Genomic DNA, 284,021 nt, shown 5'->3' with positions numbered 1-284,021 from the left:
GTCGACTCGTGGAGGAAGGAAGGGTGGAAGACTAGACATCCCTTCTGAAAATCAGCAACAGGGCCAGCTGCTTTCCTTGCATGATGTGACACTCGATGACCATTAGTGGCATTGCAGTCTTGCTGGAGACTGCGGTGAGTTCTGTTCCCAGATTTGCCACTCGCTCTTGGTGTGGTCTTGAACCAAGACGCTTACCCTATCTGTGCCTGTGTCCCATCATCCCCACTGCAGGGTGTGTTCACAGGGACTAGGGGTGCCACACTCTTTGGGGCTGGGGAAGGTACAATTGGAAACAACATTCATGGTCTCCCCCGGCCGCTCTAGGAGGATCCACTGTGATCCCCAAATTCTCAACTACAACGAAAGGTCTTGCATCAGACTGACCTTTCTTCCATCCCCTCATCTCCTCTCTTGGGTGGGTCTAGCTCGCTCCTGCCCCCGCTGGCCAGGTGGTCAGGAATGACTGCTCTACCAATCCAGCGAAGGGGTGAGATTGGGCCCAGCCCTAGATTACCATAAAATGGCAGCATTTACTCACTGTACCAATGTTTGTTTGGCCAGATTTTACTATGCCTAAATAAGGAGAATCAACCAGAGAAACGTGAGATTTGAAATGGGATCATTTTCATGAAGTTAGGATTGTCCTGTTTTCATCAGTGCTTAGAGCCTGCTCTTGCTCCCACGGCAGTGGGTCGACATTTTGCAGCCGACGTCCAGGAGAGCAGGATTTGGCCCTGAGTGAGGATTTTGAGTGAAATCCAGTGTGTGTTTGGGGTAGGGAGCCTCGGGCAGTATCATTGGTTTTTGCTGTAAAGGTGAAGGATACAGCTAAGGGGTGGAGAGAGGTAATATCCAGGGAATCTCCGGTGTCCCAGAATGCAACGTCTAGGAGAAAGCCTTAGGACCTACGCTTTGCAGTTGGCCTAGCTCCTCGTTGACGTTGGAAATGAGTGAGGGAAATTCTATGCTTGAATGCCTGGGGCCTCTTAGCTACAGCACAAGCTAAACATGAGATGGTTTATGCTAGCAGACTCTGCTGCCACTGTAGCTGTCTGCTCTCGCTGCAGATGTCTCACCAACAGCTCCTGCTCTCTCTGCTGCCTTCCCTGCCTGACCTGAAAACTCCCTGATGGGGCTTGCTCCTGCTGCTGCCTTCTGTCTTTTGCGGGACCCAGTCCTGTCCACTGTGTCTGAATTCCTGATTACTTGCTAATTGCTTGACACACTCGGCTTGCAATGCAAGAGACAGGCCCCCGTGTCATCCTCTGCGGTTTTGCTAGGAGAGTGTAGGAACCTCATCTTGCCCTGATTCGAAATGGATGAAAAAGGATGGTATTTGATAGGATTAATGCAAAGCCTTCAACTCCGTTTTCTGTCTCCGCGTCTGCTGCTGCTGGAGTGCCCTTTGCACGTTGTTTTTATCAGGGCTCTTTTCTTTAGAGATGCCGTCGTGGAAGAACACCATGGCCTTGGTCATGCATGGCCCTTATAAGTGGAGGATGCCTGCGGGGACTGGGCTAAGCACTAGGCATAAATCTCCAGTGCTCTGCAAGCCCGCTCCTCTGCTCGGCGACGGGTGAAGATGGGGTGGGGTGCGGGCAGACAGTGGGTATGTTAGAGGGGGCTTGCGATCAGGCTTAAAGTTTATGAAGCACTGGAGTGCCAGGGCCTCCAGCCACAATGCCCGGCAGCCGCGCTCTGGCATCTAGACCTGCCTAACCTCCAGCTCTTGTGGGTTCCTTTCCCTGTTCCCCCTGCTGCGACTCTGGCTCTTGACTGGGTGCCGCCAGTGGCTGAAACTCCCTTTCCTCCTTCCCCTGCCAGTCAGCCAGGGAGACCCCTGCCCTGAGGTCCCACCAGAGAAGCAGAAATGGGGCAAGGGAGCACTAGCAGCCTGCAGCGTAAGCAGAGAGGGAGGGTAGGAAAGAAAGCTGCCAGCCTAGCAGGTGTGTGAGGGGTTGGGGTGAGTGGAGGAGGACAAGGAGCACCGGTGGGCGGAAGGGGAGAACTCGGGGTAGGACTGAAGGAGTGCAAGGAGACAGGTGTATTGACCAAACGGAGCCGGAATAATGGCAGAGGGAGGATGGAGAATTCATGGCATATTGGTAGGAAGCGGATTCATTTGTGTGTGGGTCACCGGTGGCACTGGGGTGCCCATTTGGGGATTTTACACTTGCATATGTAAATTTATTCAAAATTTATTCTGGGTTTTGGCTGAGCCAGGGCAGGCAGGCCTGCTGACAGCTGATCAGCTCCAGCCGCTGCTCCCATTCCCTCCTATACCAGGGCCTGCTGCTGAGTGGTCAGCCAGGATCTCCTCCCTCTGCACCCTCACCTGCAGGTTCCTCCTCTTCAGTGCAGGGAGCCGAAGGGGGGTGGGGGGCTGAAACTGGAGAGCGGAGGCAGCAGATTTCTTCATGCTGCCGGATAAATGGGACTTAAATGGGTGAGTGCCTGTGGAGGTGCGTGGCCAGGTGTGTGATCATCGGCATGTGCACAGCTGGATATGTTACTGAGCGGGTGCACTGTGGCGCATGCATGCATGCATGAATTCCCACACTGATGCATGATCGTGGGAACGCAAGAATATGCCTGTAGAATGGAGGCTGTCTTGGGGGCCTGTCCAATAATTATTATGCACTTCCCTTTATAGCCCCCTGCCTGTTATCAGGCAGGAGTAGCTAGGCTGCTACAGAGCAGCAATTTCACCAAAGCAGGATCTGGTGCCCCGTGTTCACTGCCCTGCTCATCCCTGTTTGCCTTTTGCTCAGAGGTGCATTATTGTGTCCCCTGCGGTGTGCAGGATCGAGCCTGAATAGAGCCCTGCTTAGAGGGCTGCTCTTGTGCAATATAGAAGTTGCACGGCTGAGTGTGTAATATCTTGTATTTACGTAGTGCCGTTCAACCCACAAGGTCCTACAGCATTTTACAGCTTATGTATATGGGTCACTGCATCCGTCACTGAAATGCAGCCAACTCTGGGGTGAAGTGTGGCCCCAAGGGGAGGAAGGGCGGAATGACACTGCATGCAATTGGCAATGCAGGGTGAATTTAAGTGGGTAGAATGTACATACTTGAATTGGAACGTAGCCACGACTTGAGGTTAACACTCCTCCTCTTAGGAAAATTGTCATCGGATCTTTGATAACAAGGTCCTTGGGCCTTCCAGAAGGCAGCAGCTCGTACAACTGATTCGCTGTATCCTCAGAGGGCAGAGAGCCACCCGCTGTATGGAAACACTAGACCCACTTCCTGCACCAACCTCCCATCCAAGGACTGAGGCCATTTAACGTGTGAGATCTGACAGGAGCACAGTGTCAGGTGAATTGGGCTCCAGGCAAATCTTAAAGTAGGTGTGGTGGAATTAAGACGCTGATAAGAGTCATCATGTTGTCACAGCCACTCCTATCACATTTCATTGACCGTGGCATGTTTTTGAAGTTTATACATGTCAAGCCAGGGTAGGGCCCCTGATAGAGCTGCTTCTGCACCAGAAGAAAGAGACAAGAATGGAGGGAGTATGGGCTCGTGGCTAGAGCTGGGAAACGGAGACAGCTGGGTTCTAGTCCTAGATTTGCAACTGACCTGTGCTGTGTGATCTTGGGCAAATCTTTGCACTTCAGTTTTTCCTTTCTAAAAATGGGGTCAGAATTATTGAGCTACCCCTCTGGGGGGTTGTGAGATGTAATAAACCTTTCTAAGAATGATGAGCCCCTGGATTAAAAGGTGTTACATAAGCACAAAGTGGATTAATCTGCAGTAACTTCACACACAAGTATCGTGGCTGGACACCAGTGTGAAGGCACCTGGAGAAGGCTGGGGTGGTTGGGAGAAAGGGATTCAGCAGGGATTACTCGGGTTCAGACGCTGATCAGGTAGACGACTGTACCTAGAGGGGTTCTGTGGCTTCCTTTGCTTCCAGGCTGTTACCAGTTATGCTCTGTGAATCAGCATTTCTGCAGACAAACTGATACACCCATAATGGCAAGACTGTGCCAGAGTGAGGTAAATGGGGTGTAACGTGGGGGCACCTTGATAATGAGGGGCAGTTTGTGAGTTGTGGGGGGATGGTATGATGCTGCGAATTTGAAAGCTGTTCCTCACAGCTTTTCCTCATTAACAAGGTACGCCCCTCATGGTTGGCTCCAAGGTAAACAAGCTTTATATGACATACCTCCCTTTCCCTCTCCTCCTTTTCCCTCTTTGAGCGTTGTGAGAATATGACAATCTGGCACCAAGAGGAGAAATAAACACTCTGTGATCAGCTCAGGCTCCCGTGCCGAAATGTGAGGAGATCTGGTTACAGTGAGGGGGTTAGAACAAAAGAGATTTCCTTCTAGAATCAATTCCTCTCCATTTTGTAGGGAGAAGTGAAGGAAAACAACAATTGCCTCTCTCTGCCCCTGATGAAAGCTGCTGGTTTTGTGGAAGCAGCAGCCCTCAAGCCTGCACAGCGCCAGCTGCATCGCCTCAGAAGGACTCAAGCATCTTGCAAAACCATTTATATTCTGAGGCGGGCTGAGAACGGAGTGTGATCGTCCCAGGAGGGGTCCAGAAATAGAAGCTGTAGGACAGGTTTTGTTCTGGTTTGAAATCAACAACAACAAAAGGAGGTAGCTGAGTACTAGTTTCAACCCCTTACTCTGCTGGGGCTTGATCCTGTGAGGTGCTGAGTGATCTTTACACCCAGCCGGAGGTGGGCGTTCAATGCCTCTGAAGATCTGTCCCTATACAAACGAGATTTAGTGATGGTGCCTTCTACCATGCATTAAAAGCAAACCAGCTAGAAAATCCTAACCCCTTAAAAGCACTTTCCATAAAAGGACAGCTGAACCAACATCACATGAACGGATTTCCCTTTAACAGTAAGCCACATGTGCGATGCCCCAAATTCACGTTTCACACGTTGAGCTGACCCGGCTTGTGAAATGAACGTGCTCCCTTGTGGTGGTTCTCTTTTTATTTTTGTTTTTATAAATTCAGACTCTTGTGATCCACACAAACATGAGGCCACTACAGTACATACAAAATATGGACACGTATCCCACTGCAATGTAACGAGGGTCAAACTTAGAGAACATATAAACCTTGGCTACAATTAGCCTTTGCGGGATCACTACCTGGATGGCCCAAGTTGGTGACAGAGAGAAGGCACAAAGGTAGCAGCAAATTTTCCTAAGTCACCTGGGGAATGTACATCGTTTCTATTTTCAATCTAGAAATCCAACAGACGGAGGTTTTATAATTAGCTGGAAATGGAAAATGTTGGTCCTTTCGTTGCTAAGCTTTATGATGACCCTCCGTTCCCAAATGAAGATACTGAATGAACCCAGACATTCAATGGGACACGAGTGCAACTTCAGCATTAAAACTCATGAGAAATGAGTTAGACAGAGCTGTCCTCTGGGTTTTCTGCCCTTCTGTGTACCGAATCTTGCTTTGAAAAGCAAGCCCCCACCCTCCTGTGACTAAAATCTGTAGAAGTCCTCAGAGCTTTTCCCAGCACTATGTGGGAGTTTACCATGTGCTGAGAAATGCTGAAATCCATTATCCATATATGCACTGGATATGTGAAGTTGATATGGGGCTTATCAACTTTTGGTGGAAAGAACTTGGTAGGTGTACATAATGTCATTTCCGAACCTGCTTTGCTAAAGACTGGATTCATGAAGGGAGGACAGGGGTCATAGTGGTTTTTCTTTTTCTTTTTCTTTCTTTTTTTCCCCCCAAATGTTAACCAAAAACTGGCATTCTGGTTTCTTATTTATTTCAAATGTTAACAAATAGTTTCAGTGCTAGCTGCCAAACTTCTAGGAACCTGCACCCATGTAAATAACAGCACAATTAGAACTTGTTTTCCTATCTAGGCCTTCATCTCATCTGACCATGATTTCTGGAGGTCCCTCTTCCATAACCTCTCTAGATCTCAGAACTTCAGACTCCATTGTGTGCACAATGCTGTTTCTTGCCATCTCACGTGCAGCAAAAGTCATGACTGTATCATACCTATTCTCAAATGCCTCTACCGGGACTCTGTTCAGTTGACAATCAGGGTCAAAATTGCCTCCCCAGAAAATTAACCTGGCCCAAGGACCAGAATGGGCAATATTCAGTGCTGCATCAGTGACACAGTGACAGGTTTAAGGCTGTACACGTTTGGAAAGGTCTGAAGCCATTTTCTTGGTGTCCACCACAGCTCCAAATCAGGGCCTTACTCATACACTGCAATGCAACTCTTAATGTACATCACGCCGTTGCTTTGGGGAGTAATTCTTGCTGTGCGGTAGAGATCACAATCGGCAAAAGGCTTTGGGAGGGGTAAGATACACTGATGTTCCCAGCTCCTCTTGGGCCATGTCTACACTACGAAAGTACTCCGATTTTACAGAAGTCAATTTTTGGGAACAGACTGTATAAAGTCAAGTGCATGCGTCCACACTAAGCACATTATTTCGGCGGTGTGCGTCCACAGTACCGTGGCAAGCGTCGACATTCCAACTGGTGCACTGTGGGTAACTATCCCACAGTTCCCGCAGTCCCCGCTGCCCATTGGAATTGTGGGCTGAGCTCCCAACACCTGATGGGGCCAAAAATTTGTCGCGGGTGGTTATGGGTAAATGTCATCAGTCAACCCTCCCTCCCTCCGTGAAAGCAACAGCAGACAGTCATTTCGCGCCCTTTTCCCTGGATTGCCCGAGCATACACCATAGCATGGCAAGCATGGAGCCCGTTCAGCTCACCGCAGCAGTTATGACCGTTGTAAACACCTCGCACATTATCATGCGGTTTATGCAGAACCAGCACCTGAAAAACCAGGCGAGGAGGCGACGGCAGCGCGGTGATGAGGACATGAACACAGATTTCTCTAAAACTGCCGTCCCCAGCAATTTGGAGATCATGGTGTTACTGGGGCAGGCTCATGCTGTGGAACGCTGATTCTGGGCCCGGGAAACAAGCACACAGTGGTGGGACCGCATAGTGTTGCAGGTTTGGGATGATTCCCAGTGGCTCTGAAACTTTTGCATGCATAAGGGCACTTTCATGGAACTTTGTGATTTGCTTTTCCCTGCCCTGAAGTGCAAGAATGCCAAGATGAGAGCAGCCCTCACAGTTCACAAGTGAGTGGCAATAGCCCTGTGGAAGCTTGCAATGCCAGACAGCTACCGGTCAGTCGGTAATCAATTTGGTGTGGGCAAACCTACTGTGGGGGTTGCTGTGATGCAAGTAGCCAATGCAATCATTGAGCTGCTGCTGTCAAAGGTAGTGACTCTGGGAAATGTGCAGGTCATAGTGGATGGCTTTGCTGCAATGGGATTCCCTAACTGTGGTGGGGCTATCGATGGAACGCATATCCCTATCTTGGGACCAGACCACCAGGGCAGCCAGTACATAAACTGCAAGGGGTACTTTTCAATGGTGCTGCAAGCACTGATGGATCACAAGGGACATTTCACCAACATCAATGTGGGATGACTGGAAAAGGTTCATGACGCTCGCGTCTTCAGGAACTCTGGTCTGTTTAAATGGCTGCAGGAAGGGATTTACTTCCCAGACCAGAAAATAGCTGTTGGGGATATTGAAATGCCTATAGTTATCCTTGGGGACCCAGCCTACTCCTTAATGCCATGGCTCATGAAGCCGTACACAGGCACCCTGGACAGTAGTCAGGAGCTGTTCAACTACAGGCTGAGCAAGTGCAGAATGGTGGTAGAATGTGCATTTGGACGTTTAAAGGGTCACTGGCGCAGTTTACTGACTCGCTCAGACCTCAGCGAAACCCATATTCCCATTGTTATTGCTGCTTGCTATGTGTTCCACAATCTCTTGTGAGAGTAAAGGGGAGACGTTTATGGTGGGGTGGGAGGTTGATGCAAATTGCCTGGCTGCTGAATACAAGCAGCCAGACACGAGGGCAGTTAGAAGAGCACAGCTGGGCACGCTGCGCATCAGAGAAGCTTTGAAAGCCAGTTTCATGACTGTCCAGGGTACTGTGTGACACTTCTGTTTGTTTCTCCTCAATGAAACCCTGCCCCCTTGGTTGCCTCTAAATTCCCTGTAAGCCACCTGCCCTCCCCCCTTCGATCACAGCTTGCTTGCAAAGGAAATAAAGTCACTATCTTTTAAAAACCATGTATCCTTTATTAATTGATTATAAAAATAGGGAGATAACTCACAAGGTAGCCTGGGTAGAGTGTGGGAGGAGGGTAGGAGGGAAGGAAAAGGCCACATGAAAACTTCTTGAATGCCAGCCTTCTGTTGTTTGGGCTGTCCACTGGGGTGGAGTGGTTGGGTGCCCGGAGCCTCCCCCCCACCTGCATTCTTGGGCGTCTGGGTTAGGAGGCGATGGAACTTAGGGAGGAGGGAGGGCGGTTACGCAGGGGCTGCAGCGGCAGTCCGTGATCCTGCTGCCATTCATGAACCTCCACCAGATGCCGGAGCATGTCCGTTTGATCCCTCAGTAGCCCCAGCGTGGCCTCCTGCCTCCTCTGATCTTCCTGCCGCCACCTCTCATCTCGATCATCCCTCCTGTCCTCACGTTCATTGGCCACTTTCCTGTACTGTGCTACTGTGTCCCTCCACACATTCAGCTGAGCTCTGTCAGTGCCGGACGACTGCATGAGCTCAGAGAACATTTCATCGCGCGTGCGTTTTTTTCGCCACCTTATCTGAGAGACTCTTTGGGACAGAGGAGGGAGGCCTGAAACATTTGCAGCTGCTAGAGGGAAAAAAAGGGAGTGAAGTATTTAAAAAGATACATTTTTACAGAACAATGGCTATACTCTTTCACGGTGAACAGCACTATTCACATTACGTAGCACATGTGATTTTGGTACAAGGTTGCATTATGCATCTTATGTTGAGTGCCTGAGGCTTTGGTGTTAGAGATCACACACGCAGTGCCGGGCAACAGAATTCGGCTTGCAGGCGGCCATGGTAAGCCATAGTCTTTCGTCTTCTGTAACCTTCATAACAGCAGCGCCCTCCTCTCCCATACCAAGCAGAGCACATTGAGTTGGCCATTTAGTGCTATGGTTTTCCTGTTAATGTGCAGCAGCAGAAACCAAACTAACCCTCCCCCACAATTCAGTTCTCTGGGATGATTGCTTTAGCCCTCACCCCACCACGTGGCTGGTATCAGGGAAGATCCCTGCTAGCCAAAAGCAAACAGTTCAGCGCCAATGCCCTCCCCCCGGCCCCCACCACGTGGCTAACTGTGGGAAGAATTTCTTTTCAGCCACAGGCAAACAGCCCAGTAGGAATGGCCACCTCTGAATGTCCCCTTAATTAAATTCCCCTATTTCAACCATGTTACCATGAACGATATCACTCTCCTGAGGATAACACAGAAAGATAAAGAATGGATGTTGCTTGAATGCCAGCAAACACCAGGACCATACGCTGCCATGTAATGATACCAGATTACTTGCTATTAGCATAGCATGGTAAAGTGTCCTACCATGGAGGATGGAATAAAGCTGCTCTCCCCAGAAACCTTCTGCAAAGGCTTTTAGAGTACCTCCAGGAGAGCTTCATGGAGATGTCCCTGGAGGATTTCCGCTCCATCCCCAGACACGTTAACAGACTTTTCCAGTACCTGTACTGGCCACGAATGCATCCCAAGTCCTCAGGGCTACTTAATCATTAAAAAACGCTTGCTTTTAGAACATGTATTATATTTTAAAAGGTACACTCACCAGAAGTCCCTTCTCCGGCTTCATTGGGTTGGGAGGGTATTTCAGTCAGGGTGATAAAAAGATCCTGGCTGTCGGGGAGAACGGTGCGCTGTGTGTTTTCCTCAAGTTCGTCGTCCTCCTCCTCATCTTCCTCGTCCACAAAATCCTCAGGCATGGCAAAGAGTACCCCATCATCGGAGTCCACGGACAGGACTTGGGTAGTGGGGTGGCCCCCCCTAGAGTTGCATGCAGCTCAGTGTAGAAGCGGCATGTCTAGGGCTCTGTCCCGGAGTGTCCGTTTGATTCTTTGGTTTTCTGGTATGCTTGTCTGAGCTCCTTAAGTTTCACGCAGCACTGTGTTGCGTCCCTGCTGTACCCTCTGTCCCTCATGGCCTCAGAGATTTTTTGAAATGTTTTGGCATTTTCTTTTGGAACGTAGTTCTGATAGCGCAGATTCCTCTCCCCATACAGCGATCAGATCCAGTACCTCCCATTTGGTCCATGCTGGAGCAATTTGATTCTGGGACTGCATGGTCACCTGTGCTGATGAGCTCGCCTGGCCAAACAGGAAATGAGATTCAAAAGCTCCCAGAGCTTTTCCTGTACACCTGGCCAGTGCATTCGAGTTCAGAGTGCTGTCCAGAGCAGTCACAATGGTGCACTGTGGGATAGCTCCCGGAGGCCAATACCTTCGAGTTGCATCCACACTAACCCTAATTCGAAACGGCGATGTCGATTTCAGTACTAATCCCCTTGTTGGGGAGGAGTACAGAAATCGGTTTTAAGAGCCCTTTATGTCAAAAAAAATGGCTTTGTTGTGTGGACGGGTGCAGGGTTAATTCGATTTAACGCTGCTAAATCCGACATAAACTCATAGTGTAGACCTATCCTTGTAGGGGCAGACTTAGTTGTGCGGCAGGTTTTCTGTGTGTTTGTTCTCTCCAGTAATGTTCCGGTAAGGAATATCATAGAAGATTAGGGTTGGAAGGGACCTTAGTCCAACCTCATGCTCAAAGCAGGACCAGTCCTCAACTAAATCATCCCAGCCAGGGCTTTGTCAAGTCTGACCTTAAAAACCTCTAAGGAAGGAGATTCTACCACCTTCCTAGGTAACCCATTCCAGTGCTTCACCACCTTCCTAATGAAAAAGTTTTTCCTAATATCCAACCTAAACCTCCCCCACTGCAACTTGAGACCATTACTCCTTGTTCTCTCATCTGCCACCACTGAGAGCAGTCTAGAGCCATCCTCTTTGGAACCCCCTTTCAGGTAGTTGAAAGCAGCTATCAAATCCCCCCTCATTCTTTTCTTCCGCAGACTAAATAATCTCAGTTCCCTCAGCCTCTCCTCATAAGTCATGTGTTCCAGCCCCCTAATCATTTTTGTTGCCCTCTGCTGGATTCTTTCCAATTTTTCCACATCCTCCTTGTAGCGTGGGGCCCAAAACTGGACACAGTACTCCAGATGAGGCCTCACCAATGCCGAATAGAGGGGAACGATCACGTCCCTCAATCTGCTGGCAATGCCCCTACATATACATCCCAAAATGCCATTGGCCTTCTTGGCAACAAGGGCACACTGCTGACTCATATCCAGCTTCTCGTCCACTGTAACCCTTCGGTCCTTTTCTGCAGAACTGCTGCCTAGCCACTTGGTCCTTAGTCTGTACCAGTGCATGGGATTCTTCCGTCCTAAGTGCAGGACTCTGCACTTGTCCTTGTTGAACCTCATCAGATTTCTTTTGGCCCAATCCTCTAATTTGTCTAGGTCCCTCTGTATCATATCCCTACCCTCCAGCGTATCTACCACTCCTCCTAGTTTAGTGCCATCTGCAAACTTGCTGATGACACTAAATATGATGAGGAGTGGAGAGCCGTAGCTTTGCATCATGGTTTTCCAGTTTGCAAGTGTTGGGTATTAAACTCTCGTGTTCAGGAGCTCAGTGCAGAGGCACCTGCAACCCCTAAGCGCTGTGCTAACAAAGTGCTTTGTGTTTTAATATGTACTCATGAGAGGGAGAGAGAACCTTCCCTCTAAAGTACTCCCTTACCTAGTGCTTTGTAAGGAGAGTTAGGGGAGAGGATGGTCTTGTGGTTAGAGCCCAGGAATGGGAGGCGGGAGCCTTGGGCTGATATTCTGTGCTGCAGCTGGGGGAGAGAGGAACAAGGTGACTGGAGAGGTTGCCAGGGCAACTTAGACAGCGCTAGGGGCCTGTCGAAGTTATAGGAAGCTGCCCAGAATCTCCACAGCACTGTGGGCTGCGGCCCTACCCTCAGTGTACCCTTATGCCAAGGCTTATGGGGGTGGGGGTGGGGTCTTCAGAGGGCCTTATGGCTGTATTGCACAGTGAATCCTCCTGTGGCAGGAGCCAGGTCTTTTAGGGGCCCTTTATGCCTCTCAGACCCTTTTATGAGGTGTAAAGAGGCTAGAACAGGCTCATCCCTGGTTTCAAATCAGGGATGTGCCACTGCCTTGCTGTATTATCTTAGGTATAATCTTCCTGTGCTTCATCTTCCCCTGTCTTTAAATGGGGCAAATAATCCTTATCCCTCCCCCCTCCATAGGAGTTTTGTGAGTCTTACTTTGCCAGTGTTTGTGAAATGCTTTGAGATCCTCAGGTAGCAGTGTAGGTGTGATTATCATCATAACGCTTTGCCGAGCCGAAAGCTGCAGCGCTGAGAACATGGCACATAGAAACAGACGAGGGAAAAGGAAAAGAAGTGAACTGCCAAAGTGGGGAAGTACGTGGTTTCTTAAAACGTGAGGACACAGTGAAATTTATTAAAAACAATTAATAGCTGCTTGGACCAAGGATCTAAACCAAAACCTTGGGGAGAGGGGAAATTAAATGGCTTAAGATTGTTATTTTATTGCTTACCTTTAAAAAACAAAAAAAATCTGCTAAATGCAAATAAGAAGACTAGGGAGAGGGAGGAGATGGGAGGCATGCAGGGAAAAGTGAGTGGGATCTAGGTTTTGCATCGTTCGCTGAATTACTGGCAGGTCTTTTGTAACATCTGTTAAAAATAAAACAAACATTCATTTCCATTTCTTGCTGCCTGAGATGGGTTCTGCAAAAATTTCAACCTGTCCAGGAATTTATCTGGAAAGTTCCCCTCCCTCCCTTCATGCCTCTTCTTTTCCAGGGGAGATTTCCTTCCTGGACTTCCCAGGGGCTCCATTAGCCCCACATTAAAGCCTTTTACTCCACTCTAGACTCTCCATTGAAGTAAAAGGAATTCTAATAAACCACTGGGAGAACTCTGCTATTCAGTCTTTCCATGGAAACGAGGTACTGACTCAGAACAGAACTCCACTCAAGGAAGCCTGGGTCAAGGCAGAAGGAGACCAAGGAGGAATGGAGAGATGGTTTCCATTATAACAGACCCTTTGAGACAAATAATCACTCCTCCCCCACCAATGCAGCCCTTCTGGGAGAAGGGGACCTGGTTGTGCTAAGTGGACAGGCTGTGGTCACAGGAGGTTGGATCATTAGCTGAGTGTGTGACAACAATTGTAAGGCTCATAAAGACAGCTGATTACCATATGTAAGGGTGTCTGCTCTCCCAAGGTGTATAGATACGGCCTGATGCGCCGCTCACTTATCATGGTGTAAATCCGGAGTAACCCCATTCAAGTCAGTGGTGTACAACCGGCATAAGTGAGAGGAGCGTCAGGCCCGTAGCCTTTTACATCCCATCCTACGCACTCTCAGGTGAATGACAAAATTCCTGCTGATGTGTGTAGGTGCAGGCTCTATTCCCTTAGGACTGGGGAGGAGCCAGTGATCACAGTGTGTGTCAACAGCAGTGGCATAAGGAACTGCAGAAGGGAAGTCCTGGAAACTAAATTTAGATCATTCTGGTGAGGACTGTTGAAGTCCAAAGCCTCTACAGTGGCTTCCTCTGATGCGCTTCTGGTTCCTTGTAGCCCCAGCTAGGCTGAAGCTGGAGTGCAGGATCTGAGTTGATTAGACATAGGGGAACGTCTTTGAGGAAGGGACAGGTTGTGCAGAAAGTCTCCACTGGAATCCAATGAGAGCTTGACTGCTGACAAATGAAGAAAATTAAAGTTATTTAAATGAGAAGCAAGTGCTGAGGCGTACTCATGCTGGACAAGGAAATCTGCTATGGATGGCAGAGAGATAAGGCAGTGACTATGGTTGGAGGACGGTGTCCAAGAGGAGCCATCCAATAAGGTAACGGTTTGGCAAAAAGAGTTGTGGGAAATGGGCAGATAGTTACAAATAAAGATGACAAAGGGTGATAGAGCAGTGTGAGAGGCTTAAATGCAAAAGGGGAAGTTGTACCAGCCTGCACGGGAAGAAGACTTGGACGTTATCTGGCATTTCTGAAATCTGTGATGAGAATAACCCTTGGGCTGATGTAATTCCTAGCTCTCCAGGAAAGATAGGTTTGGACACATAGGTGTGTGTATTAGAGCTACACAAATGAGGCCATGTAGTCTGTTGGGGGGTGGGGGGGGGGGATGTGTAGTCATGAGGCTGAATCCCTGTAGGTATAATTTGCAGGTCACGAAAATAGTGAGTTGTGCCTTCAGCCTCTGGATCAGAACATGGGTGGTGAAAACCGAGTGCCGTGAGAAGTCACGGAGTGAACAAACTCCAGTCAAAACAGTAAAAATGGGTGCCTTTAGCTAACTGAATATAAACGGAATGTCACATGAGGACATGATTTGGAGAAACAGTTTCTCAAGATAATGAGCTATTGGTTCATGGAACAGCTTGTTCTGGAAGAGGAGAGATGATTCTTGACCTAATTCTGAGTCATGCACAGGAGTTGGGCCAAGAACTAAGGTGTGACTGGGCCACAGATAACAGTGACCACAGATAATTAAGTTCCAACATCCTTGCAGATGCAATCATACCAAGAATTAATGCTGTGAGGATTTTTTTCAAAATGAGGAAGCTAGTGGAAAACAGCCTCTAGGACAAAGTTAGGAAATGAAAATCCATAGGCTTAGCTTGGAGACTGCATAAGATACTTGATTGGAGTCAGAGAAGGGCTGAATATTCCCTACAAATAAGAAATCAAAAGGACAAGAAGTAAACGGTACAGCAAGATGGCAAGGTACAAGGGTTGATTCAAGCCAAGTATCCCTCAGAAAATAGAAATCCAGACTGAGTAATGATTACAGAACAGAACATAAACTTTGTGAGGTTAGGTGTAAACCGGCATTGAAGAGGAAATGTGCAGAACAGAGCCTATGATTTAAAGAGAAATGATAAGAAATTAATCAAGTGGAATCAAAACTGTTCAGCTATGGGTCCTAGCCCCTCTGCTGCTAAGTGCTAAAGGAGATTTTCTTTCAGGTCCAGTGGTAGGAAGGGATTTGTGTTTTTTCGATTAAGAGGATCTGAGTGCGAGTCCTGCTACTGCCTTGAAGTTCTGACTGGCTGGGGTGTACAGCAGTGTGACACTTGTGAAGTCTTAAGTGACCACCGATTTGTTATAGTATATTATGTTAGGGAATACACCAGCCAAACTGGGTCTGGAGCTAGGAGAGAACTTGGAGGAGGAGAAGACAGCTGGGAGAAGAACAGTGCCAAATTGGGTGAAGGAGGAGATATTTTGAATGACGATGGACTTCATGGAAGACGAATAGTCAAACCTTGGTTTTCTTATGAGGCTTGATCTTTATTTATTGTTTGACCTCTGAATATATACAAAAATTAATAGTGAAAAGAAGGCTCCTATGTACTCTACCCCATAATTCAACAACAGGGGGTTCCATGTGAAATTAAAAGCCAACAGACTGGAAATGGATCCCAGTGAATACTCTTTTTCATAATGAACGATTAACCCAGGAAACTTGCTGCCATGGGAGATCATTGAGGCGAGTAACTTAGTAAGGTTAAAAAAATAAGAGTAGCTTTTGCAGAAGGGGATATCAATCCTCATACTTCAGGGCATAGTCTGATCACCAGCTGGGGTCAGGCAGAAGTTCCCACTCTCCCCATGGGCAAGTATTACCCCAAGAATTGTATTAAGAGGGTTTTACAACCTCCTCCAGGGGCATCAAGCATGGGGCACTTGGAAGCAGAACACCTGGCTTTGCGGACCAGTGGTCTGCAGTGTCATGGTGACTCCTCCGGTTTTGAAACTTTTCATAGGGCCGCTGAGCTTCCTCTAGGCGAGGGGTAGGGCTCTTTGATTTCTTTTAACCTGGCAGTGCCTAACGTCCTTGTTTTTCTCATGATTTTTCATTTAGAAGAGGTGCATAGGGAGGGATTGCTCTTTGTTAATGTTCCCCTTCCCTCGTTCCAAACACAAAACCTAAAACAACCATGCAAGGAGATTAGCTGCCGTCAGATCTAATTTGCCAGCCACCGTCCACCTAAATCCCAACAGATGCACAAAGCTCGGAGTCCGAGCTTCTGTATTTTTCCTGTCAGTCACTGCCTTGGCTGCAGCTGGCTACGCAGAACAGAGACAGCTGCAGGTGTGATTTGTTCTCATTTCTCCGCCCCCCTCTCTGCCTCGCTCTTTCTTTTCCCAGCTACCTTCCACATCCACCTATCTGATCATTGCATTCAAAAATGAAACACAGCCTCAGACCCCAAGACTGTTCTGTATCTCTCTGATGCAGGCTTAGTTCAGAACTGGGATGTTTTGGTGGGTGGGTGTTTTTGTTTTTGTTTTTTTGTTGTTAATGTGACCACTTGAGACTGAGGAAAGAAAAATGAAAAACTATAAAGGAACCAGCAACCTCCTTCCTCCTTCCCTCTCTCCCCCCTCTAGAGGATTAAGCCAAAAAAAAAAAAAAGAAAAATAATAATGTCTGCAGCTTTCTGTTGACCCTGCATGATGGCATTTTTGCTCTGTGTGGTGCTTCTGTTGCTGATTGCTATTCCTGGCACAAACACACGCACACACTCACACACACACAAACCTCGCATAGATCACACAGGCAAGGCAAGGCAAGCCTGCCCACCACTCAGCAATCATAATAATAATAAAAAGACACACACTGTCACTAGCCCCTCTGCAGCTCTGGCCATCCTGCCCAACGACTGGACGCCTCTATCGAGAGATCGGACAAACCGCCCTCCCTCCGTTTCCTTCCCCGCCACCCCCAACCCTCACCTCTTCCCTAGCTCCACCAAAGCACCCTCCTGTCTGGTGTAGCAGCCTGCAGCCAAACCCCCCAACCACTCCTACCACTGGCATTAAATTTTCAGGCTGGATGCTATAGGGCCGTTTCTAATTACCTTATATCCCCTAGTGGTCCATGAATAATGGCTACTGAAGGAGCTTAGAAGGGTTGCTGAGAAGGAAAGCAAAAAAAAAAAAAAAAAAAGAATTGTGCTATTTCTCACTTTTTTTTTTCCTAAGGATCTAATCTGGCTACTGTGTTCTGGAAGAGGAGGAGGAGAGAGAGAGACAGCACGAGAGAGTGAAAGAGAGAGAGAGAGGAGAACAAGAAACATTGCAGGTATTGTTACAAGCTATATCTTTGTGCCTTTCTTTACTGGAGGGTCTGCAGAACGTTCTTTGGGAATTTGCAGCGCTTTTCCCTGATTTATTTTTCTCTCGTGTAACTTGCTGCCCTTTCCAATTGAGGCTACACCGTACGTTTCTGGCATCGCAGAGTTTGTCTGTGTCCTGCTTGCAGTGTTTGGGGTTTGGTTTGTTTGTTTTTTTCTATAATTAAAAAAGGGGGTTGAATTTGTTGCAAATTTCAAGTGGCTTTATTGGTAACGGGCGTCTGAACAAAGATACGAATATTTGTGTGTGTGTGTGTGTACGACAGAGATTTCTTCATTTTGCTAGTCTCAACCCCCACTTTTTGGAAGTTGAAATAATAATAAAAGCTGGGGTTTGTAGATGAATATGGGAGCGAGGTCTGTCAAGGAGGGTTTGTTTAGTGTTGGAGTTATTCATGTGCATGTTTTTCTACTTTAAAAAGTTCCAACAAAACTGATGAGCCCCAGTGTCCCACAATCATTGCTGTTGTCTTTGTGTGCAAACCCTGATTTGATTTGTTGTCTTTCGTTGATTTGGTGTGTATCAGGCGCGACTGCCAGAAAAAATTGTTCTAGCCGAGATATGAGTAATCCCAGGATTTGCACATCTGGCCGGGTGTTCGGAAACCCCCTCCGTGAGACTTTCACATGCTCTCCTGCTCCTCCTTTCCCATGGCAAATTTATACAAAAACCGTCCATTGTCATTAAAAAAACAACCCAAACAACCAACTCACAGCCCCCTTATAGAGATTTCACTTTTCAGAATGTGTGTGAGGGAGAGACGGAGCGAGCGAGCTTTTGTTTTAAATAAAGAAATGGCAATGATTGAAAACACATGAATAGGATGCAATGCAGAATGTGTGCGTATGGCGCGGGGGGTTGGAAAAGCGTTTATACTACAGAAGCAGTGCTTGAATGACCGGGCAGTACATGACAGCCGAGGGGGGCTGTCCATTCTCTATCATTACGGAGCAGCTCACGGGGGCTTGCGTTTGCGTGGAATGGAATTTGATTTTTGGAATGCAAAGAATGATTTTTGCAACTGTCGAGCTAGCAGAGGAAAACCGAACTGAAGTGGTACATGAAATCATATCCATTCAAACTTTACCAGCTGATATTGTAACAAAGCCAGCTCACAGTAATTATAAATAAATAAATAAAATCCAGAAGAGAGAAAAATCATATGTGAAAATTAGGAAGCAAAAGTATAGCATGAGCCCATGGACTTTGAAACCTTATCAGGCAGAGAAAGGTGGTGGCTGAGATACTAATACTGAGACCTTATCCAAGTGTGGCCACCGTTCTCCTGGATTTTATTTTTGTGCCGCAATAAAGATCTGTTAAGTGCCTTGGGAGGGGTGACCTCCTTGGAGCACGTCTTTCAAAATAAAAAAAAAACATTCCTGCAAGGCTCTGCCTGGCCCCCCCTTGCTTGTTTTATTTGTTTGTTTCCAAGGGGAGCAGAGTCTGGGGGGAGGAGGGGGTGTGAGCAGGGCGGGGAGAAAGCAGGGGGGCGGAGAGTCGATTTAAATTGGACTTAATGGATTCCCAGGGCAGCTCTTTTAGATGAAAGTCAAAATAAGAGCCCAAGTGAATCTCAGCAGACCTGTCTGCTGCATTAAAGATGCAGCGTTCCTCCTCTTTCGCCTCCCCCCTTTTTTTCTTTAAAAGGAGAAAATAAAAGTGTGTTAGCTGTACAGAAGAGAGTGGAGTTTCCAGGCCTATAATGAGAGCTCTAATTGAAGAACTTACAGCCTCTTGGGGTAGTCTTTACTGATCACTGCTTTTGTTGTTCCTGCCTCAGTCTGGGTTGGGGTTTTTTTTGGTGTGTGAGAGAGACGTGCTATTTTTAAACCCCCCCACTTTGACCCCTGGCAGGCAAGCTGCCCCTGTACACAGCCAGGGCATCTCCGCAGTGTAAGTGGCCCAAGTATGCAGGCAATCTGCAGTCTGGGTAGGCTTGGTGTTTTCTGATTGACGCACCACGTTCAGCTAAGAGACCCCCCTGGTAAAATACCTCTGGGATTCAAAGGGTTAAAATTAGGCTTTCTCTTTCTCCCCCTTTCCCCCGCTCCCCGCCCCCGTGTCTGAGTATCCTTCGGGCTGCGTGGGACACTTAGGGCCAGGTTCTGATCTCAGTTATAGTGGTGTAAATACAGAGTATCGTCACTGAGGTCAGGGTAACTATGATGCGACTCAAGAGGGAAATTGACACGTACCCCAGCTATATGCCCACAGCCTTGCCTCTACTGCTGTGCCTAGGGGACTGTAGGAGCTGGGACCCAAGTAGGAGCAAAGCTTCTATTGGGCACATAGGGTCGGATCCGCAGCCTCACCAAGTCTGCTTTTCCCCAGGGGAGCAGTGCAAAGCCGACTTAAAGTACTCCTAAGCCAGCTGAGGATTCCCCTTGCATTCAGGAATTCACCAGTGGCTTAGAGCTGGCATGGCCAACTGCCAGCGTGGGAGGCATGTCGGGGTGCGACTGGGGAATGGGAGTGAGGCTGGAGTTGTGCCGCCGTCCCGGGGGCTATTCCACCTGCAAGCAAACTGTAGCAGCCCTGAGACTGCTCTAAAGTTGTGTCAACAGCCAAACTGGCCCTGGGCCAGCCCCAGGATTGGAAGGGGGGGCAAAAAGTTGGGGTACAGCCACCTTTGCCCCCTTCTCAGGTTCTGCACTGAGCAGAGCTCAGTCACAGCTGGGGCGGGGGCGGGAGGGGAGGAGAGAGAGGAGCTAGCCCATAATGTAGGACTCAGTTCACTGTTTCCTTTCTCACTGTGATCTCTTCCTCCCATATAATAATATCTGCCCCTTTTTGGGGGAGTTGTCTGTAGGGGATTGGAGGGCCCCTTGAAGAACCATAGCCACCACTCCTGTCCTTGCTGTGAGCACATGCAGGATCTCTTTTGCTGAGTGGTCATACATTTGTTTGGATTAATTTAAGGGGTCTTCTGAGAGTATCCTTGTCACGCCAGTGTGATTCTGTCCTTTCCCCCCGTGCTCCTGGTGTCCCTCACCCAGGCACTGCTTGGCAGCCAACTTGGCCAACGAGGAGCGTACAATGGGATCCCCTAAGATGCCTAGTAATGCTGCTCCTTAATCAGCCAGAGGTTGCTACTGAGTCTCCGTAGCATTTGCATCCCCTTTGCCACTCTGGGTAAAAACGAGGTCAGGTCTGGGAGCTGAACTGGCATCTCCTGAGCAGCAATGCAGAACGCAATTACTAGGCTGGTCGGGTTTTGTGTGGCAGAGGGGCTTGCCTGATAAGGCTGCTAGGTGTGCCAGTTCTTAAGCCCCACTGGCTCACTCCGCTTTTGTTCTTCTCCCACTGCTAGAAACCTTTTGCAGCTACAATTAAGATGTAGATTTAAAAATCAGGAGAGCAGTGGGCTCTTGTTCTGTGGTATTTGCAATTTGCAAGGCTGCAGACTTACATAATACAGGGAGAAGGGGAAAGGTTGATCCATAAATGCTGCCTTAGAAATACCATTGATAAGTAGGTTTAGAATGAAGGGAAAGCAGTTAACCTAGACTTTGGCTCACTTAAAAAATTGCATATTGACATGGACAGTGATGCATCAGAAGCTGCAGATTCTATATCATTGGTTCCTGTCCTTCCATTACAGGGTGTCACAGTTGTGGAGTTGGGTTTAATTTCAGGCACTGCTGTACAAAATAATACCACTTAGCGCCTGTCATGTGACAATCTCAAAGCATTTGGCAAAGACTAAAGCTATGTTTACACTGCAGCTTATGTCGGCTTAACTTATGTTGCTCAGGGGTGTGAATAAACCACCCCCTCCGAGAGAGACAAGTTACACCGATATAAACGCCGGTGTGGACAGCACTTCCCCCACCAACGTAGCTACCGCCTCTCGCGGAGGGGCTTTTATGATGCCGACAGGAGAGCTGTCTCCCGTAAGCCTAGAGCATCTCCACCAGATGTACTGCAGCGCTGTATGTGTAGACATTCCCTGAATCTCTCAGCCTCCCTATTATAGTTCTACTCATTGTGTAGGTGGGGGTATGCTGAGGCTCAGAGGGGTTAAAAACTTGCCCAAGGTCACATACTGAACTAGTGACAGAGCAACGAGGAGAACCCAGGAGTCCTGGCTCCCAATCCTCTGCTGTAACCTCTCGCTGTTAGAACGTAAGATAAAGAGGGAAGGTGCAGGTTCTGTCCTGGAGGGGAAGAGGCTAGCAGAGCATTTGATCGGCCTTTGACACGTAAGCAGGAACTCCACTTTTGTGTCATCCCTATTGATCTCCAGTATAGGAAAACCTCTCGTTGGGCACCTGCCTGACGTCGCCTGGGGGGATTGTGTAGGCATGTGAGCTACGAGAACTTGTCCTTCAACAGCTCTTCAGCTTTTGATTGTCTTCTGATTAAGGCCAAATTTGAGTCAATGGCTAAACTCCTGTTGACTTTAATGAGTCCAGAGTTTGGCCCCAGTGTCTCTTATGGTTAATGCAGGGAGAGGAGGCGTCTAAACTCATGCCTTCTGTTCCTGGCCTGGCCACTGACTCTCTGGGTGATCTTGAGCGACTTGTTTGGTCGCTCTGTATCTCAGTTTCCCCATCTGTCAAATGGGCATTGTAGCACCTAATTTGGCCTGAGGTCGGCAATACACGTTTGTCAAACCCTTTGAGAACTTTTGAGGAAAATCCCACAGAAGGGCAGACTGTTTGGACAAGAAGAATAATTTCCCCTTTTGCTACTTTCCACTCGCTCGCCTCCCCTAGCGTCTTGAGCGCGTCAGAAAAGCACAAGCAGGCTGAGGCCGAGAGGAGAAGGCTTCTTGTGGTTTAAGTGCATCTTCCTGGTTGAAACAGGGAGAGGGGCGTTGGAGGTAGCCAAGCTTCTGGCACTGGACCAGGAGACACACTGCTCTCCCTGCCTTCCCCCCCACCCCCATGAAAGTGATCACTAAAAGCCACGGGCAATGGAATCTTGATGTTCTGTCAGTCCCAATCTTTTCCAGCAGCAGTACTCTCTGAAGGCTTGCACTCTGCTTCACAGAAGAAAACAAGTGAGAAGAGTGGGAAGGGAAGAGCGAGCCTTTGCAGCAGGCAGGCAGTAATTACAGTCAGTCCGTGCCTGTGAAGTTCCCGCATCACACTTTCACTTAAAGAGAGAGAGATGTTGTCTTATACTCCGGACCCGTGGAATAGAAGGAGGATGCAGAATAAGCAGCAATTGCGAAGGATGTGATGCTGGACCCTAGCTATGTGTGCTCCCTGCCTGCAATATGCTTGAGCTTCCTGCTGCATTACTTATGACTTGATGTAGGTGAACCTTTCAACTACCTGCCCTTGGGGAACAGCCAGGCTGCAAGGAAGGTGTCAACAGCCTTTGCATCACAGCTGGGGAAAAAATGTTTCTCCTTTCTGCTCTCTACACCCCCCTGCCCCATGGAAAAGGTGATCTTGAACGTTTAAAAAAAAACCAAAACCTCAGGTCCCTCTGATGTGTCCCAGCCTTAGCAAAAGTCAAGGCAAAATATCAAGGAGTTTTTCCTTTTATGCAGCGTTCGAGATTGAAGATACCCTAGTGGAAAGGGGAGGACCAGAGCAGCAAGGCAAATGGAAATCTTAAAGGAGATTCTTTCCTTTTTGTTGTCCCCAAGGAGATCAGCCCAGAAAATGATCCACCCACTAATTAAAATGATTATGTCTTGATTGAGACATTCTTGCTTATATCCCACTTGCCTACAAGAAGTTCGGGAGTGGACAAATTCTTATCATATGCCTAGATGGATGGATATAGAAAATAGATAGATTATCTATCTATTTAATCTAATCACAAGCATAAAAGAAATAAAAAACGCATGGTGCCATATTAAAATACTACCAAAAGATAGATATCTATAGATCTATCCTTTAGTTGCATTTGGTTATATATAAAAAGATTATACATAGTTATATTTAAAGAACGAGCCAAATCCTTCTGTTGAAGTCAGTGGAGATACATTGGAGATTAATTTGGCTTACTGTGTAGGGTTTGGTATGTAGGGAATATGCTGAAGTACTGCCTTATTTGAAACAAGAGTTATTCAGATCCATTTGTGGTGGCTGCATTATACCCAAGTGGCAGGGCAAAGCAAAAATCGTGTGTGTGTGTGTGTGTGTTACATTAAGGGACCTGGACCTAACCCTGCAGTCCTGATGCAAAAAGAACTCCCATTGAGTTCAATGGGAGCTTTGTTTTTTTCAGGAGTGTAGGGGCATGCCTTTTAAATGTGGTTCAAATTCAGTCCTGGTGCAAAGAGGCTAAACTCTGGTTAGCCCCAGGTTTTACGCTCACAAAACAGGGCTGGTTTCATTTTAATTTGGAATATCATCTTCAAGAAAACCCCTTAAGTTTTGGGGGTTATTTTTTACTTTCTTAGAGTCAGACTTTGTTTCCTTCCCTTTAATTGCATTTCCATTGTTAGTCACTGCTTGATGTCTCACCAGGGGATACCTTTTTTTGCTGCATTTACGGTAATGGCTAGAACTTGCTGTTGCTCTCACTACCTGTGTTTCTGTAGTCCCAGCTATTGGATATTGGGAAAAGTTTAAATATTGTGCACCCAATTGTCAGGTTTCAGAGTAGCAGCCGTGTTAGTCTGTATTCGCAAAAAGAAAAGGAGGACTTGTGGCACCTTAGAGACTCACCAATTTATTTGAGCATAAGCTTTCGTGAGCTACAGCTCACTTCATCGGATGCATGCAGTGGAAAATACAGTGAGGAGATTTATATACACACAACTGTCATGTACACACAATTGTCATGTATTTTAAACAACAGCCCCTTTCCATCACTCTGGTAGTGTAAAGGGGCCTTAAAGTGAGTGTAAATTCCACTGGCAGGGCAGTGCCCTTAGGCCTTATCTACAAAGGGAAATTGGCCAGAATCCCTATGGCGGAATAAGCTATTCCGGAATAGCTCCCTGTAGGGCCGCATGTGGACTCTATTCCAGAATAAAAGTCACTTCTGTCCAGAATGGGGAGCTGATCTGAAAGAGCTATTCCAGTCCAGGTCCCCGTGTAGACAAGGCATTCATGCAAATGAAAATTTAACGCTACATTCAGCAGACAAGAATAATTGTTTTAAAAATGGTTCTGCCTATTGACTGGCTAATACCTGGCTTATTGCTGTGATGGGGGGAGGGTCATGGTTTAATCCTGTAATACTGTATCCCTCCCCATGACTGTTGAGATATGGGCCACAGGAAACTGTATTCACCAAAGAGTGTGACCTTCACCATGGCTGTTACGATATAAGTTACAGAACTGCATAGTCCTATAAAACCATGTCCTTCACCATGACTATTGCTAGATGATCTCTAGAACAGTATAGTCTGTAATACTATGGCCCGTCACCAGGACTGTTGCTGTATGCACCTGAGAAACGTATAGTCCTATAATTCCATGTCCTTCACCATGACTATTTCTAGATGAGATACACAACAGTAGAGTCCTCTAATACCTTGTAATTCACTGTGACTATTGTGATATCCACAGAACAGTCCTGCCCTGTATTATGTTGTGTAAGATTTTCAGACTGTTTGGCGTTAGCACCCTCTCTATCTGTTATCTGGCTTCTGAGCAAGGACTAATGCCGGGGGGGGGGGGAGTGAAACCAAGCAAGGAGATGAAGAGAAAATGGGACAAGAGATAAGTGAAGATACAGGCAAAGGGAGAAGACCAAGAGAAGATGAAAGAAAGTAGGGAGAAATAAAGCAGTCACTGAAAGAGAAGGAAAAGAGAAATGAAGGCCTTGCAGAACTGATGCCCATGAAGGGACCCAGTCTGGTCCAGCTCAGATATGATGATGCTGGATTTTGGAGTTCGGGGTGTAAATTAGAGTTAAGTGAGGAGGCTTCAGTAGGAGTGTAGAGATAGATCTACTTGAAATCAGTCTGGGCACCTACTCGGTAGTGAGGAAAAAAATTTCCCCTGCGATGTTAATAACATGGCCCGATGGAGTCATCTCCCTTCTAAAGCCAGAGAAAGGGTATAATGGCTGCAGTTCGATACGGGTCGTTGTAGATACCTTATCTGTGCGTTGGGGCCGTTTGTTATTATTGTTCTATTGCAGCAGTGCTGTGAGGCCCCAGTGAGGATGGGGGCCGCATTGTGCCAGGTACTGTACAAACACATACAAAGTGCCCTGACCCAGAGAGGTTACAATCTAAGAAGCAAAGCAAAGGACTAAGGAATCATAGATTCATCGCAATAGAGGCCAAAGTGAGGCATTTAAGCGGTTTTATTGATGTTCCATATGAAAATTAAGCTAGTCCTGTAATAATACTGTAGAAACATCTTCCCTCCCTTTATCCTTGCTCCTTGGGCACGCAGGATATAGTACAGCAAAGTGATACCCTGTAGGATTTTGTGAACATGCCTGTTTCCTTTGGCTGAATGCTGCTGTAACTTTTATACAGCGCCTTTCACACCAAAAGGCCACCACTTCAGAAACTTTTCACGTGCAAGAGACAGTTACCCCACTGCTTAAATGCATCTGCTTCTTGAGTGGAAACAGACACCGTTTAAAAGCTCATGACAACACTGCTAAACAAAACAGGAAGTGAAGAGCTGTATACCCCATTGAAACTAGGGGCAGGATTTAGGTCAAGTCAGTAGTGGCTTGGGCTCTGAATGTACATTCTGCGCTCAATCCTGAGAGATACTGAATGCTGCATCACTCCCTCAACTCCAGCTGATTTCAGTAAGGATTGAGAGCCTTTAGCACCTTGCAGGAGTGATTCTTGCGGAGGGGATAGGGACAAGTTCCCATTTAAGTGCATGGCAAACCCCCACTGACTTCAATGGTGCTGAATCAAACGCTGAATGAGTACCCAGCACCCACCAGGTTTGAGCTCCATTTCCAGCATTTGAGAGATGAATTATAGGAGGTTCACAGATTAACTGGGCTCTCCTGTGGTTGCATATATTGCCTGCATTATAAGTGAAATCCCTACCCGAACACCTCGGGCAGAGAAATGGATGGAGTATGTATTCAATAGAAATTCCTCTGGCTGGTTTTCTAGCTGTGCAATAAATGTAAAAAAACCCCATGCATGTAAAGAAGTAGGGGCCATACTCAGTGCAGTCGTTTCAGGAGCTGATTTACTGTGAAGATGTAAAGAGTTCTGTGATGCTTCCATATTAGCTGGTTAACCCTACTCCTTAAATATAAACATCAGGGTGGACAGTGAAGTCATACAGAGGCTCTGTTGTGTAAATTTCCTTTTTTTTTTTAAATGTTCTGAAGTGGATGTATTGCACTGTACATTTTTTTTCCCCTTTAACAAACTGGCTTAGTTAATATGTGGGCAGAATGTAGATGTTCTTGTAACCTTTTGGTAAAGAGACAAAGAGATATAAAAGGGTCCCAGGAGGGAACAGGGTTTGCAGGCACTGTCACTTGGGCTGTGAGGACATAGCATACCAATGGTCTTACTTTGAAAGAGATGCTCTCCTGTTAGATCTCCCTGTATAAAATCCAAAGCAGAAAGTCGTAGTGCCAGGCCCTCTGGGAGGTCTTTAAGGTGCAGCTGTAGACACCAAGAGCTGAAGCCCAGCTGGTGACGGGATTCTGTTGATGCTGGTTTGTTTTTGTTTTGCTGGGTTTTCTTTGCAAGGGGACATGATGCAAAGCCATCAGGAGAGATTTCAATTTGCAGGAGGAGCAGGGATGAATGAGCCCAAGATAAGAGACATTTGTGGGTCCTGGAAGGGAAAGTTCACAACTGTTTGCAGGAGGGACTGAGAGATTGATTAGGAGGCAGATTTTAGGAGCAAACGTTTTCAGGCAATCTGCAGCTCAGCAGTTGGCATTTGAGATAAGGTTTGCAGGAGTGTTCAGAACAGCACCTCATAGATCAGGGAGAGGAGCTTATGTGCTCATTTTCATGAAGGAATCGGCTAGTTTCTCCTCTCAGTTACACCCATGTAAATCAGAAATGATTCAATTGATTTCAGTGGCGTCATTTCCAGTTTACTCTGGGTGTAAATGAGAGGTGCATTTGGCCCCATGGCTTTCAGAACCGTTTCCTTTTCCCCCTCCTCAGCAGCCTATGCCACATATCTGCAAACAGCTGTAAGAAGAGCAGAGATCATTAACTGGAAGGATCAGATGGGCTCGTTTCTTAAAAGGATTGTCTGATTTCTCTATTGATCAGGTTGATTTAGAAGGGGTAAGTGGGTCAGGGGTCATAAATTATCATTTGAAGGGGGGGGGCGTAAAGACTGTGCTCCACTTAGCTGCAGTGGTAAGGAAAGGAACGTATCTATTTGTAGGGACATGAATGGCTGTGCGCTGCGGCTGCCATGTAATTTAGGTCTCCTACACGTTTTAACTGGTGTTAAGGAACCGTATTTAAACTCAGTCAAACAGTGTTTTGGTTAAACTAGTTTCTGCAGTTTGGCTGGCCAAACAGACAAGGGAAAACTTAATTAGATTTGCATTTAGATGGGGTTTTAAAAGCCACTGTATTATAATTTTGAATGCATATGCAGTACACATAATGCACACGGAATCGGTTGCAAAATAACTGTGGCGACTGTGAGCCATGAAGTCCCAGGCTGAGGTCTAACATTGCAGGAATTCCTTAGAGACTTGTGGTCTCTCCTTGCTCTCTCTTACCAGGGAAGAAGGATGATGATGTGGTTTAGAGCAGCCAGGAGCCCTACGTACTGTGCCTGACTTTCCCACAGAAATTTTTTGGGTGGTCTTGGGCAAATTACTTAACCGTTCTGTGCTTCAGTTTTCCTGGCTGTAAAATGGGGGATAATCTGCATCATAGTCCTTAAAAGTGTTGCCAACTGTCATGACTTTATTGCTGTCTTATGGTATCTCACAATGTTTTTATTAAATCCCCAGCTTCTGGAGTCGGGTGATTACATTAGCATCTCAGCTTTCATTTAAAAATTTTTTTCTAGCCTTTAAGGTTGCAGGAAAAAGGTGGAAAACCCCAAGAGCTGGAAAAAACAGAAGACAAATAAAAAGAACACAACATGTATTATAGTTAATAAAATCTCATGATTTTTGAGCCAATCTTGTCCTTTGGCTTTGGGCCTGACTCACGATTTTTGAAGGCTTGGGGTTGGCGATACTGAGATGATAGTGTGGCAACGTGAATATTTGCAAATCATGTTGAGATCCTCAGATGTAGAAGTGCAAAGCGTGATTATTATTCACTCGGGTAACAGCTACTGTAGTACAGGATGTCACAGGCAGATTTCAGTGACGTTGCCAGGCACTAACATGTCCATATCGATCTGTCTGTCGTGTGTCTAGAGCGTCATCACAGTATGTGGGCTTAGCCAGTTCGTGTTAATTGCTTTTTCAGTGCTGGGTCCTGTGCCGTTGCAGTTTTGATGTCAGCGTGATGAGAATCAGGGCCAGTGTTGCTGGAACAACGGTTCCGTGTGACTCTCTGTGTGATTAAAAATAAAGATCGTCATATGGGGCTTCTTTCTAGTCCTCTTCTGTACGCACACTGTACAGCTTAGGTTACCTGTGTGTGTAGTTTTTTCTTTGGCGGCAGTAGGTCTTTTGGTGTAGGGACATGTAGTAGTTTAGAAGAGAAAAAAAGAATGTGTGGTGGGGCCAATTACAGCTGTTTCCAGTATTCCTCCACCGTGGCAATAGTTTTCCATAGGGGAGAGTTTTGCGGGGTTTTGTTATAGCTTCATAGATTCCAAAGTCAGAAGAGACCATCCAGTCTGACCTGCTGCATAACGCAGGCCATAAAACTTCCCCAAAATAATTCTTAGAGCAGATCCCATCTTGATTTAAGAGTTGCCAGTGATGGAGAAGCTACCATGACCCTTGGTAAATTGTTCCAATAGTTAATTACTCTCACTGTGAAAACTTGACACCTTTTTTCCAGTCTGACTTGGTGTAGCTTCATCTTTCAGCTCCCTTTCTCTGCTAGATGGAAGAGCCCATTAGGAAATATTTGTTCCTCAGGTAGATACTTGGAATCATAGGGTTAGAGGGGACCCAAAAGTCATCTAGTCTAATCCCCTGCCAGGATGCAGGATTTGTTGTGTCTAAACCATCAAAGACAGATGGCTCCAGCCTCTTGCTGAAAACCTGCAGTGAAGGAGCATCCACACCCTCCCTAGGCAGTCTGTTCCATTGTCCTAGTGTTCTTAGTTAGGACGTTTTTCCTGAGCTTTCATCTAAATCTGCCATGCTGTAGTTTGAACCCATTGCCTCTTGCCCTGCCTTCTGTGGCAAGAGAGAACAGCTTTACTCCATCTTTGTTATGGCAGCCTTTCAAGTATTGGAAGACTGCTATCACGTCTTCCCCCCCTTAATCTCCTCTTTTCCACACTGAACATACCCAGTTCCTTCAGCTTTTGCTTGTATGGCTTGCATTCCATCCCTTCCATCATCTTTGTTGCTCGCCTCTGGATCCTTTCCAGTTTTTCTATATCCTTTTTATACATTGGTGACCAAAAATTGGACAAAGTCCTCCAGCTGAGGCCTAACCAATGCTGAGTAGAACGGTACTATTGCCTCCCCTGACTTGTATGCCATGCCTCTGTTAATGCAACCCAAAATTGTATTTGCTCTTTTTTTCTTTTCTTTTCTTTTTTTTTTTTTTTTTTTGCAACAGCATCACGTTGCTGACTCATGTTAAGGTTGTGATCCACTACAACTCCCAGATCCTTCTCAGCAGTGCTACTGCCAAGCCAGTTTCCCCCCCTTCTGTATCTGTGCCGTTGGTTTTTCTTCCCTAAGTGTATCTCCTTCCATTTGTCTTTGTTGAATTTCATTTTGTTGTTTATAGCCCAGTTCTTCAATTTATCAAGATCCCCCTGAATTTTATCTCTATCCTCCAAAGTGTTGGTAATGCTCCCTTCCTCCCCCCAGCTTTGTGTCATCTGCAGATTTGTTCAGGATGCTCTCTCTTCCTATATCCAGGTCATCAATAAAGATGTTAAATGACACCGGACCCAGAACAGATCCCTGTGGAACCCCACCTGAGGCCTCCCTCCAGTCCGACAGCATTCCGTTAATAGTTACTCTTTGTTCTTCTTCGAGTGCTTGCACGTGTCCATTCCAGTGTAGGTCTGTGCGCATCCCGAGCACAGTTGCCAGGATTTTTTTTCCCCTAGTGGTATCCGCTGGGTCACCTCCAGCGCCCCCTGTGGGGCCGCACGCTCATAGAGCCAGTATAAAGGGCCGCTCCCCTTCAGTTCCTTCTTACCTCCTGTGACGGTTGCTGGAATCCCTCATTGCTCAGGCAGTCTTTCTCCACTGAATGCATCCGATGAAGTGAGCTGTAGCTCACGAAAGCTTATGCTCAAATAAATGTGTTAGTTTCTAAGGTGCCACAAGTCCTCCTTTCCTTTTTGCGAATACAGACTAACACGGCTGCTACTCTGAAACCTTTCTCCAAGTGTTTTTTTCTCAAAGGACTGGAGAGAGTGTACCAGCAAGTTAGAGATCCCATTCCCCCACCTGAACCTTGTCCTGGCAAAGCGTACGGGGTCCCTGGTCGAGCCACTAGCAACGTGTTCACTGTTACGCCTTTCCTGGAAAGTGGACTTCCTGGTAGTCTTCGCTTCGGCCAGCCCCCACATATGGTGTTCTTCAAGGGCAAAGTCCAGTTACCACCTCACCCGTCATTCCTCCCAAAGGTGGTCTCACAATTCCACTGCAGCCAAGCAGTCTCGCTGCCAGTACTCTACCCTAAACCGCAGGCAACTAGAGAGGAGCAGCGCCTCCATTCGTTGAATGTTAGGCAGGCCCTGGCTTTCTACTGATAAAGAACCAGACCTTCCTGCAGATCCACTCAGCTGTTCCTAGCAGTAGTGGAAAGAACGAAAGGTCTCCCCAGCTCGGCACAAAGAATCTCATCATGGCTTACTTCTTGTATCCGGGCATGTTACAAACCTGCGAGCATCCCAGCTAATCTAACGGCTCACTCCGCCAGGTCTCAGGCCTCCTCCTCTGCCTCTTTCCTAGCACAAGTCCCGATTCAGGACATCTGCAGAGCAGCAACCTGGTCATCGATTCACCCATCCACAACTCACTATGCCATTACACAGCAGGGTAGAGACAAGGCCGGTTTCGGCTGCACAGCCTTGCTGTCAGCATGTCCTTGAACTCTGAACCCACTTCCTGGACCACTGCTTGTGAGTGACCTCCATTGGACTGGACAAGTATAAGCCCTCGAAGAAGACGGTCACTAGCCTTTGCATAACTGTTGTTCTTCGAGATGTGTTGCGCACGACATGTCCATTCCAAAACCCACCCTCCGTCTCCTCTTTTCAGAGGCAGTTGGCAAGAAGAAACTGAAGGGGAGCAGGGTTGGCAGGGCCCTTTATATTGGCGCTATGAGTGTGCGGCATCAGAGGGTGCTGGAGTTGACACAATGGATGCCATTAGGGGGAAAAATCCTGGCAACTGTGCTTGGGGTGCGCACACCTACACTGGAATGGACATGTCCGACACATCCCGAAGAACAACAGTTATGAAAAGGTTAGTAACTATTTTTTTTGCGATTGTTTAACCAAGGACTGTGATCAGGTCGCCCATAAACCTTCTCTTCGTTAAGCTATAGATTGAGCTCCTTAGGTCTACCACTATAAGGCAGGTTTTCTAATCCTCTAATCATTCTTGTGGCGCTTCTCTGAACCCTCTCCAGTTTTTCAACATCCTTCTTGAATGGTGGATGTCAGAACTGGACACAGTATTCCAGCAATGGTTGGCCCAGTGCTAAATACAGAGGTAAAATAACCAGTCCCTACTTGAGAGTCCCTGTTTATGCATCCAAGGATCACACTGGGAGCTCATGTTCAGCCGCTCAGTTCCTAGAGGAACATTTCACTTCGGTAGATGGTTGTGCGGTCCTACCACAATGCTTGTTATGTGGGAGACTGAAGCTGTGTGCAGTCTGTTTCTAAAGTACAACAAGTACATTTGTATGTTACAAGGTCTCAACTGTGGGGAAATGTTAAAAGAAATTCTGGGATATGAGCCATCCTGACTGATGGGGTTTGCACCCGTTAGAAAAGATCTGAGGAGCTTCCCCGAGGCCCGCCTTGTCCTGTTCTTGGTGTCCCTCATTTCTTGCTCCTGCAAAACATTCTGCAGTATAACACATTCCAGGGAACACACGTTGGTGAGTGAATACAAAGTTCTTCAGATAATCACATTGGCCTGAGTCTCCCCCTCACATACGTCTCCCACCTTGGCCAGTGCATCTCCGTCCTGACCTGTGTCAGCCCTTGTTAATCTGACCCCGCATCCCCCACAACGCGCTGTCACTCTGCCTCAATCCTAATCTGCAGCATCCCTGAGCCTCTAATCCTGAAAGCCACAGTGGGCTCTGCCAGTGCATCTCAATCTTGACCTTCAGCAACCCCCTACAATTCCCGTTTTCATGAGCAGAAATTATGTGAAGATTCCCTGATGTGAATAAATAGGGACTAAGATCAGAACAGCCAACTCGTTATCACTTGTGACTTAGCCCAGGCATAGAACTCAGGGTGTTCAGATGGGAAAGGCCCGGGTGCTAACCCATTGCCCATGCTCCTGGCCTCCTGGGGACTGTGTCTTTGAGTAATTCTGCCATGGGGCTATAGAAAACTCCATGTGCAGTGCCATTCAGATGAGCGGAGAGCCTCTGACACAGAACAAAGGGTCCACAACAGTGAGAACAGTGGGAGTCTGCAGTTGGGGAGATTGTGACAAGGGGACCAAAGGGGTAACTTATGGCGTAGGCGGCAGGAACGAGGAAGACGGCGAGTTTAAGTGGTGGGAATGGCGGGGACTCTGGCTCAGGCTGTTCCTGCTCTTTCAAAGAGAGTAAACGTCCTTCTTTTTCCAAGTGCCTCCCACAGCCAGATAGCTCTGCCCCCTCTTGTTTCCTTTATTTTTAAAGTGGTCACCGCTGGCAAGGAGCCTGTAGACTGGAAATCTCCCTGTAAATGTCACGCGTACCAGCCCCTTCTTACATGCCAGGATGCAACAGGAAGTGATGACTTGGTTTACTGGCATTGGCTACCATTTTAGAGGAAAATATGGAGCGATGGGTAATTATTTCTCTTCCTTAATTGAAATTTCAGCCTCAGTGACTTGCTAGAACGTGAGAGGGAAGAGGCACAGGCAAGCATGACATAAACGGAGAGCTGCGTAATGGTCCGGGAGGGAGAGGGAATTTATTGAATTCACAGGTGGGCAAACGATCTCATAACTCATGGGAGGGTACAGCCATTGCTGTTAGCCAGCCATTCCCTAACGAGGCTGCGGAAAAGGATTTCCTCCCCCAGCCGCACTGATGGGTTCCCGACATACCAGCCTATGTATTAGCATTATTATTATTAACGTGCTGTCTTTTAATGTTTCAAAACAAAGGGTTGGGTTTTTTCTTTTGTTTTTGTTGGGTTTTTTTTTTTTTGCTTTGAATAGAGGGCCAATTAAATAAAATTATCATCTGAAGGCTGCCACGACACCCCTTGATGACAGCCAGCAATCAGGTGTAGCACAGCATGGCTGATAAGGGCCAATCAAGACGTACAAATGAGGTGTTGACATTCAAACAGCAGGTACTGTACCATATAGCATGAGCCTTGTTTGCTATCTGTCGAGATGGTGCAGAGCCAGGCATGGGGGAGACAGGGCTGTGAAAGGCAGCAGAAGGGAGTACGGACGGCAGGCGGGCTCTCGGTTTCTACTGGGAATCATTTATTATTAACGACAGTAGTACTATGAAAGCAGGGCCGAATTATGCAATCCTTAATCAAGACAATTGCCCACTGATGCCAGCGTGAGCTTGGGCCGATGGAAGGCTGCAGAACTTGGCCTTTGCCCTTCTAGAGCCGAGTCATTCCATGTAAGCTGAGCACGCTCAGCTCCTTTCAAGAGGCACTGAGGGCCAGACCCACAAAGGGACTTAGGAGCCCAGCTCCCACTGATTTCTATAGAAGCTAAAAAGCCTAAATAACTGGGAGGACCTGGACCTGAGTGCCTTGCAGGATCTGGCCCAGCTAGCACCTCGCATCGGAGAATCTCAAAGAGCTAGACAAAGGTAAATTAGTAGTCTCTTCATGTTACAGATAGGTAAACTGAGGCACAGAGAGATTAAGTGATTTGCATAATGTTATACTGTGAGCCAGCGCCGGAGTCATTGATAGACACCTGACTCCAAGCATAGGTGCCGACTTCTGCTGGCGCTGGTGGGTGCTCGACCCCCCCCCCCCGCCCCGACTCCACCCCTGTCCCGCCCCCTCCTGCCCCGCCCCCATTCCAACCCCTTTCCCAAATCTCCACCCCGGCCCCGCCTCTTCCCCGCCTCCTCCCCTGAGCGTGCCGCGTTCCCACTCCCTCCCAGAGCTTGTTATGCCGCAAAACAGCTGTTTCGCAGTGGCAAGCACTGGAAGGAGAAGCGGGGAAGTGGCACGCTCAGGGGAGGAGGCGGAGGTGAGGTGATGCGGGGCGGGGAGCTTGGCGGCCAGTGGGTGCAGAGCACCCACCAATTTTTCCCCGTGGGTTCTCCAGCCCCGGAGCACCCACGGAGTTGGCACCTATGACTCCAAGTCCTCTGCTTTAGCCAGTAGATGGGTTCTCAACCTGGAGGTCTAGCCTTCCTGTGTGGCTAGTTGGGATGGGAATCCTGCCACTTTTCCCTTTGTAACTTGGAAAAAGCAAAGAACCTCTGCTGTAGGTTACTCTACCTCCATCTGTACACTCAGAGCAGCCTCATGCTTGGTTAAACACAGTTCCATGACGGTTTCCTTGACCACCATGGACAGGGAGTTTTGGCCTGAGAACAGCGTTAGAACCATGGCAGATCATCTGGCGTGTGGGTTGGCTAGACAGGTTCTCCAATAAAAAGAAGTTCCTGTCTGCAGTGGTCAGGGAAACCATGCTAGAGCCCTGCTCGCAGCCGCTGTGTTTAAGTAGGACTGCAGCTCCCAGAGTGGGCAAGACCTTAAACGGCTTCCGGGAGGCAGGATCTCTCCACCTTTAGACACTTGGCTGGAGTCCTTTGAACTGGGTTAGGTGGTCTCAGCTTAGCTCCTAGTGTGATCTCGCGCTCATGTTCCGAGCACGTTTTTTTGTCTGCGCCATGACGCGGCTCCCTAACATTGGCTCCGTTATTCACGGCGGATAGATTCTGGCAGTGTGAAACTTTACACTGTACCTCGCTGAGCTCACACCTTACCAGGGCAGGCCGGGCAGAGTCCCTTCACCTCTGCCGGCACCACGTTTTTGAATTAAAACAAAAAAATTTTTAAAAGGGCGGGGGCGGGATGAGGGGTGCTAGCGACGGGAGGGAGGCCAAGAGAATGTTGCAATAATGAACCGATCGAACCAGTTCAGAGACCATTTGGAGAGGAGAAATAAGCTACATTTTGAACGACCTCATCAGCATTTCCTGTCTCACGGTGGAGAAATTGCATGTGGTGAAAGGCTCTAAAAATAGGATCAACAAACTTTTAACCACATTTGCAGATGTGAAGGTAAAGTCAGACCAACCCCGTAGGCACTGAAGCTGAAAAATAATCCCAGAGCCCTTCAGAAGTTTCCCCTCTCTCCCTCCCCAGCACTGCCAGCTTTAACCCTCTGCAGGATGTAGGGGAAAGTGTCATGTGTGAAAATGGGGGAGTAGGTCAGGACATAGCCCAGAGTAGAACTCGGGGTTTGCCAGCGGCGAGAGGTTACCGCGCTAACCCGCTGCTCGTGCTCCCAGCCTCCCGGGGACCATGGCTCAGAGCCTTTCTGCCGCGATGCAGTGGTGATCGCGATGTGAGTTGAAGGCTCTGGCAAGACACAGCTAATGTGGAAAATGCGCGTGTGGCCCCGAGCTGGAGTGGTTGTGATGGAGACTGAGTGGAGGGCAGCAACCTCTGGATTAGCAGCTGGAATGAGTCTCTCCATGGCTGCACCGATCTCTCCTCCCTGTCCCCATTAAGTGTGCTCAGGAAGACATTAAGATCAGAAGCACGTACGGTGAGACTCTGTCTAACAGCGCTGCTGGCTGACCCTGATTTGTAGCAGGGCTGAACGCTGAGGCTGTAACGTTCCCGCTCTTCCTGTAGTAATGGTGAGCGAGAAGGAGTCACATGCACACCCCTGCTTGAGAAAGAGAAGGGGAAAGGGAGGGGGACTGGACAGGTCAGCTCCGGGGAAGCAGGGGAAATGAATCCCGGGTGCAAATGAAAATCCAATCTCTCATTTGTGGCACGTTTGCTTAGCAAGCCACAGCAGTGCCACCGCATACAAATAAAAAAGTTGAGGGCACCCAGGAGTGAGCGTGCATTAATTCTCCAGCCAGGCCGAGGGGGGCATCGCAGAGTGCGGGGAGAGGGGTTGTCCCCCTGCCGCCCCAGTGGCTGTACCGGTAGTAACTCAGGACAATGACATGGGTATTATGCACCAAAAGGGAGGGTCTGCAGGGCTCGGGGATAAAACCTCTCTGGCTGGGACGTGACCCTCTGTCTCGCTAGTGCATGCAGTGGTCCCTCCACCCCCACTTCCTTCCTTCCTCCCTCCCTCCCCAGCTCTCCCTGCTGCAGGATCAAATCGGCTCCCTAGGTTAGGTTAGTTTCCTGCTGTCTTTTATTTCAGTCCCGGTGTTGCATTCCATGCCAGGCTAGCCCGTCCTCGCCTCCTCTGAATGCTGCTTCACTTGTGGGTGCCAGTGGCTTGGGGGGCTGAGAGGAGAGCCCTGGGGCCAGGGGCCTGCTTATTGCAGTGATGGGGAGCAGGAGTGTCCGGGAGAGCCTCCATCAGAAGGGAAATTGTCATCGGCTCTGCTTGACCTACAGACTGTCTTTGGGATGCATGCCACGGCAGCTAGTGCTGTTTCTCAGGCGCTGGTGGCAGGCAGCCAGCCAGCTTACCACACAGACCGACCCACTCACCTTCAGTCCAGACAAAGGGAGAGCAGCCTCACCCTCCACCCTACCCTGCCCGTGAGCCCGGGGCATCACTCATTACGACAGCCCACCCGTGCGGGCAGATGCAGTACCCGCTTTTCTCTGGTCACACTGACTCCGAGCCCTTCCCCCAAATGAGCTGCTTCTCTGCAATCCTTGTCTAATGGTTAGAACGAGGGCCTAGGACTCAGGACTCCTGGGTTCAAATCTCCGATTCCGCCATCAGCTCACAGTCACGATCTTGGGGAAGTCGCATCACCTCGTCCTGCCTCACTTTCCCCATCTGTAACGGGCGGGATTTTGTGAGGCTTGGTTTGTTACTGCTGGGTGGCAGGCGCGGAGGAAGGCCAAGTAGCCGCATTTTTAGAATCCGAGCAAATATGAAGATCCTTTCATGGTGTTTTTGTTCATGATATTTGCAGTCAGTACCAATTCAGTTTAAACCCTCCCTGTGCCGTGGTTGTGTTTGTCCTGCATTGGTTGTACTACAGTCCCTGGGTTGCTTTGGGGAAATGTACAGAGCAAAGTTTAGACAAAACTAGCCTGTTCCTGTGAAAGGGAGGGGGGAAAAGATCCAGTGTTGTTGTTGTTTATGGAAGGATGGTGAGTAATGTATTGCCCTTGAAAGGTGAGAGATTGGAGCACTGCGTATGCACCATCTTCTGTTTATAATATCCACTTATCAGACACATGGACAGCACTTGCATGCCATTCCCATTAGCCTGTGCAAAAGCAGGGCAGTGTTATTAATGGGAGTTACACAGACACCCAAACAAAGAGAGCGAGGAAGAAGAAATCTTTAAACTTCCAAACCTGGAAGCGTGAATCTGACCATTGGAAAAAGGAGAGACCAGGAGAGAAAAACATTAAAGAAAAGAAAATTAGATTCCTCGGGTTACCTTAGTTACCCAGTTTCTAATGACTCCAGCTTCCAGGCACTCATCACCTTTTGTATATAAAGATTCTCCAGAGAGCTCTGGGTCGCCCCATTAACAAGAGAGAGACCCTTGTTCGTGATTTCTGCCAAGGAATGGGAGGGGATCAAGGAGTTCTCTGTGGGAGAGGACTGCCTAGGAGGTTATTAATAGTTGCTTTTTGTGAGATGGCTAGGGGGTAATCTAGATCTTTCTCACTGTAATTGCCTCTCTTTACCTATCTTTCTCTCTGTAATTGCCTGCCTCCTTGTTGCTTGGATTTGGAGTAGCTGTTGTCAGCCTTCACCTGAAACCTTGGATTATCAAGATGAAGAGGGGAAATTGTCCTTCGGAATTTTATTTAGCTTAAAAAATCCGACCTGTGTAGTTATCCCAGAGCAGAAATTCAGGGAGCTAAGGTGGACCAACATTTACCCTAAAGCTGCTAGATAAAAGAATTTCCACTCTGCCTTGCTATCTTCCTCATTCTCTAGTCGCGGTCGGTTTCCTTTTTAACAGAGTGGTGACGTGTTAGCTGGCCAAACAAGGAGTCAATATTTTGGCAAAAAGCATCACCTTTTTTGTTAGAATAAAAATAAGGGGGGGGGGAGAAAGGCAGACAAGCAAATCCGTTTGATCAGACCCCGCATATTTTATGAAAGCACATTTCAGCTCTTCAGCTTTGGAAAGCTTTTCATACCCTTTAATTTTCTAATAAAAAGGAATTACGTTTGCTGAAAAGCCAGTAACAAGATTCACTGTCATTGTCTTTTGTACAGACCATAATTCCTGTCTTGGGTGCCTGCCTGGAGGGGAAGAATCCAGTTTGTGTGGTCCTAGGTGAAATCTCTCCAGGAAACCCTCAGCAAAGCGGGTGGGGTGGGTGGGATGGCTGACCAAGGGGTGCCAACCTAAGGGATAAAAGCAAGTTGACTAGTCAGTTTGAAACCTTGCAAGACCATCCCCTCAAAAGACAGTAATAGACCCCTGGGTAGAATAAGGTTGCTGTTGGCAGAAGCTAGGTTTAAGCAGCAGAAAAATCTAAACTTCCTTCAGTAAATGCTTTGAGCTAAATTCTGCTCTGTTACACCAGACTAACCACAAGGAAATCCACTGGAGTCAATGGGTTTCTCTGGATTTACACCTCCGTCACAGAGATGGCCCTTCGTCTTGGTGCCCTAAGAAGTTACAAGGTATCTTTATCCTCCTCTCACTAGCAAGTATGCTCTCTTGGGGTTTTCCCTTGTGCAATCCCAAGCAAATTGGAACGGATACCAGAGAATGTTAAGGGGTGACTTGATTACCATCTGTAAGTACCTGCATGGGAACAAATATTTGATAATGGGCTCTTCAATCTGGCAGAGAGAGGTATCGCATGAGCCAATGGCTGGGAGCTGAAAATGGACAAATTCAGACAGGAAATAAGACGTAAATTATTAACACTGAGAGTAATTAACCCTTGGAACAATTTACCAAGGGTCATGGTGGATTCTTCATCACTGACCGTGTTTCAATCCAGATGGGATGTTTCTGTAAAAGCTCTGCTCTAGGAATTATTTTGAGGGCGCTCTCTGGCCTATGATATGCGGGAGGTTTGGACTAGATGATCACAGTGATCTCTTCTGGCCTTGGAATCTCTGAGTCTCTTCTGCTGCCATGCCCACCCCTGCAGCCAGCAACCCAGAATCCAAGACCCCCATCTTCTCTGTTATCCTTGTTACCAAAACAGCTCGCTTGAAACGCCGCGGCTGGTTCTCGGTGACATTCCTTCTCTTTAAATGAGTGTCTGTTTATTATTATTTATTTATTTGTATTGCAGTAGCGCCTAGGAGCCCCAGCCCTGAACCAGGGCCTCACTGTGCTAGGCACTGTACAGACACGGAACAAAAATGCAGCCCTTGCCCCAAAGAGCTTTGCCATTCTCTCTAGCCCTTTTCACCCCACATCTTAGAGCGTTTTGCTGATATCTGTGGATTAGGTCTCTCAGTCCCCTGATCAGTAAGTATTCTATGGGTTGGGAAACTGAGGCATGAAGCGATCAAAGTGTCTTTCCCCACATCCAGTTGGTAGCGGAGTCTCAAATAGAACCCAGGTGTCCTGATCCCCGGTTCCCTGCTCTGGCCATTGGAATCACTTTCCTGTCCAGTTTTACACATAGGTTGTTTTTGAAACAAGATGATCAATAATTTTCTTTGTTGCCAAACAGCGAATAAATGGCTGCATGAGGATTTTACTTCTCTAGCTATGTCATCCTTCGTGTTTTTATAGTAACCACTAGACCACGTTGGCTCATTATAGATTTTTAAGGGACTGTTCCTTTTATTCCTATCTAGTGTCTCTTGACACAGGCTAATGTTGATATCCTCTTTGCATGTGTGATATTACATTTCCATGTATACAGGCAAATCTGTGTCTCACACACAATATATAAAATACTGTAAGGAATAGGGTCAGTGCTGTGATCTTTATTATCTGGATGGAGACTTCTGGGCACCTCCAGTATTTTCCAGGTTCACAGAAACATCTGTTCGTTTATCCTCTCCAAGGTGACAACCCTACCAGTGCGCTGATTGTTTCAGGTAAAGAGGAAACCAGTCCAGGCAGCCTGCTCTCATAGCATTCACAGCATGGCCTGAACCGTGCAGCCGAGCTACAGGACCAGCTCGGGACTCTTCAGGAAGGCAATGAATGACACACGCGTCAAACGATTTTTGAGAAAGATGAAGGGAACAAAGGCGGGAAGTTTTTAAAAAATAATATCTACATTAGTGACTGGATCAGGAGATTCATCTCTGAGAGAAGTGGCTGGACTCAGGCTTGGTGGAGCAGGAAATTCTGACCGTTACCCTCAGGGAAGAACATTTTTGACTACCAGGCCAGGCGCTACAAATGCCCACTTGGGCAACGAAAACTAGCAAGTTTCACTGTGTGCACGGGCTTGGCTAAAAACCCAGTTCCTGGCATACAAGAGCCTCGATCACAGGGCACTTTGTACTGTGTTTAGACCTAAGGATGTTGGTGAATGGCATCCCTGTTATGTGACAGCTGAGAGTTTCTTCTGTCAGAGCGAAGTGGGAAAGTAGGTGAATCAGTCAGTTGATAACTGCCTGAAGTTTTTCTGTAGTATATGGCTGATGAATCTTGCCCATATGCTCAGGGTTTAGCTGATCGCCATATTTGGGGTCGGGAAGGAATTTTCCTCCAGGGCAGATTGGAAGAGGCCCTGGAGGTTTTTCGTCTTCCTCTGTAGCATGGGGCACGGGTCACTTGCTGGAGGATTCTCTGCTCCTCGAAGTCTTTAAACTACGATTTGAGGACTTCAGTAGCACAGATATAGGTGTGAGGTTATTTTTTTTGTAGGAGTGGGTGGGTGAAATTCTGTGGCCTGCGTTGTGCAGGAGGTCAGACTAGATGATCATAATGATCCCTTCTGACCTTAATATCTATGAAAGTAAGATGTCTGAGGGGCAGTGCGTGTTGTGTCACAAGGTCTGTCTAGACTAGGAAAGGAGGTTGTTTTTAAAGACATGTTAGCAAACCCATGTGTAGACAGGGCAGGTCATGTGTAAATACACATTAGAAGTCATGGGTGACCTAGGCGCCCCTCAAGGTTGCCCAGCAGCAGCTAACACATGTTCAAACACAACTTGTCCTGTCTCCACTAGCATTTAAAATACGTTAGTTTAAAGGTGTGAGCTAACATTTTAAAAAAGATCTCTTGTATTTTCCTAGTCTACATATGGCCACTCTGTGTTCATCCTCTTAACCCTTATCATGGATCCGTGGAAACTTGGTATTTCTCACTAGAGCCTGATTCTTATTTACGCTAAAGTGTTATTAGTGTAAATGAGGATGAGGCCTGTTGTTTCCAGGGGACATTCATCCAGATCACAAAAGCATCCCAAACTTTGGCCCAGTAGCTAGTCTGCTCCAAGGCTTCCCAAAATCTAGAAGCGTCTGTGTGTGTGTGTTGGGGTGCTAAGATCCATTAGCAGAGCTGTGTAGGAGAAACCTGATTGCTGTCTGCTTGTGCTCACTTTCAAGAGGTCTGCAGTTCCCTGAGGTTTTAAAAGAACAGCAAGGTTATATTAGAAGAAGGGGGAGCACACAGTTGTGGGGAAATTCTCGTAGCAGTGCTGAAGCACTGGGCCCATCCTCAGAGCTCCTTCCTTTCCAAGGGATACTAGATGATATTGTCCCGTCTGGGATCAGAAATGGCAGAAGGCGTTTAGACCTGTGAATGCTCTTCCCACTAGGTTTTGCTGAGGCCGATTGGAGCCAATGGGAGTCCATCCATTCACTTGAGTGGGCGCTGGATGAGGCCATAAGGGTTGCCGTATCTTGAGGCCTGTAGAAATGTAGGGGCTGGGGATAAATGAAGACTGCCGTGGATTTTCCCCTGCACAGAGCAAGGCACTGTGTCTGTATCCTGCGGGCAATGGGAAACTTTAAACTAGAGCCAGTCGAACGCTGCCAGATCGTGAACATTCATTCAGATTCTGAATGAATTATTCTCCCCATGTTTGTGGTCCCCTTTCTGTTTCCCCTGCTAGCTGCTCAATCCTGCAAGGTGCCGAGCACTCGGACCCGAATCCAGCAAAGCGCTTAAGCTCATGTTTAACTCCAAGTGAGTGGTCCCACTGCGTTCAGTGCCACTGCTTAAACTTAAGCACACACATGTCAGTACTGCCAGCCTGAAGCATGCAGAAATCATGAGCCAGGCTTCCAAAATAATGAATTTGCCTTAAAAATCAGAAGCTTATAAAAAAAAAAAAGAGAGAGAGACTTCAAGGTCCTTTTATTTGCCTTCTGGTTTTTGAGCCTTTGGGCTTCACGTTTTCCAGCGTTAACTCCACAACCATGAGAGCTAGAAACTTACCTTTTATTTGTTTTTTGTATGTTTGATTGTGTTAAACGAAAGCCAAGATTCTGCCTTGTCCCCTGCGCTCCTGGAGCTGGGGCTATCGGAGAACCATCAAGTATCGCAAGACTTGTGATAAAATCACAAGAGCTGGCAGCAATGATGATTGCTTTGCTTGTTTGCGGCCAAAGAGCTCAGCACCGCACAGGATCAGGGACCTGTTTGTGAGCACTGATGCAGATGGATTAGTTTGGGAAAGGGCTGTTCTCCCTGGGTGAAATTCACCCCAGTCTAGAGGCCCTGCCTATTTTGAGGGCTTCCGAAGGACTTCAGTTGTGCCTGGTCTCTCTGCAGGCCCTCTGCACAGGAATGAGTTTCATCTCGTATGAATGCCCCATTCACATGAGCGAAGAAGAGTAGTCATTACTCACTGTTCACCATTTGTTATTCTCCTGTTCCAAAACTGTCGGTTGTCCTATCGGGGAGCAGAAACCATGCAACGTGATGAAGGTGACCAATCGGACGCCACGAATAACAGCTAGCAAACAGTTTGCAAACCACCCCATAGGCGGAAAATTGTTCATCGAAACCATTTGGCAAATACAAACAATGAATGCATTTGTGGCCATCAGGATCCCGTCACAAACAGGAAAAGAGGGCAAAATTGTCAGAGAATTTATTCCCAGTACCTTAAACCCTCAAGCCCTTCTTTAGCATAAGCTTATTTTTCTGAACATGTGTATTATCCTGGTCCCTCCCCACCTTGGGGATGGAGGGAAGAAACCTAATGATCAGCTCCTGTTTTCCTCCAAAGTTTTTCATTTGAACCTCAAGCTTGCTTGCTTTCCTGGATAGGGAAATAAGAACCCAACAGAAATCAATCTCTTTTCTATTTTTTCCCTCTTTCTCATTTTTATTCTTACTTCCCAGATGGTTTCCAGGGGTTTAGCATTTTCAAAGCTTTCCGTAAATGCGTATGACAATAGGAAGTGTTGCCTCTTAGCCTGCGGCCGGCACAGTTTTAAATGAGGTCCCAGGTAGTCATGGTTACCTCTCCTCTTCAGTAAGAGATGACTTTTATTTCCTGTCTTTTGTGTTTGCACATCTCAGATATACATTCTCCCAAACCATAATTGGTATTCGCGGATATATGGATGCAGACAGATCAACAAATAAAGGGGAATGGGAGAGATGGAGGGATGTCAGGGGTGCCAAGTTTCCCCAATTATTGGGGAGTCTCCTAGACTGAAATCATTTTCCTTCTCTAAAATGGGGAACCAGCTCTCTCCCTCCTCTCCAACCGTAGGTCTGATCCTGATCTCACTCACACCAGAGTAAATCAGGAGTAACTCCCCTAGTGTCAACAGAGTTACTCTGCTGTAAAACCAGTGCGAGTAAGATTAGAACCAGGTTCCTTGTCTTCCTCTCTCTTTTTCTCACTCCTTCTTGCTATAATAATTAGCAGCCTGACAGGAAAGATCCTGGATCAGCTATTAAAACTGAGCTTTCCCCTTGGAATATACACAGACATGCACACCCCGAGACAGCAGGCACTGAGCTAGCAGCGTGATTAGAGTGGTGCCAGAACCGAAACAGAACAGAATAGAGAGAAGGATCTCCGCGCAGACACCCGTCAATACATGGGAGGTGATGGAATGAGCAAATAGCTGTTGGGGTTGGGGTTTTTTCCGAGAGAGAAGTTGTGTTGTTCTTGCTGTTGCTTTGCACTCCCATTTCTATTCTGAGGCTAGTGCCTTTTATTGGTTATTAGAGGAAAGTGATAACCCAGGCGTTTGAGAGTCACAGAACTCGCCTGTTCGCCGACGCAGACCGCACTGCACTCTCAAAGACTGTGGACCTGGATCCTGCTTTCAGCCCGCTAGGTGAGCAAGGATGGTGCTAGGAATCCTACGCAGCGAGGTTCCGCTTCCCACACTGGGGGAGCGCGGGGCGGGCCTCAGCCCTGTCTAATTGCCTCCCCCAGCGGCAGTCCTAGATGGCCACGTCAGCTGTGTAAGTACAGAGCCACAATTTAACTCTGCTTAAACGCTAGCGCTCAACCTTCTTTGCGAGGCTTCTTGAGAAGCGAGCAAGTGGCTTGTGACTTAGGGGTGATGGAGGGGAGGCGGGGAGAGAGCAGGGTGGGGGAGATGATGTTTCTAATGAGGATCAGCGATGGGAGGAGGTGCTGTAACTTTGGAGCAGATAATGGTATTCATGTGAGTGTTCGCTATGATTGATATGCAGCCTTTGCATCTCCCCGATTTGCACAGTGCATGCTGTGTGTGATTGGAGATACGGTAGCTCAGACAGAAAATACTTTGGACAGTACGATGAGAAGCCTGCAGCAATCAACCAATCCCAGGTACCCTTTGAGTTGAATTTGAGGATCTGGGTTCATTTGCTTTCCCCACCGCCGGTGCCTATACATATCTCTAACTACGTTTCTCACCAGAACCAGGGAAATTACACCAGGTGGCTTTGTCCCTTCGGAAAAAAAGGGCTGCAGAATTTGTACTTGCAATGTGCACACTCTGGTGGGCGTGTGTGAGTGTGTGCACGTTTGTGTGTGTGTGTGCGTGCGCATGACTGCTCAGGCAATGATTGATGAAAGATCATAGCCTCGTTCTGCAGGATCATTGCATAGAATATGGGCAAAGCTGCTGCTCCCTGGGGGACGACTCCGCGTGTGTGTGCGGGTGTTTCGGAGCGGAGGCGATTGTACAATAACAGATTCTTGTGCACCTCTTTTTAAAAAACAAAAGCAAAAAGGCTTGAGGATTCCTCCAGCTTCCTTGGAAAACTTAATTTGCTACGAAAGAATACAGACGCCTTTAAAGCAAGCCGAGTTTTTCCGCAGTAGCTGGTGCCTTTCTGTCAGTGTGACAACCAGCTCAGAACAATTATTGCAGTGTAACTGTAGCAGCAGACATATTGGCTTTTTTCAGCCAGCACGAAATAATTTGCAAAACTAAGCAGACGTGCTAAAGAAGCTAGCACTTGCCGACTTAGATGTACTTGCTGTAGTGCCTCAGATTTGCAGATCACCATATTTGCCCATTGCTGCATACCAGTGAATTGCACATTGGTTGCACCTGGTTTTCTATTTACGTTCTTTTGCAAAGGCTGGCCACAGTTACATGCTCAGTGGAAAGTGCCTAGAATTGCCAGCGTATTAACATCAGAACGTAAAAATGGCCATGCTGAGTCAGACCAATGGTCCAGCTAGCCCAGTATCCTGGCTCTGACAGTGGCCAATGCCAGATGCTTCGGAGGGAATGAACAGAACAGGGAAATTGTCAAGTGATCCATCCCCAGTCGTCCAGTTCCAGCTTCCGGCAGTCAGACTCTTCCTAACGTGGGTTCCAGGTCTCCAGGTGTGCAGGCGCTAGGAGCTGATGAGGAAAAGTTGATTTCTTTTTTTTAAAATGAGAAAAATGCATTCTGGTACTTACCAGTGTGAAGCACTAAGGAGAAAGATAGCAAGTGAGATCCCCCAGTAGCGTAAACCAGTATAGCTCCATTTACTACACTAGAGCTACACCCATCTACACCAGCTGAGGATCTGGCCCCCAGGATCTTGATTTTATTGAGCAACCAAGAGAAATTAAAAGTAAACTAGAGACCAGATCCTGCAGCCCTTAGTCAGGCATATGATTGAACCCTAGAGTCCTTGCTCAGGGCTTACTCATTTTTACTCAGGACCTGATTTGCCTCTTATGTCACTTGCGCACCCGTGACATTTCATTGCCTTAATGGAATTACTTCTCATTTACACCAGTATAAGAGGAGAATCAGGCCCTCGGTCCTTACTCAGGCAAAATGCTTCTTGAAGTCACTGGTTAAAACTCTGCTGAAGTCAGTGGAGTTACTCCTGATTTAAGGCAGTATTTGGCCCAAGAGGTGTCAAACATAAAGGACCTGCTTCTGACACCCACACTCACGTTGGAATAGTACCTTACTCACAAGAAGTCCTGTTATTACTCATTGGGGCACTTGTGAGGAAGATACTGCTTAGCAGTAACAAGGAGGATAGAATCAGGCCCTGAGATTTGATTTACATTTGGAAGGTTTGCTTGCATGAATGAAAGAAAAAGACAGAAGCCACTTGCCAAACCCAAATTGCCCCGTGGTCCTTTTGAAAGGACCAGTTGGTAAGGGGCAGCTGAAGTGAGAAGTTACATGGCATCTTTGCTGTAAGTGCTGAGATTAGGTCAGTTTCGAGTCAGGCCAAGGTTTTGTATGCCTTCCATTGGTGAGAAAGGCAGGCTGCAATCTGGTTTGGGTAACGTTAACAATCTGCGATCTGTATGCAAACAGTACAGCTGCTGCAACAGCTACTGATGGAGACTTCACTATATTAGCAGCATTAATTAAGTTACAAAAATTATGCATGTTATCAGTTATGAGGCGACCTTTCATAAACTCAGTTATTAAGGCAATAAAGCATGACCTGCTGGTCCTAACCAGTTTAATGGCTGGCTAAGAGTGGGATTTTTCGCATAATACTTTTAGCAGGTCATTAGCCAAGCAATAGGACAACATGGAGAACTGAAGTGATCCGCTAGAACAGCAGCTGAGAAAAATTCCTGTGTTCATTTGGGCATGTGGGGTAGGGTGGATGATAACCTGCCCTTCTGGAGCCGTTTGTCAGGATAAACCAGGCAGAAGAAAAGAAATGGGCTGGAAGGTTTCGGTCTCGGGTTTGGTATTTGAACACTTTGGGGGGAGTTTCTTCGTCCCCAGATTATTTGGGTTCGTTTCTGTCTCAAACGCAAGCCCGGGAAAGCAGCAGGCTGGGTGAGCAGCTAATCTGCCCCCTTGTTTTAGCTTCCGTGCATGACTTCCTTTGGTTTTGGTCCTGTTGTTTTTGTCAGCCCCACTGCCAGCCCGCGGGCGCCTCGGAGAAGCAGAGGTGAGAGCGATGCAGGCTGACAGACGTTCCCTTTGGGGGCCGAGCCATTGCTCCAGACCTGGCAGTTAAAAAAACAAAATGAGTAGGAATTAATAAGAACCACGTGTTGTGTGTGTGTGTGTGTGTGTGTGTGTGTGTGTGTGTGAGAAAGAGAGAGAGAGAGAGTTAAGACTGCTGTTGTGCAGTGTGTTAAAGGAAGCGTAGAAAGTACCCTAGAGGGTCATGGAAGATAAAGTCAAAGGTATGAACTCAGGGGCTGAGGAACCTTGTTGCTGTCTTGTTGCAGGAATGGGGTTATCAGTGATTTACATGTGAAATTCCTGGATGGGTGGGATGGACGTCTGGCAAAGGTCTCAGAGCTGCAGGCTGAGGTAAAAAGGGGGGTGGTGCTTTGAGCCTGAGCCGGCATTCCTTATTCACTGACTCTCCCGGGACCGCTCGCTTGTGTCAGGACCATTCCTGCGTGCCCATGTTTGCAGGCTCTGGCCCGTTGCGAATACGCAACAGTGCCAGCCCCAGACAATTACGGGGGCAGATCCTGCTCCCGTTGACGCCAGCAGCAGCAGGATCAGTCCCCCAGACAAGCCAAGAGGGAAGAGAATAAATTCCCAGGCAGGGGAGTTATTGGCTGTGTAGAGCCAGGGAACAGATAGTTGAGAGGGAGGTGATGCTGGATTTCCCCAACAAATAAATCACAGAGGGTTATTAATGCAAGCGCAAGCAGAAAACGAGCACGAGCCGGGGCTGTGTATGTGACGGGAGCTTTTCAAATCCGCAGATAAACAGCAAGAAACCAAAGCAGCGAGTTTGGGGTGGGGGGGGGGGGAGAGAGAGAGAGGAGTGGGCTGAGGAGTGACAGATTCCCTGGCTCCTTGCTGAGAGCATCATGGATTCTGACACAATCCACCCACAGAGGCAGAAGCTGGTTTTAGCGCATCCTTGCTACCTGATTCCAGGAGCCTCCCGGGTGTCAGCCTGCTGCATAGTTACAGCAGCTGACATGGGAGGGGCGGAGAGGGATGCTGCTGTGGAAAGGGGTGGCACAGAGCAGACGGCAGAGGCTTGCTTCAGAATGAGCAGCTTAAGACGGCTTGATGAATATGCCAGTCCATGCTGCTTTGGGCACTGCCGGAGGCAAAGGGGGAGGAGGGGCTCATAGCTGGTGAGATGGGGAAGGGGAATTGGCAACCCGTAGAAAGATGCATGGCTTGCCCTGGGATTACAGGATGGGAAGGGGTCCGGGGTGATCTGGGGCCTGCCTCCAGGGCTTGGAATCAGGAAGAAGAGGTGTGAGGTGGTTGTTTTAGCTGGTGTGCAGGGATCCTTTTTACGGTGCGGGATATTATGTGGGATAATGGGCCCAAGTCATCCCTTGGGGAGCTACAGCACAGTCAGGAGCTACACCAGGAAAAGATTTGGCCGGGCACGTTCTATCATCCCTGAGATCTAGCTCACTCCTTATGCCAGTCCTCGCCGGGGAGGGCGAAATGAGGTTGCATTTAGGGTTAAACATGGATGAGCCACACACAAGGAAATGCTCCTGTTTCCAGCCCAGCTCACCTGCTCCTGACTTTCGAGGGGCCTCCTGGTTTGCTCCCTGCTGCTCTGCCCTTGAAGCTTCTGCTGGCCAGGTGGAACCAGCAGACCCTGTCCCCATCACCCATGTGGGTTCAGCTCCCCTGCTCCGTGTGAGCCTTTTGAGGAGCTAGAACCCACGGCATTAACGGCGAGTCTGCCAACCCCCTTCACAGCTTCAGGTGAGATAGCCCTGTCTGGCCCTCCCTCACAGCCGCGCTGGAGGAAGGAGAAGGCCTGGGTTGGGCTCCAGCTCTGCACTTATATGGAAGGAGGGATCAGAGGGGGTGCCACGTCCCACAATTATCCTGTGGGGAGGCCGTAGCAGCTCCACGAAGCGGCAGACTGGCCCCTAGCAGTGCTAACCCGCACAGCCCAGCTCCGGGGACAGACTCCGGCACCAACGGGCCCACTCACGTTAGCAATGAGATGGTTCCTTCAGCAGGTGGCATTCTGCCTTCGTGCCCCTCCCATCCGGACAGTGTTCTGCCATCTCCCCACTGCCAGTTTAGCCTTAGATCCCAGCACTTACTGCAAGGGCTTGTTCTAAATGCCCCCCTCCCCAAGCATGTGATGATGCCACTAGACTTAGCGGGCCCTATCTTGGGTGGGAGCACCCCGCTCCATTGACCTCCAGCTGGAAATGGTTTCCCTGCCAGGGCAGGGGGGTCACAACCACGCTGCCATTCCTGGAAAACGTGCTGCCCCCCCAGGTTTGTTCCTGAGTAGGTTTCTTCCGTTCTGTGTAAAGAGACATGGCAGTCCTGAGTCCCCTGCTTTTATTGGGAAAAACCTGTCTGAAGTGTCTCCATGGAGAGCGGGCGCAGGGCTGAGCGTCTGTTCTTATCCTGGCTCTGCCACTAACTCCCTCTGGGAACTGGAGCATGTTGCTGCACAGCCCTGCCTCAATTTCCCCATCAGTAAACAGGGGTTGGGAGCGCCAATTAGATAGATGCTGTTGAGCACTTTGAAAAGGCCCCTCCCTCTGCCTATGGAGGGGTGCTAAGGGTTACTCACCTAAGGAGTCTGAACGGGAGAGTAATTTGCCTTCTGTGGCCCGTTTCCTCTGTGGTGTCCTGAGCTGCCAGCTCTAACTATAGAGTAAGACTGCTGCTTTGTAATAGAGGCCCTTTCTTCCCGCGGTCTCAATTCTCACCAGCACCCCTTCAAGGCAGGCTAGCATTATTCTCATTCTACAGGATGGTAAACCGAGGCCCAGAGTCTGTCTTGCCCACCGTCGCACAGCAAGTCATCGGACTAGAACCCAGGCGTCCCAGCTCCCTGCTCTACCCACTAGACCATGCTCCTTCCATACGGTGTAACCACAATCTGGATTTTTTCCAGCCCTCACTGAGCCAAACCTTTAGGTCCTTCCTCAGTTCCCCTATCAGGCACAGCCCATATTGAAGTGGAGGAGTAGTTTGATTCCCTGAGTAAGGGCCAACAGGATCTGGGCTCTTGTTTCCTCATCAGATAAATACGTCGCCCTTCCGTCCAGTACCCTAACTAGCCTATTTATCCCCCAAGCTCAGTGAGGGCAGAGAGCAGGGATATGCCACTATTTAGCTAGATGCTCCTCTCCCCTAGCCAGTTCCCCCCATCACCTCGCGGCAACCTCTTTCCCCATCCCTATTAGGCATTTCCAAACACTGACCCTCTCAATAAACAAAGGAGAGGGGGAGGAAGGGTGGCTGGCATGTTAATGCACTCTTCCCCTCCTCCCCCCCCCCCTTCATCCCTCTGGGAAAGGCCTTTGCAGATATAAGCAAACCTTGATTAAAAGCTGCCTGACAGCCAACGGCAGCAGCAAGCAGCAGGCAAGGAAGCTCTTCAAGTCTAAAGGGAGCCGCTGCTGCCGTGGCTGCCTCCATTCTCAGATGTCCCTGATCCTTTAATCAATCACAGCCGAGGAAGAGAAGAGCAAACACGCATGCTGAGGCAGAGGTATGTACGTGCATTCATTCCAGCCACCCTGCAAGCGCCAGGGCTAATGCATGTATTTGGATGGATAGAGAGAGGTTCCCATGGAAGGAGCAATCATTTTATTTCTTGGGGGGGGGCGTATCAATCTCCTTCTCAGTTCGGGAGAAGCCTCCCCTCCCCACGGTTTCCCAACGCTGATGCTTGCTCTACACCCACAGTATAGCAGACGCTATAACTGATGGGGTTTTTTTTTAAACACATGATAAGATGTTACATGTCTCTAGCACCTCCCATCAGTGAGTCTCAGTGTGCTTTATAGACATGAAACCCGCACAGGAGGGACGTATTATCTTTTCCATTTTGCCTGTGGGGAAACTGAGGCATAGAGCGAGGGAGTGATGGGAACTAGCATGCAGGAGTTCCTGACTCACACCCCTGTGCCCACATCACACCTCCCAGATAGAAACAGCCGGACGGTTTTTGGGGAAGTGTCTTCTCTGGGATTCCCTACACTTTCTCTTTTATTCTGTATCCTCTCAGGCACCCCTATATTTTGGGCTGACCTATCTGTATGGCCAAGGAGAGCAGGCTGGTTCAATAGGGGAAAGGAAGCTGCCTTCCTCTGGGGGCGACCAGAACTAAACCTGGCCTGGAACATCATCTTTAGCTCTTACATGGGCTCTCCATTTTCAGTGTGCACAGAGCTCTTAAATGCCCACCGAGTATTGTTATCTTCCTGTTACAGATGGGTAAACTGAGGCAGTGACTTGCTCAAGACCACAGACAGGGTGCCCAGCAGAGGTGGAACGAGAACGGAGCAGTTCCTGACTGGTAGTCTTTCTTTTGCTTAGACCATTCCCCCAGGGCCTCAGCAATTTCAAATCTTGTAATGCTAGGGACAGCCGCTTGTTGGGGCTTGGCAAAGAAGCTGCTCGGGCTCCTCTCTTGATTCAGGATGTCCCCTGGAATCTCTTGGTAGCACTGTTACCTGCAGCAATACAGAACACAGCTGTTTATCTGTGAAAACAAGAAACAGGGGCAAGACTCCCATCACCATCAGCAGGGCAAGATTTCACCCCCAAGTCATTCACTTTGACCTAACTCCACATTCCTAACCGTAGAATTGCATGTAGAGAGAAAAGTACCTCATGCTTCTGGAACTAATTGCTCATGGATGGACCGACTGTAACCATCAGCCTTTTCCATCTTAAGGTCACGTGGAGATGGGGAAGGAGGGAAGGAAAATGTGTGTAATTTCAATGAACTAGGTCAAAATTCTTCAGCCGTAACTCAGTCCGTGCCCAGGCAAAACCCCCTATTGAACTTGGTGGGAGTTTTGCTTGAGTAGGCCTGTAGCCTTTTGTGTAGTTTATTTTTGTTGCTTATTTTTTTCTATTAATACATTTTGACAGTGCCCTGGGACTCCGTGCACCTATATTTGTATTATAGGTTGTCTAGGGCAGAGCCACTGAGCTCTGTAAATTAGCATCACCAAATCTCCTGAATCAGAAAGGCTAATGAGGCACCCTCTGCAGACAGAGGTACCCTCAGGGACTAGAGAGAGCTATATATAGATACTTAATACATACCATTTACCGGAGTGCCATATGCTTAGGATCCGATGTGGGGTCAAGTATCTTCAAGCCCGGGGGGAGCGTGTGTGTGTTTGGTAACAGGTGGAACGCTCTCACCTCTGCAGCAGTTTTACCTGCGTCTGGCATGATCTGATCCGTCACCAGCCCATTGCACTTTTCCCTTTGTAATACCCACCTGACAGCTGTACATATACAGTGCCTGCAAGAAAGGGCTGGAGGCTAGAAAAGAGGAAAGCTCGCTCTGTTTCTGGCTTGCAGAGCAGAGTGGAAGGCACCCAGGGGCAATGCTCAGTCCTTTCCGTTTGTACCGGCATTGCTGTGTAATAGCAGTGAGCTGGAAAAGACATGCTACATGTTACATGAATGCACATACATTCACACATGTTACATCTGTAAGAGCAAATCCTCTCCTCCTGCACCTTGGCTGGCTAGATGCAAAGGGCCCAGTGCGGTTGGGATTGTGGATTTTCCACACACACATTTCATGGAGTGGTAGCGGAACTGCTCAACGGCCCCTTCCACAGGCCTAAGGCTACAGTAGCGTCTACAGCCAGTGTTCTCTGTCAGAGAGCAGTGGCTTACAACAGTGATCCACTGACCCTTTGGGGGTTATGCTCCTAAAGACCTCAACACCTGTGATTCCATGTGGAAAGCTTTAGGCACTGAAGTCCTAATGGAGAGAAGGACTTACAAAATAGCTCAGACTGGCAGACCACCCTGATATCAGCCATCCAAGAGGAAAGCTCCTCTTGGGCTAGAGACATCAGCTATAGTTACTTAGTTTGTCTCCCCAACATGAGACCATGGGAGATACACTTGACTCCGGTTCCCACTGAGGAGAGAGTCAGCCAATTAGTCCCTGTCCTGGGAAGTGTTGGGCTCCTATGAAAGCAGGACATTCAAAGGAACCAGCTGCTGTGTGAGCTGGGCTTTTTGAGGGTGACCGCATGGTGGGTTTGTTGTGATGATGTAATGTTTGTAGCCTGATGTCCTGTTTAGAGTGTTGATGGAATTGTCCCTCTCGAGTTTACTCATGAGGTTTCGGTTGCACTTGGTGGAATTGCATACCCTTACTGACAAAGCATTTTGTTTCAAAGTCTCCTTGGGACTTGGAAATATTTTTCCTGCAAAGACCGCAATCTGCTTACACCACGGTGTATTCTCGAAAAGGTTCCCAAATAAAGCCTTGAGTGTGGGGTCTGTTGTTCAGCTAGAAAACAAAACAAGAAGGGAGGAGAACCTGGGAACCTGAGACTTTGGGGGACATGAGAGAATGGAAGCTTTGGCGCGGCGGGTACGGTAGTGAACTGCATGCAGCAGAGGTTAATATGCAACAACAGATACAAAGCTAATGGGAGGGATCCTGTGCTGGAAAGCCAGATTCTGAGACAATGGAGGGATGATACTTGAGATGGTTATAAAGAGAAGCTAGAAGATGTGCTATTAATATGCAGTTGAGAAATGGAGGGAATAGGATAATGTAATATGTGAGCTCTGAATGTCAAGAAATCCTAAAAAAAAAAAAAAAAACAGTCGCAGGATGACCAAAAAGGAAATAGAGTGGAGGCAAGATCTTTAATTGAATTCAAGAGATTGGTGAGAACCAGACAAATAATAAAGTTGGTTTTGGTTGATCATTTGTGGTCGGAGTTTGCTTCCAGTTCCTAACCGTACTAAAGCCCATTAGTAATGGATCTTTGTAGAATATTCTCCTCATTAAGGCAAGATACCTTATCTGTCAAAGAAGTTTTATAAGGAAACTATACCTTGTATAGGCTGTGTATATGCAAATCGTGCTGTATGCAGTATGCCATCCTTAATTGAGACATCAGTGGGTACATATTCAGCTTGGTGCTCACAGGAATTCCAAATACCGCAATTAGGTAAGAGTAACCGAGGGCTGAGGACATACATATTATTCATAGCTGAAAATGTCAGGCCACTTTCTGAAAGGGCAAAAAGCAAAAGCAGCGCCTGTTTTGCTCCCAGACAGTCCTGGAAGTTGCACTTGTGTCCAAATTCATAAACTGTAAATAAACAACAGGGCCAAATTTTCAGCCAGCTTCTGATTTTGCTCAGGCAATTGATTGCATCCAGAAAACTGGGTGAGCACCTGTTTTGTGCATATAGAGTCTACATTTGCACCCACCTGTTTAGTGGCCAAGTGCTCCACCTCCCTTTATAAATGTCCCAAACAAATCCATAAGTACTTCTGGAGGGGCAGCCAGTTGTGCATGTAAAATTGGATACCGTGACAGAAAATTAGGACCAAAAGCTGGCTTATGTGAAGCTGCTGCACATTCGCCATCTTGCTGGTGGTGACCTCTGCAAGTGTGGCACGCAGTGGCAAAGACTGCAAGTCAGTTCTCACTTGGCTTTAATGTTGCTGTCAGTGATGACCGGTAATGTGGCGTTGCCAGTAAGTTGAATGCAAACATGTAAAGCCAACTTTGTGCCCTTGGATGCTCAAGGGAGCTCCCGTTAACTGTAGACGGATACGTGTTCGAATGAGCCACCAGGCATTTCCAGCTGACTCACGGCTGGTTGCAGTGCACCATCCAGGTGGAAATGTACCTGTCAGAGTCCCGTTTTCCAGGTGATGATCTCCTGCAGATGATGATGTTGACCAGTCCTCCAGGTTGACTTCAATGGGAGTAATACACCTGGTTCAGTCAAGGGTGGAACTTGGCCCTTTCAGTTGAAAATGCATCTCCTGTAGATAATGTAAGATCACAAGCTCTGGAGAAGCAGCCAAAGAACTCACCAGGGTGTCTGTAAGAGCTGCCTGCAACAGTGCATCCCACATCAGTATTCAGCCATGGCAGAACATGTATTGCCACAGATCCTCCTACGCTGCTGAGGCCTCATGGAAAACAGCGAACAATTGTGGTTTGTAGAACACTCCTACTTTGCCTTTGCATGGGGTAGCACCTGAAATCCACGGCTCTCAATGTGCTTCACAAACATTAATGATGCCAGTCTCAACGTGGAGGGGAAATATTATACATATTTCAGAGGGAGAGATCGAGGCTTAGGCGAGTTAAGAGACTTCCCAACGGTCACTCGGGAAGTCTGTAATAGAGCCACGAATATAACGGAGCTGTCTTGATTCCCAAACTAGTGCTTGAGCCTGCATCATCATTTCACTTTGTTTTGTACGTCACAATTGGCAAATTCTGGTGCCGCTGAACTCCAGGGAGCTTTGCCCCTGCCTTCAGTCGGGCCAATCCTTGTATTACCTTCGCTCATTATTACTGGTAGGGCTGGTTGGAAAACAGAAAACGTTTTTCATAATTTGTTCCCTAGGTTTTATCAAAAGTTTTCTAAATTTCCTGCCTCGCTCTAATTACCAATGAGATCTGTGCCAAAGCAGCAAGAGTATGTCATTAGAGTTCCTCTGCTCCCACTAATTATTCCCTTCCTGAAGCCATCCTGATCCTTCAAGGATTTAATATTTGTGGTCACATAAAGGGTTTCGCAGCAGCCAGTTGCGATGCACCAGGATTTATAGCTCCAGGTGAGCAAGAAGCGCCACAGACTCTTAAAAACAAAGAGCCAAATGTATCCCTGGTGTAACTTCACTTCAGTCAATCGACTAAGTGACTCCAGGAGTTAATTTGCCCCCAAGATTCAGCCTGAATATTAACCGGTGTGTTTGTTTTGTTTGTTTTTTTAAAAAGGAAAGAAAATTGAGAATATGTTTGATGCCAAATCCTGAGGTCTTTACTCAGGTTTTATTGAATGCTTTCTCAGGCCAAACTGCCATTGAAGTCAATGGCAATTAGCCTGAATGAGGACCAAGAAAAAACAGATAAAGACTGTAGGATTTAGCCCAAAAGGAGTTTTATCCTGAGTGAGAACTAAGTAAGGATTTCAGGATTTCTTTCACTGATCGAAATGAGACTTTTGCCTGAGAAGGGAGAGAGTAAAAACCAAGTAAAGATTTCAGCCTGTGACCAGTAATATGGACTTTGTATTGTTTCCTGATCAGGGCTAGTTTTGCATCTCAGTTTCACAGGTGTAAGTCTGGAGTAACTTCGCTGGACTCCGTAGAGCTACACCTGGTTTGCACCGGGGTAGCTGAGATCAGAACCTGCCCTCCCAGCACAGCACTCTCCCTTGAAGAGGTGTCAGTGGATCTTGTAAGACACACAGCAGCATCTCGAAAGGCAAAATAAAACCTTATCTTCTTTTCTTTGGCACAGTGTTTCTAATCAACAGAGCACAACAGCACACCACCACAGGCGCACAGACCCATTCTGTTTCAGGAGGCTACTTGAAATACACCTGCAAGAGGGGAGAGAACCTAAAAGCACCACGTAAATAAATGACAGAAGCAGTCCTCCCACTGAAAAACACCCACAAGGGTGCCTACAGAATTAGAGGCACAAAGATAAAAGATGTCATAGGGGAAAGAAAGTTTTGCCTTGTGGGCGATTGAAACACTTACAGGCTTGATTCTCCTCACTCACCAGTTTTATGCTGGGGTAAATGAAATCAGAATCAAGCCCTGAAGAGCTCGCTGCGGTTACACCAGGGATGAATTTGACCCTTTGAGCCAAATTCTGCCCTACGGTACCTGAATGGGGCTTTTTCAGTGGGAGCAACCAGAGGCAGGATTTGGCCCACTAATCTGTTCTCCAACTACTGAGCACAGGTGATGCTCGCCAGCATTAATGTGAGTGAGACGTGTGTAGCTGTGGAGAAATGGACCCCTACAATTGTTGTCTTAAGATTCAGTGTGTTTACCGCATGCTGCGGTTCCACTTCTGCCTTTTTTTCCTCCCCCCCCCACCCTTTTTCTGAAACATTAAAAATCAAACGGCTTAAAATGTAAAGCATCAAAAATTCTAAAACCTTCATCTATTATTAACTGTGACAGTAAATTCTACCTCAGAATGTTTTACATAGCAACTGTTACCAAGACACTCTGCATCTTAAGCTGATGTTCCAACAACTTTAAATCACAACAGCGTATTCCAGCAGTGAATGACGACGACTAGACAGGCCCAGCAAGACGCATGCTGGTGTTCCTGGTACATGTTCACTTGATTGGAAAACAATCAGAGAAACTAATCAGAGTTAGCAAATGTAGCCCATACAAGCTCTCTCTGTAGTAAATTATATACGTGTATTTATATGCATGGGGAGTATATCGTCCGGATCCTGGAGACATGACATTTTATTGCCACCCGCTACTGTGTGTATCGTTGTGAGTGTATAATACAATGGTAATATTTCGTATTTACGTATTTCCTTTAATCTGAGAGCTTCAAGGGGCTGTAATGAAAGAAGCTTTACAACATACCCATGAGGGAGGGATGTATTGTTATACTCATTTTACAGAGGGATAAGATTAGGCACAGAGAGGTTACGTGACATGCTCAAGGCCACATAGCAAGTCAGTGGCGGAGTCTGGATTAGAAGCTTGTCTTCACATTCCTTGCTTTGACGGCTAGATCATTGTTGTTTTATATGACAGTGGCAGCTAGAGGCCCCATTTGTAATGAAAGTGCCGTTGTTCCCGGGGACTGTACTTATCTGTAGTAAGAGACAGTACTTGTCACAAAAAGTTCATAATCTATATACACAAGACTGACAAAAGGTAGGATAATTATCTCCATTTTACAGATGGGAAACAGAGGTACATAGAGATTAATGATTAAATTAGCATGGCTGTGTCGGTCAGAGGTGTGGAAAAGCCACCCTCCAACTGCCATAGCTACACTGACAAAACCCCTCGGGTAGGCACAGTTATGCCAACAGAAAAGTGCCAGCAGAAATACTCCTGTTTGTGTACATTGTGTCTGCACCAGGGGACTGTGTCAGCCTAACCTCCGTATTGTAGACCTAGTCTTAGTGATTTGCCCAAGGTCACCCAGGAAATCTGTAGTAGAGCTAAGAAATGAACCCAAATCTCCTGAGTCCCAGTCTAGTGCCTTAAACTACAATACCACCGCTCTTTCCTTTCCTGACCCCTTTTACATGACTAAAGTTTTGGCAGAAAGGATGGTCTAATGGCACTGGGGACCAATTCCTGGCTCACCCACAGGTTCCCTATATGACAGGGCAAATTGCTTAATCTCCCTGTGCCTCAGTTTCCCATCTGTACAATAGGGGTAGCACTTCCCTACCTCACCGGGGCACTGGGAGGATAAAATCCATTAATGACTGTGCAGCACTCAGTTGCTATGGCGATGAGGCCAGGATAAGTAGATAGCTGTGAGCTGTCTGCATACTTAAAAGTCCACCTGTTTTGTGGTTGCAGATTTGATCTATGCAACTATCTGTGAAAGCCTCTCTTCGGCTGCCTGCACTCCGACCTGGGGGGCGAGTCCCCGGCTCGTGCACACATGCTCACGGTAGCTGAATGGGAGAGAGAGTGAGTATAAATAGCAGTGTAGCTGTGCTGAGTACATACCCGCTGTTGTCAGGTGGGTTTGTCCTCGGCGCAGCTCAGCCGTGTCTCTGCTGCCACTACCTGTGTGACCACAGACAGGAGCAGGGGAAGTACCCCCTAGCTCATAGTGTGGACGGAGCCTAAGCCTGTGTGTCGCTTTAAGCACGTGAGTTGCCCTGTTGGATCAGAGCTTAACTCGGGACTTTCAGGATTGGGCCCAGCAACAATTAGAACTGGAACAAGGGAGGGGCAAAAAAGCGTGGTGAAAGTGTGTGACCAAATGGACAGAGCTGAGCTGACCTGCCTAGAGCGGCCATATGCTGAGCTCTGCGGGACTCCAGCGAACATAGTCCGAGATTGCTGATATGCTGAGACTACGGCTTGTTCCACTAATCATCATAATCTCACTGTTACCTTGGGCTCATCTGCATCGTCAGTATACCCTCGTCAGTTTGTTGTATCCACCTGTCATCTCTCATCTTACGTTGAAAGCCGTTGGGCACAGGGTCTGTCCTTTTGTTGTACATTTGTGTAGTGCCTAGCACAGAGGGGCCATGATCCCTGATCGGCTCCTCGAGGTGCTACATATAATACCAATCACTTAGCCTTAAGTCTGCTCGCCATTGTAGCGGCTGCTGGTGCCAGCCTCCAGGGTGCTGAATTCGGGCTGATCTTGCCCACTTTGAAGTCAGTGGGAAGATCATGTCTTGATAGCAAAGAGAAGAGCAGAGAACTAGACTAGGGAAGACAGATGTTCCAAGAGACAGAGAGCATCTCGCTAGCTCGAAGAGTTTTATAACATACGTACCATACTTTGAGTAGCTTGGCTTACATCACGTAGGGCCAATTGCATAAACGGCTCAGATTATGTTGTTCAGCGTCTCTTTGCGTTGGCTGTCTGTGTGTGTGAATATTGCTTTCTGTAAGGCTGATGCACATGCTCTCTTGTTTTTACCCCAAAATATCTGTCTCTCCACTGCTCAGAAAAGATTTAATGGCCAAGCCAGCGCTGTAATGAGGTCTCATAATCCCCAAACTTCATTACTTTTACTAAATAGACTCCAGCACATTGCCAGTTCACCACGGAGTATCATAAATAATGAAAACTAGACTATAGTAGTGAAAATAAATGAACAAATGATCTTTTGTGATGGAAAATCTTTGCTTTTTATTGCTTATTTTTCTTATTGCTTATTTGAATTTTCCTTTTTAGATTGTATTTCTCCACTTACTTGCCAACTCGCAAATCCTAGTCATTTGCAGTAAGTCTCCTAGCCATGAGTACCAATTACTGAGGTCCTGCTGCATATATGTATATCTTCTGGTATATTATGGTTTGGGTCCTTGCTTCTTTCTTCTGCACTGCCGTGGCAACTGATGTCAGCTGGTGTATTCTCAATAGAGGTTCCCCCCATTTAAATGGCTGGGCCTTTTCAGCATTGGGTCCTTCACTCTGACATTCCCTTTCCCCGTCACTTCGCCAGAATTCGTCAGCCTTCAGAGCATGGAGTATAGCGCCTCTCTTTGGTCAGGTTTTGCCCGAAGGGGCTTTATCTTCTGGTTTTATTTTGAGTTAGTGTCCCGGTGGGTGCTTCACTGCAGGGGGCGTGTGTGTAACCCACTCGCCTTCTGGGTGTGGGGTTCTGTCCTCTCTAGTGGCACCGAGACCACCTAGAGAGAGTGAAATGAGTCTGCGCTACAGCCTTAGCTAACAGGAAGCTGCCTTTCAGCTCATGCGGTAGAGGCTCATGCACGAAGTTCTAGAGGTCGCCAGTTCAATCCTGCCCACCGACGACCGGGGTCTGTCGGCGTTACCCATGCACTCTCCGCCGGAGACTTTAATTAGCAGTGTCCATGGGTCTGCATCTGCGTACTATACAACCTTATGCTCCAGTGTGAGGGCCTATAGAGAGGGGTAGACTGCTCCAGTTCAGGTGGGGAGTCTCTTTTGGTTAATTTGCATTGTATTTGGAAGCACTTGGATTTTTCTGGGCGCTAAGAACCACAGCCATGAGCACATTGGGTTAAATCTGTATTAGAGACGAGACCAGATTCCCATTCTGACTCTGTGGCCCTCTTCCTTCCTTTGGGAGGAACCTAGCCCTTTCTAGCAATCACGGAGGAACCAGCAATCGCATTCTGATTTGGATCCAGGGCTAGCTTGTGAAGCCTCCAGAGGTTTGGATCTATTTTGTCTGTCTGTCTATTGTCCTGCACATGTATAATTATTATTAATGCTGACTTTCCTACAGCTGAGCGGCAGAGCTCGTGTGCACTTAGAGCTCTCTGTAATAGGCAGGAAATCAAAGCACATAGAAACAGGCCTCTCAGAGTGACTCACTGTTAGGATTCCTTTACTCCTGGGAATCAGCCACTTCCGTGTCACAGCGGCTTGTCTTTTGAGCAAGTCTGCCTGGCACCAGACGTCCCCCGTCACCTCCCTCCCTCCCCCTCCTGCAGCGACTACACTTTGACCACAGCGTATCTAATACCTGTCAAAGTCAAAAGGTCAGCTGGCTCTGCTTCAATTCCATAATTGTTCTCTCCCTTTCACAGCACAGGAAAAGGGACGTAGGCCCCGAAAAGCCCCAGGTCTAGCTTTCCCAGCCTGCCCACGGCATCCAGAGCACCACTCAGCTGTTCAGTCCCGCAAGTTGCATCCGAGTAGCCTTGATTTATTCATTCATAAGGAAAGCAGCGTAGCTGATTGTGCGTATGTATAGCAGCGGGCTAAGCCATTCCTCTTTCTCGCCACCTCCTCCTCCGTTCATCTCTGGGGACGGGCAGCAATTTTCTTCCTCTGAAGAAGCTTGTGAGGGGATGAGTGAATCTAGGAAGCAAATCTAATTGGCAGCCTAGTAATTCCCCAGGGGGACATGTACTTTGGTCATATCTAAGTACATTCCAGCCAGTGTTTAAGACGCACTGAATCCAAACTTGGACAGTAAAATACCAGCGGCTCTAAGCTCGTTATCTATCTCAGGCAGATTAACTCCTTAATCATCCCTTTTGGAAGTTCCCTGCCCCAAATTCCCCCTCACACTCCCCCCTTTTTTCCCCCAGCAGGAACAAAAGGAACAGCCGAGATTTTACAGGCAGGTAGAGGTTAGGGTCCTTGGTTGGGATGATTGACAGAGTCAATAAACGGGCCAGAGAAGACGGCCTTTTGGAAACCTGCTCTCCTAGTTAACCTGCAGGAGTATTTGTCTTCAGGATTCAGAGAGGGAATGTATAATACCGAAATAATTGACCACATATCAGACCTTAATTTCCTTCCCTGGGATTCCTGCTTGGCGTGCTGTGAAATAGGTTAAGCCTGTGGTAACATTTCCCCTGAGCTCCCCCAGCTGAATCCTTCCCCCCGCCCATCCATGCCTGGTCTTTTCATTACACTGTCTCCAGGGAAAGGGGGGAGCAGAACGGTTTGGGGGTGCAGCATGCCCAAGGGGCAGCATGCACAGTGAGGATTGCGTCTGGCTGCAGAGGGGCTGGGGAAGCACTGGCTAGGACTGGAGAGTTGGAGAGTAACTGACTCCACCGCTGAGCCTGTCAGTGAGAGAGAGATGCGGGGGGGGGAGGGGGGGATATTTCCCTGCGAGGCAGCCGCCTACTCCTTCCAATGGCCTGCCAAGCACTGCCAAGAGCTGTCCTCCATCCCCTCCTTCTCCGGGCAAGGGGAGGAAATTGCTTCCTAGAACCACCTCCTTTCATTGCCACCATGGCCGGCAGTGCAGGCAGCTCTAGCTCTGACCCTCTTCTCTATCTCCCTTCTCCTTTGCCTTCTTCCCCTGATCACCCACCTTCACCCCTCCCCGCTCTCTGCCTCCTTTAGTTTTCCTGTCTTCTCTGCCCCAGCTTCCCCCTCCCCATGGCCAAAGGCTCGGAGTCAGTGAGCCAGCCGTTGGCCTGGCTGCACACAGGAAGGGCTGCGTGTAGCATCGGGCGGGGCGGGGGGCTCTATTAAAGAAATGCCTCTTTTGTTACATGCGCGATAACTGCTCTAAAGGGGGGTTTATGTTAATTTTTTTTCCTAACAGGGAAAAAGAAAAATGAGGCTTTGATAAGCTGCTGAGACTCCGCTGGTGTTGGCCAATGTCATTCATGGGAGCGTCAGAGCATTACGCTTCATTACAGAGCTGTCTGCTCCTCTCAGGGAGATGACTTAGAGGGCTCTCCTGGCAGCAGTACAGCTGAATACATCTCTGGCGTACAGACCTGTCTGCCAGCAGACGCCAAAGCTCAGCCTCCAACGGGTGAGAGGAGGAGAAAGAAAGGCCGGGGGTGGGGGCGGGGGTGGTGGTGGTGGTTTTCCTTAGTCGGTGAAGGATAGTCTCCGCAATTTCCAAACGCTGGAAGAAGGAAATGCAGCGAACGCAGCATGATTTGCAGAACACCATGCGTCACATGGGTTGTTCAGAGGGGCATTTGCCTCTTTTTGTTTCTAGAGATGGTCTCTATTCTGCAGGAGCCAGGAGACTGTTTTGAAGGACTGTGTACTCAGGGGAAAGCATCCGGGTCTACAACACACTTCACTTAGGATGCATTTACTCTGATCAGCAGACCCGGCTGAGACAGGCTGCCAAACCTCCCGCTGTGGCGGGGGGCTCAGGTCAAGGGTGAGCCAGATGGAGGTGTAGGGGAATCCAAACATTTGATGCCTCGGGAGGGACTATATAAGGAACATAAATCAAATGGTTTTGCTGGGGGCTCCAGATTTGCTTGACTTGGCCTCAGATTCATTTTGTGGATACAGTGCAAGGCAGCTCCCTTACACAACGTTTGAAGAGACCCTCTGAAAATGCACTCGCTAAAGGGGACCGTTTCAATGGTCCAAATGGGAGTTGGGTGCCTGATTGTGAAAGGTACCAAAAGCAATTGCTACTGAAATGTGCAGGAGCGCTCCCCTATGCCCACAAGGAACAGCATGTGAAAATCCGGACGTGTGTCTGCCTGATCTCGATGCACGGAGGCCCTGTTAACTGCCTACACGTACAGAGGCTGGGGGCGGCATTTTCAGAAGGCTGTTGAAAACTGGGCACAATATGTTTAAAAAACCCAAAACTAAACAGGAAAGTGAGGCAGGGAATAACTCTCTCCTTGATTTTACGTATCCTAGCAATGTGACTAGAGGGCTGTGAGGGGACCGATGGGGGATGTGATTATGAACTCATTAGACTTTTAAGAGAGGGAGGTCTGGGAGATACAAAGTTCTTGGATTTTGGTTCTGGTCCATTTTAATGCACAGAAAAGAAAGGGAGGTCAGGGAAAGAATGAAGACCTTGGACCAAATCCTGCTCTTAGTTCCACTGGGGTAAATCAGGAGTAACTCCATTGATTTCCATATGTTACTCTGAATTTACAGTGATGTAACCGAGAGCAGGATTTGAGCCCTTGAATTTCAGCAGAGCCATTTTGAAAGAACGCTCAGGTGAAATTGATTGAAATAAAGCGAAAAGGACACAGAGGGGAAATGGAGAGTGTTCAAAGGTAAATCCGTTTATGCCCAAAGGGTTATGGTATAACATCAAGCAATAAATACACTCTGGGGTGGTCTGGTCTCACATTGATACGTGGGAGAGGGTGGAGGAGGTTATGTGGGTAATACTTAATAATACTATTGGGAATTGTGGACATAAATCCTGCTGCACATCAGTGGGGAGGGAGAAAAAAGCACAGAACAGGTTGTGTGTGTGTGGCTGTGTTTTGAAAAATCCAGTATGGATTGAGCCAGGGAGAGCAAAAAGCAATCAAGTTTCAGACAGGGGGCCGTGTGTGATGTGAGACATGAGGTAACAGAGGAGGTTACTGACAGAAATTAAGAGAGTGAAATAATGATAAGAAAAGCAAATGTGCAGATTGAAGGGAGAATTGCACAAAAGGTTGAGATAAATAATGAGACCTTTTCCAAGTACACAAGAAACAAGAGGTCAGAGAAGGAGACAGCAGGGGCCCCTACGAGTTGGAAAGGGTAATTTATTGGCAAAAAGAGGTAATCGTTGCTTAAAAAAAAAAATTAAATGAATTCTTCGCCTCCATGTTCACAAAGGAGAGAAAAAGGATGGATCCTGGAATGGGAGAGAGAAATTTCCCTGGGGAAGGAGAAGAAATATTGAAGAAAATCAGGCCAGGGCTTGTATAGATGAACAAAAATGAGGATGCCTGAAGAATGACAAAATACCATGTGTAGTCCCAGACTTCCATCCGATTAAAACCTCTTTGGAAATGGGAGAAGTTAATGTAAAGAGACTGTAACCAAGGAGTGATTGAGAGAAGGACCAGGAAACTACAGAGCTGGGCCCAGGGACTGATTTCACTTACATCAGTATAACGCAGACCTGGCTACTCTGAAATCCACAGTGAGAGGAATCAGGTGCATGGTCTTCATGAGGAAAGTGATACGGGCATGTGTCGGGGCAGATCTGGGGAATGCTCCTCACGGAGTCCAAAGGCTACATTCTGGCTTCAGCTACAGCGGCATAAGTCTGGAGCATGCCTGTTGGAACTCAGTAATGTTACTTTGGATTTCCACTGCTGAAAACAAGAGCAGAATTTGACCCATAAAAGTTAGATGGGGGAAGGCCTCTCAGGCAGTGCTCTGTGTTCAACCTAGCTCTGAATGTCTCAAAGAGTGGGAGCAGTTTCCAGCACGTCCCTGGGAGAATGTCATTCCTGAATCCCATTGATCTAAGATCCAGTTATGGATAAGGAGAAAGCTGTGGGTACAGTTGACTGGCGATAGATCCAAACTGCGCCATCTGGGCCCATGGGTTGGGTCCTGGCCCATCTCTATAATTTTCCACTATTAGTGGTGAGTTGTATTGTGACAGCACCTGAGAGCCCAGTCATGGACTGGGGTCCTGTTGTGCTGGGCACTATATAAACACAGAACAGACAGACCATGGCCTATTCCTCAAAGAGCTTATTTTTCATGCAAGTACTCTGATACCATGCAAGATTCTTCCAAAAGTTCAGGGAGACGAACATCAGAAGTGGGAAGTTGCTTACGTGGAAACAGAACTGGCATGCCTCCGAAAGACAGTGAGTGCTTTGCAAGCAACAGCTCCTCAGAAGGGAGGTGAGCGCACTAGAAATGTTCCATGAGGATCAGTATCTTGCACAGTCAGGCCACTGAAATGGGTTGGCAGTGAGGAGGGTGGAGATGGTGCATGTAGAAGAGGGCTCTATCCGGCCTGGCCGTATGCTGCAAAGAGAGGAATCATAGTAATTCTTTGCCCTTCCGTAGCAACTTTCATCCCAGGATCTCAAAGCACTTTACAACTTTTAGTTCATTAAGCCAGAGAGTAGCCCTCTGGCATGGGTAGTATTAACTCCCATTTTACAGACGCGGAAATGGAGGCACAGTGAGGTTGATTTGCATAAGGTCACATGGTGTCAGTTTCACAGCTGGGACTAGAAGCCAGGAGTCCTGAATGTCAATTTCCTGCTCTAACCACTCAACAACACTGCCCTTGACTAAAAAGTCTGAGCCCTTTGTGTAGTGCTTAGCAGCAGCAACACTAGAAAGCTAGCATACTGCGGGGATACACAGAGAGACCAATCCAATATTATTTGGAGGAAATCGTTCTAGCTCTGACTGAGGGATCTGTGAGGCCCTGTTTGGAGCACTGGGTGCCCTTCTGATCTTTGGGTTATCAATGGAATAAAGATCAAACAGATACAGGACTCCCACTTCTGCCTTGCTCGCTGACTCTTCATTCTCCATTAATTCACCTGTAACTCCGTGTCCCATTTTCACCTCCCACCATCTCCTCTGCCATCAGCCCCCTTCCAGTTCAATAGCTGCCTGCCCCACATTTTTCTCTCCTTGTCCGCTGTATCGTCGACGTCATCCACCACTGCACCCTCCCAGGATCTTTCCAAGTTTAACGTAATTACCAGTGCTTTGCCCCCCTCCCCTGAAAGAATCCCACCCCTGAGCCATGCTCCGGTAGAACCCTCCTTTCCTAGCTCACCTCCTACTCCTGACTAGTTCATGTCTCAGTTTGCGGGGAGAGGCTGCCATCTTTCCCGGGTTTGCAATGGCTACATAGGGGACTAGAAGGAAAAGCAGCAGTAGATACACCCAGTGATCGAGGAAGGGAATGGAGATGGCATGGGGTGAAGTCCTGGCCGCATCAAAGTCCGTGGGAGTTTTGCCACTGACTTTGTGGGGCCAGGATTCCCGCTCAGGGATTTGCAAGGATGGAAGCAGAGATGGGAGTGAAGGCAGCAGAGGTAGGTACAAGACTGGGGACTGGAGCCATGTCTGTCGAATCTGCTCCAGACATTAGAGAAACAGAGGTTTGGTCCACGCTGGAATTTTACATTGGTGTAACAGTGACATCTCTCAGGGTGAGAAAAATCCACACTCCTATGAGACACAGCTATACCAACCTACCACCCCGTGTAGACAGCACTAGGTTGATGGAAGAATTCTTCTGTCAACCTAGCTACCACCTCTCGGGGAGATGAATTACCTACGCCAACAGAACAACCCCTCCTGTCAGTGTAGGTAGTGTCTACACTGAAATGCTACAGCCGCGCAGCTGTGCCGCTGTAACATTTTCAGTGCAGAGAAGCCCGGAAAGAAAAGAAATTGGCACTGGAATATCCCAAGATCTCAGCGTCGGGGGCGGGGTGGGGATGGGAGGCTATTGTCCCCATCAGCCTAACGCTGATAGGGGTAAATCTCACCCTAAGACCTCCCTTATTGACTTTTTTTGGGGTCCTTATTGAAATAATGCTGGGACCATAATTGGTGATTAAGCCTTAAACTATAAACGCAGTTTAACAGCCTTCTCTTGCCAGTCACTGATTAGGGTGCTTGCTCCCTGTCGCAATTGTTCTATGATGCTCTGCATGGAGGATGCACCATCCAAATAAATGATATAATAGAAGGACCAGAGACATGGCACAGAGCTGCCAGCATGCTAAGATATTCTGATCTTGCGGTGGTGTAAGTGAGGATGTAACCCCACTGAGGTCCATCGGGGAATGGCAGCATGAGAGCAGAATCAGGCCGCTGGTCTCTCTTTCTTGGAAAAGGAGTGGCTAAGGGGTGACCTTGTTGAGGTGTAAACATTTCTGCAGGGGTTAGAGAGGAGAGATAAGGCGTGTCTGTTTGGGCTAGTGTTGAGCAGAACAACAACTGGGCACAGACTTGACCTAAGCAAGGTTCAGGGAGGGCAGGAATGAACAGAGCCTCCTCTGTCTTTTTAAAGGAATCGTCCTTTGATTTCTGGACAAATATTTGTCTAACACAGACAAGGGAAGAGTAGGTTTATTTAGGCTCCTTGCCTCATTCCATCTGAAAATACCTCCAACCTCTACAGATGTTAGCTAAGTTACATGCAAAGTGTGGGAGAATCTCCCCTCTGGCTCTATTTCCTCATTGGACCCATGTGGAGACTTGATCCTCCGCCTAGAGTAAGGCCCCTTTGGGCTCCTCTGGTGGTATAAAACAGCAGCTGGAGATTCTTCTGTTGTTGGGGAATCTCCCAGGAACATGAATCCATCTCTGTCTCCCCACTTCTCCAAGTAGGGGGCACATTGGGGTGGGAAGATGGGCAGTCCCATGGCTTCTCGGTTTTGTATGCGGGAGTTGCTTTGGCAAACCTTGGGATTGGAGATGGTGGAGGGGTCAGAATTGAACCCTGGGTGCCCAGTCTTGCTCCCAGTGACACCAATAGGAGGTCTCTCTTCCATGGAAGAGTGCCAACAAGCTCGTGTTGTTTACGCCATATCCATTTATCTTCTGGTGCCCCGTGTAGGTAGCGTCGTCCTCGTAGCCCCTAATTCTAGATTTTTACAAGGTGTTTCTCTTACTGAGAACTTGGTGGAGATGTGCAACTGGAGCAGTTCCTTTTTAGGGTCAGCGTGAACTCTTAGACTTTCTACAGCACTGGGATCTTGCAGTGCTTTACAGACATTGACGGCTTAGGACTGGACTCCACACCCTGGAGCAACAGGGAGGGAATCCAGCACGTAGGTAACATTTCACCCACAAGGGGGTTAGGCAGCAGCTGTTCTCCAATTCCCAGCAACGCTCCACATCAGTTTAGGAGAGGAAGTGTCCAGTTAACAGCTGGTAGAATTTGAATCAGGCATTTCACAACGACTGGAGGTGGAGTTTGGTCAGACACTGAGACACCCACACTTATGAAAAATGCCCTAGGCTCTCCAGTCACCGCAAGTGGCCAGAACCTTATCTGAGACCACCTCCAACTGCACAGCCTGGGCATTGGTTCAGTGGAAAGAACACCACTTGCTGAATTGCCCCTGCTGCTTCCTGCCATAGGCCTCAAGGCAAATAATGATCTGGCACAACCCTGTTCGTTTATATCATCTGGTGGGATCACAGAATGCTTTTAATCCCGCCCCTGGGAGTTAGGAAACAGTGCTTCGAATCAGCAAAGCCCGAGGGCTGGCACCCCAAGGGTTAACCTTCTCCTCTCTGCCTAAGTCTTTACCGGGATTTCAGTTGTCTCCGGTTTTTATTTAACACATCATCCAGACAGAGCATGGAGTTTCCAACAGTGTGGAGCCCAGGGTATTGGTAGACAGAGCATAAGAGCTTCCTCAGACAAGACTTGAAAGCTCTAGCCAGCAAACCACAAGACACGCTCAAATGCAAATGAAGGCAGAACTAAAGGCCCTGGTAGGTGCTTAGGCCCGGAAAAGGAGGAAGCTGCTTACAAAGCAGTGTGATCCATAAACAGAGCAAAGGAGTGATTTGATCTTTACTCCTAAAAGGTTAATTTCCTCCGTCAAACAGACAGAACCAGTATTTCGAGCATGGTCCCCTTGGAGCCCAGAGTCAGCACGGAGCAAGAGCATATTCCATGGACGCCTCAGAGCTGACTTCAGAAACAATGTAAACAATGGTGCAACTTACACAGTGGGTGTAAGTGGGTCAGAAGGTGGATGGAAATGGTGAAGCAGGGTAAAACCAAATGCATTTGACATTCAGTGGGTATGCAGAATGAGGGTGATATACACAGTAAGGAGCCAGATTCTGTCCTCAGTTACACAGATGTAAATCTCGAGCCTAAACAGTCAATGGAGTTACTGTGGCCCAGATTTTTATAGGTGTCTTGGCATTGCTCCGCTCAGAGTTGCACGGCCTAAGTGACTTAGATGGCTAAATCTCATTTTCAGAAGCACCGTGGGCACTTAGTCACTGGGACGTTGGCTCCTCAGAGCACATGACAGCCACAAGGGGCCAAAGGAGGTTGTAAACCGAAGAGCTGCTCACCTTCTCCTACACACTCCTCCTGCTTTCCTTGCTCTCCCCCCACACCCTCATTTGCCCCCTTGGCAGGTCAGCTGTCCTTGTTTTGCACACCCACTCGAAGCCAAATCCGTTGATGTTCTGACTAACACTGATTGACACTAACCACGCAGTTTCCATCACTGCAGAATTTGGCCCATGAGCTCTGGTGGTTCCTTTCCTCCAAGCTGGCCTCATGATAATGAAACAGCCTTTTTTGTTTCTATAGTTTCAGCGAGGCAGTTTATCCGATTAGAGTGCTGGTAAAAGGGCATTTCACACCCTACTTCACTGTTTCTGATGGACGAGGCCTCTCCAACAAGTTGCATGAGAGCAGAGCACTAAATATCCTAGAGCAATTCACCATTATCAGAGCAGGCAGAGAAGACTCTGTGATCCATACACTGTATGCGCTACAGTGAGAGGCCGGATAAAAAAGCTTTAATAATAATAAGAGCACTTAATGCTTGTTACAAGTTGCAGTGAATTTGGTCTCCCAGCACCCTTCCTTGGTAGGTATTACTATCCCCATTTCACTGATGGGAAAAGTGAGGCAGAGAGGCAGTGACTTGCCTGAGGAGGTCCATGACAAAGCTGGGACTAGAATCTAGACACACACACACAAACACACCTGTGCTTCACAAGACCATTCCTCTCTCCTATTAGGCCCGGACCAATATTTCTGCTGGCAAGCTGTGATCAGATAACTCTTATGTGTTGTTTCCTTACAGGGCATTTACTGTGATTGCATAAGCAAAGGAGTTAATTCCATGATTAAATATGTTGTGGATTTTGCGTGCACCTAAAATTTTATAAGGTCTTGCCCAGTAATGGCTTGAAAATGGTGGATGAGAGAGAGGTATAGGTTAACTAGAAATGAGCAAATGAACTGTCTGTAATTTAAAACAGAATGATACTATAAAGAAGCATTGAAAATGATTTGGTTCTTTTAAGATACAAGGTTGTTGGGATGTTTTCTTTTATATTTAAACTACTTTGGAATCTCATAGTTCTTTTGAAGGAAGGAAAGTCACAGTCTATAAGACAGAAAATATATTTAAAAAAAAAAAAAGAAGAAAAGGTAAATGCTTTCCATCGGGATGGCCCATCGCTTTGCTCCGAGCAACAGCGGAGGGTTATCCAAAGCTTATCATGGCGGTGGATGACTTTCAGGCAATATATTGTTAAAGTTGTGTCAGCATTTTCACTAGGACTCCCCGTTTTCAGATCTAGAGTGGTGAGACGGACCCCCGTTTCAGCTCCCAGGAGTTTCCGTTGCGTGTGTGCTCAACACCCATGCCACCTGGTAGGAGCCGAAGAACTCCACGTGAAATTCACACGAAAGGCAACATATCTAGTGGGGTCCTGTACAAAACTGGTGGAGGTTTTCTCCTTCAGGGTGATGAACAAAAGTGCAATAGGGACTTCTTAAGGATCAGCAATGCTGGGCTTTGAAGGGACCCCGTCCGATCCTCCTGTGAAGCATGGTTGATGCGGCATGGGGCCATGAGGGGTGGTGTTGAAAGAAGAAGCCGGGTGCTCTTTCGAGGCAATGGAGGGCTCCGCCAGGGCCTAAGGATATGTAGCCAGAAGTGTAATTTACAGCTCATGTAGACATACCTGTGCTAGATTTAACCTCAGTAGCTCGCTCATGGTAGCAATCGGGATGCAGTGTCGTGGGCTGCAGTGCAGGCTGCATAAGCCAGTATGTACGCAGAAGGGGCCAAGACTGGCCAAGCAGATGTGTGACGGTAGGGACATATGCAGTGTTGTTGTAGCCATGTTGGTCCCAGGATATTAGAGATACAAGGTGGGTGAGGTCATATGTTTTATTGGACCAGCTTCTGTTGGTGAGAGAGAGAAGCTCTGGAGCTTACACAGAGACGTGTACCATTCTGTCCACTTATGGAACTGTTCTTTGATTGGGACCATGATAAGGTCCTCAGTGCATATGACTTACACAGGAGGCTGCATTCAGTCACTGCCAATGCTTTTGTCTGGTGCGTTGTGGGCATCCCTGTGAATGAATTGCAATACACCATCTCTCTTCCTCCACTTGGGGCAGGCTGAGAACAGACAACTCATAACACTGGGTCTTTAAGTCTTCCCATGCCACAATTTCGTGTCAGTCTTGTTAGTGTGAACACTTACAAACTAGAGATTGACAGTACTTGTGAAGTCCATCCGATCGGTTAAGAGAAGGTCATCATGTCAGTACTGAGTATATGAGGCACTATCTTTCATTAGGCATTGCATTGTCCCTCCAGTGGCACTAATCTGAAATCAGTTCCCTGAACCTGCTGCAATACCTAGGCACAGTGAGAGACGTGAAGGCCAGAGGGTCAGTATATCATTTCAGCTGTCCTTGCTTTTGTCTGCCTGCGTCACAAGCTTCAGGCAGAGCGCTGAAAAGATTTAGGTGCAGATGCTGAAGTGCCAAGTCCCTTGTTAACCTTAGTCCCATTTTCTGCATAACGATCGGCTTGTTTGCCGTTCCCCTGCAAGCCTCTCAAGGTTGATGTCAATCCAGGGGAAGGGGGATTGGTGGGAGAAGTAATAAACAAGAGTTCTTCCTCCCTACATGTTAAGTCTGGGCTATGCATTCTGCGACAGTGCATCCTTCCCTGCTGTACCAATCTCTTGCCTGGGAATGGCTCAGCTCAGGTTGAGCATCTGGTTTGCAGAGAGGTTCCTGGCTTTTTTTGAACTGAGCTTGCCAGCTGCCATTTCACTGAAGCACTGGGGAGTCAGGAGACTTGCTCAGGGTTTTAGAACCCAGGATCTTCCCAATAGTCTCATGGCTGGAGTTCAGCGTAACATGCCTCCCCGCACTGGTTTGTAATTCCATTGGCTATTTTGGCCTGGAGAGGAGGTGAAAAGGACGGACCTTTGCCCTTTTGACCTGTGACATAATTAAGGGCTGCCAGTTTTGTTTTGTTTTGTTTTTTAAAAGTTGCTTGGGAAGGGTAGAGAATTGAAAGCAAAAATTAAGGAAGAAAGAATCAAAAACAGAAGGAGGGAGGGGAAGTTACAGGGATTAATACACCCAGGCTATTTCTCCTCCACATCTGGTGTGAGACTGAATGCACCAGAGCTGCTTTAGGGAAAAAAAAACCCACAGCCAGCAGCTGAGCCGTTCTCCAAAAGCAAAAGAGTGAGAACGCTCTGATTCAAACGGACGTGGGGCTGGAGTCTGGTGTAAGTCAGTGGCACATTAGCGGTGCCTGCAAGAGGAGGATCAGATCCTGGGTGGTAGGAAGAAACGTTGAGTCATTATCCATATTCCGAGCCCGTGTTTTCTTTTGAAATTCCTAGATTGGGAGGAGTGGAGTCTCCAGGCTGAGGACCAAAGGGAGGGAGTAAGGGGGAGCTATGCTGAGGTTTCAACATGAGTACAGGGATGAGTGTGAACATAAATGCCAAGAGCAACAAGCCTCTAAGACTAGCTAGACCCAGGAAGTGGGCAGAAGCTGCAGTGGACAGCAGAATGTATTACATCAAAGGAAGGAAGATGCCCCAGTGGGGAAGGGAGGAGGCATTGTCTGGCCGGGAAGTTACTGAGCATTTAGAGCATTCCCAGGCCTCCCCCTTGAATTCAGAGCACTGCTTCCAGCATTAAAAAACCTGACAGCAGCAAAGCCCCCCGGGGAGAGCGCCAACCCTGCTGCTAACTAGGAGGTTGAGCGCCCCAAGAGCCCTGCATGCCACCGCCGAGTGCCACCTGATCATTAGCACCCTTCAGCAATCTCCATCCGCCCCGCCCCCACCTCTCCTGGTTGCAGGCGGCTGGAGGAAAGAGATCCATTATTTACAATTGTTAATAGGTAACAAGGGTAGGGGCATGCATGCAAGGGGGAGGAGGGGCTCAGCGGGGACCCAGGCATTGGCGCTTTCGGGGAGGGGAGGCTCGACCCAGAGCCTTTAAGAGGGTGGGAAGGGGGGGCTTCAAAGGTGGAGCCTGGAGGAGGAGGAGGAGGAGCTGGAGGGAGGGGACAGAGCAGTAGCTCTGCCTGCCTGCAGTGATGCACAATGGAGCCCCATGTGCGGAGCTCCCAGGCACAGGGCTCTGGCATGGTCGGAGCCAGGCGACGGAGCTAGATGGACCGCTGGGCTGGAGCCAGTATGGTTGCCTCACAGGGCACCTCGCAAGCGGCACCGCTGCGCCCTGCAGGGCCGAGCCCCGCGCCATCCCCCCGCGCCACAGTTCCCGGAGCACGCCGGGGCTCGGTGTTGCCGCTGGCTTGCAGCCGGTGCCATCGGTGTCGTGTGGGGCAGGCTCCAGCCCCTCACGCCGCGCCCTTTGCTGAACTAGGAGGAACCTGCCTAGGGGCATCCCCCGCTAGCTGGGGGGAGCGCGCGTGGGAGGGAGCGAGGGGGGCTGCAAGTGGCCGCGGCGAGTCCCCCCTCCCCCACGCGCCCATTCTCGGCACAGCCCCAGCCTCATTTATCATCATCTGTGGTCAAGTGAAGTGTGCAAGGAACAGCTGCTTCACTCGGCTGATTTCCGAGGGAGTGTACAGCAGGGAATCGGGGAAGATGAATGATGGAGGCTGGGGAGGAGAGCTGCTTTCTCTTGCCTCCTCCCCATTGGGGGGAGGGGGTCCCCTTAGCCCAGCCGCCTCCCCCCCCCTTCCCCGGGTCCCTGTGCATGCCCACATGTCGGGAAAGGCAGAGCCAAGGGGCTAGGTTGCTGTGGCTTAAGAATCCTTCCCCCTCTGCTCTAATTAATACTGATGGGGGGAGGCAGGAGTCTGGGGCTGCCTTGCTCCTCTCCCACCCTGTGTCCCTGCAATGGCGAGATTGCTGGGTGACCTTGCACCAGGCTACCTCAGGCAGGGAGAGGGGCTTTGGGTGCCGATGCAGAGGCAAGATGAGAGGGCGGGCGGGCTGTGAAGAGCGGAAATGAGCCCCGGGAAGTTTTACCTGGCCCCGGGGGAGTCCTGCGGATTTCCTGCCACTCCCCACCGGCAGCTCAGGGCATGCTGCCTGTCTAGCACGCCAAGGGAACAGCTGTCGCAAGCAGCCGCCTGGCTGCCACCTCCCCCACGCTCAGATTCCAGCCACGGGTGCCTGAACCCCATGGGTGCCAGGAGCCCCCCCCCCCACCACACACACACACACAAGCCACCCCCTGGGGATGGAAGCACCCATCCGCCCAGATCTCCCAGCCAGGGGGTACACACAGCTGTGGGGGTGTGTGTCACAGCGCAGCCCTCACTCGGAGGCTGGTAACAGACTTCATCCCTGCGTCGCAGCCTAATTACTGGGAGCAGGGCCGGCTTCATTTCAGTGCCCACGAGCGGAGAGAGGCTGCGCAATTAGCTCTGTCCTCTGCCAGCTGGAGCAGGGCCCCCGCCTTAGCACGGCGCAGTATAGCCCGATGGCCGGCGGGGGCTGGGCAATTTCTGATCTCCCCCGACCCCCCTCTCTCCTCCAGCCTTAATAATCAAATTACACGCAGCAGTTTGCGGTGTGGCAGCCTGCCAGAGTGTGGTTCGGGGAGTGCCACTGGCATCTCCAGCCTGCAGCTCCTGGGCTGCCAGGCGCTTTCACAGCTCCCCGTGCAAAGGATGATCGGGCTGCAATGGGAAACCTGCCCCCCTCTGCCGCTGCTCTCTCCCCAGTGGGGCTGGGGGGGGTGGGGAGTGGGCAGACCCTGCTACCCTGGCATAGGGTGGGCAGTCCCAGGATCTAGGCTTGATGGTCAGCAGCCTGCTGCCTAGGTGCCTTGACAGCTGGCATCCCAGGGTGGCTGCTTAGCAAGGGGGCTGCATTTTGTAACGCTCCATCTGGAGAGCTCTGGGGATGGGGGCTTTGGAGCAGTCAGGGAGTGGTGATGACAGTGCTTTCCCCAGATTATTACCACGCAACAGCACTGGTTATTTTTAGTTTGCAAGACCTCGCTGATGTCACATCACCCGAAGAGCGAGCAACCAGAGACTGAGAGAACAGGCTGGAGCAGCTGCGGGGTAGCAGCGAGGGCCTGGGCCTACGGGGAGCTGAGCACTCCCACGTCAGTGGAAGCTGCGGGCGCTCAGCCTCTCTCAGGACCAGACCCTTAGAGAACTGGAAGCAGGAGACAGGCTTGGAGGGGGGCGGGGAGCTGGCAGAGGATTGGAGCAGCCCAGGACTGCAGTGGCTGGAGGGGTGAGTGACACCGTCCAAAGGAGCTGGCGGCATTGTCAGTGGAAACGTGTGCCGTTCCTGGTAGCCGCCCCTCCCCGGAGCAGAGTGAGTGACGTCGGAGTCTGAAGTCCCTGAGCCTCCGTTCTCTCATTCAGCATGCTGACGTCCGTGCAGAGAGTTCCCCTGGCTTTCAGAGGGCTTTGGATCAGGGCCTTCGTCTGCAGAGTTCTGTGCCTTTGTCTTCCCCCCGAGCGGGCATCAGAAAACCATCACAAACGGCGGCCGAAGGCTCAGTGCCTCTGAGCAGCTGGCATTCACTGCCCCGAGCGTCTGCACAGCTGTGTTGTGACACCTCAACGCCACCACATGGCTCCAGCTCGCTTGGCCGGCCCGACAGCATAAACCCCTTGTCTGGGGCACCTGAAGGGCCTGGTATGCACAGAGTATGCAGTGTTTCTCTTGAGATGGGCGTTGAGTTAAGCAGGTTGCCTGCTGGGAACGGCTGAGGCTCTCTGACCTTTTCCATCTGTGGAGCACTTGACCCCCCCTTCCAGCCCAAGTTCTGGACCCACCTCTTTTTCCTAGCATAAGAGAGGGGTCAGCTGTGGACCACTCGCAAGGGTGTTGCTGATGACAAGTGGTGTGTCACTGTGAAAGGAAGTGAAGGATTGTAGTGTATTTGACCAGTGACTGACTTTCATCCTTCACGTTTCCAACCCTGCATCAAGTGGGTGTTTTAATTCTAGTTCATGTTCTTATCCCCCTCCAGAATGGAGAGGTGAAAACTGAAGTGAAGTTACAGGGGGGCAGCAGGCTGTATAAATAGGTCTTTTAGTTAGAAAATAGGACTGTAGGATCTCGGGAGTGTCCCTGACCCGCACTGTGCCTCCTTTTCCCCCTCTGTAAAATGGGGACAAGCCTGACATTCTCGCCAGGGGAAGGGCTGTGAGACATAAGTCATGGAGTGGTGTAAAGTGCTTTGAGATCCTCAGAGAGAGAGAGAGAGGAGGAGGGGTTCATTGTTCTCTTGTGGGGAATGTCTAGCCCGCTGGCCAACAGCACTCGTGTGTCATATTTGACAAACAGGTAAGCGTGCCTCTGATCTCTGGAGGGGCGTTGGAGTGGAATCTCCTACTCAGCAGGAAAATGTGTGGGGACCCTCCAGAAAGTGCCCCTCCAAAATAGCAAGTTGCCATTTGCCGGCATTTGTTTGTCGCCTGCATGAAACGGTGGTAGTGGGCAGTACCTGGAGCTTTCCCTCTGCCTAAGGGGCTCCTCCGTGGAGCCCCTGCTTTTCTCCTTTCCCTTCCTGTGCACCATTCTTGCCAAAGAGTACTCCTCATTGCCCTTTGGAGCCGGCCAGTGCTGCAGGGTCTAATATGCTGGGTCCCACCTCTACTTCTCACGCTCATCAGAACTGCTTTCCTACTGCTTTTCTGACAAACGGATGCCCCCTGCCAGTGATCCGCCCTGTGCCCTCAGAAAATACCCCCTTCCGCAGGAGCGGGCTGTGGCCTGGAACCAATCCTGGGTGTGCACGGCTGGTGCGTGGGGGTTGTTGTTTGGATGGGCTTTCTGGGTATGTCTACACTGCAAAGAAAAACCTGTGGCACCCTGTCTCAGAGCCGGGCTCACTGGGGCAGAGGCTGCCAGGCTAAAAATAGCCTCCCCACTTGTAGGCGTCCCCACTCGGCTCTGAGACCCTCCTCCCTTGCCAGACTCCACCTGAGTGGGAATGTCTACACAGCTGTTCTTAGCCCCATAGCCCGGACCCCATGAGCCCAAGTCAATTGACCCAGGCTCTGAAACTCAGTGTCACAGTGGGGTTTTTTTGGTTTATTTTTTCAGTGTAGACATACACTCAGAGTCACAACCCTGGCAAGCTGGGTCTGCTGGTTCAACAGTCTGAACTAGGCTGTGGAGGTTAAGCTGAGAGGCCGTTCCCACCTCGCTTCAGTGCTATTGTTTCAGTCTGTCTGGCTGCAGACTCAATGAGACAGCCGCCTATTGATTTCCTTTGTGATTGTGATCACGGGGCTGGGCTAGAAACTTCTTCTTAATTGAAAGCTGGGATCCTGGAGAATAGGGCATTGAGCAGTCTCCAAGGGGGAGCACCTGGGAGCCTGAAGGTGGAGGGGCCCCTAGGAGTCAGCCCGGGAGAGAATGTTAAACCTTGCTGCTGTAGACAGCTTGACTTGAGGCCAGCCTGCATCAGGCTGGAGCATCTGTTAAGTGCCACGCTAGCCAGGCCACAAGGAGAGACAGAGCATCTGTCCAGAGGGAAAGAGGTGAGGGAAGGGAGCTGTGTCAAAGCTGCACCTGCTGAGAAGAGACAGACCTAGGCTGGCTAAGTCCAACCTTACAGCACAGGCTGGGAATCTGCTAGCAAGGGGACGTAGGAGACCTCTTGGAAGGGAAGGAGGGGCTGGCTCTGTCGTGGATAGCAGGGATGCTGGGAACTGCATTTCAGAACCAATCCTGCAGGCTGCTGTGCCTCTCCTGGGTGGGGCTGAGCACCCTCCAGTCCTGCTGATGGCAGTGCTTCGTAGGATCAGACCCTTCATCTGCCTCCGTCTGTGGGGTGGGAGCGAGGAAAGTGAATTCCTGTTTAACGTTTGTTCGGCGGACGGCTGGCTGGGGAGCGAGTCCTGTGCATGTTTCCCCTCTTCTCCCAAACAGCTTTGCCAGCGCTCCGCAGATGCAGCCAGACACTCCCGCACAGGCCTGCCCACCATGCACTTCAAGCCCGACCTGAGGCATGGCCAGCTGTCCCAGTCCTGAGCCCATGCAAAGCTGTGACAACCCATCCTAAAAGCACCTGCAGCTCTGCTCCTTCTGCTTGCTGGGCCAGCCCTCCTGACCAGGGATCATTAGCAGTGCTGAATTCGTGTGCACAGTTTGGGGAGTAAAAGAGAGCGAGGGAGTACAGTAAACGCATTTCACATGTGATCTGACCGAAACTTGTCTCCAGGTCTCTCTTTCCAGCGGCCACAGAGAAGAGATACACACTGCCAGGAGTTTGTTCTCCAGAATGACAATGGGGACTCCATAGGGCTCCTATATCCGTGTGTCAGTCATGTAGTCTCTCCAGGTAGCTCTTCGTAACAGGATGGCCAGCCTGTGGAAGGGCAAGGCCTTGATTTGAGCTAACATGAAGAATAAAATCACATCTTAACTGGGGCACTGAGGGTCACTCTTGGTCAGCTTACGCAGGGCACTGGTGCTTCAGGTGGACATGAGGAGTTCCCCTCCTCACTGCTTATCATGCCAGTCTTGCCTGCTCCTTAATATTCATGAGCAGGAATATTCAGCTGCCCTTGCACGCAACTCTCTAAAGAGAGAGACTGGGACCAATCCAACAAGCGCAGACGCCGTCTGACCGGGGCAGAACAGGGAGATGTACAGGAGCTCTGAGGCACAAGTAATCATTTTCAATGTCTGTAAGACTCACGGTGTTAAAACAGTTTCTGTAGGGTCCGCCGCTGTAGTAAACGGATTGTATTTATGGATCTCCTTTTTTCAGCGGGATTGTTGCTAGAGCAGCTGACTCTCTCCCCTCTCCCTTACCCCTTCCAAGATGAAGCAGAGCTACTTTCACAGGCTCTATTCTCCAGACATGTCCTCCATTATCTGCCCATCGCAACATCCTTCCCAGCTTACTCAGTGAGCGTTGCCCTCAAAAGCTCCCCTGCCACACCATCCCTCCTTGCAGCTGAGGAAAGATGGCCTCATCAAAGGGGCTTGCTGGTGGGTGTTGCAGAAAGCTACCTACATCCCCTCCAGGGCCTAATATGTGCCTCAGTTTCCCCACCTGTAAAATGGGAGGTAACAACATTCCCCTGTCTCAGAGGGGTTGTGAAGGGCAAAGCTTTTGTACGTTATTGATGCACTTTTGGTCTCTGAGATCATTCCAGGAAAGCAACATTTATATATTATTTTTAACAACATAGATTTCTGCAAAGGTTTTTCCAGCATTTTCATCTCCACTGACTTCTTTTCAGAGGAGTTGGGTAAAAATCACGGGCAAAAAATGTTCCCCTCCACAGTGATCGCGGTTTTCCCATGGCTGTGAAATCTACTTTCTGGGGGATCTCCCCCTGTGAGAGTCCCACGGGTCAGAGTTGTGAGTCGGTGTGGGGGAGGGGCTCTAGGCAGCTGAATAGCATCTCCTGCACTGCACAGTGTGATTGTCCGAACCACTGGTCAGATAAGAGGTTGTCCCCATGGCAACTGCATACTGCCAAGGTCTCGCTGCTCTGGAGCCGTGGGGGCTGAGGTGCCGGGGGATGGAATGTCTGACGCACCGGAGCCAGCGCAGACTGTGGGAATGGATCTGATCCGGAGTGTCCCAGGTCAGGATCCCCAGCACGTGGGAGCAAAGGAAACGGGCCAAACTCTGTGCTCAGTACTGCATAAATCTCGAGCACTGAACTCATTCAAACAGAGCTCCTCTGGATCTACACCGGACTCACTGGGAGCAGAATTGGGCTTGGGGGGAGGAATTCTGGATTTGTCCCAGGTAACAGAGAGCAGAATGCAGCCTTGTGTGTAACAAGCCTAGTAGAGGATCCAGGGGGAATAGCCTGGGTTGTGTGGGTGTTTTCCTTGTGCTGATGGGCTCCCCCTAAGATGTACTCAGGAGGAAATCCGCCCACGGCTTTGGCCCACGGCTTCTGTCGATTTTATTTGCCTTGCTTCCCTTGGGCTAAATCCTGCTCCTGCTGAAGTGGGGGCGAAAGTCCCATTGACCTGAACCAGCTCATCGGCCTTGTTTTTAAAACCCTCTGTGGTTTTGCTGTAGCCAGTGTACAGCACAGCCTCCTCCCTGTCCCCTCGCACAGTCTCTGCGACAGCCCCCTTTTATCATCTTGGCCTCATTGACTCTTTCGCTTTTCAGGTCTCCTCTGAAAGCAGCTTTCTCCCTTGCCCATAACTCTGAATCCGCCTCTCCCCCCTGCTGTTGCTTATCTCTGCATTTGGATTCTTTCAGTCCAGGGGAGAGTGAGGGAAGACGCTTTATGGCATGAAGCCGTAGGGTATTTGTGTCACCCTGACACAACCCTCTCCCCGGCTGTTATGCAGCAGGGCACGCTGACCTGAATGCTGCATGCTGCTGCACTGTCTTGAAGGGCCTGGCTAACAGGCGAAACAACCGCGCTTCGCTGACTTTGGCTGTGTGGCTGACCTGCATGATCATGTGGTTTGCACAGCCGGAGTGGATGGGCCCAGGTGAGTTTATAACCAGGTTTTGAAAGCCAGGTTTTAGCTTAGCATCTGTGGCAAAACTCGGCCCTGTCTACACTGCGGAACCAAAGCGGGTTTCAACCCAGTTGTGCCACCAAGGCGTTGCATAATCCAAACAGGGCCTAATACTACGGTGTGAGTATCATCAGAATTAGGGGTCCCCCTGGAAATCCAAGGAGTTACATCAGAGATACATTGGGCCCTTAATGCTCAGTGTTGGCCAATGTGTGGGGCTGGGAGAGGGGAGCCTATAGTCTGGGAAGCACAGATAGTCAGGGCCATCAATTGTTGGAGGAGCTATTGTCGGGAGGTGGCTGCTGTCGTACATTCTCCCCATTGCTAATCAGTTCCCACTGCTAGGCTGCTTCAGGCCTTCTCTTTCCTCGCTGGCTCCAGGGGCTTCACAGACTATTGCTTTTGGAGGTTGGTGGGTAAGGGACAAATCCGGAGAGGTAGCATCCCTCACACGAGGGTCCTCATGCAGCCTGGTGCATTGCCAGCGGAGGATTGGTTCAGTGGAAATGTCACCGTGACCCAAACCCTCTTTGATTCTAATTGGATCCTTCCCTCACCATCTCCCCCGGTTCATTCCCCTCTCTCTGTGCTAATGTCACGTCCCTCTTTCCCCCACAGCCAAACGGTGTCATTTTCTCAGCCTGGCGTTGCCTGGGCTCTTTGGAAAAGTAATAATAATTAATAATCAAAGAGAAAGGAAGGAGCCTTCCATTAAAGCAACAGCCCAGTGTTTTTTCAAGCTGCTTTCATTTTTCAAACCGACTTCCTTGTGTAGCTTTTGGGCCCTTTCCACCCTTTCGTTTTCTCCCTGCCCCTCATGTCCCCAGGGCCTCTCTTTCATTTGTGTTCTTTTGTTCCCCGATTCCTTCCCCCCAGCCCCTTTGGTGGGATAGGGGAATGTTAAGCCACGATTTCTGCGTCCGGTGACTTTAGCACAAGGGTCACAGTATTTTAATCGAATTGTCTTTTCTCCAAGATATATGCTTTAACCGCATCCAGCTGCTTGTGCACATTGGGAAATCCAGCTGTAATACAGAAGAGCTCAATTAAGCGGAGCCAGCATTCCATTCAGTGGAAGGGGGAGTGGAATAACGGGGTGCTGGGGAAGGGTGACGGCAAGGGGAAATTAGCAATGCCACCTTTCTTAGTAGCTTTTAATAGCGTTTTTTGGTCATGTCTTTCAGAGGCTTTGGTTTTCAAAATAAATAAATAAAAGGTGCTGAAATGTTAATGATATCCACAGGACACTCAGCAGGAAATGAGAGCAATCTGGGACTAATAAAAGCAGAAATGTAATTTGTGCAGATAGACAAGGCTCAACAGACAAAGGTGCAGGCAGCTTCATTTAGACCTAGGCAGAGTTTTGCACATTCTGGCCTCGTAAATATGCCGCCCGATGCAACGGAACGAGGGGGGCGCAATCTTCCCTGGATGGGGCCGCACGGAATGTGGGGATTTTATGGTTGTGCTGGAGAAGGTGCAAAGGGGAGGGGGTAACCTTGTTTCATGGGCTACGTGCTGCAGGGGCCGTTGTGATGGGGATTTGTATCCGCGGTTGTTATGAGACTGGAATGAAATTGTGTGCCTGGGTGCATGCATGCATGTCTGACTGCATGTGGGGGGGGTGCATGCATGCACATGTTTTAATGCGTGTTTTTATGTGTTGGGGGGGGTCTGTGTGGGTCGGTGTGGGGGTGGTTTGTTTTTAACAGCCAGCATGAAGTCTTTAGAGAAATGAGCAGATGACGGCTCAGATCTGCACCGAGAGAGAGACACCCGTGTCAAAAAACAGAGAGAGAAAAAAATCCCGCCTCTGAGCACAGCTCTGGTTTGACTCTCTCAGCAGGTGTCTGGTGTAATGTGTTAGATGCACCAACCAGAGCCGGAATCGAAGTGGGGAACTCGGGCAAGAGGCCGTTCCCCGTGTTAAAGTCATTTCCTTAATAAACACAGAGAGAGGACAGAAGGGAGAGAGAGAGAGTGCTCCTCAGAGAATGGGAGCAGTATGAAGAGCAACTTGGGCTGGCCTTTTGGTGTGCCCCACCCCAGCTCCTAGGATGGGGCACTGGCCCCTTCTGTCACCACTCCTGGTGGGGAAAGCAGGCTGGCTGGCCAGGATATGGCCCCCCCCAAGCATTCACGGTGCTTGTGTTTAGGGCCAGTCAATCAACAAGAATGGGGATGCTGCCTCACTGTTAGAGCAATCAAGTGGGTCCCCCCAGGTGTCTCCTCCCTTTTGTGCTTCCCAGGGGAGTCAGACCAACCCTTCTAACTCACGTGGAGGACTCCCCATTTTCACACAGCTAAGGCATTCCTCATTCTTTCCATCTCCTCCTCCTCTCATCTCTGGGGACAGAGCTCGTTCTGCAGGCCTTTCTCACCTGTTGTAGGAAACGTCTTTACAGCGCAGTTAGCCCAGGTAATTGGCCCCGGGTTCTTCTAGCCTGAGTGGTGTGACCGTCCCCTGCGCCTTCTCTGCACTCGCCCGTGTGTGTGTGTCTGGGGCGTATCCCCGGTTCTTTGTGCTGAGACACTCCAGGATTCTTTCCCAATCCATGCCGTCAGTTGTGGGAGAACTGGTCCCTTCCTTGGAGGGGAATTGTGGGAAGGCATTGGAGGACTATCAAGCTCTCGCATACATCCTCGCTGCAAAGTGGGTGTGTTTCAGCCCGAGTTAAACCAGAGCCTGCGCTCTCCCCTGTACCTCCAGCCACGTCAGGCAGCCCGGCTTTAAAGCACCTTGAAACCCAGGTCAGATGGTGTGTGGATGGTAGGGGGTTGGGGCTAAAACCCCAGGTAAGAGCCTGGGTTAACTGTGCTGTGACTGCATCCCCTTAGAGGGACCTCTCTGGTCACATCCCACTGCCTTTATTAGCTCCCCCTGGAAGGAGTCAGAAGGAAACCTGCATGACCAGAACCCTTCTCTAATGTGGATAGATCGTGTGATTTCCAGTGTGGGAATATACCTGCTCCTGGCCCCAGCGACAGGGGGATAGAGGAATAGAGGAAGCTGTGAGGGTGGTTTGGGGTGGGAGAGGCAGCGGTATCCCTTACCAAGGGGATTTCACGCACCACTCGCGCTATTCGGTAAACTCTGGTGCTGCACAAGGTGCAGATGAGCCAGCAGTAAATCCTCACCCCGGGCCCCTCCAGTGAAAGCAAGCTAGAAAGAAGCTGGTGGGGCCTGCTCCTTGCTACACCCCCTCTGTGCACCTCACAGGATCGAGCCCTTAATGTCCACGCGGACATACCTTTACCCTTTCGTTAGCATGCATTGTCTTGGTCACCACACGTTATCTGTTTATCTACCTAGAAGATGGAAGACACGAGGCACTGCCCCTTTCCTAACAGAATTGGGGATAGGAACCAGGGACGTTTTATGATGGCTGTGCCTCACTGCTCTTCTGATAGACGTCTGCTTCAAGGGGCAGACAGATTCCAGATGGTATCACACCAATTGAGGAGGTTATTGATTGGGGGGGGGGGGCAGAGAAGCAGAACCAGGAAGTTGAAATGACTTTCCATAGCAGAGCCTGTGTTTCTGTCCTCAGTGCTGATAGGTCAAATAATAACACAACAATAATGATTAATAATTTTTTAAAAAAACGAGGCATTGTAACCGGATTACAGGATCCTGAAATCCCAAGGGAGGGTGTGGGGGGAAAGGAGGGAGGATCGTTTTGCTAAGTGATTGCCAGCACTCGAGGGGCAGAGAGGGATGGGAAAACAGGTGCGTGAAACACTGAGCAACCTCACACCATTCAAGCCCCATCCAGACGCTGCCTGCATTGGTTGCCGTCCTTGGCAGATCTGAGCCCACAGGGATGCTGGGGCTGGCAGGATGGGCTCAGTGTTCCTGAACCAGAGGGTGTCAATAGACTGCAGCTGGTAAGGGAGAGAGAAGGGGGGAAAGGAATCGTCATTGGGATTTTTGTTTTGTTGTTGTTTTGTTTTCCTTTAAAGGCGGGGGGGAGGGAGGGGAGGACGTTTGACTGTAGCGCACAGTCGGGAGGCCTGCATTGCAAAACAACAGCCGCAATACAGGCACAAATCTCCGAAGTCTCGCACCGGCTTTTAAACAAACAACAAAATAACGTCCCCACCCCTCCTTCCCAAACCCAAGGTAAAAGAAAATGCTTCATTTGAATCCTCTCCTCTCTCTCGCTCTCTCTCTCTTCACAGATAACAAGCCCCAGCCATGCAGTCCTTTCGAGAAAGGTGTGGTTTCCATGGCAACCAGCAGAACTACCAGCAGACTTCACAAGACACATCACGCCTGGAGAATTACAGGCATCAAAGTCAGGCAGGGCCGAACTGCGAGCGTCAGAGGCTGGTGGCGAAGGAGTACTACAGTCAGCAGCAGCTGCCTTACCCAGGGTACGAGAACAGCGCCGCGGAGAAATATCACAGGGGAAATAAGCAATTGCCTGGCCAGCAGCTGCAAGGCCGGCCGGCCTTTTCGAATTACGCAGTCCAAGAGAACAGCCCGTACCCGGCCCGCTATTCTGGGGAGGAGAGCCTGCAGACCTGGGGAGCTCAGCAGCAATCCTTAGCCGGAGGAGTGGCGAAGTATGAGGAAAACTTGATGAAAAAGAGCCCGGCTCCTGCCAGCAGCAGGCAGTACCACGAGCAAACGGCTCAGCTTCCGTTCCGAACTCATTCCTTGCACCTGCCGCAGCAGCCGCAGCCGCCTGCCTTGACATATCCCAAGCTGCAAAGGCAGAAGATCCAAAATGACGTCTCCTCACCCATGTCCTTTTCTCAGACCGGCCACTTCACCCAGCACTCCCAGTCCCAGTTCCCAGCCTCTTCAACGTACTCCTCCGTCCCAGGAGGGAGCCAGGCAGCTCATTCGTATAAAAGCTGCATCGCACCCTCCAGCCAACAGCACGAGCGGCCTCTTGGAGGTGCTGCGAACCTGGCATCTGGGCAGCGAGTACAGAACCTGCACGGCTATCAGGCAAACCGAATTAGCTACGACCAGCAGCAGCAGCAACAACAACAGCCGCCCTTGCAAGGAAGGCATCATGCCCAGGAAACACTTCACTATCAAAACCTAGCAAAGTACCAACATTATAACCAGCCAGGCCAGACCTATTGCCAGACTGATGCTCCTGTGAGGACTCCAGAGCAATATTACCAGACATTTAGTCCTAGCTCAAGTCATTCTCCAGCTCGTTCTGTTGGTAGGTCTCCATCCTATAGCTCCACTCCATCTCCTCTGATGCCAAACCTGGAGAATTTCCAATACAGCCAGCAATCTCTCAGCACAGGGTCTTTCGCTGCAGGCATCACTGACCACAGCCATTTCATGCCTTTATTGAATCCTTCTCCAACAGATGGGACGAGTCCAGATGCTCAGTCCGGGAACTGCAAAAACTTGCAGAAGGAGAAGATCCCTGAAAACCTCCTGTCCGATCTCAGTTTGCAAAGTCTAACTGCGCTCACCTCGCAAGTCGAGAATATTTCCAACACTGTCCAGCAGCTTCTCCTTTCAAAATCAGCAGTGCCCCAGAAAAAAGGCATCAAAAACCCTCCTAGGACCCCAGAACAGCTCAAAGGCCAACACTGTAGTCCAGAGAGCAGCACGTACTCTGCTGAGCAGGTAGGCACCCCCCTATCAGACCCCCTTAGCACCCCTCAGTCAGTACATGCTGAAGCTCAGGATGCCGATTATCTGAGCGGGTCTGAAGATCAACTAGAGAGAAATTTCCTTTATTGCAGTCAAAGCCGCAGTCCAGCAAGGGTCAACAGCAACTCCAAGGCCAAGCCCGAGTCGGTCTCTACCTGCTCAGTGACTTCTCCAGACGACATGTCCACGAAGTCCGATGATTCTTTCCAGAGTATTCATGCTAACCTGCCCTTGGAAACATTCACCAAGTACATGACCAATGAAAGGGAGTGCCCAAGGCTGCTTCTGAGTGCGCTGTCTCAGGAGGAGCTGGCTTCCGAAATCATTGTGCTACAGGACGCTATCAACGAGAAGGCAGACAAAGCCTGGGCCAACTCCCCCGCTTTAAACAAAGACCCTGCAAAATCCCCCTTCCATGTAGAAAATCACAGAACGGGTCTGGACTCAATGGTTAAGAGCACATGGTCCAACCACGGTGACTCGGGTACACACACCGAACCCCTGAAATTAAACAAAGCCTCTGGGGGAAACAACAGTAAGGATTTCAGCGAAGAGGTTTATGAGAATGCCCAAGTGGAGTTTACAACAACTGAAACAAAGAATGCTCTTAAAGTCACCAGTTCCCTGGCGTATAATTCCAAACCCAGTATCCCAGCTGCTACTTCCAGTTCTGAGGCCGCCAGTTACAGCTGCTATTCAAACACCACGGCCAACTCAGTGGGTTCCGAAAACACCATGGAGCATTTTGACTGGCCAGATGAAAGCATCAGTGAATCATGCCTGAGGTGGAAGGAGCTTGGGCCATGTCTACAATCATCAGATCTTTCCAAGGGTTTGTTCCACAGCAAATTGGCTGGGTCTTGCAAAGAGAAAAAAAATGTCTGCTGCATGGATATATGTGACGGTGAACAATCAGCCAAGAATGAACAAGCCGAGGACTTCAGCCAGCAGCAGATGGGGGAGGAAGACACTTTGACGTATGATGAGGCCACCAAAGCAGATAGTGAGAGGTGGCTGGAGGATACCAGGCACTGCTGTTCAGGTGGGGACTTCAGCGAAATCCCGATGATATCATCTCCAGATCTGAAGGAGTCTGATTTGGAACCAGAAGAATATTCATCCCTGTGTGAGCTGGCTAGTTCAGAGCAGAAGTCTGTGATCTACGATACATCCCCACCTAAACCTCCTGAGAATGCTGCGGTGCTCTCCTCCAAGGATGCGCCGGTATCAGCAGAAGAAACTGTAAGCACAGTGGAGAAAGAAGATTCAGCTCCCTCCCCTCGTCTGTCTGGACAGTCTGTTATCCTCTTGGGCCCGGCAGTTGGCACTGAAACCAAGGTGAAAAGTTGGTTTGAATCTTCTCTGCCTCACATAAAACCTGAGGAGGACACCGCAGTAGGTGAAAGCGTCCTCCAGGAGAAGACAGAGACCGAAACGACCTTGCCCGTTAAGGTAAAGAAACAAATACTACCAGAAAATTTGCTGGCAAAATCAGAGTCGATCTCGAGGGGCAAGACTCTTCGCAGCAAGAGGGTCCATTCCAGGTTGTCAGAAGGAGAGGAATCCAGCAAACCAGTACCAAGCCCGTTCAAAGACATCCAGGCAGCTGGCATGGTGGCCAACACACGTGTAGGGCCAGATGGCCAGATGGAAACAACAAGCAAAAATGCCCATGGCCAGACTCCTAGGTTTCCAACTGAAGGCTTGCCAGCTCGGATGTGTACCCGCTCTTTCACTGCCTTGAGTGAGCCCAGGACGCCAGCCCCACTGGAAGGACTGAAGGTGTTGCCCCATCAAGAAAAGTTAGGGAAGAAACCAGTTTGTGGCATGAAGCAGAGAGTTGCTTTCAAAGCCAGGAAACGCACCGGAAGACCGGCCCCAAAAGTTGTTCAAAATCCCAGTGAACCCACTTCTCTCCTGGTCCCAAACTTGGTGCAGAACGAGGACTTTATTGGCCAAAAGGCTAAAGGCCTAGAGCCCCAAGACGCAGAGGTGAAGGACCAGAGATCCATGATCCTGCGGTCTAGGACCAAGACACAGGAGGTCTACACAAAAAGGAGAAGGGAGAAGAGGACTGCAGATGTCAGGCTCAAAAACTGTAAAACACCCAAGAAGCTCCTTTCAAACAACCATCTACCCCCCACCTTCAAGATCACACCCCCAGGGGGGCCACACAAAGAAGGGAAGGTGGGCAAAAGAATGAAACTCTCCAAATCCGGGCCTGGAACGGGCAGCAAACTGTCTGAGCGGCCGCTGCATTCGCTGAAGAGAAAATCCACCTTCGTGTCCCCTATCCCTACCAAAAAGAGAAATTTAGTTTTAAGGAGCAGCAGCAGCAGCGCAAAAGAGGAGAAGCCCGAAGCCTCCCCCAATCTCTTTAAAAGGATGCCGTCAACCAAAAAGGCGAGAGCTAAACTGCCCACAAAGAGCTCCTGCGAAGCAGCCTTGACGCCCCCTCCAGCTAAAGAACCCCCCAACGTCTGTATTAAAATCACCTCTCGGGCGGCATTTCAGGGGGCCATGAAGACAAAAGTGCTGCCCCCGAGGAAAGGCAGGGGCCTGAAGCTGGAGGCCATTGTGCAGAAGATCACCTCACCGAATTTAAAGAAGTTTGCATGCAAAACGGCCGCCGCTACTGCACACAGTAATCCTCTGAGCCCTGCCGGCGTGGAGAAGGAGCGGGCCTTAAAGAATGCAAGTGTAACCCCAGCGGTGGGAGAAGCGGGGCCATTAAACCAGGGCATGGCACAAAAGGCTCCTGCCGCTTCAGTAGCAGAGCAATTATGCAGAAATTCGAACAACAGACCCTTAAAAGGAAAACTAATGAACAGTAAGAAACTGTCCTCTGACTGTTTCAAGGGTGAGGCCTATTCATCTCCCGAGACAGCGCAGCACAACGGCAGCAGCATGGCTGCGAAGAGCATCAGCCTGCTGCCCAAGAAGAGGAACCGAAAAGGGAAAGCAGCAGCCTTCAGCGTGGCCAGAAACCCCTTGGACAGGCGGGCGCATCTCGCCCCTGCTCTGCTTCTGACGGCCAGAGAGCGGGCAGGCGCGGGGGACGCGCTGGGGAACGGGGAAGACGGACAACGGGACGGGAAGAAGCCGAAGACCGAGGACAAAGACTTGGCCAAGAATGAACCCCCCGAGGGGAGAAGCTCCCAGACCCAAACCCGGGTGCAGAAGCAGCGAGCGAACCACTCCAGCTACAATGGCTACTCCAAGAGACAAAGGAAACGGCACACCCGCAGCAAGGCCAAGAACGTGGCCGCCAGGTGTAAAAGCAGGGCGAAGCGGCAGCAGCAGGCCCCACTGCTTAACCCCGCGGAGCCTGAAATCAGGCTCAAGTACATCTCGTGCAAGCGGCTGCGGACGGACAGCCGAGCGCCGCCCTTCTCCCCCTACGTGCGGGTGGAGAAGCGCAACGAGTTCACCACCACCTGCACCGTCATCAACTCAGCCGGGGAGGAGGCCAGGCTCCACAAGGAGCAGCAGCCTTCGTCCTCGGCCCAGGCCCTGCTTCCTGGCGGGGCCTCCCTGCAGCCCAAAGCGGCGCTGCCTTTATCTTCCGCAATGCACCTGGGCCCAGTGGTGTCCAAGGCCCTCAACGCAGCCTGTCTGGTCTGCTGCCTCTGCCGGAACCCAGCCAATTACAAAGACCTGGGGGATCTCTGCGGGCCGTATTACCCGGAGCACTGCCTGCCGAAAAAGAAATCGAGGCTGAAAGACAAGATTAAAGTGGAGGGGCCGAGCGAAGAGGCTCCCGTGCCTTCGCCGGCAGAGAGAACGCTCAAAACGACAGATAATAATTGTACAACGAGTACAATCAGTGGGAAGCCGCCAAGGCTGGACAGTGCTGCTGACTCAGCGAAACAGAGCGCTCTCCGGTCGAGTTCCAGGGGGATGTTTAGGAAACTACAAAGCTGTTACTGCTGTGATGAGAGGACAGAGGGAGAGGAGGCGGCAGAGAAGCCCAGACGGCACGAGTGCAACAAAGCCGAGTCCCCGTCTCAGGAGCCGGTGGGAGACACGCAGGAGCACTGGGTTCACGAAGCCTGTGCTATATGGACCGCTGGGGTTTACCTGGTTGCAGGGAAGCTGTATGGGCTACAGGAGGCGATAAAGGTGGCTGCTGAAGTGGTAAGAGCCTCTCCTTAGGCTAAAGGGCCATTTGGAACGTGCGCACCCGCTCACCAGCCCTACACATCCGCCTCCCGTTAGCAAAAGTCCAGGATCGCCCAGATCAGAGAGGGCATGTCAACCCCACAGCTGTGATTGTGTTTGGGGCTGGGTGGGGGGGAGCCTTGCCATAAGACATAAGGATTGTATCCTCCAAACAAGTCTAACCACATTCTTTGCAGTCACTGCCAGGGGGAGTCGAGGTGTAGCCCTTTCGGAGGCCATCCTAGGAAAGGAATTCCAGTGCACATGGGGCTGCCTGAGAGGCAGGCTCAGATTTCCAACCCCGGGCGCCTCGCAGTTGTATCCTGCAAGGTGTCGAGCCCCCTCAGCTGGAGCAAAGGGTGCACTGCACCTGACACGATTAGGCCCTCGGGATAGCTAGCGCCCCGCCTAGGCAGGGCGTCCTTCTAAATGCCCCTGCTCTGGGTGTCCCCCCGTTTGAATGCAGGAGCAAACAGATAATGCCCTTTCTGGTATTGGACTGAAGGCTAGCGGGACCCTGTCGGGGCTCATAGAATGTTAAGGCCAGACGGGACCATTAGATCATCTGTGTCTCGCAGGCCAGAGCGTTTTCACCCGGTTACCCCTGCACTGAGCCCCATGATGTGTTGCTGTTCTTCTGGGCATTTGATACTCGTCCCGAATAGAGCCCGTTCTCTAGCCATCCCAACAGAACACAGCTGACTTTCAAATAGGGCAATTAAAAACCCCCATAGGGCCCTTTTCACCAGCGAAACGCAGGGCCCTTTTCACCAGCGAAATGCCACGTGCCCTCTGGTGGGAAGCCATTGGAAACCGGAACGCCAATTAATGAGCAGCCGTATCTCTTTAGTATTCATTTGGGGCCGCATCCTGCCAACTCCAGTGGGAAGTCAGCCTGGGTAACGACTGCAGGGTTTGGCCCTGTATTGGGCTTTCCTTGGCGTCTCTAGACTTCCCATGGTGTTAATAAATAGAAGAGGAAGATGGAGGGAAAAGGGGATTTAAACATTCACCAGCTGAGTCTTATTAGGAAGAGCCAATACCTACCTCATTTTGAGTCAGAGACGTGATCCTTACGTGCTGCTGTCGACTGGCTCCAAATGGCACCTTAGCATGTTCACCTGCACCTCACCAGCCTCCACTGCTCTGGTTACATACCCGCTGTGCCCCAGGGGCATAGCAAGGTCTCGATGGGCGGCAGAACAGTGTCCCATGCCACCCATCCCTTGCCCCCCCTGCGGTTCCTGTGGTGTTGCACCCACAGTAAGCAGCAGCACCCCGGTACAGTTAGACAACAAGGCGTTAACCGTGCATTAATAAAAAGCCCGAGGAGCAACAATGAAAACCTGCCAATTGTCTTAAGAAATGTTGCTCCCAGGATATTAAAAATAATGCACTGGCGTAAATGGGGTTTGTGTGGCGACAGGTATCCTGTAACCATGCCTCAGGCCTGGGCAGAAGCTGAAAACGGGGGGTGAGATTCTCCAAAGCACCCAAGTGATGTATGTGCACAAGTCCCATTGACTTTCGGTGAGACACATGCTCCTTTGAAAATCCCACCCAAGATGCCTATTTTGGCCTTAAATTAAACTTTCTTTGTGTGGGAAGGTGACCCTCCACGTTCCCATAAAATTGTGGAGATCCATCACCCGTGGGGACTCTGAGATCTGCTGGAAGCAAACTGTTCCACCTTTACTGCAACCAGCTTGGCTTGCGTCTCAGAGGTGCAATGCTAGCTAGGAACAGGGATGGAAGGGGAAGGGGAAATGGGATGAAGAAACAGAAGCTGCCTGGCCAGATTCCACAGTGATGGGCAGAGTAGGGGGCAAAGGGACCCTTCTTCCTTCACTTCTACGCCTTTCCTTTTCTGTGCCAAAAGGATCTAATGCAAATAAGACGCAGGGGTAATTAACCACTGGGACAGTTTACCTAGGGAATGTGATGGCTTCTCCATTGCCAATGTGATGGCTGCTCCAAGCCCGTCAATCAATACTTCTTGTTTTTCTTTTAAAAAAACCACCCTTCTAGCTCCGCCAAAATTGGATGCAGGGGATAGTGGGTGACGTTGTCTGGTCTGGGCTATGCAGGAGGTCAGATTAGAGGATCATACTGGCCCTTGTTCAGCTGAAAGTCCATGGTTTTACCAAATCCATGTAAATCCATGGTTTTACCAAAACACCAAGTAGTTTGAGGCTGTCAGTGGATATGCCACAGTGGACTGTTCTTACAATGTCCCTTAGCCTGGGCCATTTACGCTGTCTGGGGCATTTACACCTGTACCTAAGTGCGTCTCCTTATTCGTTTCACAAGCAGAATAGACAAGCTCAAAAGCACAGTGATTATTAGCTTCTCCGGGCAGGGATCTCTTCTGTGCCCTCTTCTGTGTCTCTGAAGCACCATGCTCAGCAGTGGGGACACTGAACTGGTAATAATTCATCATCAGAACCTGCCGGGCAAAGGAGAGCCAATCAGGGCCAGATCCTCAGCTGGTGTCACTCGGCATAGCTCCATTGACTTCAGCGAAGCTAACCTGATTGATGACAGCCGAGGATCTGGCCCTCAGAGAGTAGAGAGGTATCACTAGGTGCAGATAATGGCATGTTATATGGCGTTCTGCTGTGTTTTTACAGCATGTCATTACTGTTATTTAAATAGCTTTATGAACTAATCAGGGTTGGAACATTTTAAACATCCATTCGCCCTCTATCCCCAGCTGCAAAGTCCCTAAAGGGGTGGGTCTGTAGAAATTGCTCAGCCGTTCCTCATCTTGGACCCTCATTCACCTGCACCTCGCACTTGTACTGTTGTAAGCGATGTACCTTGGAATTGCTGAGTCCCAGGATGGGGGAGAGGCAAAGGGCCAATTCTGCTCTCAAGCTCTGCTGTAGAGCAGGCTGGCGTGAGTGAGCGGATATGGCCCGAGGATATGCTAATGCAGTGAACCCCATGTCATGGCTAGGAACTGGTATCAGTTAGCATGAGGAGGGTGGATCCAAACAGTCAATTCCCCACAGTTCCAGGGTTTTAATCTTCCCCTTCTGGGCTCAGCTCCACTTGCACCCTTCCCTCTGGGCCTCTGCAGGTTGCACAGTGCAAGGTGCCCTCTCTCTCCTGACCCTTCCACCTGCAGGTCCCTGGCTGGGTGTTCTCCAGCACTGCCGTTTGATGCTGTGTCGCATACACAGACTCCGAGTTGTACCAGGCCTTGTAAGGGACAGCTCATGTTCCCAGAATGGTTCAGAAAGACGACGACACCCAAAATCCATATACGTTTTGCATGCAGCACAGGGCGAGCTGGAGACTGGAGCACATGAAGAGCTGGGATTCTAGACCCAGCCCTGTCCCTGACTCACTGGGCAGCCTTGGACAGGTCACTCCACCTGTGGGTGCCTCTGTAAAATGGGGAGGATGACACTTACCTAGCCCACAAGGGGGTTGTGAGGATTAATGAATATTTGGGAACCACTTTGAGATCCTCTGGTGGAACGCACCAGGAGGGCAAAGTATTTTGACTGTTGTTCTACATCAAGCAAGTTCATTGGGCAGTCATCGGAAGAGTGTTTTGTCCCACCGCAATAAGAGGATTTGTCTCCCCTGACACACAGTTGGGTTGCATTAGCCCCACCCCATCCCAACACCGCACTGGGCTAATGCCCTTTTAGAACATAAATGGTTGCCACAGCCTCTAAGCGTTCAAATTTGGGTCTGGTTACGGTGTTCTTTGGTCTGCAATTCTGGGTACGGTCAACGGAAATGGGGTGGTTAACAAAACTCAGTGGTAGGCCTTGGAGAGGACAGGTTAAAGGCTGTGTCCATTCCACAGGCTCACCAGTTAGTGGTTGTGGTAACTGGGACAGAATTCTTGAACTGCAGTGGGTGGAAAAGAGGCAGCAGTGCTATCCCAGGGACAGTGGGAGCAATGGAAGCAGGTTCTGTTGCCAAATCCCCAGTAGAAGTAAGGATTACACCTCACCGTCATGGGGAAGTGAATGAGTTTGGTAAAGCTATTAGGACTCAACCAGGCTTTGTGGGGCTGAGGAACGAATGGGGTAAATCTGAACCTGGTGGGGATGTGAAACTGCCAGCTTTTCCTGGCCCTTCCGTGGCTGTCAGGGGACTAGCTAGTTGCTGTATCTGGGATTTACTTTGCTGGACCTCACTGGATTCTCTCTCTCTTTTTTCCCCTGCCCCACTGGTGGATTTAAAGAGATGCTCTAGTTGCCAACAAGCAGGAGCAACCATTGGGTGCTGCCACAAGGGATGTGCCCAAACCTATCATTACGCATGTGCCATCGACACAGGTAAGGCTTGTTTAGGAGAGGAGGGATTTGGGTCAAGAGGGCTTGAAGGACCTCAACTTCCTGCTCCCCAGCGTTTGGTTGCTCCTGGCGCGATTCCCGAGTCCCATGCATGAGGAGAGTCATACAAGATGGGGAATAAGCCTCCATTTTGGCTGGCTCGGAGACGCCCTTTCTGAGTGTTAACGCTCCATGTGATTTGGGGGTTCATAAGCGAGAGGCACGAGTGCATTGCACCCAGCTTTGTGTGTGCTCCCCAATGCACTTCAGACCTGGCCCTCCGCCTCTGAGTTCCCTCAGCAGGTCGCCAATGCACCACCAATTCTGACCAGCGCGCCTCCTATTCCAGGCCTAGTCCCCCCTTCACAGGAACCACAGCTGGTCTAATGAGTTTGTATTATATCATGTTCTTGATCATTCACAGGGTGGCACTATGTGGTTAGAACAAGGGGGCTGGGAGTCAGGTCTCCTGCATTCTCCTCCTGCCTCCACCGTAGATATGTTGTATGTCCTTGGGCAAGTTACTCAATCTCACTGGGTTTTAGCTTCCCCCTTTGTGAAAGGGTGTAATGGTACCTCCCATTCATTCTCGGTGCCAGAGTTACTGGTGATCTGTATGGGGAAGGCTCCAGAGAAGGGAAAAGCCTTTTTAATAGGCCAGGACCAAGGGTGTTATTGTCTGCATGCCCCTGCAATCGATTTTGTTACCACCAAGTGTCAGTTTGCCATGCACGTGCGCCAGAGAGATGGGACGGTATTTATGTGGCAGTCAAAAAACACTGACACAGTCTTAAAAGTAATTTCAGCGTGGCACTGCGGGCACTTTGCCACGGCCAGTCTTGGAGCCTCCCTCAGAAAGGCAGGGTGAGAAAGGCAAGAAGGAATGAAGGGTGAGAGTGAAAGGAAAAGAGCAGTGTGGGGTGCTGGGCTGAGGGGGGCACTTTTGATCCCATCCCTGCCATCCGCTCCCTGGGGGACTGGGTTGAGTCCCAGACACATGTGGTGTCTCAGTTTATCCATGGGGGTCAGGACCCCGCTGCACGGAGATGTTGTGGGCAGTAAGCAGTTAAGGTAAAGGGGCCAGAGTCAGCCCTGTAGATCTCTGCAGGAGACCAAGGGTGGGGCCTGGTGTTGGGAAAGCGCTTTCAAATCAAAGCAGCCACAAGTGTTATTCCCCATCCCCTGTCTCTCTGTGTCCCGTCCTCCTGGCGGCCTCGCCGGGGAGCTGTCAAGCTGGAGGAGGCTGTGAGCAGCCCCAGCCTCTTTTACAGCATGCACTGCGGTACTGTCAGCCTCGGAGCCATCCACTGGTACTGGTAGCTTTCCCGCAGAGAGGAGAGGCCTGGAAGAGCTGCCAGCCCTGGTCGCAGCTAGCGCCAGCTCCCCCAGCAGTCACCCAGGCACATGTGCCAGGCTGGGATGGGGCGGGACCATCTCCACCGAGCAAGATCTCCCCAGACTTGACCCTCTGGACGGCCTGCGTCAAATCCCGCTCAAGCCACCAGGGGAATAAGTTTGGCCAGTCTCAGCTCAGCCCTTTGGCAGAAACTTGGCCACATGAAACCTCATTGCTCATTTAGCGCAGCGAAGTGCGGCTGGCAGGAGAGACCCGAGCTTGGGGCCAAGGGGCAATGGTGGGACTGGGGGAGCAGAGCAGAGCCCGGTTCCAGGGCTTCAAGAGTAGGTCCAAGCTGAGGAGCTGAGGCACAGCTCTGTGGGTGCTGCAGGTCCAGGCTGAGGAGTCCTGGTGAGCCGTGGGGGGCCTGGCACAGCCCCTGCCGGGCTTGGTTGACGTAAGCCGGGCTTCCCATCAGCCAGGAGCGGCCCCTCTGGCTGCTGGAGGAGGAGCAGTTATGGACACTAGAGTGAGTCCCATTCGGTCCTCTCCACTGCAGGACAAGACCTGTGAGAAAGGGGAAATCAGCAGGGGTAGGGAGAAGGCTTCACAGCTCCACCACTGCCTCCAGCTCAGAGAACTCAGCCCCTGGGCTAATGGCGGGTGGAAGTGGGTGGTTGTGGGAGGCTGTGGGGGACACACGGCTGCCTCACCTGCACCCTCTAAAGTAGGGCTCTCCTTTCCATTTGCAGGTTGCTTATTAACTGAAGAGAACTTCTCTCTGAAATGTCCCAAACATAAGGTGAGCCCAGAGCCCCCCACCCAGGAATCTGTCCTCTCCTCCTGGCTTCCCTGGCCACAACCGCTGCAATTCTGTATGTTCCCCTGCACAGCTCCCATCCCAGCAGGCTGAGGGGAGCAGGGGCTGGCTAGGGTAGCCCTGCGACCGCCCTCCCAGCCCAGGGGCTGAGCTCGTGGCCAGCCCTATGGAGCAGGAATCAAACCCAACGGCCTGCCTATCCCGCCTGGCCTCCAAGCCACCTCTGCACTCTGGCCGTGTCACCATCCTCTCCTGCCCCCAAATCTCAGCTCCCTCTGAAGCCTATTTATCCTGCTCTGTTGGCTTCAGCCTCTGGCAACTCGTCCCAGACCTCTGTTGCCCTCCTGGGGAAACGCACCCCCTGATTTCCCTTCCAGCTCCCAGAGAAACCGCGTCAAGCTGCCTCTAGATTCCTGCTCCGCCGGCGGCCTGAGCTGTTTGCGCCTGTTGGCGTTCTGCCTGGCATAAGCAGGCAGGGAACAAAGTGAGGTTGAAGCGGGAGCGTTGGAGGGCTTGTCACTGCTGCTGCCACCACCTCCCCACACAGCAACAGGAGACGGGCTGGGACTAAAGGGCTTTGTCTTCCCTCAAGAGCTCGTTTCCAAATGCTGACCAGGGGCCCGGTAATGTAATCAGCGGTAAAAGCACTTCCTGCCTCTCTCTTTCCCCAGCTACAGCATGTGCACCTTATTACAGGCAATTAGACTGGAGGTCAGGGCTGCACAACCAGGATCCAGACTGGGAACATGCCCACAGCTTGAGGGTTGAGTGTTTTGGATCGGGGGGGGCGGCAGGTTGGGCCAGGCCCAGCTGTCATTTGTAATCCAGTCAGGACAAGACCGGGCAAGTCATCACCAGCTGGTCTGATGAGTAGGAAGAAATGTACAGATGGGTCTGGTAGCTGCTCTGGGCACCCACGTGCCTTGCTGATGCCCAGGGAGGGAAGCCAGGGGCTGTGGCCCTGGGGGGAATGCATAGCACCCCGTAGACGAAAGGGCTCCCGCTAGTGGATTTGTTAAACTGAAGTTGCAGAGTGTATAGCTGAGGCTGGAGTGACAGGCCGTGCAAGGCAGTTCCTCTGGTTCAGGACCAGTGGCGAAGAGGACACCTGTCCCAGCGTGGGAAGGACAGGACAGCAGCAGGGGGAGATGCACGTGTCCCTTTCTCTGGAAGACTCTGAAGGGAAAGGGAGGTTGGGGAGGGCAGGATACCCATAAGCCAACAGATGGCTAGCGTGGCACTGAATCCAGAGGGACAAGCCAGAGGAGGGCAGGTTGCTAAGAGATGAGTCTTGCTGCCCCCCGGTGGTGGCTGTTCTGTCTGTCCAGCTGACAGGCTGCAGAGTGCTGTTATTTTGCCCTGTGCCCGGCGCAGGTGAGCAGTGCCAGGGTCAGGGTGAACCCAGGGAGTCCTCGAGCTGTCAGCAGCCACCTCCGGCTGCCTCATGCCACACTGTTCCCTGCATGCTGGCAAAGCCAGGCCTGGAATTCAGCCAGGTCAGCCGAAAGGCGACACCATTCCCCCTCCTCCTTGGCGGGGCTGGGCCCCCCAGAGCAGCAAGTTAACCTTTCGGCTGCCGATCCATTAACCTGTTTGGTTTCTTTTGCAGAGGCAGCCGTTATAATCCATCTGCCGGGAAGTCGCCCCGCCGCCAGGCCCAGGTCACCGCAGAGGCTCCTTGGTGCTTGTCTCACCGGTGGCTGCCAACGACAAGACTCCACAGGGAAAGGCAAGGACGAAAGTGCAGAATGTACCCATCTGCGTCCATTCCCCCGTGCAATAGTGTTTCCCTGGGACGGGGGAGCACCCAGAATACAGGCCAGGTGGGAAGCCAGTTCCAGGTTCTACTTCTACCCTTCTGCTCCCCGCAACACGCTACCAGAGCCATTCCGGATGGGCATGGAGATCTAGCTCCAGGGTCTTCTTGGAACTCTATCCAGAGCCATTCCAGGTGGGCACGTAAAAGCATTTCCACGTTTTTCTCCTTCCCCCTCTGAACTCTACCCCGGAGCCAGTGGGCAAAGAAATCCAGTTCCAGGTTTTTCCTCCTCTCCCCTTTAGGACCTGTAACTGACACTGATAGTAACATCTTTCACCTGGGACAAGGCCCCAGGTAAATCCCGGCCTGGAGCATTTTCAGCACCTCCCCTTGAAGTGGATTCTGGGTATACCTGCTGCGGTGGGACTCCCTTGACCAGAGAACGAAGGCGGCGCGTGGACGGTGGCTTCTCTGACCCGGTCCCAGATGATGCAAATAACAAAACCCATGGCAAATACAGACTATGTTTCAGAACTACATTAGCTGCACAGGGGTGGGGTGGGGGTGGGCTGGGGCGGGGTGGGAGTACAGTGTAAAAGGGTTACTGACGATGTTGTCTTACTCTGGAACAGCTGGACTATGGGAGCTTTCCAGTCCTCCATATCTCACTCTGATCTGATCTGAGATGTTGCCTTCAGCAAACCTCATGGTGTCTGTCTGTATATATGTGCTCGACATGAGAAAAAAAATGGCCTGATGTTTGAAACAACACTTTGCTCTTTTGGTTTGGTTTTTCATTTGCAGCCCCGGTCCCCTGCCGCGAGCCCCGGGGGTGGGGCGTGGGGGCAGGCGGGGGCCGACTGGCAGAGGCTGCTGCGGGAGACGCTGGGGGGGCGGAAGTTGGCGTGTGCATGGGGAGGCGGAAATGCGGTTTTGGCCCTTGGAGGTTCCCCTGCTGCAGCCACACTGAAGGCTGGGCTGTTTCTGGACGGGAAAAGGGAGTTGGGGCTCATTAGAATGATCTCAACCCCACCTTCCTGCGTTGTCTGTGGGCCTTCAGCGCCTCCCTCCTGCCCCCGCTGCCTCTGGACGGGACTTGTGTACTGGGGTGTGTCGCTCTAGGGGGAGCCCTGTACGCACCCGCAGCAGCTCGGGCAGGGAGTGACAAGCAATACTTCTCCATTAGACCAGTCTGGACCCTGCCCTGGCTGCTGGCTTCAGCAACCCAGCACGCCATCCTTCCCTCTGTACCCAATGCTGCCTGCAGCTGCTGTGTGCCATGCAAGAGTCCCAATCCCTCCCTCCTCCCCCGCCATGTGTGCTGGGGAGCTTTAGGGCGGCCCTTTCCCCGCTGCTTGGGCTAGATAAGAGTGCGTCCTTGTCATAACCAGGAACCACAGAGTGACCAAGGTGCTGGCAGCTGGGTTTTAAGGAGCAGATGTGGATTTTGGTGCTCGTCCTCGTCACCCTGCTGGGCAGGGATTTGTCAGATCTCACCCTCTCCGCAGGGCTGGCCTGGCTTGGTACGTGGCTGAGAGGCCACCTACACCCACCCAGCACCTTGCCCCGTGGGTCACACCAGGGCCAAGCTCCCATCTCTCCGATGTGCTGAAAACTGGACTTCCGGGCCACTCAGACCCCCCCCTCAGCATTTTTCACAACAGCCGCCCCTTGTGGCCCGGCGCCGGCGGGAGCTCTGGCGGGTGAAGGGCCCTGTGATGAGCTGTCAGCGGAGCAGACAGTTCAGTCGCTGAGCAGCTCTAGCCTGAGCTGGCCCAAACAGCCGCTGGCATGCTCTTAGAAACAGTCCCATGTGGCGGGAGAGGTGATGGGGTCTGCAGTGCCCTCTCGTTGCTGGGCTGGGTGACCCCCGGGGCTGGCTAAGTGGGCTCCAGCTGGAGGCGGCTGGGGCTGGAAGCAGTTCTAGCTTTGCTCCCGTCCTTTTTTAAAACGAGTGAGTCCTGAACTCGCACACGCCCAACCAGGCGACCTTCGAGCGCCCCTCGTTAGAATCGCCCTCGGTGAGCAGCCAGCAACCATTTAGAGCTGTAAGAATTTACCAGTCCCTTCCCCTGTGCGCACACACTCCCCCGCCCCATTAAATGGGCTTACAGGTGCCCCGTATCTTTGGTTCCCCAGCATTGCTGGTTGCAGAGACACTTGTGTAACCGTGACCTGGCCCCTTTGCCACTTAGCTGATTCACTCCATGATGTCACAGCCCATTCTTTGTTCTTGCGGGAATGCTGTCTCCATCACAGAGGCTGGAGGGTTAGTAAACGGAGTGGGCTGAACGGGACAGAAACAGCCCACTAGCGCAGAACTAGACCTTCCCAGCCCTTGGGTGTGTTGGCCAGTTGACACCAATGAGACGACTTACCGGGAGATTTCCAAAATCAAATCCGTGATAGTCAGAAACGTAGGGACACGAACTAGAGCTGCACGCACAGTTTAAAGGGGTCAAAGGCAGTTTGGGTTGGTATTTGTCCGAGTGTGTTGGATGGCATCTTGGCCATGCTGACGTACGCCGGAAGGAATGAGCCCGTCTGAAAACGAATTGCTGTAGAACCTCAGAGTTACGAACGCCAGAGTAATGAACTGACCAGGCAACCAGCCACCCCGTTTGGAACCGGAAGTACGCAATCAGGCAGCAGCTGAGACCAAACAAAACAAAAAAGCAACTCCAGTGCAGTGCTGTGTTAAACGTAAACTACTCAAAAACGAAAGGGAAAGTGCCATTTTTCTTCTGCATAGTAGTTTCAAAGCTCTATTCAGTCACTGTTCAGTTGTAAACACTGGAAGGAACAACCAGAACGTTTTGTTCCGAGTTACGAACATTTCAGAGTTATGAACACCCTCCGTTCCTGCTGCGTTTGTAACGCTGAGGTTCTACTTACATATATATAGAAATTATTGGTGTTTAACATCACACTCGGCTTGGAATCACACGTGGTTGGATGTGAGCAACGCCACCCCCCTCCTGCAGCCTAAGCAATTGCTGCATTGCGCCAGACAAGAATCTGGACCCCTCCCCAACCAGGGCCATGCCCAAGCAAAGCCAATTCACCCATTGTAACCTGTCTGGTGGTTGTACTGTGCGCGTTTCATGCTGCCATGCTTGGCTCGCCATCTCACCACCACTCACCTCGCCCTCAATGTTTGCTGGCCAAGAAATGTCTGTTGTTTCAGAAGCTTGCCACGGGCCATGGGAAAAAAACTGTGTCCCTGGCACCATTGCCTGAAATCCTGGCTATTTTTAGTGGCATCTTGTACATATGACTGTAAAATGGTAAATCGTGTGTATTATATATTGCCTCATTATATAGTGTATATATATGTATACATATACATATATATAATATATATGAAGACTGTAAATGTTCAGACTAGTGTACTTATTAGTATATTGCTTCACACTGAAGATTGTGTGTAACAAGCTGTTTCTAAAAGATGTTTATTTTCCTTAAGAGTAAAAAACAGGTCATTGCATTCAGAACGTCAATAAAGATACAACAATTGTTTTGGAAGTATGTGGACGTCCAGTCGTAGCCTGTGTTTCTCCCGCCGACCCTCCTCCCCTGGCAGCAGCTGAGGGAGAGAATGCAGGTTGCAACAGTGATTTCCCGCTGGGCCTTTTGGCGCCAGCAGTGGTTCTCACTGACCTCCCATCCCCAGCGGGGAGTGTTTATTCTTAGGAAGCCCCGCCTCTCCCCCCCCCCAGTGCACACACATCCCCAGGATAACATGAGCAAATGGAGTTCTGGCCTGCCCTTACTAGTTCCTTTCCTCCCCCTTGGCCCTTCTTCAGGGGCCCTGCCAGAATGGCTCAGCCCCCATTGGCTAGCGAGGCTGGTAGCCTGTCTTCATGCTGCATGGCCAGCCTGCAGGGGATGGGTCTTGCTCACCCCAGCGGCTGGCTGGGGCCCTGGTTGCAGTTCTGCTTTCTGCAAGGCTGCCTGTCTCTTTTGGCCCAGCGAGCCAAAGCTCCCTGTCCACGTCCCACACTTGACTGCTGCATCCTCCTCCTGGGGCCTCGCAAACCTCCACAAAACCCAGCCTTGCTCCTGGCCTTACCATGTCATCTCCCCCGCTCCACTGGCTCCCCTTGTTTTAGCCTGGCATGGTCCAGCTTCTGGGCTTGGAGCCCCTTCTCGCATCTGCCCTGGCCCAGTGTCCCCTCAGGTCTCCTCCCGCCAACACTGCCAGCCGTGTCTGGCCAGGTGTCATTAGCTCACGCAGACACCGCCCTGCCCTCTGCCATGGTAGTCCCTCCGTGCCAGGGGGGAGCCCCAAAGCCACCCTGCAGGCGGCCTCCAGACCCCCTCTGCCACCTGCTGCCATGAACTTGCGTGGCCTAATGGCTGGGGGACGCTGGCCTTTCGTACCATCTCCAGCCTTGCTCACAGCTGCGGAGCCTCACTGGCCAGAGATGCTGAGCCACATCCTCTGCCGGCTTTGCTTGCGGCTGCATCGCTGCCCGATAGAGCTGGCCACGTACCAGGCACCGTCAGAGCCTGGGCTGCCGGGTCGCCTCCTCCCCGCACTGCCCCCCTCCCGGCTGCTGGGTTGGCAGGGGGTACCCTGCTGCTCGTGGGCACCGCCACTCTGCCTAACACGGTGTTGGAAACAGCTCCCCTGAGGTCCCAGCGCTGCCAGATCGGGCCTGGTTGCCCTGACTGGGCAGGGTCATGCGGCAGGCGGGCCGGTGCAAGGCGCCAAGTGGATTGGGGGCAGGCGGGAAGTAAGGGGCTGGAGAGCCAGTGGGGAGAGTGATGCCCCCCTGGTGGGGGGAGCTATGTGCCACACCAGAGCACTTGGCACTGACAGAATTAGGGGAGCAGCAGGGAGGCCCCATTGCACCAGGTGCTGCAGAGACACAGGCCCTGCCGGGGCACTCCACCGCAGTGCCAGCCAGAGTCCTGCCCCCCGCCCCCCACAAAGCATCAGCCCAGCTGAAGCCTGAGGATAGGCCCTGCACTGGTGCCCCTGTCTTTGTGCTGGGCATATGGGGCAGGCGCCTGCCTACAGTGGTCTGACGGTCACATAAGCCCCCACCCCATAGGCTTGGGGGCGGCGGGGGGGTTAATCCCACACCATAGGTAGGCAGCCAGGCTCGCGATGTTTGGCTGCACCTGCAGGGCCCATGCCCGTGGCTCCACTTTCCTGTCTGGCTAGAGGCAGGGAGCCCATCCCCATGCCCAGTCCCTGGGGCCTGCAGGCTGAGAGGCAGCCCCCCCAGCCCTGTGGTGCTGGGCTGGTGCGCAGGGTGGGGAGGGGGGTGTGTTTGTTTGTGCACACGCATGGGGCTCACTGGCCAGTGCTGCCCTGTGCGGGGGCCACTCAGTGCCCGTGGTGCTCTTGCAGTTACACAAACCAGCGGCCTCTCGTGGGTGGGTGGGTGGGTGGGGCATGGGTGAGCCGACTAGGCCCTTTTAGCCATGCCCAGCCCCCCCCCCCACCCGCTGTGGGAGTGTGCCCTAACCTGGCCTTGGCCACAGCCACCCCTAAACAGCTCACACAAAGGGGCTGCCACCACTTCCTGGGACCTGAACCCGGAGTCTAAGAAGCTCCTGCTCCCCGGCTCAGGGCTGCTGCCCTGGGACCACCTCGCCCACCCTGTGTGTTACGTGCTCCAGCATTGCGCCCCCCCCCCCCAACATCGCTCAGCCAATTTGTGCCAGGGCCTCTGGCAGAAACCTGGCGCTGCAGCCCTTGCAGTGGGGCGCACGGCTCTTCTCTGCCCACCCTGGGCGTGCCCCGGTGGAGTGGCCAGGGCTGGCCGAGTCTCTGCTCCAGGGGGCGGGTCCAGGCGTTGGAGGCCCCGTGGGACGCTTGGCTGTGGGGTGGGAGGCGTGACGGTTCGGGGCGCTCAGCTCCAGGCCGTGGGGGCGGTAGGGTAGGGCAGCAGTAGAGCCAGGCAAGCGGGAAGGGGTCCAGTATCAAACATCCATGTGGGCCCCAACTTAGCTCATATGGATGAGGCTCACACGGGGGTGATGTGCCCCCCTCCGCCCTCCCAGAAGAGACCCTGTCCCTGATGGGGGGACACAGACCATAACCACACACCCCCAACCCCCTTCCCATGCCTGGGGTCGGCCTCCTCCTAGCACCACACACCCCCCTAGCCTGGCCCAGGCTGCTCTGCCGGGTGCTGACGGCCTGGGGCCCAGGGGTCCAGCCAGAACACAGCAAAAGGAGCCACCCTACAGGACTCTGAGCCTTGGGGCAAGTGCTGGGCTGGTGCCAGCCCCTGGCCGTCCTGTAATGATGCCTTGGCCTCCCCTCTCCCCATCACAGCCCAGGCCCAGGGGGAATCCATGCCCCGGCCTCCCCCTGTGCATCACAGGTAGATCCCTGTGCCACAGCACGTCTCTCCGGCCCTAGCCAGGGAAACTGAGGCCAGCAATGGGGAGTGATACCATAGGTCATGCAGCCAGGCAATAGAACCCAGGAGTCCTGGCCTGCCCAAGACCCTTTTCCCAGCTGGAGGAGGGTGGACTATGACCACGGTGACTCTACTTAGAACCAACTGTGGGGTCTGGAGACTCCCCCCCCAAAGCCGAGCAGCTCCTCTAGGCCCTCCCAGGCTGCTGGCTCTCAGGGCGCCACTTAGGCTGTGATGGGAGCCAGCTGGGACAGGCTGTGCTCTGGAGGCCGCTGTGCGGAGCAAGCTACGAAGCCAGGCAAAGGGAGCAGGGTCAGCCTGTGTTCAGCTGAAATGTAGGGGCAGAGATGGGGTCCCCCAATTTCAGCAGCAAGAGGGGCCATATTGGCAACCAGCACTTGGGAATTGACACTCACACTGCATCCCGCCAGGCACCCGGTGGGATTTGGCCCGAGATTTCCACGGCAACGTGAAAAGGCCAAATGCTCCATTGCTGCAGGGGGGGTGGGGGGGCAGCTCCGAGTGCTTGGCCCTGAGCCAGCAGGAGCAGGTCCTGGCTGACTAGAGCCCTGGGAGCTGCTGGCCTGAGCCATGGGCACAGGGACTTCTTGTGGGGTCCATGCTCTTGCCCCTCCAGGAGAGGCCCAGGCCAGACAATCCTTGCACCCAGGCTGGGTCACCAGAGGTGGCGGTGGGGGGAAGTGGGGAGACAGAGGGCAGAACCTGGCTCCCCTGAGGTGCAGCAGCTGCAGCTGGGCCCTCCTGATGCTCGTTCATTGCATGCTCAGGCAATGGGTTGGATGAACCACACCCCAGCGGGAAGCTGCAGGGGAGAGGTGGTGATACCATGGCCACCCCCTGCCGAGGCTGCACTCTGTGACCGTCCCAGGTTGGGGCGTCGGGTACAGCCCCCCCAATCCAGTACAGGCACAGCTATAAATAAGCAGCTTTAATCGTCTGTACAAAACTCTCCAACTATGAAAATGACCTTTAAAAAGGAAACGCAGGCAAAGGTGCCAGGGCAGGGCGGGGGGCAACGTTGTGAGCCCTGGGACATGGCCACCCACAGGCTCCGGGCAGGCACCGCTGCCAGAGCCACCCCCCACCTCAGCCCTGCCCTCTTCTCTTTCCCTGCAGCCCCCGCAGTTGACGCCCAGCACCAGCACTGTGCACGACCGGGGCAGGCACTGCCAGCTGCTGCTGGAGGGGGCCAGAGGCCTTCCCCCGGGGACCTCGAGGGCGGGCGGTGGGGGAGAGGCAGGGCAGCAGCTTAGAACGCTTTGTCCGGCGGCGAGGGAGAAGGGCTGGAGAAATGGACCAATGCTGCAATACTGAGAAGGTGCCACTAGAGGACCCCAGTGCCCAGCATTGCAGGGAGACCGGGGGGCAGGGCAGGGGGCAGGGTGGGGGGCCGTGCTGGAGAGTGAGGCAGGAGATCCCCTGGGACTCCAGGCCCTAGCACAGGGGAGGGGCTGGAGGCTCTTTGGGCCCAGCCCATGGCACCCACGGCCTGTCAAACCGTACCAACGAAGCCCCCTCAGAGCACCCGCCCCTCCCTCCCCCAAAGACAGCATCTCTGCTCCCAGGCAGCCCCTCGTCCACAGTGTCACCCCTTGGCAGCCAGCACCGCCCTGAGGTAGGGAAGTGTATTACACCTGTGGGGAAACTGAGGCACGTGTGGGTGATTTGCCCAGGGTCAGAGAAGAGAGTCAGGAATAGAACCCAGGAGTCCTGGCTCCCAGCCCCTCCCAGCAGTAATGACTAACACTCCTGCCATTTAAGCAGAGACACATTGCCCACGACACAGCACAGCAGCCCTGATGGAGCAGCTCAAGCTGGGCCAGGTATTACTGGATCAGTCCCATCGGAGCAGTGGCCTTCCCATCCCCACTGTCCACGGCTCTCTGGCCACAGCGCTATCCGGTGGTGACCGTGGTGCCGCTGCCCAGTTTGATGATCATCTGCTGGCAGTCATGGAGTGTCCGTTTGTCGCCCAGCTTCTCCAGGGTGCGGGCGGCCTCGGCCAGCATGCCCACACGCTGGCCTGGCGCAGAGAGGAAGCTGGGCGGGAGGTAGCAGCAAGCCAGCAGCAGGGCCTCGGCGTGCTCCCGTGGGGTGGGGTGGCTCTCCGGCTCGCCGGCTGCAAGAGCAAACAGAGGGCCCAGCTGGTTCAGTGCTGGCCGCCAGCACGGACAGAGGGGCCCAAGAGGAGAGACAGGGCCGTGCAGGGGAAGGCCCAGTCCACGATCACGCGCCCGTTGCAGAGGGGGACGTGCAAAGACGGACGGGGGGATTGGTCCTGCCCCTCGCCCTCGGGGTGCCAGCACCTGTTCGAGAGCGAGCCCTGCCAGCCACACACTGGGGAACCTTGCTGATCCCTACACCCTGGACTGGCCTGGGGCTGGCCCCCCGCAGCCCTGCACAAAGTAGGCTGAATTGGGTCCATCTGCTGCCACTGGGGCACGCAGCCCTCAGCCCAGCCCGCCAGTCCCACCCATGCCCTAACCTGGTGGGACTTCTCCATGTCATGAGCCGCTGGGTCTCAACCCCTCTCATAAGGGGCGGCCATACAGCCCCCCGGCCGGCACCGGTTGGCAGTCCCAGGGCAGACAGGGCCATGGAGGCTGCATCCTCCTCCTAGCCCCAGGGCAGGGCCGGGCACATGCCCCGGTCCCTGCTAGCCCAGTAGAGCCCCCCAGATTGGGGGGCAGAAGGCAATCTGGGCACCCTTCCCCCTGCTGCCTCCAGACCACCTGGGCCACAGGCTCCCCCTTCACCTTCTTTGCTGCTCTGAGCCCCTCTCCTGCGCAGGCTGCGGTCCAGCAGCTGGTGGGTCCTGGTGGGGCTGGCTCTGGCCATCAGCCTGGCAGTGGCTTCATGCAGGAACACCTGGGGAGCAGCCCACATAGACAGTCAGCCTCTGGACAGCCCTGCGCCCGCCCAGCCCCCAGGGAGAGTCTGCACCCCAGGACTTTGACCCCATCCCCATGCTCTGGCACAATGCCAGCCACGGGACCTCAGATCACGGTGGGAGGCATGTGCTCAGCAGAGTGGGGAAGCAGACACCCCCCCCAAGCCCCTCACCCCAGGGCTCACCCGGCGCATGGCTGGCCGGAAGGCCTGGGCCAGGCGCCGCAGGCTGCTCAGATCCTGCTGGAAGCCCCGCAGCTCGAGGGCCGAGGCCTGGTAGACACAGCTCAGGTGCTGGCTCACATTCATCTGCTGCTGCCACACGTTGGTGCGGGTCACCAGGAGCAGATCGCACAGGAGGAGCTGAACCGCCTGGGGGGAGAGAGAGGCGCCAGTGAGGGGGAGGGACAGACTGTGTGGGACACAGATGCCACCCAGGGCTGCGCCCACAGAGACTCTACCGGGAGCAGGCGTGGCCCAGGGAGATTGGGCCTGACCCTCCCCCACCCTTCCACCATGGTGCCATGGAGCAGGTTGGCCCATCTGGGTCCCACCTTTCCAAATTCCTTGGTGGCTACGGTGATGCCCCGTTGAGAGGCCATGGCTGGTGCGAGGGAATTATAGTTTGGGGGTGTCTCCCTGGGGTCTGCCAGGGCCGGTGCTTGGTGCTGGACAACAGCCCTCTCCAGTGCCCAGCAGGGGCACCACTGCCCTGGCCCCTTGCTGCCGGCTGGTGCTCGGTGCTGGAAGAAGCCCCATCTGGGCTGCACTGCAGGGGCATTGCACACCTATTCTCACACATGCAATGCAACTACAATGCACCACAGCTGCGGCCACTGCGCTGTGCCCCTCTGGATGGTCCCTTCCTGCAGAGGTGTGTGTCCGGTGTGCCGGGCCCCAGGGACATCTGGATGCATGGCCTGAGGGAGCCAGATGGCTCCGCTGCATACGGCACCTGCTTCCTGGAGCGCTGTGTGCTTCGCCCCAGAGGTGGCTGTCTTTTAGTGGATGCAGTGCATGCTAGGGGAGAGTCCGGTTACACGGCTGAGAACAGTCCGTGGTCACACCCACCCCCCTACCGAGGCCACAGGGAACAGGCCAGGGACTCACCTTGTCAAGGGTGCCAGTGGCGGGCGAGCTGAGACCCAGGCTGTCCCGCAGGTAGCCACTGGCTTTCTCGCACTGGCCCAGGCTGGCCTGGCTGCTGTCCTGCTTCCCAAGCAGGGCCCGCACGGCCTTAAAGGAGTGCAGCGCAGCCCTGGGCAGGGTCTTCCTACATGAGCGGAGAGGGAAACGGTCATCATGGTACCCCCAGCTGGGGTCTCCCACCACTGAGGGGTGGGGCTGGGATAACCGACCCCTGTTCAATGCTGCCCCGTCTCTTGGCCTCACCCCCAAAGCTGGCTCCCTGAGATGCAATGGGCACCCCCTTTTGGAGATCATGTGACTGCCCAGCTGATCACATGACACTGTCACCCCCCCAACCCCGAGATCCCTGGCCCATTTCCCTTGCAGAGCTCAGCGCTGTGGCAAGGGGGTGCCGTTCCCATCCCAGCGATGCACCCCCCTCACCCCTGCAGACACTCACTCTGACACCTGCAGGGCCCTCGGCATGGTCTCCACCAGCGGGTACAGCCGTTCGGCCGCCTCATCGTCCCCCTGCAGCCAGTGAATCGCCACAGCGACGATGGACGCCCACCACTTGGCAACGGGGTCACTGCCTGTGAGCGGGGCACAAGGGACCGATGGCATCAGCCAGCCTATCACGGCGAGGAACAGACACTCGCCTGCCCTGGCCGACCCCCACCCACCCACCCCCAGATGCCCCCCACCCCAATCCCATACCCACTTGCCCCACCTTGGATCTCCAGCCAGTACCTTTCACAGCCCCCCTAGGTCACTGTTTCCACCTTGGCCTGGACACCCCGGGTGCCGCGTGCTCCTGGAAGTTGCCCATGCAGAGCCCCAACTGCAGCTATACCCCTTCCTCTCAGCGGCAGGCCCCAGGGCACGTGCCAGGCTCCGGGCCCCTCTCCCCTGCCCCCATCCGCACCGGTCAGCGATGGCCTCACCTGTGCTGGCTGCCATGCCGGAGCTGATGGAGAGGGTGCAGCTGGGGGTGCCGGCGGTGTCCGAGCAGCCGTTCAGCAGCTGCAAGTACTCCAGGGCATCGGAGAACTCCCTGGGGCCGAGGGGAAGAGGAGCTGTTAGGGACGGCTGCCAGGAGAGCGAACCATCCTGGGTCCCAGCCCCCACCCCAGAAATTAGAGGTGCTGCGGGGCGCAGCTGGGCCCTGGGTGATGAGGGCTGGCAGCAGGGACGAGGTGCTCAGGGCCCTGCTGGGGGCGCAATGCCATTGGCGGGAGGGACCACCGGGCATGATCCTCAGGTGGGTGCTTGGGCCACATCCCTGCAGGACGGGGACTGAGTGGTCGCTGGCAGGGTGCTGCAGGCTGGGAGGAAGCTAGGAGCTGGCAGGCTGGGTGCATCCCTGCTCTGGGCCCCACGGCTGGTACTTACCCTTCTCTGTGTGCCGCTGGCGGGTTGGGGTCCGGCATGGCTACACAGCACAGGGCCTTCTCCAGCAGGTGCTCACGGAACAGCTGGGTCACCTGAGCCAGGGGGTCCACTGGGCCCCATGGGAAGCGCCAAGAGAGGCCTGTTAGTTGGGTTGGGGGGAGGATGAGCGTCCTGGCTAGGGGGAGGAGCCAGCTGAGGGGCCCTGTGTCCACCATGGGCACTGGAGCCCAAACGCTGGGTCTCCAGACCCCAGAGCCCTTGCCAGGCACAGAGCTGGCACAGGGGTCCAGGCACCACGGTGTTAATAAAGGCCACGGGCAGGCTGGAGCCTGGCAGGGCGCCCAGCAACCCTGATGCCAAGGGCAGGGCAGGCAAGGGCCCACTTTAGGTCAACTGACGGAGACCCACTTTTCCTGGAGACAGAGGCCACAGCGTCTATGCCTCAGGGGCGAGGGGCATCGGCAGAGCCGCAGGTGAACCCCGGGGGCAGCTGTGGGTCAGGATTGAGGGCACCGGCAGAGCTGAGTATGGGGAATGCGGGCACAGTCCTTGTCTGGTGCCACGCAGAGACGGAGCTGGGCAGTGAGACATGGGGAGACAGGTACCTAGGTTGCTGGTGGAGCTGTAGATACTGTCCCTCGGGGTGCCCTTCAGAGACCAGTCTCCATCGACGAAGAAGCGATGGCCCACAGGGTGGCACAGCCACTGCATGGCCGGGGGCACGGTGCCGCTGTGCGACAGGGACACCTGCCGGGCGCTGCACAGGAAGGGGCGCTGCGAGGGCAGAGACACGGCTCAGCCCCTCTGGGAGAGATGGGGCCGAGCCCAGGCTGCATGGCCCCAGGGGCAGCCAGGCAGGATGGTGCTGTCTGGGCAGAGTGCCATGGCCAGAGCTGGCAGCCAGCTCTAGGGGTGGGTCTGAGGCAGCAGGAAGGTAGGGAGGGGCGATACCAAACTGCATGGGCCCAGTGCGGATACCAGGCTGGATAGGTTCCTGGCAGGTGGTGCTGGGGTGCCAGGCTAGATGGGCCCCAGGCAGCCCCAAGCAGTAGGAGGGTTTCTGACTGCGGGGAATGCTTCCTGTAGCGTCCCCTCTAGAAGGAGCCCAGCGGGTGGGTCTGGGCTGGTGTTCGCAATCTGGGAGGGCGGGGCATGGAGGAGCCCCGCCTCCCCTGAGCCAAGCCCCACCCCCAAGCCATCCTTACCGCCAGGAAGTGGACACGCCGGTGAAGGCTGGTCTTCACGCGAAGCGCGGCGGCCACATAGATCTCGGCCAGCGTCGCCACAGAGACGGTGTCACTGGCGCACTCAGCCAGGTTGACGGCGCTCAGCGCCATGTTGATGCCGGAGAGATGGCCCCCGACGTGCTTCCCTGCGGGCAAGGGGATGTGGGACATCAGCACTGGGGGGCTCACACCGGGCTCAGGTCACCCGCAGAGCGAGCGGGAGGAAGGGGGGTAGCAGCTGGAGAGCTTGTGCCACTCCCCCGTGCACGGCACGGGCTGGAATAGCGGGGGGTGGGGCGGGGAGCTGCGGGGCGGGGCTGAGGGGCATAGGCACAGCTGAGTGAGAGGCCGGCACAGCACCTGCTCAGGGATGGGGCAACCACATATTCAACCCAAATCCCCCCTCCCGCCGCCAAGGGGGACCGGATCCCTCTGGCCCAACCCCCAGTAATCACAGCCCCCTCAAGGCCCGCAGGTGCCCCCTACCTGTCATGTGCAGCTGGTGCAACTTGTGGTAGACCAGGGCGGCATCGCGGGCGCTCTTGCGCACGTCAGCCTTCAGCTCGCTGTCCCGCCGGAAGCCGCCCGCCCGCCCGGCCAGCCAGCGCCCCACCCAGAGACGCTGCAGCAGGTGGCGGATGAGGTTCCACATGAGGCTGCAGGCCAGGTCGAAGTTGGAGGTGGGGAGCGGGCGGCCCAGGGCCTTCAGGCCCGTCCACAGGTGCTGGGAGGCCTGAGCAAAGTCCCCCTGGCAACACGGAGAGGATGCAGGGTGTTAACGCACTGCCTGCGGGGTGGGGAATCCCCCTCCTGAATATCAGGCCTCTGGCAGGGCAGGGCTTTTCCTGGGAAGTTGGGAGCAGAGCATGGCAAGTGGGCAGGGCCAGGGAAGGGCTGTGCCAGGTGGACAGGGAGGGGCAGAGCTTTGCCTTGCGGCAATTGAGGGTAGGGCCTTGCCAGGTGGGCAGGGTGGGGCTTTTCCTGGCAGGAATTGGGGGCGGGGCTGGGCCAGGTGGGCAGGGTGGGGCGGGGCTTTTCCTGGCAGGAATTGGGGGCGGGGCTGGGCCAGGTGGGCAGGGTGGGGCGGGGCTTTGTCTGGCAGGAATTGGGGGCGGGGCTGGGCCAGGTGGGCAGGGTGGGGCGGGGCTTTGTCTGGCAGGAATTGGGGGTGGGGCTGGGCCAGGGGGGCAGGGAGATGCGGGGCTTTGGCTGTTAGGAGCTGCTGATCGCCTAGTGAGTAGGAAGGAGAAATCAAACCAGGGCCAACCTGGGGTGGATGCATAAGGCTCCGGGCTGGGTCCTGCCCTGAGGCAATGGGAGCCCGGAGCCCCCTTCCCAGGGCGCAGCCAGCCAGTGCTGCTCCTTACCCGGGCCAGGTCCAGGTCTGCCTGCTTGCGGTGCCTCCAGAAGAGGATGGACGACTCCGAGTGGGGGCGGGTGACAGGCTCACCGTAGATGAAGAGCCGGACGAAGGCTCCCAGCACGACCAGCACGTTGAGCAGCCAGAAGATCAGGGTGGGCCAGCCTGAGGCCTCGTCTGGGCACAGGGCGCAGAGAGAGCCGGCGGGGACGGCGTTAGCAACACGTCACAGCTAGCTCTGGCCCCACCAATAGACCGGAGTGCCCCCCACGCTACGGACCGCATCACTCAGCAGGGAGTGTCACAGCCCATTGGGCCACACCCCACACACAGGGCCCCCCGCCAGCACTGGCTGCTCCTCCCAGTGCCCTGGACACGCGACTGCACTCAGGCCCCTCTACCCTCTGGCCAGGCCCCAATTGCCCCAGCCACCCAGCCCCCTGCTCCCCTCCAGCCTGGCCCCGATGGCCCCAGCCACCCAGCCCCCTGCTCCCCTCTAGCCTGGCCCCAATCGCCCCAGCCACCTGCTACCCTCCGGCCTGGCCCCGATGGCCCCAGCCACTCAGCCCCCTCTATCCCCAGGCCTGGTCCCAATCGCCCCAGCCACCCAGCCCCCTGCTCCCCTCTGGCCTGGTCCCAATGGCCCCAGACACCCAGCCCCCTGCTCCCTCCGGCCTGGCCCTGATGGCCCCAGCCACCCAGGTTCTGGCCCTGATTGCCACTCTCTAGCACTAAATCCCCTGGCCAAGCGGCTGGCCCCGTGCTGCTCCCAGCACTTACCTATGGAATCTGGCTTGCCCATTATGCTCCTGCCAGGGCCTGGGAAGGCCCTGCTCTCTGGGGCGCCCTCGGGGCTGGTGCCCTGCAGCAGGGAGGCCAGGGGGTTGAAGGAGAGGCAGAGGAAGACGAAGGCGCAGAGAGCCATGCGCGAGCGATCCAGCATCCCCAGGCTGCCGGTGGACAGCTGCTGCTCCTTCTTCCCCTGAAAGCCCAAGCGCAGAGGTGGGCGTGAGTCCTTGCTACAGGTGGTGGGTCTGCTCCGGTGGCACCCACGGAGCGCGTCAGGGCGTGAAGGTGAAAGGCACCCAGCTATGCCTAAAAGGTTGGGAGCCAGGCTGCGCTGCACAGATCTGTCACCTCCTCACCCAGGGCAAGCCAAGCTGGGCCTGTCCCACACGCCCTGGCATCCGACAGGAGCCTCCACGTCTGCCGGCTGGGTAATGGACCAGGCCAAAGCACTGTCTGCAAGCAGCCTGGCTAGGGCTCGCCCCTGGGTCAGGTGTTTCACCCCACTGTCCCTAGCTCCGCATGGGCACCCGCCAGCCCCTGGCTCCAGGCGGGGGTCCCGCCAGAGCCGCCTCCTGCCCAGCCCAGCGCCCCCCGCCACGGGACCTTGGTCTCCTCGAATAGCGGGCTGTCGGGCTCTGAGTCGCTGCTGCTCCCACTGCTCAGCGAGAGGGGGCTGCTGTGGGAGGGGGAGCCCACATCTGAGGGCGGGGGCGTCAGCATGTCCATCATCTCTGGCTTGATCTCCTCCATGGACACGTCCGGCTTCCCGCGGCACGTGGACACCAGGTCCTTCAGGGACTCTGAAAGCAGAGGGGCCATGAGGACAGGCTGCCGCTTACAGCTCCCCCCAAGTGGCTGACCCAGCCCTGTGGCTTTGGAGAGCTTGCGCCACCCTCCAATGGGCTTGGGCTCCTGGGGCATTCATCACCTCGGGCTGGGCAGTTCCCCAAAGCATCCTCCCCGACCACTGCCCCTCTGCCTGGCCTGTCCCACAGCACCCCTCCACTGCCCCTCTCCCCTACAGTGCCACCATACCTCATCTCCCCGCTGCCAGCCCTCACGCAGTCCCCCGCCCAGAGGCCTCCCCCGTGACACCTCACACCTGCTACTGCAGTCCTGGGCCTCTGCTGGGGCCAGGCTCAGACCCACCAAACTCGCTTCACTTGTGGCATAACCTGGGTTCAACTCCCAAGTCCCTCAACTCCCAAACCCTCCTCCCGGCCCTCCAGCTGGGAGAGCCACCCCGCACTCACTGTTCTTCTGGGCGGCCATCCTGAGGGCCACGTTCTCCTGCTTCAGCTTCTGGTTGCTCTGCCGCAGGAAGCGGATGTAGTCGATCGCCTTCCTCAGAATGGCCGACTTATTCATCTGCCCGAGAGAGGGACACGGCCGCTCAGGTACAGCTTCCCCCCACCGCCGGACGCAGCCAACCCCGGGGAGAAGGTCTAGAGTGGCCCCTGGCAATGCTGCCCTCCCCCCGCCCCCGTGCCGACCGCTGTCAGGTGCTGTCCCTGCAGAAGAACTCAACCCACCGGCCATGCCTGGGTCATGGTAGCACCAGGGGACATGGCCGCCAGACCCAGGCAGTGCAGGGACTGCTCCACCGTACCCCCAGCCCGCTCTGCTGATGCCCCTCACTCCCGGCCTGCAGCACCTCCTAGAACCCAGCAGCTGGAAGGAGGGGGGAACCAGAGCGCTTCTGTCTTGGGACAGCCACCCCCTGCCGCCACAGGCCCCACCGCTGCCCAGGTACCTTGGCCTCCGAGCCCACCACCAGGTCCTTGAGCTCCATGATCCTGTCGTTGATGGAGGAGCGGTAGCGCTTCTCGATGGCGTTGTGTGCGGTGCGCTTCTCGCCTTTGTTCTGCACAAAGGCTGGCTTCCCGCTGGCCACCAGCCGGTTAATGGGCAGCTTGTCGGCATCCACCATCAGCGGCACCGTGGCCAGGATGGTGCCTCCGCTCACCAGGGTCTGCGAGAGAGCAGGGCGTTGGGACCGTCCGGAGAAAGGAGTATGCCCACCCTGCCAGGCTGGGGGGAGGAAAGAGGCCCTCCGCCTACCCCAGGCAGCTCCCCCCACAGCTCTGCCAGGACGCCTGGCTCCTGACCCACAGCAGCCCCCTGCCCTGCTGTTCCAGCCCTGGGCTCCACTGCACCCCACCCCCACCAGCTCTGCTGCTGCCCCCCAATCCAACCCGCAGCCCCTGCCAATCCAGCACTGCCCCCCTGCTCTGCTGCTGCCCCCAATCCCAACCCGCAGCCCCCTCCTGACATTCCCACCCATGAACCACTCTGGGGCTGACATTTGATCGCGTCCAGCTCCATTTTCGCTTTGAGATGTGGAGCTTGCTGAGACCCCCCGAGCTCGTCCCCTTTGGGCTGGGACCTGAGCTTTGCTTTTGCGATTGGCCGATGCCTTGACCCCCGTCCCAGATATTATCTATGGCTTTAACTGGCCGAGCCCCTACTGGTCTCCAGGGAAGGTTCCCACATTTAGCGGGGGTCTGCAGATGGCGGGGTGGGGGATGTGCCATGAGCCATGCCAGCGGCTCTGTCTTGGAGGGGCTGGCAGTCCCAGGCCCTGGCTGCGCACCAAGGGAGGATATGGAGGAAGGGTCCAGGAGTCAGGAGCCCTGGGTCTGTTCCCAGTTCCCCGCTGACTGGCTCTCACCCCAGGCCTGAGGCCAAACAGCAGATCCAGCTTGGAGACGTGGGTTTGTGGGGGAGACTCACACACAGGGACCCCTGAGGGTTTCACTTACCGGGACCTGCAGCGGGGCAGACTGGACGGCCGCCGTGGTGGCCAGCGAAGTGTGGCTGGAGGTCTTTGCCCCAGAGACGTCCGTCTTCACAGCTGTCAGGAACAGGGACTCGGCCTTGAAGAAGTGGGGCTGCAGCAGGACCTGTAGGGTGGGTAGAGGGTTAGTGCTGCAGCCCCACATCCCCAGTTCAGGGAGCAGGAGTGCCTGGATCTCCTGCTGCCTGTCCACGCTCCTGGCCCCAGCTTACCGGGACTTGCTGGATCTGGGAGGAGACAGCTTGGGAGGTGCCGGTGGTGGCCGTGGCCAGCAGCTGCTGGGGCGAGATGTTCTGAACGTGAGCCTGAAGGGTGACGGGCTGCATCTGCGGAGAGGAGTGAGGGAGGCTGGCCGGGGACTGGGGAGCCCCTCCAGGCTGCACTGCTGAGAGCAGAAAGGAGAGCGAGTTAGACGCAGCGTGGAGCTTGCTCCCCACACTCCAGGGGCCCAGCCTGCCCGCGATCCTGCATCAGCCAGGCAGACCAAGGGCCTAGCTCCTCTGCTTTCCTCACTCAGGATGCTCCAGAGAACGTTAATCACCCATCACGCCCCACACTCTGCCAGGGGTCCAACCAGAGCTGATCACACCCTTGAAAACAGCCCACGCTTCCCACCTATTTTGCCCTTTCCCCATTGAGCAGACCCCCCCACAGGGATATCCCCCTCAGGGCCCCATTATTGGTGCTCAGCTTGCACTCTGCGTGCTGGCTCCCCTGGCAGTAGCAGAGGTGACAATATTATAGGTCCTATATAAACACTGGCTCCCACGTCTTTTTTTCAAAACAAAAACGAAAAATTTGGTTTATAAATTCATGTTTTTAAAGACCCAAAAGGACATTCCCACCCAGGGTAGAAAAAAATTGAGGCCAAAAGATTAGGTCTAAATTACTTGACAGCGGCCCTTTAAATTAACCCCTTACAGCACTAGCTATGGGCCTGCGTGGGGGACAGCGCAGCATCTACAGGAGCTGATTCCACTCCAGTGCTGCCCCCTAGACTACAGCCCTTTCAGGGCCAGTTCGGGGTGGGACCCAGTGGGACCCAGCCCCACCTCAAGGGGCCCTCCCCCGATCCTGAGCCTCACCGGTGAAGCCGTGCTGATTCTGGTAGCCCAGCAAGGGCTGTGCAGTGAACTGGCCTTGGGAAGCCGGGACGAAGCTCTGGGCCGTCATCACCCCCTGCTGCGGCTGGGGCGGAGGCTGGGGCTGGCTGGCAGACAGCGCCATGGGCTCCTCCTTGATGTCCGATGCTGGCGAAGGAGCCATCGTCAGGCCTAGCCCGGCCCTCAGCTGGGGCTGCGGTGAGATGCTCTGCAGTGGCGGGGGCACCTGGTACATGCTCATGGGAGCGGAGGGGGGCGCCTGGCTGGGCCCCAGGTAGCCGTCGAGAGAGACGGCTGTGGACGGCAGCCCCACAGGCGTGCTGGCCTCTGGCATCGGGGCAGCAGGTGCGTCGAATGAAGAGTCAAACAGGCCCGGGAACTCATTGTCCTGGGTGTTGATCAGCTGGAGCATGTCTGGAAAACACCCCAAGCCGGCCCAGCAGTGAGAGGGATCCCACGTACCACAGAGATCTACGTCCCCCTGACTACAGGGCTTGCTGGCAGGGATGGGGATCCACACACCCTGCGGGGTGAGGGCTGCCCACATTGCAACCAGACCCAGCTCAGTTATTAGACTGCCAGCAGGGTAGATGCTGGTGCTGGATTAAATGGCCTTGGGAACCTGGCGTCCTTGTATCCCCAGCCAGGCCAGCTCCCCCATGCTGCCCCAGCAGCTGAGCCTCAGGGCTGGCACAGATGACCTAACTCCAAGACCTGCTGGACCCTGGGCCTCGCCGCTGAACCTGGTGTTTGTGCCAGCCGTGGGTTTTGTCATTTAGGAACTGGGCTGAACCTCTGCAAACTCATCTCAGCGGGGGGGAGGGGCACCACCACCCAAGGACCCAGTCACTGCCTGCTGGGCTGGACCGAACCAGCAACTGGGGCCAAAGGCTGTGTCTTACAGTGCGTGCTCAGCGTTCCCATTCACACCCTCCGCTGGCTATTGAATGTGACAACAGGGGCATGCCCACCCTCCCGCCCAGGGGTTGCCCGCACTCATGCCCAGGGGTTGCCCACACTCACGCCCAGCAGGGCAAGCAGGCTGCTCTGGGATGGGCAGAGCAGGGCGTGCTGGGACATACAGCCCCGGTGGGTCATCCCTCTGTATTCAACGGCTTCAGGCTGCCTTTGGCCTCCGGCATCTTTGCTTTAAAGCTCCCTCCGTCCCGGCCTGCCCCACGGGGTCCCAGCCACCAGCGCTCAGTGACAGCGTGTGGGGGTGAAGGCCGGGCTCCTCACGTGCCTCCTCATGGGTGGCTGCAGGGCCGGGCTGCCAAAGTCCCCATCATCAACTGCCCCCAGCTGCAGCATCAGTGCCACACACAGGACTGCGGGGGGTGTGTGTGTGTGGAATTCGAGGGGGTAAAATGACAGCCCAGCATGGCAGGCTGAACCGAAAGCTTTCAGCCCTGCTGGGCCCAGCCCAGCCCGCCTGAGCCCTGTACACACCACCCACGCACAGCGCTCCAGCCCAGGGGAGTCAGGTACCGTCCTTGGCATCTCAGCTGTGGGTGTGATAACTGCATCTGCCAGTAGGGGGAGCCTGAAGACCGGCCGCCACGGGGAGACCCTCCGGGATACAGCCAAGAAGTGGGGAGACACAGGGAGCTGCAATGGGGAGGATCTAAAATCTCACCCCTCCTCTTACGGCTGCTCCATGACCAGCCGGACCCCAGAGGGCCCGATCCTGCAGCCCTCCCTCATGTGGGCTGCTGCCCTGGCCTCACAGGGGGCTATGCCGACGAGCAAGGGAGCTGGGCCTGGCTTCTACCCCATCGCAACCTGCAGGGGAACTAACGGGACCCTCAGGCTGAATGGCAAGAAAACAATGAACAGGAGTGAGACGACCTGGGCTGTTGACAAGCCCCCAAGGGAGGGGCAGCCCCCCTGCGTGGGCTGGAGCAGGGCTGCAGGCCCAGTCCTGCGCGGGCTGCAGATGGGGCAGGGTTATTATTGCTTTCCGTATTACAGTAGCACATACAGTCAATACAGCCCATTGGCTGAGGGGCTCTACGTACACACGACGAGAGACAGAGCTCTGCTGTCCAGCCCCACAGAGCTTACAAACCAACAACGGGAAGGGGAAAAGCAAGATTATCATCCTGGTCCCGGTGTACAGAGGGGAAACCAAGGCACGGAGCAATTCAGTGACTCACCCAAGGAGTCTACAGCAAAGCAGGGAATTGAACCCAGGTCGCGCGTGTCCCAGCCCAGCAGCCATCACCCCCCCTCTCCTGTGGATATGGAAGGCTGAGTCGATGCTTCCTGCTACTTACAGCCCCTTCTGGGCTTTGCTTCAGGTTTCCAGAGGCTTTTTTGACCAACTAAAAAAACCCAACCCCCGCCCCACTCCTTTCCCCAGCCCCACAATTGGCTGCTCAGTGCCCCTGTCGCAGATTTCTCTGGTGTAAATTCAGCTGTGACCCCATGTCCCGATGACACCGACACTGGAGCAAAGCAGCTGGGGGCCAGGCCCACGCTGCAGACAGCGCTGGGGAGCTGCCGGCGGTTAGGAGGTGGCGGGGAGAATCCGGGTCTGAGCCATGTCAATCCTGTACCTCCAGAAAGGAAACTCACAGCCCAGGCACGGAGCAGAGGAGATGTCTCCAGTCAGCTGGGCCCATCCCATTATGTATTGCTGTCTCCTGCAGGCTGCCCTAGTTCTCCCTGATCCATGGAGCCTGGCGTCCTGGTTTCTGCAGAGGGAGTGTGGGGCAGGGACCAGGATTGGTGCCCACAGCATGAGCTCATGACCTGCAGTGTGAGAGGGCCGGCAACCCTCCTGTCTAGACCGCCCTGAGGCTGCTCCAACTAAGCAGGGGACAGGGCTCCCCATCAGGTAAACGCAGCCCTCGGTGCTCACGTTCATTTGCCGTGGCAGAGTTTCCAGGCCAACATTTCGGGGGGGGTGGCGGGGGAGCTACTCCATCACGACACCCAGCCATCAGGTGGGAAAGGGGCAGAATCCACGACGACGCTATTCTAGCCTCTGGCAGGTGTGCGAGAAATGCACACTCTGGACGTCCAGAGCAAACCTGAGTTCGAGAGCTACGTTCTTCCCCCAGACCTGGGAGCCGCCCCTCCCTCCCCACCTGGACAAGGCTGCCACAGGGGCCGGGGTCTGGAACCTGCTCTGCTGGCTGCAGGAGGCAGAGTCTAAGCCAGGGGTGGCCAACCTGGGGCTCCGGAGCCGCATGCGGCTCTTCAGATGTTACTATGCGGCTCCTTGTACAAGCACCGACTCCGGGGCCGGAGCGACAGGCGTCAACTTCCCAGTGTGCTGGGGGGTGCTCGCTGCTCAACCCCTGGCTCTGCCACAGGCCCTGCCCCCACTCCACCCCTTCCCGCCCCCTCCCCTGAGCCTGCAGTGCCCTCACTCTCCACCCCGAGCCTCCTGCACCCCAGGAAACAGCTGATCGGGAGGTGCGGGGAGGGAGCAGGAGGCGCTGATCGGTGGGGCTGCCGGTGGGCAGGAGGCGCCGGGAGCGGGGCAGGGGGAGCTGATGGGGGGCGGCTGACATATTACAGTGGCTCTTTGGCAATGTCCATTGGTAAATTCTGGCTCCTTCTCACGCTCAGGTTGGCCACCCCTGGTCTAAGCTGTTCCTTGAAACCAGACGGGCAGGCATCAGCAGGGAAAGGAGAAAGCTGCAGCCAGCAAGGCCACGTGGGCTCTCTCGTGGCATCTGTTCACCTTGGACGACTCCACTCCCACGCAGCAGTAGCTGCTGGTTTGTTTCACCACATTTTACGAGTGCGGCACGGGGAGATGGTCCCCAGTCACACGCTGAGCCAGTGGCCTATCTCCATCGGAACCCAGCTTTCCGACACCTAAGGCTTTGCTCCAATTAGCTCCAGCCATTAATAACATTGTGCACTGCCCTGGCACCTTCTCTGCTGGCTCTTACCCAACTGATCCTTCCAGCTCAGCCACCAGATAGGTCGGTATCGCTGTCCTCACCATGTGCATGGGGAAACTGAGGCACGGAGTGGTTGTCGTCTGAGGCTCCCAAAATTGGAGACACCCAGAACCAGGCTGGAAATGTTGGCTGAGGTGACTTGCTTTAGTTTATGAACCATGTCAGCAAAAGCCAGATGTCCTGGGTCCCACCTCTACGTTAGCTCCCCCCCCCGCTCCCCGCCGCATGAGATCGCTGCTCACATCTCCCTGCTACACAAAAAGGCCACAGCTGCAATCAGGCCAGATTTGTAACGCTATGCCAGAGCTTAGCACTGCTTGGGTAACTTCTGTCCCTGCTGTGATCATACCTGTATAGTGCTGGGCAGAACCTCAGTGCAGCTGCACTCTGAGTCTGTATAACTGCACAGAGCAGCATTATACAATTATAACACAATACACAGCATGCACGGCTAGGAAGCACACAGTAGGGGTTATGGTCTATTTGAGATCACATAGTGTGATTAGATACTTATAATGCAATCTCTCTCTCTCTCTCACACACACAGACACACACTATGGAGCATGCAGTCTGTCTATTTCCAATGTGGCCTTCACCAGGGTTTTGTGGCATAATTCAGAGGTCTTGCACGGAGCATTTCCAGGTGGTCACTTAAGAATTGCCGGGTAACGGTCCCCCACTCCACCCTTCTACAAACACGTTTATTCAGCTTTATAGGGATGCTGTAAATGTCTTTTTCCAAACGGAGCGAGAGAGGAGAGCTAAGGAAGCAGGTGTGAGGGCAGAGGGGACATGGATTGGGGGCTGCTGGAAGGAAAGTGACAGACTCAGGCAAAATACAAAAGCCTGCAGCCCAGTAAAGTCCCTGAGTGAGTGGATGCTGCAGGAGACAGGCTGTCACTCATTACAGGTGAGTAGTTCCCCACCTCTCCCACCACTCGCTCACCCCACACTCCCCAGACTCAGCCGCCTGTAGAATTGCGCGATCCTCCCTCCTCCTCCTCAATGCAACTTCCAAAAGGACAGGGCCAGGCGCTGCTGTGACTCCACGCCAGCGGCTCTGGAGTTCTGCCGGGATGGCTGGGCTCAGCAAGCACTGCAGACCAACGATGGGCTGCACCCCACAGAAGGGGGTCCCCAGCTCTCCGGTCGGCCCAGGCTCCTGTCCTGACAGGGCAGCATTCAAGGGAACCAAGCAGGAGAGATTTCAGCCTCCGCCCCAAACAGACCCTCGCCCGCTGCGGGGGTTGGGGGGGGACACTTGCCCACATGCCCTGCCTCAGTCTCCCCACAAGGCGGGTGCACATCTGGTGGGAGGGGTGGGGGGGGAAGCAGACTGCACATCTGGAAATCCATATGCACCGAATAAGCAGTGTGTGCGCGTGGGGGGGGAGATACCTTCGAAAGTGCACTCCATCCCAGCCGCGGCCCAGGGACAGGCCAGGCGCCCGCGGGGCCCACGAGCCCAGATCAGCCCGGCCGGCTGGAGGGAGAAGGGTGGCAGAGTCTGGGCAGCGGGGCGGTGTGTGCTTATTTCAAACCCGTGAGCCTCCCGCCCGCTCTGTCCCGCCTCCCCAGCCGTCGGGGAAGGAGTGCGGGTGGAATTGTGAATCACGGCCCTTGCATGAGGTGATCCCTCTCCGCCAATCGGCGCCTGCCTGCCTGGCCTCGCTATCCGGCCCTGCCAACCGCCCCCAGACAGCCTGGGCCTCCCCGCGCAGCCTCCAAGGTGAATGGCGCTGGGTTACTCCAGGCCGTTTGCCTTAACCCCGGAGCTGCCAGCCGGGGTTACTCTCGGTCATTCACAGTTAACCCCTTGGGAGCCAGGCGCTTTTGAAGGATGCTGCCTTGCAGTGCCTTGTTTCTCTCCTTCCATCTGACACAGGTGCACCCCCCACCCCCTTAGCGAGGGCGGATCCCAGGATCTTGCCTCCGGTCTCACGGCTCGGGGATCAGACAGTGGGTAGAGCGGAGGGCAGACCCTGCCCGCTCGGGACAAAGGCATTTGGCCCCGTGCCTTTCAAGCCAACGCCAATCATCAGGGCTAGAAGCTGGGTGCCCCATCTCCGTGCGGGGCAAGGGGACATAGCCTGGGTACGTGGCCACATCCGTTTCCCAAACGGGCCCTTCCCCCAATGCCACACTGGCTAAGCAGGGAGGTTTGTGGAGTGTCCCTTTTTCCCTATGGGAAAATATGGTCACCCTAAGCTTTCCGTGCGGTCGGCGGGCATTCCACATCCAGCGAGGGCACTGCGTGGCACGTCTGACTGGGCAGGAGAACCTAGGTCACCCCAGCTGGGGGGGGGGAGCAGGTGGGGGGAATGGCTGACTCCACAACAGAGAAATTCTTTATTGTTGCATCAGAGCAAGGAAAACACAATCCAGAGGATGCCGATACCGACTGCGTGGAACCAAAGGCCATAGGGAATGACACTGGACCAAAGGGGCAAGTCCTCGCGCCATTCGAGGGTCAGATAAAACCTGTTTGTTCGGCAGGGTTCCCTCGTACTCAGGTAGCTCTGACCCTTCTCTGCTCAGCTCCCTGGCCTGAGCCACCCATCTCGACTGCCTGTGTGCTCATGCCCCACTCCCCTCTCAACAGGTGACCAGGACCCAGGAGAAATGCAGCCGGACTCCTCCGAAGATACCCACAATGCCTCATTTCTGCCCACCAAATACCACACTGCTCTGTCCAGGATCCCAGGTGGAGCCCCAGCCCCCACATTGCTGTGCTGTGAGGATTAGGGGTAAAGGGCATGGATGGCAAAATAGCCTAGTTCAGACACTTTAGCTCTTCCCCACCCTTTTATCCTCATTCCCCCTTGTCTTTCGTCCCCCCTTGGGAACGTGTGTCATCCCAGCCAGCCATGGAATGGGAGCATGTGAAATGGGATAGTCTTACACTGCCAAAGCACCTTGCATCCAACAAGCTATTTATAACCAGGAATGGCATTCTCCCTAGCATCACCAAAATGCAGCCACCTCTGGAGCAAAACATGGCACCTACTAACCGCGCACAGCAACAGTTTAGAACAGGGAGTAAAGGACACTGCAGCGCACTAAAAACAGAAGAGGGGAGGAATTTAACAGACAGAATGCAACTGACCTAATGGGGATCTGGCCCATGGCATGGGACTAAAAGCACACCGCTGACATCTGCATCAAAACTGAAGCCCTGCCAGGAATTTAGTCACACTTTGCTCCTAGAGATAACAGCATCAGCTGTGCAGCATTTCTGAAACAGGGCAAGCCCTTTGCCCTGGGACAAAGTCCACGGTTGAATTGCAGTTGATCGGAAGTTACCTTCTGACTTCACCGGGCAGCAGGAGGGCACGTTTTCTTTTCAGAGATTGTTGTCAATCTCTCGTCTAAAACAGATCTGGGCATCGTACCCACGTTGGTGAATGCCGGGATGTCAGCTTGACACGAGGGGAGAGTGAGTTCTGCTCCACCAATCACCCCCCCCAGGGAAAAGAGCAAATGCAGTCCCCTGCAAGGCCCACGGGTGCCAGGCTGGGGTTCACTGTCTCTGGGCCAGCTCCCAATTCTTCACGGCGTCGGAAGAGGCTGCTGATGCACCCATCCTTCCCCTGGGAGTGAGGTAACCACCTGGCACTCAGTGATTTCCACAGATGCTGAGTGTCCAGGTCTCCTACGGCCATCAAGCGGAGCACTGGGGGCTCAGCACCTTTGAAAATCAGGCCCTAAGTGCTTTTCCCTGTGCAGCTCTCAAGGGGATTTGCAAAGGTGAGTGGGAGTGACTAGCCCACGGTCACACAGCAAGGCAGTGGCAGTCAACCCAGGCTCCTGACTCCACAATGCAATGCTGCCCAAGTCCTTGCAAAGGTCAGCCCGCTCCTCTACCGTTCTGTCCCCAAGTCCTGCCGTTGCATTGATGGCAAGAGCCCTTGCCTGCTCCAGCTTCACATCAAGGGCTCTCCACACCCTCAGCAGGGCTCCCCCTAATTCCAGTGGGGCCTACCCAGCCCACAGCCACAGCAGCCAACCCATCGGGATTACTCATTGCTTGGAGGAACCACGCCAGACTACCTCAGAGCAAGCCAAGCTTGCAGGTGAGCACAGCTCCTATTGGCACTGGCAGAAACAACCTGTCCCCATCTCTGAGCAGCTCTGCTGGAGCTTGGGGACAACCCCCAAGACAGGCTGGCTAGTGAGGAGATGCACGGAGGTGACTGGCACAGCAGCGCACAACGCTGCAGGATGGTTGCGTCAGATGTCCTGCCAGCAGCTTCCATGGGGCAGGGAGGGGCCGAAAGAAACGACAGTCTTAAGGGGCTGAGGCAGGGGGTGTGCACAGCAAGGGGCTCTCCTAAGGAAGATGCCGGGAGCGGATCATGGGGAGAAGGGATCCTCATGGGAGCTGCCCAGGCAGGATGGGTGGCCTCTCGGCAGGGTTCATTGTATTTATGAATGCCACCCAAGCGACATGGCTCGGCCCTAGTCAGGCTGCTAGCTCCGTGGGCGGGGGCTGCCTTTCACTGCAGTGCTCAGAACAACAGGGCCCCTTGAATGCACTCAATCAATGGGGTGAGGCTGGTGCTGGGCATACATGACTCACATATGAGCGAATACAAAAGTGCCCGTTTCATACGTGACAAGGCGTGCACAGGGCCGGGGGGCGGGAAGGAACCCACTGAGCAGCCCCTGCTTTTCCCCAGCTCTCACACTGATTGGAGGAGGTGCGGGGGGGGGGGAAATCTTCTGATGTTTGGAATGCTGGAGGTCACCTGCCTGAGCCTACGCCACGGAGCGGGAGCTTTGCCGTAGGAGCAGGGCCCCAGGGGTGACCTATTCACAGTGCTCAGGGAACCCACGCAAGCACCCCTTTCAAAAAAGGTCAGCGCAGTACACCCTCAGCCAGAGCCCCCATTGACTCAGCAAGCGGGTCAGGGTCTGCCCAGGTGCAGCAGCTTTCAGGATCAGGGCCATAGTTAGCGTACACCTGCTCCACCTTTTGCAAAAGGGCACATGCCCCAAACCTCTGACTATACGGCAGGGAATGGGGGGGCAGGAGGTCCTTTGCGTGGTTAATGAAGGCAGGTTTTACTGTCTAATAGAATGCAATGAACTGGAGGTGGGTCTGGACCACAAATGCCAGATCCAAAGCTCCCTCTGCTCTGGCTCTCCGCTCCACAGCTTGGACCCCATGGATGTGCAGTACATAGACCATATAACATAACTGCCTTTTACTAATCTTCTTCTCAAGGATAGTCAATGTAAAAAGCCAGCATGATTGCATCATTAAGCTGTGAAATTAACCCCCCAGAAGGCCGATGATGGTAGGAGTTAATATTGCCAGAGCAACCTTAAAACTTTGCCACATTAGCCACACACTCACCACGTTCTTTCCAATGTTAAATGTAACCCTTAATGTATTGCTCTTTATTATTCGTTCAGAGAATATAAACTACCAGCCAGGCAACACGGCAGAAGGTTTAGCTCTGAGCAATCCTCCACTTGAGTGACAGACCGCACAGACTTCAGATTGCATTTAACTGTCACTTTTCCACCAATTTTAAAGCCCAGAGGGATCGCAGTGATCATCTAACCTGACCTCTGGCAGAACGCAGGGCGGACAATTCCACGCAGAGATTCCTGCATCAAACCCGTTAAACTTGTGGTTGAATTAGAGCGACTCTTCTGGAAAGACATCCACCCTGGAGTTAAAAGGTGAAGCCCCAGGCCCCATTGAAATCGATGGCAAAACTCCAACAGAGGCAGAATTTCACCCACAGATGCCAAGTGACAGAGAGGCAACCACTTCCCTTGGCCAGCTGTTTACCCTCACTGTTAAAAAGGTGCCCCTTATCTGCACTTTGGATTAGTCCAGTGTCTTCCAGCCATTGATCTCCTCCTGCCTTTGACTGCTTGATTAAAGCGCCCTCTTGGCAGGTTATCTTCCAGTTTGTTTGCTTTTAATTTGGGGAGGCAGAAAAAGAAATTGCCTTCCACCACTGACAAACTCAGCTGACAAGTCCAACACCCGCATACATGCCTTTCTCCACAGCTAGCTGCCCTAAGCACCTCACAAGCTCTAGCAGCTTGCCACAGGTGCCCCTCTGAGCCACAAAATGCACCTTCTGACTAGCTAGACATGCAGCGCCTGCTGGAAGTGAACCAGGTGCTTCAGATCACTCACAAAACCAGAATGTGACGACACTCCTGGACTGACGAACGTCGGAAAGGATGGGTTGAGCGTGCAGAAGCACACGAATGTCATCTCTGTTAAACCAAGCTCACTTAGGGCCTGATCCAAAGTCACCGGAACGCCTCTCATTGCCCAGACTGGGCTTTGGATCCGGCCCTTCCACCCACCCATGATTACTTTGGGGGTTCTCCCTGCCCAAATGTGCCCCCTCATCCCCACTGTCCCTGAACACAAAAAATGGCATGACATCAAATCTAATCCAGACACAGTCCAGGCCTGGAGAGCCGCAGCTCCCGAGGCGAACGCTCCCGAGAGTGCCTAGCACGATGGGACCCGTTCTTGGGCTCTCCCGAAATAAACAAGACCCATACGAACCGCAGGCTCTGACGGAGACCCTTGGGCAGCCCGAACCACAGCAGAGCCTCCTGAGGTGTCACGACGGCCGGGGAGGCTGCAAGCTGCCTTTCGCGGGACCCACCTGGGCTCGCAAAGGAGCAGGGTGCGGGGCGAACCGGTGATGCTGCATTTCGAACCCGCCGCGCTGAGCTCTGCCAGGCGCCTTTAGGCTGCCCAAAGCATCCCGGGCAAAGGGGCCAGTGACCGAACGTCCCGCTCGAGGTCCCCACCACCCACCAGGGTTCCCCACGGCCCTGCTGGGGGGCTGCCCATTGCACTGTGCCCCCGGTCTCCAGCGGGGTGGGGGGGGCTCTCTGGGAAGCCAGCGGGCACTGTGCAGAGCGGGCAGAGAGAGGGGCTCAGGGGCAGGGCTGCTCCCTGGAGGAAGGCAGCGATGGATGCCCGGCCTGGGGGCACGGGCCACCCCTCGGACCACGCCCCCCCCAGCCCTCGGACCACGCCCCCCAGCCCTCGGACCACGCCCCCGCCGCCGCCTGCAGGCCGGCCGCGCGCTCGCGCCTGAACTCTCCTCGGCAAGAGGGAAATGACCGAGAGTAACCCTCCCGCTGACGTCAGCGCCCCCGGGGAGCAAAGGGGGCGGGGCTTGGGGAGCAACCACTCCGCACAGCGGCGGGCGCGGAGCCAGAGCCCGGAGCCACCCGAGGAGCGTCCCCGCCCCTGGGGACCGGGCTGGGTTTATTATTAGCGGGCCTGGCTTCCGAGCCGGGCCCAGCACAGCCGGCTGCAGCCCCCTCTCCCCCGAGCGTGCACCCCAATTGCAGCCGGCTAGAGCCCCCCGAGCGTGCACCCCAATTGCAGCCGGCTGCACCCCTCCCCGAGCGTGCACCCCAATTGCAGCCGGCTAGAGCCCCCCGAGCGTGCACCCCAATTGCAGCCGGCTGCACCCCTCCCCGAGCGTGCACCCCAATTGCAGCCGGGGACAGCAGCAGGCTCCTAAAATCAAAATCTATCAGGGAGTAATTACATGGGGAGCCCCCAGCGTGATCGGAAATCACAGAAACTCTCCGCCCCCACCCATGCACCCAGCCCCCCACCCAAGCGAGGGAGAAGAGAACCCCCGAAATGCGGTGCCCGCCTGCGGATCGCTGCCCCTCTCGCATACACACACGTGTGCGACGTGAGCGGCTTCATCCCGGAGCTTAGAAACGCAGAGCCACGGGGCTAGAAGGGGCCAAGATGCAGGACTGGGGGGAGGGGACCAAAGAAACCCTCCCACCCCCACCGCGCCGAAGTGTAAAAAGCACTGAAATGAAACCCAGCCCCCCTGCCTAAGCCAGGCGCCCGGGGTTCACAGGAGCCTTCAGCCCCCATACACCCCCTCCCGGCTCCTCCCTGCCCCCAGACCTGGGCTGAGCCGCCATTCAGCAGGGACTTGGGTCAGGACCCAGCTGTCCATTGCCCCAGGCGCTGCCCCCCCGCAGCCATGCCCACTCCTGGGCCCCAGCTCTGCCCGGCCGCTACCCACCGTCGATGTCGCTCAGCAGGGCGGTGGCGATCTCGCTGGATTCCTGGAGAGTCAAGGAAGGGTCCAGGCTGTCCAGAGAAGTGTCATCAAAGCCGAGGCTGGTCATTGTCGGCTCAGCAGGGCAGTGTCCCCCCCTGGCTGGGGGGGTCACTTTGGCGGGTGCTGCTGGGCTCTGGGGGCTTCCCCCCCTTTCCTTTCCTGCTAACAAATCCTTCCCCCGGAGAAGCCCATGGAAACAAGCCACTCAGCAGCAAACACGAGCAGCCCAACTTATGGGCAGCGTCCGCAGCCTGCCCGCGGCCCCCACCTCCATGGCTGGGGCTGGGGACGGGGGGGGGAAAAAGTTGCTCAATTGAACTGTGCTCAAACCTGCTACTGGGGAGGGCAGGGGGGGCGGAGCCGCAGCTTCTGGCTCCGCCTCCGCTGCCTGATTGACAGCCACAGCCTTTTAGGGCGGGCGCACCCTTCCCCCTCCCCCCGGCTGCCGACCAGAAAGGGAGCCGGCGGCCGCGAGGCACAGTTGCGGGAGGGGAGCAGGCGCGGGGGTGCCCCAGGAGGAAGAGGCCCATTGCAGCGGCGGGATTGGGGTTTGGATTTTGGATGCAAGGGGCAGGGCTGCTGCGGGGTTTCTGGCGGCCGCGTGCAATGGAGCACGGGACGTGTGTCCCGCCGGAGGGAGAGCAGCGGCGCTTCCCGAGCCTCCTCTCCCCCATGCACCGAGCAGCGTCCGCGGGGCGACCAGCGGGGGCGCCCCGTCCGGGGGAGCGGGGCGCAGGACCCAGCACGCCTGGAATTTCATGGCCTGGGGGGATGGCGCTGCGTTTCTTTCTTTTAACCGGGGTAAAATTACTCTTCCCCCGATATACATTGCAGTGTGGCTGCATTGCCAGTCAAAAACCGCGCCGCGTGGCTGATTCTTGTCTAATCTCTGACTGCAGCGCAGAGGCTCCGAAAGGGGGAAAAGGTGCAAGCGCCGGTCCCCTGCCGGTCGTAGCGAGCCGAGGTGCAAGGCTACGTCGGGGATATACGATTCCAGGCAGCCCCCTCTGCTTCTGCAGGCAGCTTCCCTATCCCGGTCTGTTCTGTCCGTCCCACCCACCGTTTTCCACAGCAAACAGGCCCGGGGGGTGAGCTGGGGGCAGCCACAGGCTGCCTCGCGTACGCTGCAGGAGCCTTTTACTAGAAAAAAAACCACGCTGGAATTGCTACCCCCCTTCTGTCTGCCACAGAGCAGGGAGAACACACACCGCTAGGCGGGGCGGGGGGGGGGGGGCAGCATTCAGGAGGCCTGGCGTTTGGGGAGAAGAAATGATCCCACTGTTGAGTCTGTAGCAAGGGCTTGTCCTTTTCCGTCTCACCCTCGAGGAAGTTCATGTCTGGTTTCGATAGAACTGCTGCGAGGAAAGAGACCCAGAAGAAAGTAAAGCCTTCCCCAGGCATGCCTGCCTTCTAGGGACTATTTATTTTTGCCATGTGCAGCCCTCTCCTAAGAGAGATCGATTGCAGGGTGGCAACCTAACTCTAGGGTTTTTGCACAGCTCTGCAGCATGATTTGCTGGTACAACTCCCCGCTCACAGACAGCTAGCAGGCTTAACAAGGAGAATAAAGAGGAGCTGCAGGACTCCAAATGCCTGGAAGAGGAGGATTAGGGACAGTGCCACCTAGCTGGCCCCCAATCTCAAAGAAATACCTGGTGTTATCACGAAGGGGAGTCTGAATTCATGGAGGCAACGGCCCAGGAAGACAGCACAATTAGCCTCCGCAAAGCTTGTCTGAGAGACTCTGCAGAAGTTAACGCTCAGATACACCTACGAGCGAGAACCCGTGGGAAGGAGAGTCGTTCTGAAGCAAGAGGTGGTGGTGAACAGGGAAAGCAGAACTCTCCTGAACAGGCCCAGGGCTGTGTTTCTGAGGTGTGGTTATCCTGGTGTAATCATCTAATAAGATTATATCAGGTCGGTGACAGAGAGCCCTGCCAATCTACTGATGTCCGCTTTATATCTGCAGATGCCTGTGGACTATGTTTGCAGATCGATCCAGATCCAAATTTTATATCTAGAGCCCTGCAAATTCACAGATACCCGCACATCTTGGTTGCAGATTGGATGCGGATACACATTTTGTATCTGTGCAGGGCTCTAGGCATTCACACCATGCCTTGCAGGAAGGTCTGGGGGTGGCAGAACTGGAAAGGTTTTTCATAGGCACGTGTCACAAGTTTCTGCCTATTTCAATGACTGGAATGAAATCAGGTAGCGTTTACTATTCTGCGACTTACCTCATTGCTGCTATTGGATATGGCTCACGTAATCAGGCTGACCTTCCTGTACATAACAGATGCTTTCACCCAAAACCATGGCAAAGGAATTCAGAAGTATCTTTCAGGCAGGGCCATTGTTCCCAGTTATGAAACAAACCATAAGTCATTCAGTGAAAAGTATCCAAGAACAGCCACCTGCCTCTGAAAGATGGGTAACTAGCTCGCATCCCTCCATGCACCCTCACTCCCTGTTGGTAATGAGCAGCCAGGCTGGTGCTCCTAGCCCTCGAATACTGTCTAAAGCTAGCAGTAAACTAATTATATTAATGCACAGAGATAGAAACTTGCAGGTGTGGGCCTGTCTCCAATCCAAACAGTATCTTTCAGTTAGTTCCATGTTTTAAACACAAGCAATACATGATGTACTCCTGCCAAAGAATGGATGTAGCTCACTGAAATGGATGTAGCTCACTGAATACCCTTTATTTCTACAGCACCTTTCAGCAGAGGCTTGACTCTGAAGCACAGAGCGGTTAGAGGATTTACCAAAGGTCCGTGGCAGAGATGAGAATAGAACCCAGGAGTTCCAATTCACCTCTCTGCTCTAAAGTCTAGACCACACTAATTCCTCTGCTTCAGCCCCTTGGGCAAAAAGCACAGTAGTGAGCATCACGTAATAGCTTTTCACTTCTCTGATGATCAAGGGTATGGAACCGCTTCCATATGAGGAGAGGCTAAGAAAATGAGGGTTGTAAGCTTAGACGAGACAGTGAAGGGCGGTAGACGTGATGGAGGTCTGTAAAATCATGAATGGTGTGGGGAAAAAAGTTATGTATCCTTTCCCACAATACAAAAACCAATTGTCACCCAAGGAAATTAATAAGCAGCAGGTTTAATACAAACAAAAGTAAGTACTTTTCCACATACTTCACAACCTGTGGAACTCATTGCCATGGGATTTTGGGAAGGCCAAAACTAGATGAGTTTATGGCAAAGAGAAAAGGAGTACTTGTGGCACCTTAGAGACTAACCAATTTATTTGAGCATAAGCCACAAGTACTCCTTTTCTTTTTGCGAATACAGACTAACACGGCTGTTACTCTGAAACCTGTCTTTATGGCAAAGGTCCATCGATGGGTACTTGCCAAGATAGTCAGCAATGCAACCCCATGCTTGGAGTGACCCTAAGCCTGACTACAGGAGGGGAAGACAGGGATGGAGTACTCCAAACGCTCTGTTCTGTACACTCCCCCTGAAGCTCTGGCAGTGGCCACTGTTGGATACAGGACACTGGGCCAGATGGACCATTGTGCTGACCCAGTATGGCTGTTCTTATGCTCTCTTTCAGAGAATCTCTTACTGTTCCTGAAATATACGTTGGGGGATGGTAAGAGCTTTTCAGGCTGATTTCTGACTTACACAGCACAGGGGAAAGATCTGGTGGTGTTAATAAGATCCAGGAGTTCTCTGCCTTAAAAAAAGATGGTCATGAACATTTACTGGTCCACACACAAAATATACAGTGGTTCTCCACCATGAGGAATTGCAATGAAAAGTATTTATTTTTTCCTGCCCCTCAGAAAGCTCCCTGCTCTGCAGAAGCAGAGTCTTGCAGGGCTCAGCCCCTTCTAATGCGGAGGCGGCCTATTGCATGGTTATTTAGACCCACACAAGCTTTGTGAGGGTCCAGGGTAAAACATTACCAACTCAGGCGGAGAAGAAGGGGTTAAACGAGGAGGGGACAGGTTTCAGGCGCCCAATGGGCTACAAGCAGGGGTGGGACTCCCCAGCTATAGTTTGGTTGAGAAGCAGGGAAACCCCGCCTGTAGAACCAGTGGGAAGCAGCCAATGGGCGAGCCCGGCCCGAGTGGGGTGATTTTGCATCACAGCTCCGGTCGGGCTGCGATTACGTCATGCCAATCCCCCGGGGGCTGGAGCAGCCGGTGCAGCACGTGGCTCAGAGTCACCCTCCCTGTTCCTGAGTGGGCTGGCTGGGGAAACAAGCCAGCCCAGGGCCCAGCTGGTCAGGCCTGCGCTTGCTTTGACAGGGTTAGAGAAGCCACTTTGAGGGGCATCAAGGACTGACACCCCCCCCCCAAAGCCAGGCACTGGGGGGGCAGGATGTGAGAGCAAACACCAGGGGCCAGATGTCAGTCCCGCAGCTTAATGCACAACCCAAAGGCGCTCAGATGCTCCAGGGCTGAGCGCGGTATGAGACGCTACGTAGAACAGGAGGACTTGTGGCACCTTAGGGACTAACCAATTTATTTGAGCATGAGCTTTCGTGAGCTACAGCTCACTTCATGGGATGCCTGCAGTGGAAAATACAGTGGGGAGATTTTATATACACAGAGAACATGAAACAATGGGTGTCACACCATACACACTGTAACCAGAGCGATCAGGTAAGGTGAGCTATTACCAGCAGGAGAGAAAAAACAACACCAACCTTTTGTAGTGATAATCGAGGTGGGCCATTTCCAGCAGTTGACAAGAACGTCTGAGGAACAGCGGGGGGGGGGGGGGGGGGGAAATAAACATGGGGAAATAGTTTTACTTTGTGTAATGACCCATCCACTCCCAGTCTTTATTCAAGCCTAAGTTAATGGTTTCCAGTTTGCAAATTAATTCCAATTCAGCAGTCTCTTGTTGGAGTCTGTTTTTTGAAGTTTTTTTGTTGAAGAATTGCCACTTTTAGGTCTGTAATTGAGTGACCAGAGAGATTGACGTGTTCTCCGACTGGTTTTTGAATGTTATAATTCTTGATGTCTGATTTGTGTCCGTTTATTCTTTTACATAGACACTGTCCAGTTTGACCAACGTACATGGCAGAAGGGTATTGCTGGCACATGATGGCATATATCACATTGGCAGATGTGCAGGTGAACAAGCCTCTGATAGTGTGGCTGATGCGATTAGGCCCTATGATGGTGTCCCCTGAATAGATACGTGGACAGTTGGCAACGGAATTTGTTGCAAGGATAGGTTCCTGGGTTAGTGTTTTTGTTGTGTGGTTGTTGGTGAGTATTTGCTTCAGGTTGGGGGGCGGTCTGTAAGCAAGGACTGGCCTGTCTCCCAAGATCTGTATGAGTGATGGGTTGTCCTTCAGGATAGGTTGTAGATCCTTGATGATGCGTTGGAGAGGTTTTAGTTGGGGGCTGAAGGTGATGGCTAGTGGCGTTCTGTTGTTTTCTTTGTTGGGCCTGTCCTGTAGTAGGTAACTTCTGGGTACTCTTCTGGCCTGGAGCACACCCTGGTATTCTTGTTCGGGGCCCCCATACAGCTCCTCAATATACAGCATCCCTATGCTGCAGGCCTGAACTCCCTGGAGGGCTTTGCTAATGCACCTCAGTCCTGATCTACAGTATCCCTTGTTAGAACAGCCTTGGTGCCTTTTCTTTTACAGGAGAATGTACACAATCAAAATATGTAGTGCAAACTGACTCAGTCGCCATGGGTACTCCCAACTCCCTCCTCCCTCCCACCATGCATCCCACTGTGGGCCTCTCCTGAGCAGTGACTATCAAGCATGCTTGACTTAGCCAGGCAGTCAGATGGGGATAGGATGGCACCCCTCATGGCCATCTGTAATACACATAGGGATTCAAACCCAGGTCTTCAGAACGAAGGCCTGTTAGACCCCTGTACTTCCTACAGGGCTGTATTCTCCACCCAGGCATAGCGTCCTGCTGATGTTTGTTTTGCATTCTAAAACGCGCTACCACAAGTCCAACATTTGTTGTTTGGGGAATTTACAACTTCGTGCCTTTCATGCCATTTCTGCTCTGTCAGGCCAACGGTAGCTGTGCCCCTTTGTCCTGAATAGAACTGGACACTACACCTCCTGCCAGAGCGTTTGACACACAAAGAGTCAGGCACATGATCTGACTAACAGTAAACAAACCAGTGCAACGTTTGGAAAGGTGATGGGACCAACTGTGGATTGGCTGTGTGGGGCACATCATCTCTAAACACCTTTCTGGCAGTAGAATGGAAGAGTTTGAAACAACCATTGAAATTTCAGTTCTTTAGTAGGGACAAGCTTACTGTCAAAGGCGTCAGTTATTAGCACCACTCACCTACTCTTGATCTAACTAGTGGAGGATGTGGGTTAAAAATCAGCCCTGACCTTCACTTCAGCTTTATTTGCGGTATCTCAAAGTTTGCCTGTTTCACTTTAATTCAGCTGCTTTGAAAGCCAACCTGCAGCTATTATGAGGGGAAATGCTTAATTCTCAGAACAGGTCAAGTTAGCAACTGCTATACTTTTTTTAAAAACAATTTTAAACAGGTGGTTTTTAAACTACTCACTCCTGTTTTTACTTTCCTCTTGGGAACTAGACAGCACGCTTTCTTTCCCTGCCTGTTTGCATTTGGAAAACGTATTTCATGGCATTTCTAGTGCTACACTAGCAAAGTAATTACTCTTCCATTTACTCCTGTGCCGAGTATGCTGTCAACCACCACAGGAGGGGACAAGTGGATGCAGCTCTAGGGAGCCAGCTTTTTCAGCAGTTTACTGATCCTGCACAGCCAGCAGGGGAAATGCCCAGAATAGGTGTCTGATAGCATTTGCATTGTGAGTTCTGGGGTGCCAAGGTAGAAGACTCGTTATAAGAAGGGGTCTACCTAGAATCCACGGCACCCAAAAGGAACCAGATGGATGAGGGATTAATAATGCCCTCTTGCTACTAGGTCACCAAATCAGATTGTCAATGAGTGATCATCTGAGGACCATTCAGTGGTCCCTATGAAATGAGTGTGTTGTTTGGAACTAGGTGGACAGGCGTCACCAACACAACCGGCACCAATTTGCAGTCAGTTTCAGATGCCAAGGATGTGTGGATTTCAATCTCCATTCTACTCATGCTCTCCTATAGGTCAGGGTTGGGGCTGGGCAGCGAGGAGAAGCCTGCATTGCTGTCGTCCATATTATACCAGTTCTGTGGACAGGGACCTTTGGTTTCCAGGTTGTCAATCCAACACCACCCCACAGGAACTAGATCCACCTCAACACAAAGGCAGAGAACATCTCCCACCAGTGGACAATTTTAAAAGTGGGTCAAGTCTGAGACTTAGTGCTCAAGATACCTGAAAGACGGCTTTGTATAACGAGCATCATGTGAAAGGAACACTGGAAATATGTTGAGTCTTGGTGGGCTGATGAGCAACTCAAGGTAGCTATGGACAAAAATAAATGTATCAGCGGTCTGGTTAGGAAAAGCAGGAGGCAAGGAAAGCAAGACACCAGGTGTATCTAAGACACAACTCAAAGCCATCACGGTGCAGTTCACACTAGTAGTGCTTTTATTGGAGTATTGCACATGCAAGAGCCAAACTAGAGAGATGATTTCTGTAAGTTAATTGATGGTAGTAGATTAATACACTTGGATCATCCTTACGTAAACGCACTGGCTTTCTACAGAAAGATAGCAACACATTTAGTGTGTGTTTCTTCTGTTTTTACATAGTCAATATTTTTAAACAGTTAAGTCCCCTTTCCCTACCCCCTCCCCCAAACAAAAAAATACCCAATATCTTCAGTAAATAAATATTATCCACTTTTATCTGGAAAGCCTACAGCTTTAATATACAGAGAGATGCTATTACACAGGTTACATTTGTAGTGTTAATGGTAGCTCATAACAACATTACAGAATGAGGAAGAACTCACACTTATAAAAACACAGAGCGGGGGAGGAGGGGTGCGTTTGGCATATGCTTGCCACTGACTAGGTGGAGACAGAAGGAGGGAGCAATGGGTGGGTAAATCACCAGTTGGGACCAAAGCCAGCTCGCAGTCAAATGGAGCCTTGCACTTAGCCCAGAGGCATAGGGCAATTGCTGCAGCTGCTTGTGTGAGGCAGGGATGAGAGTGGAAAGGTTTTTAAGTCCCATATCAAAGGGCATGTTGTGATCTGGACAACCCGCTATGTGTGGGAAGTTGTGAATGGTGAACACGGGGGCAAACTGATTCTACAGGGGTCAGTTAGAAAGGGACAGGAGAGGGTTATTAAGTGGATGGTAGCAGCACCGGAGTGCTCATAAATGCATGCAGGAAGGGGTTTTCTGCCAGCGTTCTTCTACTGGGCCAGTCAGACAAAGGCAGTGGGAAGATGCCAACAGGATGCCTATGGCAGTTGAAGGGTTACCTGCAAGAAGAATATGATTTACCCACCAATTGCTACTTCATTATTTCCATGAAAAAAACTGTCCTGAGTTTTGTTATTCCCCCCAGGGCAGCCTTCTCAAGCCTTGGGGTTGGTACTGAGGAGGTACACAAATACAGACCAAGCTCGATCAGCTCAGCCCAGGGATGGAGCCAACCAGCGTCACCCTGCCCCACAGCACATCCCAGCAACACAGGAGGCCCTAGAATTTACAAGGCCAAAAAAAAAAAAAAGACAGAAAATGGTACGAGAGCAAATCTGCTCCCATCTTCCACCACCATATGTACCATTCTAACTGATGGAAACGGAAGAGTAGCGAATGGGAAGCAGCAGATACAGGTCACATTGTCTGGGGCTTTCAAAGGAGTTGAGGAGGTGCACAACTCCCATTAAAATCCAAGAGAAGTTGGGTAATTAACTCCCTCTGGGCATTTGGAAGCCCCAGTCTAGATCTACGGCTACACCACTGGAGGAAACCAAGTCTCTTCACTGGGTCTGGCTGGGTAAAGGCCTCCATTTAAGGTGGAAACAGCTAGTTTCATTCCTTAAAAACTCCCTCTGCCTGGAAGTGTAAAAACAAACCTGAAATGCTGGTACCCGAGCTGATTTGGTCAATGTAATTTGGGGGACAGGGTTAGTAAAGTTGGCAGGAGAAAGGGACATTGGAGGCTACATGATGGTCCAACTCGGACCACTTAGCATACATATGCTCTGCCCTTTAAGAGAGGCCACGCTAAGTTTTTATGAGCTCTTTTTCTCCCTTGAACCTTGCATACGTGTTAAATATCCCAAAAGTCTGTACAGCACATTGTTATCTATTACACTCGCCAAAGATGCACCTGAAATCTACACGCAACATTTAAAACCAAAACCCAAAAGAGGTATATTTCAATAGAAAATTCATTTTTTACATCCCAGCACACAAGGAGTTGACAGAAGATGTTAAACACATTGGAAAGCATATCTTGACAAAATAAATACTAGAACCTAGAATAAAGTATCATTAGAACTTGCAACAGATCCCAATGTTAATTTAGTGTCACTGAGTATGTAGCTGTGATATTTAAGCACGATGAGAAAGGCTTTCTGCTGAGCCATGTTGCTCTCCTCTGACACATCCTTCCCCTTCACCCACGAATACCAGAGCTGTCTCAGTTCTCTCCTCACTCGTGTAGAGGAAGCATTTACAATAAAGGGGTGGAAGAGTAATTGAGGTAACCATCTTCCAAGGACAAATGGAACAAGCCGTTCCTTTCCTCAAAGTGATTCAACTGCTCCCATTCTTGCAAATCATAAGGAACAGAGCGGAGAAGATGGGAGATCCTGTTGCAGGACATTGGAAAGCTCCAGCAGTAGCTCTGACGTTTACAACGGAGGCCATGGGCTAATGTTCTGGGCTCTCGCAGCTCCTTTTGACTTCTACAGCCCTCACGAGTGCTCAGCACGCTGAGCCGGGCCCCAGCGTTTTAGGCTCCAGATCTGACCTGCCTGGATAGCAGGGCTCCTTAGGGGGTGGGAGGTGAATGTGCACAAGAGAACTGGTGGTTCTTAAATAAATAATCTATCAAAGGTACGAACAGAAGCAAGACTGAGCATGAGGACAAGTTAACGGAACTCACTAGCCGCAATCTCCTCTAGCATGAGCGCTCATTTCTCCCAAGGTGGGGTGTTTTCCTAGCTAATGTCTAGCCCACTCCATTAGCTAACGGACATTCGCTTACAACACCTGCTACCCTTTGAAACCAATGTCATGTCTGCCTCCCTGATCATACCAGATGGTAAAGGGGAACGCACAGAGACTGAGGTTCGTAAGGTTAGAAGCACAGCTCAGAGACCCTTTGACTCTCAGCAACCAGCAGCATATTTCCACTCAGCCTCACCGGTTTCGTTCCATTTTATTTTTTCCCCTATCAGAGACTGCAGTCAGCCAAGTAGCAGCTCTACAAGATCTTGCCCAAGGGACCAGTCTCTTTCCCAGGAAGCAACTCTAGTTTATGCATGGTAGAGAGGAGAGGGGGTTTAACACCTTCTTTCCCTGCAGGTCAGGGACAACTACAGGCAGATTACCTGTCTTTCTCTAGGGGAAGAGGACTCCACAGGAGATCTCCAATGGCAATATCACATGATGCCAAGCTTGTCTCCAAGCCTCACAGTGATCCCATCCCATTGGTCCTCCCCTCCTCAGGTAACTCAAGTTCTGTATAAGACCCAGATTTCTACCTGAGCACAGCACATCTAGCCCTCACAGCTGCCCCCAGGCCACAGAATTTAAGCTGGGGGTGGGGTGGCAGAGAAGAGGCAAAGGGTGGTTTCATTCCCCCTGCTTCAATCAAGCCATCTCCATGTCCTGGCACCAGCTTTGAATCCACTCGCAGGCAGGCGTACATTCTCCACAGCACAGGGCTGGCTGAGAACAGGCACATCCAAGCAGGGAAGGAACATTAGACCAGTGCAGGGGTTTGGAAGGACAATCTCAGCCCCTAAACGAAGAGGAATGAACCAAGGGTGAGCGAAGCAATGGAAGGAGAGGGGCAGAGAGAAAAAGGGGGAGTGGAAGAGAGGGCTGCCTGGGGCAAGGGAGGGCCGAGGCGGCAGCTGGAGAATGGAAGGGCGGGAAACCACGCATGTTTGGATGACTGGAGATCATACCGCACACTCCCCCAAAGTCTTTGAGCAAGCTGGTATAGTCCTTCTCGGCAGCCCATTCACCAATCACATGTTGCCTGGCCTTCTATCCAACAAGACTTACAAGTCACATTCCTTCAGCTGCCATCACTGACAACCCCGCTCTCAATCCCCTCACCCGCCCCCCCAACAATTCTCTTGCAACTTCCTGCTTTGCTCCTCTTCCAAGACTCACTGTTGAACAGCCCCGTCCCCAGCTGGCCTGTTTCAGAGATCCTAACAAACGCAGGCTGAGATGGCACTTCCCCCTCCCCTCTATAACTGATGCTCTAAGGTCCCGAGGTCTGCCCCTAGTGGCAAGCTACATTTGTTTAGAGTCAACAAGGACAATTCTGCTTCAGGGTTGTCTCTCTAAAAGACTAACACGCTGCAGTGGGCCATTAGGGGACAGACCACGCTATATCACGGCCTAGCCAAACCCTGAAGTACCCTACACATGCAGGCTAATGGAGACTGACCAGAAGAAAACCAATTCCGATAAACGTTCAGGGAGCTGGCACAGGGGAGAGAAGTTTTAGTGGTCTAAAGCTGGTGAAAGTGGTGCACACATAGCAATACGCAGGGAAGTCATGCCATGCGGAATCAAAACGAAGCAGTTCACCGCCTAAAAATTCTCATGCCCTCAGGAACGACGACTAGTGAGTTGGGAGAAACAGCGTTCTAGAAACAGCACTTCTGTTACCTCGGCTGTGAAGTGTATGGACTCTCACCTCTATTGTTCCATCTTGCTCCACTGGCTTGCTACCCGGGAATCTGTCCAGGGTATGAGAGAGGGGTCGGGCGTGAGGGAGAGCAGCTTAGGACTATACTGGGAATGCTGGTCCCTGGGCTGCCAGTGCTTCAGGAGGACAGCATTGTTAGTTTATTCCTCTGACAAGCAAAGGGAACAGAATCCAAGCATGCAGGCAAAAGGGGTGGGGGCAGTCGCCTCTTAGCACTAGGTGGTTGTCAGGAGGCAGAGACTGCAAAGGGCACTCCACATCTATTTCACATGACATACAATACGACCGCAGCCAGCCAGTGTTTGAGCCCAAACCTTCCAGCAGGAAAATAAAGAGCTGCATCTCCAATATCTGCATCTCCACAGCCAAAGTGCCGGTTAAAATCTTTCCCCCCGTATCCATTTGCCTAGGAAGTCTCCTACAAGCAATCACAGCTCTGGCCCCTTTTTCTGATGACCTACCTCTTAACAACATTTCTGTTTTTACCCCTCCAGTGCTAGAGGGCATACCAGGGACATTCAGCAAACATGCCCCTCCAGTGTGGCCAGTCTCACCCATTACGTTTTTCAGTCCCATCCATTCGCATGGATGTCATTCAAACAGTTGAGGAGATGAAGGCAGAGCCTGCTTAGCATCAGAGCTAATGACTGGAGAAGTATTCTCAAGCTAGGGAGAAATGTAACCGGTTTAAAAAGGCACACATTCTAGACAAAACACTATAGGGGAAAAGCTCCCTCAGTGAGTGAAATACTTCATATGATCTCTAGTGTTACAACAGCCATTTATCCCAGCATTCTCCTATTCACGGCACTGCTGGACAAAACTAACAAATTGCTTTCAAATCAGAGCAAGCTTAGGTCAACTCAGAGAAAAAAAATCCCATGAGACTACACACTGGAAGCACCACAGAGTAGAGAACAGCAACTGCCATGTGGTACTAGGGGATGGGGGGAGGGGAGGAGGAGAATTTTAACTTGTGAAGTACATGTTGAAAGGGAAAAGCTGTTGTTCTTTGCTGTCTAAACCTATTAGAAGTGGATACCTTGACATCTGTATCTAAAATTAAAATACATCTCCATTCCATTTCAGGCAATTACATGCAGATTGACACTCAGACCAGCCTATTCGGAAGCATCTACCCGCAGAAGGGGATGGTCCCTATGTAAATCAAAGGCAAGGCCGCTCTCACTACACTTTCAGATCAACAAGGTAAAGAAATACTCATGCGTTTTTAAAGGAGTTTTCGGCATTAAGAGCTGCTCTTATGCAGCTTGGATGGGAATGGGGGTGGGGGGAGGTTAAGCTAGTGCTGGAGAACTGTGGTCTGGTAGGAGCAGAGCTGGCCTTTAATACAAAAGTCAGCTGGGGGGGGGGGAGGGGGGAAGAGAGTGTTTTAGAGATAAGCAAGAGAAGCAGTTGATGAAACCAGGATGGCAAGGGGGTCATGGTTAGCCAAGAACTGTGAAAGGACAATGTGGCTGTACAGAGACATTCTTCTGCAGAGCACGGAGAAGGTAGCCAAGAGCGATCTTTACAGTGCGAAGAGGGCATCCTCTGAGCGTTCCTGCTTCTTCTTGCCTGAAGGATTCGTAGGAGGAGTGGGGGCCTCCAGCGGAGGAGAAGGTAAATTTGGGAGTGTCTCGGCAGCTTTGGCTCGTTCTTCTAAAAATTTGTCGAACTCTGCAACGCAAAAAACATTGAGAAGAATCAGAGTTAGGGTCGAACCAGGGATCGTCCTCTGCACGAATCTAACAGTGCGTTGACTGTTCTCTGGGCATGCACAGGACCAGCAGAGCATATGCAGTATCACTGAAAGCTTCCTCATGCTGCCCCCTGCCCCAGTGTGTTCCATCCGTGACCCCGCAAGGGATAAGAGTTGTCTCCATGGGCCATCAAAACCTCTTACCCCTTTGCTGAGCTTGCCAACAAGGTGAGCAGCTAGTCCAGTTCCCAGAGCACAGGTATCCACACCAGAGAATTCACTACCAGACCTAGCACAGAGACCCAAACTCATTTCACACAAGGCCCCCGGTACAGCTATCTGACGATAATAACTTACGGTCAAATCCAACCTGGGATAGATTTGAACCGCTGACAAAAGTGAAAGGCTCTCTACCAGTGGATCTCAATTTTTTCCACTTTGGAACGACCTCCTCCCACCTTGCTACATGGGAGGGGGAATGCTGTCAATATGGGGTTACGAGCCCTAGGTTGAGAACCCATGCTCTGTCCCCACTGTCAATCCCTTGGGCCAACCGTTCATAGACACAAGCCACATGCACAAATATGACTTCCTCACGAGGGTACAGAGGGCCTAAGAAAGAAGCATCACAGTAATACAGTTTAGTCAGCAGAGTGGATCAACACTCAAATGCCAGTCAAGGGTACGATCCCAAACATAGGGAGAAATACCATCAAGTGCTATTCTGGTGGGTGGGGAAAGGAGGAGGAAATGACCATTCCCCACACTCCAATGGATGGTATCTGAGTCATGCCTTTCAATATTTTCTACGTTCCCGCACCATTCTCATGGTGTTTGGAATCCTTTAAGTGAGCTTTGCTCTCTCTCACACTCATACTAAGCAAAGTGCATAGGCACACTATGTGCCAGGATTGGTTTCTGAGCAACACGTATGGGCATGTTGGGCAGAAACAAAGTCTGGGAACACACAGTACAAGTGGGGCACGTCCAGGGAAAGTGAAAAATCACAGCGAGGGGGAAAAAAGAGTTGAAACTTGGAGCGCATTTTCTTGGGCTTGTTTTTTTCTGAGCACTATATAATGCATGGCTCGTTACAGCTCTATGACATGCCGGGGCATGTTTCGTTGACCCCTCAACCTATACGTTAACTGTGGTGTCTCGTTAAAGTTCAGAAATCAGATGCACTGTTTACATCAGGATTAACACCCTGAACGCATGGCATCTACCCACACAGAGCCAATAGAATATGCCCCAACATGTCTTACTGCTAAGATATGGCGTTGGTTTTTTTTGTTTTGTTTTTTTAATTAAAAGATAGCTCTCTTGTCTGCTGTCTGTCTGCCTGCCTTCTCCTGCTCCTCAAAGCCAGCGCGGCTGCTTTTGCAGAATTATTTTTTCTGTTAATGAGGCTAAAATAGGAGCTTTCTGTGTTCATGATTTAACCCTTTTAAACAGCTCATTTTAAGATGATCACTTGGGATATTAACACAGCTCTTGATTAATCTGTTTTTCTAAAAGTAACTAATAAAAGCTGCTCAACGTGCCTGATCACTCCTGCTAGAGGCAGGAAGGATAAATATACAAGGTTACGCCCATCTGCCAGGGAAGTGCCACATGGCAGCTAGGTCAGCAGAAGGGAGATTGGAATTAAAAGGGGAAAGTGGTGAGATGAAAAGGAAGAGAAAACTCAGTTTCTTCCACCAGGAGGCAGGGTGGGCGAGAGAAAAGAGTCCTGGAGACTGGGAATAGAAACATCCCATCCTGAAATAAACAGAGGACAATCATTTCTAAGTGCTTAGAGAGTTCACTGGCTCGTATGTTGCTACAGAGGCACTACACAAATACAGTGAAGATGAAGTGAAGCACAGAACCCTACCAGGGTAACCAGCACAAACAAGTGGGTTTTTTGAAGATCCCTCCTGAAATTCTCCACCACTTCCCATTTCAGTGAAGATGCTCCAGAAGGATACACTATGGAACATCAGCTACCAAGAGTTTGGTGGATCGGAAGAGGATCTCTGCTGGGTGACTGTATCAGAAGAGAGTAATATGGATATTCTACTCTAAGGCACTGGACTGAGACCGCTCTGAAAGCCAGGGACTTCTCTGCTTACCTTCACTTGTCACGCCTTCTTCCAGTTCTTCTCCTTTCTGCAGTTGGAACAAAGAAACAAGTATGAACACGTACTTCACTTCTCTTTCAGTTTCAGCCTAAGCATGTTTACAAGTAACCCATACCATTCACTGCCTCTGCCCCTTTGCTTAACCACAGTTACTATTTGAGCAAGATGACCTAGATGAGTCACATCGTGCTCATGACAGGAGGCAGACGAACGACCCAGTATTTCTCTGTGTTGCAGAACAAGAGAAATAGTCCAAATGATGGTGCTATTGATTATTGGCGACATCCATTATCAGTGCACTCCCCATTAGACCTGAGTGACAGTCAGTTAATCTCCATCTTTTCCAGTTCCAAGACAGCAGACCTTTTCTTATCAAGAGAAGTCATAACCTGATACAAAACTGAATAGCTAAAGGAGATGCCACCTCATCTCTTTACAATTCCTTTAGGACATTATGGCTGTGGTTTTCGTTAATAGTGCATCTTATTTAAAAGCTTAATCAAATGATATAGAAACCCCCACTGAAATGTTTAGTGACCGTATTTTTCCTGAATAAAATGGATGGTTCATTTTGGATTTAGAATTCATGATTGAGAAGAAAAAAAAAAAGCTGATTGTAAAGCAGGTGATGCCATGAATGTAGACAAGAATAAGATGGGTAGGCTGAAATAAAGTGATAGGAAGCTAGTGTGTTGTCCAGGAGAAGCAGCAAAGGTTAACATGCCACAAGTTTAGTACATTTTTACCTTCAGACATCTAGCATGTGTTTCACCAGGATTTGAGAATTCACAATTATTAAATAAGGAAACTGTAATAAATCCCAACTAGGTGGCATAATTTTCAAACAATTACCACATGAAAAAAAATGACACTGTCAAGTATTTTGAACCCCCAAAAATCTAGTCTCCTTTGGAAGTGAGGAGTAACTTCTTGGCCTCACTTTCCCCATCTGTAAAACGGGAATACCACCTGCCTTACCAGGGTTTTGGGAAGATTAACACTTTGAAGATTAAGCATCATGTAAGGTGTAAACATCATTCTATTGTACAGAAGTTTTTTTAATGAGCACATAGCCAGGGCTTAGTGTATAACGCTATAGCTTGCTCTACCGTGTCCAACAACTGAGCTGTACTGATGTTACTTCCTTGAAGTATTCCGTGACAAGGCCTAGTCACGTACTTTGGGCTCCCTTGAACTGGGGAACAGGAGGCTGAACTAAGCATTTGTCAAAATAGGGAAAAGTAAAAATCAGCAGAGAAACTCCCCCTTCTTCACACCAGTTTAAATGGAGACAGGTAAGATTTACTGTTTAACTGTAAGGAACTTAGGCCCCAATTCAGCAGTCCAACTATTCAGCATAGCACTTGAGCACAGATTTAAAATTAAGTTATGTGCTTACATCCCAATGACTTCAATAGGCCTTAAGCATGTGCTTAAATACTGTGTTAAATAAAGGTGGACTTCAGCAGGTGCTTAAATGCTTTCCCTCATTGGGTTCCTTAAATCCAAATTCCTGACAATCATACCACCTCCGTGACACTGAGAAAGGAGAAGTGAAAATACAACAGCAGCTCATTACTTATTTATTTCCTTCCCTGGGGAAAAAAACCAAATATATGCTTTATAAGGTGTCATTCCCTCCCCGTATGGGTAACCACGGAGGAGCAACAATAGCTTGCATTAAAAGTTACGCATATGCACAAGTCCTACTTCCTACATGAAAAACGAAATATAAAAAGTCAAGTCTCACCAAGTCGGTACTGAGCCACTCCTCAATGTCATCCATGACAGAGGACTGTGCAACGGGGATCTATGGAGTGCAGCGAGAGATACAGCAAGGCAGGCAAAACCAAAATACATCCACAATCATGGCCACAGAATGATGGAAAATGCCAGAAATAAGATGGAAAAAACAAAACAAAAAAACCACAAAATAAGCTGTAAGATGCACTGAAAAAGCAACAAAATACAAATAGCACGCAAATAAAGCAACACTTAAAGGTCAATTATGAACCGTGAGGCTAACAAAACCAAAACAAAGATTATGGAGAATGTGACCAGATGTGAGAACTTTCCGATTACATATTAGAGCCATCAATGTGGACTGATGGCTCTAATCTGGATCACGTAACACTTTCGAGGATAGAATATTGGATATGGATTATATTTTGAAATACCTAACTTCAGTTTCAATGAAGTCAGACAAATGAGGGTCATTCTTGTCAGTTGCCCCCCTCCCCCAGCTTTTTGTTTTTGTTTTTAATGGACATTGATCATTGTCTAAGGTTAGTAACAAACATAACAAAGGGGTTCAAATACTGCAGTCTTCCCACAGGCAAATGAAGCCAATTTGATCAGTCCTTCCAGAGAGAAAGTAACCCAGAATGACCACATTCAGGATAAACTTCAGAATCAAAAGTAATTATACCGAAATATTTCTTCCACAGGCGATTCTCCCTGAACCTTGCTAAGGTAGTTTGCCTAAAGAGGACTCTTTTCATTGTTTCTGGCTCTCTTCCTACTTATTCAAACACATTATGATAAAAACCACCATTTCCTGCTTTGTAATGGTTATGGACATAATCTGATCTGTAATAATGTTATGGATACTTGGATGTAACTGTTGTATTAATGGTGAGCATGATTGGTCAGCGAGGGAAAGTTCTTGTACACTGGGCTCTTAGAAGTTCCTGTAGGACTGTATGGATCTAACTTAACCGAGGGGCTGTGGAAAGAGCAAAGAGGAAAGTAACACAATAGACCTAAATAAGGACACCCCAGCACACGCTTGGAAGACAATGGCATGCTTGCAGGCTCTAAGCCGAAGCGACACAGCTGTTTTCTCAGGCAGAGAGACTAAACACTAAACAGTTAAAGCCTTTGGAGGAAAAGAAGGGGGGGGTGAGTTGCCAGGGGCTGTCCAGGAAGAGGTCACGAAGCTCTGAGAAGCTCTGATGGGGGGGACAAGGTGACAGAGCAAAGCTCCATGGAAGAGGCTCAGGGAAGTTAGTCCTACCAGGATCCCTGTGTGGATGATGGTAAAACATCTGGTAAGAGAGGCCCAGTCTGAGAGTGGGAGAATCATGTGATTCCACAGAGACAGGTGATGATGGCTAGAGGGTTGAGGCCAGGGTGCACTTGACAGAACCAGGAGGAGGCAGAGATGCACTTTGCCCAGTAACTGACAGTAATGATATGGAGATCCCGAACACCACAGGAGCACTTGCAGTTTAGATTGGAACAGGCCAGATTTCTGTGCAGGACAAGTCTCCATTTTTAATTTGCAAGGATAAACTGGATCATGCATGTAAGATGCTGAAGGCAGTGGTTCCAAGTTGCTGAGAACTTGCAAAAATGGCCATTAACAGGAGGATAGATTCTGGAGACAGTTTTTGACTTGCTAGCCTCCACGAACAAGTTGTGTCTTGCAGAGCTGACTAGTTGGCTTAATAGCTTTGGAGATTACTGACTTCAGACACGAGCCCCAGCTGTGCAATTATTCAGCCAGCAGCAATTTAAAAAACATCACAGGAGTTTTAAACTGCTGTTTCTTTCTCATGTATTTATGTGGCCCCCATGATGTTTTGTTTTAAAGGAGGGTAATTTATAAAGCTATTGCAATTCATTTTTTTCAAAAGTCTATACACAAACAGAAAATGGGAATTAACCTATAAAACATTCACGCAACATTAAGAATAGACTTCAGTTCAAAAACTAAGGATGGATTGTTAAGATTTCTTTGTGATTTCATAGGGTTTTTCCAAAATTAATGAGATCATTTGTCCATATTATTGTCCAAATGTCCAATCGGGAAAGATGAGAAAGGAGGGATAAGAGAACAGAGGATGAATCTTCAACCCATAAAATCCAAGGAAGCTTGGAATTAAAGTTAGACACCATTATTTGAAGGCAGTTTTTGTTTGTGGTTTCATCAGCAATAAAGACCCCACCAAAAAAGTATTGCCAAACCATTTCCTTAGTGCTGATAACATCCAATATTCTACCCTTAAAAAGGCCCTACGATGTTGTTAATAACACAAATTATTTTTCTACTCAATAGGATCCCACTGGAAAAGAAACAGGTATGAAATGACACCTCGAGACTCTAGGTGAACTCAGTAATGCTCTTAGAACGTCTGTCCAACAAGGTTCATGCTACTTGTCGTTAGACTACAGCCTTGTACTGGTTTAGCTAATTCTATTCCTTTCTGGATATTTAATACAACTGACACCAATACTTGCTTGGCTGCTATTCATTTCTTCCCTTGCTTGGCGATCAAAAATTCTTCATAGGATATATTATGGGAGCAGTAGAGCTCTAAGGCACGTGTGAGGACACCTATTTCAGAGGAATCCTTCCATCTTGTCTTTTTAAGGCTGCAGTGACCCTCATGCAGCTAAAGCGTATCCTAATTTTAAACAATTTAATTAGCTACTTGATTGTCTGCAACTTGTAACTGTGTGTGCTTACTGCAGTGGAGGTTTTAACTCATGTACAGTATGTTCACTAACACAGCTTGTTGTGCCCGAGACATTGTAAATAAGATGCAACATCTTATGGGTTGGGCAAGCCCAGGCAGTTGAAGCCATCATGGGTACAGGGAATTAGCCTTTTCAGAACATTGTATGAAGCACTTTACAGAATCCCTGGAAAAGTGAAAGTGAAATGATAGACAATGAGCTTGACATTGTCTTCAGAAGGAAGTGACTCAACTGGCCCTTGTGTATTGAGGATGGGAAGAGGGATCCTGCCACTAAGGGAAATAAAGATCTCCAAAAGATATCCAAAAACTTTGGCTGAGAGAGTTCATCTGGGCACGTTTGAAGCTATTTTCACCAAAAGTTTATTTCCCTAGCTTATGTGTGGCACAAGGAAGAGCAGACCAGGCTCCAGGGAAAGAGGATTTTATCTCTGGGAAGAGGATGTACCTCTCAATTGTCCCATGTCACACAGGCCACTGTTACATTTGAGTCCCAAATCTTCCTTTCTCCCAGGCAGATGTGGTGGCGTTCCAATTTCTTAGTGCCCAACAATAAAGGTAGTATATCAAAGTATCTTAATTATTGAGAGGAACCTGCCCTTTCCCCTGCCAGCTTGGTGTCTTTTAGGACGCACAGCGGAGAGCAGTTTGTTTTAGCTTTTGGTGAATTCTGGTTTGTTTTTTTAAACAATTGGGCCACTGACCTGCTGGCAACAGTGGTGGTTTTGAATTCTAAAGTAGAGTGGGTGGTTTACGAGATGTAAGCTTTTGACTTATGCAACAGGCACCTAGCTGGCATGCTGCTAGGTAGCATGTAGATAACTTAGACAAACCAATATCTTCATTACACTTTGGCAGCTGTCCCAATCTAGGAGAGAGAAACTGGAATACGTGCACTAAAGTACTGTGGCCCTTCCTTCAGTCAGAGCTCGTGGTAGGCATAAGCAGACCCAGCAAATGCTTAGGGCCCCATGCAGCTCAAGGTGGGCCCCTATTAATTATTAGTGTGTGTTGTGTGGGGCGGCCCCCCCCCCAATATTCCTGCTTGGTGCTCCCAATGGGCTAGCACCATAAGCAGGAGAAAATAGTGCCAAGTTCACTAGAACAGCGTGCATAGAGTCCTAGAGTGAATTTCTTATGCATGCGGGTACGGTGTGGGGGTGGCACAAAGGGAGTGGGAGAGAGAGAGAGAGTGAGGAAGGAACTAAACCTAAATTAAGGCTGTCACAGTTTGAAAAGAAGTCAAGTGCCGGTTTATGAAAAAGTTTAAATGATGCTCTGGCCGCTTTTTAAAAAGGCAAAAACCCTCCCCTTTAACATCCCTAACGTTGTAGAGACACAGTTGAGAGGTGTTTCAATATCATCCCTCTTTTCCACATCTCAACAGTACAAAAAGTTTGCAAAGAATTTGAACACCCAGTAGTTCAGGACTAGGATGCTAATTATTCCATTTACACTGTAAATACTACCAAGTGGGATTAATAAATATGGTTAAGAACTACAGCCAGTTGAGAGAAACTGAGTTAATGATTAGTCCTGTTTTATTTTAGGGATATAATACGAACAAGGGTGAGCACCTTGTGAGGGCAGAAACTGGCACCTAGTTCATACTAGGGCAGCCAGATCCCCCCCAAAATCTGTATGCCTCCATGAATGCTGCAGTATCCTTTTTTCCAGGCCGAATAACCACAAGCCAATAAGCAGATATTGTGTTTGGTTTTTCAATAAGGCAGTGGCCTGAATGGAGTGAACAGCAGGGGCACCAATTTCATGCTTCCCTGCACTTGTAAACAGTGGAAAAGCAAACACGGGGAACTAACTCAATCACAGGATTATTCATAATGGATGAGCCTCTAACAAAATGGAATAGATCATCAGTGGCTGCTACAGCTCCACACACCAGCCAGCGTCACAGGGAACTGCATCCAAAGGCATCAGCGGAGAAGCAGGTGCCATTCCTTTTACGGCTCTTTCGAGCTTATATTAGTAATTGTGGTTCTGAAACACTGGGAACCAGAGTTCCATTTCAAAGTTAGGTGCATACAACTGGGCACACAGTGTGCCCATGACACACGCAGAGAACCCAGCACGCACTCAGGCATTTGCAAATGAATGTGACCAAGTCAGGCACCTTACTGGCTATGTACATGCCCAAATACTCAATTGCTGTGTCTCCACTGGGCACTGGCATGCATGTTGTTGGTGACGTGCAGTTTCATACTCCTCGCTTAAAAATCTGGGCTTGTGTTATACTTTTCGATTTTGGATTCATCGGTTTCATTTCAGGGATGTGTTCTGATGCCATATACCCTTTACTTTCTGGATCTTAATTTTTTTCTCAACATGTCCCCTTTAGGCTGGGATCTTCAAAGTCCCCTCCAGGAGTTGGGTGCCCCATTGAATTTCAGTAGGAATTGGATACCCAGCCCCTGTAAGCTCTTTTGATAGTCCCAGCTCTTAAGTTTAATAGTAAAAAGCCTCAGACCACTTCCAAAAAAATCCCCTTCCTGCCCCTTCAAAAAATCTAAGCCACACACACCCCTACAAACCCGCAATAAGTCTCATGTCAGGACTTTGACCATTCCTCCTAAAGATGTGTGTGGTTATACTTGAAAGCAGGTTACCACAGTATTGAAACCTCAAACATTAAAACATGAGTCAGCTCCTCCCTCCCCTGAATCGAGACCGACTTAAAAATGAGTTATTTTAAAACAATTGTTGCGTTCTCTTTATTTTCCTCTGGTTTCTGAGCCTTTAAGGTACACTCAGGTCACACTTTCAAACTTTTCATCATAAGCATCAGAGCACAGAACTGTTATTTAAAGGCATGCTGAGATTCTCATGTGCTCAGCTGTCTCCAGGACCTGATGCTGTAAGTAAAACACCAGTATCATGAGACTCACAATAAAACTGCCAGAGTTGGAAACCCTGCACCAGGTCCTCCCAATAAAGTCCAATCCTGAAAGCCTTAATGCAGGAAATATTCCTTAAATGGGACATTTGCCAGTGCCAATGGAACATGTCAATCCAGCTAGCACACTCAGGTTCCCTTGTTTTAGAATAAGCAGAAAAAGAGAAAGACACAGAGAAGTACCCTTCTCCTATGCTACTCAATCCAACTAGGTTTGATCCTGCAAACTTCATGTGCTGGGCTCGCCATGGAGTTAAGTGCCGCAGGAGTCGGCTGCTATTAAAGGAGTTCGAAAAGGAGCCGAGAAAATGACCCATCCCTGAATTAAATACATGGAGCTTGTGTTTATGCTTGAAAAGTGGATACTGCATATATAAATCGAGACAGTAAAAGGAACTAACAGGATCCCCAGCCCTGTTTTGAAGGTAAAGATGGACAGTAGAAACTGCTACAACTGATGCCAACAAGAGACTTACGGGGCTGCAGGTCTCTGGGCAATATAAAAAGGAATTTTTGGAGACCTACCCCCTGAATATTAAACTTTCCCCATCCCCTAGACAATTATACAGGTGGGGAATAAAATCCTTGTACTGTCTGATTTGTGATAGTTCAGCAGGTTGGGTGAGAGGTAAACACAGGATAGTTATTCTACAAAAGGAACGGGAATGGGGAACAGGGTTCATTGTAATTGGTGAAATCCTCACCATTCCTTGCGTAATTAGCCACTTGTCTATGGGCTCCATGTCTGAGCTCCCACCTTTACCTCTCCTCTGCGTTGAGAGCAGAAATGCCCATCAAGAAAGAAACCACAGCAACACCCGTGATAAGGTAATAATACAAAGCAGTAAATCAGAAGCATATACTATGCATAGGGTCCTTTCTGGTAATACCCACTTAAAGTCACCACCTGTTTCTGTCTCCCTTCTGTGCGATCTGTACATCAGAAACAGGAGTCCTGGCCTCTTGGCTTCCTTTGGGCAGGTTACAGAGCTCACAATTTCTAAGTGAGGCTGACGTTTCTATTTTTCTTAAAAGTCGTCGGAATGTGGACTAGATGACTCTGAAATCTGTCGGGCCTCACAAAAATCCCTACGTTTAAGCCATTCTGGAACTTCCCTTTCTGGAGGTGATAATTCACAGCAAACGTTATTTTTCCTCCAGTTTTTCTTGGTCTCCAGAGAGACTGTCCAGGCTTAGCCTGGTAACGCCAGCCTTACAAAGGACATGATGATAGTGGCTGGGGGAGAGCAAATAATCATAACTGGATGAAATAGTTTGGCGCCTTTCAAACTGCACATCTTTAAGGGCTTCACAGTTTAAGGGGACCAAAACCATAACATCTCATTTCAGGAGTCTGGCTGGGGAACGTATCACGAGGTGGAATCACTCAATCTTCTCAACTTCTCCACAGTGTGGATAACAAAGGTTATCTCATGGGCACTGCCCTTCCTAGTTGCCATCCTGTAACATCTCGCTGGCAACTACAGCAGTTCCCAACATGGAAGGGTAAAAGTAATATATTTTTAGCTGTCGTCATGTGATTTAGCAGCTGGAAGCAAGGATAGTCAACTGCCTATGACCAGCCATCTCTCCATGCACACCGTTTGAGAACAACTGCACTACTTCAGTTTGGTGAGAAGAACTTTAACATAAGAGAACCTCATTAAAATGAGAAGTCCGAGAAGAATGTGCTGTAATAGGCTTTGGCCCCTCCCTGGATTACCTACAAGCGAAATATCCTTCAGTTAAGCCTTGTCCTAATTAAACCACACACTAGTTTAGAGAGAACAAGAAGCTACCAACAACTTTACTCCTACTACACCAACAGGGGTTGATAACTTTCGGACGTTATTAGCATTTTTATCACCACTAACCAGCAGTGCCCAACAGCCTTGCATCATTTTGTAAAGTGTATTTTGTCTCCTAGCTATTCGGGGTTTACGCTTCCTCCCAGACAAGCAGTGCTTATGTTAACCAATCATAAAATGGGCTATTTTGGACTATGCGGTACAGCCATCAGGACCTTTGAAAAGAGGGTGAAGATCTGAGCTGTAATGATATCCCACAGCCCAAATTCAATAGTCCAGAAGAGCGACTGCTTTCAAATACTTTGACCAGTCAGATTAGTTCAAGACATGGTCCTTTGAACTGACAACACTTCAGGCAGAGTAACATCTATGCTGGTGTGAGTGACAGGTGGCGGCAGTGCCCGAAGCAGGTATAAAATAAGAACAAGACCACTAATGAATAAGGATAACAACCCCTTAGCCACCAGCAGAATAGAGCCTCCATTGCCAAGGGCTTGTGTGTCACATCAACACTCACCACTGGTAATTCCAAAGTGAGCCAGCAACAAAGAAGGGATTAAAGATTCTGTTCTCAACAGTCTAAGTGGCAGCAAGCAGCTGGGCACACCTGGCCTGACTCACCCACAAACATTCATTCCCATTTCTCACTGGCTCAGAGTGAAAGTTTGCTGGGCTGGCCAGATGCCTCAGAATATATTGCAACCTCCCAGCATGTGAGAGAATCGAGAGGGGATCAACATGGGATGGGAAGATGCAACTCAGCTGATGGAGAAAGATGTGTGCTGCGTTGGCTCTTCCATGCTCCCTAGTGGTCAATACAGAGCCAGGTTGGGGGCTCTGAACTCCTTCAGCCATCACTAGACTTATAGTGACAACCATGAGTGTACAAAGTGCTAAAAGGGGGTTGGGGGTATATCTGGGAATTTCACTTGCTCTTTATTCAGCTCACATCCCTAGATGGGGCTGGCCAAAGGAGTTAAAGGCATCCCCAGTGTAAGCTCTCACTCTAGGTCACTAATATCTAGTTTGTTATAACTTCAGACAGATTGTGTTCTTTCTGAACAACTATATTAATTTTCATAGACAAGAATTAATCAGCGTTCATAGAAGGTTACCCACTCAGTTCTGCAGTGGCTCCTCCCAGAAAGCTAGACATCCAGGCAGACTGCAAGATTACAGAAGCATTCACCCACTGTGTTTTTGTGATGTTATTTATACTGAATACATTAAGTAGCAATTCTCTTTAGGAATGGTTACCAAGCAAGTACGTGTTCTTTGATATTTATTTCAACATGGCCCTCACTGGCATCCACACTAAATGCAATGGACAATGCTACCTTCTGAATCATTGGTGGGATACCAAATGAAATGTTAAACTCAGACACAGATGCAGCATTGCATGTCACGCTCCCAGCTTTGTGCTGGAGTGCTTGTTTCAGAGGGCAGTAATTCAGAGCAATGACGTACCCCTCCTGTGTTCTGTTTTCGAACGTCCAGAGCAGATGCCAGTCCTTTGACAGCCTGCGGATCCTCATACGTCACGCTGAAACAAAGGAACAAACAGAACTGATGCAAATCCAGCCGCCCCCGAATGCCAGAACAAAATGCATTAAGCACTAATCTACTAGTCTGCCACTTGTTTTATTTGAGACTAGCATGGAGCATATAGAATCATAGAATATCGGGGTTGGAAGGGACCTCAGGAGGTCATCTAGTCCAACCCCCTGCTCAAAGCAGGGCCAATCCCCAACTAAATCATCCCAGCCAGGGCTTTGTCAAGCCTGACCTTAAAAACTTCTCAGGAAGGAGATTCCACCACCTCCCTAGGTAATGCATTCCAGTGTTTCACCACCCTCCTAGTGAAAAAGTTTTTCCTAATATCCAACCTAAACCTCCCCCACTGCAACTTGAGACCATTGCTTCTTCTTCTGTCATCTGCTACCACTGAGAACAGTCTAGATCCATCCTCTTTGGAACCCCCTTTCAGGTAGTTGAAAGCAGCTATCAAATCCCCCCTCATTCTTCTCTTCCGCAGACTAAACAATCCCAGTTCCCTCAGCCTCTCCTCATAAGTCATGTGTTCCAGTCCCCTAATCATTTTTGTTGCCCTCCGCTGAACATTTTCCAATTTTTATCATTTTTATGAGTGCAGTAGGAGCCTCTCGGTACAGATAAAAAAAACATTCTCTGACCCAAGGTGATTAGAAATAGATTTCAGATATGATGCGACATGGGATGTGTAAGAGACAGAGTAGGGAGCTGGCGAGGAGGCAGGACAGGCATCAAATATGATTACCAAGTTACTCACTGAAGGCTAGGACATAGCACAATGGAGCAAACAGGTGGTTGGGGGTTGGTTTGTTTGGTTTTTTTTAAGACAGAATGAGATTTAAATCGTTAAGTTTCTTACAGTTATCATGGTAGAAGTGAGCCTTCAGGTGGCTTTGGAGGTCTGCTCAGAAAGGGCATTCCAAATGCAGAGGACAGTGCAGAAGAATGCATGAAGATGATAGGGAAGAAGCAGGCACATGGGGCTTGGAAGCTGTCATCAATGGTAGAGCTGGGGGCGCAAAAAGCTGGGACTGGATAGAGACCAGTTAAGTTTCTGTGAAGCCTTAAAAGGTGGTGACAAGAAACATGAACATGATGTGGTGAAGGGGGAGCCAGTGGAGGTAAGGGGAGATATGACTTCATCAGATAACGGGTAGGGAAGAAGGTCCTACCAGTTATGGAGAAAGCCATGATGGAGGTGGCCACAGTAATCAACAAGTGGTATAAGGAAACAAAGATGCAGGAAAACATACTAGCTCGGTTCACCGGATCTGCTGCCTGTTTACTGGGTATTTAAAAAGATATGCAAAATTGCTATTGAAAAGGATCATAACTATAGTTATTTAGCTAAGGGAACACTACCATCACTTCTCCTTCATGCACAAGGGCTAGTAATCAGCTCTCTCAAGCAGATACCAACACCTACCTGTAAATTAGCCACTGGGTGGTGCTACATGCCTGACTTGGTGAAACACCTCTCCCTGGCATGCCTGCTTCTACCAGCCTGAGGACGGCGATCCACAGTCTCTGCCTTAACAATGAGGAGTCCTTGTGGCACCTCTCTGTCTTGCTTCTGCAGCAGAATAAGCTACAGCCAAGTCTCTAGGGAGTTGCTTCACTCTCTTTTAACAGCATAAGAGCTAATGAAGGTACAATAATCCTCCCTTCTGAAATGATGGATTTCAGTGTGCTCTTTGCTCCATTATTTCCCATATGATGGAGATGGAGTTGCAGGCTGAGAAGAGCAGTTTCACGTTTCATTTAGTACAACAGGCATAACGGAAACCCTGTAAGGGATCTGGATCTGGATCCCACTATGATATGTTTACCCCAGGCTTAGCACCCCAGTGTGAATTCAGTCACCCTTAGTGCTAATTTAGCAACTCTAAATTAAAATGCTAAACTGATCAAATATATTTCTATTACTCCTGGAGCAGCATGGACATCTGTACTTATGGCTGCTTAAGCCCTCCTGCTCTCCAGGACCTCTGAGCTGTAGCTTCCTAGCTGTGATTTTCCAGGCCTGGTCTCTCCTGATGAGGATCTTTTTTTTGAGAAAACCAGGCAGAGAGAGAATGCAGCGGGTAGCTACCAGCTGAGAAAGGGAACGAAGGTGCACGGGATGCTGCCTAGCTGCATCTCTAAGGTGCCTGTCGCTGCAGGATATTGGTGCTGTTCCTCCTGCGGTACTTGGACTCGCTTCCAATCTCCGATATGACCTGTATCTCCTCGAATTTGAAACCAGGGAGGGCCTTAGAGAAGGGTTACGTCGAACAAAAATACCTGACAGTCTCCTTCTAATGAGCCTCACATGAGAGAGATCAAAAGCTCTCAGAATAAGAGCATGGGTTCCTTTTTCATTAAAAAAATTCATTCCTATTCAGTGCTTGGGAAGGTGCAGCCCTCGGACGTCTTGTTTTCTACAGACTAGGTAGAGTGTGGGAGCTTCTTCATGCTGCCCAGCCAACATACCTTGATCTGGAGCAGCAGGAATCAGCCCTAAGGGTGAGATGGTAATTCAGTTCCCAGGCTCAGGTGATCACGATTGGTCATTACAGACCTGTGCAGGTTGAAGCCATGACCTATATGTGAAAGACTCTAAGGGCATGTCTACACTGCAATTAGACACCTGCAGCCGACCCAGGCCAGCTGAACTGGGCTCGCAGGGCTCAGGCTACGGGGACCACTTAATTGCAGTGCAGACGTTCTGGTTTGGCTGCAGCCCAAGGTCTGGGACCCTCCAACCTTGCAGGATCCTAGAGCCCGCACTCCATGCTGACTGTAGATGTCTATGCTGCAAATAAATAGCACCGCAGCCCGAGCCCAAGGCAGGTAGCATGGGCCAGCCATGGATTTTTAACTGCAGTATAGACTTACCCTAAGCCACTGCTAGTCTTCCAAAATTTACTCTCATATTCAGATACCTTCAGGGTTATTTAGGGGAAGGTTAATTCCAAGACCCACTGTGTAGAAAAAGAATTTAAGCAACTTAATTCCTAAGTTTCTAGGTGACTTGGAAATTCAGAGGTGAAACAAGATGGCACCTGAAATTACTGAACCAATCTACAGTGGACCTTCGCCTATAAAAACGACCTCTCCACCTACCAAATAATCCAATGAAATCCAGCAGGAGAAAATCTACGTTAAGTAAGGTCAGAGGATGAAAATCCATGTAATTTGAGCTATAAGATCACTTTGACCTGAAGAGGCCTCAAATTTTGTTCCCTGGGAATAAAGAGCATTTAAAACCAAATGCCAACTTACCTCTTCCGCTGATCAGCCAAGGAACTGCCTCTTGTCTGTGCAAACATGTCAAAGTCGTCTCGAGGGTTACAGTGTTGAAGGGAGCTGAGTGTTCCACTGACACTGTTTGTGCCCAAGTCTACAACAACAACAACAACAGAGAATAAGGGACCAATAGAATAGTGAACTGTGATCAAGTACCAGTCAGGAATACCTAGGATACACAAGAAATCAGCAGCAATATAGGATAGTTACAGTGAAAAGTAGATGAGAGCCATAATATTGCACTGAGTAGCCTGGATTTTTACCCTGAGTAGCCTGGATAGAGATTTCCCATCACTCAAGAACCATGATATAGACTATACCTCCTAACTAGTATAAAGCTGCCTTCTCTCCTCCCAGCCCCCAGTTTTGTTGTTTTGACACAGATGACACAAAAGAAGAGGACAGCTATTTTGTGCAAGGATTCCAGTCTTCTCAGCTGTAGTTCTTAGTCCTTGTGCTTCTCCCCATTGTTAAACTGGCTGGGAATCCAATGCAGAGGTCAAAAGGAATGACCAGATCAAGAGCCCTTTCATCTATTGTAAAACACAAGATTTGTCCTTGGATAGAACCATTCATCCAAGGATTTCAATTAAAGTTTGTAAAAGTGCTTCTAAGTCTCAAATCCCTTTGGAGCAAGTAAATCAGTAATATCCTGACTTTACAGATAGGACAATGGAAGCACAGAGGTTAAGCGAATAACCCAAGGTTACACAGCGAATCGGTGACAGACTAAAGCCCATATCCATCTCCTTTTCCACTGTTCTAACTGCTGGACAATGCTTTTTACCCACAGCTCTTCTTAATGTCACCAGGCTGTTACCAGTAACTACTACCTCAAACAAAACACAGGCACTTGTTAACCCAGTGACCCAAATGCAGGCTCACCACGGAGTGGCTCGGGACAAGTCACATGCAGCTACTGTTCCATGCTGATCTGCCCTTTAAAAACTAGGTACTTACCAAGCCCTGCAAGTTGCGATGAAAGTGAAGTTGGAGGTGCTGTGCTCCCCACCATTGGGCTCACAACAGCTGGGGAACCAGGGCCCAGATCTATTAAATTATCCTCCGTCACTTCACTCAGCACCTGTTGGGACAGTCAAGATGGTAGGTTATACTTCCTGCCGAGCAATTATAACAGAGACAAAATAAAATGAGAATGATGGATGCTTCCTAAAAAAGCCCTCTGTGGAAAGCTGTTGCAAATGGGAGTATTTTAATTAGGCTTTTAGACTATGAATGCAACACAAGTAGACAGAAAAGATATTTGTTTGGCTGGGTCACTGTCCAAAAAGCAGTATAGGCTCAACATCTGGCTTGCTTTTATGGTATTAGCTCATCCAACACAGCCTTGAAAAATCTCTCACGTCTCCCCTATCACCTCAGAATTAGTTAAGTTGCCTTCTGTTTCCTCATCCCCTTTAGCTTTGGAGCCGTGTAATGGTAAGAGCTGAGCCCCGCAAGGCCTCTATCTTTCACCTCATTTTGTACATTCAATACCAATCAGTCATGGAAACATTCTTCACCATAGCCAGCGTTACAACGCAGACACTCAGCGTGTGTTTGGCAGAAGTCTCCTGAGTGCACCACGACTGTAGAAGGTGAACTGGATACTTACTCCATTACTGGCGCTTTGTGCCGAACGGCCTGATCGGTACCGTTCAAACCTGTTATAAAACAAAAGAGACTATCAAACCCACACATGCACTCGGAGCAAGTCAAGTTCAAGACAAAGCCAGGACATGTCCGTCGGGGTGAAGATAGCTTTTTTTGGCTTTTGGTGGGATCTCCCAGCTGCTCTGAAGGAAGAAAGAAAACTATTACAGAGGTTGTGTTCCGGGGCTCCAGCAGGGATGGTGTTGACTAATTGGCTCTTACAGCACATGGAGGCCAGTACATCCAGGGTCTGCAGCGTGAAGGGGGCTGCACAGCTTCCCTTCATAAACCGCCACTTGACAGGATTTTCTGAAGAAATGGGGTAGGAGAACTTGGAGCCAGAAGGGTAATGCCCCTGGCCAGAGAGTTGAGTACTCCCCCTCCCCAAGCATTTCCCACTTTGCAGAGCAGCACCCTAGCACAGCTCTGCCCAAGGAGCACGCTACAGTACATTCAGTGCTTCTGCAAACCTCATCTCTCTCAACATTTCATGGGTCTGTCCCCTTGTCTAAACACTCCCAGGCTCTCAGCAGCTGCTCAGGGCCAATGCCCAGGCAGACACTCCCCAAGCACAAAATAAACCACTTCAGCTAAAATAGATTGATTAGAGGAAAAACACTGGGCAGGGTCATTTGTTTCCACTAGCTGTATGTCTGTGGCCCAGACTCAGCCTTAACAGTCACTAAAAATGGATCTTCCCTATTCTCTAGGGTTGCCCTCATGCAGATCTAAGAACGTAAGAACAGCCATACTGGGTCAGATCCATGGTCCATCTAGCCCAGTATCCTGTCTTCTGGCAGTGGCCAATGCCACGTGCTTCAGAGAGAATGAACAGAGCAGATAATCAGGTGATCCATCCCTGTCATCCACTCCCAGCTTCTGGCAAACAGAAGCTAGGGACACTCAGAGCATGGGGTTGCATCTCTAGCCACTCTGGCTAATAGCCACTGATGGACCCATTCTCCATGAATTTATCTAGTTCTTTTTTGAACCCTGTTATAGTTTTGGCCTTCACAGCATCTCCTGGCAATGAGTTCCATAGGTTGACTGTGCATTGTGTGAAGAAATACTTCCTTTTGTTTGTTTTAAACCTGCTGCCTATTCATTTCATTTGGTGACCCCTAGTTCGTGTGTTATGAGAAGGAGTAAATAACACTTCCTTATTTACTTTATCCACACTAGTCATGATTTTATAGACCTGATTTTATATTTTTCCAAGCTGAAAAAATCTCAGTCTTTTAAATATCTCCTCATATGGAAGCTGTTCCACACCCCTAACTGTTGCCCTGCTCTGTACCTTTTCCCATTCTAAATATATCTTTTTTGAGATGAGGCAACCAGATCTGCATGCAGCATTCAAGGTGTGGGCGTACAATGGATTTATATAGAGGCAATACGATATTTTCTGTCTTATCTATCTCTTTCCTAATGGTTCCTAACATTCTGTTCACTTGTTTGACTGCTGCTGCACATTGAGTGGATGTTTTCAGAGAACTATCACAAGGACTCCAAGATCTCTTTCTTGACTGGTAACCACTAATTTAGACCCCATCATTTTATATGTATAGTTGGGATTATGTTTTCCAATGTGCATTGCTTTGCATCTATCAACAATGAATTTCACCTGCCATTTTGTTGCCGTCACACAGTTTTGTGAAATCTCACTGTAACCCTTCTCAGTCTGCTTTGCACTTAACTATCTTGAGTAGCTTTGTATCATCTGCAAATTGTGCCACCTCACTGGTTTACCCCTTTTTCCAGATCATTTATGAATATATTGAATAGGACTGGTTCCAGTATTGACCGCTGGGGGACACCACTATTTACCTCTCTCCATTCTGAAAACTGACCATTTATTCCTTCTCTTTGTTTCCTATCTTTTAACCAGTTATCGATCCTTGAGAGGACCTTCAATCTTATCCCATGAGTGCTTGCTTTGCTTCAGATCCATCGGTGAAGGACCTTGTCAAAGGCTTTCTGAAAGTACGCTGTATCCACTGGATCACCCTTGTCCACGTTTGTTGACCCTCTCACAGAATTCTAATAGATTGGCGAGGCGTGATTTCCCTTTACAAAAGCCATCTATCACCCTCTTTCCTTATGAAACACAACAAAATGTTTTGAAGTCAGCCTGTTTCTGAATAAAGATCAATTAGAAACTCCAACCCCCTCCACCCGGTACGAAAGTCAGGACCTGTGCACGTTCATTCAATACCATGGGCCTTCTGCCAGCAGGACAATGTCAGAGTGAACTGCGAAGATTTCTTAAACTAACAGTGGAATCTACATTGTCAATTAAGAGCAAATATAGAGGGAAGTTTAGGCCCAAATTTCTGTAAGTGTCTGTGGAGGCTGTGCATGCTCAGCTTCTCTAAAATATCAAGCCCCACTCTGCGTGCTCCCAAAAATGAAAGCATCCCCATTGTATTGAGAAATATGTGCTACTAAGATTTACAAGCCACTTTCTCCTGTGAACCAACAAGCTCCAAATTCAAGAAGTCAGTTCCTGCTTGCATCCACTGACTGCATTTTATGTCATCAGTGGCACCAGAAACCAACATCTGGAATTCTGAACTCTGAGTAATGGAGGTAAAGGAGGAAGAGGATAAACTGGTTTCTACATGCTTGAAATATTCAAACCTACGCAGTGACTCTGCAATTTATTTGCGTTTTTCAAACATTTTTTTTAACTATGCAGCTGCCCTTTAGGTGTAAAACGCAATAATAAGCTTAACCCCATTCAGTGAGATTCGAGATGGAGAAAAATGTTTCAAGTTTCACCATTTTACGGGTAATCGGTCTCATTCTGAGCCTTAAGCAGAGACATTTACACTTCGCTACTTGTAAAATCCTGCTCACAAGTGTTGAATTGTCCCAATTCATAGCATGAGGAACAATTCTAGTTTGGAAATTGTGAAGAATCTGGTGCAAAAGACTAGGTGAAATGGATTGGGGGAATACAGATTTTTTGCATCAATGTGCAGTTTTTCTGTGACAGCACAAAACCACACAGCTAGAGTCTAATTTATTTTTAAAAAGCTTTTTTATAAACAAGGCTTGTGTTATCAGTAGGGGAGACAAGCACCTTTTTTTAATAGGTTTGACTCCTGCACCAATCATTCAGGGAAGGATTAAACTTTCCCAAGAGTGCTACATTTAGTAGGATATGTAATGTAACAGCAATCAGTCTCTAATTTTAAAACACATTCTGGTTTTGAATTTAAAAGGTAGGAGCCCAGCGTTTATTTGCAACTTTTACAACCCAGTGCTTTGAGAAGTTATAGCTACATTCAAATCAGTTCTCTTTTTTGCAATTCTAAAAGAAACCAAAACTCAGTGGCTATGAAAAAAATCTCAGCATCTTTTAAAACCAGAATCTGTAAGCCTTCTTGGGGACACGGATGAATTTAAGGCCAATCACAATGGAGAACACATGAATTCTTCATACCAGTTTCTTGGTCCAGTTCCTCCAATTTGCTTTGCATTTCATCTTATTGGTTGCTTAATAATTTGTCCTGCATTTCTGAGGAAACCCAAAATGTGGGAGTAAATAGGACTACTGGAAAAGGTGTCCCACCTCTCATATCTGAGGAAGACATTATTTAAATCATCATTCACATGCAGCAGTTCCTCTGTGACTTCTTCATTGGACACTCGGGAGATAAGTTCCACAATTCTCTGTTGCATAGCTCTACAGGTTCGGTTCAGTTCCTAAGGAAATAAATTGTACACGCATGTATTACAATAACCAGTGAAGAACAAGTATATTTGCTTGGGCTCTGTTTTCAGCCACATGCATCACTGGCTCAGCATTCTCAATCAGATGAGAAGCACCAACACAATGTGGATTACGGAAGATTAAATGCCACCCAAGAGAACACACGTTTCAGAAGGACCATGGCCTAAAACCTTGACGGCCTATTTATGATTCTGTGTCTAGTTCTTCTTTAATCATAAATACATGGCAAAGATTTTTAAAAAATTAAATACCTATGGATTATTTTCATAAATATTTTTGAGAGTAAGCATACTACAGCCAGGGCCTCCCAGAATGGACACACCCAGGTTTTCTGCCTAGCAGCACAAAGCACCAAAGGTATTGTCCTGTCGGGCTTAGGAGCATGGGAAAGTGATCACTGGTATTTGCCACTGGTTTGGCTAGACACAGTGAAAAAGAAACACCCCAGCAGCTGGGAAAGTGGAAGCACACAGCACAAAGCGTGACCATGTATTATGGAAACAAATACAAATTACACACATTGCAGAACTAAATGCTAAAACATTCTGGATAGTAGTACTACACAACACCAAATAGTAGAGTCTCACCGGGGTCAGCGTGTCCACTGATAAGATGTAACCCAGGGCACTGAATGATTAAGGAGAGAACCTTAAAGGCTAGACTGCATAGAGGTGTGCCCTGTAGATGTCTTTCACCTCAAGGGATATGGGTTCAAGTTTGCCTTAGTCAAGTGATCTGCTTTCTCTGCCATCACCAATTAATGGGTATATTCTTTCACCTCTGGCAGTCTCAGAGGGCACAGGGTTGCAATTGTATGGACCAGAGGTTAAAACTGACATGTCAGGAGAGCTGCCTGATGCCACTGGCGAGACCCCAGTTTTACTCCAATGAGAATAAGCTTTTCAACCAAATCATGTTCCGCCTCTTCTCCTACCCCTCCCCAGAGAGGAAATTCAGCACTAAACAAGGATGACTTGTTGGTACATAACCTTTGGGATGAAAGCAAAACGTGTTTGTTTTCTTTGCTTGCTCTGACATTCTAAGCTCTAGATAAATTTCACTTCATGCAATCCAGCTGCCTTAACAGCTTGAGGAATATGTTCTCCAATGTCAGTTTTGATCCCAGTCACTTTAGAAGCAGATTGTGACATTTCAGAGGTTTGCTTGCTGCCATAGTGGATAGGGCTGACAGTCCCTATCTATTCTGCTCAGTCTTGGCTCTTAGGCAGGCTGTTTACATTTAATTGTGGAGGAAAATGTCAGGAACTATTTAAGAAGCACGACGATATAAAACCTCAAAGCAAGAAGTCCTTCACATATAAGTATCCAGCTCACACCTTTCCATCTTTAAAGTCAAAAATAGTCTCTCTCCTCGGTGACCCAGATTTAGGCTGCATCAGCTGGAGAGAACCAGTCTGAATAAAGAATCACTTCTGTCACACTTCACTGTGTGATCATTTCTCTAACCTCAGAGCTAGACTGGCATTACACTGGGTCAGGATTTTCGTGCTTGTTTATAAATATAAACAAATGGTTCTGTGCTGTTTTGGTCTGCCACAGTGTCCTGGAAGCTGCTTTTGTTTTGATCAATCCAATCCAAATGGCTTAGTAGCTGAAAGGCTCCTTATCTATTGTAAAGTCTCCCATCAGCTGCCATGATGGCTTCGAGACAAGACACTGCTGCTGCATCGGAGAGACTAGGTTTTGGACCAATTTCGAACTCTGGTGCATCACAGAAAGCAATTCCCTGCTTTGCTCCCATTGTGCCACGTGGGGTGGGGGCACATCCTCCACTGGCCCAGTGATGAGACGATAGCCTACTTTGGAAGAGAAGGCAAGTAACGAACAGGGACAGAAGCTGGAAAGTCAGCTCATCACTTTCTCAGGGCAGAGACCTTGTCTACTTCAGCATTCCTGTTGCTGAATGGCTACCTGCCTGCCCGCAACTGAGTGGACTGCCCCAGTAGCACCCTCAGCCATTGCTGGCTTGGGGAACAAGACATGAAGCCTGGGAGATGAACTTAGTCCCATTAAGGCTGGCTCATCTGGAATACTGCTGATTCAATGTATTCATAGATTTTAACGCCAGAGGGCCATTATGATCATCTAGTCTGACCTGCACAGCACAAGCCAGAGAACAACGAACAGTATCCTACATCAAGCCCATAACTTCTGGCTGAGCTAGAGTACCTTTAAGAAAGGGATATCCAGTCTGGATATAAAGATTTCAAGTGACGAAGAATTGACAGTATCCCTTGGTAAAATTTAATCCATCCTGGAACAGAGAATAGGTCTGTGCTCTGTCAGGATTTGGGGTCTTTTTGCCATTATAAAGATGATCCTAAGTGTTTGCTGAAGTACAGATTGCATTGGCCTTCCTCCAATTTCAATTCTTTCTTCCGGTTCCATACCACAGCATTAGCGAAAGATTAAGGAACAAGCGAAGTTCACAGAACAGGACTGAAGTCGCCTTGAGGATTTCATCACATACCTCAATTGCACAACAGCATCCAAAAAGCATGACTATTGCCCAGTTAAGGAGTCCAGACACAAGCACACTTCCAATACAGAACCAGACAAACCAAGGAACTGAAGTGGAGCGTAGGAAAAGGAAACCCCATCATGCCAGGCTCCAGGAACAGATTTGCTGGAAAACACACTTACCTGTAGCAACTCAAGATCCGATGAATCCTCCTGTCCAGGAACCATTTCTGTTAACATTTCAGACATCACGTTTGTGTTCCCACGAACAATATCCAGTTCACTACGCAGCCGGGCAATCTATTTTTGGGGAGGAGAGAAAGCAAGGACCATATTACCTTTCAGTGTTAAGCAGAACATTTTTAAGTACTGGCTCTGCAACTCCCCTGCTTCTGTGATTTGACTTGGGAACAGTAAATCTGATGCTTGTCATTGGAGATCACAGAGAGGCTACTACATCTCATCATAAAGAAGATAGATTACTCTAGATAAGTAACATTTCAGATCGGTGCTGAAGAAAGAAGCTATGAAGGACGTAGCAGAATTTGATTTTTGTTTTCTCTAATTTCAACAATTAATATTCAGTTTTATTTTTAAGACTTTTTTTTTATTTTTTAACAATTTTAAGTTTTACAGTTGTTCGAAATTAAGGGGTGGTAGCGTTGGGATTAGGGCTCCACCGACAGCCGGGTTGCAGATGGCTCCCTGTGCTGCTGAAAGGCTGGTGACATTGAATCACAAGGCACAAGGTGTGGGAAAGGCTGTGGTCCTGGCTGGGCAGAGCAGACACTGCAAACCAGAGCTACAAGGATGACAAGGAGTTCCTGGCTGTAGGGGAGACATTCCTGTTGCTGAATAGCTCCTGCCTGGGGATGGAGCCATTCAGCAGCAAGGCTGCCTCCGCAGTGGCAGAGGACAACTCCTCCTTGCCTTCTTGGCCAGGAGGTCTCTGCTCCTCCAGGCCAGGACAGCAGACCTCCCTGCAACTTGCACCTGCAGAGTCTGGGTTCATCGGCCCTGTGGCAGTGCAGGGAGCCCTCTGCAGCTCTGCTCCCTCACTCCCATGACAGCAGGACTGCAGAGAGCTCCCTGTGTTGCTGCAGGGCTGGGACACCCTCTCCCTGCAGGCGCACCAACTGTTACCAATTGATTTTTTTTCCTGTCGATTTCAGTGTCAGCTGAAATCTACGTTTACTGACCTTTGTGGATTGAAATCAAATCCTGCCAAGCTTAGTTATTCATCACCATGACAAAGCCAGCTGTGCTAACACTCAGATGGAAACATGGAAGTAAACAAGAAGAGCAGCTAAATTAAACAGAATTATGCTATAAAACATTACCCTCTTCTCTCAAAATGGATATGGATGAGGGGAAAAGGAGACATGACCTCTGGATCAGGGCGTTTCCTCTTTGGATTTGCATTCATTGCATCTCATAGAAAGGATGGGCCAATGGTTAGGGTGCTAGCTTGGGACTTGAGAGCCCCAAATTCAGTTCCCAGTTCTGGCACAGACTCCCTCTGTGACCTTGTTCAAGTTATTTAGTCTCTCTGTGCCTCAGTTCCCCACTCATGAGTTGGGAACAGTAAGACATACCTACCACACAGGGGCTGGGAGGATGGATACATTAAAAGACTGAGATGCTCAGATACTACAGTAATCGATACTGTGTGTATCCAAGACAGATACAGCTGTAAGAAAATTGCAGCCCATCATTTTGTTGTGGAAACCACAACTTTTAATACCTTTTAAAACCTTTTACAGCTGCTGCAAATTTGAGTGATGCTACGATCCCATGAACCAGGTTGCAAAGCCACTCATCACTTTAGGCCTGCCCTCCCTTCCCGCCATGGCAGAAGGATGACTAGGCGTAATTTGAGCAAGTGTGTCGCAACCGGTTAGACAGGGTCACACCACCACTCAAATTTGTCCCACTCCACCCACTGTCATGCTTGCCTTCGAGAACCAAGCAGGACACATGATGTCTCTTCTGTGCTGCTGCCCTGCTTTGGAAGGCAGGCTACATGCCTTGAACTGCAACTTTAACCAATTGTGGCCACAACTTTTGAACAACAAAAATCACAATTTTCTTAAGCCTTAAAGGCAGATTGATTTCACAATCCACAACAGGAGAAATGGTCACTAGACAAAACCAGGTCTCGGTTGCAACTGAAACTTACCTTCAGAAAAATTAAAATAGATGACTATGATGACAGCTCAGTAGGCTGATTTACTGAGCTAAGAGCCTTACTCATCTATTTACTTGAAATAACCAGAATTCTATCCCAGTACCTGTTCAGAATTGGCAGTGATGGGACCAGTCACATTCAGAGGTGGGGCCTGAGGAGCTGAATATGTTGTTGGAGATGGGGATGAATAGGAACTCGTGCTCGTCTTTTGCTGGGACTGGGACACATGCATATTTGCTGCTGGATCTACTTCAGGAACACTCTGTTACATCAGAAAAAGAAAGGGTTCAAATGCTGACAGTGCTTGGTTTGCATCAACCCTAAGGCAATATGCCCAAGTACAGACCATAGCTCCACCTTCAGGAAAAGGTCAATTTTTGTTATGGAATACAAGCTGACATATCAGAGCATAAATGTGGAATAGCATTGACAAGCTATGTTCATCTCTTCTATCCCAATCCATAACTTTTAGTTCCAGTTTTCCTCCACAAGAAAGGCAAGAAAGAAAATAAAAACAAGGGTCAGAGAGTGAAAGACATGTAGCCTAGAAATGAAGTCACATTTTACAAAATCATTTGCTACACACACATTGCAGGTAATTCATTTTGCTGTCACAATCTAAGTGCATTTCCTGTTTTTCTGTGTATTTACATTTGCAGCTATATTATTGCATTGCCATATAGTTTCACAGTGAACAGTCTGAATATTTGTGATCAGTAAGTTTACTTTTCAACAGTAATAGCCGAGTCGAGTTTGTAAGTCCTGACTTTCCAAGGTACTGAGTACCTGCAGCTCACACAAAGTCAACGGGAGCTGTGGTTGCTTAGCACCTTTGAAAGTGGGGGACATCTACTGGTTTCTTCTGATGTCCCCCATGAATTGTGTAAAGCAAAATAAAAAGTACACAAAATGCAGAACACTGGCTTGCGTGCTAAGCAACCTTTGAAAGTCAGGCCTTCTTTGTTCATCTGCACAAGATTCATTGAAGGCAGTTCCGCCATATCATCAGCAGAAACAATTGTCCTCTCTGGGGGAGAGATAATTAACTCAACAATAGATCCTGCCCGGGCTGGTCCTGAGCAGATTAGTTATGTTTGTGTGGCAGTTTGGTGATAGATCACAATATTCAGTACAGAACAAGTGTATAAAACTCCTTCAGACTCATTCTGTTCTTGAGCTGATGTTTGTCTCAAGGGGATGCCAGTAGTTTATCAGCCTGTCAACGCAGTTCCCTTATACTTTTCCACTCCCTTTTACTATTACAAAGGCCATCCAGGTTTGAGAAAGTTTGGGGCAACTTTAATAAATCAACAGCTGAGGAAAAGAGCAGAAGTTAGAAGAATAGTATCCAATTATTCATATGGCCCTGGAAAATCCTTCACTGCAGCTTACCCTCTGTGGTGTGTGTATTGGAGACAAAGCATCAAGATCTGCCATAGGAAACTCTATCCCTTTCCTTTTGAGTTCTTCATAAATATGCACTACTCCAGTTAGATCAGGGCTACTTCGAAATGCATCTGCCCAAGCCTGGAAAACAACATACAGGATTATTCATAAGACTTCCATATGATCTGCAAGTTCCCTTCTACCTCTTCTATCACACGACTCAGATCCAAACCAGAAACACATTCATGCATTTCAGGCTCAAAGGAGACTTTCAATATTAGAGCTGATCTGAAAGATTCTGGGTTTCTACCCAGATGGTCAAGCATCAAACAGAAAATAAATGGGGATTCACAGTATATAGTAGTCCCACATAACAATTACATAGGCAGAAGTGGGTAATTCACTCATTTAGTTATATTTGGTGGTACGTTAATATCTGCCCTCATACTTAATTCTAGCCCTGCAATAAGCTTTGAGACAGAAGCAATTTAAGTAAAATTCCTAAGAAATGTAATAAAAGATGTTTCACAATAAAGGCAAAGGAAAATGTAAGTGCACACACAAAGATCTCTTTGGTCTTTTGGAATATGACCTTACTTTCATTAAAAGTTTGGTCCACTTGGCTTTTCACGTGAAAGAAGTCACATGGAAGGTAAAGTATTACTGTTAAATTAGAGAGCTATTCAGAGAAATGTTGGTAAGATTGGAATAAGTTCTCCACGAATGCTCACCATGTAATCATATTCTGAAAAAAATACTTTGACTATTTTCACCCAAAAAAAGTTTTCAGCCATCATTTCAATCAAGGATAAAACAGATTAAAAATAAGATTAAGTATTTTACTTAAACTCTTACTCTGCTCATTTCTAGGAAATTGTATTTAGTACCCTATATACCTCGGGAAGAATCCATCATTTCTCGGGGGCTAACAGTTCTGCTTCCCAGTACTGTTACAGTAAATTAATTGCACTGATTGTTCAGAAGCAATAAGAGTTCCATCAATCCCATTTCAGCAGGAGAAACTATCTCCAACTGAGAAGAGCCATTCAGGTTTGAAAGGTCAGTTTCAAAGAAGCTTCCTTAATTACAACAGAAGCATCCTTGTTGCAGAAGTAACTAATCTTGTACTGTCCTGATGTTTGTAATTTACATGAGCAGCAGTTTAAACCCATTTCTATAGAATAGCACTTTCCACTCTGCCTTTCTATTAATAGAGTGAAACTGAAGTGGTCCCAGGTGAGCTCTGTTTAGCCACTGCACAGAATGACTCACGCTCTGAGTACCACCCCAGGGGCACCGCATTGCTGTACAGAGCTGTTACTATGGTTTGGTTCCCCAGGAAGAGAGACAATTGCACCCATGCTTCACTGGCTTCCTCTAGCTATTTCTGCATCCAATTCAAAATCAGTGAGCTCACATCACCCTAGCTCTGTGGCTTCCTACTCTTCTACCTGCTAATCTGGCCTCTCCTCTGCAACTCTCCACCTCTACAGAAAGGAGACACACTCATTTGTGCTGTTCTGGCTGTGTGGATCTCCCTCCCCATTGAATCATCTCCAGTCTTTAAATCTTGCCTTTTGATTTGATTTTTTTTTTTTTTTTTGCGGGGTCCAGCTTTCACCTGGACAGTGCCACGGCTGGGCAGAAGGAATTTCGGTTCACCCCACATCCAAATAGCTGAACCACTGAACTCCTATTTCCAAAAGTTGCAGCGTGGCATAGTGCAGGCCCTAACCCTGCTAGATTTGAACTTGTGAGCACCTGATCCAGGCGAGAGCCATATTCTATAAAAGCATTTCCAAAATACAGTTGTAATTGACACTATATGAACAAATTAAAAAAGTTGTGAAATCTGTTGGTTGACGAAAGAGGCCATACTACATGACCTACTTGTTATGGTCAACTTAGTCAGTACAACATTATTTGTATTACTGTAGCACCTAGAGCATCCAGGTGAGCTATTTCCAGCACAGACAGGGATAGTTAATGTAATACTGGTTGTACTATTAATGACATTGTAGAAAGCACTGAGAAGAACTCATCTGGAATACTGTGTACAGTTCTGGTCACACATGTTCAAGAAAAATGGATTCAAACTGTAACATCTTCAGAGAGGGGCTGGGAGGATGATTAGGGGGAACAGAAAGCCAATTTTATTAGCGGAGACTAAAACAGCTTGGCTTGTTTAGCCTTGCAAAATGAGGCTGACAAATACATCAGGGAGTAAACACCAGGGAGGGAGAAGAACTATTTAAGCTAAAGAACAATGCTGGCACAAGAACAAATGGGTATAAACCTGGCCATGAATAAAGTTAGGCTAGAAATTAGAAGAAGGTTTCCAACCATCAGAGGAGGGAGGCTCTGGAACAGCTTCCTAACAGCAGCAGGGGGCACAAACTACCTAACTAGTTTTAAGATGGAGACACAAAGCCACCATCCCGCAGCAATCCACACTCAGGAAAGACACAGGAGTATAACAGCGAGGGTTGCTTCAAGAGATGTTTGCACAGCACATTCCAATACTTCTATCTTATGCTGTTAGTCCTCACTTGTATAGGCATTAAAATTCCCTATTATTAAATCATAAGTCTACAGAAGAGGGGAAGTGTGGGCCATTAAAACGCTATAATAGAGTGGAGCTGGGAAGAGACAGCAACCCCTTGGATCAGAGAACAAGAAGAGCAGAGTCTTAAAGCTGAGGAAAGCTGGATGAGATGCAGGATATTCCATGTTTGTGTGCCCCCATCAGGGAGCGGAGAAGTACTTCTGTAGTCCCTTTCTCTGAATTATCAGACAATCTAGAAAACGAAGTCACTCACCACTCTGACAAAACAAAGACGTGAGAGGAGCCGACCACAGGCAACTCTTCACAATTTCCATTCTGTTTATGCCAAAAAGCATTTTGGATTCGAAACCAATGAAGGCTTTTAACCCCACCGCACTAGATCTAGTCAGATATAAATATATGTAACTATACAGAGCAATGACTCTGGCTTCACGGTAATGTTGCAACCACTGTTCCACTCTTGTTCTATTAAATGGGTGGAAACGATGTGGATCTGGGCATCAAGTTAGCCAGCATCCTAAAAAACCACTGTAGAAGCCTTAGTAAGGAAATAAACACACTTTGGTGTTAAGACGTTTCTATTAATAGCACATAATACAGATTATTGTACTGTGATCTCACCCATCGGCTTTCCCACCGAAGGGAGGGGACGTCTGAAGGTTCACTTGGACTAAGAGGAGCCTCTTTTAAACAGTTCTAATAAAGTTGCATTATTTATGGAAGAAGCAGTGGGTTGGAAGGGAGGGCGAAGGGGCTCCTGAAGCTCCTACGCAGTCCACTCCTAAGTCTTCCACCCAGTTTATTTCCTGTTTTAAAAAAATATATCTTATTTAGTAAGTGTTAGTGGCTTCATTTATGTTCCTGTATATGCTTTAAATACGTACCACCTGGTGTGCCCAAGAAACAACTGGAAATTCAGTAGACCATTTCCCTGCTCAAATTAAAAATATGTTTTGAAAACTGCATTATGTGCCTGTAAACCTATTCCCACCAAGAACCAACTCAGAACCTTTATATCGTTTTTAACATAGAGAGTTTTTAACTGTCTGGTGTTTGCAATAGCCTAGTAGAAGCTTGCAAATTAAGCTTCCTATGACTGTCAGGTTTCCTCCAGCACCAATGTTTCTTCATGCAATTCTAATGGGACATGAAATTAGCATGGCTTTGTTTACCCTTTTGTGCAGCATACAAGTAAGTGGCAGATGTGCACTTCTGACCTTTACCACTTTGGGCAAGGAGCTGACAGTTCAGGAAATGGTATGAGAGTAAACTGCTGCTGCAGAGCAAGCAGAGGAAATGAGATCTTTTGATGAATGTTACTTATAGAAGTACAAAGGGCTTATTAAAGATGGAAAAGTAGTCCCATTTTCAGACAGGGAAATGGAGCAGAGAGAGATTAAGAGATTGATCTTGCACTATTTAAAAAAATAATCAACAGGAGTTTTCCCATTTATTTCACTGAGAGCAGAATGTGCTGCTAAAACAACTTATCTAACCTCATACAGTGAGTCAGTTAGGGTTGGTAACAGAATATAGGTCACCAACTTCTAGGTCGCCCGTCTAACCAGTAGATGTGCTGCCTTTAAAAAAAAACACTCATTACCAAAGTGATGACTTTAAAGAATTCTGTGTATTCAGAATTGAGAAGGCATTTTTTCCCTAGGTAAGTTCTGCCCCTAAACTTCATATATTAGTGTCTCCAATTTCATTGTGGGTTTGACATTATACATTTAACACTAACACCATGCTCAGCACTATACAGTGCTCAGAGAGACAGCCCCTATCTCAGAGATGGCGTACAGAATTGAAGAGCTGACTTGCTTACCTGAATCAGGGCTAGTACTTTATCCTGTACAATGGTGGGAGGATTGTTCTTGGGTGAGATGATTTTCACCAGAACACCATCTATGAAGTCTCGGTTTGCCACTAGGACATGGAAGCGATGACCACAGTTTTTCACGCAGGTCTCCAATACCTACACAAGAAACACAAAGAACCTCTGATGGAACAAAGCTTGATCACGTTCACAACAGGAAGAATCCTCCTGGTACAAAGTGTCATCATTGGGGGGGGGAGGGGGGAAGGAGAGGGGAAGAGGAGACTTAGTACCCTATTCTTGCTTCTTTCCCCTGCACAGCATCCCCAGTATACCTACAGAGCTTCCTCCTCTACATACAACCCTAGGAATTCATTTATATGTTCAGTTACCTTTACCAGGAACCATGCAAACCAGTCAACTGGTTAATAGCCAAAGTGTAGCAATTTTCCTTTAGATGTACCCTGACGTTTAATTGGATCAAACATGTAGCCCTTTCTCATTTTAATTTTCACTGGTAATTTTGGACCTTTGCTTTTGCACATTAGTCAGTGAGGGGGTAATCCAGCTGATGAGACAATATCACTAGAAATAATGCCTTGGGCACCAAAAGATGCTGACAAAATGTGATTCATATTAAAGTCTTCTCCTTTCTGGATACCTTTTGTCTTGTGATAAAATAAATCTCTATTATTAACACCCCAGAGTCTTTTGTGATCCAACTTTTGTTATTGTCAAGGTGAAGAAATAAAGTTTCTGCCACTTTCACTGAAGTTTGCTCACTTATACTGTTTGTACACCAAATTTCAGCACATAGGTTGTTACAACAAGAACATGTCAAATGGATATCCTGTCACAGGGTCAGGTTTAGAGACACCCATTTTCCATGCTCCTGAAATGTGACTGAACCAGGACACCCCAATTTACAATCCATGTTACAGAGTTTTACATGGGTATTATGCCAAATTATGTTAAATCCTTCAAAACACTCTGCTTTTGAATTCTTTGACAGGCTATATCCACGTTTCCCCCATAACTTAGCTGGAGTCATTCTCACTTAGACATTCGATTACCACAGAACAGCAGCTATTGACTGTTTTCTGTGAAGAACATGATGTACATGGAGAGAAATACAACAAACAGCTTTTACATATAACCATGGCTAATAACGGCCATGACCCCACAGCCGAGGAGCTTCTGCTCCTAGTGATGTCCTCACACCTGACAACATGGGCACTGAAGCCTGCAAGTCCAGATTTCAGCCTCTTTTCAAGACAATGTATAATTCCATATCCACATTAAGATGGACACAGCAGTCTCATTTTACTCCTTGGGACACTAGCACCTTATTTTAATTCTCTCCAACAAACCCCTTAACTGGCAGCTATCTGAATGACAACCTAGGACTTTGAGTCAAAGCCAGATAGGTAAAGAATGAAAAAGAATTTAGAATGGTCATCTTCATACAAGTGACAACCACCTCACAGGTCAGTACAACTGGCAACCATCTATCCTAAGGAGGGAGCAGCATGGGATATAGCAAGGGAGGACTAAACCATGCTGGCAGGGTGCAGGGGAAACATGCAGATCACCTACCTACAACGTTATGCCTTGATCTAGTCAATAGTATTTGTCCCTTACATTCAGGAAGTGCAAGTTTCACCCACCAAAACACATTCTGATCTGCCATGTCACCCAGTAGGCCCTTTTCAACCAATAGCCTTGCTGACATGATCAGCAGGAAAGGTCACTGCCAAATTACCTCACGCTCTAGTGGGGCTGTGCAAATGCACAATGTAGTAATTTATGCTGATCTAGTTTAGGCTTCCTGTTTCTGATGTACTTAAAAACTAATAGTAAAAATTTTGTGTGTGCCCTTGGCTAGTTGCTCTCCAAATTCTTTCTTGGCCTGCCTTATACTTTTATACTTGACTTGCCAGAGTTTATGCTGCTTTCTATTTTCCCTCACTGGGATTGGACTTCCAATTTTTAAAGGACACCTTTTTGCCTCTGTCTCTTTTGCTCTGCTATTTCGTGACAGTGGCTTTTTGGGGGGGAAGGGAGTGTCTTCTTACTGCTTTTTTTTTTCATTTGGGGAATACATTTAAATTTGAGCCTCTATTATGGTGTTTTTAAATAGTCTCCATGCAATTTTCAGGCATTTCACCCTTGTGACTGTTCCTTTTAATTGCCATTTAACTAGCATCCTCATTTTTGTGTAGTTCCCCTTTCTGAAGGTAAACGATACTATGGTAGCTTTCTTTGGCACTTTCCCAGCTCATCCCACTCACCGTTAGAGCCAGCATCACCTCTCTGTAATTTTTGTTTCCATTCAGCCTCTTCTTCAGTGCTCGGATAGCATCCTTTGGACTGAAGGAGAAACAAACATATCATTTTCACTCCTCATAAAGGTGGGAACATCGGTGTTCCCTAACCCTTTCTGACAGGGCAGGAGCACTTGTGTTCACTTTAGATAACCCAGCTATGATCACTGAAAGCTCAGCATGAGAATGCATATACAAGGGCGATGAATGAACGAGACAGCAGACAGCCACTCGGAAAGAGGCCAAAGGCATAATACCATTGAGAACAGGCCTGCTGTGTAGCGCAAGCAACGCAGCCTGAGTGCTGAAGTGGCAGAGGATACCAGAGAGGTCCCTCTCTTCAAATGTTAGGATCTGGTAGCAATGCAGCATTTGGAGGCTTGGAAGTTACAAGCATGTCTCCTAAAAATACAGGCTCAATAATCCCTATTGTAGCACATTTAGTATGTGCTTTTTGGATACACCCAGGAATTAGATATTGCACCATGAAAATCTAGTGCTGTCATTTTGGTGCTGGGCCAACATAGAGCTCTGCTAATGAATCTCAATCCTGACATGCCACATCCCATGTTATTCTAACCTTCCAACTCTCCTGAGCAGAGGTCTTACACTAGCAAGTGCCACGAGATGTGCTGGTTGTCTGAAGTGGATCAGTGTCAGTTTGGGATGAGGAGACCGAACAACTCATTTGCTACCTAAAAATGGGATTTAATCTGAGGACACCTGTGCATTATTAGCCCACTGCACCACCTAGCATGCTGAAGAACAAAGATCAGTATCAGCAAAACGTGTGAAACACCCAAGTTATCTATAATGCACATACCCTTCTTCTGTCTCGTTGATAATGTCGCAGATCTCCATGTTAAGTGTCCAATCCTCACTCTGCAAGGAGCCATCAGTCGCCTTTTCTGTGAAGCCAACACAAAAATCTCTGTCACCTCTCCATGATTAAGTTACTATAGTCCATCTTATCTTCAATTTTGTACACAAGTTTAAGCACTCCCCAAATCAGGAAGGGACAAATTTTCCTGTTGACTCTGGACTATATCATACCGTTTTTCCTAATTTAGAGACCAATCTAAAAGCTTCCGGAATAAAAATTAATCCTGTGGGCTCGATTACTCAATATCCACAGAAGGGCTGTCAGTTAATTCCCACTCTATCTTCTTAGCTAACTCCCTACTTTAGCTGTGATATTTTGATGGGAGAAGGGGTTAATCATTCAAAGTTCTAATTTACTATATTTGAACACCTCTGTCAACCCTCCCTATTTTTGTGGAGTCCGAATTCGTACTTCTCTTTTCATGGGGAAGACCTGGCTCCTTTTTGTATACTAAGGGTTTTCCCTTGCTTGTTTTTTTACCTTAGAAGTGTCAAATGCAAAATTCCTGCCTTCCCTATTTTGCGGAAAGTGTCTCTTGAAGGACCCAGAGATGTAGTTTGGGAGTGCACGCAGACCTTAACGGAAGGGGTGGTAGTGTTGAATCTTTAACAAAAGGAGTTTTCTTCCATCTGTTTGTTAGTTGTTTGAGTTAAATATGCTTACAAACAGAAAGCGATCTCAGCTGTCTGGATAAACATCACTTTCCCTCTTCAATTAATCAGGTTTTACTTCAGATCCCTTGTCATCTGAAATTACAGACCTACTACTAGCTTCCCATTCTTCCAGGAAAACAGGGTAAACAAGACCTGAATTTTTGACAAAAAAAACCCAGGCCAAAACAAAAAACCCAACCGATCAACAAAAAGTACAACACACAAACAAAACTTTCCTAAATAAATCTTTCAGACATAGTTTATACATTATAAAGCAGCAAGAACAGCAGAAGTGCAGTTTCCTTTGTTCCCTTTGTAGTCACCTTGAATTATTTATATCAAATTCCCCAAATCAAACCCATTTGTCTCAAAGGAAAAAATTGCCTGAACAGGGTAGATTCACTTTTAGAAGACTGAACCAGTTCTATAATTCTGCCTTATGCTTCCTGGACCAGAAAGCTACATCTGTGGTAACATTGTTCCCAAAAAAATTCCTACCATTGAGACAAGGATACAGCTCCCCTGGCAGCAGTAACCGTGGCAATGTTAGCACAGACCAAGTGCCAGCTCAGAGCAAGGGCCACATAACACTGTGCTTAAAATGCCAGCAACCAGTATTCCCACCACTGCAGTTCCACCAATGGTAGCAACTTGAAAAAAAAGAATGACATAGACTGGCATGACATAGGGAGAGGGATAGCTCAGTGGTTTGAGCATTGGCCTGCTAAACCCAGGGTTGTGAGTTCAATCCTTGAAGGAGCCATTTAGGGATCTGCGGCAAAAATTGGGGATTGGTCTTGCTTTGAGCAGGGGGTTCGACTAGATGACCTCCTGAGGTCCCTTCCAACCCTGATATTCTATGATTCTGTGGCCAAAGTTAGAAGCGCTGAAGAGAGGTTCGTTCAATCCCAGAGTGGGAGGAACATAGGGAAAGTGAGATCATTCCCATTTCTCAACAGTGACACTTTCAGCCTCATAAGGAGTGTTGAAAGGCACTCAAAGGATCTCTGTGTGGGTCCCACAGGTCCAAGGAGGAATAGAAAAAAAACAAAACAGCCATAGCCCCATCTTTGTACGGGACAGATTCGGAAAAGTCAGTCAACCTTATCTCATGGTACAGTTCAAAGTAGCACAAAATCTATTCACATACGAAGTACTCCCATTCCCCAGCAATTCAACGAGGGAGTTCAGAGACTACGACCTACTGTGTTTTGACCAATAGTAGCATTCTTTAAGATTTCAAGGTGCTTTCTATTCACTGAAGTTTAATACTGTTCTTCAAACAAACCAGATGCATACTTGTGAGACTTCTTTCCAGCAGCTTAACCCCTTTGCTGCACTTCACAAAGCATCACAGCAGCAAATCTGGGTCCCACCACCGAAACAGACAAAGGATTAGGGATGACAAAAATAACTTGTATTCTGTTTTTCTCTAAGGAAAGATGAACAAACAAATTAGCTTCTAATTGTTTCTGGAATCAGTATCGCTCAGGAAGGTTTTTTTAAATAATTACAACTCTGTGTCAGTGTGTGTGTGAGAGAGAGAGAGAGAGAAAAAGACAGACAGACCAGAAGCCCTGAACCACATATTATGCCAAGTAAATATCCAAACTGTAAAATAAAAGTATAGTCAGCGTCAGTAACCAAACATTTAAAGGGGCACAACATTATCCATTTTCTCCAGCTTGGCCACAAAAAAAACAAGAGAACAAACAAACAACACATGAATCAAATTGTTGGTGGCCCTAACTGAATGGCCAACCCCTCTGCTACCTCCAATAACATCACCCAACAAGTGGAGACAGCGCTGCACTAAATGGAGACAGCCCCCAACTAAAACCCCTCCAACGCATTATTAAGGATCTACAACCTATCCTAAAGGATGACCCAACACTCTCACAAATCTTGGGAGACAGGCCAGTCCTTGCCTACAGACAGCCCCGCAAGTCTCTAAGGTGCCACAAATACTCCTTTTCTTAAATGGAGAAAGAGTTTCAAAAGATTTCACGATTCTCAGGTCACAGAGCCGTGTCACCTGGAGATTTTGCCAAAATAAACCATGGCCAAATATTTATCACAAGATCAAGGAATGAACTGGCTGCTGGCATTGCCATGTGTAGGGTTAGCATTTTCCCAGATGATTTCTGAAGAGAAGTCAAGCCTTTGACTGAGTCACATAGTATGAAAGCGGACATCAGGACAGGGACTGAGCAAAAGCTATGGGGAACACAATTTTCTTTTGCACATTTTTGGATTTTCTTTACAAAGAATGTCAAGGGCCGATGCTTAGAAACACCCCATATGTAAGGCATACTATTTTCTCCGGTGGCACTGTGCTAGTATGTTCCTGCTGTTTCAGTGATCATTCTTCCCCACAGAGCACAAAGAAGAGGCTGCGACTTTCTGACTGTGAGTGTTGAGATTCTGATTTTAAATACAAATCACTTCAAAAGCAGCACACGTTTCATGGACAAGAGGACCTAACAGTTGTGAAAGCACTTCCCTTGATTACGTTAACGCTGCGTGTACACCAAAACTTGAAACAAACAGCCATGTTCACAAATAGCTCCAACAATGCAAGGATAGATTCCAGCTCCCCAAGAAACACATCAGAACAGTGCTATTAGTATAAACGAGGGGTCATGCAGCATGCTTCTCCGAGTAAGAGAATCCCCATCCTGTGCCTGGGAAACGGCAGAACTAGCAACACTAGAAACGGTTTTAAATGCTGGAAAAACGGGTAGGTGCCAACCATGCATCTCCCTGAGACTCCCTCTCAAACTGGACAGGAAACAGCTGGCTGATAATACTGACAGGGTCAAACTGTTTCCAACACCTAGTGCAGGTGCCAGAATCCTGGAAGAATGGCACATTTCCCTTATGTAGGGGCACCTAATGCATTAGAAAAGCATCAACTCCCCTACTGCCCACAACAGGTCCGAGGCACATGTCAATTAGCATTAGTTTACACAAGGACTTGGAGACACAGTCAGCATAACTCTGGGAGAGTGCAGGGCATCTTAATTCAGATACCCACCCTAGACAAGACAAAGTAAGCAGGCAGAAGAAAAGTGAATAATTTCTGGGACACTTTTATTGGGCAACATACAAAAAAAACCTTGTACTAACTTAAGTCTCTAGTTCCCAGGGCCAGGGATGGGAAAGAATAATACTTTGCACTTCTATAGCACCTTTCATTTAAGGTGCTCAGGGCTGTTGAACATTAAATCTCAGAGAAGTCCAGTCACAGGACATAGCCAGAAATTCTGGAGTTCTAATTCCAGTCTGCCACTGACATCTTGGGGAAATGGAGGCAAAGGGGTTAAGCAGTTTGCCCATCTGTAAAATGACAGTTAATACCATCCTACCTCAGTGGGTTGTTAGCACTTTTACAGAAATTTATCACCTATGTGCTGCCCATTTTACAGCACTCAGACAAGGTGCTGCTCAACTAAGAATCCCTCCTGTGCATCAATCTTCATGGACATCATCTACCAGGCAAGCCTATGCCCACTGTCTCAAGTATGACCAGGATGAGGTCACCATAAGGAAATGAAGCTAGACATAGAATCATGAAATGTAGGAAAGGAAGGGACCTCCATAGGTCATCCATTCCAGTCCCCTGTATTGAGGCAGGACTGATTATTATCTAGACCATCCCTGACAGGTGATTGTCTAACCTGTTAAACCTCCAATGATGCAGATTCCACAGCCTCCCTAGGTAATTTGTTCCCGTGCCTAACTACCCTGATAGTTAGAAGTTTTTCCTAACGTCTAACCCAGCAGTTCTCAAACTGTGGGCTGTGACCCCAAAGTGGGTCATGACCCTGTTTTAATGGGGTCTCCAGAGCTGGAGTTAGACTGGCTGGGACACAGGGCTAAAGCTGAAGCCTGAGCCCCAATGCCGAAACCTGAGCCCCACCACCTGGGGCTCAGGTTTAGGCTTCAGGCCCCCTGACCAGGGATGAAGCCCTTGGGCTTTGGCCGCCCAGCCTGGGATGGTGGGGCTCAGGCTTTAGCCCCCCCACCTGGGATGGCAGGGCTTGGGCGAGCTCACACTTTGGTCCCCATCTCCCCCTCCCCCCCAGGTCATGAGTAGTAATTTTTGTTGTCGGAAGGGGGTTGCAGTGCAATGAAGTTTGAGAACTCCTGGTCTAACCTAAATCTCCCTTACTGCAATTGTTGATTCTTGTCCCATCCTTCATGGGAAAGGAGAACAATTTATCACCCTCCTCTTTATGACAACCATTTATGTACTTGAAGACTTATGTCCCCCTCCAGTCTTCTCTTTTCCAGACTAAACAAAACCAAATTTTTCAATCTTCAGTCATAAGTCATGTTTTCTAGACCTTTAATCATTTTTGTTGCTCTCCTCTGCACTTTCTCCAATTTATCCCCATCTTTCCTGAAGTATGGTGCCCAGAACTGGTCACAATACTCCAGTTGAGGCCTTTTAAGTGCTGAGTAGAGTGGAAGAATCACTTCTTGCCTCTTGCTTTCAACACTCCTGCTAATACATCCCAGAATGATGTTCATTTCGGGGGGGGGGGGGGGGGTACAACAGTATTCCATTGTTGACTCATTTAGTTTGTGACCCACTATAACTCCCTGGTCCTTTTCTGCAGTATTCTTTCCCAGGCAGTCATTTCCCACTTTTTGTATTTGTGCAATTGATTATTTCTTCTTAAGAAATAGTGCCCAGAAACTGCATAGGAACAGGCTATGCAGGAGAGGTAGAAAGTGCTCTTTTATTTTAATTAAATGCAAAGACACAACAGCTGCTTGCCCTCAGGAGGAGCATTCATTTCAAGCTCTGCTCAGTAGCATCCTAACAAATGAAAGCTGACATGGAGTGCACAAACGGTCAGCTACTACACAATCCTCTCATACTCGGTCCTTAATACTTTTGTTTTAAAGCTACATTTCAGTGCAGATTAAAGGTACTGGCCGGAGAGCCCTGGAGACAGGACAGATACAGCATAAGCAACAGCAGTGCAAGCTTCCCTCTCCCTGCCCTGACAATGCACCTTAACCCTGACTTGGGAGGTCTCCACTGATGAATACGAGGGTAGTTCAATCTCCATACTCAATCTGACCTCTCTGTTGCATCTGCTAATAATGATGCCAGCTGCCACTGTATGTTTTTTGATGAACACTTTCAACAAGATCTGAACTGAGAAGACTGGTTTCAGATAGGAATTGTATTTAATATATGTACCATATGCATATTTCTAGATTGGAGAATTAAGTGCTGGTCTTAGGAAGCACTACGGAAACTTGCCCTAGCTGAATGGTGACAGCATGCAGTAAACGAGGCAACAGGCTGACGTGGGGCTATGTCTACACTGAAAAAAAAAAAGCGTGCTCATATCGTGGGTTTAAATAGCAGTGAAGACTCAGACTCAGATACTTTAAGGTCAGAAGCAATGTGGCCTTTAACTCAGTTAGCCACTAGAGTCCAAACCCAGGTTCCCCTATAGGCTTTAACTTGAGCTGCTAACCCGAGTTAAAAGCCGATTTATATCTTCACTGCTATTTTCACCCATCTTAGCCAACCCCAGTTAAGAACACACCTTCATTGGCAGTGAAGACATTCGCTAGGATAGAGCTCTCTGAACACTGCACCCTTAGTTAGTCTGTCTACAAGTATCAAGAGTCATTGTGCTGCACAACACACTTGGAAGACGCAAGTGGAAATGCCAGTATTGGGCAAAGGTAGTAAGTTATTGCTCAAGGACATTTAAGTCCTGCCTTGTTTACAAATTAACACGAAAGAGAAAGGGACACTGATGTTTATGTAGGTGTGGTCTCCCGTCTGAATACTAAACATTCTGCTATGCAGATCTACGTTCTGACAACAGCTGGATAAGCCCTTGGTGTGAAAAATCCATGGATTTCTTTGTACATGGATAATCTCACCATCCCAAACTAAAAAATTAGCCAAGAGGTTTATTCCAAAGAGCAACTCCTGGGTGCACACAAGATAAACGCATATAGGTGTACCTTGTTCCAGAAATGAAAAATCAAAGAAATTCTTATTTCAAATCAAGCCCAGGTCCCCAGTGAATCAAGTTTCCTACCCCCTTTTGGCTTTCAAATGGTATAAAGCATTGATTTCTACCCTTGGTAGTTCACAAGGTAGCAGGTCTCAAAACTCTCTAGTCTACAGTGGTTGTAGATATAGCAGTGCTTTAATGAAATGATCCAAGACTGATTTTAGCAAATTAAACTTTTGAGCAGTTTGATTTTCACTCCCTGTCATTACAGCAGTCACCATGGTTAAAACTAGCTACAATATTGGCAGGCTCCTCTTCATACCTTCTCCTAACTCACCTTAACCCTGACTGGTCACACCCCTACCCAGTTCAGTTCTTATAAGCAAAGGCTGTCAAGTTGGGGCCAGTTGTGATGGTTTTATAGCATACACAGAGATCTTTCAAGGACTACAAGTCTTCTGAACGGAGTGTAGAATTACGCAAGTTACCCCACAAGTGGAGATACACTGCTGAATCAGAGGATTTGTTCTTCTTAAATGTTCTTCTTAACCTCTGAGGATAGGACAAGCAACAATGGCCTTAATTGCAGCAAGGGTAGTTTAGGTTGGACATTAGGAAAAACTTCCTAACTGTCAGGGTGGTTAAGCACTGGAATAAATTGCCTAGGGAGGTCGTGGAACCTCCATCATTGGGGATCTTTAAGAGCAGGCTGGACAAACACTGTCACAGACGGTCTAGATAATACTTAGTCCTGCCTTGAGTGCAGAGGACTGGACTAGATAACCTCTCAAGGTCCCTTCCAGTGCTACGATGTGACAACATGAGGCTCAGCACATTTGAGTTCATGCCCCGTGAGCTCAGGACATGGTCCCATTCAAAGCACCTAGATGGGAAACTAGGATGCCAGGGCTAAGAAACAAATTGTTCTATTGCATCTTCAATCTTACCTCCTCCATGCTTATTATTTTTTAAAGTCAAAACTATTAGATCTCCCTGCAGCTGATGTGAATTTCTGATCAAAGTGCTGCTATTAAAACTGACTACGAACCACCATTCCGCAGTCAGAGAGCAATTCTGAGGGTGTCTTTAAGTCAGTCATTCAGAAAGGAGGTCAGTTTCTTTGCGAAACAAAGGCCAACATTTTCCACTCTGCCACCTTGCTTACTTCGTTCTCTCTCTGCTCTCCCTGTTCTAAGACTGCTGAGCTTGGCTCTCCAAAGAAAATGGATCAGCCCAAAAAACATGATTTGGATTGGACTGCTGCAGCCTGCCTACTGTCACCCTACGTCATGTTTTAGCTACGCTTGGGTTGAAAGCTATTTGGGGCAGGCCGACTGTCTTGTCTCCAGGGCACCATGCATTCTGAATTAATAATCATCAGTTTGTATTGAACCCACAGACTTACTAAACACCAAAATAGCCAAAGAATGGGCACGTGCTCAAGACTCAAACTTAACAATATTTAGCCCACATGCCAAGTTTGAAAGAAGTCTGTTAAAATTATTTAGGAACAGTCATTTCACCAATGAACAGTCTGATTCTCTTTTTGAAGACTACTCACCATATGGCACTAGACTGTGATTACAAATAAACAGTGCATTGCTACAAACAATGCTCTGCTACTGCATCTCTTAAGAGGATCTCAAGATGCTTTACGAACAGTTGTTTCAACATCCCTGTGATAGAGGTACAATATATAATGCGTACTGTTTAACTACCACTGAAATCCAGCCACTTCTGGAGCAGAACACAGCACTTCTTTAACAGCAGACAGTTAGGACAAGAAGCAAAGTCTACATATCCACGCCAAAGAGGATCAGTATACAAATTAAATTACATAATTAACTTAATTAAACTTAACATTTATATAGAACTAAGAATGCCTTGTGCCTATATTAGGACCCCAATTTCAGTAGACAAGGGGAAGAATAAAACAGACATACTTCCAGGTCAGGCTGATTAAAGAGACCTTATTCTGACATGTCTTAGCTTATGAGATCCCATAAGGATCACAGCATGTTTGCAGGTGTATAAAACCCAGACTAACCTGGGAGTATGAACTCATATAGGCTAGGCTCCAACAAGGCAATCTTGGACTGTGATGAAAAGTGGCAGCCAGATCTTGTTCAAACTGTAAAGATGTGCGTTTTAAGAAAGCCACTTTTATGTAAAATCCAGCCTGTGTACATGGACTCCTCTCACCAACACAGAGTCAGAATAGGAGAGGTGAACAGCTGCCTTCAAAAGGGGTCAATGATCTCCGCACCTGATGAGCAGGTAGGCATCCCTGCCAATTAACACACCCTTACTGGGAATCAAGGTAGAAAAAGCAGGGAGAAAGATACAGACGAGGGGGTAGCAAACCAGGCATTTGTGACTGCTAGTCTTGATCAAAACTCATCTCAGAATGAACTCACATCATGCCCTGAAATGCCCATTTGGTACAAAACTTGAAACTGCTGTTTCATGCTCTGCACTGTCTCCCCAACCAAGGCAGAACCCAGTTTAAGGTTTCCGGACCAGTTTCACAGAGGGCTCTGAATACTATCTACCACTACTCTTCCTTCATGACCATGACCTCCCATGACAGCTATCTTCCACTAGAACAATAAAAGTGTTGAGAAATAGGGCTCATGAGCGTGGGAGACAGAACTGTCACAGGAGCTGGACGTAGACACAGCAACTCTGTCACATGAAACAAGAATGACCAGAGTCCTCACCCCTTTCAGCAGTGAATGCAAAACTCTTTTCCACACATGGCAAACAAAACCCCTATCAATTAAGCTCTCTCTCCAACAGGCAAAGGAAGAGAGATATTGGTGGGAGCCATACAGCTTCCTATAGAGGTACCTATAAATAGGTACCAGAGAGCTTGGAGAGTGAAGAATCTGGATTTAAATGTGGGTTCCAGGATTAATATCACACACACCTCAAGCCACCAACAATCCAGTTTTATGAATAAACTTAAAGCTGATGTTCTTAACGAATGTTGAAATTTGAGGCTAGGCACACCAAACAGGTAATTAAAAACAAGTTTTTCTGGTGTGGCTTGATGGTTTAAATGCATTGCCCCAAGGGGTAAAGTGGAGTCTGTGCCCCAAGCAGAGCAATACGCTTCCAGGCCAGGAAGAGCATCCTTACTCAGTCTTCTCACTGCAGCTTCCCATCAGCTTGAAGTTACTGCTGGCGAGGTCATGCTTCGCTGAGGGTGGGATGCAGTGTGTGTATGGGCACCTGTCCGTAGTTCATGCTAGGGACAAGCAGGAGGCCGTAGCTTTTTTTTTTTTTTTAAACATTTGAAATCTAGTGGATTTTCACTCATTTCAGAAAATAAAAAGCTTCCCTTGCCTCCATGCCGTATCCTCATTAAAGCTAAGGCACTGACCCAAGTACCCTAAATAGCTGTCCTTCAGAACTAGGTCAAGTGAAAATGTTTCCTTGCCACATCAAGCCACTTTCAAAAATCCAGAGGCATTTATCTGAACTAGGAACTTTAAAAGCAGCCTATATTGCACTAATCTGCTACATGAGCTCTTTCAGGGATGACCTCTGCAAAATTCCTACCTCACCATGACTCTGAAGTCCTGCAAGTGTTGAGCACTTTTCCAACAGGGTCTGTTACTTCGGAATTGGCTAGTGAGTTCCAGCTCGTGTCAGAAGTCAGAGCAGATGAAACCTTCCATCAGAATTCTGGACAGGGGCGTGTATATATATGTATACACACACAGTTCTCCTTCTATGGATTTACTTGAATATAGGTGTTTACTGCGTTCTTTCATACAGAAAGTACTGCTGGTCCAGTTCACTGTATGAGGGCAATAAACTAGAGTACTCTTAAAATGACAGGTTACGCCCTCCTCTAAAAATCAAGTTCTTTGACAACTTCACGTCTTGATATATTATTACAGCGTACAAACCCCCGTGATCTATTAAGCAACACTTCCAGTGCTCTAGTATTAACACATCCTGAGCGTCCATCTTTTGTCTGCGGATGGAACTGACAAAGGAAGCATAAATTAAAACCCTCTGGATGGTATAAACATAACAAAATGTTCTCCCTCAGATCTGCCTTTTCTGTACTAAGCTGTGACTTACTCAACAAAGTACAGTTGTGACTGAGTAGTATGGTTGATACATATAGAATTGTCTTAGCAAATTGCTGAGTTCAGATTAGTCATCCAAATCCATTCTGACACATCAATTGACTTTCACTCCTTCCCCTGACCACAACAAGGCAGCTGTGTTTGTGTACAGATGTCATGAAGTTACAGTCATGCATCTTGGTTGGCTAGTGTACACATTTCCACCAATTGTTTGCCAAAACATTTTTTGTATAGTTTTCAGTTGTCAATCTGTTTTGGATAACTGAGCAGACCAGATTCCTCATGTTATCCAAGGGTGAATCACATGGTGTTTTAACCATATGGTGTTCGTTCCCCTTTAGGGGAACAAAAGATTGCTTAATTCAAAGACTGACTATATACAAATTATTTATGATTCAGGAAAGGCAGGAGATCTGAATATCTATCACAAAGTGTTTAAAAAAAATCCTGGAAAGCTGTTCCAATATGTACTTTAATAGCCAGAAAATATTGTCTTTACTAATAAAGACAAGCCACTAGAGTCCATATTAAAGCTCCAATAAAGCCTTAATAAGCTTCTTACTCACTTTCATGAAACTTTCCTCTTCTGTTAGAAAACACAACTGAACTTCCAACATTTGTTTGCCCAAAATTCCAAGGGGGTGAAGCTAACGATTTATCTTCCAACCTGGCCTTTTTCCAATTAATAGGCATATACAAATACTCTATATAATGATGGATATATTATCCTTAAAATTTCATAGGATGGCAAAGGGAAAACTATATAAACAAGCTGGTTTAAAATACATTAAAAAACACAGGTGGACTGACACCATGCATACAAAGTAAACTAATTACTACCTTTGAGACCAAAGAGATGAAACCATGAGGTATGGAAGAGGGCTGAATATACCACAGGTCAGGATTTACATTACATTTAAGAGTTCTGGAGCTTGACAGCCTAGTTACATTACATGACAAGCTTAAAAGCACAAATAAGAGTGAGGATGGGTGTCAGTGTTCAGTTCTGTCACCTCCTTGCTCATCGGAGGGTGTTTAGTTTCAAACAATTACAGGTAAAGAAGCAGCCCTTATGAAAATTATGGACCATCAGTGCGTCCGTGAACTACATCTGAAATCCATCGGTGCTTGATGGCTAATTCTGTACTACATGAATAAAGCAAGTTCTAATAACTCATTTGGGACTTCACTCCAGTACTTAAAAGCGATGTGTCTTTCATATTTATAAAACAAAACTAAACTAATTACCTTCCATGGGTGAACTGTTCTAAGAATTTCCAAACCACTGTAGCCTCAAAGGCTAAAATACCTTCTCATATTTAAAACTCCCCCGCCTGCCCACCCACTCGTAACAAGTTTTATTTGCCGCAAACAACAAACTGCTGGATTTTTTTCACCTTGCAGAACCCCTAATCAGTATTCTATTTTTTGCAGGTCACTGCTTAAGTCAATTGCCTGCATTCTCACTTGTTCAAAATAAATTTAAACACTAATTATACTTAGTAAGAAAGAGAAGCAAACTGTCATTCCCACACAGAAACTAGTTATAAAAACAGACTTACTTCACAACTATAGCACAACCGCAGATTGACAAGAAAAACAATGTCCTTAATAATTATGGGTGGAACCATTAAAATATATGCCTGGTTCCACCCACCCATGTTGTCGTTACAAACAAATCATGCACTACTATGATTGCGCAATAACATTTCCCCTCATTCTTCTCGCCAATATTTCTATGCATCAGAAAGCTTGAATTCAGTGTCCTCTGGAAGAAGCTGGTTACCCAACAAGCAGCAGAAAACAAGGCAGTCAGATATCCATAGCTTTTAGAGTTAGCCAAGTTGCAATACACACCAGGAAGTGCATCAATTTGCTTCTCTAATCCATAGCCTTTCTTCACACAGCTAAAAATAACACAGTAGACCTTGCTGAGAGGCAACAATCTCTGCCTCACTCAAGCTCTTGTGGCTTAAACAGTACAGCACCAACACTAGTTTTAAAGGTTTCCTTTATATGGAAGTGAGGGGTTGGGTTCAATGAAGCCCTATCAGGTGAAAGAAATAATTTTGCACTAAAGCCATTTCCATTGGGGTAGTCTGTTGTAAGCCACCCCTTCGAAGAGGCCAAGCTCATTAGCAGGGCGAATGCACAGGGGTTACATTTTCGAAACACTTGTTAGGAAGTTCTGGGCATAAATCCTACAATGATTAACAAGATGCTCACATGTAACCTTTCTTGTACTGCCTTCAAAATGTAGCTCCTCAGTCTCTATTGACCCGCGGGTTAACCATTTCAATTCTGCTTCCAAACCCTTGGGTTTCATGTGGCAGTGCAATGTTTAGCCATGAAGCCAAAAGAGAGCTTGGATGCTATATTTTATATCTGGAAAATTTCTTTGCAACTTTCATTAGAAATGGGAAGGAAATGGTTTTCCAGTCCTGCAGAAATTCAAACTTAAAAAAAAGTTTCCCATCCCAAATCAGGACAAAAAGCCAAAATCCTGAAGATGTTATGAACCAAAAAAATCCACAAAAAGTTTCAGATTGGGTCAATGAAATAAAAAAATCTGTTAGAAAGGATGTCTTATAGGTGGGTGAAGTCATCACTTTCTGTTGGGATGGAGCTATACGATGTCAAGACTTCACAGACCACTCCACAGTCTGCTCCTCAAATAACGTCTTGCATTGCAGTGCCTGACTCTGCCCCCGTCCCCAGAAGAGGTCCATAAAAAAATTCCCAACTCATCCAGCTGCATCAAAAAAATTTTAATGCTTCCAGGGAACTTTGTTGGAAACCAGATTTTCACCACTCACTTATTGTGTTAAGCCACTGCATTAGAGAGAGATTTTAAAGGCTGCTTTACCTATTATATAGCTATAACACACACACACTAATGAGCTGCACTGTCAAGAAAACAATCACAACTAAATGCTGACCCATTTTGTTTTCTGTTGAACTTTAATCACTTTCCAAGTCTGACAGCTGCTCAAACTTAATTGCTCGTTATGCCTGTAAATAAAAACTGATCTTACTCTGATTAGCCACCCATTTTATGGCTGCCACAATAATTTCTTGGTTAATAAATGATTTGATGTTTACCAGTATTTCCCAAATCTTAGCAAAATATATTGGTGGTATGCTGTTTCTTTTCCCTAAAATACCCTTTTATTTAGAAGTTAAAATGTCATCGTTATAGAAGGCAGTTCAGAGATCAACCAAATTATTTATTATAGCCTATTCCACATCAGGCCCTAGTGGCAAGAAATAATGACACCCATAAATCAAATGTATCCTGTTCCTTGCTTGGACCTTTTCCTCTGCTTGTGACCCCGTTATTGTGACATCGCTTGTCATGTACTTGATTTCTTGGGAAATACTCCAGAACACTCTAATTATAACTGCTCACAATGATACACGACAGATTTCTAGATTATAGCAGAGCCCAAAAGTCCAAATAGTGAGATGAAAATCAAGTAGCCAAATTATGTAGGGGTCAACATCTGATTAACATACAGATAAGCAATTTAGCAAGCAACAGGGGTGCTCTTTCATAGATACTAAGCAATCAAAACTCCAGATGGCTTAACTGACAAAGGACTCAGTGCAAACTCTTTTGCCTAACATTCTTAATGCCATTACATTTTAATCTTCAGCAACCACCATCTCATCAACGTATCTTCTACAGCTCCAAAAATAAACCCTTTGGACTGAAACCAAGCAGGCAAAATTTTAGTCCACAAGGAACCAGTTAAATAGTTTGAGTTATACGAATACAAGGTGAAAAGACAATCATTCTTCGGCTTTTCTAGATCAAAAATGATTGAAAGTAGAGACTTCAGACTTCCCCTCTTGGATTGTTCTCATAGAGACTTAAAGGGCCAATTTTGAAATCATCATGATCAGTCTTTTTAAAATTATAAATGCTGAAAAAAAATTTTTTTTCATACTTCCACATTAAAGGTAGTATTTGGTTCTCAGAATGCAAGTAGGATGCTTCCGTTATGAACAAGGGGACCTAAGGATGCATTTGTTAGCTTGGGAAGCCAAAGTAGCCCAGAATTACTAAGCGCTGCAGGACTGCAACCCTTTGAGGTATAAAGGAACCTTCAAGCTCCGCAGGCAAAGCTGTTACGAGCTTGCAATTTCTGTAAGTCTAATCATGAGTTGTTGGGTTTTTGGCGGCAGGGAGGAGGGGAACTTTAAAAAAATAAAAAACCCCACTGGGAAAATAAATGAAGAAAGCTGTAATGAATGCAAGGTTAAAGTTGAGAAACAAGCACTCAAAAGTCAGTGTTGAGGTCCCTTCTGCCATGTTAACTCAGCAATGCCGAGTTTTTATTTCCGTTATTCTTGTCAAATGCAAAGTTCACTACACCTCTCTCAGCGGATGTATTCCATAAAAATATAAAGGATGCAACGTGGCCAAGTTAACACAATTCTTCTGTCAACTTAGCTACTACCTCTCAGGGAGGTGGGTCACCCATAGTAACAGGAGGGATAAGCATCTACACTGAAACATTACAGCACGACAGCTGCAACTGTCTTGTTGTAGCGTTTTAAGTGTAGACATACCCTAGAAGTGTGGCAAAACATTTTAATCAAGTTTGTAACAGTTATGTGCTCTCATTTTGCATGGCATCTTCTGACCTGAATTTGAACAGACTAGCTCTTCCCAGGCAGTCACTCTTTCTAGGACAGAATGTCTGACAGCTAAATGGGAGAACAGTCTGCAACATGCTTGCCCTACAATAACCAGATTTACAAGCTCCTACCCAAAGCATACAACAGGTTTATCTGGAATGTCTACTTGTCTTCTCGGTCTCCTGACACTGCTTGTGACTAGTCAGCCTCCTCTTTGCTTCTCGTGGCATAGTTTGGCTCTGTTCATACGCTGAGCCCCTGGAGGGTTCCTGGGTTACTCCGATTCCCAAGCTACAGAAGCAATGGCAAATATGGTCCAGTGTGGATACTCTGACCTCGGCATTGTCTTGATACAAATACACTTCAAGGGTTGCATAAATGCATAAACTAATGATTTTGGGGATGCTTTACTACACTATTGACTACAGCATTTGATCCCTGCATTGCTCATCATACTGCTCAAGATTGTACTGCTCAAGATTGTACAGGACAGTCGTAATGTAGTGTTCTGTTTTTTAAAAGAGGCTGCTCTCAGTGATCGATTGGTTGAAAGATTTGGAACCGTGGAGAAGCAACTCGTTAAACTAAAGTAAACCATCTGCTCCTAAGGGAAAAGGGGTTCAGACATAGCTAGGCATTCAGGTTAACGCTTTCTTGGGCACAAGAACCAGCCTCTTTCAAAAGAATCCTTTTCAAGGAAGACTAACTGAAACGAATAAACAGAATAATCAGGAATAAAGTAGATTTTCCAGCAGCATAGTATGTGACTAAAACACAACAGACATGGCTGTTTAAGAGAGAATTGGGTTTTTGCTCTCCCACATTAAACCAGTTTTTAAAATGCAGAGAAGTAATACTTCCTAAGATGTTTGCATGGATGCAAGCAGAAAGCTGTGTTTGAATGCTAGTGCTGCAGGACCTGTGCAGGTTCACAGCACCAGTTGTCACAAAAATCCCTTTGATATTACACCAAACACTAGCCACCACAAACAGGCTCACCCTCGAGTACATTTCATACTTGGGGCTTCTATAAGAATCTTTCTTCCAATGAGTTCTAAGCACTTTACAAACATTTTAGCCTCTCATCAACTATATGCTGTAAAGATTCTGAAACCAAGGCACATACAATTAAGTGACTAGCCCAAGGTGACTTACTAAGACTTTGGCAGAAGTGCTGGCCAGTCCAACACCACCCAACCAGACACAACACTCTCTCCAAATCCTAAAAGTTTCTTTCCTCCCAGTAAGAGATCATTTTACAGACGTATCACCAAGCGCCATTTCAAATGCCTTATTCACCTTCAATGAAAGTTTAATTAAAAGCTGATCCCAATTTAAGAATTCAAATTATTCTAACATTCCTTTTATAAAAGTTGTCTTAATTCAGCATTCCACACACATATGTAGAGAAAGCAAGAAATAGTACCACGAGCAAATTGTTTCAAATAAAGAGACACATCAATGGGAGGTTTAAAAACTAAAACCAAACATTGGGTGTCCATTAATTTTTTAGCACGCTTTTAAAGATATATGAATTAAAGCAATATCAAACTGTGAGCTGGCCATCCTCAGATTGTAACCTGGTACATACAGGTTTATATTTAGAAACAAATGGAATATAGATTTAGGCATGCTATGCTGCAGCAGATATAACTACATTACTCAAAAACACATAGGCTAATACTTTCATGAGTGGCAATCTGCTTTTGTGACTATAAAAATCAATCCAGCCTTAGGAATCTGGTATTAAATGGTATTATAGTAATTATCCAGCTTCTCACATATATGTAGTTTCCCTAAGCTACCAGATTCATGACTCAGTATTTATTTGCTCCTTTTAAAAGCAAGGATATTCATTTTGCTAAGAGATTTTCTCTGCAACACAATACATTATCATGAAGTGAAAGCAGATCCAAGTAATCTTGTAAAACTAAAAGCACTTTATCATCAGACTGTGTTTTGCATGACTAACATAATTCTGTATGAACACTGGAAGACTGGGTTTTGTCCGTAGTCCGTGTTATTTTAGGTACCTATACAGAAAATAGCATCTCCATCCCATTCACAGTGGGCTGACCAGTCATGTATCTTTTTGATTATTCAAGTACCATATATTGTGTCTAGAATTCTGACACTAAATAGATATTCCAATTTTCTAGTGGAGGACAATCCACCTTCAAAACAGTGCACAGTATAAACGTGCCTCTGTATAAAGTCCCAAGACATATGCTGGCTTTTTTTTTTTTTTTTTTGAGTGGGAGGAGTGGGGGGTTTACAACATAAGTCATGAGAATGGAACACTTTACTATTAAAGCAGATAAACGTGCTCTTTAAAGCCCTGATTTTGTCCTTGGGAAAAGGCATTTTCCTGAAGAGTGAATCTTATCACGCTTACACCACAACAAAGCAAACATTTACTCTGAAAGGAATTTAGAGACATTGCACACACGGACAATGAAACATGGTTAATTTTCTCTAGTTTTTTAGTTTTTGTTGCCCACCATAATACATTTTTCTAGTGCTGCACTTGCTGTTAAACATAAAAATAGCTCTTGAACAAATGCGTTTAAGTCTGTCACAAAACATGTTAGAGGATATTTCAAGGAAGCATCGAAATATTTCCCATGGGAAAAAAAAAAGAAAATAAAAGGTGTTAAGAGCCAAGAAGCCTGCACCAATATTTCATTTTATGGAAAAGCTCTACAGATTCTCTCTGCACCATATTCATCATCACCTCAACTGCCTTGAAATGGAAACTGCGAGTGCTTTGATAAAAATCGATGGAAAGGTTGTCTGGTTTCACTGTTGCTTCAATAAAGTGCCTCTGTATCCTCTGCTGAAACACTGCTTTTGTAACTTCCTTAAACAATCCTATTTAGTAAATCACAATAGTTAGCACTGTGCCTCCTGCTGAAAAAGGATTCCCGGGCAAGGGTCCAATCCCGCACTCCTTCCTCAGGCAAAGGTCTTAGAATCAGTTGGTGTTTGACTAATAAATGCATCATGACAGCCATAAAGGTACTACAGTGCCAAACATTTGGAGTCCTGGTTATTAGAAAAACAACTTCCAAAATTACTCTGGGCATGGCGCGAGGTTTCGCTCCAGAACTCCCTTCTCCATTTCTAGTACATTGTTGTCAGACTGCAAGTTTTAGGTAGTTGTAATTGTGCATTCAAGTTTTATCCTGGACCTGGGTTGGCAAGGCCTTTTGGTCACAGCCAATCAGGCCTCCTAGGTCTCTGTTGAAAAGGACTGATTGAAGCAGTTCACGTGATTGACCTCATTGTTTCCAAAGGTGGATATGAACATTCCCTATTTGTTCTACCTGTGAGGAGCCCATTTCACAGATCACTGCTCAGTGTCAACCCTTTCCACTTGAGAAAGTTAACAAAAATTCAACACAGCAAGATTTGATTTGGATTTAAACATTCCCCTGCAGTGTTTACAAAAATCTCACCAGTTCAGGAGATCTAGAAAATAGAATTGATTTCCTTGTGCAAGTAGAATGAAGAGCAAAAAATACACAAGAAGCATGAACAAAAAGGTCAGCTGTACTTCAGATTCTTGTAATCCAATAGTTTTAATAATCTAAAATGAGTTTAGCAACACAAGGAAAGGACATTTGTTTTAATAACCTTTAATCATGCAGTGACCCTTTAAAGATGATTCTCTTGAGCAAGCAAAACTGAGCATGCAATTTAAAGAGAGGATGCCCAACCTGGACGCACGGACTCTTGCAATTGGAAAATAGTAGTCTCATCTCCAGTCTCCAAGCTCTTATCTTCACCACTTTACTACACACCTTTCTGTATTCTTCCCATTCTCAGGTCAGCAGTATTTTTAAACAATGTTTTGCATTCTCAGAGTATAGATTTACCTGGAGTTCACCCTTCTACATAAAACCATTTTCCCCAATTTACTCTGTGAGCCTAGCATAAAAATCTAGGTTTGCGTTTACTACCTAAAATTAATCTGAACAGATATTACAACACTAAGCCATTCTGCAACCATTGAGACCCTCCACACGCTTAGCCTAGCCCCTTCAGAAAAGCCTGGATAAATAGACAAGCTTTGCATTGTTCCATGAAGGTCAACACATTTAGGCACTTTTAGTCCATGAGAAGATGTAAATTCCACAGGCGAGCGCCTTTCACTAAGAATACTCTGCCACCAGTCCTAGATTTACAAATCTAGACACTATCAGCTCATTTGACTCAGCTGGTCTCAACTACAGGAGTAGAATTTGAAGTAAGAGACAGTGATATAGAGAACCGAAATCACAAAAGGGTATTATAGCTTTGAGTCCAACAGCTGTAATGTTATGCTCTGTGCCAGAAGCACAGTTAAGTATGTATGTGAGAGGTCACACTCTGAACAAGCAAACTTTCCAGGTCATCTTCAAAAGTAGCCCTGTGTAGAGTGTACTGCATTCATCCAAGCAGAATGTTACTAAAGTGTAGAAAACTGGTGAGGACCCCATCTACAAGGGATGGTCACAACCTCCTCGTCATCTGACAGCCTGGTGGGGACACTGTAATTTTCTATTTACCCATAAAACATGGGTATAAAATGGGGATAATGATACTTACCCACATTGGAGATGTATGGATGAAAAGCATTACTAAATGAACCAAGTATTATTTGTTTAAATAAATTTACACACAGCATCCAGGTGTATCACAACAGCAGAATGAGCTTCCCCACAACGCTCTACCAACACACCTCAGCCCTGCTCTGCAGGGACCATTTTTAGAGATGAGAAGAGAGCTCAGTCTTCACAGTCCATTTTCTTTATAGCCCATCTAATCCATAGCCTCGCCCCCTACACTTCCATTGTGGTTGTCAGTTAGTGGCAGCCGTGGTGGTTTTTGTGCAGTGGACACTTGGCCACTGGAAATGGAACAAAGCAACTTGCCAAAAATCAGATTTGAATGACTTTCACACACCATGAACTTGGCTGGAATTTGATTAGCCAATTTAGATGCGAAAGGTGCTATATATCCCCATTACTAAACCTCTGCGTCCATCAGAGTCCCATCCTAGTAATCCAAATAAATAATAGTATTTTCCTGATCATAACCATACTTCAAGCAACAGTTTATTGGAAAGGTCGCTCCAGCTTCAGAGAGATGAAATGCTTTATATTAGCTCCCCTCGCTCTTCAAAACCCCCTCTGAAATCTGCTTTTTCAAACCTGACATTTACCTGAAGACATTCTGTACACTCCTAATTAAATTTTCATGTGAACCACCACTGCTTCCTGGCAGAGAAAACACACATTCTTCATGCGCTTACGGCCTTCCATAATTTTCTACAGTTCTCTAATACGGTAAGCATCAGGCCTCGACTGCAAACACCAACACGGTGTTCAACACAATATGCTCAAATGGAACTACGAAATTATTTATGGGGGTTTATTTAAATCACCAATAGAAATATAAATAATACAACAAACAAATAATTGTATCTCACAAGCTCATTCAAGCAGAACTGCGGAACACCGGAAAAAGGGAGAAAGTCTTGCTTTTGTTGTATTGTTACCTTGGAAAGGCATGCCTGGCAATTATAAGACAGGCAGCAAAACTTTTCTTCCAGAACAAAATCTGCTGAGGTCTTCCACCAAAAGAGGAGGAAAATTCTTAAAATACAACAGAATTTTACAGTATGTACACATCACTAAAGCTGCATAACTGACTTAAACATAGCTCAAAGCTTTGCTGTCATAAGAGACTTTGAAGAGGCAATGACTGTATATTACTAATTCCAAGAGAACAAGGGGCAGGAAGGGGATGAAAGAACTAAGAAGAAGCTTTAAATGCCTTGAGCATGATTACAAGGAAGAGATGGAGAAGCAGAAGAAAAAGAAGGCTGGAACACAGATTTTATTATATAAAATTACTAAGACTTAAGACGGCACCGTTGCATCACTTACTGATGTTAAATGAATCAGACAATAAATAGATCAGACACTATTCCTTTCTCTAACATTTTTTCCTGTAGCTCCCTTATCCAAGGAGCTAAGCAGACAGCTGCCCTTGCAGATGCTTATCAGGTGGATAAATACAACAAAGCAAATCCACTTTAAGATCACATTTAACTGTCATCACCATTATTATATCCAGAAACCCTCAGCACTTCATACCATAATCTAGAAGAAAGCAATCTCGGGGAGGTTTGTATTGACAGCTGGCTTGACAGATATACATGTATTCTGCCAAAGTCAGAATTCAGTGATCTTCAAAGCACAGTGCAAGACTTATCTGTTTGATCACATCTTTTGGTTCTAATAAGGGGTGCTGAAGGGGGAAGGTAAAGTATAGGAACTTTCTGGTTTTGTGGCCAGAACTGCCACTTTATAAAGTATTTTCATTTTTGTACTCACACAATCTACACAACCCCCAGGCAAGGTAGAGAAGTATTATCCCTATTTTACAAATGGGGAAACTGAGACACAGAGTAGATAAGGCTAAGATTTTCCCTGAAGATCTGCACCTGCGTCTAAGCACCAGGGTTAGTCTAGCCCAGGGGTGAGCAGGCACACACCAAAGCCTTACACACATTACTGTGCCCTCACTGGTGCTGTGCTTCCATAAACTAAGCCATTCTAGAATTCTTTCCCAGTGACTTGTGGAAGAACGTGTCTGTCCTACTGGGCACACAGGGGAATTGTGGGAAGGCACTGGAGGACTATCAGCACTCAGTCTGTGTCCTCACTGCAAGGTGAGCAAGTTCACAGCCCAAGTGAAAGTAGAACCTAGGCTTTAACCCAGACCCCAGCTAGCCAAGGTTGAAAACATCAGTAAAACCTGTGTACACACTGGGAGGAGGGTTGGGGCAACACCCTGGGCTACCTCTCACATAAATACATAGTCTGCATGACTTACTTGCCCAGGGTCTAAAAAGAGAGAGAGAGAGAGAGAGTCAAGAGCAGGGACAGGATTAAAACTTGAAACTTGATGACTTCTAAGCCTGCGCTTATGCCTCCAAATTATGCAGCCTTCCCTGTATATAAAAATACAGCCCCCAAAGCAAATATTCAGGGGAAAGAGGCAGCAGCCTAAATACAGGTTTTTTGGGTCTAGGAAGGAATTGACTTCCTGGGACACCATAATACCGGTTGCTTAGAAACGCACACTGAAGTGGGGCAAGTTCCTTAGGTGAGACTTCTGTTCCCCTTTGCAGAACCACGGCAGCATCAGGGTACCCTGCCCTGTTATATCCCTGCTAGTACAGTACCTCAGCTGTCAACAGAAACCCCACAGGAGAAAGGGGATTTCAGCAGGATTTTGTCTGTGAAGTAAGGCACCCGTACCTTGCAAACCATGCCCTGGGGACAACCCTGGGAAACATGGACCACTGCAATGAACAGACCCATGAGCATCCCAGCACTCACCTCAACAGGGGCTCTGCAGACCTACCTGGCCAGCGCCTCCCCCCACCCCACAAGCTCTCACCCTCAAAGTGCTAGGCCCTCAAGATCCCACCAGGGCTTGGGTCCCCCAACACCCACCCTTTTCTGGGGCGGGACTCCCATCTCCACCAAGCCTAACCCTACTGAGTCCATCCTCACCCCCCTGACTGGGGTCCCATTTACGTGGATCTGCCCCTCCCCAGCTCTGTCGCAGGCATGGCTCCTCCCTCAGCCCAGCTCTAGCCCACCCCGGGCTCTGTCCTCTCCTACCCGCAGCCAGCTTGGCTCTGCCCCCTTTCCCCCTCCCTCCGGGCTCTACCCACCCTCCTCCCCCATTCAGCCTGGCTCTGCCCCCTTTACCCCCCCCACCCAGGCTCTGTCTTCTCCTCCCCCACCCAGCTTGGCTCTGCCCCCTTTAGTCCCCCGGTTCTACCCCCCTCCTCCCGCACCCAGCCTGGCTCTGCCCCTACTTACTCCCCCAGCCCCCTCTCACCCTCCCCCAGGTTCTGCGCCTCCTTATTCCCCAGCCCCCCACCTCCTCTCCCCCGGCCCCCCTTGCCCCTGGGGCTCTACCCCCTCGTCCCCCACCCAGCCGGGCTCTGCCCCCACTTACTCCCCCGGCCCCCTCTCACCCTCCCCCAGGTTCTGCGCCCCCTAGCCCCCCACCTCCTCTCCCCCGGCCCCCCTTGCCCCTGGGACTCTACCCCCACCCAGCCGGGCTCTGCCCCCACTTACTCCCCCGGCCCCCTCTCACCCTCCCCCAGGTTCTGCGCCCCCTTATTCCCCAGCCCCCCACCTCCTCTCCCCCGGCCCCCCTTGCCCCTGGGGCTCTACCCCCACCCAGACGGGCTCTGCCCCCACTTACTGCTCCGGCCCCTGGCTCCCCGCCCTCCTCCCCAGGCCCGGCTGTGCCCCGGCCCCCCCTCACCCAGGCTCTGCCCCACCGGGGTGCTGAACGGATTCCCCAGCAGAAACTCCATCTTGGGATGACAACAAACAGCCGGCCCGGCCTCCGATCCAGCTGCGGCCTCCTCCTCGCCCTGACCGGCACCCTCACTGACCAACCGGGAGCTCCGCCGCTGTCAACGGCCCGCCCGCCGAACCCCCACTGGCCAAAGCACCCACCTCCCCCGACTGCATTGGGGGCAGACCATGCCAATCACTGGCAGCCCTGCCTCCCCGCCCCCTCCGCCAATCAGCGCCCCCGCCCCAGAGTTACACCCCCCCCCACACACGTTGACTGACATAAGAGCGGCAGGAACACCCACTACCGATACCCGCCATTGGACAGCCCTCCGCTAAGCCTCCAATTCTATTGGGCAACGGCCACACGAGTCCGCTGACGCTCCAGCCCGTCTACATCTAGAGCCGGTTCTGATTGGCCGACACTGCTTCTCTGCGTTCTGATTGGTGTAAAAGCTTCAGACCCGCTCTTCTAAGTGAACCGCCGAACTGAGCTGCCATTGGCAGGCGCGGTCTGTCCCGTGACGGAGAGAGTCGCCCAGCGCCTGAGATCACATGACTCCGCTTAGCAACAGCGCGGGTTTCCTTAGCAGCGAGCGCTAGTGCCCACGGTGTGGGGCGAGCTGGCCGGGCCCCCGAGTGTCCCGGGGGCTGGGTGCCCGGGGGATCGCGTGGCCGCCTTCGCCAGCTTCTGCGCCCTCTGTCTGCTGGGCATCTTGGGCTCCGGCTGGCTGGCGAGCGGGCCGAGCTTATAGGGAGGTGGCAGTGGCAGGCTGGGTGGGTGATGGGCGGGCGGGTGTGGGGCAGGCGGTGGGTAGAAAGCTGGCTAGATTGTCGGGCTCAACGGGTAGTGATCAATGGCTCCATGTCTAGTTGGCAGCTGGTGTCAAGTGGAGTGCCCCAAGGGTCGGTCCTGGGGCCGGTTTTGTTCAATATCTTCATAAATGATCTGGAGGATGGTGTGGATTGCACTCTCAGCAAATTTGCGGATGATACTAAACTGGGAGGAGTGGTAGATACGCTGGAGGGCAGAGATAGGATACAGAGGGACCTAGACAAATTGGAGGATTGGGCCGGAAGAAATCTGATGAGGTTCAATAAGGATAAGTGCAGGGTCCTGCACTTAGGATGGAAGAATCCAATGCACCGCTACAGACTAGGGACCGAATGGCTAGGCAGCAGTTCTGCGGAAAAGGACCTAGGGGTGACAGTGGACGAGAAGCTGGATATGAGTCAGCAGTGTGCCCTTGTTGCCAAGAAGGCCAATGGCATTTTGGGATGTATAAGTAGGGGCATAGCGAGCAGATCGAGGGACGTGATCGTTCCCCTCTATTCGACATTGGTGAGGCCTCATCTGGAGTACTGTGTCCAGTTTTGGGCCCCACACTACAAGAAGGATGTGGATAAATTGGAGAGAGTCCAGCGAAGGGCAACAAAAATGATTAGGGGTCTAGAACACATGACTTATGAGGATAGGCTGAGGGAGCTGGGATTGTTTAGCCTGCAGAAGAGAAGAATGTGGGGGGATTTGATAGCTGCTTTCAACTACCTGAAAGGGGGTTCCAAAGAGGATGGCTCTAGACTGTTCTCAATGGTAGCAGATGACAGAACGAGGAGTAATGGTCTCAAGTTGCAGTGGGGGAGGTTTAGATTGGATATTAGGAAAAACTTTTTCACTAAGAGGGTGGTGAAACACTGGAATGCGTTACCTAGGGAGGTGGTGGAATCTCCTTCCTTAGAGGTTTTTAAGGTCAGGCTTGACAAAGCCCTGGCTGGGATGATTTAACTGGGAATTGGTCCTGCTTCGAGCAGGGGGTTGGACTAGATGACCTTCAGGGGTCCCTTCCAACCCTGATATTCTATGATTCTATGAATGGACAGGTGGCTGCGGGATAGGCTGGGCAGGTGGCTGGGGGGCAAGTGAGTGGATGGTTGCATGGCAGGATGGGTGCAGATTGGGCAGGTGGCTGGGGGGCAAGTGAGTGGATGGTTGCATGGCAGGATGGGTGGCAATTGGGCAGGTGGCTGGGGGGCAGGCTAGTCTCACGCGCGCGTGTGTAGATTTCCTTCCCCCTCCCCCAGTCTGAGTGAGGCCGGAATTTGCCGCGTCAGATGGGCGTTTAAAGTTTAGAAACCTGTTACTGGTAATTCTCACATGCACGTTCTACCGTCTCTTGACAGGTACGTCGAGTCTTATTCGGAGGTAAAATTCACCTGTGTGGAGGCCCATCGCAGAGCCTGGTACGTGCCCTCTCCACTAGGATGAATTTCACCCACGGAACCTTGTAGTGGGATGGGCCCTCTTCTGCTCCGATGGAAGTCTGTTGCAACTGCTCACTGATGTTTGTGGGCAGACCCATTGTGCCCAACGTTGCAGTTCTTCTGCATGGAAATTTCTCCTTAAACTCGATGCAGGGTTTCTACATGGTATCATGATTAGGCCCATGAGTTTGACAATCTTCTGGCCCTGCACTGGGTAGCTGTTTAGTAAAGTCTAATAAGTCTGAGTTGATTGGTGCAGGATTGGGCTCTCAGAATATCCCACTGTGCTATTGTTTCTTTGTATACTGCATGCAGTTCAGTGAACACATTGAAAAAGGTAACTGTCTGATACTGTTTGTTCTGCTCTTGAAGGCCTGTTTCGTGTGAAAATGAGTCGATTATACGATACCATAGAGCCAAATGTGATTGATGAAGAGCTGCTTCAAAAAGCTGTGGAAGAGCAAGGGCCCCAAGAGGAATTAGGACAGCTTGCCAAAAGGGAAGGCATTGATTACAAAGATGTCTTAGAGCTACAGCTTGATTTTAGAAGTAAGTATCAGATTTTTTTAAATTAAAGGATAATAGTAGTATGTTTGAAGTGACAAACTGGTCATTAAATAATCATGACTAGCCTGGAATTTGTCATGTAAATAATAAGGGACTAAATTTACATTTTTAGCTGTAGCCATATGAAATAGTTACAATATTAGGGGCTGGATGGTTTAGCTGAATGGTAATGGACTATAAAGCTTCTCAGCTCTGTTATTATTAATTATTACTATTATGATTTAATATTTATCTTGTGGTGGCACCTAATGGCCACAACCAAGCTTGGCCCTGTTGTGGTAGGCCAAATCAAATCCAACCTAAGTTTCTCGTGACCACAAGTTGTCCTCATCTGATGGCACTTTGGTAGCTTATGGTGGACACAGTCTAGTTCAGAGTGGACTAGCATCTATATTAAAATAATATCCCATCACCACAATTGGTACTGATTGACAGCTTTGTTGAAGGGCTCAGCAAAGAGGCCAAGGATTTAATTGGTGAAGGAGACTGAATTACCCACTTGCCCTTCCCATTGCAGGTTTAGGTACATTCTAGAGGTGGTGTGGGAGAAGTGTGCCCCATTACTGTGTGGATATAGGAATTTGGTCCCTAGTACTGTCAAACCAGCAGTAAATTAATACACAAAAATTAAAATAAATTGATGAGCAAAATGTACACTTAGTTTGTTCATGCAGTTATCATGATTGTGTGCATGCCAATGAGGTAACTGTGTGTGCAATTGATGACTTCTGGTAATTTGCACACACCATTTCCTGATTTGTGCATGCATTTGCTTGCAAGTGGAGTGTGCAGTTGTGTGCACATTTTTCACATGCAGTTGCATGCCTAATGTTAAAAAAAATCATGCCATGTTTGTTTGAGGTTAAAGCGTGTTTTTTATGTGGTTTTCCTCTTCTGTATTTGTATTTCTACTTTTTATCTCAACTCCCACTCATATAAAAAGAAGGGAAATGAGAATTTCCTATGCATTCCATCACCATGACCCCAATTTTTGCTGTAATCCATATCAGCCTGCCCTCGTGTATCTAATTTTCTCCAAAAATCAAAACACAATAACTCTTGTTTTCACTCCAGACAGAAGACGATATGATGCATAAAAATTGAATTGTAATTCTCATAGTAGTTCCGCTTTGTTCTCATGCAATGATTCTATAACCTCAGCAGGTGAAGAGCATTACAGAATGCAGGGTAACTTTATAATGTGATAGGGTAGCTGTTTACAATTAGCCACTACCCACCAGTAGCCTGCAACTTCAGAGGAAAGTACTGTCTCATTCCAAGCCCCAATCTTTAAGTTGGAAATCAAAGTGAAGGTCAAGCCCTTCTTGTAGTGAATCCATAAAGCCACTCTTGACCGCAGTGTTGCAGTCAGCATCCTTTCAATGACTTCCTGGTAGTACTGATTAGCAATGGGCAGTGGTGCAAGACAATGAGGTTATTCCAGTTGTTTCAATCTAAACCCTCATCTAGCCTAAGGACCTTTTAGCAGTCTCCATGGTGCTCTTCACACACCAGTGCCCCATCATAATCTGCTCAAAGAGGTAATATTGGGCATGTGTCATTAGTACAATATAGTGTGTGTTGCAACTAAAGTCTGGGGTATGTGAACTGCAGTATTTTTTTTTTGGTGTGTTTAGATATTTTGAAGATTGATAACCTATGGCAGTTTGTGAATCTGACTAAGCTGCAGCTAGACAACAACATCATTGAGAAGATAGAGGCGTTGGATAGTCTGGTTCACCTAATCTGGCTTGGTAAGAGTTAGGGGTATGAGGCTGGCTTCCCCTTGTACTGGTGTAAAGCACGAGTAATTCCATTAAAATCAGTGGAGTTACACTGGTGTAAGTGAGATCAGATTCAGGTCCATGTCATAACTGGAAAAAGGCAGTTAGTGGTATTGTCAATTGATGGCTCAGCTTTTAGTATATGTTATATGTATTTTGCTTGATAGTTGAAATGAAATTGGTGTCTGTAGATTGGGTATGCTACACTTCTAGAATGAAATGGAATTGTACTTTGAAATGCCTACACAAGATATTAAATTCTATTGTAATGGTGTTTGGAAGGAGATACTGGCAACAATCACCCCATGCTAGCACGGGGAAGAGTTATAAAATATGATGGGATGTACCAGGTATTTGTTGCCTCCAGATGAAGACCCTGCAACCTTGGTGCACCCTGCCCAAAGAAAGTGTCCTGGGGAAAAAAAGCACAGAGTTTAGATCTCCAGGAGCTGCTAAGAAAGGCCACCTGGGATCAGCTGCGGGTGGAACCAGTGAAAATCGGACCTCCAGCAGCTAGAAGGACTGGGAGCAGCCAGAAACTAATTAGGGCCCAGCAGGTGGGATAAAAAGGGCTGGCTGCTTCCAGGGACTAGCTCTGAGTGAAACTGGGACAGAGGAGGAAGGAGGTCCATCTGGCTTAACCCAAGAAGCCTGGCCTGATCAGGGATGAACTCTGACTGTGCCTTTGTTGTTTGAGCCAACAAAAGCCTGTTTTGTACTTTGTGGCATGTAAGGCCCCAGAGCGGGCCATTTGGAGTCAAATATTAATGTGACTGCTGTAAGACTAGGCGAGCTCATGTTGCGAGATGCTCCACTGGTTCAGGCCCATGACAAAGAGACTTGGGGCCTGATTCACTACTGCATTGATTTCAGTGGTGGTACGCCAGGGTGAAGCTGGAGCTTGGCCTTCAGCCCAGCCCTGCTTACTCAGTCCTTGTTCAGGCAAAGACCCACTGAAGTTAATCAACGCGTGTTTTGCTTGAATGTACGCTCCAGGCTGTGACACTGTGAGGAGAGGTTTGGACCTCCTTCATTGCTGTTACCCCAGACTCAGTCATTTGCTGGTATGTTCAGGAGGATGCACCTGATAAATCTGGTATTGTGGTAGGGGGCATTTTGCCAGATATGCCTGTTATGTTTGGTAGCATCCAAGTAATTAATATAGATAGAGTAAACACTCAAGATATAGAAATCTGTCCTTCTCTGGCCACTATTCTGAGTCTGTCAGTAGCGTCCTAGAACTCTAGCTTCCATTCATGATCTAGCTGCTTTACTAGTATCAGGAATCCATTTCCAAAGAGTAAAAAGAAAAGGAGTATTTGTGGCACCTTAGAGACTAACCAATTTATTTGAGCATAAGCTTTCGTGAGCTACAAGTGAGCTGTAGCTCACAAAAGCTTATGCTCAAATAAATTGGTTAGTCTCTAAGGTGCCACAAGTACTCCTTTTCTTTTTGCGAATACAGACTAACACGGCTGCTACTCTGAAACCTTTCCAAAGAGTGTTATTTTGGGCATATCGACCTCTTTGAAATAAAACAAAAACCATCCTGATGATGTCATCGTGCGGCTCTAAGAAGCTGGAACTTGAACACAGTGGAGCTCAGTTCTACTCCAAACAAAAGTGTCTCTCACCATCTGCAGCTCCACAATGAAAACAGGATGTTATGCCCCATCTCAAACACTGCTAAGGGAGACATTCCCCAGGGATATAGTCAGCTCTCTGAAGTGCCCCTCAATTTGACTGTCAAATGTCGGAGGACATGAATATCATAAAATCTTTTTGTTTATCACTAAAGTATTAAAAATATATATTTAAGAAAACATTTTCGGGGGGACTGAGATTTTCAAAGCTGCCTGAAGAATCTCTGTCTATCTTCTGGCTTAGGAAGTCTCATCTTAGGGTGTCATTTTCAAAAATGCTTAACTGACTTAGGAGCCTAAGTCCCAATTTCAAAAGTGATTCAGGCACTTCGGAGCCAAAGTCTCATTGAAAGTCAATGGGATGTAGGCTCCCAATTGTCTAAGTCTGTTGAAAATGGGAAGTAGGCTCCTAAACCACTTATACACTTGAAATTTTTACTCTAGATCTTTATATAAGTTTAGGTGCTGAATGGGATGTTCTTGAAGAATAAGATGAGTGAAAGTATCCATGAGTCAAATAGCAACAATGGGCAAACTCTTCCCTGGTGTATCTCCACTGATTTTATTGGGGTTGCATGAACTGAGAGCAGGAGTTGGCCCAAGGTGCATCACCACTACGCTGATGGCTTTGTGATGCAGGTAACAGTCTAAGGGAAAGAAAGCTAGCTGGTGCTATCAAATTTGTTGCAGAAATTTTCTTGTGAATTGCATCTCTTTAGGCATTTCCTAACCTGTTCCCCTGTGCTATGCACTTCCATAAGAGTCGTAGATGGATTTCTTCTCTACATCTCTTGCTCTCTGTATCACTAAGAGGTAGGAGCCACGTGCTGGTCATGCACACAGCTTCTGGGTAGAGGAGGACTTCAGTGATTCCTCTGTCTGATTTAAGAGTTGCATGGACAAGTGGTACAAAAAGTTGCATCTATTCCTTCTTTGCCAAAAGAGTGGTGGTTTTATGCAGAGCCTTTCTTAGGGCTTCATCAGCAATACTGATCACTGCCAGGGAAAACACTTAATATATATATTAGATGAAAGGTACAAACTGAACTGCAGGCCCCAAGCAATGATATTTAGTTGAAGATCAAACAATTTGCTTGACTTCTTTTTTTTTTTTCCCCCTAGATTTGTCCTTCAACAATATTGAAGTCATTGAAGGTCTGGAAGCTCTGATTAAACTGCAGGACTTGAGCCTCTACAATAATAGAATATCTAAGATTGAGAATCTGGACACGCTACAAGAACTACAGGTCTTCTCTATAGGAAACAATAATCTAACTGCTTTGGAAAATGTAAGAATCCCATTGTTTTTGCCAGTGTTTCCTTCCTTCCTTTCTAATCTATCTATCCATATATCCGTCTTCCCCTCCCTCCATTCCCATATATACCCATTGTCCATCCATCCCTTTCTCCCCAGATATATTCACATATATATCCTCTATCTCTCTGTTATTCTTATATTGCCACCTCTCACTGAATCGGAACACCTTTTTAGAGGGGCGACTTCTCCATGAAAGTGTCATTTTCTGTATAGCCTAAAGTAAGGTTCTAGTAAGATATTCAAGTAGGAAATACTTATTTCAGCTACCTTTTCCCATTTTTGGATTATTCACTCATTGGGTCAGATCTTGCTACGATTGATATCAATGGCAAAACTCCTGTTGACTCCAGTGGAATTGAAAAAGGGGAAATAGCTTATGTGAATAGAAAACAGAGGCAAAGATTTATTTTGGGTGCTTTGATGTTATGCTTGGGCCTTTATGGAGGGCAGTTTTACTAGTCTGAGACCCCTGGAAGCTTATCATCCATCCATATAAAGGCTGCATCACTAAGCCCACAGATTGTGTGTCCACAATAAGAGTTATACTGTATATATAAGAACCATATAGAAAGTGGTTTCTTTCTCAAATAAAATGGTTCAACACTGTGCTAGAAGCTACTGCTTTAAACCTGTAACTGTGCTTAGACATTCAGTCAGTGTGTTGTGCCAGCCCTTTCTGAAGGATGGAGATGTGAGCAAGGTCCTGAGCTAGGATGGAGATGATAAATGTCATGAATTTCAAGGCATTGCTGCTTGTTGTTCCCATGGCGTGCGGGAATGCAGCATCTCCTTTCTTTTGGCACAGGTGGTCTATCTCCGGAAGTTTAAAAACCTACGCACATTGAATCTCACTGGGAACCCTGTCTGCGAAAATGAACAATATTCAATGTTTATTGCCGCTCACCTTCCAGATCTGGTGTACTTGGACTTCAGGCTTCTGGATGACAACACAGTAAGTATTTCCACCTTCCCCTTTATTTAACCATTTGGAGACTAGACACACACTTTCCAAAGCATTCATCTTGCTGGCACTCTGGGAATATACCAGCATTCAAAGGGTTAGAGTAATTCTTTTTTCAGTTGCTGTCTTACTGAAATACTACCTAGACAAATAAGAGCCATCAGAAATGTCCTCCCTGGGACTGATTTTTAATATGCACAGGACGTAGATTACACCTAACATAGGAAAGCAACAGCAGTCTGGATGTACATTACACAGAGAGCTGTATCTGACCCAGATTTATTAGGAGACAGGGTAATCTACCCCAATTGTTTTCTTTGTTTGTATTTCCTAGCGAGAACTTGCAGAAATAAAATATCAGTATGCCATTGATGAGCTAAAGCAAGGGGAAGCTCAGGCCCTGGCTAACCTGGTGGAAGAGCAGGCTAAGCAGAAAGAGTTGGAGCACCACAAGGTACGTTCTCTGGGGCTGACTGTCTGTTACCGCACTGCAAAGAAACCAGACGGCTTCTCTTTTACCTGTTAGAAGATTTAATGGGAGGTTAACATTGATTGATTGAGATAAAAATACAGTCAGTGTTAATCTCTGAGGTCTGTAAATCTCACCTTTTGAATGAAAACTGAAGCTGCTATGTCATACGCATGATATGGAGGAACATAATTCATTGGGCTGAACAACGAAACCTACATGACGGCCCTAGGGAAGCTCCAGAGTAAATCATAGTTTAGTTTCTTGTCAGCCTCATGCTAGATTAACACCATATCCGATCTGATGGAGCTGTTAGCATTATTCACAGTGCAGTGATTTTCCCCCTTCAGACTTAGTGAATGGATAATATTGCAGTATTAATTTAATCTTACGAGTGATTGCAAGATCCCAATGGGGAAACTGTCAACGTATGTAGCGAGAATGGGATAGAGCAGAGTGGTGCCCTCAGCTACCCTCAGGCTATCTGAGTGGTGCTCTCCTGCCTCCATTCATCTGCTGGCAATATGGCAGTGCTGCAGGTTTGTTTCCACACCACTTGCTTGTTCCACGCACTCTGCTTGGCATCAGCATTGCTCCCCCCTCAAAGCACATGGACAGAGCAAGGAGCAGATGGTGATCAGAGGAGCACTTCCACGGGGTGGCTGTTGGAGGCCTGTGCAACCCCTACAATGACATAGATCCCTGTGCATTAAAATTGACATGGAGGAGTGCCGAATACATGGAGATAGGATCAGGGAGGAAAGGTCATAGGTGCTGAGGAACCTGCATGGAGCCCTTCATGTCTTCCTTTGCATAGGGCCTCATAAAATCTGTCCCGTTTATGCCTGAGTAGCTTAGATAGCACATTGCAGGACCACGAAGTGGAGTTGAACTGCTCTGTCACATTGTTTGGTGAAGGAGCCACTGTCTAATTCCAGAAGAAAAGGAGTACTTGTGGCACCTTAGAGACTAACCAATTTATTTGAGCATAAACTTTCGTGAGCTACAGCTCACTTCATCGGATGCATACTGTGGAAAGTGTAGAAGAAGATCTTTTTATACACACAAAGCATGAAAAAATACCTCCCCCCCACCCCACTCTCCTGCTGGTAATAGCTTATCTAAAGTGACACTCTCCTTACTATGTGTATGATGGAAATGGCCCAACTTGATTATCATACACATAGTAAGGAGAGTGATCACTTTAGATAAGCTATTACCAGCAGGAGAGTGGGGTGGGGGGAGGTATTTTTTCATGCTTTGTGTGTATAAAAAGATCTTCTTCTACACTTTCCACAGTATGCATCCGATGAAGTGAGCTGTAGCTCACGAAAGCTTATGCTCAAATAAATTGGTTAGTCTCTAAGGTGCCACAAGTACTCCCTTTTCTTTTTGCGAATACAGACTAACACGGCTGTTACTCTGAAATCTAATTCCAGAAGAGGACTTATCAATGATTTTATAGTGTTTTCCTTGGAAAGCTAAAAAACCTCCCCCCACTACATAGTAATAATGATCTGGTCCATTGTTATGAGCTTCACATTCCATAGCAGGAGGCGTCTGTCATTCAGAACTGGAGAGTTAATAATGTCAGCCCAGATCCTCAAAGATATTTAGGTGCCATTGATTTCAGTGGGCCGTTCAGCCTGACTGATTGACTGAACCTTCCTTAGCACTTTGCAAGAAGAAGCAAGGTGTTACGTAAGTTCTGCAGAAAGTTGATGCTCTTTGTGGGGTTTTTGGTTTGTGGTGTGTTTTTTTTTTTTTTTTTTTATTATTGTACTGATTCTCTCCAAAGGCTGCTTACGTCGAGTACCTGAATGGATCCTTCTTATTTGAGAGTATGTACGCAGAAGATACAGAAGCTGCCAGGCTGGCTTACCTCCCTGGAATGGCTGACCTGCTGGAGACATATCCTTCTGTTAGAAAATCTAGTGATAAAAGCTGATGACTTCAGTTCACAAGGACATGTATCAACAGGGATGCTTCATCTGTTCTTTTTATGCAGAACTGAAAGCTATATTGATCTGAGATTGGAGACTTGCTGTATTCAGTCTTGGACCAGTGCCTTAAAAATACTGCTAGACCGTGAGACCACTGATAGTTTTAAGGTCTCATATTTCATTAAATACAAGGGCTGAAAACAAATGCTTTGTCCCATTGGCAAACTGGAAACCCCAAATTAGGAAATCCCATTTGTATAAAAGGCTTGCTTCCAATGCTGACAGTCATGAGATTTCAGAGTTTTACAATCACATCATTCTGATTACCATTTTGCTTTTTCTCCACTTGAATCAGACTTGCTGTTAAAAGCCAATGCCTTCTGAACCTCTAGAAATCAAGGCATTTGCAGTCTCTTAAAGCCCAGAATGTATCCGCCCTTTCAAATGGCCTAGAGATTTAATTTACATCTGCAGCAAGTTGTGCGATAGCAATTGCTAAAGTCATGTTACTGTTGAAGTGGTAGGGCACAGTAAGAATAATCAGGATTATCCAAGTCAAATATCTCACAGCATGCTGGTTATCTGCAGTGTTGTGGGAGCCATGTCAGTCCCAGGATGTCAGAGAGACAAGGTGGATGAGGTAATATCTTTTATTGGACCAACTTCTATTGGTCAGAGAAACAAGCTTTTGATCTTATAAACTCAAAATCTGCCAGATAGAAACACTAACCCTGTAGGACCAATACAAACACATTCACGGCTAGTACATTTTTCTTACCACTGATCCTGGACAATGATCAAAAAGCAGATCATTGTATTTTTCCTTTTCTAGCTCAGATTAATGGAATATTAGCAAGGCCCCACATGTGACCTTGCTTATGATTGCTAGACACAGTTGTCAGGAAAGTTCATCAGAGACTAAATATAATAGACTTTTGAAACCATTCCATTGCCAAGCAACTTGCAACCCTTCCCCACAATAGCCATTATCTTTGTGGTGCTACCAAATCTGTGTGTTTGGGGCTCTGGCTCTTGGCTCTGGAGCAGGATTTATTAACTTTACAAACACTGTACTCACAGCTATGGAGACAGATAGAGTCAGATGCTCTGTTCTACTTGAATGGCAGAAGAGTCAGGGACAAATGCACACGTAGTTTCCTTTTGTGCCCACCATGTTGCCCTCTCCACACAGTTAAGGTAGCAAAACTCCAGTGCGAAAAGATGATGTGCCCCAAGCCTTCGAGGTGAAAAATGCTCAGCTCAGGACCTCAACTGTCAGTCAGCTCAGTGGAGTTATCCGTCAAGATGCTTTGCCTTGCATTTAGGTTGGTAGTAGCTGGATACAGTGGAGCAGTGTTGATTATCATGCAGCCATGCTTAGTGTGTTGACTCATTTAAACTATTACAGATTATATACCTTGACTCTGGTTTCACATACAAGAGTAAATTTGTATTAATTTGTGAGAACCTTTTTGCCTATGGTCTGAAAGAGCATGAAAAGCGACAAGCTGAAGTCTCAACCTTCTACGAGTGCCTTCAAGAAGCAATACAGGACAGTCAACAGCAGGGCACAAAAATAATCCTAGATTTTGAAAACGACAACCAGGGGGTATTTGATTACAGTTTTTATTTCTTGAAATGATTTCTTTGTATCAGAGACAAGACTCTGATCTCAGGGATGTATGGAGTAAAACCACTGAGATCAGTTTAATGACTCCAGGTTTACACTAGAGTAAGGGAAATCAGAATCTGGCCCCAGATCTTACTGTATATGTTTCTAGGGGCTTGTCTACACTGGAGGGATTGACATTATGTTAACTAACATAATATTGAGCATGACTTAGCACTCAGTATAGACAAGGACTGGTGTGTCTAAAATCACATCAACTGGAAGTGGTTAAACCTGGCCTCTGGGGCTAAGCACACCAGCTGATGTGGTTTTAAACATGACAGTCCTTGTCTCTGTGTATTCAACATAATGATAACACTAAGTCGTTTCCTACTACAGAAAAGTCTTCATGTTAATGGTGGTTCTTAAAGGCGTGGCAGGAGAGCTGTCAAAGATTTTTAACTGAAATTTTTTTCCACCAAAAAATGAGTGATATTTTTTTTTAAGAAAATGAAAATGGTCACAAAAATTTTTCTTTTGAAAATGTTTATGAAACTAACTGAAATGAAAATTTTTGATTCAGAAATTTTCATTTTATCTTTGCCTTTTTGGTCCATACCCACATACTCTGCCTCCACTGGAAAAGGAGAAGGAAAGGGAAAACCTGACAAGATGATCATTATTTATTCAAGAGACAAGATGGGTGACATATCTTTTATTGGACCAATGTCAGTCGGTGAGAGAGACAAGCTTTCGAGCTACACAGAGCTCTTCTTCCCAACAGGGATCCTCGAAAGCTTGTCTGTCACCAACAGAAGTTGGTCCAATAAAAGATATTACCTCACCCTCCTTGTCTCGTTAGCCTGGGACCAAGATGGCTACAACGACACTGCAAACAATGATTTATTCAAATCATTTTGGTTTCAATTCATTTTGTAAAAAAAGAATCCACGAAATAACTTTAAACAGAAAAAAAAGTTCATTTTGTTTGAATATTTTGGCAGCAAATACCATTTTCCAACCAGCTCTGCTTTCCAGAGAGCTGCAGCCACATCACTGGGGAAGACAAGGTCATGGCTTCTAGCTGCATCCCTTTCTAACCATTTAAAATAGCGGGGCAGTTATTGTTTCTAGAGGTTCATGGAAATATCAGCTTGGCTAAACCCTGGTAAAGGGCTTTGTCAGCTGTACAGAACAAGCCGCTCATGATCCCCTGTGCTCAGCACCTCTGAAAACAGGCTGCTTTTATGTAGGTGCTTTGTAACAAGGTGGCAGGATGCTGAGTCATTCTGTTACCAAGTGCTTGAATCCTGTGTGCAGGCACAGTGTATGTTAACGCCGACTCAGACGAGCAAGTGGACTTAACTCCAGTCAGGGTATACGTCGGGTTGAGGCCTCAAAGGTGTTGAATGGAAATCCTGGGGGGGGGGAGGAAAAACAACCTTGGGGGAAGAACACTTAGGAATATGTTCACGACCCCGTTGTGCTGGGTACTGTACAAACAGAACAAAAAGACAGTCCCAGCCCAAAAGCATTTTTATTTGAGTTACCAATAAATCCACACTCAAAATAGGGATAAGTCTGGATTTTAGGCAATATGTCTGTGTGCTTCTCAGAACAGCATAAGAACTCTGCCTGCTTACAAGCTTAGATATGGATTTAGGTGCTGAATGTAGGCACCTTGTTGCATATGAAAAATTCTGACCTAAGTGAGCTGGTCAAGGTGACAGAGGGAGTCACAGTCAGTCAGAAATGCTGATAAATGGATCTTGCAGGCTTAGTAATACCAGTTTAAAAATGGGTAGGAGGAGATTAGAAGGTGATAAAATATAAACCATTGCTAGGCTGCATTTGCCTAGCTATAATTCCATCACACAGGTCTATATGAACTGCAAGACAGCTCAGCTTGCTCTGAAGCTGGTCAAGGAGCAAAGAATTATGCCAAAGCCCTAAAGCAGCAGGTGTTGCTAACAGGAGCCTGGTTTTAATTGCTTGGGGCCTCCTGGCTTGATTAAATTATATAAAGAAATGCCCCTTTAACATTACAGTGTCTGCATAATCTTATTTGATTTACACATAGCCCTCTTGCAATGGTTCTTGCCTAATTTTAGCCCCTTCTATTGGCTCCAACTGTGAGGTGCATTAGGCTCCTTCAAAATATATTTTTAATGCTCAGATTTCAGTAGGAGAGATTTATTACAAAGACACTTCTTGAAAATAACCTTTGCTTAGCATATACATTGCTCAGCAATATTAAGATTATTGACCGCTGTGAGGCTGATGTCAGTATTTAACTTTGAAGAGCAAGATTTATTGTCGCTCAGTGTAACAAGGACTCATTACTTGTGATGTTCTATTACATATCTTCTGAGTGCAAAATCCTGGGCCCATTGAAGTCAGGCAAAATTCTCCTTGACTTCCAAGGGATCAGGATTTAGACCTGCATTTCTTAATAAGGAGTAATTGGAAGTCTTTCCCCGTAGCCATGGATTGTAGAAGGCTTATAGTTTTTCCTTTGACATGGACTTTCTACATGTGAGTTGAAGTAGGAGGTCTAGGAAAAGTCATTTGTTGACTGGCAAATACATGAGAATTTTCACTCAACTTGCTGCAGTGGAATCTTGTTGGTTAACATTGTAGAGAACCTCAGTATTATTGACCTCTGAGTACGTAAACCACAGCCACTTAGCAAGCCATTACATTTCATTTCAGCCAATTGTGAGCCAGAATTTTTCTCATATATGTAACAACAGTTAATTAAATTGCAATGGAATGGTGAGCACAAATGATATTGTATGTCTCTCTCTATGTTTAGCAGTTGGATGTCATTCAAAACATGAGTAATTTTGAGATTGCGGACTTTAAACTCGTAAAGTACAATGAGGACATCAGTCAGCTGTCGGACACACTTATGACCCTGGAAATGCAGACGGTTGACCAGCTAGAGGTAAGGCAAGCGGATAGATCTGCTAAGTCTCAGATAGAGAACACTGGGGCTGATTCTCTGTTGCCTTACCCTTGCGTAGTCCCACTTGTGCAGAATGAATGTAGAACTCTATCATTCTGGGTAGTGTCTGACACCGGCTTTATTCTCACTCTGCACAGGAGTGAATACATGAAGCGCAAGGCAGCGGAGAATTGGACCCAGTGTATTTATATGTTGCATTGGAACTTACTATTCACACGCTGCTCCCGCGGATGAAGGCATCGGCTTTGGCTAAAGGGTCATCCGGGAGGTTATTGGGCCATGTTGTGGACCTGACTCTGGAAGCTGCCCCCTAGTATAAGACACTTTTTCAAGGTTCTAGGGGTGTGATTCTTTCAAAGGGATCATTGCTATGACCGAAAAATTACACTCATGCCCCAACACCAAGTTAGTCCACTTTCCTGAGCACCCCACTGGGAGCATGACTATGGTAGCTTGTAGTGGAGTTCAGACGGGATGCTTAGCAAATGTGGGATGGGGAGGGGGCTAATTTATTTATTTCAATGGTTACCGACAGATTTTGCAGAAATATCAGAGGTGCTTTTCACATGCCCTGTTTGAGGCACTGGAATGTTTTAAACCTTTTATTAGGAATGTTAGGGAAAGCAGAAGCTCTAAGAGACTATCCCGTTTTTGAGAGAGGCAGCAAGAAGCAGCACCCACCTTCCAGGATTTAAACAAAAGCTCTCATAATCCCAGCTGTTACTTATGCTCCTGATGGCAAAGTCTTCAAGAAGGCGAGAAGCCTGCAGCCTCATAAACAGAATGAGAAACTTTGACTCCTGTCTCTAATCGGAGACAAAATGTTCTCTAGTCATAATGTACATAGAAGGTTTGAAGTGATTTGATGGAGTGAACTTCCCAGAGTCTGTTATAAATGTGTCGCTCCATCAACTCTTCCCAAAAGGATTGAGTCTAATCTTCCCTGAGATTTGCATACCAGTGCAGAAAAGCACATGCCTTTCGGTTCTTCAGCACAATTAATTTATCTGAGGTACCTTCAGTCCCCAGCAGTGCTGATAAAACTGGTGGATCAGATCAAAAGTATACTGCATTTTAGACTCCTCCCTGGTTCTGATCGGTGTTGTGTGTGTCTGAGTACTTGGTAAATTTTCCTTTTCTTTTTCCTGTTAAGGAAATAATAAAGGATTTTGAAAGAAACATTGCTGACCAGGTGTCAACATTTATTGAGAACGTCCAAGGGATATATCCTTTTGGCAGTCTACTGGCCTTGAACTCTGTGTAATATAAATGTGACCCACAGCAAAGGTATTGCTTCACTTCACAAGATTAGTGCAAGGGCCAGAAGTCAGCACTCACTGTGTGGAAATGGATTGTTGCTTATTAATGTGTTGTAGGCTTTGATTAATTCTTAGGAACATTTCCTTGTTCATGAAATACAAACTCTGTTCAAATACTTCTCTGCCATATTCTCAGCAAGACAACACAGGAACTGCTACACAACTTAGTGATGAGGATGTAATGAAATTACAGAGTTAGGTACCTAATTCTCAGTGAAAGTCAATGGGAGTTAGCCTTCCTAGCTGCCCTTTGTGCCTTTGAAAGTCCACCTCTATTTCTGAGCAAACTCTTGGTAAATCTGACTGTGTATTGCTGCCATTTTAAGAGGTGAAATACCTAAAACAACTCCTGTACTGTCTCTTTGTGTCCTAGATTGTTGTGCAGCCGTGTGCTCTAGAACAGCTGCCCTCTTCCGTCTCAGAAGTGGTTGCATTGCAGTGGCAGGTGAAATGATTTTTATATACACAACTCTCAGCCCTGTGCAAGTGCTTGTCATGTTTGGAGTTTTGTACATGCAACCAAAGGCCTCATTGAACTTCCTGTTCAAACGGCCCCCAGCGTCAGCTCTGGATAACGTAACACAATGAGGGTAGTGAGGGGGAAGGATTGCTTTTGAACACTCTGGGACCTTCTCCACCAGCCAGCTCAATTCCTTTTGGGGGTCTGCAATGCAAACTCAAGGAAGCAGAGTTTTTACTGGTCACCTGCTTCACAGGAAGTGGACCCATCCCCTTTTAGGGTTAGCAGTGCTTGTTTATGTAGAACGTCATTCTCTGTCAATGTTGATGATGTTCAGCACCAGGTCCAGCCTGTCAGAGGCAGGTCAAACACCACTGTTCTTTGTTTCTTAACCTTCTTCCATACGATGGCTCAATGCCGGGATCTAGAAAATCATCACCACGAGAAACTGCTGGAGATTGCAATCAACACGCTGGAGAAGATAGTCAAGAGCGAGTTTGATGAGGAGATGCCAGATGATGCTCGACTGGTGAGGCCCCCGGTTGTGTATGCAGCTTAGGCTCTTCTAGGAAGCAGGGATCCCTAGTGTGGAGGAAGAAGGGAGCTCAGCATGTTCCCAATCAGGATTGGGTTTCAGAGACCCAATATCGTTTTGAATTATCTTGCCAAAGCTAGAAGTAGTTTCCTTTCAACCCCTCTCCCAAAGGCTGCAAGGAAGTTGTGGTTTGTCGGTTCACAGGTTGTAGCTGAAGTTTGCTGAAGTTGTGGTTTTGACATGGTCAGACAGCAGCATGGCACTAGGCAGATACTCCCTTGGGGTCTCACAAGCTTTGTCTCAGACTTCCCCTCAACTTCTTTCCTGATAAGGAATGAAGACCCCCTCTGGGTACCTGCACAAGTAGCACGTACCCTTGCTCCAGCTCCTTCCTTCCAAGGCATGCAGCCTCCCCTCCGAAGCATGGCAGTGGCATGGAAGAGACCCCTTGACTTTTGAAGGCAAGCATGACGGAGGGGCAGCCAGGCCAAAGCTGAGTGAGGGGCCTTGCGAGCTGGCGCACAGGGTCATAGCGCCACTCCAAGTTGCAGCAATTATAAAAAGGTGCCACGTGGGTTAAAAGTTATGGTGTGTGTGACCATAAAATTGCAGCCCAGAATTTTCTTACACCTGCACCCATAAAGCAGCTGTGCTAGACAAATTTCACCCCGGGGCCTGCAAGGGCAGCTCTGCCGGTATGTGGGAGGGAAGATGGTGATGGCACCGCACCTTTCCACCAGGGATGAAGACCTGTTTGTGTTCTGGCCAGAGCTCTGCTGCTGGAAGCTGCCCGGGAGTGGTGTCTATTCTGACTGGCCTCGCCCTGTCCCCTCCCAGGTCAGCATGACTCTCTCGGGCTGGTCTCTAAGCCCTCCAACACAGCAGGAGTTTGGGGCAGCGTGCGCTACTCCATTCCCACTTCTGGTAGATTTCCCAACCCCATGAGCCTGTGGGCTAAATGTAACCTGGCTGCCACTCCTTTAAAGTCAGTAGAGTTGTACCTGCTTAATTAGGGTTTTATTTGGCCCTACTGTTTCATATCCCCACAGAGATCAATCAGTCCTTTCGAAGCAGATACATTGAATTCCACATAGGTCTTTCATCTGAGACCTCAAAAACCAAGGTCCTGTCTGCTCTACGGGAATAGTAGAGATCCCATGGTGCACTTGTAAGAGTGCAGTGCTACATCTGGTATCCTTAGCCAAAATCTCCCCCTTCCTTGCTATTGCACTTTGCCCCAGGTGGCTGCATTTCAGTGGCAGTGGATGGAGGTAGTGCATCATGCAGGTTGCAGTCTATCAGAACAAAAGCTGCTGTATACATTGAAAATTACATTATTCAACTCTCTTTACCAAGGTTTATAACTAAAGGAAAAAAATTATGGGCAAAGACTTCATAGAGGTTTGCAGATGCAAGATCTGTTTTTCAGATGAACAGACAGGGTGGGATGTTGCTTAGATATCAGTTTTCTGGATTCTGGCCCCTCAGGAAGCTTACCTGGGAAGGCTCTCCATTTAATGTCGCTCTAGCTGGGACCTTTTACTGCTATTAAACAAATGACAGTTTCTTACAGCCGAGGGGGTTTGGTGGAGTGGGGATTGAAGTAGTAAGGACTACCTTCCCAATGTGGGTACTACACCTGACCTGTCCCAGAGTTTTAACACTTGTCAGTCTGGGTTGCCCCATCTTTACCGCCACCCCCAAAAAAATAAATCCACATTTTTAGCACTGAGCAGATGTACTGCTCCGCTAACATTTCTATTACAGCTGAAAAATAAATAGATCAAGGCTTCCACCACTTGTATTAAGATCCGTTCCAATCGCTGCTAATGTCTCCAGGTGCTTAAGGAGTGAATGGGGTTCTCATGTTTTCATAGGAGACATCTAGTCCCAATTTTACTATCACTCTTTAGGGACTGGCTCAGCACAGAAGCTTCTGTAACGGAAATTCACACATCCAAAACAGCATGTCAGTGTCCCTTTGAGCCAGTGCCTGCTTGCCCAAGGCCCCTCTGAGCCAACACCCTGCCAGCTCAGAGCCTAGCATGGCAGATTCTCTGAGCTGGTGCCCTGCCTACCAGGTGTGACAGGCTGCGGTAATTATTTCTCCAGAACTAGTGACAGCTGTAAGGAGGGAAAGTCAGAAGGAAATAAGTGGCTTTTGTGCCACATGTTCAGAAAATAGCCCTCCGGGGCAGGGGCAGCTGCCGGCTTTATGGACCGTGAGTGCAGCCTGCACCATTGCCCCATACTGAGTTTTCCTCACTCCTGGCCATCTCCACAGAGAGGTAATCTTCAGGGGTTTAACAGGCAGGCTTGGCTGCAGGAGGATAGTATTATGGTTTATAGAAGCCATTCTCCATTTAAAATCTCAGGGGGAAGCTGCTGCTTCTGTTCCAAGTTGTGGTGCCAGAACAAAGATACACAGTGCATGACACCAGTTAAAGCGACCTCTTCTGAGTGCAGTTTTCCATTTTCCATACCTGCTGGAGCATATGCAGCCTTCCCTGGGACTGACAGCTGCCAAGATGGGCTTGCCATATGCTGGAAGGCAGCACAGTCTGGAGGAATAAGCATGGGGTTAGGAGTTTACTTCCAGCACCGGCTTGCTATGCAGCCTTTGGCAAGTTACTTCAGTACTGCCTCAGTTTCCATATCTGTAAAATAGTCCTTACACAAGGCTGTAGTGAGGCTAAGTTTGTACAGGGCTTTGAACAGGGAAAGCATGAGATGTACCAGAGACAGCTTTTATTTTCTTCTCTGATGGTGCTACCAAGTGCTGCACTGAACCACATCTAGTTCAGAGACCTGCTGCTTTTGCTGCATTTATATGTAAAATCCACATCTCCCATCGCTCGGTCAATTTCACTCCCTAGCTTTTTGTGGACAAAGACACCATCGTCAACGCAGTGAACGCCTCCCACGATATCCACCTGCTGAAGATCGATAACAGAGAGGATGACATCATCACCAAAGCCAATAGCTGGTCCTCTTCGGTGATTGAGGAGGTAAGGAAACCCCTGCGGCTTGGGGAGCAAAACCCTGTTCAGGGAAAAGACAAGCAGCAAGGCAATGAAAGCATACGGGCCTGCAGCTTCTTCCTAGCGCAGCGGGCAGAGAGGCACCAGGATCCAGCCAATGTAGCAGGGAGTCAGAAGGGCTGGGGGAGGTATCTCCTAACTTTCTGCTGGGCCCTTTGGCTACCGCAGGTGACTGAAGATTTGAAATAAGCCCAAGGACCCACTGTCTGATCGCACTCTCCTTAGGTTCACAAGAACGAGATCAGCAGAAACCGCAACCGTGTGAGAGAGATTAATCAATACATTGACCATCTGCAGGAGGAGCTGGACAACATGGAAAGCCTGGAACAAATGGAGGAGGCCAACAGTGGCTCCCCTGTTAGGACACAGGCCTTGGTGAGGCGCACCTGTTAATCACCATTTCTGACAGCCCCCATGTAAATACTCACTAATTGGGGATGTTTCATCCTGGGGTGTGAACCCTCCCCCCCCCCCCCAAATCATATGCAAATAAAAATACCAGTTTAGTTTGGAAAAGTTCTTAAAGAGGAGCTGAGAATTTTGCTTTGAAGCCCTCTGAGACTTATGGTGCAAATCAAAGCCAGCTCACAAACAGCTGGGTCCCTGATTGAGCTGCGATTCTCCAACACCAGGCCATGCCTGGAAGGCAGTGTTAGGAGTCATGCAGCAGCTGGCACGAGGCTGTGATGGGGAAGAGAACATTCTCCATTGGCCTAACCGCCGCCTCCCTAACAATCATGGGTTTCTGGCCCAGGAAGCCTGAGGTTTGAGGCTCTGCACTCCTGGTAGCCTTCTCTTTCCTCTGCCCCATACTAAGGCAGCTTCCTGCAGCGTGCCCGGAGTGGCCTCTGACCAGCAGGGAGGGAGACCAATGATTCTGCAGAAGCTTCTCAGGGCCGAGTCATTAATTTCCCTCCTCGCTCAGCAGCAGCTGCTCCGTTTGCTTGGCAGGGAGCTCAGACTCCTTTCTTGCTGGAGGCAGGGCACTGAAGGGGGGGAAGAAGGGAAACCCATGCTTGTGGAACGGATGTGGCTGTGCACAGTTTGGGAAAGGGCCAAATACCCGAAGTCTTCCACTCCTCCTTTCCTGGCAAATTTTCCAGCCCTTCCCATGGGCTGATGGAAGTTGCTCTGGTTCAGCTCACAAAACCCTGTCCTCCATTGGGCTGGTTTGAAAGCAGGCTCTCCTCCAGTCATTGCTAACACCATGCCTGCTCACTGAAAAACGGCACCAACTGGCTGCACATGGGCTTCGGCTTTTCGGCAGAGCTGAGCACTCGTGGCTCCAATTGAAATCAATCGGATCTGCGGGTGCTCAGCCCCTCTGGAAGGTCAAGCCCTACGTGTGTAGTTGGGCGCCCAGAAATGAAGGGGCCCCAAGTCTGTGGTCACTTATGAAAATGCCTGATGCTACTGATTCCCCCGAGTGTTAACTGGAAATGAAACTGATTCTAAATGAGGATTCCAGGGGTGGTCGTGCTCATAGGAGGTTTTCATAACAACTGCCCAGCTGATATTTTCTTTTCCTTTAAGAGTCTGAAGTCTTCAGAGACAAGCCTAAATGAAAGGCCAGGGGCCAAACACCCCTGAAGGTGGGGGAGAGAGGCAGGTTAGATCAGAACTTTACAGCACAGGCTTGCTGGGTGAGGCATAGGCATTGATCCCACAAGTCATACGTGCCTGCTCAATACGTATTATGCATTAGGAGTCCCACTGAAGTCAGTGGGTTTGCTCCAAGTTCAGAGTTGAGCATGTGCATAAGCCTTTGCAGGATCAGTGCCTCAGACAGTTGGGGAATTAGAATTAGTCCAAAAACAAGGGGGAGCTCCCGTCTGGTCCTTGGCGGGCGGGCAGGCCGGTGCTTGCGACAGAGCAGAGCATGGAGATCCTCAGGCAGAGGGACACAGACGAGGGAGCAGACAGGTCAATCAGCGATGGCTCTGTGTGTCCCCAGCAGATGGCTCTGCTGCTGTCTGGGCGCTCTAGGGCAGAGAAGCAGCGCACATCCCACAGTGCGGTGGAGAAGTACAAAATAACTGACCACATGCACTGACTTCCAGTATCTAGCAAGAGACGCCTTTAATCAAACTGGGATTGAGCCCAGCTTTGCACAGGGGCAGAAGCACATTACTGCGCGAGGAACAGGTACAGCTGGGTCTTGTCTCCAGGGATATGACTTTGGATTTTAGCAACAAATGTGGGCCATGGGCAGGCAGATGCCAAGATGAGACCTATGCTAGAGTGTATGCCTAGCCTTACCGAAGCCCTTTTGCTGGGGTTCTGGTCCCACGGTTGGGAGCCTTGGAGGGTAGAATGTAGACTAGCTAGAATGTAGACCCTTCTGAGTGATCATAAACACTGGCTGAGCTACAGCCAGGGACATGGCATTGAACTGGGGCTGAAGGGAGCTCAGACTGTACTGCCTTTGTAACAAAAGTCAGGGCTGCTGAGAGTCACTGGCACCCTCCAGCACTAGTCAAGTTAGGGAAGAAGTGCCTCCACTAGGAATCATTATAAAGTCATGGCCCTCTCAGTGCTAAGTCACCACGCTGGTAGGTGCTGATTGCCAGCCAATGGCTCCAATTCACCAGGCTGCATTTGTAATCTGTACTGGGCGTTCTCCGGCTCTGCCTGACGCGTCACTCCCCAGAGCCTCAGTCCTGAAGCAGCTTGTGTTTTACAGTTGAGCTCTCTGAACAAAGGTGAGCAAAGAGGGTCCCGGCGGCCGTGCGGGCACGCAGCTCGTACAGGTCATAGTCGTGGGCCCACTCCACGTTGCCCCAATGCTGGATCTGAGAGAAGAGAGAACAATCAGCTCACTCAAGAGTTAATTAGAAAGGGGTTTGAACTTCAGAACGTCTTGGCCTCCACTTTTCTGTCTGTAAAACAGAGATAATACCTCCCAGGAGTGGCACAAAGCCTCAGTAACCAGTGCCTGCCCTGCGTTTGGAGACCCTCAGGTGAAAGGGGCTGCAGAGGGCAACGTATTAGGGCCTGATCCAAAGCTCATTCAAGTCAGACTTCCATTAACTTCACTGGACTTTGGGTCAAGGATGGTTTGGTGCAAGGACAGAACCTTTTCTGTTCACAACCATCGCGTTAGCATTAGCTTAGTCCTTGGCAAAATGCTTAGGCCTGGCCAATACAAAGAATCAAGACCATTCCTTGGCTTTGCACTGCAGGCTAGAGGAGGGCCAAAAAAGAGCAGTCCAGCTTCTGCAAAAGAAATCCACAGCCCTCAGCAGGTTGGACTCAAAGCGCCTTCGGCTGTTCCTCATGTGACTTGCGTGGCTGACCACTCATACTGTATTGACCAGAGGCAGCCTGGTGCAGTGACTGTCTTCTGTAATAGCAGGCAGTTCTGTGGCCAGTCGTTTGTGCTAGGAGATCACTTCTCCCGCTGAGATTATTGCTATTTGAATCCTAGGGTTGCTCTGGAACATACTTTACCTGGAATTCTTCCTCCAGGCGAGACAACAGCACAGCTTTTTCGACCGGAATGTGTCTGTCAATCAGTCCCATGGACAGAATCAGAGATTTCAATTGTGTGATCACATATTCTATACCTGGGAGGGGGGAAAATAGCAAACGTGAACCACGGTATTTATACAAAATCATGTCGGATTCTTCACACCTTCTGAAGGCGCAGCCAGGGCATAACATGTTCGGCAGGATCAGATGGGTAGATGATCCCCCACACCTTGGATCAATGCACTCGACAGAGTCAAGTCCACAGTCAATACACATGAAATTTCTGTTGCTACTCAGGATCCATTGTTACTGTGATGCAAATGGCTGCATCTCTGACTGCAAACCACTTTCTCTCATTCTGAAACACACCCTTGTAATGTAATAATGCCACACCACTGGATACAAATTTGGAAGGATTCCCTTCTGCAGAATGGTAGAGCTCACATCCTATCGCTGAAGAGCTGGGGATGAGATCAGAGAACACACACAACCATCCAGGAAAGGGAGAGAGAGAAAAAGGGGCTTGATCTGCAGAGATGATGAGCATTTGTGACACTGGAGGTGCTGAGCGCCACTAAAAACTAGGGCCATGTGCAGGGCAAGGGGAGGAGACGAAGCATGATTCATGCTCAATCTGAGCTAAGTGATCAGCTAGAGTCAAGGCCAGATTGGGGATTGATAGTCAACTGACTGCCCAGGAATACAACAGCTGGTGCCTGTTGCCTTGCCGTCCCCAGCTGAAGACAGACGTGCCAAAATACCAACCAATCAACTAAAAGAAGCACCCCCAACCTTACCCTAAACACAAGCTGTAAACAAAAGGCGACCAGAAATGTTTGCAGGAAGGATTGAGGAGGCCCTGAAATCAGAACAGAGAGCACACTTTTCTACTAGGAATTCAGTGTCTCATTGTCTTCTGACGAGGTAGCCAGGGATTCTGGTGGGTTTCTAATCAGGGCTTTGGACCGGAGCCTGCGGAGCAGCTCCAGAGCAGTGGAGCTGCAGGTTTTTGCCTGGAGCTGGAGCGGAGCCGGAGCACAGCTCCAATGCCGTTTCTAATCAACTTTGTTTAAAACATTTTTGTTTTGAAAGGAGAATGACACAAGGAATAAAGAAGGGACGTGTCGGGGTAAAAATCTGTTTTAAAATATTTACCACTGAACTGAAAGAATTTTTTAAAGTCTTGGGCGCTTTTCACCATTTTTGCTGTTTATTCACATCTTGTGCTTCAAGGAGGATGAGCAATGAGAACAGATTAGTTAGTTTCACCTTCATTTCCAGTCAGATTCACTTTCTGGATCTCCTTCAGTTTCACAAGAGAAGAACAACTGGGCTGCCAATAACCACAGCTCTTACATTTTAAATTTAAACTCAAGGGGTTTTTGTTTACTGGGGGGCAGGGAGGGGGAGTCACAAAACCATAAAATTGTTTCTGTGCATTTGGGGTTTCAAACCCCTTTTCTTGGTAACAAAGCCTAAATTTTGGACCGAAATCACCTGAAAATGTCACGTTAAGGAAAAAAATAAATATCAGTAGTTCTGAGAGAATCAGGGCCTAATACAACAAGACACTGTACAACGAAGAGAGCCCCTGCCATACAGAGCTAGAACTAAAGGTCTAGCTTGGATTCATTTATTTTAAACTACACTCCCCCTTTGTTTTCCCCCTGTTGATTTAAAGTCTCCCTTCTTTCCCCCAAATGTTTGTGTTGTGCTGGTCACTGCTGCGAGAGAGGAAAAGGCGTATATGTGCTAACGGTGCTTCGTGTACTCGGGATGGATGGACACACCAGATAAGTCGTCCTCAGTACCTTGCAGTGCCCACATGTTGTAAGATGCCAAATGGCTGGTGAAAGTGTCTTTGGTCCTGGCTGGGATGTTGGGTCCCATGATGCTAGTAGAGGAGCCGATCTCCACGTTGTACCTGAAATGAGTTAGATGGTACCAGATAAACGATTGGTCGGTGAGACGTGAGCCTCAGTATCATTATGAAGCAAGACTCTGGCTAAATTTAGCCCTGGCGTAAGCAGATACAACCCTCACTGATGTTGGCTGGGGTTATACCTGCTTTTGTCCCTGGGGGGTCTATGTGGGGACATTTTCCACCCACACTGCACTGCTCTAATTCATTCACAGAGCCAGTCAGTGCAATGGTGTATGTGCAGCAACATCTGGTCTTGCTTATGGAATTTACAAGCCTAATTCCCTTCCTCCTCAATGGGATGAGAAACACCATGAAGGATCTCCAAAACATCACGCTGGAGACTGGCCAACAGCAGCTCCTCGCTGCTGGAGACTTGACACCCCTTAGGTACAGTCTCTGCCCTCCAAAGCCTCCTCAGTGCCTCTTTCCATAGCCCAACGGGCTGGCCCCAGAATAGCTCGTGAACTAAACTGTCACCAGCATGATTGGTTTTCGGATAGTGCAGTGACGAGCACCCTCGGAATACCACAGAGAGGGCAGCTAGCAACGAGAAGGGAAAAGTCTTTGACTTCTTACCTTTTCTCAGCCCACTCGATCATGGGATCCCACTCATTCTTCTGCAGTTCTACTAGGCCGGCTGGCTCCTCCACCCTGTAGCTAGAACATTGCAACAAGAAAACAACCTTCACCAACAAATCATTGGCCTTCTTCACGCAGTACGTGGAGCAAACCTACCGGGCAGCTAAGCCTGTTTCAGGGATGGCAAGGGGAGTCCAGTATTTGAAGAGCAGGTACCGACCATAAGCTTCAATGCGTATGCTGCCAGCTACGGAAAGGAAGAGCTTCCATTGATGACCCTCCCACGGATCCAGAGCCCTCTGCTGGACAGACCACCGGCCAGCTCTTGATCCCTGTAAGGAGGGATGCTGCTCCCACAGCCCTACCCACATTTAGGGCCTGATGCTGTGATATCACTTCCAGGTCTGTGCCTGTGCCCTCCTGAAATAACCGTGAGGGCGGAGTGCCGGCCTACAGTTCTGCTTCACACCACGAGAGACCTCTGCAGCCACAGGCTGCAAAGCACTTTGACCAAAGGCGAGTCAGTTTTACAGATGGGGAAACTGAGGCATAGGGAAGGCCATAGACTTGTCCACTATCAAATGGGCCAGTAGTTGACCTCAGTGAGCACTGGATCAGGCCCTAAATTGGCAGTGGGATTAAGTGCTGTCCAGTGGTCAGAGCAGGGGCACTGACCCCTGAAGCACGAACTTGTTAGTTATCTGTTTTAAAAAACACTTCCACAAAACCTGGCAAGGGGGGAGGGTCTCAGAGCCCATGCTCCAGCTTGAGCAACTACACGGCTATTTGTAGCCCCGCAGCATGAGCCCAAGTCAATTGATCTGGGCTCAGAGACTCGGCACCAAAGTTTTTCTTTGCAGTGTAGACATACCCCTAAAGGCCAAAGACAGTTCTGATCCCTTAGTCGGAGCTCCTGGAGTTCAACGGGGCAGGCCGATGGGTTCAGTGAAAAAATAAAATACAGCAGAAAGGAATTCTAGAGCAAACCAGGTGTTAAGGCCCAGCACAGAAACTGCCATGCTCCGTATAGCTAAATCCAAGGCACTTGCACGGCCAAATACTTACAGAGAGCAACATCTTGTGGGGAGCAATTCAGACCTAGGGTAAAGTCTCAATGGAGCTGAACCCCATCACGCCCGGGCTGAACTGGCACCCCCGTACAGGGGGTGAAATCTCCCTGGGGTTCATGAGTTTGGAGGAGAGGGGGTGGCACTGTGTTGACACTATGAGTGCGTTGTGCTTCTCTACCCCTAAGGAGTGGCTCTGTGCTGGTCCCCTTTTAGAAGGGGCCCGTCCTCTGATCCACGTTGGCTGCTAGGCTCAAGGGGACGTACTACACACTGGAGTCATTGCCGGGGCTGCACCTCTACAGAAAGAGAAGGGCAGAGGCATTGTTCAAGCCAGGGCATTTGTCCCAAAGGCTGCATTTGTGCCAACTAGTCACCCAGCTTAATGTGTTTCCAAACCTCTAGACACCCGTCCAGTCTGCCCAGCTGGAAGATGCAATAACCCATAATAAGGCAATGAGACTGCCCTGGTTTCTAAGCCAGAGGTTTCCCTAGTGAAATGCAAGCCCAGACAGTCCCCTACCAGACAGTGTCTGTCTCCAGGAACTTTACAGCTGCTCTGATTATCTGATCTTTGTTTCGCTGAGATGGGTTGTCCAAAGCTGTGTTGCACAATGTGGTCTGCAAAACAAAAGGCAGTTACACCAGCCAGCTCTGATTTTACAAGGTCCCAGACAACAGCTAAAGAATCCTTATCGTGCTAGTGACTGATTAAGCTATAGTGACACAAAGCCTAGCCCGGGAGGTTAATGAGTCCAAGCCCACTGGAGACGGGAATCTTCCCAGCTTTGGATCAGGCCCATAAACACAGTGCTCCCATGAGCAATGACAGGACGGGAGCACGCTGGAGGACTTGGGGTAAAATAATCTGGATGAGAAGCATTTCCAGCTGCAAGTCAGGTCCCATTCACATGGGAGTTTGGCCCATGTTAGGGGGAAGTTTTTAACCCTAGGGTTAGACCCAATAGCTGCTAACAGGTGAGGCGCGCTTTGCCCCAGCACCGTGGGTCAGGCAAAAGCCAAGAATGTGTAAAAAAAAAAAACTAGACTTAGCCCCTTTATACATCAATCTAGTTTATGTATTTAGCTCAGCGATGGGGCCTGCACAGACTACAGCTCCCAGCATGCTATGCTCCATCTTTATCCAAGATGAGGCTGTCCATAGCAGTGGCCCCAGTGAAACCACGTGTTAGATTCCTTCCCACCTCGAGGCTCACTATGGAGCCTCCCCTTCCACCAAAGCCCACAGCGCTCACCAGATGCATGGTGTAGGACTTGATGGTGTCCTGCTGGGAATCCCATTCCGTAGCAACAGCAATAGCCAGGGCCTCACTGGGGACAGTGAAGAGTTTGGCCTGGGGCGTTTTCAGCTTCCTGTGGTCCAGGTTTATTTCAAAGCCACCTGGGGATCAGATTAGAAACCCAGCGGGATTCCAGGGTAAAGCACACGAGGGATTCACATGCAACCCCCAGGCAGGGGGCAGATTCAGAGATAAAGCTGAGGGGAGCAAACTCATCCCCGGGCAATGCCAGTGATACACCTGGCCCAGGAGTCTCCCCACTGAAGGTCTTAGGGGCCCCGCTCTACCAGAAAAGAATTTCCAAGAACCATTCTTGGAAGCCATGTCCCTTCCCATGGTTTTGCCAGCCAATGGGGAAAGGGCAAACCAGGTTTGGGCACAAAGCTAGCTCTCAAGGTCTGATTTCCAGGCCTGGCCAGCATCTGCCGGAAGGCAGGGCCCGCATTCCATAACCACCCTTCCCTGTGCCCGGCTGTCACACAAACGGCAACGCGTCGGACACCCGGCCAGACTCCTGGCAGAAGCACTCACCTTCGCCTTGGGAGATGCTAACGTTCTGGTAAAACCTCTTCCTTTCTGGGGGGGGGGGGAATTAATATACTCAGAAAGCAGCAAGTACAACAGTCAAGCCCCTCTCCTCATCCCCGCTCACTGCAGATCTGACATACCGGCTCTCCTCGGCAGTGCTGAGCATGGCACAGCTGGCCTCCCTCCCATCTCGGAACCTTGCTGGTTCAGAGTCCCTCTAAACTAGCCCATGTGCCTGAGTCCCTCTGGACCTGCCTCAGGGCTTTGGTATGAGGCCTGTCCTGGGAGAGGGCTCACCATGAACCAGGGGCCCCTCTTTAAGCAGAGCAGCTGCTTCCCCCTAGCATGCTGCGCCCAGCTGTAGTCTCACGCCTGTTGTGCGGCACCCATATACAAAGCAATGGGCATGACCTTGACAAGGGTGTTATGGCTCATTTGGCTTAGTAATGAGCCAGGCTCAGCCCTGCTGTGAGCCCACTGAAGCCAAAGAGTCACCCCAGAGATACATCTTGGTCATCCATTCTAGTTTTAACCCCTCCCCACACCCACTTCCTAAGTGCCAACTGTGCCCAGGTAGAAGGGAGACACCCAACTTATAGCACCATTCTTCCCCTCCATCCCTCCCTCCCGCCCCCCATGTCCCATGTAAAAGCAATCCTTGTCCCATGTATTGAACAGAGGAATACGGTGTCGGCATATTACACACTCCTGATCTTTTTCTACATATAGCTTTCAAATGCTGTTTACTCTGGGGCACTAGGACCAGATGCTGCTTCTCCTCTCTACACCAGGTGGCCTTGGGGGACACCTGCAAGGAGGAGGAGCCAGAGACTCCAGCTGATCAAGGCAGAAGAAGCCAAAGCAGGACACTCAGAGAATTTGCAGCAATTTTGACTGGACGATCTGTGCCCAGTGCTGATCAACTGTTCCAACCAGCTCTCCCAGTCTCTTTACCTGCTTCCCTCCATACCGGCCCCTCTTCTCCCTTGCCCTTTTCTCTCCAGTTAGCTGATCCGTTCCTAACTAAACCCACCACCAAAAAAACCCCAAACAAACAAACAAAAAAACCATGGCACTAACGTGTCATTTGCTGTCACCCCAGTGTTCCAGTGACCTGTCAGGAGCTTTTCTCAGCTGGTCAAAGCTGTTCCACCTGCTGGAGAGATGCAGCAACTCCAATCAGCAGGAGCTGCAACTCCCATGTAGCTTAGGTGGGTCACCAATATCCAGCCAGCTTTTAAAACAGCTCCCTCGGGTGTGATTTCAGACGGAAGCCGACGATGTGCCTGAGTCTAGAATAGCCCCCAAATTACAGCAACAAGCTAGCCTGTCATTCTGCCCTGAATGCTCTCTGGCTGGATCCAGGAGCATTGCCCACAACGCACAAACCTGCGTTCATGTAGGTGTATACTGCAGCGTGCAATTTAATATATTGGGGAAGCAATGATCTCTTTGCTCTTCCCCAGGCCTTTAAACTGAGGATCTCCCTCCCAGCTGCACCCGTCTGATGCCAATCTGGTGCAATAGCAAATCTACTGCTAGGGGTTACAGGGCCCCGGTTTTAGAAGCCGTTTCCATTTGGCACCTGCACTGTTGCCAGGCACAACCAATAGACTTTGAAATGGCATGAATGGCACCTGCTAATTCCCTGACTGCGCCCACACGTAACACAGCTAGATCCCTGCACTAACAGCCGTCACACCCACAGTATTCCCCGTCCCAAACAAAAACCACGGTCAATGTTAATGAATGAATTCAAGGGAATCCTAGGGCCTGTGTTACGCAGGAGGCCAGACTAGATGATCACAGTGGTTCCTTCTGGCTTTATAATGTAGTACTAAATTAACATAGGAAGACCGGCTCTTTGAGGACATGCAGAGCAACAGCAGGTAAACAAGTTCCAAACTGGGAGCTACGTGCCTGTGCTGTGGATCCAGTTCTGAGGCTGTGTTAACACGGGGACTGGGCCACTTACAGAGATAGACAGACACCTGGACCCATTTCCCACACAAAGCGGGGAGAATGGGCTACCTCTCCAAACCCTTGCCCTTACGGAGGTGACAAACTGGGCCTGGACTATGGCTCCATTCCTACATCTAACTGCACACGCAGGCCCCTAGATTTCCAGAGTCCCAGTGAAGGCAAAGGGAGTCTGCCCAGACCAAGACAGTTGCAGGATCAAGGGACTTAAAGAATGCCATGTTTTTAGGACTATAAAAGCATGTGCCCACAGCTTTCATCCTGCAATAAGACACCCTCCCTAGTCCTGTTTTAATGGGACTCCAAGACATGCATTTCATTGCAAGTTCAGGGTTTTGGCTTGTGAGAAACAAAGGGTCAAATTTCACCATCCTTGTACAAACTACTGAAACCACAGGGGAAACATTTTTAAAGCGTCACTTCTACAACTAAGGAAGGATGGACTAGTGGTGGAGGTGTTAGCCTGTGACTCAGGAGACCTGGATTTGATTTGCTGCTCTGCCACAGACTTTGTGTGTGACCTCAGGTTCTCTGTCCCTCCGTTCTCTGTCTTTTAAGTGGGGAATCACAGCACTGCCCAGCCTTACAGGGGGGTTGTGAGAAAGAATAAATTAAACAATGTGAGGTACTCAGCTACTGTGGTGACTGAGGTCACAGCAGAACCTAAAACAGAACTGCTGCATCTCTGAGGCCCTAGGCAGGCAGAGCCGCACACTCACACACAGTCAGCAACAGGCATGAGGCATTAGACTTCAAGCTCTCTGGGACAGGGGTGTGGTTTCCTTTTGCCCCTGCAGCAGCCTGCACATACGTGAATAATAAATGTTCATCATCAGGCTTGAAAAACCTGGGTCTCCACAACTACTGCTTCAAATGTTGGGCCTGCCCTGCTCTGTAAATAGGGGATCAGGCCCCTCTCATAAACCGTGGTCACAGCCAGCTTTTAGGACGGGCTAAATCCACCCCCGATGAACGTCCCTGCCACCTGGAAATAACCGTGCTGAAATCCGCCGCGTGTGCAGCAGGATCGCTGTCCAGCTTTGTCCTCACCTGTTGGTGGCGTGTACGTCCGTGCCGTGCCCGGCAGTGAAAGGCTCGGGCCCCCAACAGGGGGGGCCGGGCACAGCCGTGGGGCCTGGGGCGACCTGGCGCAGAACAGCCGCTGACAACTGCGCCACATTCTGGGGAGGCAGCGAGCAACCGCAAGATGGGCACGACCCGGCCCTGTTAAAGACCCGGGCTCCTCACGACTCGGGACCGCCCCCCGGGATCAATGCCCGTCCCCGTCCCCCCCCAAAGCCCCAGGCTGGGATCAATGCCCACCCCCAAAAGCCCCCCAACCGGGGTCAACGCCCCCCCCCCCCAAGAGCCCTCCTGCTAGGATCAACGGCCCCCCCAGAGCCCTCCGCCAGGATTAATAGCCTACGCAAGGACCCCCCCCGGCCGAGATCAGTGCCCCCCCCAAAAGAACCGCCCCCGCCGGGATGAGTGGACCCCAAAGCGAGGAGGGGAGAACCCCGCGGAATCCCCTGTGCAACCCTATAGAGTATATAAGGGCTCTGGGCCCGTCTCCCGCTCCCGACAGGGGCCGCAGGGACGCGGCTGAAGGGACAGCCGCCTCCCCCTCACTCCCGCGACTCGGCGAACCGCCCTGCCTCTGGGCGCCGCCATCTTGCTCACCCACGTCCAATCAGCATCATAATCGCTATTTTGTCCCTCCGCCTGCACCGTCACCCGGACCTACAGGAAACTACGAGACCCAGGGGGCATTGCAGCCGCCCCCACGTGACGCCACCAGACCAATGGGCACGGCGCCCCGCCCCCCGCCGAGCCCGCTGGGCCAATCAGAGTGTGCGGAGGCGCCGCTGGGAGGCCCTGAGGCGGGCGGCGGGGGCAGCCGGCGAGTTCCCGGGTCGGTCAGGCGGCCGGGCCGGCTCCCCGCAGCCCGAGTCACGCTGGCGCCCGGGGACCCCCCCGAGATGCCGGTGCGGAGCGAGTGCTGCTGCCCGGGGGGAGCCCGGGGCCGCGGGGCCGCCGCCAGCCTGGTGCCGCCGCCCCCCATCAACACGGCGCAGCCCGGGGTCGCCACCTCCCTGCTCTACAGCGGGGCCAAGTTCCGCGGCCAGCAGCGCAGCAAGGGCAACGCCTACGAGGTGGAGGTGGTGATGCAGGTGAGCCCCCGGGGATCCCCCGCCCCGCCTCTCGGGACCCCCCCCGGGCTCCCCCTAGCGCCCGCTCCCTGGGTCCTCCCCCGGCTCCCCCTAGCGCGCCGCCTCACCGGGGCCCCCCAGAGGTCCCTCCTCCCTGGGGGACCCCCCCCGAGAGCGCCCCCTGCAGCCCCTCCCGGGGTCCTCCCCCCGCCCGGGTCCTCCCCAGGGGGCCCTCCTAGAGCACCCTCTGCTCCCTTCCTGGGACCCCCCTAGAGTGCCCCCCGCACTTCCTCCTGGGGTCTTCCCCGGATATCCCCAGAGTGCTCCTTGCCTCCCTTCCTGGCTCCTCCCCTTGGGGACACCCCAGAACACCCCTTCTCTGGGGACCTCCTAGAGCATCCCTGCCCCCTCCTGGGTTCCTCCCTGTGTCCTCCTACCGTGCCCCATAGCACCCCTTGAGGCCCTCCCCACAGGGGTCCCCCCTAGAGCACCCGCTGCTCCTCTCCCTGAGAGCGCCCCCTGGGATCATCCTCCCTTTTGGGGCCCCTCACTTCACCCTAGAGTGCCTCTCATATATCCTCCTGAGTGCCTGCCGCCCCGGGATCCGCCCCAGTACTCTGTCTTGCCTCTTAGAGTCCTTTCTCCTGAGATCCTTCCTGTTCTCCTAGAGCACCTCTTGGGGATCCTCTTGAGCACCCCTGCCCCACCAGGGCGTAGAATGATGCCTGTCCCCCAGAGTGTAGACCCCCATGCACCTTAGCCCCCCCGAGCCCAGGCACCCACTGCCCCCTGAGAGCCCTCCCCCAAAGACACCATGGGCACCTCTTTCCCTAATCCCCTCATTTCACAAGATCAGGATCCAACATTTATATATGCAATATTTGCTCTTAAAGCACGTCCCTCTCTTAGATGGGGACCCCTGCTCCCTGAGATCTCCACAGGGACCCCCTTCTCTCACATACCTTCTCTAGCAGAGACTGGGATCTACATTGTCCCCAAAACACACACACTCATGCACCCATGCGACTCCCCCCTCCCAGGGCATCCCTTTCCTCAGATCCGGACCTACTGCCTCCTGAGACCTCCACATGAAGCTCCCTGCCTGTAGGACACTTCATTCACAGAGATCAGGAGGGGACCCCAGGCCAAATAGCATCGGCAGTGCCTGTGAGGTGGATGTCCAGGGGAGGTTAGGGACCCTTCCCACCCTAGGAAGGTCTTCATGGCTCTAAATGTACCTTGGGCCAGCAGCACCTGTGAGGTGGAGGTGATGCAGGTGGCTCCCCCAATCCAGGCCTGCAACACAAGGGCAGCTGTAATACAGACAAGAACAGCCTCTGAGTTGGGTGAGGCAGGTGAGACCTCTCTTGGGACCCACCAGGCCCCCACCCCAGATTGCCCCGGCATGAGCTAGAGCAAATCTGCTCAGCAAATGATGTCTCCCCCTCATCCTTCATGGAGCAGTGGGGGTAGAATGTAGTAAATGAACAAAACCCTTTGCTAGTCTGAAGGCTCTTCCCTCAGCTTCAGTCGAGGAAGAAGCAAGCAGCTGGGATTGGCTGAGTGGGTGGGTAATAGGCTGAGTGGGTAGTTGCATGGCAGGCCAGCCTGCATGAGGAGGGCTGGGGAGGAAACTACTCCATACTAGTCATCTGGGCGTAAGATGCCCCAGACATCGGGTTTTCCAGCCACCACAGGTGGTTTGTCCCTGAGAGGCTCACACTGGGACTTCAGCTCTCCAGCCCTGAGATTCACAATCCGTGCATGTCTAGTTCCTGGCTCTGAAGCATTTGGATCTTCTGCTGACAAGGGAACAACAGCCGTGTCTACTGACACTTCAACAGCACAGCTCCAGCGCTGCAGCTGTGCCTTTGTGCTATAGGGTTGGCCCTTCCTACTGCGACCGACAGGCGTTTTCTGTGCTGTAGTTAATCCCCCTCTGCAGGCAGCGGTAGCTGAGGCCAGGTCTATAGTAAACGTTAGGTTGACCCAGCTGTGTTGCTTAGGGGTATGAAAAATCCACACACCTGAGATATAGTTAAGCTGACCAAACCCCCAGTGCTAGATCAATGGAAGTATTCTTCCATTGACCTAGCTACTGCCACTCAGGGAGGTGGATTGAACCTCCCATCGATGTAGTGAGTGTCTACAGTGAAACAGTGCAGCATACCACTGTAGTGGTTTAAGTATAGGCATATCCTAAGCCGACAGAAGAATTCTTCTGTCAGCCTAGCTCCTTCTACACTGGGAACTCGGTCAGCTTAACTACGGTGCTCAGGGATGATTCCTTCACAGCTCTCAGTGAGGTAGCTAGGTTGATCAATTGTAAGTGTAGACCAGGCATTAGAGCAAATCCAAGCAATCAGTACTGGAACGGAATGAAGCAAGAGCAGCTGTTGGGCCCAGCTGTGCTGCAGGGATCTCTTTAACTGAGCACTTGTCTCTGCAGCCCTCCCATTCCTATTTAGAGTGATTGTTTCTCTGTGCTTTATTTTTAGTTGTAGGCACTGGCATGATCACTTTGGACAGAGCTGGCGAGATGTAGGGTCGTGTGTAAGTGGCAAGCCCAGATATCTGATACGCTCTTGCTATAAAACATCCTGCATGTTTCAGCTCTGTTTCCAGCTGGATTGCAAAAGATCTGGAGGCTTATATAACAAGAGCTATGATGAAGCCTGACGCATTGGTTAGTGTTGTGGAACAATGTCAAAGTCCTAAGGTCAGCAGACATGAGTAGCATTTAAACCATACTGTCAATCTTCACATACAGTGCTACATTTGTCAACAGCACAAGAGTACCTGGAACAGCTAGCGTCAATGGAGTCCTCCTATGGGTGATCAGGTTCGTTACAGCTCTTCTTCCCCCAAAGTCTACCCAGTCTTTTAGCTTAAACGCTGATGTTTTGCATGTCATCTGAAAGGCAGCGTTAACTACAATTATTCTGCATAAGCGCAGTGAAAGATTGCGCTTAATTTGCTACAGATGGGAAAGATGCATCTTTACCTTTGATGACTGGGTTTGTCAAACTCTTCGTTTGGCTTTGAGAGCTGATCTGATGATTGGTGGGTTTCTGAGCAGAAGTTTCTAGAAATGGAAGTATCCCAGTGTTCAGACACTGCATGGCGAGTAAATGGAACATTCAGTCAGAAGCCCAAGAAAAGGGCGGGGGAGAAACAAAGGCATTGGGAGACAGGTATGTGTTAGATACAGTTTAAAGAGAGATACACGCAGACTTTTCCAGATGGCAAACGTTCCAGAGAAGGCTCTTGTGTGCAGCAGTGATGGAGTTGTTTAGAAGGGACTAGGCCTTAGTGCCAGATAAGTAGAGAGAACTCATTGGGGTAGGTCATGTTATGGAAGTGGTGGGAGACAGATTTACAAACAGTTTTGTCCTCAAAGCCAAGGATGAAACTAGAGTTTCAGGTGGAGAGGGAGAAAGATCTGATTATTTGAGGATGTTCCCTCTGTTTTTGTCACTCGCAGATGTCTAGATTGCTGGTAGCGTGTGGTTAGAACAGGTGACAGACAAATCAGAAGATCTGGCTCTGTTGATGTGCTGTGATCTTGGGCAAATCACTTAACTTCCAACTCAACTTCCCCTTCTGTAAAACGGGGATGCTTACCCATCTTCATAAAACATTTTGAGGTCCTTGGGTGGAAGGTGCTATACAAGTAGAACATATTATTAATTAGCTGAAAGCACATGAGACATTCCCCAGCCCGCTTTCAGAAAAGGTAAAGTGGATACCTCTAAATGATTCTCTCCTGAGTCCAGATACCACTGTGTGATCAGCACAAATGACTTATGAACAAACCTGGGCAATGCAGTTCTGTACCATCCTTAATAGAGCTGAGACTTTAAGGCCCAATGCTCAAAATGCTCTGGCATTGGGCCAACTTGGGTATCTTGTCCCTGGATACACACACTTACAGATTTTGTGCTCTCCATCCTAGCATGTGGATATGGAAAACTCCTATCTTTGTGGATACTTGAAGATTAAAGGCCTTACAGAGGTGAGCACTTGTTACTAAACTCCTTTTCTATACTCCATTCTCCTATTTCTGGCTAAAGGTATGAAGGTCTGTGAGGTTGAGCCCATAATTAAGAGTACCGTTGGGTACCTTCATCCCTTTCCTTTGTTTTTTTTTACACAGTGTAAACCAAATATCAATGGTTTTGTAGAAACTTAATTAAAAATTGTTTTAACTTGATAGCAGCGCTGTAAGGGCTGAGCTGAAGCGGCCCTGAGTTTGCCATCACCAGTTAATTGGCTGTGCGTGTATCTTTGTTGCCCCAAACCTCCAGACAAGCCAGATCTTCCTGAAGTTCTTCTTTCCACACCTTTCATGTAGGACCTGCCTGTATTAACAGCTGACCTCTCAGGCATTCAGCAAGATGACTGGTTTAACATACAGATTGTCCGGTTTCTTTCTACCTCTGCATTCTTTTCCTCACAAGCTTTTCCTGACACAGGCTCCTTATTTCAGCTGATGATACACGTTGGCTCACCACTGTTGTAGAGCTTACTAAGCATTTCCACGCAGTGAAACTCTAAAATAGACCATAGTTTCAATGTACACGAGCAGGGGAAGCCCATCCAGCCTAATTCTTCTGTAGGTCTTTGGCTGATCTGTCACCTTTTTCTTTAATTTCACCATAACCTCTGATCCCTTCTCAAGGAGCAAATTAAAGGTGTGGGGAGTCAGCAGACAGATTGTGGGCAAGGGGACCAGTGTAGGAGAGATGAAGGGAAGAAATGAGCTATGGAAGAGAGATGGGAAGGGGCACCCCGTTAGAAGTGTATGGAGCGGGATAAAATAAGATGCAAAGCAGAGAGAGGGGGGACATCAGACCGAACTCTCCGACCACTTTAGGGGGTTTGGTGCTGATGTGTCATTCTTTGCTGAAATGCTCGCCAGTATCTGAGTGTGTCCTCTCCTGTATAGGGCCCGGGTTTTTGGTTTTTTGTTGGCAAAATTCCTTAATCTTTAATCTTTTTTACCCTCCTCCTAGGAATACCCGACCCTTACCACTTTCTTTGAAGGGGAAATAATCAGTAAAAAGCACCCCTTCTTAACGCGGAAATGGGATGCAGATGAAGACGTCGATCGTAAACACTGGGTAATTAAACATATTGGCAACCAACTAGAGATCTAAAACCACCCCAAACACATTACCTGTTTAAAGGGGATATGCGGAGGGTTTTTTTAAAAAAGAAACAGTTAAGGCTTTGTTGTGATGTATCTTTGTTCTTGATATACAAAGACAGCCTGGAAAGTTCTCTTTTGGCTTTTCTCCTGGTTGCTTTCTCCTGTAGGGATTCTTTCCTTTGCTTTTTTTCACCCCTACTGATGTAGCTTCACTGATGTTGCTGCACCAGTGCAAAGCCCTGGTGTGGACACACTGAACTGGTGAAAAAAGTGACTGGCACCAGCATGACTCAGCTGGTTTGAAACTAGGGGAAGCTCCTCTGGCAAAAGTCGCTCTTTACCCAAGTGCAGCACTAGTGATTTCCAGCAGTGCAGTGACATCTGTGCTGCTATGTTCGTGCAAGAATCACCCACGTAGACAAGCCCATAGATCAGGAATGTCAGTTCTGACCTTCCGTGGCTTGGCTAGAGGATTTCTTTGCAGACTTTACAAGTGCTGCCAGCCAAAATCTCTGATCTGTTCCTGAGAACGAATGATATGATCTTCTGGGCTGATGGGACCACACCTGGAGTAAGGCCTTATTGTGTGATAGATTCAAGCCAGACTAACTAGCCAGCTTGCCTTGATCCAGGGCAGGCACCCATATCAAAAGCCACCACTTCTACTGGGCCCTCTGCTGGCAAGTCACAGCAGCAATCCCTTACCATCTTCACTGCAGTTGCCAAACCTGGAGACAAAACAAAAAATCCTACTGGATCATCAATTCCTATTCCTGACATTGCAGGGTGCAGTTCCCAAAGACTCTTACCTGCTAACACGTTCTTCCCTTCATAAACTCTGCTAACTGAAAGCCAGCTGTGCTCTAGGAATTGATTTTGTTTTTCCTGTGCTTTCAGGGGAAATTCCAGGCCTTTTACCAATATGCAAAAACATTTAACTCGGATGATTTTGATTACGAGGATTTGAAGAACGGGGACTATGTCTTCATGAGGTGGAAGGTAAAAAACTTCCTGTGGATGTGTTTCCTCCTCTCTCTCCCCCCCCCCCCCCCGCCGCCCCCGCCAGCTGGTATGAAACTGCCAACACTTAGAACATGAAATGCATGGGCACTGCATACAGAATGAGATTCTGGGAAGGGGGTGTTTGTAGCAGCACTAAGGATTTGTCCATCCTTGCTTGAGAGAGACATAAACATCTTTAAAATAGCACTTCTGTCGAGTTATTCTGCACCACTCAGCACATGTAGGTAGCTGGAAGGAATAAGAGAGACTTTTTGGGCTGTGTGTTTTTTGACGCACTGTATAGCCAATTTCGTTGTTTCCACTGGGTAACTAAATCTGTTCCTTCCCATTTATGTGGGTCTTTCGTGCTGTTACAGGGGGAGAAAATCACTGTCTTTAAAAACAGGAAAATGTGATTGTCAAACCACAAATTGGCAGGTGAAAGCTGAAATGACTTTTAATGTGCTCTTTAAAAACATTGGGTTGCAAATGGACAGTGTCCCTTTAAGACTGTCGTAGTGGAGATCTTCTGAAAGGGTACAATGGTCACTATATACTTGCTGAATAGTCCCTTTGGTCCATGCTGGTATGACTAACATGAGTTCACAGCTATAAAATACTCACTTGACATCTTTCTCTATTGATTTCCAGAGCTCGACCGCTCTGACTTATAACAAGTGCATATGTGCACCCCAGGACTTCTGGGAGGCAAAGGTTCAAACCCATTTTAAATACAAACCCTTGTTATCTTTTGTGCAGGAGCAGTTCCTAGTCCCAGATCACACGATCAAAGACATCAGCGGAGCTTCCTTTGCTGGGTTTTATTACATCAGCTTCCAGAAGTCTGCAGCATCTATAGAGGGTTATTACTACCACAGGAGTTCAGAATGGTAAGCGGAGCTTCCTTCCCTTCTACAGGCTGAAGGATGCTCGTGGTGTCCGGGCTATCACTTCACAGCCCTGGGATTGGAGGTAGGACCTTACTGTGCTATGAAAGAACAATGTTCCACCAGCCCTACTCACAGCCCCTGGCATCTGAAACTCAGGCTGGCATGGAGAGAGAGTTTCTATATGGTGTGTGGTTAGGTCAGCTGTAGGTGCCCGCACCAAAAGTGTGTCACGCTTGTCGCTCTGTCTGACAGCTCTGCCCGTTCACACACCTGTCACTAGCCATGGAGCACGGTAAAATCGAGGTCAAAAGATCTGAAGTGGAGAGATCCGGCAGCTGCTGGTGAATTGCTGCTAAGTGCTATTGCTACATGTCAAAAGCTTTTCTTTCCCTCCTTCTGCTTGTCTGGCATCATACTTACTGTATGCTACACGAGTGACTCATTCTTCAGCTGCTGGCTGTTGAGAGGAAGCCATGACTTGTATTACACATGATAGTATAGCGAAGAACACTCGGCATCTTGAGATTAAAATACTGTCTCTGTGATGCTGGCGATTCACTTTTAACCTCTTCAGGACTGACTTTTTGAATGTTTTCCCTTCCCCACTTGCCCTGTTAGCATGGTGTGCTGACACCCAGTGTCAGTCACTTAGTTGCAGGGCTCACGAGCAGGTCAAAGTCATGGGCTCATGGCTGCTTCCTGGACTTGGCTCTTGCTCAATGCTGAGGCTTTGGGGGCACAGTTAGATACTGTGAATAGGGTTTTCTTACTGGCTGTAGAGCTGTCCCTACATTAATACCCCCATCTTGGTAACACCATCCCAATAACTGATGTCAAGCCTGGTGGTGAGTAGCTGCTAACTTGACCCCTTCAGTAATTCCACACATACAGCAGGTGTGGGCTTCCTGAACAGCTAGCCCCCCTCCATCTTTACTATCGAGAAATCTGTAGCTCATGAGGACGGAATAGAGGAACCACCGTGCAAGGGATTCTTTCCGGAGCCAAACTGCTGGCCATGGCTGTGCTGCACTGCTGCGGCCTTGGTCCACCGTGCATCTAGCAAGGGGCAGAGTAAGGTGCTCTCCTGAGCAGTGGGGCGGAGGCTGCCTGTGGGCTTGGTAAGATTGTGTCCTCGGCACTAGCAAGTCACAAGCCTCTCACATACTTGCTCCCATGCTAGGGTAAAAGAGGTTTGGGGGGGGGGGGGGGAACAGTAGTACAGTATCACCGCTGCAGGATTGGCCTCTCCTATAATTCTTGTTCTGCTAGTCTCCTCTAACTTGAGCTTCCATGCACTCAACACTCTGCATCTGCCCTGGGTGGGACCAACTGCAAAGCAGGCATCTGTGGAGGAGGACCTTTTGAAAAGAGAGTGAAGAGTGTTCCTGTAACTAACAGTTCTGCTGTTACAACCTTCAGTCAGGTTTCATTCAGGTCGGTGCTTCCCAGTCTGCAGAGCCTCTGCCAAGGACCCATGGTGAGCAGGCAAGTCCTAAGGCGCTGCCTCTCCTTTGCTAGATAGCTTGAAAAGACTATTAGCCCTATATTTTTAGCAATATTAGGAAAGTAAGCAACGGCCAGAGCTGTTAAGTGATTTCGAATGGGTGGGGAAGTGTGCACAGCGATGAATGGAACGGTCTAAGAGTTTGAGAGCCCTTGATGCGGGTGCAGCTTTTTCTCTCCGGATGTAATGAATGCGTCAGACGTTAATTTAAAAGCGTTTTGTGAATTGCAGCAAAATACAACCAGCTGTAGACAATCCAAAGTGATGGGGCTGAAAATCAGAATTCAATCGAAGAGGCACATTTTAGAGCTTGCTTCCATTCTGAAGTCGAATGGTCAGATCCTTAAAACGTGTAACCAGCTGAATGGATGCCGGGCTCAGGGAACGGTTGGAAGGGGAAATGGCTCATTGTGTCTTATCATTATCTTCCCTGTTTTTCCTTCCTCTCAGGTATCAGTCTCTGAATCTAACTCATGTCCCTGAGCACAGTGCACCCATTTATGAGTTCCGATGACAGGTGGACAGAATGATACCAAGTGAAAACAACACGGGCAGGAGAGAGCGTGATCTGCCACAAGAGATGTGTCCCTGTCGGAGTGGGGGGGACACGCACTTCTCTTCTGCCCAACGGACTTGTGAAAGAAAGCATGAATGTCAGCCCATCCGATCCAAGGAGCATGGCTGCAGGAGCTGGAGTCTCCCTCCTGCCAAGTGGCAATTTGATCTTTAATCTGGTTTTAAAGCTACCTTTAAATGCACTTTCTTTTTGCACAGCTAGTTTCTTTATCACTGAAATTCCTCCTGACCCCCTTCTGGAAGTTTGGTCCTAGCTGGAATCAAGACCTTTTCCTCTGAGTAATAAGAAAACATAAGCTCAGCACTTTTGGTTTCGTGTTACGTCCTAGTATGGGTTGAAATACAAAGAACGGTGGCCGTTCACATTTGTCGCTCTGACAGTGCTGCCACTTCCAGAGCCTGGGCGTGTCGATGCATTTGCGAGGCTTTGCCTAGCGGAGAGAACTGCTGATCTGGAGAGTCCTCTACAGAAGCATTTGGCTGAGACAGACAAGTCTTGAAGACCTAATGAATCTCCAGCTCGTACTGGCTAATGAGGTTAGCCGGAGCTGTAGATCTCTCAGGAACGCTAGCCACTTCTGAGCTGCAAGCTGTTCCTTTGTCTCAATATGCCACGGGGAATAGATTAAATGTAAAGACTTCCAGGCCCTCAGTAGAAGTGGATCTGAGCTCTGCTTACTAAGTGTATATTTGCTCTTTACTTAAGGGTAAAAAAATAAAAAAGACTTTTAATAAAAAAAAAAATATTTTTATGGTTCCTCTTCCCAAGGACCCTATGGCAAATGCACAATTATTCAGAATTACATTTTACTGTTTTCACATTGAAAACAGTGAATGTCTACATTAGTTTTTATATATATGTATGTAATTAACCAGCAGCTTTGGAAAAATCATCCTGGTACAAGTGTTTAGCAGCATTGCAGAAATGATAGTGAACTGTTTAGCATTTGTACCTACTCTTCGTGCTCCACCAACATCACTGCTTGCTATCTTTATACCAGGCAAAACGAAAAAAACAACAAAAAGAACAGTGGCTGTCCTACAACTTTGAAACGTTCAAGTGAAATAACTTACGGCTTGTGTGCCAAAGTGTGTGCGTGTATGTGTGGGGGGAGGTTTTTTTAAAGACATTTTAAAAGTTGGCATCAGTTGTATATTTAATATGACGCTCTATGCGTGCAGGGCTTTCGTGGGACAACTTACCATGCTTTTTTCTGGCTGTTTTATGGGGTGTGGGGGGGAAGCTATTAAGAAAAGGGAGATTTGTTCCAAGAGAGCAGATCATTTTTTAAGAATGTTTGCCACTTGCAATCAAAAAGCAAAGCCCTTCACTTATTGAGTGCTAAGCTGTTTTTTTAACTAACTTTTCCTTTTCACAGTATCCGTATTGTATTTTGCAGAGGCTGAGCTGATTGTTCAAGCCTTAATGGGAAAGCATTCAGGTCTCAGTGGGCTCACTTTGTATATTCTACATTGGGAACTTGGTTTATTTTGCTTAAGAAAATGAACCGGTTTAGCCTGCTCGGTGACATAGTATTCAAAGCTTTGTCCTGTGGCCCTGTTTATCCTAGCTGTACCCCATCTTGAAGACAAATTTGGGAAAAGTTGCCTAAACAGGCAAGGAGTCGGTTTCCATCTTAAAGGTTAGATGGGAAACCACCTGGTGTATTAAAAAAAGGTGAAGGATGAGGGAACTTCTTGTAGGTTTTGATTGATAGCAATGATGGAGTTAAAAAATGGCTAGAAGACAAATGCTGAAATGATCTCCAATAACAGCCAGAGGACAGGGTGGGTGAGAGGTGTCTTGTCTAGGTCTGCTATTTTGATGACACAATGACTTGAATAAGGCACCTTGGCAGTACAAGGGCTGCTGGCTTACTCCTGTGCACTGGGATGGGTTTGTCCTATTTCAGAGGTGGTGGTTCTGGCCACAAAATATGAATGGAACATTTTTCTCAGTTTTCCAAACTAAAACTGATCAGGCCCATCTGCACTAATGCCTCCTTAGACCCTTTTAACAAAAATTAAATTTGCAAATACTTTTAATCCGTTAGTTGTTTCTGTGCCTCTGGAGCGGTGTGCAATATTGTCACTGATACCCGACCCCTCACTATGACATTTTTGTGGCAATTATGGTTAGGCTTTAACTTTCTAAACATTGTGGTGGCCACATGCAGAAACCAGGTTGCAGGAGGTCCCTGGAGTCATCTAATAATCAGGAAGCTCTCCTAATGTGTTTCCTAAACCACTGACACTTGACGTTTTTGAGAGGGATTTGGGACGGAAGGGGCTCCTTTCCCCCTCACATAAAGCATATTTCAGCTGAAATCCAAAAGTTGCAAAGGAATGAAAAAATGTTAAAGGATTGTCTTACATTCAGAAAAGGAGAAGCTTTTATTCTCTAAAGCCTTGATTTGCTTGGGTTTTTTTTTCTTAAACTGTTTAAGCTAAGAGGAAATGCTCTTAATTATGTTCCATTGTGGTGAAAGAAAACTAACAAGGTGAGACTTCTTGGGGAGAGTAAGTCGGAGGGTGGATCTTTGAGTCTTGTGAAAGTTTTACAAAAAACCTAATGTGGGTGCAGAGTGAGTATATTTATGATTAATTGTGGAAAAGGGACTGGGAGAAGTATTTTGCAGAGCTATCAACGTCCAAATTAAAAAGAAATGTATTTTAAGGAGCACTTGTGTGTGTGTTTGTAATATCAAAGCAATTCTTGTTTTATAGGAACAGCAAGTTGCATCTTGCTGATCAAGCTTTATGGCTGGAGAATCCAATAAGCTACTGATTGTCTTAAGTGAATTACCCTGGCTTTAATTGGAATAGAATGGCAAGCAGAAAATAAGCTAACCATCAAATTATAGTGAGAAAGTTCTCTGAAAAACTGTTTCTGATTTGTTAACTTTTTTAGACAGAGCACCTAAGCCCCCTCCTTTCTTGGTTTCAGAGTAGCAGCTGACCCCTCCCACACACCGTGGTCCAGGCCTTAAAGGTACAATACTCACAACACAGCTCTTACAGCACCACACATCAAACCTAGAACATGGTCACTTCAGGAAAATCAGCTCTGTGGTTAGTTTACATGTCTTGCTGTTCTGGCTTAAATTTTTTTTTCCCTTTACTGGAAAGCCTGCATGGGTTTTGTGTGTGTGTGTGTCTTAGGAATGGAGTCATGTTTGCTGACTAGTATAACAATATCAATCTGTTTGCATTTGCTGTTTCTTTAGTGGTTGTGGGGAGCTGTGCTAACAAATTATCTTCTTGAAGCCCATGGTCACTTTTCTACAAATGTTGGTTTTCCCCCACCATGGCATCCTGTTTAAGGTTTCAGAGCTTTGACTGAATCCAAATGTTAATGGGATACTATCTAAACCCTTAGCAGTTAAAAAAGACTTAATTTTCACGCATTCATAATCCGGTTAGTTCTTATATAGCTTCATCATATTGGAGTATAGCTATGTTGTTTGAAGGACACATCTGACAATGGGCTACTTGTACACATAGGGGTTAATGTTTGGCAAGTCTAAATCTAAATAGGCTTAATATTGTAAGCAACAATCAAAGTAGTTATATCTGTTACCAACTTTCCTGGCATGCTCAATCTGTACTTTTGCTACAGGGTCTATATGGTAATTATGGCATGAGTATATATTTTGACCTTAGTGTATTAGGAAAGGAGGTAGGATTTGTTACCATTTTGTGGTGTTCCCCCAATAGGTAATATAGAAATCAACTTTTTTTCCTCTTGTAATCATCAGTCTTAACCTGTTTAAAAAGCATGTTCCTCTTTGCTAGACTAGGGTAAGAAGAGTTTTTGGAGGGGCCTTGATGTATCTGCTTAAGTGCTAATTATTTAAATGCCCCTTCTGTTCTTTTATCTACTGTACAAATGAAAAATCACCACTGCTTTATATCATTAACCTAAGTGGCCATTTCTCTTGTCTCAGAATAATCTGTGGACAGAATCGCAGAGCCCTTGTAGCTAAGGGCATGGAAAATGGAATGATATATCTAAGGAAATCGGCCTGCACATTAAAAGGACAAACCACTGCAGAAGCCCGAGCTTTCTGCTTGAGAAGACTGGGGGAAACTTATGGTTTAGCAAGGGTGGGGGGATACGACTCGTGCAAGGCAATCTGAAATGAAGTGAGCTGTAGCTCACGGAAGCTCATGCTCAAATAAATTGGTTAGTCTCTAAGGTGCCACAAGTCCTCCTTTTCTTTTTTTGAAATGCTGCTGCAGCCTTTTCCCTGGGCGCTGTCTGTCGCAGGAGTCACTGGTGGCTGAGCGGGAGCAGGAGGAGCTGTGGAAGTTAGACGAGTCCTGCCTCGTTTGTCTGCCCCCGTCTCCCTTCTCCTGGGGGACTGTGCAGGCTCTGAAGTGGGGGTTGAGCACAGGCCTCCTCCTGTTACGGTGCGGGGGGGCGGGGTTGCAACACACAAGCTCCTTACACAGCCCCCCGAGCTAGAGCTTCTTCCTTCCCCTGGTGGAGGGCTGCAGCGCACGGGCAAGGGGCCTGGGGGCAGCTAAGGACAGGGTGAGGCTGCTGCCCCTTCCCCCCACAGGAAACATGGTGGGGGAGGGGATTGCTGGGGCCAGCCAGGGCTGGGTGCTGCAGGAGCAGGGCCAGCCCCGGGGCTCCTCTGTAGGGAGAGGGAGCCAGGCCCATCAGGGGGACCCGCCGCTTTCCAGGGGCCACCGCCCACTGTGCGTGGGACGTTTGTGCTCCCGGAACGCTTGCAGCGGGGGCCGGCACGCTGCGTGTCCCGGCCGGACTGGAACGTGAGTGCACCGGCCGCCACACCGTCACGCCGAGGGGGTGATTAGTGCGACGGACGAGCCGGCGGCAGCTTCCGGGCGAGGAGCCGGGGTGGCTGGAGGGCGGCGCGTTAGGCCTCCGGCGCCCGCTTCGGAGCCCCTAGAGCCCGGCTGCGCCCCCGCCCGCCGGCGCCATGGGCATCCTGGAGAAGATCTCGGAGATCGAGAAGGAGATCGCGCGCACCCAGAAGAACAAAGGTCAGGGGCGGCCCGCCCTTCTGTCGGGGGGTGGGGGGAGAGGTGGGGTGCGGGGAGGCTGGCGGCGGGGGGAGACAGGTGGGGTGCGGGGGGGGCTGGTAGTGGAGGGCGGGGGGAGAGAGGTGGGGTGCGGGGGGGCCGGAAGCAGGGAGAGACAGGATGAGGCGGACGGAGAGAGGTGGGGTGCGGGGGAGGCTGGCAACGGGGAGGGGTGGGGTGCGGGGGGGCCTGGAGGCGGGGGGAGAGAGGTGGGGTGCGGGGGGGGCCTGGCAGCAGGGAGGCGTGGGGTGTGGGGGGGCCGGAAGTAGGGAGAGGCAGGATGAGGCGGGCGGAAAGAGGTGGGGTGCTGGGGAGGCTGGCAGCGGGGAGGGGTGCGGGGGGAGAGAGGTGGGGTGCGGGGAGCCTGGCAGCAGGGAGGGGTGGGGTGCGGGGGGGCCATTCTGTCAGCCTCTTCCCTTACACTGATTTTTTCATCCTTTTGTGGGGGCTCCATTTGCACCCCAGAGGATTGAGTGGGTGCCTGTTCTACACACCTACAGGATGCCGTATTGGGGCAAAGAAATACCACTTGCACCTCGTGCGTGGTGTATACCTGTGTCTTGATATGCCACTGGGAATAGATTAAATGTCAAGGCATAACTTACACTACAAGAAGTGAGTCTATAATAACGGAATTAAGGGGGGAGAAAATACAAAACCCTGTTGTTTTCTCTCCCTAGGAATCCACTCCCTTCTCTGTCAGAGTGGATACTCCTAAGGCGGGAGCTACCTTTATTCCGGTGTTTTGTGCCACATCAGGCATAAAGAGTAAATAGTTAAAAACACCAAACTTGATCTACAATGTTAATTTGTAGTAATGTCCTAATTGCTGCAATTCCCAAACTAGAAACAAGTCACTTGAACTAAGAGGGAAATAGGTGCCATGTTCCCATGCTGTTGCAGGCTATTTGGTTAATAACTGTTGTTGCTATTTTGTTTAAGCTACCGAGTACCATCTTGGCCTACTGAAGGCAAAGCTTGCCAAGTACAGAGCTCAGCTACTAGAACCCTCCAAATCTGCTGCTGCTAAAGGAGAAGGTTTTGATGTGATGAAATCTGGAGATGCCAGAGTGGCACTGATTGGCTTTCCCTCTGTGGGTAAGGTCAGTGACTATCAGAGCTGACTCTAGCACGTGCAGTTCCTAAGTTTGTTTTCGGTTTTTTGAAATATGCTTTTGTGATCTGACTGCTAATGTTTCTGACTTTTTCTGTATTTCCACAACTTAAGTGTTTGTTTTCCAAAAATGAAAGGAAAGAATGTTGCTCGCGCACCCAGACCTGAAGGCTAAAACTGGGGAAAGTCTGTCATCATCCCTGCATGCAAAGCACACTTGGTGCATACCAAAACCTTTCGTTTGTTCCCATCTGACAGCAACACCACTATGAAAGGTCTGTAAGAGCAGCCTGATAACTGACATTCAAGAGAACATGCCAAGTATTCCTCTTCACCTCTAAAACTGCCATGTCCGGCATAGCAAGAGCACATGGCTGTTAAAACTAGAGTAGTTTTCTCCCCATTCCAGTTCAGAAGTCGTCGATGTGCATTGTTTCCATGTATCTTTATATATTCAGTGGTGCTGTCATTTGTTTATGTATTTCATGTTATGATATCTTGCTTTTCAGTCCACATTTCTGAGCTTAATGACCTCCACAGCCAGTGAAGCTGCCTCATATGAATTCACAACGCTGACGTGTATTCCAGGTGTCATAGAAGTAAGTGTGATTTGGCTGGATTCTACATCATAAGTAAGGCTGCGAGTTTGTCACAGAGTGACTTCTGCAGCAGCCAGTGTGCCTGGCCAGTTGCACCGGCTGCTGCAGGGGCAGTCTTGAGCCACTGCCTTTTCTCCCCCCGCAGCAGCAGGAGTTTGGGTGTGGGAGGGGGCAGAGGGAAGGGGTACGGGACAGGGTGAGGGCTCTGGGCGGCACTTACCTTGGGGGGCTCCCCAGAAACAGTAACATCTCCCTCCCTCAGCTCCTAGGCAGAGGCGTGGCCAGGCAGCTCTGCACAGGGCCTCCACCTGCAGGCACCACCCCCACAGCTCCCATTGGTTGTGGTTCCAAGGTTTAGTCACAGGTATTTTTAGTAAAAGTCATGGACAGGTCACAGGAAGTAAACAAAAATTCATGGCCCGTGACCTGTCCATGACTTTTACTAAAAATACCTGTGACTAAAACATAGCCTTAATCATAAGCTGTTAGCAACAAGACCCACAACTTAGTATGTAGGGATGTGCTGTTCCTGATGTGTGTGTTCTAATTATGTCTATGATGGGGCTCAGAAACAGGTAGGTCTATGGTAGGGCTCAGAAGCAGCTGTATCCAAAGGTCCCTGCTTCCCAGCTGATTTCTGTTTTGAACTCTTGGAAGGTCTCAAGCATTTGCAGTTAGGTCTGTGGAGCCTGGCACTTTTACAGGCAGCATTGCTCCTCTGAGACAGGCAGCATGCACTGGGAATCTGACTCTGCATTTTGAGTGGCCAGGCAACAAGATAATTCTCAATTGATTTTTTTTTTTTTTTGTATAACAGCTATTGACACCATTGACCAGATGGCTGGAAGCCTTGACAGATTTGTTGTTAATGAAGCTTTAAAATAGGCAATCTGTGCAGTAATCAATTTGGACAGCAAATAGGACAACTCCTATCCTTGAGGAGTTTTTGCTATCTGTGCCCTGTACATCCATCTGTAAAGCAATTTTATAAAAGGCACCAAAGTGAAAAGCATCCTAGTATAATGTGAAATTTTGGGTTCAAAATTCAGGCTGAGTGAAAATAATTAAAACAAACACATTGATGTCAAAACAAGCATAAATATTGTCACAAATCTGAGGCCACCTGCAACTTCATTTACTGCACGATGTCGTCATTTTAAACTTCACTGCCGTTGCAGGAATGGAACTCTCATCTTCCTGCTCCATAAGCAAGTGACCCTCACCACTTGAGTTTCAAGGAGAATCTCTGTTAACAGGAGTAATATTATGCCTATGATACACACCTGAGTAATTCTGAATCCAGCCATGAGAGTGCTCTTATCATTAAAATATTTCACCTGTTGGACCAGATAAGAAACTTATTACTCGTGTGGACAAGTTTCTTTGGTGAACAGAGGATCAAAATTATATTACAGCCAAAGTGTGCTCTAGTCTTGTCATTTTGTAGTCAAACCAAGATGGTCTAGAATATTTGTAGCTTTGGCCATTAACTGCTGCAGTAAAATGTATCTTGAGGTGGAAGGAGGAATTTTCAGAAGGTTAGCGAAAGAGCTTCATGGTAAAAACTCTGCAAATTGTTTCCAGCTCAGTGGGATATTCAACTTACTGGTCCAGGTTTTGCCCTGCCCTATACCCTGTGCAGCCCCATTGATTTCAGAATTTGGCCCTCTGTGTACAATACATTGAGTGCTTAGCCTGTGTTAGGAAAGCAGTTTTAAAGGTTTTGTGGAGGTCCTCATAATCTTCCACCTTTCTGATTATCTTGCAGTATAAAGGAGCAAACATTCAGCTTTTGGATCTGCCTGGAATCATCGAAGGAGCTGCACAAGGTTGGTTAGCTCTTACATTAATTTAATGCGTGCCATTGCTCTCAGTACTGTGTGGAGTTTCTAAATGGTACCAACCTTGCCAGCCTAGTCATGTATTGTGTGAACACCTTAGACTTAAAACCTGAGGTCCTGAATGTGGGAGACAATTGTAAAAGAGTCCCTGAATTACAAAAAGGCATATTATGTTGTAGAAGATGCTTGTTCTGGAGGTGGGTAGCAGAAGTAAGCAAACCTCCCTATTCAGGGGGAATCATGGCCTTGCTCATTTGTTCTCCTGGTACAAGGGGAGGTCTTTGGTATTGGTCACTAGAGAGAGAAACTGGAGATGTGTGGGAGGAGGGTTAAGCAAGGCAAGAAATATTGTTCAGCTACGATCGCCTGGGTGTTTCTGAGAGTTCTGATGTGGCTCCTTGACTTGGGAGCCAGGAATTCATTCTACCTCTTTCCTCTCGCTTTGTCTGCCAGTCGCTCAGCTGTGGCAAGAGGAGTCTCGTGAGGTTCGTAGGAGTCTCCTGATGTTTCATTCTGAGCAGAGTGTAGTTTGGTTAATAAACGTCTCCTTTCACTTCTGATCAGAAAGTGTGTCTAGCTGATTTGAACTGGGATCTCGGGGTTTTCCTCTTTGCTATTCTGGGTATCCTCACTTCAGTGCAGAGGAGAGAGAGAATTGCACACACATTGCTTCTTGGAAAGAAGGTGGTCTGATGGGATTGCAATGCTTCTCCACTGTCTGCCTGCAGAGGAGTCCTTGCTCATCAAGAACTGCATGCCCTCACACTAGAGGCTGAGTGGGTCGCATCCCAGCCCCATGCAACTAGGGGAATGGATCCTGCGGTTGCTTAAAGCCAAGTCCTTGTGTGTTTGTGTAGTGCTTTCTATTGGACTGGCCTTCAAAATATGGTGTTTCTTTTGGGAACAAGCACATATTTCAGGCTGCAAGAGCTCTGAATGGGCCTTGACCCCATTAGCCTGGCCGCCTTCCCAACAGGTTAGTGCAGCCAAAGCAGGAATGAAATTCTTTCTTGCTTCGAAGAAGTCCCATGGGACGGTTCCTGGTTCGAGGGAGCTTTTAACTATTCTGCCTTCCCACGGATAACGCCATCTCCTTCCTTTGCAGGGAAAGGGAGAGGACGTCAGGTGATAGCTGTGGCTAGGACCGCTGATGTCGTTATCATGATGCTGGATGCCACTAAGGGCGAAGTACAGAGGTGAGCACAGGGAGCAGGTTAGTCAGTTCTGGACTGATAAGCCAATGAAGGAATCCCGATGGCTTGCTACTTCCCAGCTGCGGAGGCTAACTAGGCATACCCCGTATGCAGCACACTAGATATTTACTAATGTCCTAATATAATCTATAGTCGGCTAATAATTTTACTCTTTAATATTCCTGGGATCATCTTCTCACTTCAGTCCTGATCTCCATGGACGTTCCAAAATGAACCGCCTTTGCTGATTTTTGCTAAATTGTTCTTCCATTCTAGCTGGCTCGTCTCAAAATCTGTGCATCATGAGGCCACTCTGTTAATGTGTTTCAGTTTAAATTTAAACTTCTACTGGAGCTTTTTGGCCATTGCTTTCGCTAGCAAGATAACTGTTACTGCAGATTATTGCCTGGGCTGGATGGCCTGTTGGTAGCTTCCAAGCAAGCAGCCCAGGCTTGGGCAATGGACTTAGTTGTGCTCAACAGAAATACCTACTCGCTAGGTAGGCGCAGCATTTACTAAGATTGCCAGGAATCTCAGTTCTGGCTTCTTGAGGGGAAGAACATCAACATATGGCCTCTCCAGGGAAGGATAATATATTACATGGTAGTGTCTTTGTTTGAGGCTTCCTCCTCCCATGGCCATGTTCTTAGGTCCCAACTAGAGGCCTTGCTGAATGGGAGGGCCCCAGTCAGTGGTATAGAGAAGATCCACAGGGTGGTGATTTGGAGCTGGGAAACGTCAAGGTGCCGGCCAAGCTTTTGACCATTTTTTCCTCTTATTGCACTAAGTCCAGTGTACCAACGACTAATTTGCAGTGTCTACGCAGGTCCCTCTTGGAAAAGGAATTGGAATCTGTAGGAATCCGGCTGAACAAATGCAAACCAAACATCTATTTCAAGGTGAGACTTACCAATGGCCCTGCACAGTCATGGGTTTGCGTGTGCTCATCCAATGGAAACACGAATTCCTCTATGCCTGTCCCTTTTGTTAGTCCACAGATAACGTGGACTTTACATTTTACAGACTGTTTTAAGGTTCTTTGTTCTGTTCATCCAGCCAAAGAAGGGTGGGGGCATCTCCTTTAACTCGACTGTCACGCTGACCCAGTGCTCCGAGAAGCTGGTGCAGCTCATCCTCCATGAGTACAGTATCCTTTTTTGAAGGAGAGCCCAGAAAGGGGCAACGTCCAGAAACCGCTTCTCTTGACCCCCGTCCCACACCTCAGAGCCGCAGCAGCCCACTCGGTGAAGGTCCCATTCGAACTAGAATGGGATTGTATCTTCAATACTAATTCCAGAGCAAGGTGGTCATGCCAATAGGGTGACGGTGAAGTTAAAAGCAGGAGGAATTTTGGGGGGGGTCATCTGAGCAGCCCCCATTATACAAGATTAAACAAATCCAGCCCATTGTGCCTGTCCGGTGTGTTTAGCCAAGAGAGGAAGTTTGGCCTTAATGATGCCACCTCAGAAATCTTCAATGCAGAGGTTCTGTTTAGAGAAGATTGTTCTCCTGATGAGTTTATCGATGTGATTGTCGGTAACAGAGTCTACATGCCCTGCCTTTATGTGAGTATCCCGGAAACAGCCTTATTTCTGTATAATTAGTGGGACAGCATAAGATTGGGGTCCTAAATACAGAATGATCTTGACCTCTTGCCTTGAGAGAATCACTCTGTATGTGAAAACCACCACTTGTCATCAAACATCTAGTTAACCTGTTGCGCATGTACGTGTGTAGTACGCTCGTTTAGCACATGATTCCAGCGCCCTCTTGTGGCTGGCCCCGATGACTATAGCGGCAGGCTACCTAGAGCTGATCGTTCCTCTTTCCTCTCAGCTGGGGTAGAGACTTGTGTTTTGGTGCTGAAAGTTCCATGGCTGATTTCCTCTAACAAGCATGGTGTCTGTATGTGCACAGCCTTGGTGCGCTATAGATGCACCTTTCGTTTCAGGGGCCCCTTTCTGATAATGTTTTGGATTTTTATAATGCGGTCCAAGAACAAAACACCAGAGGGTGACCCCCAAAGGAAAGAACTTTAAAATGGGAAAACTTGTCATTTATTTTGAGGCTTATGAACTTTAACAATTTACCAAAAATCTTTGATCAATATTGATAAGCGCCACATTTTTTAACAAGCCCCAGCATCTCATTATTGTGTGTCTACGAGGACTGGAAGCTGCAGAACCTCATAACTACTTGCATGTATCGAATTTGCTTGCAGTGTCACTTGAATTGACTTTGTAAAGGATATGTTCTTTTCCCTTTTGATTTTAGGTTTATAACAAGATTGACCAGATATCTATGGAGGAAGTAGATCGTCTGGCTAGGAGACCAAACAGTGTTGTGATCAGGTAAGAGCTTGCAAGCCTGTCAATCCACACCTTCTGCAGGCTCTGCACTCGGAAGTTGGTTTACATTTCATTAATACCCTCTTCCTTTGCTATCCCAAAGATGGGCACGCTCCTTGGCACACCACTTAGCTGCTCTGTGCTCTGGCTGAGAGTGAAACTCAACAAGTACCCTGTCATTTTTAACAAAATATTCAGTGGCCTCTATCCACAGAGAGAGGCAAATCTGCTATAAGCTGCCTCGCACCATCTCCAGGTTGAAATAAACCAGGTCTTCCCAGTAGTTCTGTTATATTATCTGTTAAACTGATGGGCCCTGCCACTTTGAAGGTGGTATACCTTTGGAAAGCATTGTCTGTTTCATCATACTGACCCATCAGAAAGCTTCACCTTGTCATCTAGCACTTAATAAGCTTCTCGATCACACTTCTTTGTGGACTCCAGGTAAGACGGGATTTGGGCTGCTCTTTGGGGAATAGAATTACACTAAGCCGAGATGTTCATGGTGTTTTGCAGCTGTGGAATGAAGCTGAACCTGGACTATTTACTGGAGAAGCTGTGGGAGTACCTGGCGCTTACCTGTATCTTCACTAAGAAGAGAGGACGTAAGCAAAACACTGACAGGCAAAAAAAGAGTCCAAGGAGGAGATTTTCAGAAATACAGCCAATGGGAGTTGGACACTAGGTGCCCAACTCCCATTGGCTGTCAGTGAGCAGTTGGTGTGACAAGGTGCCACCTGATGTACTGAGATACCACTGAGCCCACCTGTTCCACCATCCTGAGCCCCCTTTAACCTGTCTTGCTGAGCAAGGCTCTTAAGCCTCCTCTAGCACACACACAGGCAGGGCCACACCCAGCTGCAGAAAGACACAGACACTGAGATCAGCTCTGGGAAAACTCCACTTAAGGGACTTTCCCCAACACTCAGGTGCCCACCCCCCATGGAGTGCAGACCCAAAGGTGTATTGTCTTGCGCTGGATAGAAAAATCTGCACAGCGCAAGCTCATAAAAATTCGCCCTCTCCCTCAATGTGGAGAGAGAGATACACAGCTTCTCCCCCTCCGCCCCATATGACTTGTACAAACTGGGTTATGTTATAAACAAGAAATAAGTTTATTAACTACAAAAGACAGATTTAAGTGATTATAAGGGATAGCAAACAGAACAAAGCAGATTACTAAGCAAATAAAACAAAACACGCAAACTAAGCTTGATTCACTAAAGAAACAGGTTACAAAATGTAATTTCTCATCCTAAATGTTGAATTAGGCAGGATGCAGGGTTTCTGTAGCTCAGAATTCCAGTTATTTCTTACAGACTGGACCACTGTCTGGACTCACCTCTGCCTTTCCCTTCAGGTTAGTTAATTTGTCCCTTTAGATTTTTTCAGCAGTCCCACTAGGAGCCCACAGGGGAGTTGGGAAGGATGGGCACTTAGCACCATCCCCTCCTGAGACAGAACTCCCAAGCAGCTGCTTACAGGTGTCACATAGGCTGAGGATGAGCAGGAGCAGCACTCCTCAGCTGGCTTTAACTCCCCAAACGCCTTACTGAGGGTCCTTATACAGCTCTCACTTTCCCTGTCACTTTGTAAAGGCCGTTGTTGCATTTGGCATTGGAGGGCTGCAAGCTTGAATTTTAGGTAAACGTCAGTGAGATTTTGTGGTAGCTTATTAGATCCTAAAATGTTAGGATCTTCAAGGAAACTGCAGCAGTGATTCCCTTTTATTTAAACGTGTGTGTTTAGACTTTGGCTTTTACTGTTGCGATAAGTCCTGTCATGTGGATTGAATGAAGATTGGGCTTGGATGGGCTTGTGAATTCTAAGGAAATGGTTGACTTTGACTTTTAAATGTTAAAGGTGGTATAGAGAGAGAGAGTAAATCAAAAGTTGGAAGTACTGTCTTTGAAGATTATGAATTGATTCAATGTATTGTATTGATCTTTAAAAGTCCAGGGTAAGTAGCCAATTTGTACTTCCTGCCACTGGAGTGTGTATGGAGCTAAGTAGGCAATATAACTCAGGTGAATGGCTATTTGTATGCCAGCCTGCTGTCAGGTGTAACTGGTGTAGGGGACCGGGGGGGATCCAAGGAGTTGTACATAATCAAATGCATTGTCAGATTGTGTTAAAGGATAGCGATCGGGAAAGCGATGCTATCTTTTCCCTTCTTGTTTTTCTGTGCTCTCTAGAGAGACCGGACTTCACAGATGCCATTATTCTCCGGAAAGGGGCTTCTGTAGAGCATGTGGTAAGCAAATAACACAAAGAAAGATCTTTCTCTGGTGGTAGAACTGCACTCAGTCCAATGCAAACTTCCTACCCAAACTGTTGGTAGGATTTTGAATATTTCAGGTTGTCCTATGAAAAAACACATGTTGCTGTTTTGTTGCCCATTAGCATTCCTTAGCTTGGTCTAACTGAGGTATAGAAACAAATGTTTCTTTTCTGGTTATGTACTTTACTAGATAAAAGATGATGACGGTTGTGACGGGTTGGACCCCCACTTCTGGCATGCTACCTGATGTACTGGGGTTTCACTTAGCCCTTCCTCCTCCATCAGCCTGGATTCTCTCTCTCTCTGTTTTGCTGAATTAGGCTCTCCAGCCTCTTGCAGCATACACACACAGGTAGGGCCACACCCAGCTGAAGACATAGACTGAAGTCAGCTCTGTGTGAGAGGATTCACCCAGCACTCACGTGCACACCCCCTTTGGGGAATAAACCCAAAATAATACTGTCTTGCACTATATAGAAAGATCTGCACAGCGCAAGCTCATAAAAATTTGCCCTCTCCCTCAGTGTGAAGAGAGAGATGCACAACTTCATGCACAAACTGGGTTTAATAATATACAAAACAAATGTATTAACCGTAAAAGGCAGATTTTAAGTGATTATAAGGGATAGCAAACAGAACAAAGCAGATTACTGAGCAAATAAAACAAAACACACATACTAAGATTAGGATCTTAAAGAGACTGGTTTCAAGAAAAAAGAAAAGGAGTACTTGTGGTCCCTTAGCGACTAACACATTTATTTGAGCATAAGCTTTCGTGAGCTACAGCTCACTTCAAGTGGGCTGTAGCTCACGAAAGCTTATGCTCAAATAAATGTGTTAGTCTCTAAGGGGCCACAAGTACTCCTTTTCTTTTTGCGGATACAGACTAACATGGCTGCTACTCTGAAACCTGATTTCAAGAAGTAATTTCTCACCCGAAATGTTGTTTTAGGCAAGTTGCAGAGTTTCTGTAGCTTAGAGTTCCAGTTATTTCTTCTTACAGACTGGACCCCTGTCTCAGTCTGGACTCATCTCTGCCTTTCCCCTCAGGTTAGTTCCTTTGTCTCTTCAGGTATTTTCAGTAGCCTTTCTTCTTGATAGGCAATGGAGGAGAGTCCAGATTAACCCGCTCTCCAGCCTTAAAAAAGGATTTACCTAAGGCGGAAAACCTTTGTTTGATCCCCATCCCGCTACAGAGGAAAAGTACCAGCAGTGTCCAAAGTGGTATTTAGTGCCAGGTAACAGGACCACCTGACCTGGTTGTGTCACAGCTACGACCCAGGACACCTCTCAGGGAGGAGAGAGATTCGTATCTTCACAGTCTTATTGTTCCTTCCTAATGGCCCATCAAGGCTGCAATGGCCAGTTGTCTGGTGGGTGTCTCCCACACAGTTAGGAAAAAGAAAAGGAGTACTTGTGGCACCTTAGAGACTAACAAATTTATTTGAGCGTTATTTGTTAGTCTCTAAGGTGCCACAAGTACTCCTTTTCTTTTTGTGAATACAGACTAACACGGCTGCTACTCTGAATCACACACAGTTGTAATACACACACAGTTGTAATTGTTACATAGTCAATATTCCTAACTTTAGATACAGAAGTGATACAGGCATACAAATTGGCTATTCACATTCAGTAAATCATAACCTTCCCAATGATACCTTACAAGACCCATCTTGCATAAAATATATCTTAGGCCATATTCATATCATAACCATATTTCTATAAAGAATGTGGCATGTAACATCACAAAGGTAACCTAATAGAGTTCAGCGAACAAGCAGATGGAAATGATGAGACTTTTGTGATGCTATTCCTGGGAACTTTGTATGGAGAAAGCATGATTCTGGTACATTTACTTTATGCTCTTTGTGCGTTTTTGAATGTGGCTCCGAAGTTGCCTTTGCAGTAAACAGCGTGGACCCAAGGTGTTCCTGTTTGTAGTGGCTAGATGTTAATTGAAGACAGCAGTGGGTACTGGAAGTCTGGGGAAAATCTCCACTTCTTGTCTTGGGAGACATGATTAGTTGGAGCTAATCATCAAAAACTGTGTTTTCATATCTAATTCTCAGGTGCTCAGACACCATGGTGAGGGGCACAGTATAAGAACCTGAATAGAATAGAGGCTGATATATAGTGAAGCATTATCATTTGACTGTCTCACACTCTGTCTTATTGCAGTGCCATCGAATTCACAGAACGTTAGCCAGCCAGTTCAAATATGCCTTGGTGTGGGTAAGTGACTAATACTCTCTGAATTTGATTTGCCTGTATTTGAAGTGTCCACTCCTAACACGTTTCAACTTGCTTTCTCCTGATTTAAAGGGAACCAGCACAAAATACAGTCCTCAAAGAGTAGGATTAACTCATTTGATGGAGCACGAAGATGTCATCCAGATTGTCAAGAAGTAACCCTCTTAGCCACTGCTCACTGGTGCCTGACCCTGCCCTAGGCTGTAGAATCAGAACTGACTTATTGTGACCATATAAAAGCCAAAAAAAGGAAGATGTGCTCCAAGCCACGTAGGCTTCCATGAAGCTTGTTCCATTGGAGACAAGAAGAGACTAAGGATACACTATAAACAGGTGGGGAGCAGGGAGACGAGGGGTTTCCCATCTTGTGACATTTCAGGCAAGGTAGCTTGTTTGCACAACATCTCTAAAAGTTGGATCATGGAACCCATTTGTTACGATGCGATGAGAATCCTCCACCCTCCTGTACTGCTGCAGATTTTCCATACATGTCTGTCTGTTATACCTGCCAGCAGCTTTCTCGGCCAATCGGAATCTGTGGATTTGTCCACGCAAATGTGACTCTTCTCTTGGTGCCATTGATACCAGCACTGAGAGAGGTTACCTGCCATTCGTTGCACATTCCTGTCATTTAATGTAAGAGTGTCATTAAAGCAAACCTTTCCCTCCCCCACTCGCCCAATACGAGGGCTGCTAAAATTCACAGCCTTTCTAGCTTCCGCGGGTTTCCCACATCCGAGACAGCCCTAGGCTGAGCTTTTGAACATCCCACTCTATCAAATTTAAAACCAACATCCCATGCCTCTTAACCCTCTGACAGCCTGTAGGGTGTCCTGATCCCATTAGTACTCTTGAGAGAGCTGGAAGGTGCAACCCTATTAACAAAGGGATTGATACGTGGCCAAGCCACAGGTGCCGTAGCTACATCCTAGAAGAGCTCCAAGACTTGGTGAGGATTCATTTCCGTCCATGTCATAGGTCTAAGAGGTGGCATTAGGAGTTTCCCAGGGGGAAACCTCTGCTTTGCCGCCGCCTTCCACCTTTTCTAACACAGTACCTGAGGAATAGTTGTCAGGAAACCACTTGTCTCTAAATCATGCATCCATGGCTCCTAAACCCCAGAAATAGCTATTCAGGCTCAAATCCCATTCTAAGCTGTGGCCTTTTTTGGCTAAAATAAATGAACAATAATGCTTCTTAATGGAGATCTTCCATCAGAAAACTTGGATTTTCTAATCATGCTTTTTTAATGTTGCTAATGGTTTATAGTGTCTGATAGTTACAGGCTCTTTCTTTCCATGAGCAAGAGCCTCCAATGCCGAATTCTGAACCATGAAGCCTGGTTAGATGGCTAGCTCCTCCGCCCCCAAGCTCCTCTTTCGTGCTCCTCCTGAACTGCACTGGCTGGGAGTGTTTTATTTAAGAAAATAAAAGTGGCTATTTCATGTGAATTATGCCCTTGCCTCTCGAAACAGACACGGGAACACTTGCTTTGTCATCCCTCTCCCTCCCTTTTGGCCAACTGAGTGGCAAGGAGCTCTGTGGTGGAGTGGATTTTGATGGTAATGTGTCATAGAATTTAAGGCCAGAAGGGACCCACTAGATATCTAGTCTGACCTGTATCTCTCAGGCTACCACCACCACCCAGCACCTACACACTAACCCAAACCTGAAATGAGACTAAAGTGGCATTGTGACGAGTGAACAAAGGGCGCGCTAAGGATGGAGATGAGTTGGACGCATTAGGGCTTCCTCGGATGACATGAGCTGGATAAATTACACAAGAACCAAGCCAAAAAGGTGACACTGAGCTTTGTAGGTTACCTTTGGTGTTAATGATTTTGCTCGCAGCTGGAATGCAGAGGGAATCAGGGCTGAGGTAGAAGCTACTGGAGAATAATCTCCAAATTAGCTGTATTATGCCTGAGCTGGCTTTCTAATGCCTGCACTTCTCTCTGCTAATTGAGTGGGATGCTGTTCCAGCACATTGACTCGCCCTTTAAATTTCCCATGAAGGTTGCGCAGGCCAAGACGCCAGGACAAAGCTTTTCGTGTTTCATTTTTAACTGTTTCATTTTTAACCGTGCTGGCGTTTAACTACTAAACAAGGACAATGGAGGACAGCCCGTGCATGACTTGATAGTCAGAATATTGAACTGTACATCCTCCTCAAACAGGAGAGGGAGGGGGAACAAAAATATTCAAAATAGCTTGTTAAAACTCATTGTAAATCTAAAAAAAATGCAAATTTGCCCTGGTTAACACAAGGCTGATCATTACAGCTGTCTTAGATTAGCTGGTTGTCTCAAATTTAATAGTCTGGTGGATCAGTATTGGAACCACTGTCAAATTAACTGAGCTGCTCTCCCTAGTAGTTTGGAAAGCCAACGATTTTTCCCCCCATCATAGTCCAAGTGTATAAAGCAGCTGAACTTTGATTAAACTTGGCAGGGAAGAAAATGGAAACAGATCGAGAGCAGCTCATTCTTCTGCATGCATGAGTAGCTTGGGTAAGCATGGGTAGCTGTAGCTACATCTGGAAATAGGTTTTTGTACATTTCCATCTTTTCAGATTAACTGCAGCACACGCTGCAAGCAGTACAGTTTAGTATCAGTGGTGAGAGCATGTTGGGCTGAAGATCTACATAATAGAACCTTTACTGGGGATCCTGAAGTGCCTGATTATCTGCATGGGAAGATCAAATTCTTGCAAACACTTTAACATCAATCCAGCAGTTTTCGTTGAAGGAAATGGAAAGGCTCCATTGATTTCCAATGGGAGTTGGATCAGACCCCTAGTTACCTTATTGCTCATGGAGATCAAAGGCAAACCCAGTACATTCCAAGAACATTTTGTGGGACCTTTAGTGAGGAAGGAGGTGCTTTTGTGAAATGGGGATTGGGCATTTCTGCACTGAAGCTGGGAACATGCTTCTCATCTTGAGTACACGGACACAGGCTAACTCTGCTTCACCTCGTGCATTAAAAATAATAGTGTGGCCTAAGTCCAAACCCGACTGGACCCCCTGGGGCTGCACTCTGGTGTCTCTCCAAGCTGGGAAGCACACGCTCTGCTTCCGTGCACCTGTACCCATATAGAGTGGTAGATACTCATGAGGCAGTTTACTTAAAATCTCTTGTGAGGAATTGTGAACATTTGAACTACAACCCTCGGGTTAGAAGCAGCAGAACTTCATACCCTGTAACAGTGAAGGGCTGTGTTGTGTTTCTATGCTGTCTCTTGTATGAGATGTACAGCTGCAATCTTACCATTTGTGCTTAATGACACCACCCTGTTTTTCCAAGAGAAGGGTGTTAGCCCTGCTCTTCTGGCCAAATGACAGGGCTAGTTCCGCTCTCCCAGCGTCCTTTCCTTGCAGTTTCAACTGGATGTGGTATTCCTCAGTGTCTTGCCGTAACTACAGGATGTTAGTGCTGCGTTCTACCCCAGAAGCAGCTGCACTTCAGGGCTGAGTGAGAGGATCCCTGTTATATCCCTTACCTGCTTCACGGAAAGATTAGGTTTGTGTGTTTAAAATACAACTTCACAAGTTGCTGCTGCATGTTGCTCTAAGGCCAAGTGTGGCATTTCACAAAAAGGAGAGATTGTTAGCCCTCTTGCCACAGGAGATCGCGGAGGGCCAGAGAGTTAAATGACTCCCAAGGCCATACAGCAAGTCGAGGGGAGTAGCAGATTAATTGTAATAGAATGCTCCCACCATTTGTCTCCCAGTGTATGTACGTAATCTGCAAAATACAACTGCCCACTGTCAAACTAAGTACAACTCAAACGTAAAGTTAAGCTATACCTTTAAACGCAGCTCCCAACCACCTCGTCTGACGAAAGCGCGAGTGGATGGATGGTCTATGTACCCTGCAAAGTCAACGAACTCCAGCATTTTTTAGGTTTACGCTGTCCAGGGATGGATTTGATGACTGCTTGACGTCCCTTCTAACCCTATATTTTGATGAGTGTGATTTCAGTTTTAGACAGTCCAGCAGTTACTCCCTCGAGATTGCCATCCTAGAAATGGTTGCAGCTTGAAGCATGTTCTGCTCAAAACTAGAGGCCTGTGCATGTTCCAGGCAATCAAGCACATTTGATTGGCCAAACACTCCTTTTATAATTTAATTTAGCCAGGAATCATTTGCAAGGTAATAAAACAGGACTTGACTCCAGCAACATTTGTTTAATTCAGTGAGAGACAGTTACAGCTATGGGCTCTCCTCTGCTATCTTCGCTCCTGCCATCCTGGCAAGATTGAAAGTGCTGCATGAGGCAGTATAGAACAGTCATGGTCTTGCCGTGCCAACTTAATTGTTTCAAACAGTGACAAGGGTCACCCCAACCAAGCTAGGCCTGTGAACCTCCTTTGTAGCAGAGGTGGCTCAGGAGGCTGCTGAGATGAGGATTGCTTGCCTTCACATACTTTTGAATTCTTCTGGTGACATGTTTTAAATGCGGAGGTCACCCTGTGGGGGTTATTGATTGTAATTTGCAATTAAGCCCTTGCTTTCTGAAGACTTGGCATAATAAATACCCACTGCATTAGAGCTAAGACTGCAGATTCCATTAGTCTGGAGCAGGTGCAAGCTGGTGCAGGCTCACTAATGAGAGAGGAGCACAAAACTGCCAGTTTAACCTTGTCCCTGTTGTTCTTTACGTGACAGTGTGAGTGTAACAGCTTCCACCTGGGAAATTCATAGAATCATAGAATATCAGGGTTGGAAGGGACTTCAGGAGGTCATCTAGTCCAACCCCTGCTCAAAGCAGGACCAGTCCTCAACTAAATCATCCCAGCCAGGGCTTTGTCAAGCCTGACCTTAAAAACCTCTAAGGAAGGAGATTCCACCACTTCCCTAGGTAACCCATTCCAGTGCTTCACCACCCTCCTAGTGAAAAAGTTTTTCCTAATATCCAACCTAAACCTCCCTTCCTGTAACTTGAGACTATTACTTCTTGTTCTGTCATCTGGTAACACTGAGAACAGTGTAGCTCCATCCTCTTTGGAACCCCCTCTCAAGTATTTGAAAGCAGCTATCAAATCCCCCCTCACTAAATTATTAGTGAAATTGGAGATGTTGGGGATTAACACGAGTCTTGAAAGATGGGTAAGGAACTGGTGAAAGCGGAGACTTCAGTGGATCATGCTGAAAGGTGAACTGTCCCATCTCAAGGGAGTTCCTTCAGGATTGGTCCTGGGGCCAACCTTATTTAACACTTTCATTAATGACCATGGCACAGAAAGTGGGAGGGTGTTAATAAAATTGGCAGAGGGCACAAAGTTGGGTGGTATTGCCAATATGGAGGAAGACTGGAATATCACACAAGAAGATTTGGACAACCTTGAAAACTGGAGTAATAGAAATGGGATGAAATTTAATAATGCACAATGCAAGGTCCTGCCCTTAAAGACTAACAGCAAGACTTCTTGATATAAGCAGAGGACATATCAACTGGAAATGACAGCGGAGGAGAAAGACCTGAGTGTATTGGTTGATTACTATGAGCTGCCAAAGTGATGTGGCCGTGAAAAAGGCTAATGCAATCCTAGGCTACGTCAGGCGAGGTATTTTCAGCAAAGATGGCAGTGGTTGTACTGTTATACAAGGCCCTTGTAAGATCTTTTCTGGAATACTGTGTGCAGTTCAGGTCTCCCAGGGTTAAAAAAGATGAATTCAAACTGGAACAGGTGCAGAGAAGACCATCTAGGATGAGCACTTGCTGCTTTGAATTAGAGGAAATGGTGGATTCTCTGTAACTTGGAGTCTTTAAATCAAGGTTTGAAGACTTCGATAAGTCAGCTAGAGGTTAGGGTTCTATTACTGGAGTGGGTGGGTGAGGTTCTGTGGCCTGCAACCTGCAGGAGGGCAGACAAGGTGATCATGATGGTCCCTTCTGTCCTGAAAGTCTATGAGCTTGTGGTCTCAATGCAACCAACTGCAAAGGTTCTTAGCCCTTTGTGGGATTTGAACTCAGGCCCTTCGGTGCCCCACAGTGCACCACACTCCAAGCCCGTAAACCTAAAAACCACAATCTGTTAATGCAAACAGTTCTCACAACTGGATAACAGGTCACTCAGCCCTTGGTATGAATCACCACTCCAGGGCTAGGAGTGAGTGAATAATAATGCCTCTGTAGCGCTGTCATCTGCCAGTGCTACTTCCAAAGCCTTATTTATAAAGGCAGGTAACATACCCATTATACAGCTGGGAGAACAGAGGCTCAGAGAGGGGGAGTGAATTGCCTGAGCTCACATAATGAGTCAGTGCTATTGTTGGGGTTAAAAACCCAGGTCTTCTGCCTGCCAGGTCTGTGCTAAACCCATTGGACAACACCTGCCCTTGGTGAGTGGTTTAAAGATCACATCTGGTTCATATGGAGGGATTAATTTTATGTTGGCAAAATATAACATCTGCCTTTATAGCCGCCCTTATGTATTGGTCTGAGTTCTCCCAAATGATTCCCCTCTGGCCCTCAGACATACAGAAGCTAGTTCATCGTGACAGGTATTGATGGATACTGAGTGTCTGCACGTACCTGTATCCCCCTGCACTGTAGTTCGAAAACCTGTGTCTGTTTCAAGCATCATCCAGTAGGAGGTGCAGTGGGACACGCTAGTCTGTTTGGCTTCCTCTTCTAGTGCCCCTGGCAGGTAGCTGCTCTTTTGGCTACACCGTTCCCTCCTTTTTCCCCATAGGTCCCCGTTAACAGGTTCTGTCCCACCCATCTTCTCCCTCTTTGGAGGTAGCTGCAGTTCTATCCATCAGCACAGTCGGGGGAACTGTGCTTGCTGCCCCTTGCCTCTCATTCGTTCCCCAGCTCCTCTGCAGGAAAGGTTAGCTCCCCGCTCTCCGTTCATGAGTGGAGATGAGAATAATAACTGTCATCAAATATGCATCGGGTGGCAGCGGCAGCAGCCAGCAACCGCCTTGCAGCAAACGTGGTTCCCCTGGGTCCGGTGGAGTGAGGTTCCCTGGAGGAGAGGCTGACAAAGGGCTATGTCTGCAAAGCCAGGGGATGTGCAGATCTGGAAGGTGTAGATTGTCACACCTGGCGGCATGTGGGCAAGCGAGGCTGCTTAACCCAGGTGAGTGGGGCTTTGTGTGCTGGAATTACGACTCCTTCTCTCGGTATCACACAGGAGCCCAGTCACAACTACCCTCTGCCCGGCCACAGGTGGTTCGGAGGAAGGGGTGGCATAGCCCGGAGCAAAGGAGATGGACAGCTGGGGGCGGGCAGGGTGGTTAGTGCGTGATGTCCGTCCTGGCTGAAGCATGGAACGATGGAGACAGGCTGAGCCAGCTCAGGATGCTGTAGGGATCTGTCCCGGAGGCCCAGGGATGCTCTAGGCCGGGTAACACAGTCTGCTGCACGACTGGGCAAGGTTCAGATGCCTTTGGGTCACAGCACTTTAGTGTTCCCCCTGCACTGTCCTAAGCTCTTCTGTTCCCCCTGTGTGCGTCCACCTGCCAGCTTGCTGGGCCTCAGGCCTGCAGTAACCTGAACACCTGCCCACGGCATTGCAGCCTTGAACCCTCTCCTGTCTAATGCCCAAGGGCTTGTCTCTAATTTATGGGGCCGCCTCATTCATCTCTGCTTTTGCTGCCCTCCACCCTTCCCCATTTCTGTGCAGTCCCTCGTAAGGCAGGTGCTCGGCCTTTCCCACCCAAATGGCCTGGCTGAACCCACATCTCAGAACCCTTTCGCCATCCCCATGCCCCCCAGCACACGTCACCCTGGCGGCTGCAGCTCTGTCCCCTCAGAAGCTTGTCTCCTCCCACAGGCCAGCCTTTGCTTAAAGGAAACCTTCAAGTCTGTAGAAAATGCTGGAGCCCCACCCCGAAACCAGCGTGGTGGGCCACAGCCTGAAGCCGAGAGCCTGCGCCCGTGGCCTGGTTCCCGGCTAGCTGAGGCGAGGGCAGGTACGTGTGGGGGCGTTCGCTGGCATGACCATTTGCCAGACGGCTTAGCTGTAATCCTGCTCTTTGGCGCCTCTGGCCATTAAATCTCTGCTCCTCGCCAGCTGCTTTTCTCCTCCCTGTCCCAGGAACCTCTCCCCGTGGCCTGGCTCCCGCCAGTCGCTGGGAGGTGGGCGGCAGATGTCTGACCTGCCTTCCTCCATGCCAGTGGGGCGGGGATCTGCACATTAATGGAGCCACCCCGAGAAATGGCTAAGGAGCGCCCAGGTCCCACCTCTTCCCTGTCGCAGGGGCGGAAAATGAATCTGAGCCAGTGTTTGCACAAGCTCCTGCCTAGCCAGGGCAATCCTTCCCTTGGCTCCAAGCTGGGCCAGCTAGGTGTTTGAAAGAGGCTCATGAGGGTGGCTGTCGGGTTCAAGCCAGAGAGGGGTGGCTTAGTGGTGGGGAATATCCTAGATTCCCTGGACCCCAGGTTCCAATTCCGCCTGGGCACAGGCCAGGCCAGAGTGTGTAATTTTAACCTTCTTGAATGGTGCTGGGCAGAGGGAGAGCACCCCCTTTGCTCCTCTCCTTTCTGGGGCAGTGAGAGCTGGTGTTAGGTTAGGGAACCCCTAGATTCCTGGCTTGCGTCGACTTCAGGCATGAAAGTGAATGATCCGATCTTGCTGCCCTTGTGCCTTGATGATGTTTCACGGGGATGCTGCAGTATTATCGCATCGTGAGGGTGTTGGACAAACCCCTAACGGAGGGTTCCCTCTCAAGACTGTCGGGGTACACAGGGCTGGATTTTCAGCAGGGGTCCAAACCGGTACCTGCGGAGGTGCGGGCTGTACTGGGCACTCACATTTCGGGTAATTGCATGTGCAAATGCTGAACTGCCCCTGCAGTTACCCAAGTCACACGGGTGCATGCGGGTGCTCTGAGTGTGTGAGACGTGACTGTTAGCAAGGTTTGTGGGTGTGTTTCTTGGTGACCTGCTAAAAATTTGTCCCTTGATGTCTGCTTGGATTGTCACTCTGGACCAGGTTGGCATTCAGAGGGTTAGCAGTAGCTAGTGCAGGAACACTTCTCCTGAATAACCTGCCAGCTTGCTCACACGGCCGTAACCTCTGGCTACACAGTGGCCTCTAGGGACTGGGAAGCCACTTGCAGCACAAACCACCAGCTCAGGACACGCTGAGATGTTGCTTGTCGGCTGGCTTGTCATTGAGGTGGGAATGGAGCCTTTCAGCAGGATCCTTTCCGTGGAGCAAGAGGACACAGACAAAGGTGGGAGTGTGCTCTTCTCCGTGTAACATGAAACACGCTGCAAGCGGACACCGAACAAACGATGGGTGTGTGTGTGCGCGTAACCATTGACCTGGATGCACACAGCAGAGACAACACCCGGCTGCGCCTGTAACACGGGGAGCTTCGGAACCATTCAAGAAATAGATGCAGCCACTGGGTGTGTGGGTTACAGGTACTCTAAGGACCACAGCTACAGCGAAAGGTACAATGTTAGGGGAATGTGTCGGTTCCTGGCTGGGGTGGGACAAGGCAAGCTCCGCTGTATTACAAGGCTCCTTCCTTTCTCTCTGCCTCTCAGCACTGCTTGTGCTCTGTGCGTGCTTGGTGGCTTTTCCCTCCTTGTGGCAGCCGCACGCAGCCCACACAGCATGTTTCATACTTCAAGTGATCGGGCCTTGCCTGTGTATTTATTGGGAGGCTATTTTGGGCCCTCTTCTGAATTAAAGGGGAGCTTTGTTACAGCTGTGGAGAGGAGCAAGTGAGTGGCACCAGCAGGGGTGCTGAGAGCTATTGAATCAAACTGTAACCCTGTAGATGATAGAAACCACTTCAAGCTGCAGTACCCCCCGCACCCCTAGTTCCAACACCTGTGGGCACCAGCCTTCAGGTATAAACCAACATGGCTTTCACTTGTCTCTTGTCATTTTTCTTGATACACTTATTTGTATTTCTAAGGCACCCTTCAGCATAGTATCTTGTGGCCAGTAACTGTACTTAGCGCATATATCTATCTATCTATCTATAACTTACTACCTTCAAACCCTTATGAATCAATCTCCCTGCTACCTCTGAGGTATTCTAATCAAGCAACAACATTGTCCCCACTGTGCTGAGTGTGATGCCAAGCGGTGGTGGGAGGGGGTGACTTGACTTGTCCATGGTTGGCTCTCTCTCCTGAGCTTGGACATGCTGAAAATGTCTGGTAGAGACTGTTCTCCTGCCCATCCCTGATCTCTCCCATTCGATCCCGGGGCACCGTCACAATGCATGCTAGATTTGGGCCATGCTGGTCAGTTCCATGGCCGCCGGCTGGGATGTCACTTAGACAAGAGCAGGGCTTTGCTTGGGGCCGAGCAGGAGGGGAAGCTGCGCTGCATTGGGGGCAAACACAAATATCTGCAGTTACTGGGATGGGAGACACAAGAAACATCACCTGTCAATTTAAGTGGCGAGACATCCTTCCTGGGAGAGGCAGGGAGATCCAGCAGTCGGTACAGGGCAGGGAGCCAGGAGTGCTGAGTACTGGCATTCTTTTGTTTGCTCCAGTGGGGAAGTTCCCTTTCTAAAACCACCCCTGGCTCCCCACCGGCAGCCCTTTCCTCAGCTTAAATCTTTAGTATGATGCAAATACCGTGCAATAGGCTGTTCTGTGTGAAATGGACTTTTTAGCTGTTTTCCTTCGTGGACCCGCTCCATAGGGGAATCTCTGGGTAAAACCTTCTTCCACAGCACAGGGGTGCTGGAACAAGGTGTATAGTGGGGGTGCTGAAAGCCACTGACCCAAACTGTAAGCCCTGTATATAATGGCAGCCACTTCAATCCAAGGGGTGCTGCAGCACCCCTAGTTCCAGAACCTATGCCCGAGCACCCATCGGGTTTCTAATTGTTCTTTAGTGCCTGTGTAGCCAGAGGTTTAAGCTTTAAGGCTGCCTTGGTGGCTTTCCAGGGGCCTGGTGCTCCATCCTAGTCTCCATCTAGCTTCCATCCATGTTTAGTCTGATATAAATGGCCAGATCCAGACAGCTCTGAAAATAGCTGCACCCTGCAGGTGCACACATGGATTGAGTTTCCTGAACTTCTGAACCCATCAGCGTTGCTGGCGTAGGTGCTGACTCCCACCACGAGGCTCAACCAAGGGTCCTGGAAGCCGTCCCCCGATAAGGTCTCAGCTCCTGTCGCTAAGGGGGCCGTGGCAGACATGTGTGTCTATGATAACCACGACAAGCTTTGCCCCAGGGAGGTGGCCAGCTGTGGGAGAAGCCTCTGCAGCGCTATGCCTTCCTCACTCCCCAGAGGTGTGTACAGAAGAAATACAGCTGCCACGCAGGCCCATTTCGCCCTGATCATCCTCCCAGCAATTTCAGCCCGAGGACCTTGTGTCCCCATGGGGTGAGTCGTTATTGGCTCCACCTGGACAGCAGACTCAGAGGCCAGCAGCCAGAGTAATTCCACTCCTAATTCCATCCTCGCCGAGATTATCCCTTGAGTCCCATGTGGCTGATGCCTTAATGCCATGGGAAGGAATGGCTCCGTCTACACTAGGGCACGTTCCCTGTCATTTTCTAACACTGCTAGATGGCTGCTTGGGGCCCTCTAACTCCATATCATAACTCCATATCTAACTCCATATCAGGGCCTGCTGCCCTGACTCAGTGGCACTGGAAGGACTGCAAAAATGGGGGGCCAAGCAACCAAACTGGGCCAAATTTGAGCCCCTGCTGAGTTCAGGTTCTCAAAAGTGGGGAGCGTGGACCCCTGTTTAAAAACTGGGGGGCAATGGCCCTTTGGCCCCCCATCTTATCACCCCTACCCTGATAACAGTAGCACGCACTCTCCTGGGTGGAGGTGCACTGTGGTTAGCAAGTGGTGGGGGGGATTTTTGGGGAGATGCTGTTGGGTGGACAAGAGGAGTTACAGGAATTGGGAACAGGATGTTCCAGGCTGCTAGCTGAGAGGGAGGATGTTCTTTTGATCCTGTAGAGTACCCAGAAATACCATTTGTACTTCAGAGCACGGGAGCGGATTCTGATCTCAGTCACACGGGTGCAAATCCAGAGCATCTCCAGAAGAGTCAATGAAGTTACTTGGGGTTGACAGCGATGAGCTCAGAATGTGGCCTGCTGAGTCAAACTCCTCACCCCTAGCGTAACTAGTTGGCACTCACCCCAGAGGCATTTCCACAGCATTTTAAATCTACGTAGGAGCTGGGGCTGCATGTTAGAGATGGGGAAACAACAGCATCTGAGTTACTAGGAGCCTGAATCGTACCCAGCACCTTACACGGTGACAGCACAATTGCTGTGAGTGGGAGCCTAGTGACACCAGGGCTGGGCCCTAGGGGATGCCACGAAAGGGGGAGGATGAGACGCGCCTCCTGCCGGGGCCTGGGGAGGGTAAATCACTGGGGTGTGTCAGGTGCCCAGTGCTGTGGGGATGGAGGCCAGAGGAAAAGCAACTGGAGAGCTTAGGAAATCACGTGAGCGCTTTACATTTATAAAGGGCCGGGAGAAGGGGCGTCTAAGGGGTCTGGTGGGATTGGGCCTCCAGCTTCCTGTGTGAACGGAAACTACAAAGGCCACAGAAAGCAGAGGAAGAGCAACATTCAGCCCGTGTGTGTGTGTGTGAAGGGGAGGGGGGGGTGAAGTGTGCATGTGTGTGTGATGGGGGGAACAGGCGTGGGATGGGTGTCTAACCTGTGAGGGGTGGGTGGGTTCGAGAGAGACGTGTAACCTCTGTGTGCGCATAGAAAGAGACAGCTGCGGGGAGCATGCCCGGGAGCTCGCACTGTGCCAGCTGCCCACGGCCTCTCCCTATCTCTGGGCAGCTGGTTCCCTCCTGGAGGGCCCTTATCACGGGTGAGCAAAGTGGCTCTTCTGGGGAAAACCATGGCAACTGCTCGGGTAGCTGTGCCAATGGCAATCTCCATCGCTTACCACGGTTTCTTTCTCTCTCCCCCTTTCTTTTTTCCTTCCAGTGCCTTTGGTTCCTCGCCCAGGTTTCTGAATTCAAAAGGAAACTGATGGTTTCCTCCATCCCATTACAGGAGTGCTAATTAAAACAGGGGATTTTGGGTGTGTGCGTATGTGTGTGTGTGAGTTGAGAGAGAAAGAATTGATATTGCGTGCACCAACTACTGATTCATCAGGATATGCAGCGTGATTCATCAGCTGGTAGGGTCAACAACGCTGTTGTTCACTGCTAACGGTCTCCTGATTAAGCAACAGCTGAGACATTTTATTGGGATTTTTGAGAGTCCAAGGGAGTTAGAATCTCTAGGCACGCAATTCCCTTAGGTTTCTTTGAAAATCCCAATCTTCAGCACCATGAAAATGCCCTCTCTTCCTTGAGGGAAAATGTTTCTTGCCACACCTGGGAAAATCCCCCAGCAAAAATGCTCTGGAAAAATATAGATCTGAACAGCAGACGAAGCCTGGGAGCTGCTCACGGTAGAGGGCCATCTGTCCGAAAGGTTTTCTTGTTGCTGACGGGAGCAGAGCTGTGGGGAATCTCCTGGCAGCGGGTTTGAATGGGTTAATGTGATCTGATTGATCACTGAACATTAAGTATTTGAAGAGGCAGTCGGAGCTCAGGAATGGTCTGGTTTTTTATACATCGAAATTAATAGTACATTAAAAATGATGTTAAAAGACGGTTATTAAGCTTGCAGAGTCAAGCACTCAGAAGCTAGGAAATGCCAGAATTAAGTTGTCTGTGCAACCTTAATTCAGTCCCCTAGCGCGTATGCATTACAATACAGTCTTTAATGGCATGATCACGTGCGATTTTATCCCCAGGACCCCTGCCTCATTCAGTGCACAGGATCTCTTATAATGGAAAGTGTCAGGCAACCTGGTTACGGGGGTGGCTCCCATCTCCTCTCTAGTCAGCAAGTCTAAACCAGGGTCTCTCCTACTTTTGAAAGCAAGAGAGGTGCGTTTGGAGTCAGTGCAGCAAAGATATAAATAAAAAAATAAAGAGTAAATTTTATTAAGAGAAAGACCAATTCCACTGAGATCAGTGGAAACCGCGGGAGCCAGCTGGCGAGGGCTGACACCAGTTCTCTCTGCTTCCATTCATACACCACCCCCTGCCACTCCCCATGTGCCCAAGTTGCCCAGCCAAGTTAGACTCAGCACCCCGGGATCAAAATACAGACACGACAGTGTCAGAACAGGCTCTCATAGGCTGACCATACCCCGAGGCACGCCACCACTGTTAGCCCTAGGGAGAACTGGACCCCAGGGTAAGTTAACCCTTTCCCAGCTGTTGAAAGTGGCTCTAGTGACTGCAGAGAGTGACACCTCTGTCGAAGCCCATGCGCTGTGGATTGCCAAGCTGCCAGACACGAGAATGCCCTAGGCAGGGCAGTGTAGCCATATGCCCCATCCCCATGAGTTAACTCTTTGGGATTGCAGGAGCTGTCCACCCGGGGCCCAAAGGGGAAAGTCATAGCTCAGTGGTTTGAGCATTGGCCTGCTACACCCAGGGTTGTGAGTTCAATCCTTGAGGGGGGCATTTAGGGATCTGGGGCAAAAATTGGGGATTGGTCCTGCTTTGAGCAGGGGGTTGGACTAGATGATCTCCTGAGGTCCCTTCCAACCCTGATATTCTATGATTCTATGATTCTTCTCTCCTGTGTGGATCAGCTGTCATGCAGTCACTGCTGCTGGAGGGAGAGTCACCCAGAGGGTTTGCCAGTGTGAATGCACAGGGGAGGAAAGCCCGGCAGAGGGCAGAGGGGGCTGCTCTTCACCAGTTTGGTTCATGTGTTAACACTTTGCAGCTCTAATGGGTCAGCTGCCACAAGCACGGACAGAATCCAATTGCAGCGCTAAAAGCACGAGGTTATCCCACAGCGACCTGGAGCGGCATGCATACACCTGCCTCCGAAGCATCAGGCATTAACCATTGTCAGAGAGAGGATACTGGGCGAGAGGGACCTCTGATCTGATCTACCCCGGGGACTGGTCCCACACAGAACAGAAATCCTTGCACCCCGAAGGAGAAGCCGTGAAAGGCTGGCTAGCAAGGGCCTGCCTTCCCATGCTGTCCCAGAGCCCTCTCATCTGTGCGGCTGCCGGAGGAGGAGGCTAATGGCTGGACTGTCCCAGCGTGGGCTGGAGAGCACGGCTCGTCAGAGTTCATTGTCTCTGTTATTTACTCCTGCCGGCTGTGACGCCAGAGCTCCCTTTCAGCAGGCGAGCTGGCATTGGCCGTGCCCAGCTGGGGGGATTAGATGGCATTTCTGAGGGGAAGCACCAGTTGTTAAGAGCTCAGGTGTGGTGGCGGAAAGCAGCCTGTGACAGAAGCTAGAGCACAGGAAGAGCTCCCTTAGGTCAGCTGGCCTCACCCTGCCCTTCACCTTGGACCCATTTTAAGATCCCAGCCCCTTGTGGGCTTTTAGCTTCCTCCTGTTGCCTTGGTTTTGGGGTCAGATTTGACTCACCTGATGGGCCCTTGACTTTGTGCTCTCCGGCGGTGTGGATTTGCCAGGAGTTGTTATGGGGACTGTGTATCTGGCTCAGGGGTGTAATTCGTGGTGGCTGGCAGGAGCGCGGTGGCTCTGATTCCTGAAGGTAAGTCTTAGCATTTCCTGACTGGCTCAGGCTGGGTCTCTAGCAGATCTCAGGGGGCTGTAGCCAGCAACGGAGTGATCTGCATCACATCCAACTGGACAGAACTAGAGGAGAAGGCTTCTGGGCCTGGCTACCTAGGCCTGGCTACCCAGGGGAAGGGCTTCCTGCTAGTCTGCAGCCAGGTGGGAGACAGCCCTGTGGCCGGGGTCTCCCAGAAGTGAATCATTGCTCGCAGGAGATGAGGCACTTGCCTGCAGGAACAGATATTTGATGGCATCAGCATATAGACCTAGTTACAGCACAGTGACTGAGAGCACAGGGGTTATGTGCCTGGCAGGCAGAGACTGTGCTGTGCGCTCGATGCTAGAGACTTATACCAGTGTGTGGGTTTCTTGTGGGGGGGGGAAGGGTGTGGGGAATGGGGCAGAGGAGTCCCTGGTATCCTTGGAGAATAGTTCCGCTAGCCCACCCATGAGGTTTTGCAAAGGGAGAGTAGCTGGAATTCCCGTGGAAGCCCAGTGGCAGCATTCCTCACCCAGCTGGAAGGGCCTCATTTGAAGAAGGCAACACAGCTTGGCCACTAGAGGGTGACGTGATCCCATGTATTTGCCTACGGCGGCTATCCCATGAGCAAAAAGAACAGGGGGACTTGTGGCACCTTAGAGACTAACCAATTTATTTGAGATGGATTTCCACTCCATACGGCTAAATTCAGCGGCCACAAGTATTCCTTTTCTTTTTGCGCGTATCCCATCAGGTAGATCTCAGGCACGAACCTTTTCACGAGGGATTGTGCAGAACAAGATTTCATGAGGGCGAGTCAGCTGTGAACAGCTCGCTGCCGGGACCGTGCCCAGAGAGGGATCTCAGGCACAGCTATAAAAGATGTTCAGGTTTTTATTTACATTTTGCAAGGCCGCGTGTCAAGGCTGCCTCTGATGAGGTCATCGGTCAGATGTAAACTTTTTGGTGTGATTTTTGTTGGTGGTGTGAAAGCTGAGGGCAGCTCTGTGTCTTTTATGGGCTGGTGGAAGCTTGTTTTGTTCCATAAGATGCGATACATTATGGCACATTCAAGAGCCTGGAATCTCATTGGCTACGGCAGCAGGTGGTTATTGGGAATAACATTAGGCTGGCTGCTCTAGCCAATCAGATTCCAGAAGCATGACTGATCAGTGTTTTGCATTTGGAGGCAAAGTAGAACAGGATCCAGCTGTGATTTAGAAAAGTAACAGCTGCTCTAGGAGGAGCTAAATTCCACTAGGCGAGCAGCATGGAGAGACTGATTCCAGGTGTGAGCAGGTCCCAGACCTCCACCCACAGTTTGTGGGGGACGCTGCCCTCCACCTATGAAGCACCAGGTAGAATCACTACAGCTAGAAAACACTCATTTGCCGGACCTACCCTGAGGGCAGTGCCCTGTGCCCTAGCAATTTAGGGCACTAAATTAACCCTTTAATGGATGTCATCATTGTGGTACTGCAGTGAGGTATTAGAGACCCTGATTTGACTATCCCTGACTCTAGGCACTGGTCAATCCAGCAAGTCCCACCCTGCCCATCACAAAGTGGCCTGTAGTGACCTCTGATCCCTCTGAATTACCTGTGTCCTCCAATTCTCACACCTGCAAAGATCCAGTGAGAAACAGCTCCTCGTAAACCCTGCCTTTCCCCCCTGTATCCTTACCGTGACACCTGCTAGCTAGCCCCATGTGCTAAGCAGATTAGACAGCCCAGCATGTGGTCTCTGACCTACAGCCCAAATACCCTGCTGATGTCCCCTAATCTCCACTGCAGCCAACTGCCTGGGGAGGGTTGATTAATGCAATGCTACCGGGGATTGCAGGTGGGGAAGTGGTCTTGTCCTGGCGTGATGCATCTCTTCACCCCAGCCACCTCCACCAACTTCTGCTCAGTTTGAGAGGGCCACTGGAGGCAGCCCTGCTAGCAACACAACTTAGGTAGGGGGAACAGGCTCCTTTGGACCCAGAGCCCTGAGGGGGGTGGGAGGGTCTAAGTCCCCTTTTCCTTCCCTGACCTCAGGGATCGAGGGCCTTTCCTTGTTGGAGTGCTCTGCATGGCACTCCCCATTTTAATGGGTCTCCCACTGCTGGGTGGGATCTGTTAAAAAGAGCGAGTGTGACGGGTTGGATCACAGAAACCCCCTTGGGAACTCCCAACTGATGTGCCAAGATTACTTCTGCTCCTGCTTTCCTGCCCCGTCATCTTAGCACTTCAGTGCCCTGCATGGTTTGAGCCAGACCCGCTAGCCTCCTGCAAACCCAGCCCCAGGTCTGAACTACATCCCCTAACAGCTGTAGGCTTAATTGAAAGCAGCTTAGGAAGTGTTCCTGTCCTTGACACTCAGATGCACAACTCCCAATGGGGTCCAAACCCTAAATAAATCCATTTTACCCCTATAAAGCTTATACAGGGTAAACTCAAATTGTGCGCCCTCTATAACACTGATAGATATGCACAGCTGTTTGCCCCCCAATTATTAATACATACTCTGGATTGATTAATAAGTAAAAAGTGTTTTTCTTAAACACAGAAAGTGGGATTTAAGAGGTTCCAAGTAGTAACAGACAGAACAAAGTGAATCACCAAGCAAAATAAAATAAAACACGCAAGTCTAAGTCTAGTACAGTAATAAAACTGAATACAGATAAAATCCCACCCTCAGAGATGTTTCAGTAAGTTTCTTTCACAGACTGGATGCCTTCCTTGTCTGGGCACAATCCTTTCCCCTGGTACAGCCCTTGTTCCAGCTCAGGTGGTAGCTAGGGGATTTCTAATGATGTTCTCCCCCCCTTTGTTCTGTTCCACCCCCTTATATATCTTTTGCATAAGGTGGGAATCCTTTGTCCCTCTGGGTTCCCACCCCTCCTCAATGGAAAAGCACCACCTTAAAGATGGATTCCAGTTCAGGTGACATGATCACGTGTGACTGTAAGACTTCATTACTCACTTGCCAGCATACAAGATGACTTACAAATAAAACAGATTTCAGAGTAGCAGCCGTGTTAGTCTGTATTCGCAAAAAGAACAGGAGTCCTTGTGGCACCTTAGAGACTAACAGATTTATTTGAGCATAAGCTTTCGTGAGCTACAGCCCACTTCATCGGATGCATTCATAAAACAGAGCCATCTACAGTCAATTGTCCTGGTTAATGGGAGCCATTAAGATTCCAAACCACCATTAATGGCCCACACTTTGCAGAACTACAATAGGACCTCAGAGTTATATTTCATATTTCTAGTTTCAGATAAAAGAGTGATACATTTATACAGATAGGATGATCACACTCAGTAGATTATAAGCTTTGTAATGATACCTTACAAGAGACCTTTTGCATGAAGCATATTTTAGTCACATTATATTCCCACTCATCATCATACTTTCATAAAATCATACAGAGTGCAACGTCACAGCGAGGATATGCAGAATAAATCCAGCCTGAGCCCCAGCCATGGCTCACCTGATCACTGCCCCTTGGACTCCAGGGGAATCTCTGCATTGGCTTTAGTGGGCTTTGGATCAAGCTCCATATGGTTAGGTGCAAAAAAGTAACAGAGCTGTTAGATTGCAGAGAGGGCATTTCCCTTCCCTCCATATGCTGGTCTGGGCTTAGCCTGCTTGTCACACGCATCACTGCTGACAACTCAGCGTCTGACTATGCAGGCTGTCAGACCTTTCCCCCTTTAGTTATCACTACCAGGGCAGAATTAAGGCAATCTGGTGCCATAGGCACGTGCCACACCAGCCCCTATGGCTCCACCTCCTTGCTGTGGCCCGCCCCTTCTTAGGATGGCAACAGAGTTCAACTGAATTGGGCAGTTTTCACGTCTCTTGGAGCAGTTGGAGTGGCTGTCTGCAGCCTCAGGCAGGTGTCTGTTACACTCTGTTCACATTTTAGTTTTTCTTTGCTTCCCATGAGGGGTAGAAACAAAATTTTTTCTTTAAATGAAAGCTGAGATTCTGAACTGATCACATGACTCAAGCAGCTGGGCCCTAGGCATGGGCCTAGAGTTTCCCTGCCTTAATCTGCCCCGATGGGCAATGATCCTCTTGCTTCTCAAGGCAGGGCAGCACTTATTGTTCTCAGCAATTGATCAGTACGACATCTGACATGGGGAAGGTGGAATAGTCTCTGTTTCCTGCCCAGTGGCTGGTGTCCCCTATATCTGCTGGCATAGCCCTCCACCCTCTTCCTCTCCCATCTAGCACAGGAAGGGGGTACTCTGTCCTCTTCTCAAACCCAAGCAGTTCAAAGGCCACTTTTATCTGCTCTGCACTGTGATCAGCCTAAAGCATCAAGGTGATTGCATCTTGGTATTGCTGGCTGGAGAGGTTCGATGGAATTGAACTCAGTCTGGCTTTAAGGGGAGTTGATTTACCTCCATTGTGTAGTTATTTCTCCATTCCTCCACCCCCTAGGAAAAAAGAAGAGATGGTATTGGACATGGAATTTAAATTGAGTTTGAATTAAATTTGGACCTTTATTTTAAATTGTCCATGGCGCGTTGGTGCTTCGGAAACGTGTGGGCCAATTGAACTCCTGGGTGGAGCCAACCAGAACATAGAAAGGCCAGGGCTGGCTCTAGGTTTTTTACCGCCCCAAGCGCAAAAAACAAAAAAAGAAAGAAAACCCAGAAAAACAACCCACCCGAAATCCTGCCCCTGGAATTGTGCCACCCCAAGCACATGCTTGGTTTGCTGGTGCCTAGAGCCGGCACTGACAGAACTCAGAATTCGGCTGAGTTTGGGGGACAAAAACCTCACAGGGTGCAGGTCATAGGGCCAAAATGTGGGCAGCAGAAGGGGACAGCAAGCAGAGAGTCAGGACAACGCCCACTGCTCCGAGACAGAGTCCTCCAAGGAACTCTGCCCAGATGTGTGCCTGGACAGCAAAGGGCCCCACAGTCACAGAACCCTTGTCAGGCAAGCCAGGCTTTTCCTAAGGAAGGGGTTTGGGGGGGGTGTCTCCCCAGGGCCAAGCGCGTGGTGGGGAAGCCCATCGCACAGAGGTATGGGAGGTTTCCCGTGATAGGGACCATCATCTCCCCAAGCCTCCATCCGCCCCAGCTCCTCCCACCTGACCTGTCCTCACCTCGGAGCCGTGGGTCACCATGCTGGATCGCTCCCGTACGATGCGCTGCAGACTCGGCCGCCCTCACAGCCACGGAGGAAACTCAGCAGCCCGGCCTTGCTGAGCAGCTCCATGCTGGGCCGGGGCAGCCTCAGGTGGAGCCCGGAGCTCACGATCCCACACACCACACGTGCGCCCTGAAGCCACTCAGCCAGTGTTTCTCTGCAGACCCCTGCAGGGTGCAGCTCTGGGGTTCAAGGCCCACGCAA

The 284,021-nt window shown here is 49.0% G+C and overlaps 7 protein-coding genes across 13 annotated transcripts; 4 read left to right on the top strand and 3 right to left on the bottom strand.

Annotated features, from left to right (window-relative positions):
* Positions 1 to 16,930: 16,930 nt before the first annotated feature.
* Positions 16,931 to 100,437, top strand: RAI1 (retinoic acid induced 1). Of its 3 annotated transcripts, none has more exons than XR_013347359.1 (6): positions 16,931 to 17,129; positions 86,073 to 91,659; positions 95,891 to 95,984; positions 98,070 to 98,119; positions 99,747 to 100,088; positions 100,199 to 100,437. XR_013347359.1 is itself a non-coding variant. In XM_077828900.1 (5 exons), the coding sequence occupies exons 2-5, from the start codon at positions 86,089 to 86,091 to the stop codon at positions 99,759 to 99,761; spliced, it is 5,730 nt and encodes a 1,909-aa protein (XP_077685026.1). In that variant the 5' UTR covers positions 16,931 to 17,129; positions 86,073 to 86,088; the 3' UTR covers positions 99,762 to 100,437. The 3 variants fall into 3 exon arrangements, 1 of the variants encoding a protein (XP_077685026.1); XR_013347360.1 differs by having other exon boundaries at positions 100,176 to 100,437; XM_077828900.1 differs by having other exon boundaries at positions 99,747 to 100,437.
* Positions 100,438 to 107,213: 6,776 nt separating this feature from the next.
* SREBF1 (sterol regulatory element binding transcription factor 1) lies at positions 107,214 to 131,379 on the bottom strand. 3 transcript variants are annotated; one of them, XM_077828185.1, is made up of 19 exons: positions 130,956 to 131,379; positions 118,967 to 119,398; positions 118,094 to 118,263; positions 117,847 to 117,987; positions 116,838 to 117,056; positions 116,338 to 116,452; positions 115,688 to 115,884; positions 115,076 to 115,277; positions 114,303 to 114,472; positions 113,422 to 113,683; positions 112,915 to 113,081; positions 112,315 to 112,483; positions 111,710 to 111,818; positions 111,262 to 111,371; positions 110,778 to 110,910; positions 110,300 to 110,462; positions 109,376 to 109,561; positions 109,057 to 109,168; positions 107,214 to 108,419 (listed from the first exon to the last, which is right to left on the bottom strand). In XM_077828185.1, the coding sequence occupies exons 1-19, from the start codon at positions 131,059 to 131,061 to the stop codon at positions 108,196 to 108,198; spliced, it is 3,387 nt and encodes a 1,128-aa protein (XP_077684311.1). In that variant the 5' UTR covers positions 131,062 to 131,379; the 3' UTR covers positions 107,214 to 108,195. The 3 variants fall into 3 exon arrangements, with proteins under 3 accessions (XP_077684311.1, XP_077684310.1, XP_077684312.1); XM_077828184.1 differs by having other exon boundaries at positions 118,094 to 118,266; positions 130,956 to 131,377; XM_077828186.1 differs by lacking the exon at positions 130,956 to 131,379 and adding an exon at positions 124,303 to 124,390 and having other exon boundaries at positions 118,094 to 118,266.
* A 7,121-nt stretch (positions 131,380 to 138,500) lies between these two features.
* TOM1L2 (target of myb1 like 2 membrane trafficking protein) lies at positions 138,501 to 203,529 on the bottom strand. Of its 3 annotated transcripts, none has more exons than XM_077827957.1 (15): positions 203,430 to 203,529; positions 179,634 to 179,718; positions 178,778 to 178,856; positions 176,496 to 176,645; positions 172,111 to 172,245; positions 170,822 to 170,980; positions 168,714 to 168,830; positions 165,888 to 166,021; positions 162,273 to 162,321; positions 161,618 to 161,741; positions 160,634 to 160,751; positions 157,286 to 157,361; positions 148,369 to 148,428; positions 146,610 to 146,646; positions 138,501 to 144,473 (listed from the first exon to the last, which is right to left on the bottom strand). In XM_077827957.1, exons 1-15 carry the CDS (start codon positions 203,479 to 203,481, stop codon positions 144,325 to 144,327), a joined length of 1,524 nt encoding a protein of 507 aa, XP_077684083.1. In that variant the 5' UTR covers positions 203,482 to 203,529; the 3' UTR covers positions 138,501 to 144,324. The 3 variants fall into 3 exon arrangements, with proteins under 3 accessions (XP_077684083.1, XP_077684085.1, XP_077684084.1); XM_077827959.1 differs by lacking the exon at positions 203,430 to 203,529 and adding an exon at positions 181,646 to 181,690; XM_077827958.1 differs by lacking the exon at positions 148,369 to 148,428.
* A 1,724-nt stretch (positions 203,530 to 205,253) lies between these two features.
* On the top strand, positions 205,254 to 224,974 carry DRC3 (dynein regulatory complex subunit 3). The gene is made up of 13 exons (XM_077828066.1): positions 205,254 to 205,705; positions 206,099 to 206,275; positions 207,931 to 208,047; positions 210,843 to 211,009; positions 211,844 to 211,990; positions 212,334 to 212,453; positions 214,267 to 214,382; positions 215,849 to 216,020; positions 218,836 to 218,967; positions 220,142 to 220,212; positions 221,173 to 221,296; positions 224,179 to 224,310; positions 224,569 to 224,974. Exons 2-13 carry the CDS (start codon positions 206,116 to 206,118, stop codon positions 224,734 to 224,736), a joined length of 1,626 nt encoding a protein of 541 aa, XP_077684192.1. The 5' UTR covers positions 205,254 to 205,705; positions 206,099 to 206,115; the 3' UTR covers positions 224,737 to 224,974.
* Positions 224,975 to 226,397: 1,423 nt separating this feature from the next.
* On the bottom strand, positions 226,398 to 236,490 carry ATPAF2 (ATP synthase mitochondrial F1 complex assembly factor 2). The gene is made up of 8 exons (XM_077828067.1): positions 236,244 to 236,490; positions 233,217 to 233,261; positions 232,641 to 232,786; positions 231,908 to 232,005; positions 230,315 to 230,395; positions 229,626 to 229,738; positions 227,794 to 227,909; positions 226,398 to 227,135 (listed from the first exon to the last, which is right to left on the bottom strand). Exons 1-8 carry the CDS (start codon positions 236,371 to 236,373, stop codon positions 226,998 to 227,000), a joined length of 867 nt encoding a protein of 288 aa, XP_077684193.1. The 5' UTR covers positions 236,374 to 236,490; the 3' UTR covers positions 226,398 to 226,997.
* A 490-nt stretch (positions 236,491 to 236,980) lies between these two features.
* On the top strand, positions 236,981 to 249,147 carry GID4 (GID complex subunit 4 homolog). The gene is made up of 6 exons (XM_077828401.1): positions 236,981 to 237,364; positions 241,299 to 241,358; positions 242,359 to 242,466; positions 243,393 to 243,494; positions 244,257 to 244,387; positions 246,342 to 249,147. Exons 1-6 carry the CDS (start codon positions 236,996 to 236,998, stop codon positions 246,403 to 246,405), a joined length of 834 nt encoding a protein of 277 aa, XP_077684527.1. The 5' UTR covers positions 236,981 to 236,995; the 3' UTR covers positions 246,406 to 249,147.
* Positions 249,148 to 251,312: 2,165 nt separating this feature from the next.
* On the top strand, positions 251,313 to 264,602 carry DRG2 (developmentally regulated GTP binding protein 2). Its single transcript, XM_077828528.1, has 13 exons — positions 251,313 to 251,483; positions 252,465 to 252,625; positions 253,146 to 253,235; positions 255,004 to 255,064; positions 256,182 to 256,272; positions 257,096 to 257,168; positions 257,326 to 257,416; positions 257,737 to 257,834; positions 258,544 to 258,620; positions 259,134 to 259,222; positions 260,813 to 260,871; positions 263,080 to 263,133; positions 263,224 to 264,602. The coding sequence occupies exons 1-13, from the start codon at positions 251,420 to 251,422 to the stop codon at positions 263,308 to 263,310; spliced, it is 1,095 nt and encodes a 364-aa protein (XP_077684654.1). The 5' UTR covers positions 251,313 to 251,419; the 3' UTR covers positions 263,311 to 264,602.
* The last annotated feature ends 19,419 nt before the right edge of the window (positions 264,603 to 284,021 follow it).

Source organism: Eretmochelys imbricata, chromosome 10 (assembly GCF_965152235.1).
Source record: "Eretmochelys imbricata isolate rEreImb1 chromosome 10, rEreImb1.hap1, whole genome shotgun sequence".
Classification (NCBI taxonomy): Eukaryota; Metazoa; Chordata; order Testudines; family Cheloniidae; genus Eretmochelys; species Eretmochelys imbricata.
This window is presented reverse-complemented; position numbering and strand designations above follow the sequence as displayed.

Coding starts and splice junctions, on each gene's coding strand:
- GID4 (XM_077828401.1), top strand. CDS start 236,996: ATGGGCACGGCGCCCCGCCCCCCGCCGAGCCCGCTGGGCCAATCAGAG. Junction 237,365..241,298: donor AGGTGGAGGTGGTGATGCAG/GTGAGCCCCCGG, acceptor TCTCCATCCTAG/CATGTGGATATGGAAAACTC. Junction 242,467..243,392: donor ACGTCGATCGTAAACACTGG/GTAATTAAACAT, acceptor CTGTGCTTTCAG/GGGAAATTCCAGGCCTTTTA.
- DRC3 (XM_077828066.1), top strand. CDS start 206,116: ATGAGTCGATTATACGATACCATAGAGCCAAATGTGATTGATGAAGAG. Junction 216,021..218,835: donor TTGAAAACGACAACCAGGGG/GTATTTGATTAC, acceptor CTCTATGTTTAG/CAGTTGGATGTCATTCAAAA. Junction 218,968..220,141: donor AGACGGTTGACCAGCTAGAG/GTAAGGCAAGCG, acceptor TTTCCTGTTAAG/GAAATAATAAAGGATTTTGA.
- DRG2 (XM_077828528.1), top strand. CDS start 251,420: ATGGGCATCCTGGAGAAGATCTCGGAGATCGAGAAGGAGATCGCGCGC. Junction 252,626..253,145: donor GCTTTCCCTCTGTGGGTAAG/GTCAGTGACTAT, acceptor CTTGCTTTTCAG/TCCACATTTCTGAGCTTAAT. Junction 255,065..256,181: donor CATCGAAGGAGCTGCACAAG/GTTGGTTAGCTC, acceptor CTTCCTTTGCAG/GGAAAGGGAGAGGACGTCAG.
- SREBF1 (XM_077828184.1), bottom strand. CDS start 131,061: ATGACCAGCCTCGGCTTTGATGACACTTCTCTGGACAGCCTGGACCCT. Junction 119,399..130,955: donor CCTGCTGAGCGACATCGACG/GTGGGTAGCGGC, acceptor GGTGTTTTCCAG/ACATGCTCCAGCTGATCAAC. Junction 117,988..118,093: donor CCCAGATCCAGCAAGTCCCG/GTAAGCTGGGGC, acceptor CCCACCCTACAG/GTCCTGCTGCAGCCCCACTT.
- RAI1 (XM_077828900.1), top strand. CDS start 86,089: ATGCAGTCCTTTCGAGAAAGGTGTGGTTTCCATGGCAACCAGCAGAAC. Junction 91,660..95,890: donor TAAAGGTGGCTGCTGAAGTG/GTAAGAGCCTCT, acceptor GTGGATTTAAAG/AGATGCTCTAGTTGCCAACA. Junction 95,985..98,069: donor CGCATGTGCCATCGACACAG/GTAAGGCTTGTT, acceptor TTCCATTTGCAG/GTTGCTTATTAACTGAAGAG.
- TOM1L2 (XM_077827957.1), bottom strand. CDS start 203,481: ATGGAGTTTCTGCTGGGGAATCCGTTCAGCACCCCGGTGGGGCAGAGC. Junction 176,646..178,777: donor AGGTGATGCTGGCTCTAACG/GTGAGTGGGATG, acceptor TTTCTTGTGTAG/GTATTGGAGACCTGCGTGAA. Junction 172,246..176,495: donor AAGTACTAGCCCTGATTCAG/GTAAGCAAGTCA, acceptor GTTGTTTTCCAG/GCTTGGGCAGATGCATTTCG.
- ATPAF2 (XM_077828067.1), bottom strand. CDS start 236,373: ATGTGGCGCAGTTGTCAGCGGCTGTTCTGCGCCAGGTCGCCCCAGGCC. Junction 232,787..233,216: donor TAGCATCTCCCAAGGCGAAG/GTGAGTGCTTCT, acceptor TCTGATCCCCAG/GTGGCTTTGAAATAAACCTG. Junction 227,910..229,625: donor CAACATGTGGGCACTGCAAG/GTACTGAGGACG, acceptor CCCCCCTCCCAG/GTATAGAATATGTGATCACA.